This window comes from Poeciliopsis prolifica, unplaced genomic scaffold (assembly GCF_027474105.1).
Source record: "Poeciliopsis prolifica strain line A6 unplaced genomic scaffold, Auburn_PproV2 SCAFFOLD010, whole genome shotgun sequence".
NCBI classification, from domain to species: domain Eukaryota; kingdom Metazoa; phylum Chordata; class Actinopteri; order Cyprinodontiformes; family Poeciliidae; genus Poeciliopsis; species Poeciliopsis prolifica.
This window is the reverse complement of record NW_026562385.1, coordinates 5,102,151-5,330,486: the sequence shown is the minus strand read 5'-3', so window position 1 is coordinate 5,330,486 and position 228,336 is coordinate 5,102,151. Positions and strand designations below refer to the sequence as shown.

At 38.2% G+C, this 228,336-nt stretch overlaps 13 protein-coding genes, 1 long non-coding RNA gene and 1 pseudogene across 20 annotated transcripts; 4 read left to right on the top strand and 11 right to left on the bottom strand.

The window, feature by feature from the left end:
• Positions 1–15,197: 15,197 nt before the first annotated feature.
• LOC129363749 (septin-9-like) lies at positions 15,198–101,160 on the bottom strand. 5 transcript variants are annotated; one of them, XM_055036023.1, is made up of 12 exons: positions 100,812–101,160; positions 91,158–91,211; positions 67,123–67,851; positions 24,801–25,010; positions 22,781–22,909; positions 22,557–22,638; positions 22,330–22,467; positions 20,543–20,660; positions 20,167–20,262; positions 18,993–19,089; positions 18,245–18,296; positions 15,198–16,573 (listed from the first exon to the last, which is right to left on the bottom strand). In XM_055036023.1, exons 1-12 carry the CDS (start codon positions 100,903–100,905, stop codon positions 16,432–16,434), a joined length of 1,941 nt encoding a protein of 646 aa, XP_054891998.1. In that variant the 5' UTR covers positions 100,906–101,160; the 3' UTR covers positions 15,198–16,431. The 5 variants fall into 5 exon arrangements, with proteins under 5 accessions (XP_054891998.1, XP_054892001.1, XP_054891999.1 ...); XM_055036026.1 differs by lacking the exons at positions 91,158–91,211; positions 100,812–101,160 and adding an exon at positions 86,138–86,477; XM_055036024.1 differs by lacking the exons at positions 91,158–91,211; positions 100,812–101,160 and adding an exon at positions 76,638–77,016.
• On the top strand, positions 42,221–45,543 carry LOC129363750 (uncharacterized). Its single transcript, XM_055036028.1, has 2 exons — positions 42,221–42,335; positions 43,772–45,543. The coding sequence occupies exon 2, from the start codon at positions 43,773–43,775 to the stop codon at positions 45,276–45,278; it is 1,506 nt and encodes a 501-aa protein (XP_054892003.1). The 5' UTR covers positions 42,221–42,335; position 43,772; the 3' UTR covers positions 45,279–45,543.
• A 4,993-nt stretch (positions 101,161–106,153) lies between the features above and the next one.
• LOC129363753 (uncharacterized) lies at positions 106,154–108,904 on the bottom strand. The gene is made up of 4 exons (XM_055036030.1): positions 108,796–108,904; positions 108,351–108,686; positions 107,912–108,063; positions 106,154–106,309 (listed from the first exon to the last, which is right to left on the bottom strand). Exons 1-4 carry the CDS (start codon positions 108,848–108,850, stop codon positions 106,220–106,222), a joined length of 633 nt encoding a protein of 210 aa, XP_054892005.1. The 5' UTR covers positions 108,851–108,904; the 3' UTR covers positions 106,154–106,219.
• A 1,623-nt stretch (positions 108,905–110,527) lies between these two features.
• LOC129363751 (uncharacterized) lies at positions 110,528–112,947 on the bottom strand. Its single transcript, XM_055036029.1, has 4 exons — positions 112,814–112,947; positions 112,322–112,693; positions 111,868–112,004; positions 110,528–111,302 (listed from the first exon to the last, which is right to left on the bottom strand). The coding sequence occupies exons 1-4, from the start codon at positions 112,866–112,868 to the stop codon at positions 111,135–111,137; spliced, it is 732 nt and encodes a 243-aa protein (XP_054892004.1). The 5' UTR covers positions 112,869–112,947; the 3' UTR covers positions 110,528–111,134.
• A 3,000-nt stretch (positions 112,948–115,947) lies between these two features.
• On the bottom strand, positions 115,948–118,372 carry LOC129363755 (uncharacterized). The gene is made up of 3 exons (XR_008606345.1): positions 118,062–118,372; positions 117,604–117,749; positions 115,948–117,251 (listed from the first exon to the last, which is right to left on the bottom strand). It is a non-coding gene; the product is annotated as an uncharacterized LOC129363755 (long non-coding RNA).
• Positions 118,373–124,855: 6,483 nt separating this feature from the next.
• jpt1b (Jupiter microtubule associated homolog 1b) lies at positions 124,856–134,735 on the bottom strand. Its single transcript, XM_055036031.1, has 5 exons — positions 134,678–134,735; positions 132,447–132,589; positions 128,851–128,999; positions 127,684–127,714; positions 124,856–125,453 (listed from the first exon to the last, which is right to left on the bottom strand). The coding sequence occupies exons 1-5, from the start codon at positions 134,731–134,733 to the stop codon at positions 125,308–125,310; spliced, it is 525 nt and encodes a 174-aa protein (XP_054892006.1). The 5' UTR covers positions 134,734–134,735; the 3' UTR covers positions 124,856–125,307.
• Positions 134,736–135,202: 467 nt separating this feature from the next.
• Positions 135,203–142,418, bottom strand: sumo2b (small ubiquitin like modifier 2b). The gene is made up of 4 exons (XM_055036022.1): positions 142,324–142,418; positions 140,580–140,711; positions 138,412–138,483; positions 135,203–136,620 (listed from the first exon to the last, which is right to left on the bottom strand). The coding sequence occupies exons 1-4, from the start codon at positions 142,342–142,344 to the stop codon at positions 136,558–136,560; spliced, it is 288 nt and encodes a 95-aa protein (XP_054891997.1). The 5' UTR covers positions 142,345–142,418; the 3' UTR covers positions 135,203–136,557.
• Positions 142,419–143,057: 639 nt separating this feature from the next.
• On the top strand, positions 143,058–149,359 carry nup85 (nucleoporin 85). Its single transcript, XM_055036021.1, has 19 exons — positions 143,058–143,209; positions 143,655–143,745; positions 144,122–144,284; positions 144,404–144,474; positions 144,568–144,611; positions 145,110–145,179; positions 145,306–145,427; positions 145,580–145,714; positions 146,031–146,153; positions 146,360–146,491; positions 146,580–146,686; positions 146,772–146,855; positions 146,950–147,015; positions 147,189–147,340; positions 147,440–147,557; positions 147,664–147,764; positions 148,176–148,327; positions 148,844–148,945; positions 149,142–149,359. Exons 1-19 carry the CDS (start codon positions 143,177–143,179, stop codon positions 149,238–149,240), a joined length of 1,965 nt encoding a protein of 654 aa, XP_054891996.1. The 5' UTR covers positions 143,058–143,176; the 3' UTR covers positions 149,241–149,359.
• Positions 149,360–149,600: 241 nt separating this feature from the next.
• mrps7 (mitochondrial ribosomal protein S7) lies at positions 149,601–152,274 on the top strand. The gene is made up of 5 exons (XM_055036019.1): positions 149,601–149,674; positions 150,733–150,924; positions 151,005–151,068; positions 151,155–151,322; positions 151,707–152,274. The coding sequence occupies exons 1-5, from the start codon at positions 149,631–149,633 to the stop codon at positions 151,926–151,928; spliced, it is 690 nt and encodes a 229-aa protein (XP_054891994.1). The 5' UTR covers positions 149,601–149,630; the 3' UTR covers positions 151,929–152,274.
• An 859-nt stretch (positions 152,275–153,133) lies between these two features.
• On the bottom strand, positions 153,134–155,718 carry mif4gdb (MIF4G domain containing b). The gene is made up of 6 exons (XM_055036018.1): positions 155,667–155,718; positions 154,983–155,104; positions 154,731–154,840; positions 154,405–154,560; positions 154,162–154,254; positions 153,134–153,972 (listed from the first exon to the last, which is right to left on the bottom strand). Exons 2-6 carry the CDS (start codon positions 155,059–155,061, stop codon positions 153,745–153,747), a joined length of 666 nt encoding a protein of 221 aa, XP_054891993.1. The 5' UTR covers positions 155,062–155,104; positions 155,667–155,718; the 3' UTR covers positions 153,134–153,744.
• A 739-nt stretch (positions 155,719–156,457) lies between these two features.
• slc25a19 (solute carrier family 25 member 19) lies at positions 156,458–159,725 on the top strand. Of its 2 annotated transcripts, XM_055034991.1 has the most exons (7): positions 156,458–156,579; positions 156,797–156,952; positions 157,224–157,379; positions 157,481–157,651; positions 158,051–158,231; positions 158,801–158,931; positions 159,018–159,725. In XM_055034991.1, exons 2-7 carry the CDS (start codon positions 156,821–156,823, stop codon positions 159,213–159,215), a joined length of 969 nt encoding a protein of 322 aa, XP_054890966.1. In that variant the 5' UTR covers positions 156,458–156,579; positions 156,797–156,820; the 3' UTR covers positions 159,216–159,725. The 2 variants fall into 2 exon arrangements, with proteins under 2 accessions (XP_054890966.1, XP_054890967.1); XM_055034992.1 differs by lacking the exon at positions 156,458–156,579 and having other exon boundaries at positions 156,875–156,952; positions 157,111–157,379.
• A 1,421-nt stretch (positions 159,726–161,146) lies between these two features.
• pitpnc1a (phosphatidylinositol transfer protein cytoplasmic 1a) lies at positions 161,147–204,794 on the bottom strand. The gene is made up of 9 exons (XM_055035327.1): positions 204,145–204,794; positions 174,226–174,374; positions 170,234–170,322; positions 169,070–169,077; positions 168,396–168,467; positions 166,286–166,381; positions 164,721–164,876; positions 164,090–164,153; positions 161,147–162,324 (listed from the first exon to the last, which is right to left on the bottom strand). The coding sequence occupies exons 1-9, from the start codon at positions 204,190–204,192 to the stop codon at positions 162,014–162,016; spliced, it is 993 nt and encodes a 330-aa protein (XP_054891302.1). The 5' UTR covers positions 204,193–204,794; the 3' UTR covers positions 161,147–162,013.
• LOC129363307 (rano class II histocompatibility antigen, A beta chain-like) lies at positions 184,936–186,656 on the bottom strand. 2 transcript variants are annotated; one of them, XM_055035324.1, is made up of 4 exons: positions 186,568–186,656; positions 186,201–186,467; positions 185,541–185,834; positions 184,936–185,446 (listed from the first exon to the last, which is right to left on the bottom strand). In XM_055035324.1, the coding sequence occupies exons 1-4, from the start codon at positions 186,617–186,619 to the stop codon at positions 185,298–185,300; spliced, it is 762 nt and encodes a 253-aa protein (XP_054891299.1). In that variant the 5' UTR covers positions 186,620–186,656; the 3' UTR covers positions 184,936–185,297. The 2 variants fall into 2 exon arrangements, with proteins under 2 accessions (XP_054891299.1, XP_054891298.1); XM_055035323.1 differs by having other exon boundaries at positions 186,201–186,470; positions 186,568–186,652.
• Positions 189,161–190,424, bottom strand: LOC129363310 (H-2 class II histocompatibility antigen, A-U alpha chain-like; the record flags this gene model as incomplete). Its single annotated transcript, XM_055035325.1, has 3 exons — positions 189,161–189,600; positions 189,704–189,985; positions 190,154–190,424. Coding segments are annotated over 3 exons (696 nt in total), but the record flags the coding sequence as incomplete, so codon positions are not given.
• Positions 192,440–193,613, bottom strand: LOC129363309 (rano class II histocompatibility antigen, A beta chain-like; annotated as a pseudogene).
• Positions 204,795–228,336: the final 23,542 nt, after the last annotated feature.

The window sequence follows — 228,336 nt, the reverse complement described above, 5'->3', positions numbered from 1 at the left end:
CTGCACCGCCGAAGGCCACTGCATGCCAAGCTTTGGCACTTATCAGAAAAGAAACAAGTGCTGTTGAGTCCATTCCATTATCCTTCAGCTTTCATGACCTACAAAAGAATACTTTTCTGTTTCAAGGAGCCAAAAGTGTTTTCCTGTCAATGTGTCTGACCTAAGCTCCTCCTCTTTCCCCCTCCCCTCTCTTTCTTATTAAAAATGCCTTTGATGTCTTCAATGAGAGTCGGGGGTGTGAGAGCAATTACGAGATAGCAGAGGCACTCCTGGTTCTGATAGCTGCACTGGAAGCGGAGCTGTGAGAGAAACCCCTCTGAACCTTTAGCACTATTCCTCTTTGAGGTGGGACAGGGGGAAAGAGAGGACAGATGAGTACGGTGATGAAAAGGGTGAGGAAATAGAACGGAGAGACAGATCTCCAACTCCAGGCTTACAGAGTCACTGCAGAATTTAAATGCACTCCTGCTCCCAAACCAACGGCATCAGGAGGGGAACTATATGTTGTTGGAGCGTCTAACAGAAAGTCAGAACAGTCGGGGGCAGTCACGAGGCAAACATGGTGTTAATTGTTTGATGACGTGGGGTGGCTTTGCTTAATGAGAAAATGGACGACCAAGTGTAACTGATGGAGCCAAAAGTTCTGACTAGAGCTTTTATGTCCTTTAAGCAGGATTATGCTGATATATAAGCTTCAGACTGAGGTGGTTTTTCCTCCATCATATCGCCCTCACACACACGCACACACACTGACTATAGTTAAGAGTCACCCCTTCTTTGGCTTCAAAGTGCCTGACCCAACCTGATATTCATTTTCTCAGCATGCAGGGACATAATACTCAACACAAGAGAGCACAAAATTCATATTTAAAAATAAAAGCATGATTATGGTCCATCTGACTGATAAATATATTTGTTTTATTATAGTGCCTGTGCTCTCCACCCTTGTTTTAATGCCACCCTGGGTAACCGTCCACAAGGCAAATGGTGAAACTACAGAATGAGAAACGCTGTGAGGGTTGATGAGAAGTTAGTAATAGTGCATCTCAATTCTTTCTTTTTTTTAAAAATCCTTTTCACACAGATTTAGAAAGGTGTTAGGGACCTTGGGGGGGTTTCAGGAGACGCATGGAGGAGTTAGTACATTCAGTTAATCCACATATTGATCCCTTAACACAGCACCAGCAATGATCAATACAGGCAATAAAACCAAACCCAGCTCTCTCCCAGGGGAGCGGTGACATGCGTCCTTAAGCCGAGATGTGTAGTGCGCGCATCTTCTCTCTTTGCATGGTGTCTGCAGTGTGGCTATTTGTTCCCATCACAAATCAGTCAACTGGACAGCCTTCAGTGGCTGTCAAGCGGGCGTCCCTGGAGAGACAATCACAACATTCAATATGACAAAACAATCAGGGTGCAGCATAAGTGATCGGACAGCTGCTGGGATGGCAGCCAAGGAGAAGTCGAAGTGCAGCATATGATATCATCGCTCAGACATTCACACCTTTTGCGCAAATATATATTTACATGACTCCAAGAAGATCACATGCCCACGTCCATAAAATACAAAATGAGTTGCATTGCCCCCTACAGGAGAGTCAAATTATGAATAAGCTTCAACTTTTCTTATTTTATCAGCATTTAAGTATATTTACATATATCAGTAAAAATACAAAATACATTTTGTCCTAATAATTAACAACTAGACGTCTTTTGTAACTGTTTTCATCTTCTTTACAATATTTACTATACAGAGAAGGCTTTGTTATTGCTCCGTGGCCCATCGCCATGATAATGGTCACTACTTTACTGTGGTAGTAAGAATAGCATAATTAGCATACCGTAATATAGTAGGTGAGATGGAAAATCTGCTCATAATTTTGGGGAATGACACAATTGTTTCTTTTGACATTTCATAAAAAAATCACATTTGAAAGTCCCGATCGAATGTATGAGGTGCAGAAATTGTGTTTCTGTGAATCACCTTGTGAAAAAAAAATAAAATATAATCTTCAGATGAATTGTGGATTCTTCTTTATATGTTTTTTTTTCTTGCAAAAGAAGAAACACAATATTATAAAAGCTATTTTTGATTTCTGAAGCTTGAGTACACAGGATAAAAAAAAACACTAAAAATGTGGTCTAAAATCTTGACAAAGGGGAGCATGGCTGATACATTAAAGCGCAGCAGAGGCTTGAGACAGGTAGTTGAACTAAGCCTGGGATAACGTGACAAATCCCAGAGCTTGTGCTCTTCAGTGGATTGTGCTTCATTAACAGATAAAGACTGGAGGAGATAAAAAAGGAAGGCAGGTTTTCTCTTTGTTCCTCAGCTCTTCACACATCTACTGGTCTCTGCTCCAGGGAGCTTCAGTTGATGACCTTTAGGCTGCAGCACGGTGAATAAAATATCATTAACTCTCTGTCTAGCAGTACTTGTGCTCCAATTTAACTATGAGAGTCTTTGTGTTGCTATCTGTTGTCAGGGACAAATGTAAATTTATGATATATTGTTTGGAATAACAGTTTGGAAAATATGAAGAAGGCATCAAGATCACCATCAGCATACAGTAGGAGCCAAGTGCTGACACACCTAATGTAAGAAATACACATGTATTTCTTAAAGTATGTCATATTGAAGGTGGAGAAAAGTTTGTTTGAAAATGATTTCATCATTTAAAACTCTCAGTGTCTTGGCATCCCAACAGGGGTGTGTTCACTTCGGAGAGCAACTATGTTCAAGTTCTCTAAGCCTCTAAGTTACAGTATTTCCAGGGAATGTCCAGAGAGGTCGGAGTTCAGACACGACCCTCAAAATGATAATCTAGCCAATATTTTTTCAGTGATCAATATGGCTGCTTTATGTGCTGACCTCTTCCAAACACAACACATGCATCAACTAATCTTTAAATCACAATATACTGTAAAAAGTTCATCTTTTCCTTTGTGAATCTCGAACTATGGGCTGAATTGTAAAATTTGACTCAACTGAAGGTTTCTATAAGTAGAGACATCTAACCGAAGCGGATTAGACGTCCAGCTCTCCAGAGCGCTGCTGCCTCAGGTCTGATCTGAAGACGCTTGAGGGCGGGGAGGTGAACCTGCTATGAGAATGAAGAATGGATTATTAATACCACAGATCAGTGGCCATCAGTATTTTGAAATTATATAGACGTATCTGAGAACCAATTTAAAATGGGACCTTTTTGGACTCTATTGCTTGAAGTCTGTCGTTTGAGAAATATTTTGTTTCTCTTTCTTTACTTGAATTAATCAAAATACCAAAATAGCAGCTTGACAGAAATAAGGAAGCTTGCTTCAACAAGGTGACTTCTTTAAAAAGAGGGCTTAGTTGAAAACCTGATAATAAAGAAACAGTTTGATCGACTGAAAATTGATGCATTGCTGTTTTTCTTCCATGTACATAATGTTGGATTTCAAAAGGGTGCATAACACCGTCCACTGCACAGAACATAATAGATAAAAACAAACAAAACAAAAACAATAAATGTAAATAAAAAAAGCCTCTTGACCAAACAAAAAAACAACTATATGTTCAATATTTCACATTATCTGGTATATGCAGTTATCTACTGCTGGGCATAACAAGTCTATAAAGCTGCATAAAGCAGCTGAATACATATTTACTGAGTCTTCTCTGTCTCAGTCACTGCAGCATCCATCCATTTAGAAACCCCAAGACGGTGAGATGGCTGCGAGTTAATTGCCATTTTATGTTGCAGTACAACGAAGCCTGCATGCCAAACAGAGCTGACGCCTTGATCTGCTGCCACATTTTTTGATGGTGACAGTTAAGCAAAATGTCACATGTGGGACGCGAGTTTCCCCAGCGAGCTGCGAAGTGTCTGGAAAACACCGAGCTGCCCTGAAACCTGATATCGGCCGAGGAAGTTGTGGTTTGGGTGCAGCTCTGCCTGCAGACAGAAAGCGTACCTGGTGAGGGAGTTTTCTGCTTCTTCCCTGCCTCGCTGTGCCACCGATCAAACACCGACTTCACAGGGGGGGCTGATGGACACACGCTGAGCCCACCTGCTCTCCTCGACACACACACACATTACAAGACGTGTCTGACTGACTGGGGGTGAATGAAGATGCCGGGCTTCAGTTTGCCTTTGCAATCAAGGAAGAGGAGAGAAATAACCCAACTCTGGAAAAAAAAGAAAGAAAGAAAAGGAAGAGTGTCAATTTTTCTGTTTGTCCAGGGACAAGAGAAAAAAGTCTCAATTCGCTGTGGCACAGAGTAGGAAAGGAGACAAGGATTACAGCCTTGAAAGTCTTATTCTTCTCTTCAGGTTGGATGGGTTCTTTTCACCATTCCTATCTCGTAGCTGCAGCCCTGCAGGCTCATTCATCTCCATTTCCGACTCCCTGTCATTGTGTCTCCAAAAGAAGCAGCTCTGTCTCAAATCGATCCAATTACCAACTGCAGAACAAAACCTGCAGCCGCCTACCTGTCCACGGTTCAACCCTCCAGACTTAAACACTGTTCTTTCAGCATCTTCATGATTTATTCTAATAATTTGTACAAGTAACATATAGCAAATTAAATTTCTGGAAAACATATCTTCCACTTTTGGAGTTTAAAACCATAATGAAAGACGTTGGATCCATAAGTTACCACGACTATACTATAACATGATCATTTTCCACAGACAGAATTTGGGTTCATGATAAAAACAACCAATAGGCCCTTGGTGACTCTGGAGGAGCAGCAGAGATCCACTCCTCCGGTGAAGAGAACTTGTTTAGAGGGCAGCAAATGTTAAAGAAACCCTGTGTGTGGGAATTCAGCGAGGGGATTCAGCAAGCCCCCGCTGCTGGAAGGAGGAGCTCTGGTCAGAGGAAATCATGGCAGTATAATGCTGTGGGATTGTTTTTTTTTTTTCTCCCTTTATTTTGCATTTGTTTACATTTTCAAAGCCCTTGTAATCAACGTGGAAGTTTGTTTTCTCTTTCCTTTTACTGAGATTTTTTTCTAGTTTGGTCTGTAGAAAGATAAATAAGAACTCATGTGACTTAAATTGAAAAAAGTAAATCATTTTGTTCCTAACTCCAGAATCAGAATGACAGCTTGTGGGAACAGACTCTCTCCCGACTCACCAGCGATTCCAAAGGAATGAAACCCTGTTTCTACCTGCTTCGTAAAATACAAAAGTATTGGCCAAGCAAGCGGAGAAAATGAGTCTGTTTCCCTCTCTGACAACGGTGGGCTAATTAAAAATCTGCCTTGTCATATTCAGGACTAATTAGCTAAACGAGATGGCAGCTCAGTCGCGGCCCTTTCTTAATTAAGCTGGAGAAATCGACGTACACCTTGGTGCCCACCCGAGCCGGTGTCTATGGCAACATCTGGGTAACGTGCGAGCTGCCCCGGCGTTTTTTCAGTCACTGACCCCTGTTTCAGTGACGGCAGAAGGCGGAGGTCATCTGCTGTTCCCTGTGTGCCAAACACACTAAAACACACCCAGTTCACATTGAATGACGTCTTATTTAATGCCTGGCTAATTAACAAAGAGTTATTGGACACTAATTTGGTTAAAACAACAGCTGTTGTGTTAAAGTGCTGGACGTCTTTTGAATCATAGTCATTAGACTAGACTTAAAATATCATAATAAAAAATGTATTAATCTTTATTAGAGGACAGAAGTGAGAGTTTAGTTTCCTGTGTGTGTGGGTTCTGAAGACTTCTGGCAGTTCTGTTTTGAAAAAGAAGTAAGCTTAAATAAAGACCTGAATCATTTTTTCTTTCTATTAACTTAAAATAGGAATGAGGGTTAGAAAGCACTAACGCAGCTCTCATCTTTGTTGAAACCTATCAGCAGTAAAGCCAAAATAATCAAACTGAAAGTGCTGACATGTCAAAAATGTTATTTAAATGACGAACTCAAAAGTAATGTAGAAAATGGTTCTCAAACATTTTTCTTATTAAATGTTAGGTGTACAACTTTATTATATCTTATTGTATTGTTTTGATTGACTGTTTTCTAATGACTTGGTCTAGAAAAGTAAAGTTTTTTTAAACAGAAAGTGTGTTTGGCGCAGTTATTCGACTTTGATGAATAGAAGCATCCAATTCTGCTCCAGAGCTTAAGTTGTCATTAAATAATTGATCATTGATTTGTTTTCACCTGCATCAACCACCTCTGCTGGTTGGTTTTTCACAGCATTCGTGAGGCGTCACAAAAATTGATGCAAATGGCCCCCGGGCAGCTTTCTCGCTTGGTTGGACCATGAATAAAAAAACGTGTTGAATTGAATTTTTTATAACTTGACGTTTACTTATGCTGCACATATACAGCAGGATTAGCAACAAAATACTAAAGAAAGACGATAAAGTCATTAGGGATAAGAAGACAAAAGATGGTTTGTAAAACTTTTCTCTGCTTACTGCTGACTCCAATAATCCCTGTCGGAAAATCCTCTTTCATTCCTTACAAGGTTCCCGAGTCTCGGATGAATCCACGAAGGATATTAGAGAACTGAAGATTCTTCTCTGCCTTCATGGAGATTTGTGGCCTTCAAATCTTCCAGAGTCTGATTTACTTTCTGTTGGACATGAGCAGAAAAGCAATGTTGGGAAGATGATCAACCGTTTAAAAAAATAATAAAAAATTAGAGAATAAAAGCAGTACTGCTTAAAGCTATAGTGTGGAACTTTTATATTAAAAAATATGTTGGTTTTTTTTTGTTTGTTTTGAGACAGAACTAGTGAAAAAGTGAAGCTCCTCCACCTCCATCTGCAGAAATGCGCTTCCCCAGGTGAGAAACAACCAATCAGAGGTAGGAGGAGGGTTTTAGCGCTGCCAATCAACGTCTTGCACTCGCTACTCAAAATTGCTGGTTTGTTGCAGCTGTGCTAATAGTGGAGAAACAACTGACAGGAAACCTGTTTATCTGTCATCACTACTCTGAGCTTTCACTGCAGGCGCAGTTGTGATGAACTCGCCATGGCCTAGCAGAGAGAGAGAGCAAGGGAGAGGGTGTGTGCAGCTTGTACACAAGAGTGATTGAGAGCACAAAGATTTTCCTCGGGCTGTTTCTGCCCAGGCGTTGTATGTCTCATATCTACCGCGGATAGTGACAGGTTTAACAATTTGCCTTGCACATCTTGCATCTTATTTTTATTTTTTTTTTACTTTTTAGAAAGGGATTGAAGAAAGAGATTGGTGGGAATCATTCTTGGACAAACTCTGAACATCAGACGCAAAAAGAACATATCAGTGATGTCAGTTTGTCTCTTCGATAGATACGTCAGAGCATCAGTGATTCAAAAACGACTTACCTACATTTCGAATCTTTTTGTGCCCTGATAGAACGCTCGCTGTGCGATTTCAGCGTCTCCCCATTCTGTCGCGTTGCTTTTGAATCAAATGTTTTGGTAAATGCAAATAGCAGTGTGTAATTCCAAGACAGCAGTCACATCTTCTGCTCACAGCACAAAGATTTTATCCTTCTCCTTATTGTTCCTTGTGACAAGCGCATTAGAAAAGTTCTGATTTTACAAACAGAGTGTTCTTTGGGAAAGAGAAAGATCTAAAATAAATGCATTGTATGAGTTTTTGAATACATTAACACTCCCTGAACACCAAAAGCTCTTAAACTCCATAACATTACAAAGAAATGGAGGATTTTATGTGTGGATGTTGGGGAAAAAAAAGCTGCACCAAGAAACATGCTTTTAGCTGTTAGAGCCGGATGTAGGTTTCCATCAGATGCATAAAGGACATAAAACCATTTTGATTCATTGTTAATATCGCTACATCGGGTGTGCTGGTCTTGAAAGCATAATGCGGCTTCACCTTTTGTCCCTTTTGAATCCTAAAAAATCCCACCTGATGAATAAAACCTTCCGGCGGTGCTCTGTAGTGAAAAGAACCGGCACCAGAGAGCCACTTAAATTCAAACTTCTGAATCCACACATTTCCTTAATGAGGCAGGCTTATTCGGGTCTAATAAGGACATATTATTTGTTGCCTTTTCTCTGTTCTCTTTTCCTTTTGCAGGTTTGAGAATGCTTCATTTTTTTTTTTGAATAATAAAGAAAACAAGGGTGTTTAGCTGTCCTATGAGAGATGGAAAGGAGGGTTATAACAGAGACTCTCCCCAAAATCTAGATTATTATTATTATTTGTAGAAACTTTAACAAAATCTGTAATATGTCCACCAAACGACTTGTATAAAACTCAGTGAAAATGCATGAGATTTAGCAAGATTTAGCAAGATTCATGTCATTGTCTCAATGACGTGACATTAACACAGCATCATAAATTAAAAAAAAGTTCCTACTATAACGATAAGGAGAACATGATCCCAGACTTTATCATCCATTAAACGAAGGAAGATATTTCAAGCAGCTGGCAACACTGAAACGAGGGGAGAAAACAAAGAAAACACATCTACTCATAATGAATTTCTCCGATTAACACACATCCACACACTCCCATGCACTCCCTCTCACACGCAGCCTGCAGCCTGCACAGATAAATCTAATCCAATGCGGGCGTGTGCTCCATTACATCATTAGTGTGTGAATCTAGACTGTCTGGTGTTGCTGTGCAGACAGTGTGCTGGTTCTGGATGTGTTTGTGTTGAAGCATAATAGCAGCTGAGCTTCACTGGTTCCATCAGTGTGGAGATTAGCACAGAAGTTCACAGAGTCACTTCTTTTTGACAAAGAAAATGGTTTCAAAACTTTTGTTGTTGTTGTTTTAAAAGCTCTTTCTTTAAAAAATGTTTATACAGCCAGAAGAAGTGAAACCTAATTGTAGTTTTGGTTAAACTACAATTAGGTAATACAACTCATTCAAATTAATTCAAAAGTACTTTATTTATGCCAAAAGTAAATTAAATGTCATAGCTCATATCTTCCATCCGTTTTGTTCATCGCGCATTTCCTTTTATGAATTTACACAATCAACTCGAGAGTCAAGTTTTATTAACACCTTTTCAGCTTTTTAAGTCCCTGGTTTTGATTTTGCTACTTGATCAAGAGGCATCAGAGGAGATTAAACTCTAGATCTGCAGATTTTTCACAGCAAACATTGAAGGATCTGCCGTCTGCCTGATCCTATTATTACATATAACCTCACTGATGTGTCTCCGGTCCAGTCTGTTGCCCAGGTGAACAATGAAATATTTATCACTGCAGGTGGAAGTAGGAGAAGATTGTTCTATGAGTGATTGAGGCAAAATTGTGCAACAATTTTGAAAACCTTACTTTTCTCCTTCTGATCACAGGATTTCTGCAAGATATTTGCAAAATTTTCATTTGAATCTTTTTTCTGCCTCATTATCTGAATGGATGCACATTATTACCTTCACCGCCTGCAGAGCGCCAAGCGATTTAATTATGACTCTTCTGGTGTCTGGGCTGTATTTAAAAAAAAAAAAAAAATCTTCACTTCATTCAGTTCAGACAGAACAAAGACAAAAAAGAATCAACAGGAAAAAAAAGAAAAACGTGAAAATCAAATAGATGTCATCCTGTAGATAGGTCCTGAACATGTCAGTGCTGAGACAGATGATGAAGATTAGTTTAGCTGCACTGGGTGAATACACACGCAGAGACATTTCTCCTCTAATAATGAGCCGATTCCTCCTCGGCTTCACACAACGGGCTTAAAGGAGTCAGTTTTATTGGCTCATTTCTGACTGACTGACAGCTTCAGGAGAGTTTGTGCACAAAGAGAAGACAGTTTTCACACTATATTAAACCGCGCACAATATCAAACCCTTCAGGAGAGACAAGTTAATAAAGACGGGGGAAAACCCCGGAGGACAGACACGCACTTGACAGCAGAGACGAGTGCTTTTGCAGTTCATATCGAGTCACCTCTAATGTGATTCAGGTCAGAGAGGTGAAAGTGGCATAGTTCAAGGACAAAGCCAGCTTACAGATCCAGAGCCAGGTACGCTGGTATCTGAAGGTTGTAGTATCCGCCTATTGACTTGGTGGTTATGAGCGACAGTCAACTAGGGAGAAAAAAAATGATAATCTGGCTCTGAGGTCAGATCTATAACTTGAGTGACATAGTGCCAAGCTGAAACTCAATATTAGATCTCCGCAGCAGCTCAGACTGCAGGTTATCATGAGGACAGAAGTCACGTATAGTGATACCAGGTGGAAGTTACCTTTTACTGTTTTACACAGATTGTTTTCTCTCTCTATCCATTTTCCTCCTGCAGACATTGTTTTCAGACAATTTTCCTGGCAAGGGCTTTATCACTTGTAGTGATCTTGTGTTATTTTCACAACTTTTTCCTCACTGTTAGCACTTTGAGGGATGGTTTCGGGGTAATTAAAGCATTTTCCTCACCGTATCTTTGCATCTGCACATCCATCGTTTCCATCGCCACAGAAACCAATGTGCATGCATCCCAAAAATAAGAGATGATTTCCTAAAGGCATTTATCTTTTTTTTTTGCTTACTGCTCTAAATGGCATCGTGTTTAGACTCATTCTTAATCACGTCGCTACCTTAAGATTGTCTTTTTCACTTCTGTTCGTCGTATCTCCAATTTGGATTTGGATTATGAGAGCCTGAAATCAAACCCCAATCTGCGCTTTAAGCACATTTTCTCCATTTTATTTTTTCTCTGTGTTTGGCTTTAGTCATGCATTCAGATGATGTGCTTTTCTCAAACATTCATGGCAGACGAACTGGTTAGAAACAAACTAGGTTCACATTTTCAGCAGTGATTTTGGGGAATATTAACCTTAATCACTGACTGGTCAATTAGAAAACATATGAGTTTTGATGGCAACACTCTGGTTTTACTGAGGTGAAAAGCCTCGGATGGTTGGCGTCAGGGAGGTGTTTGAAAATGAAAGATCCCCACGATGGATGCCACTTGCTGCTGTTTTTGTGTTTCTAGCTAAGCTAACTGCTAATATAAGAAGCTGAAACCAGTTCAAAAGGTCCAACCTTGTGACCATTTGCATGTAAAAACCCAGACATTTACAAATAAAAGATACAACAATTTTTTTTTTATCACTGACATTAAAACAGACTAAATTACTATTTTTTGCTTAGAGTAAGTTATTGCTAGTTGGTAAAAGTTGGAGTAATGAGAAAACATTGTTGATGCTTCCATATCATTGCATTTACAGAGATTTTGACCCATTCCTCCAGACAGAATCGGTGAAACAGTTTTAGACTCTCACACACCTTTTTAGCTCTACCTACAATCCATCTCTCTGTGATGATAACCTGCCTCATATCTTGAGCTTTGCTTATGATGCCGTCTCCATAGTGAAGAGCATCAGGCCCTCCTGTTGAGTCATGACAGAAAGATACGGGTGCTTCCAGTTTGGCTCCATCTCCGCTTAATAAATAACACTTAAGATCTGATTGAAATCGTTTTAGAAACAGATAAGGACGTGGAAATACTTTTATTTTCACTTGTACTGTATGTGAGGATTCATGGTTGTATCTATACCGGCTTGCATGACAGTTCTGAAGATAAATTAAAGTGTTACGATGAGATTTCCAATATAAAATTGGTGGATAACAAGAGCCGTATCCTTGACTGTAATAATGAAAGCGCTTCTAATGCCTTTAATCTAACACTTGAAATAAAATATATATTCTCCCGCTTAAGATACTCATCTGTACTGTCTCATATTCAACATGACATTCTTCATTTGCAGCTTGCTAGTCTGCACAAGGAAGCTTTTGCAAATATCATCCTGCTTTGTCATTCAGCCTGGATGTTGTAATTTAATTGGCCATTTTTATACGGCTCTTTTGCTAGCAGGGACATGCTTGTGTGTAACACTGCAGATAGCAACAGAGCCAATCTAATTGAATGTAGATAAGACAAAAAACAGAAGTTTGGCTAAAGAGCAAACTTAGTAATTGAGCAGAATCTTTACGCGAAGCAAGGTTTAAGTGTGAATTTAATCGTTTCTGAAAGTTTCACACCTCTCTGTACGCAAGAAGAAATCCCACCAGTCCCCACTTAACCACAGCCGCTATTCCCTCAGATCTCTTCCCCCGCCCGGCTCCTTTCATGCTCCTCACGTCTCAAACCCACCGCCGTTCATCACCTCTGCTCGTCGTCTTCTGACAGGAAGAGATGACTTTTTTTTTTTTTTTCACCACCGATCCTCCATCAGCATCCCTCTATTAGGAGACGCTTCCGGCTCAACACGTCTCCCAGAGAGTGATTTGCGGTGCTGTTGTTCAATATCTGCGCATTACTGAATATTTGTCATTATGAGAGAATCAGCTTTGCAATTCTGAAACCAAAAAGTTAAAAGAGATTTGATGGAAACCAAGAATGTGTATTTTTCACTTTAAATGATCCCCTAATGGCAATATTTTCCCCACAATGGATGACATATTTTGCTTTCCAGCTGTGAGCAGCAGAATCCCTGTCATGAATATGACAGTACTGCGTGACAATTAGTGATTTCCCAGATTACAGATGTTTGAAAGTGTCCAGTCCTTCGAACCCTTCATTCGACAGGGAGAGCTTTGCCTTTCCCAACCTCGCAGGCGCTCTTTTATGGGAATTTTTCAATCCAATCTACTCGACATCTATCCAAAGAATCCCATTTCAACCCTCCCTTTTCAGACAGCTAATTGAATCTGCAGCTGACTTTTAATTAACAGCGGGGCTGATCTCCATAAAGTCGAAAGATTTGCATACGGGTCTTCAGCCCCTTCCCCAACGCATGTCTGAGAGGCTGGCGAAGAGCCAAGAGCAAGACAGGAAACCGACTTTGGAGAGAAAGGGGGGAATAGAGGGAGTTAGGGGAGGAGGAGGGGGTGGCAGGTGAGGGGGATGAGGGGAAGATGAGGAGGGGATAAGGGGGGGAGAAGGAGAGAGTGTGCCAACAAAGGAGAGGAGAAGCAGCAGACTAGGGAGGGATGAGACAAATGAGGGCAACACCACCTTATGTCCGTGCAGCAGAGGAGAGCAGCAGATATGCAAAAACATGCAAAACACCGACAGTGAAACAGATAACTCCAGTGATTTTCCAATCAGGCTGGCTAATTATATATATATAAAAAAGGAAAAACATGACGCGATGCTATATCGTCCTCATCGTACAAACAGATGTTAATTGGAAGCACCTCGTCTCTATGCAGATAAGATGGGCAGACGCATTAACAAGATGTGCCAATGGGGTGCAATGCATTATGATGCACTCAAGCTAATACTGATGAAAAGAAAGGCAATTAAACCTTTAATTTTCCTTTTTAACATGGACAAAAATTATTCTGTTTCCTGTGTAAATACAATACTTTGTTTAGAACCTGTGATAAAGGCTGCAGGTCTTTTGGGTTTTGCTTCTTGCGTATCTAAGAGCTGAAGGTTTTGCTCAGGCTGGATGAGGAGCATCAGATGTTGCGCTTTACCACACATTCTCAACGGGTTAAAGGCTGAGACTTTGACTGGGCCACCTCAACACACCTCCAGGCTGCATGCTAAAGGTTCCGTGTCCTGGTCTCATGTTTCCTGCAGGTTTTTTCTACAGGATTGCCTTGGACCTCCAGTCCTTACAGGTGTAAAGTAGAGTGGAAGTCAACCTCCTAGTTTGTGTGCGCAAACTTGGCGAACAGAGCCGATCCTGAGGAACATCCTCCCCACAGGATGATGCTGCCACCTGTCACTGCAAAGATGTTCTATTGAAGGCGAGGCGCTGTGTGCCAAAAGCTTCTCATCTGAGCTGAGCAGCTTCTTCCACATGTTTACTCTGACCCCTACAGGGCAAAAGATGAACTACAAGCAGATCATCTTCCATAAGGGACAGATTTAATGAGTGCATGGCTAACAGTTGTTGTCAGAGATTCATCCAAATGAAACCTTAGCTTGGAGATTTTGGCTGCTTGTCAGATTTCCGTTCTCCGTCAGTTTAGGCCACGTCTCAATAGACTGGCACCATGTGTTAGCTTGCATCCCCTGCCCGTTTTCTCCCTGGCCTGTCTGCAGTGATTCTTGGTCTTCGTGAAGATGTCTTCTAGTGGAAAACAGCACAGCAGTTGTCTTCTGAAAACCTCTGAGGTTTTCACAGAACTGCTTGATTCCATTCAGTAATTAAGGTGACTTCCATGTTTGGACTGGATTTCATTTAACAGCAACAGATTGAAGGCGATGCATGCCAATATTTCCAGATTTTATTCAGAAATAAAATGAACATGTATCCATTTTTTTCCTATGTTTTATTTTGATATAAAACCAAAATAAAACACATATAAGTTTGTGTTTTTGTGGCAAAATTTCAAGGAGTTGAATATCCAGCCATTAACAACTCCACACATGCTCAGCCTGTATTAAAACAAACTGTGTCTGTCTTGGAGATGCCAACTTCATTAGTACCCATAAAGCATGCACCTCATTAATGAATGTCATTAAAGCAGGCGGCGAAGCGCTGGGTGGCTGCCAACGAGACGACTGCTGGGTGGCACGCAGGAGAGGCGGCGAGCCCCGGTTGGTGCAGAGCTGAGCTGCAGCTGCTGCTCTTGCAGTTTTTTTTTCCCCCAGGACAGAAGCAGAGAGGAAAAGAAACATGAGGAATGAGGAGATTTCAAATTATGAGATGGAGGAGGGTTAAAGCTTGCAAAAGAGTTACGGTTAAGGGCGTCATGGGTATAAACCATGGAGGATGGGCGGGAGCGGGTGCCATTTCGAGGAGCAATGATCCAAGTCGCCATTTTGAAAATCGCACCAACATTTACAGCAATTACTTTGGGTTGAATAGTAAAATATCGTAAGGTTTGTTTTGAAGCTAAAGTATTTAATTTTCCAAGGGAGAAATGGTAAAAACTTACTTTCTTTGCTGACTATTTCGATTCTTTGGACTGAACATCCTAAGGTGTGGCCGTAGCTCAGAACTCCTTTACTACACACCTCACCAACAGAGGAACTGATGCCCCCAAGTAATTAGTGCTAATCATCTATGCACTGACCATGTAGAGAGCCATATTGATCCCACAAGGTAATCGAGGAATGGCTTAATGACAACTTTAGAGCTCGAGTGAGTAAATTACACCTGCGATTAAATACTGTGGGGATCCAGTGTAGCAGAAAATGATCTAAAGCCCGGTCTTTTAATCTGAATAAAGTCCCCTGCAGCCCCCCTTGCTGCGAGGTGAATTAATGAGAGAAAAAATAAAAAACAGGTTAAACAGGACTCTTAATGTGAAATAGTGGAAGTGATAGGATATATATTTAAAACTTCAATCTTTATTTCTTTAAAATAAGATAAAGGAAACTTTGTTATCAATAATACAAGTACAAAAATGTATCGGAACACAGAGGAATATACAAGACAGAGCAAAACAGCGACAGAAGGACATTAGATATGCATGGAAGAGAAATATTCTTGGTACATTGTGGTCAACAGAGCAAGAAGTGGTCTGGTCGATGGACGATAAATGACACGCGAGGCCTAAAAGATGTCTAAATGTAGTTTCAGGTGGAACCAAAACCCTGCTTCTCTTTCCAGTTTCAGCCGACGAGCTCACAAATCATCCTCCAATAAATAAGGCACTGAGGAGGATCCCCCCCAAAAAAGCAGGAAAAGCTTGAACGTCTGGGCACGTTTGTGTTGATGATCTGATTTTTGAATAAGTGGAAGACGAGTCTTGAAAAATGTTCACATTTTATAACGTGCATAAATACTTTTTCCATCTTAAATCATTCTTTACGGTTTATTTCTACCAAAAAAAAAATGATGTTTCAAAAATTTTTGACATTTATATTTAACAGGATATGAACAAAGAATCAAAGCTAAACACAGGTTGTGATGCGCAAAAAAGAAAAACCTTCAGGCACATCGGGTGTTATTTGGTGACTTTTAGCGGCGTTTAAGGTTTTGGCATGTCAAACTTTTTGGGAAAGAACCAGCTCATCTTCTTCCAACATGCTCTGATCATGTCACTGATAATGTTAAAACATGATCTTCATCAGTTTATATGCATATTATTGTAGTGTGTTCATCGAGACAAAACACTGTGCTTCTAAAGTGGCACAAATTTCTACCATGGAAACAAAAACGCCAAACTTGTTTAACTGATTAAAGCAAATCAGACAAATCTGATCAGTTTGGTAGACCAACAACAACAACGAAAAAAAAAAAAAAAACATTTTGGCACCCAAAATATATACTGTAAAATTTGTAAGACATGAGGGATATAAAACCAAAGCTGCAGCACAACTTAAGGCACAACTCTTTCTTCTCTGTTTTGTCATCAGTAAAGATAAGTTTGAAAAAATAAAAATAAGGCAATAAACTGGTAAAGAGTCCTTTAAGCTGCAGACGATAAGGTCCCTCTGTCGGGATTTAGAGTTTTTACCCCACATGTGAGATCATGGTTGGGTGGAGGGAGGCTTGGACTGGAGGGAAGGTCAGAGTCTCGCATCTCCTGCGTTACACTGCAATGGGGGGCAGGTGGCGCCTACATCTCGTGGGCAGTCAGGTGATGTTCAGGGACGCCGTTGGCATGAGCCACTGCAGTGTTGTTCTCATTGAGGCGCCTCACGCGGTACATTTCATAGTGGATGCTGCTGGTGATGTCCTTAATATTCTGCATGTGGGTCCTGAAGGAAAAGACACATGAGAGCACAATAAGAGAAGAAACCAGCCATCTAATCAGGCGTATTTTTGATGTTTCTACAGATATATGGTTGTCAGACTGTATGCTTTTATAAAATGACTAAATATATCTTCAAACATGACTATTTTCCTTCAATTTGATGTGTAGGTTATGCAGGCATTGAGTTAGATTAGCAAAAAAAGAAAAAAAAAAGAGACCTGGCAAAAACTTCAACCTGGTTGCTGGAAAACATTTAGACAAAGTCATGTTTTATGTGATTACTATACATTTTTTAATTGTTTTTTCATCTTATTATGAAAAATGTGTTCCGTTTTGGGAGTCCAGTCAAGAAGTATGGGGGGACTTGTTGCCTTAAAAAGTTGGTGGCAGATTTGCTCCACAAAGTGCAACTTATCAAACTCCAGGCAGCAAAACGTTTATGAGAACTCTAAACCTCCATCTGATGAAAGCCACACAAGCTCTGAATAACATGAAAACAACAAGCAATAATTAAAAAAAATCAAACAAAAAGAACACCATAAACTTGATTAATGTAGGAAGTGGCATATGACAGCATTATATTTGAACAAATTGGGATATGTTGACAATCTGCTGGATCTCTAAGCAGAGCCCCAGGATTTCTGAAATGCAAAAAAAAAAAAAAATTAAAATGCTACCATCCTGAAATAAAGTTTCAGGAGTCACTCAGCCCTGCGGCCTTGTAATGAGTTGCTCATTTGACTCAGGTAAATTGGGGAATTCTGTCCACTGCTGTTTTACGCTCTCACACAGCTTTACGTCCAGTAGTTTCACAAAATTTATGATGGAAGAGTGTAGCTTATTTAGGTAGAGTTGTTGTCAGTGTTTACCTGTTTCACTGCTGATTTTTAACTGGTGTTAGAAGCGAGAGGGTGTATTTCAGGTCATGTGCTACAACATGTGTTGTCTTTTTGCCTATATTTGCTACATTTTCTCCTTTGAGGAAATTATTATCGTAAAAACAAGTTAATCATGAAATATTTGCTTCATTTTGCATCTGAGTAGATGGCTAGGATGGAAGAATTGCTTTAGAGCTACTCAGTTTGTCACTGAAGACGCTTAAATTTTTAAAATGTTGTTGACTTTAAAAGATTGCGAGGTTTTCTGAGGCTGGTTTCTAAAAGATGGCCACAAGAAATGAGCAGATTTAAGAGCTGATCCAACTGCACCACATTAGTATCCACAGAGGCTTGCCTCAAACGGCGCTAAAACATCCCAGTCTGGTTAATGTGGTTATTGTCAAATTAACACCCTTACCAAAATTCACTGAAAAGATATCATAATTTCTAACTTTTCATATTTATTACCAACTTAAACTATTTTAATGATACCGTAGTGACAAGCCTCTCCCAAATGATAAAAATTGGATTAACTTTAAACAGAAAATCTGTCATTTATTTAAAACGGCAGGCATCAACAGAAATAAAAACAGATCCAACATATTTACTAAAAACCCTGCTAATCAGAATGAGAGCCATCTTTGATTAGAAAAACATTAGGCTTGAACTACTGTTACAGTTTTTGTCAAAGTATCACTCCCCTAAAATTCCACCTCAAAGCCAAGTGCTCCCTAGTTTTACGTGCATGTTAATATTAATGCGACATAAAACGGCTGAGGATGCCAAAATCCACTCACCTGATGAGAAGGTCTCGTAAGTAGGCGAACTCGCAGTGGGCGATGTTCTCAACTGCATGGGAGAGAGAGAGGAAACATGTCTTCAGTATTTCAAATAAATGAAGAAATCTCACAAAAACAATGTCACAACGCAGAAGGAGTTTAAGTCGGGTTTAAGAATAGCCCACTAGGGGGAGGTGCAGATCTTAGTGCTTTTTTCTAAAGACACAAATAGTTAGCTCATGAGCATAGCGACAGTCTGCTCTGATCTGCTTCACAGATCTCTGCAGCTATGTAAATCAGATGAGATAAGTATCGCTGCTAAGAAACTACAGCAGACATGTGGCTGTGTGTCTGCAGAGCATGCTGCAGGAAATTAAGCTTCTTTAATGAGAGCTTTGATAAAGAATCAGAGTGTGATCTGTAGTGGCTAACATAATTGAAAATTTTATCTCAATGCTGCAATAAAAATCAAAACAGAGGGAATTGATTTGAGACAAAACATTAACATGCTATATGCACGACTAAGGTTGTTTTTTGAGATCTTATTAAAAAAAGTAACATCCTTTAAAGAAATGTGGCTTTTTAAAGTCAAAGTCTAATAAACAACTTGAAGTAGCACAACAATAAACTGGAATTCTTTCACAGCATCAATTGTAATAACTGCATCCCCATTTTTTCCTACTAATTAATCCAATTATTTCCATGTAAGCTGTAAAAGTACTGCTTTGATGATGTATTATAGATTATACAAATAGGAGAAATTTACCTTCAATAGTGCCCCACTTGGTCTTCCTCCCCAGCAACCTTCTGCCGTTCACTTGGTACTCCTGATCGCTGCCCACGACCGCAAACGGGATCATCTCCTGCCCCAACAATCAGAGAGCCACAGTCAATGACAAAGTCCCTCCAACAGCCTTGCAAAAATATTCACACCTCTTGAACTTTATCAGATTGTGCTACATTGCAACCACAGATAGGTTTTCAATAATAACAGGTAAACACAAATCAGTGGAAGACTAAAATGCAGCTTTTATATCAGGAGTATTTAAGATGCTTTCTTTTGTTTCTGCTGTTTCAGAATAATTCTTAATAATTATATAGTTATTCCTAATAATTTTGTGATTGATACCATTTTACCGATTTTCTGAGCAGAGTGTTCAAAGTTCATGGTAGAAAATGTTTTGAATTTAGCAAAAACTCACTTATCGATACTTCCAATGAAGTGTGTCCTAAACCTACTTTTACTAATGATGAATGCCGGCATTAGACACTGGAAGGCTTTACTCTAGAGAGACACTGAAATAAAAATTACAGTACAGTACAGTAGCCGTACAATTTCTTACAGTCGGTCTCAAAATCCTGTTAATCAAAACTCTTACAATCTTCATCACCATAATCCTTACTGTCAAGCATATCCCTGCCCTCTTCAGAAACTGTAATCTGAACAGCACCAGCTGTAATTAATTGTAGCAATAAAATTCTTATCTACCATGATTAAAGAACAGTGTAAAATATGCAACTGTCAGAGGTCACTACAGTACTCACTTTTAAATAGATACAACTCTGCAGCGTGCGAGTGTGTTGTCCAACATGCTTCAAAAATCGTCCCGCCTCAGACTCTCCCACGTCTCGCAGTTTGGCAGGCGTAGTTAAAAGTTTTAGCAAAAACTGAACGTGACCATGTTTGTGACCGATACACAGTTTGCAGCTAAATTAAAAGTGAACTTGTTAAAGCTTTATTTCCATAATGGTTTTCTTCTTGCCACTCTTCCATAAACACCCAATTTGTGCACGAGCATCAGTGTTACTTTGTACTGGTCTGAAACATAAAATCCTGGTGAAGTATATTTTTGTTTTAATGCTGCTGAACTGAGAGAGTTCAAGGGCTGTAAATGCTTTATTATAGTATTAGCTTTCGGTGAAAAGCCATTTGCTCTTACCCTGATCTTTTCATTAATCATTCTGTCCTCTGCGTCCTCGTCAAATTCCTTCTGAGGGTACACATCAATCCCATTGGCTCGCAGCTCTTCCCTGATCTGATGAGAGCAAAACATAAACACGAAATAAACCTGCTAGTTTTAATTTATTCCTACATAGCTATGCAAAGCATGCACTTAAATCGGATCAGCTTAGTAGGACATTATATCGCATTTATCAATGATCATTTGTAATTGGCAAATTACAAATAATGATTTGACAATCTGTTCTACATATAAACAGATGTTTATATGTAAAAATCATGCCTGATCCTTCCAAAAACAACAACAAAACTCAGACTAAACTTTTAATTTTTTCCTGAAGCTGAAAAAAGGTTACCTTCTTTTTGAAGAAGTCTCTCTCTTCCAGCGTGAGAGTATCTGCCTTAGCAATGACCGGGACGATGTTGACCACCTTGCTGAGACGCCTCATGAACTCCACGTCGAGAGGTCGCAGACTGAGGGGGGAGAAAATGACAGCGAAAAATCAGGAGAGAGAACAATGAATCGTCTGGAAATTGCAATACCAGATTTGAGCAGCAGAGGGCAGATTTTCCCAACTATTCTCCCAGATCAAGTCATTTCACGTCCATCAGATCTACAGGAGGCTTCAGGTCATTAAATAGCCAGAATCTCAGTTTGTGGAAGCCCTTTACATATTTTTAAATTAGGTCCAGCTCGTGTGCACTGAAGCAAAAACACACAAAAAAATGGCACAGAAATGTAAAAACTGATTGCTTGCAGCCAGAAACCCTCTGCTCTGCCTGTGTTAAGTCTTTTTGAGACGAGCACTGAGCAACTGCTGTTCACACTAAGTGACATCTGAATTGGATCAACATGAAACACTGCCGGCTCGACTCGGGGGAACCATTTCACACCCGTCCCCTCACCGAGTACAGACAGGCCAAGACACAAAAATAACAGAGATGAGGTGCGGCGCTTGAACAGAACTCTGTTATCAACTGAGTCTCCATGGAGGACTCAGCAGTTACAAAATGTTTCCCCAAAATACTTGGCTTCAGTTTCAGAGAATGAAAGAAAATGTGTGCTGAATGGCTAGATAGGCACATGAGAATATGTGAAACCTCCTGCTAATTCCTTCTGTGAGTAAAACCCAGTCCCCTGAGCTCCAGGAACTACAGACTGAGCCAAGAGAGTAGATTAGCCTGTTCAATAAGAGCCAGATGTTTTCATTTGTAAGAAATCCAGGGAGAAACTTGGTAAATTGGCAAGAGCAGCCTGTGTTTGCAGTGCAGTGGAATGGTGTTCTGGGATATGTTGGTTCTGAAATGATATGACAGGACTACGCGTGTGTGTGTGTTGAAGTTGCAGAGTAACAAAGCACAGCCTCACATTTTCCACCTGAGAATAAACAGAAGGTTTGGATGAACTGCAGAACCAGCAACAGTTTGTTGCAAAGGCAGTCGAGATTAAAAATGATTCATACTTTCTGTGAGAATGCTTGCAGGAAAACATGCTTTTTCAAAAAGATTTTTATTCGTCTCTACTGTAAATTTGCGTTTATTCAGACATTTCTATAGTAAAGCTGTTTTTTATGATTATTCTAGTTTAACAGTGAATGTGTTTGTATAGGAGCAATGCTTTGTCATCCGAAAAACAATTTTACTTGCATTTATTCTTCAGAATAATAGCGTTTTTTTTTGTATGCCTCAAAAAACACGTGTACGTGTTTGTAATATGCTGCCTTCAGACAAACAAAAACATGAAAATACCTCTATGTTTATATATTTACAGTTTTAAAAAACCCTGGGAATTCACAACATCAAATATGACGAAATTAAGATGGAAGTAAACAAGAGTGGACCACACAGTTCAGCTGCAAGTTTATAAAAACTTGGTTTGTGTAAATTGAGACTTTTTTGGTGCTCTTTCCACTCTAAATCTGATTCATTTAGATTACGACATAATTCATTGTTACTGTGTGATAAATGATAATATTCCCAAACCCCAAGCCAAACATTGACAAAATGGTTGTAATAATGTTAAATAACATTACATTCGAACTGTAAAAGACAAAACATTAGTGATTATAATCAATGTCATTGATTTCTTTGACAAATGGCAGTAGTATTTAGTACATGTACTCATTTTATTTGAAGACATTACCAGTGACCAGTCGGGGGGATGAAGTATATGCAGCAGTGGATTCTGGAGTCTGGAATCCTTTTCTTCCTATTGATGTTGATTTCCTCCTGCAGGTACGCTTCATACTGGTCGTTAATAAACTTCATGATGGGCTGCCAGCTACGTTGATGGGGAAAATCCATTAAGGGAAAAAATATCAAATAGAATATAACAGTATTTTGTAAGGCAAAATTGAAATTATGCTGTACCAATTCTCATTGTTAATCTGGTCTCCAAATCCCGGTGTGTCAATGACTGTGAGCTTCATTCTCACTCCTTTCTCCTCGATGTCTGCACAAAGAGAAGCAATGCCAATAAGTGCCAGCAGCAAAGACGAATCTGATCACTAGAGGCTTGCTTCCAGCTGTGGGGGATTATATGTCATAAAACAGCAGGAAAAGATGTAGAAACTGAAAACAAAGAAAGGCCATACCGTGACTGATGGACTTAATTTCAATAGTTTTTGGGATCTTCTCTTGGCCGGTGCCCAGTACAGACTTCCTGCTGACTTTAGATTTGAACAAGGTGTTCATCAGAGTTGACTTCCCAAGGCCACTCTGCCCTGTAAAATCAGAACAATGCTGTTATAAATCTGCACATAATTAAAATATAACTAATTTGAAACTCTTATTACATGTAAGTTTCAGATCTAACAGCTCAAATTGGAAAGAAACGTCTACCTGCATCTATGTTATCAAAACTAACACTGCAATTTACTTTCCCCATGTTGCTACATGAATCAAAAAGGTATGACATTTGAGCAGAAAAAAAAAAACACCAACAGAATTACTTTGCTCAACCTGGCAGCTGAATAATCAGGAAGAGGGGGAAGTGACCATTTGAGAAGTAATCCTTCACAGTTTGAATTTAGGTTAAGTCAACAAGAACCGCCCTGATTTATGGAGATTACTTCTAAAACACACTCACCTAGGCAGGCAGACAGCAGGGCATAATTCAAGCAATAGTTTAAAAATCCCAACAGCTGGAACCTATAGAGGAAGGCGCATTCATGCCAACAATATTCACTCTGAAACTATGAAGTGGAATTACATCGAACACAGGGAAAGACTGTTTCCACCTGCTGATGTTTTATCTGTTTTGAGAACTGAAAACTGACAAAAATATTCATACCCCTTTCACTTCTTCATAACCACTAACATCAAGTTATTTTTGAAAGTTTGAGTGCATAACTGAAGTGGGAAAAAAAATTATGCAATAGCATCACCTTGAATTCAAAAGATGTGAGTCAGTGTTTTCAAAAAGAACCACATTTCATTTTCATTTCAGCAGAAGTCTTTCGGGGAACTTCGCTGCACTCCAGTTCATAAATCTAGATTCAGATTTTATCTCATTCCTTTTTGCAGAGCAGCTCAAACTCAGTCACAGAAAACATCTTTGACCTGAGGCTGTCAAATCTCCACACATATTCTTATTTGTATTTAGGTCTTGACTTTGACTGGGCCATTCTGGCACATAAATCTCCACTGTGTCTCTTAATGCATATTCAGTGTCGCTGCCTTACTTCATAACAGGATTTCTTTCAGGAGTCACCTGTATTTACAATCTACCCATCGACTCTGACCAGCTTCTCCATCTGTACTGAAGTATCCCCACAGCATCGTTTTGCCACCACTGTGTTTTCAGAGTGATGTATTAGTTTTCTACCTTACTGTTCTGTATGAAGGCAACCATGTTCAATGTGAGTCTTCTCTGACCAGACCACATTCTTTAAGAGGATTAAGCTTTTAAAAGCCTTTACAAGAACTTGGTTGTATTTATTCTGATTATGTTATTTTCTTCAATGGATAAAGAAACGAGTAAGTAGACATAGTAAATAAAACTGACATGCATCTGTTCTTTTTGGGTTACTTTTATTATGTCCTGTTTTTGTAATTTTGTAAGCACAACCTGAAATGCTCTAATGAGTAACAAAAGGTATTTAACTCCAAATTATAGTCGCAAAATAAAGCATGGAAACAAGAGTTCTTTCATTTTACTTAAGACTGCTTCTATTTCTCTTATTTATATGCCAGACAGAAAAGGTGTCACGGCAGCATCCTCAGGAGACGCCCTTTGGAAGTGGAGAGAGCTTTATGATGGCCTGGTTACAGCTGAGGTGTGTGTAATTAAAGGTGTGTGATCACAGGACTCAAAGGCAGTGTGTTGGGCCTCCAACAGAGAGGGATGCTTGTTAAAATCAGTTTGACGCCTCTGCTTTCAGTCAAGGCTGATTAAAGAAACAAAAGTCAAGGTAGTGCAGGAGGAAACAAAAACACAAAGATTTTTATGAGAAATGTGTATTTGGATGTGAAGACAAGAGGCTGAAACAGAAATATAACCAGAAAAACATTTTGATATTACACACGTTTTGGCTTTAACATTATTTAAGAGGTTGCAAGATGTGAGGCGAGTACAGACTAGATGTTTTTTAGTGTGGAAAAATCACAACCTACCTACAACCATGATGTTGAGCTCGAAGCCCTGCTTCATAGCTTTTCTCCTCATCTGCTCCAGAATGGCGTCAATTCCCACATAGCTGAAATCCACCATGGCTCCACCGGCCTTCTCTCCATATAGACTACCCACTGCTGGAGGTACCATAGCGTCAGGCACCACTGCCTCAGACATGGCACTGCTGCTGTTGCTGGGGAACACCTCTGGTCCTGCGTCAACACAGAGAGAGAGAGAGACAAGGTTATACGGTTACTGTTGATGTAAAAGCACAGAGGAACTAAGCATTTGATGGGAAGGAAAGGGGGTCAAATAAATGTCATCAGCAATGTAGGGAATGTGCAAAAGCGGCATTGGAAGAAAGATAAGGAAGTGCAGAGGAGATGTGCACAGCTGAGTTTCTTTAACAAAACACAGCAAGAATTTGAGGAGATAATAAACACCTTTACATTAAAATAAAATCAGAGCCAAACAGGCTTTGAAGGTTTAAAGCTTTATTCTGACATGAAGCACATATAATGTTTAGAGCACATTAGTCATTTGAGTTGTGTCTACAATCTAGAAAAGCACCAGCTGCTTGGCAGATGATCAGAAGTGGCTAATTAAGGTCAGAATTGCATCATAGAGAAACAGCCAGTAAGTGTTTTGAAAAAATACAAAAATACAACCAGACACAGAAACTGTCATCAGTGCAGGTAGTGAAGGGTCATGTTTTTAACAAAAGAGAAGGCACACAAACTTGTTTGAGTGTTGAAGCAACACTAGATATTTTATTAAATATTCTCCTGCTTTTGTAAAAATATAAATAAATAAATAAACAACAGGGTTCTATTACATGCATTGGTGATACTTCTGTGCTCCACCAGCATGGTGACAATGTTATCACTGCCTACATCAAAATGTAGCTAATTGGTAAAGATTCTCCCAAAAACAACTTGACCTCTTATTTTCTGTGACTCGGTTATAAACAGTTTCAGCTCACATTTGAAGTTCAATGGAAATGAAGCCAGAGCAACGTGAAACAGATGTGGAAAGCCAATAAAATACTGAAATGTTGTTGTGGTCGCTAACACAAAAAGTTAAAAAGGTCAATAAGTAATCGTTTTTAACAATCTCCAGATATTTACTCCGCATTTACGCCACAAACAGTTTAGAAAAGTCGGCTGTGCTTGCTTCCCCTGTCTAAAACATACATGTCAGCTCCACTGGTGTGTGAGCTCTTCAAATTGCCTCTAGAGGTGAGGGTGAGGGTGAGGGCAAGGTTGTTTGTCTAATGTGTTTCAGTCTTGCTCTGATGGATTGGTTCAGGGTGTGCCTTGTCTCGCTCATAGGTGCTGGAGAAAGGCACCAATCTTTCCTTTCTTAGCCTCTAAGGGTGTGGATAGGTAGAGCAGGGACAATAGTTGACTACCCGATGAACTTTCAATAGAAGCAAAAGTGATGATCTGATTGATTTTGCCATTACCCAACAACCCTGTTAAAACATAGTGAATTTTAAACAGATGCAGCCTTGATCCCAGCAGATTGACTTTACTCAAGGAGAACCTATTAGAAAATATTTTAGCAAGTTTTAAGGTACTTCAGATTTAGCAGGAAGTCACTGCAACAGCCCGTTTTAATCATTAGATTTCCTCATGTGGATTAATAAGTTATATATTCATCGATAAGCCCGTTTTCCAAAGCCTGAGCATGCAGAACATGAATGTGCCTTTAACAATGTAACCTGTCAGTATGGATTTAAACTGCTGGGTTTATATCTACGCTTTTTAGGAGCTGCAACCCTTTATAAGGCCTCCAGTATCCTCAGTATCTGTCCTGTTAATTGAGACTGAAAAAGAAGCTGAAATATGATCTACTCCCAGCTGGCCTGCCTCTCACAGGCACATCTACAGAGTGCATGCTTGGCTTTGTGCATTGAAACCCTGTTCTCGCCTCAAACCTTTCTGCAATCTTTGATCATATGGGTGACAAGTAGGCATGTACGTGGACTTTCACAAAACAGATTCCAGTAAACAATTCTGCTGCTTTGACATAAAAAAAAAAAAATTCAGACATTTCACTCAAATCGCCCTGGACCACTCCTGGTGGAAACGCATCAAATTGGCCTTGAAGTGATTAATGAAAGAAAAAAAAAAAAAGAAAACGGCAAAGAATAAGCAGTGGAAACTCTAAACTTCAGTCCCACTTTTATTGCAACTCATTGTGTGAATCCATGTGTCAAAGACCCACCTATGGAAGCAGCTCTCCTGACCTCCTTCACCACTTCCCCTTCCTGTTCCAGACAGCCAGTCAGCAACTTGCTGCATCTCAATGTCCTCCACCTTCCCTGTGCACCGCCCTTCTACACAGACCTCTGTTTTGCTTCTGTTCCTTTCCTCCCTTCAGTCAATTTCTTTATTTCTTCAGCCATGCATACATCAGTATGGAATGTGCATGAAAAAAATTTGAATATTTACTGTCTGCCTTTTCAGCTGGAAATATGTAATTTATCAGTTGTTCAGCCAGCTGTCTTGAAGTGCACAGCAACATATGAGGGAGGGATTGCTTTATTCTATATAGTAGGTCCTTACAGTCTGGCATTTTCCTAGAGATGTTATTAAATGTTTAAACTGTACTTTTCAAAAACAGTCTACCTTCACACTGAAAAGAAATGCATTACTAACATTCATACTTTGTTAGTTTTCTGTTTGACTTTTGTTTTATTGTGTTTTATGGATAAAACACACAAAGCCTTTTACAATCTAAAATGTTCACAGAAGTCTTAGTTAAATTGTTGATTTAGCCTCAAAGTGAATGTTTTATAGAAGTTTGAAAAGCAAGGAATGGACATCTATTTTTAGCTAAAATAATACAGAATTGATGAACATCTTGCCAAAGAGGAGAGTAAATCTGGGACCTCAAGAGACATTTTTCCATCATATTGAGCTGATTAGGTGGAAAAAATGTAATCTTTGCTAAACAATTTTATCTCTTCATGATGCTTTCATGACAATTTCTGTTCCCTCAGTTTATACATATGCTGACTTAGTTTATACATATGCTGACAGTTTATACATATGCTGACTTACTGACAGGCTTACCAAAACTAAGCCTTTGTTCATTGTTTTATTTGATACCATACATCTGTGATTCAACTTTTTGCAGCCAGTCACCCACACTTTAGTTGGGTGATGGAACATTGGATGTAATGAACCACTGATCTACAGCCCTATGAATAATACTTCTACAGTGTCAAAATAAGCAAACTAATCTTCTTGGGTGAGTAGAAAACCCTCTTACACCAAGACGAGGGACAACAGATAAAGGCGACAGGAGTAGAGGGAGTCGACTAAACAAGATTTGCAGATTGAAGCAATAAAGCTACCCAAAGCTTTGTTCCTTGTCCTCAATGACTCTGAACTCCTTACTTTTCCAGGCATTGTAAACAACTCTGCAAGCATGCAACACAGAAAAGGACCACCAAACCCAGGATCGTGGGAAAATGAACAGAAATAAATCACTTTCCTTACAGGTAGTAAACTGCTGTCCGTTTAAGTAAACATTCAACCCCAGAAGGGACAGATGTTGATACAAGAATGTCTAGCTGTCGGTTAAACAACTCTTGCAGAGCTGTTCGTTTAAACGTTATTTGAACTATCACAGCAAAGGACCTTGTAGTTACAACTGGACAAAGTGTCTACACTATTCATCAAATGGAGGTATTCAGGATCTTTAGATGTACTGCAGATCATAAATGGTTCTTAGCCAATATAAAGAGCAGTCTGGAGACAAGAAGGCGGACTGGGGATCTATAAATGAGAAACATTTGACCTGCAGTTTTAAAATGTCTCAGAGTGGTGGGTCTGCAGCTGTTGGGCATAAACAAAATCCAAAAGTTGAGACACTGATTGAGCAGCAAAAAAATTGCTAATTTTAAGTCAAACAATTTCAAGATAAAAAAAAAGAAAGGAGAAAAAAAGAGCAGGATTATGTTTTAACATGAAATGGGTTTGGAGTTGGCCAAAAGTAGAGCAGCAGAAAAATATCTGGGGACACATTTTTAACAAATGCGTGTCGGAAACTCAAAAAGCTATGAACACACCACATTAAACTCTTCAAGGAGCAAACAAGTTGCTTCTGAGGCTAGAAGACTCAAAACCAATTTCAGTGACAAAGCACTGAAATCTAACTACTTAAATAGAAACCTTTTTTAATTGGCTAGACATTTATTCAAGCTGCAAAAGAGCATGCCATTTGGCAGATAACAGGAAGGCTGGAAGGAGTATAGCAAAGCTATTATGTTTCCCCCATTTCAGTTGAATTGAACATGATGCATTTGGAAATATTAGCATTTCAGACAGAGTTCAGGTAAGAATCTGAAGTTTCTATAAAAAAAAGCTTTACAAAATAATTTGTTGAGTAATATATTTTTCACAAACAATAAAAACACTGACAATTAACAAGTAACATCTGAAAGATTTTCTGAACAAGATAGGAAAAGTTGGATGTCCTTTATATCTGTGTATCAATTACAGAAAACTGAAGAAGTGATCAAACTTGTGGACCAGGTTTGTGTATTTCAAGACTAATAGACAAAAATTGACTTGAACACAACCTGGACACCATGATGAAGTGGCTTCTCTCTTTTTCCAAGAACTAATCAGCAGCAGGGTCTAATAATAAAAATCATGATTAGTCGGAGATTTTTAATGTTTAAGATTATATAAATCACAACAGTAGGTCTAAATCATTCATGTTTGACTTCAAGATGATCATCAGATCCACTTCAACAAGTTTTCTCTTATTTCAGGTTCAATAATGTCATCTCAGATAAATTGTTTATTTGAAATGTGCAGGAGAGGAAAATTAATCTCAACAACTGGAAAGCCCATTGGACTTTCAGCATTGCTGTTTTCTATTAGTCACAAAAGATCTTTTTTTTTTTTTTTTCCTTTTTTCAGCAGTATCAGATTTCTTTGCTTTTTGCAAATACAGCCAGCGGTCTACAAAACCACAAAGCATTTTTTTAAGAGAAGAGGGAAACAAAAGCAGGGAGGGGAAACATGAAGAAAGTATGGGGAAAAGGGTGAGATAAAGTTAAGAAGCAAAAAAGGAAGTAGACGTTAAGGTCTTGGGAAGGGGGGTGAGTTAGAATAAAGATAAAGGTCAGAGAAAGGAGGACGACACAGGAAAGCATTTAGAATAGAGGAGGGGGAAGGAAAAAGGAAAGACTGTGTGGACGGTTATGTTGTTGATTTATTCCACTTTTGGGCCTGAGGCATTCCTCACTAACTAACTACAGACCTCCAAACCAGGATGCAACTATATTTTAAACAGACCGTACAAACATTTCTGTTCGCTGCACAATCCTCTTAAAAGTTACAGAAACCCCGAACAAGCACGCAGAAAATCGACTCTTCATTATAAGTATAGAGGCGCTGCGGCCAAGACCACTGAGCCGTGCTACAGCTGTTCAGAGTGTTGATCTTGACAGCATAGCAAACAGGTCAGAGGTCATGTCCCAGTTTAAGTTGGAAAAGAGCTCCTCTGAGGTTATCCCTCTACACGACTACCAATGGTTCTGACCCACGGTACAAACTGGCTTGAGTCACAAGAGAGGAATCCATTGTAACAATCGGACTGGAAACTTGGAACGCGGAGCGTTTTTGTAAATCACTGGGTCATTGGATCCCTAAAACGCTCATCCCATAAAGTGTCTGCTTTGTTTGGAAACTTTTACAACAGCAGGATACAATTTGTGGGCCTCTCAGATTTTATTTAGTAAGACATAATGGATTTCAACGTTTTATTTAAAGAACAAAGCAGACATTTCTTAGAGAGGATGGGTCAGAAAAATGCCTGCTTTGAAAAGTGTCCTCCATTCTTTGAATGTTTCCAAGTTTGACCCAGTACAACCACAAACTCCAATGTGTTTTATTGGGATTTTATGAGACCAACACAAAGTGTATAATTTTGAAGTGGAAGTGAGATGATAGTTTTAAAAGGTTTTACAACAAAATATGTAGGATTCGTGGGATATAGTGGACAACAAATAGTCATCCTGTCACAGATTTTCTAAGATTTTGAGATCTTCAACTCCTGCAGGGTTACTGTTGTCTGGTTAGGAACTTCCTTTTTACTTGCTGAACTGGCCGAAGTTCACTAAGACATTCCAAACTGTGAATTGGCCTTTTAGTCTTGGCCTGCTTCAAGGTTCACAGCAACTTCATTCTTGATCTGTCTGATGTGTCTATAAGATGCACATTTTTCACTATTGTTCTCTAATAAAGCCCCTGAGACTTTCAGATTATCAGTGTTTATGTTGAGATGAAATTATAAATAGGTGGACTTTTAATTAGGTCACTTCTGAATTAAATTTTTAATTTCTGATATAAATATATTTATATATTTACAATCCATCCATACATATATATATTTAAGCAATTGGAATAAGCGCAAATAGATAAACATTTCAGATTTTTATTTGTAAAATTTCTTTGCATTTCACAATTTTTTGTCAAAACATAGATATGCAAAGATATGTGACAAAATAAGAGGAATCTTTTCCAGAGCACTATTAAGTTTTCAGCTATAAATTATTGCCAATATTGTTCTTATGCATACCAAAGCAAACACGCCATCTTTAAATAAATGACATACAGAAGTATCATATTCTACTTATTTTGTCCAAGCGCCACCGTTATTTCAAATCTAGGAGAATAAATAAATTCAAGGGTTTATATGGAGCTCGAACTCGACGCATAAGAAATCCACTAAAAGCTTTTTTATGTGACTCATTTAGAACCATCTGCTTATTGAGCTATTTCTTACATTCCCTGACAAGACAAAGGAGGTCTGTGTCTGAATCTCATCTCAACATTGCTGGATTTGGTTTCATAAAGATCCAAATGATAAGTTTTTGAGACGGTTGTGGGCTGCTGTAAATTATCCTCGGAGAGATAAAATCTGCAATGTTCTCCAGTTCCAGACTTTTCCAGGACTTCTCTTAAGAAGAGAAGATGCTGCAATCCCAGCGGATGAACTCCAGCAGTGATTAGTTTTATACCCCAAACCACATGGGGTTATGGCTGACAAACATGCATGGTTAAACAAACACTTTCCGCCCTGGACAGTTTATACTCTAATAAAAGGAGGAAATTAGTGAAGTGGCAGTGCAAACAGGGTTTGTTGTGTTATTAAAGTCAGAGCAAAGCTGAGTTCCCAGAGTCATCATTCAGCTCCATGAAGAAATGAACACTTTGCCCCCAGGGGTCTAAACTGGACATCATGTCATCATATGCAATATGATGGCATATCAGACGAAATAATTCAATATTTCATAGGAGCAGATGAATATAAGCATCTGCTCAGTTCTTGTGTGATAAATTTCATTTGTACGCTGTAAAAACGTACAAACAATTATTCCTGGGCTTTTAAAGAAATGCAAATTGCTGCAGTGACAGTGGGATCCCACAGGTTTGTCTGGACTGCCAGTGGAATGTGTTCACTCTCCCAACTGTGGTGGTACACAAGAGAGTCGTTGTGTTTCTAGTCTCATCAGCTGCTTCTGACACCGAGATGCTCACAAGGAAAGGATTTCTCAGCATTCTTTGAGGTTTTATGTGCATATTATGAAACTCTAGCATGCATCAATGTAAAAAGTGCATGTGTGCATGCAGGAATGTTATGTTCTGACAAGCCAATCCAAAACTCGTTTGTTTAATTTCTATCTCGACATCTATAATTATGGAAAGCAATTCCACTGCTGAACGACATTCCTCACATAAATGCAGTTGAGTGAATTTCTATGGTTTACAAAACTATACAGGCCAGCATAAACTCCTAAGCAGTATGTCAGTTTTCAGAAGTTTTTGTAGTAAATATGAGCTGTAATAAATATTTTTGTAAAACACAATTGGAATCAAAAATCTAATCAATATATCTTTTAAATTATATTAATTGCATCTAACTCACTAATTTTATCTTTATATTTTTACAACTGTGCTACAAAAAACAGGCTGTTTCTAATTTATTTAAGAATAATAATATTTACTGACAGTAAAGCAGATTAACAACGGGTTTTCAGAAGGGAAACATTTCAAATCTAAAAGGTGGTTATTTAAACACTTTCTGCAAAATAAGCTAAATTAAAGCTTATTTTAATTTAAGCTTAAATTTGCTCACAGCCAGGGGATTTTAATGTCATTAGTCTGGCTGGGGAAATGTTTATCTTAGTAACTGGGTCAAATTGTATTTGTGAAATGGTTGCCTGTCTAAGAATGGATCCATGTGGCCAGGGAGATCAAAAATCTGACATCACACCTGGCTGACCTCAACAAATGTCCTGACAAATGCCTCACCTTATGGCCACAAGAGAGATTTTAACCTTCAAATGTAACTGAATGAATATAAAAATGTAAAACTATATGGTGGGATGCGATAGGGTTGATAAACGTGCTTACAATTGTGACTGCTTTTTTAAAACATAATGTGAACAGATAATAATCAGGAATGTGTTTATCAGCCCAGAATAGATAGCTCAGTAACACATGCCTACTTCTGAATGAACTATGTAATCAGTAGAGTCTCCAGGCTCTGCAGCACACTGCAGTCTGCCTGTATGACGTGATGGTGTTATTCAGGTTCTGTAAGGCCATCAAGATGAGTATTTATGGGCTGTGACTGATCCACATACAAAACTCAAGATTGCACTCTGGAACAATATATCCAGATCTAAAGTACTGAGTATTTATTTTCTTCAACTCATCATTGATTTTATATGTGATATTACTGCCTCATTGAACAAATTAAGTACAGTCTCTCCTGCATCATTTTCTGTTTTTTATATTATGATCCTTTTTAAGAACAGATGTGTGCAAATTGGTAAAGGTTACAATCTGCACTGCTTATCTCATAACATGAGCAGCAGCAACATAATTTCAGTTTGTTTTAAATACGCTATTTTGATTGGTATGTGACTCTTAAACTATGTATCAAATTTCTTTCATACAAAAAAGAAAAAAGCATTAACGATTCCTATTTATTCTAAATTATATCATGTTATGACATTACTAATTTGAGACAAGTTGTTTACAAGAACTTAACGTATAGAATACTAAACGTTTTGGACATTCTGCTCTTTATTTAGAAGCATATAACCTGCTGATAATAGTTGAGTGTCAGAAAAGTCACCCTGTGCTTGTGACTGGAGCTTCAAAAGGAAAGTTTAATCAATGAGAGCAATGTGTGGCGCTCCCTTTAGTTTCCGTCTACACCATGACTGTTTTTTAATAGAAATATTTTTAAGTTATCCAAATTATATTTCTTTAAGCAAACTTAAGTTTTGAAGCTTTCTCACAACAAGCTAAACAGCTGTGTACAGCAATAGGTGGGGGAGGGGCTCTCCTATTCTATTCTTGACATGGGAAATGAAAACACGACTCAGTCACTTTGGCATCTTCTTGAAAAATGTTTTTGCTTTATTAAAAACTGTTTCGAAACCACAATATTTGTATTCCTCTCTACTTGACACTGTTTTAATTGTTAATTTAATATTAAAAGTGTAGGACAGATAACTTAAACCACAATATCTGCCACTATTATTCATGCCCCTCTTTCTTATGTTTTGCTATGTAAACACAAAACTAGCATTTATATTATACATCTTATTCCCTCTAGCCAGATCATGTAAACTAACAGGCTACAGAATCGAAACCTTATCAGTTTAACCTCACGCAGTGCAGGTTGCATTCATGAGATGTTTTGCATAACAAATTTATTACGCTGGATTCCAGTAAGACTGCATTATCCAACGTCACTCACCAACTGTCAAGACACAGAAGGTAAAAATGACCTTTTCTGCATCCCATTAAATGCTGGTGAAAGGCAACGGTCTGTTCTTGCCTGGCAATGCTCAGAGGCCATAACAGAGCTCCTTTCAACAGCCGTGTGTGTGTAAAAGTGTGTGTTCTGCATGCCTTTGAGGGAAAACAGAGGCTGACGACTATCTGGAAAGGTGAGGGGCGGTTGGACTTTTTCAACGGTTTGATTTTATGACATAGCAATGCTTGAGCAGTGAACAACAAAGACTGGATGACAGAGATATGAGGCCCAGAAACCACAACCACAACAATGGCAGAAAGATGAGACAACAGAGCAGAGAAGAAACAATGAAGGTGAAGAGAAATTTAATCTAAAGGGGGTCAACAAAAAAAAAATCCAAGAACAATAAAGAAAGAAACCCTTTGATTTTCCTTAATAGCAAGTTTTTCTTAATAGAAACTCAAAACATGATGGCTAACCTTTCACTATTGACTATAAGTAATCATTTACTATTCTTATTAAAACTAAACTGATTACCTGTACTTGTATAGTTTGACAAACTGCTTTCTATAATTTAAAAAAGGTCACAATGACATGAAATATAAACATTTAAAAAGACTAAATCTGTACAAACATGCAGATTTGTTATGTTTGAGTTTAGAACCAAGTATTTTCATAAAGTAGACTTTATGGACTACATCCATGAATTATGTCTTAAACTTAAAAGTCATGTCTCCACACATGCAAAAATATGAACAGACACTGCACAAACAGAGACTGAAATGCCTGAAGCAACATTATTCAATCACTTATCACCTGGACTCCAAAACAGATATCCACTTTAAGGTAGGAAGGAAAACATTCCAAGGAGAAAATAAAGCTCAATTTCAACAGATTTCTTAGGACCCCCCCCCCTCACACACACAATCACATGCATGTACACAAACACTCCCCTGGTGGTATGCAAAGCACTTACCGTGTGTACAATGTGTGTGCGCAAGTGCGAGAATGACTTGTCCCCTGCTGAAGTGAAGCGCACCAGTGAGAGGCCAGATTCTGCTGTGGCAGATCCCTGCTCGGCCCTCCCACTCAAGTCTGACATGTGACTCAGCATGCAAAGCATCAAGATCCGCCCATTTCCTCCAAACATCCCCCCCTCTCCAGAGAAAGAAAAAAAAATAGATCACAGTGAACAGAGACAAAGAGTTATTATCTGTTTGTCGGGAGCAGAAACTCTGCAGGAGCACAGACTAGGTGTGTCTACTCAGCCCCTTTAAATAACTATTATGCTTCTTAACTCTCAGGATAACTTAATACCCTGCTGAGTCTGGGTGTTTTATAAGATCTGCTTCAGCACATCCCATTCATTCATCAGACGCAACAATGTCAAAACAATTTCCTGAGATGCTTTCCTAAATTTCTGCAAGCAATGATTAAAAATGATCATACGAAGCTTGAAAAGTTGGTTGAAGACTCAAATTAAATCTATTTCTGATCAGTAAAAGCCTCCAAACAAAATAATCGTAGATGGGACTATGAACAACACTCTTCTGTGGAGATGTTACTGTGTGGAAATAAGAAGTCAGCTATTATGGATTAGTGACAAAATAAAGTCAGAGGAAACACAAAAAATGTAAAAAAAGATCTTTCAAGAGAACTCTTTCTATTACAAGTCGTCATGTGTGCATTTTATTCAGGCTGCAAGACAGTGAGACTTTAGCCTATAGTAAGAAGCCCTAATGTAAGAAAAGTTGATCTGTTAAGTCATTTTTAAAATATCTGTCTGGTATGGAAGATGCTACATTTCAAATGCAACCGCTAGGAGATCTCAAAGTTAGGGTAAGGGCCTAGATCAGAGGTGCCAAAGTGTGCAGAGGTAATTGGACATCCTTGGAATAAATTTCTCCAGGCACACGACCAAAAGATCTGTAAAAGTTTGGTCCAAGTGGAGATGGAGGTATTCTTAAAATGGAAAAAGATTGGGTACACAGTGCTCAGCTTTAATAACCCCCCTTTAACTTTATTTTATTTTCACATTAAATAGTTACACAAACACCCTTCCACTCCTAATCTAAAGCAGACTTGGTTGAACTAATTTTTTAAACTCGATTGAGTACAACTGAATACAAATATTTATTGATTTTATTTTATTTTATTTTTTTACAAAAACTGGACAAAATTCTATTCTAGCTGCTGGAAATAGCAATTGTTTTGGTTGTTGCAGATATTAGAGGCACAGCAGATTACATGCCTTTTATTTTAATCATTAAATGTAAAAACAAAATGTTTTATATTCTGAATTTAATGCAAGAATATAAAAACTATAAAAATATTACTTTACTGCACATTTTGAATAGAAAAATTTTTTTTTTGCAAATACCTTGGCATCCATGGAAGGTAGCAGTAGTATAAACTTTTTTGAAACAACATGCTCAAGTTAGAGAAATTTGCAAATAGTTAATGACCACTCACAGCAGGAAGACTATAAATAAGTGTTTGGACTACTATAAATTAGGAAAATAGTTAAAAATAAGATTCAGCCAATTAAAATTTTACAAACACTGTCATTTGTAATAAGCAATCTTTGCAGAGAAGAAATACAGCAACTATTTAACTTAATGTGATAAAGAATGAAGAAAATACAATTAGAGACATATATGACATATCGCAATGACTTGGCTTTAAACATACCAGGCTCTTTATTACTTTTCTTCAGTGAATGTTTGTGTAATTAAAAGGTAAGGGAGACAGCTGTTTTTCTTCAAAGTATAATTATGTTTCCACTATGCATTAGTTTGAATTTAACCCCAGTGCTACAGATGTAGAAACACCAGGCATATGAAAAACTAGGGAACACCAAATGAAAGGAATTACTTTGTGTACTCTTGATCTATCTTCTCATCCACAGTAGTAGCTTGATGTACCCAGTGTTGGCTGGGTTTTCCAACAAAAAAAAAAAAACAAAACAGGTAATGAGACATGTCTGCTAAAAACACAGACCAAATATGGAAAGAAAACCAGCTTTTGCCGTTTCACAGATTAGAAAAAAAACAAAAAAACAACTCTCCATTTTCCCAAAAGTGAAGTCTCCTGCTCTCTTTCATTTAGGCTGTCTTTGTTTAGATACTAAAGTTTGTCTTATGATTTAATTAACCTCAATCATGTTATGTCTACTTCTTAAAGTTTACGGACAATTGTAGAACAAACATATCGGAGTCGCCACACTGCAGATTGTGTCCCAGAGATGTTGTCTTGCACCTGCAAGGAAAGTCAGACCATCTCCATTTGTAAATCTTCTGTCCTTGAATATGAAACCGTATTTTTTGTTTGTCTGGCAAAGCGATTCACTCCGACATGTACAAAAGTGTTTGAGACTTTATGCAAGCTATTACAACCTGAATTGGTGCTTTTCACCTTGACAGTGTTTGGATGTTATTTTTTTATATAGTTTTGTGCTGGACATCAGAGGATCTCATCAAACGGGCCTTAATAGACATAAGGCTTCAATCTCCTACTTCATATTAAGAGACATTAAGAGAAGGGAGGGCTGATCATTGGCTCAACAGTCTTCAGCACTGGGATTAATGACCTTAAAGTGAATCCACTGTTATCAGGGGAAACACTGAGTGTAATAAATTATTCTGTCATAATCTAGAAAAGATTGGTTATGTTTGGATCAAGGCAGGATACAGGAAAATCCCAAAAGTAGAGTCCTTATGAGTTTTATACAGCAGAGTTCTAGAGAACAATGGAAGACCTTTAAAGGCCCTTCTTTAAGGTATTTTTAAAGGTAGAGTCATTGCAAAGCTGATTTATCTGAGTCTGTGAAGGCGTTTGCAGAATAAAAGAGCATATTCCTTCATTTTCAGAGTAAAAAATGTGATCAAGTGGTTCCAAAGTCCCATTTCCTCCCGAGAGAGAAACGGCTGACCTTATGAAAAGAAAATATGGCCTAAATATGTTTTATGTCTGTTTGGATCAAGCAAAAGATTTGCAATTTTTTGAAAGGTTAGAAGAAAAAGTTGAGTGAAATTACAAAAAAACAACAATCTATATTCTTTCTGAGCCTCATTGCAGTGCGTCTGAACTTTGACCTCTCCTGTTCTTCCATGTCGACAATGATATCCCACCACCAGCTGATAACAATCCAGGAGATCATGATCGGTTCCAGACACTGAGGCTTCTCAATGCAGGGGACATTTGGACGGATCTACATGCTTGTGTATGGGTCCTACTGAGCCTTACTGACCTCTGTGGGAATGCTCTCCAAACTCAGGGTGGAGGAGGAACAAATAAACAAGAAGATGTGACAGCAGAGAAGACTGAACAGAACCTGTCAGACACTTATTTCATTAACCTGGACATTGAATGAGGGACTGTCTGAACAACCCAGAGAACCAACACCATAAATCCAGAACCAGTTGGACTGATAGGGAGTGGGAGGACGGCAGGAGGGGGGACTGCTGCAGTGACGCCAATAACAAGAGGCTGAGCGATGAGACATTACAGATAAGTTATCCACACACTGGACAATTCAACAAAAATCTTCCTTGCTCACTTTGTTCACAAATAGACATTTCTGGGCTAATATCAGAGCACTTTTCTTAGTTTTTTTCTAGTTAACTCTGCATTTTAAAGAAAAGGAACGTTTATTTATGTTTTAAAGTGAAGCACAAAAAGAGAGGTACACCAAAAGGCAAACACACACAAAATACAACATTTAACTGGATATAAAACTGTTGATAAAACTTCTTTTACAAGCAACTCTCCACTTTCATGTTTGAAGGACAAAAAAAATAAAATTTTGTTTGGGGTTGAAGCTTTGTTTTTACAGATGTTGTTCTGCAGATCATGAAGACATAATTTAATGCTTATGTTCATTAAGCAGTATGGTTAATAAACCATACTGCTTCATTAACCATACTTCGGTATGCTTCATACCATAGTATGTTTTCTTCCTTTGTAGAAAACAAAGGAAGACAAGTATTTAAAAAGTACATAGGGGAAAATATAAACCCATTCAATTCTTTCATTTTATCATTTAAGAAGGTTTCCTGCTAACGATTACCATTGCAGCTTGTTTTATTTAAGAGTCAATTATTGACTATAAAACCTGTTTATACCCATAGACACCACAACTCATCCAGTCACTACATTATTTACTGAACAACTACCAGCATTGGCACATGATACCATGTTACAAGCAAGTTAAATTAATCCTCTTGTAAGATAGCCCTCCCCCCTCTCTTTTTAAGCTTCTCCTTAGAGATGAAGACTTCTGTGTGACCCTGCATGCATGCAGAGTGAGTCATTCATCACTTATCCAATGGTGCACTCCTTTATTAAAGACCCTGCTGAGCAGGATATCATGTTTAAAGATTAAAAATCCCCATTTCGAGGAGAAGAGGACATTGTAACAGAAAGCCAGTGACATGGGGTTGATGTTTGTGGACATTTCTGAGCCAAGATGTTGTCATGTGTTGGCAAGTGAGAGCGTAGGACTGCCTGGCAGACGACTAGCAGAGTTTATTGCAGCTGTTCAAGGCCTTTCACACATGTAGTTTTGTTTTTCTGTGCAGAAAAAATCCAAGCACGTCCTGGGTTTGAATGTTTTTGTTTATACTTTCTACAGTCCCTAGCAAAAGATCTCACTTTTTCTCATTTTATCCCATTATTACCACAACATAGTTTACATTTTATTTGGAGTTTATGTGATAGGCCAACATAAAAAAAACAACACATAAAACGGAATAAAATGTTATGTTTCCTTTTTCCTAATACATTTTCAAAAAAAAAAAAAAAAAAAAAAAAAAAAACGTTATTTAGCCCAACTGAGTTAATATGGAATCACCTTTCTTTGCAATTACAGCAGAAAGTATTTTAGTGTTTATCTGTACCGACTTTTGCAACAAGAGACTGCAACTTTAGCTCATTCTTTATTGCAAAGCAGCATATACTCACACCTACTGTACCAAAACCTTTTAAACATAAATGTTGTAGTCACATACTTTCATTTGGATTAAGGTCCAAGGTTTAACTGAACCTTCTTCAGTAAAATAACCTTTGACCTAAGCCATGCGTTGCAGCTCTGACTCTATGTCGTCCTGGTGAAATGTGAACTTCTACCCCAGCCTTTGCATTGCCCTGTATTTACTGCCATTCATTTTTCCATTAACTCTGACCATCAGCCCTATCTTTGTAGAAGAAAATCAACCCCGCTGCATGATGCTGCCAACACAATAAAGATTGTATTTTCAGGGTGATATGTAATGTTAGTTTTTCTATTCACACCTAATTTGTCTGACCACATCACCTTCTCCAGTGTTTTCTGTGTCCTCATCAAGCTTCACTTCTCATGTCTTTACAGCCATTTTCTTCTTCCATGTGTGGTTTTGCTGGGGATCTTTGTAATTCTTCCACAGTGAATGATGATGTGCTTTAGTCAAAAAACATCTATCATTTCTCTTGCACTTCATAATTTAACAGTGTTTTGTCTTGGGCTTTCCCATAAAAATATAATGTACAAAATGTGGAAAAAAGTTTGAGGCGTAAGAACACCTTTGAAGCAGATGTATACATTGTATTTTAAGAAGTGCTGTGGTTTGCATTGTACTTTAAGATGTGAGAGAAGTTTCTCCAAAAGCTTTAGTCACACCATGGTTATCACAAGGATGTTTTTCAGGGACTCCCAATGTGAAACTTGTAGGTGGTGATGACAGAGGAACAAAATATTTTCGTTGTGTGTGTTATTTTACACTCTTTTGCCCTGCCCAGAGGGAATAGCCAAGCCTTCATTCATGAAAATTAGCTGAAATTTAAGTGTGTCTGTATTTTAGTGCAGTTGTGTGTTTATGGACACAACCGAAATCAACTGTGAAGTCAAATGTTTTTTGTTAAGGGACAAAAGCATTTTCCAGAATCAACCAAATAACTGTCATGTAGGAGACAAATCCAAACCCTAAACTGGATACGTCTTGAGAAAACAAACTAGAATAATTTCCCCAAAAAGCAGTGGAAACATTGAGTGACTGTCTATGTGTTGTCGCATGCATATAGCTCTCTGGGAAAAGCAGAAGTTATTTCTTGGATGTGAGGATTTTTAGTAACAGTCAAAATGAGCCACCATCAGTGTTTTGAAAACAGATTGTGGAGCCTCAAAACCAAACCAGGCTTTCTGGATAAATTAAGAGCCAGGAAGGCGATCCTCCGCATGTTTCTAAGTGTTAATGATTGCCACTGAGATTTTACAGGCTCAACGCCCTACAATTATTAGAAAGACTGGCTGTGTAAGAGCAGCTCCTGCTGGCGGCTAAAGGTATTGCAGCAGCTAAGTAAACAACAGAAAGCTGTGCAAAACTAAAGAAGGAAAAATAAATAAATTCAACTGATTGTGTTGATACCAAACACAATCAGTTAATGTAGGGGAATGGGTGAACTTCAGCATGCTAATAATTTGTTGCTATCACAAGAGCAATATTTGAATTACTGTTGAAAGACAGGCAATTCATATTTAGTTAATTATTTAAAAGGTATGCCTGAAGACCTTTGGAAACCACTGGGCGTGGCTTTTAAGCATACCCTGCCGATCAAAACAAGTACTATGGCCACATTTCCCGTTAAAGCTTTCAACAAAAAGATCTGGTTTCATTAACCAGGAAACAGAAACTCCGAGGAAGTCAAATAAGCTGAGCACAAAACACATAGCTCAGACAAACGTCGATCTACAGCCCTGTCAGGTGGGTAACCTTTCTTATTCACTCAAGAAAATGTTTTAGAAAGGCAATAATTTAGTAAGTTTAAGCATATCTTTAATATTCAAAGAAGAAATGCATTGTATAATTCTACATCTACAATTGAAAGATGTAATCTTTTGACCAGGAAATGTATTATTTTTGCATAAACAGTGACATGTCAGTAGTTATTGCTGATTTTAAGGAATAGTGAAATAGTATAAAGAGCATTTTAAATCCCTAATATAAATTCACATTTTATCGTAGTATCATTATCTCACATTATCTCATTATCTCACAATGTTTAATGAAGTCTCTTCAATGTTTAATGAAGTCACCAATATTGTAATCATTAGCACCCGTCCAAGGACCATTTTCTATGAGTGTATTTTGCAATTTTGTCTTTATTAGTAATTTACTAACAGTGGAGCCGTTGGTAGCAAGAAGGTCCCACAGTCCAAAATCATGACTGTCAGGTTAACTGGTCTCTCTAAATTCTCCTTAGATGTGAATGAATGAATGAATGAATGAATGAATGAATGAATGAATGAATGAATGAATGAATGAATGAATGAATGAATGGTAATTCACTTATTTAGGTTCATCAGAGTTTCTAGAAACTTTCAATTAGAAATCTATAACTTTATGTTTCTATGGTCTGAGCATGATAAATAATTAATTTTAACCTCTCCTACTGTCCTGGAAAACAGTCCATATTTATCTCTCCATCAGTCACAACGAGACAGCTTGTGAGGTTTGAAATAATCACACTGTCAGAGAACTGAATAGGTTAAGTTTTTATAGACAAACTATGTATACTATCTGTGTGTCACCGAGCCAGAAAAGTATTTTTGAATCTGATCAAAAATGTTAACACATGGAGCTTGCTAAAGTCTACTGGGAGTTTAACTGGAACCATGTGCTTTAGTCAGATGAGTTTCAGCTTTTCAGCAACAAAAACTCCAGGTGGGCTTGGTAATAAAACACAGCAGAATTATGTGAGAAAAACTTGATGTATACTGTTGAGTATAGTGAAGGATGTTCACTTTGGGAATGGCTAAAGAGCCTTTCATGTGTCCTCAAATCTCCTGAAACTTACAGGTTTCAGGGATCACCCCAGTGTCAGGGGTGATTTTGTGAAAAAACAAAAACAAACGACAACTAAAATTTTATTTTTCAAAAGGTTTTCCTTGCATAGTTGGGCTGGACTTTATGCATCAATTCAGAACCTTGAACATTAATTTTCTAATACCTTTCTCAGTGAAATTGATTCTTATTGCTCAAAATGAGTGAAATAAAATTATGGTAAAAACAAATAACTCTAAATCATTAGCGAGTTTTTCAAGACAGGGAAAAAATGTGTCTTTTCAGTTAATGAGACAAAATTTTCAAAACAGTGTTTGCAATGATATAGGTTTAGTAATTTCTAAATATTCCTACAGGATGGGGAAGTTCTCAGGAACAAGTCCAGGTCTGTGTGTCGCTCTGCTACTTCTCTTGACCTCAGCGTCAGCAGTGCAAGTCCTCAACACCATCAATGACCTGAAGAAACTCAACTTTGGCTTGTCTGTACCGAAACACAGTCTTTTGCTCCTGCACTGGTTTGCCAATGAAGTTGACATTGACAATAACAACATTATAAGGCTAACCTTTGACCCTGATGAAGGCGATTATGGCTCACATCACTATGGAAACTATGAAAGGCTTTTGGATCCATTGCCTCATGGAAACGTCAGACACCGATACTTTACTGTTGGTAATCTTAATCAAGATTCGTCGTCTGATCTCCCATCTTACGTTGTCCATCCGCGAATTGAATATGAGGGAAGAAACAGAGATCGTATCATATTCAGAGTAAGGGAGCAGAATGTCGGACGGCAGGCTGGGCATGTAATAGACAGAATCTACATCACACAGCATTTTGAGACATCAGATAATCAAGGGACAAGGTATGATCCAGACCATACATACCAGATCACCACCAGCCTTCTGAGACAGATCAGTCAATTTTCTGTGGAAGTTAATGACTTCAACACTCTGACAAGGCTCAGAGATAACTTCAGAAGCAATGCTGGTCATTTCCAACTGATGGAGATTAGAAACTTGTGGGGTGACCTTGCTTGTCTGGGCTTATTCTTGTTTATTGTAATCCAGGAAAAGTACTGCTCTAACCAGCAACCCAACAACAGACATCAGTCTTCAGCGAGAAGAAACACACAACCTGATTATGTTGTCAGCATCCCAGAGAGCAGACCAAGCAGACCAAATAGAAGCTCTGAGGTGTCCATAAGAATCCCTCCTCATCACAGTAGTGATATGACGCTTCAGGTGGTGACAGATTCAAAAGGAAGAGCCAGAATAATTTGGAGAAATGTTCCAGTGAATACCTACAAAAGCGGTTTGATGGTTGTACTTTATAGGAGAGATGCGGACGACGAACCACTGACTTATAAGTCTGTTAGAAATGCAAAATCAGGCACCTATGACACATCGGTACCATTGAATGAAGGCCTACAGGTCCGGCTTCATGAAGTGACAACAGTATGCTGCTTTTGGTCCCGGCCAGGAGAGGAGATACACAGAGGTCCAGAGTTTAAGAATCCCACAGCAGCCGTCGATATAAAAGGCTGCAATGCAAGCCTGCAACTTTTCGCAAAGGATGGCAAAGCTTGTGCACGCTTATATGTGAAAACCTCCTTCACTGATTGGGCATCTCAATTCAAAGACTCATGGGTAGGCTTTTACACATCTGCAGATAAATCTACAAACAACTATGAATGGTGGCAGTGGCAATGGGCAAAGAAATTTGAACAGAACACTGATTTGCATGGCTATAGGAACACTGTTGTTTATGAGTATTGCTCTAATATGAATATTGCTCCAGGAGTCCAAGCAAGATTCATACTGAAAGATAATGCAGAAAAAGCATGCACCCCCTGCTGGAAATGAGAAAGACTGCATCAAATGCACTGAAGACAGTTTTGTTGCACTGAATGTTTTATATAAAGCTGTATGTTATTTTCCCTGCTTTTAAAATCACTTTGATCCTGGACAATCAAATGATACCAAAGATGATCCACAGGATCATTCCAATAGTACAGAATATCAGGTGTTAATTAACATAGAGAATATCAGGTGTAAATCAACATACAGAATGCAAGACTGTATTCCAGATAATTTGTACTGTGTTTTTAATAAAATTGATGTAAAAATAAATCCACCAAATAAGCATTAATTCATTTCTGACAAGTGTCCTAGAAACATTGTGCCTGAGCTTTCAGGCCTCTCTAACTAGATGCAAAAACAACTTATTTCCATCACAGCATTTGCTTGTGTGCCCACAAGTACAGAAGTGAAGTGTGCAGAATATCCAGCCAGCAGATAAGTTTCATTTGTGCTCTGAGTGAGGCTTTCTATAACAGTGAACTGCTGGTGTGAGCAATCTGAGGACTTTTTATTATAGAGAAAGAGTCCAAGTGATGTCAATAATGGTGAGGATATGGTTAAAATATTCAATATTGTGAAATACAAACATACTAACAATTTAATCTCTTAAAGTAGCAATGGAACAAAAGTAAAATATCAATTGTGCTTTATTAGTGGATATTTGCATAAAGATTTCAAATAAATCCAATGTGAATCTAATATTTCTTACGCTAATCTTGTTGTGCAACAACAATACCAGAGACTCGAGAGATCTGAACTATTTACTTTCAGCCAAGAAACAATTCCTGATTATAAGCAAGTGCAGTTTGTATTTCATTTATTGAAAACTCATTCATACATTTCATTCATTTATGTTATAAATAAAACCAAAAACCTACAATTCCAATTTCTGACTCAACCACGCCGACTTAGAAAAAAAATTCCAGCAATATGTCGCATTCAATAAATTACAATATGCGACCCAATGTGGCTTGTTTGTCAGATTAAAAGTATCTTTTAAAAATAACTTCTAGTAATAAACCCACAATAAACCCACATTTCTGTACAAGAGAAATGCTTTTCAGTAGCCCAATATATTTTTAATTTGTAATCAAGTTCGAGCAGAACAGCATTCCTTTCTCAATGATTTAGTTTTCCATTGTGACGCATCAGTCTGTCCAACCTGCTGTAAATTCGTCCGATTGGCCACTTCAGTTTTCTTTCCTATGAAACGACAACTAAGGCACACACACCCGCTCCCTTCAAACACACACAGATCAGAGACCTGACAACAGCTGATTGGACAGGTAAGCTCTTCAAGTTATTGATTAAAAAATGCTGACTGAAACCTTATGTTAAATGTAGTTAGTAAATATGACCATTACAAGTAAAGAAATAGTTCACAGAAAATGCCTCTTCTCTGGTAAATGTTATCTTCCCTGAACTACACATCTTTCTTTTCAAATTATGATAGACATTGAAAACTCAATATTTGATTTTAAATCAACAACTTCCACATTAAAATCATCTTCATGTCACTTTAGTTGAATAATGTGTACGAAAACACAAGTTGTTAAGAAACCAATTCTTAGAGATTTTCTACAAGGGCTGCTCAATGTTAGGAAAATATGTAATTGCAATGCTATAACTAATAATGTGGAGGACTATATTGACATTATTCTAAATCTCTTACTTTTATCAAAATTTCCCCAGAAAAACTGATCTGTTCATTTGAACTGATTTATTATAGATATACTTGTATCTATAATAAAAAATATACATCAGATCTGTGTCCCTGAGCACAATTGGAGTCAATCAAAATGGCCTGATGCATTGTTGATGTGTAAAATTAATGCCTGAAAGATGGAGTATAGCTCAAAATTTTTATGCAGTTCTAGCCTAGGTAAAATAAGCCAAACCTGTTTCTTTGCTTAAGCACTGCAGTCAGTCTCAGTCCGTCATTCAGTTGGCCCCGGTGACATTTGCCGTATGTCTTACCCTCGCTCCTTGTATTTTTTCCTGTCAGCCTACTTTCAAAAAATATGGGCCACTAGAGCCACAAAAAACCTTGGAGGAACAAAAACATGAAGTAATACAAAGAGTTTGATCATTTTGTATGTTTGCCATTGTCCATCTTTGTCACAGGTTTTTACAGGTATGAAATGTAGCTATCGAGCATAGAGATTATGTCAATTCATAGCTGCCAAGGTGATAATTTGTGAAACATCTCATGTTTAATTTACTTAAATAAGAAAAATAGTTTTTTCTCAACTGTGTAAACTTTTTTGTTGTGTACAATTTGAAGTCTTGACTCAGCGCAAATTTTAAATCAAAGTAAATGCTACTTTGATTGTAATTTGGCAATTGTTGTGTATGGGAAACAAACAAAATAATTTTATTGATGTATATTTGATTGATATATATTTAAATATAAAGATATGCAAACAAGATGTTAAGCCAGATCAATGAATCTGCATATCGAGATGACTGATATGTTACTGCAACACCTGAATTCAATCTTTTGGATGGGTGAGTGAATATCGTTGGCTACATAGTGTACCTCATATTTAGTGAGCAGTCTGTGTGGAAACTGTTGCTTAAGCCAAGTTGAAACCGTTCAGTGGCCATGCCATCTTAAATTATGGAACATAAATTTAGTCAAGTAGACCAAGTACATAATGTGTGTTTCTATGTATGAATAAAAATGTGTTATGTTTTCTGCAGTTCGCTTAAGAACTTGCATACAGTAACAGAAGCTAATTTTTATGACAGGAAATTTGTATTCTCTGCTTTAGAATGTGTTACTGATTAGAAGTTTTAAATAAAACATTTGATTTGTGTTATGAAAAATTCTAAAAAAAACAATCAGTTGATCATAAGCAAAGCACTATATTTACTGAAATTATTAAAAATCTTTTGAAAAATCACTGTCTTCCCATTTCTTAAAAGTCCCTTAAATACAGATATGCAAGTGGCCTATTTGGAAAGAGAATGTCTTGAAAATACAACGTGGTAACATTTTGAAAAGAAAACTTTAAACTAATTCTTATTGAAGCCACTCCACTGGACGGATGTTTGGTTTGTCAACACCTACAATAGGAATATAAGAGAAAACAAAAGTCACCAACACTTTCATGTATTTTTACTGTTCTCTAAAGCAAAAAGAAAAGTAAATGCCTATTTTCCATAAACAAAAAGTAAACAGAGATCGTCCAATGAAAAGTTTTTCTGTTGCATTTTCATGCTGATCCAAGATCACTGTACAACTCAGGAGAAAACAAGTAAAACTGGTTTGTTGGCACATCAACAGATCCCATTTAAAAAAGGACCATCAAGGTTTTCTGAACACAGGAAGCATTTTTTGTAAGTAAAGCTGCTACTACGTAGTTGCTATGGTAACTCAATGTCGCTTGTTACCCAAGTTTCATGTTTCATGAAACGGAAATCTGAAAAAAGGAAAAGACATCAACCACTCCTCTCTCAGAGTCAAATCAACACAGGTAAGCTTGCCTAATTTTTGATTTCAGGAAGACGGTGAGTTTCTCTCAACTGCAATAGAAATATATAAATAGAAACATTCTAGAGATAAGAAGAAAAAAAAAAGATTTGGACATAAGCTGTTGTCTCAAGTTTTACATCGCAACTAATGATGCATATTCTTCCTTTTCAAAACTTTCTCTTTCTATGTAGCCACATTTGTGTACAAGATACTTTCAAATAACAAAATCGGTTAATTTGGTGATTCTTAACTTATGTTTAGAAATAAATGTCTTTGCACTTATGCGGTTTAACTTAAAATTAAAATTTTGCTAGTGTTAAAAGAGCAAGTTTGTAAATTATTCCAATCAGATGTGCATTTCAATAAATAAATTGGGGATATTTGGAGACTTTTCTTTGACATTTTTAGTGTTGTTTTTTTTTTGTTAACACCACTTTATATAGCTTTCCCTTTTGAACAAAGTTGTAAAATATTATCCACCCAAAAAGTAATCATTGATTAAATCTCTGCCATTGTCAGTACGGTGACGCAGAAATGCTTTACCACTGTGGCTTTTATTACTTATGAATCATTAAACTGAAAGTTAAATCTGTTAACCATTTATGCAATCATAGTCAAAAGGCGGTGCTGCCCTCTTTCAGTTCTTGGATTTTAGTGATTAAATCTTCACATAAGTGTTCAAAACCATACATCCAAAATAAACATTGTTCAGGTTAGAATAAAAAAAAAGTTTGTGAAATTTAAGCAAAACTTCATAACAAAACGTTATAAAATGTGTAAGAGACATTTTACACACATGTGGTTTGACATTAACATGCATAAAGGGGTTACGTTTTTTTTTTTTTTTTTAAGTGAACTTGCAGGTAGCAAGTCTTGATATAAATATAAGATCTAATGTCATGCATGAGTCTATTAAGTATCGAGCATTCACAGACTGAACACTGAAAGCTCTAAAATGTCTTCACAGGGATTGAACATGTCAAGAAAAATCAGCTTCTGTGTAGCTGCATGCCTTATTCTGACCTCGGTGTATGCAGCACGAAGAAGTCTAAACTCCATCACTGATCTGATCGACTGCCACCTCTCTGAGCACACAAACATTTTAGAACTGCTACACTGGTTTGCCAATGAAGTCGACATTGATCACTACATCAGACTTACCTTTGACCCTTCCTCTGATTATGGCTCACATCATTACGGGAATTTTGAGGACATGCTAGATCAACTGCCTTGGGGTTACCAATACTATACAATTGGTAATCTTTATGAAGACGATTCAGACGCGCTTCCATCCTACGTAAGAAATCCCCACAGGAGGAATATTTATGACAACAACAAAGCTCGGATCATAATCAGAGTGAAAGAAGGACACTCGGGACCTTATCCTGGACAGATAATAGACCAGGTGTACATCACTCAGCACTTTGATACATCTGACAAAAGAACAAATTATGATCCAAGTCAAACATACAGAATCACACCCAGCCTTTTACACGCATTAAGACGGAGAAACATTACTGAAATCCAACAACTTGCCAGCAGGTCCCATGGAGAGAATGCTTCTAACCGTCTACAAGGATATTCAACTCGATATGACCAAGACGCTCAACATAATCCAAGAAGAAATGACTTCCTGACGTATTGCTGCTATGCCATTCTTGTCATCATTATTTTTGCTTTGTCCATCATATATCTTCGGAATAACTTCAAATAAGACAATATTTCCAGACACTGAGCAGAACTGTAAATATGATGTTTACAATCCAAATAAAGTGCGTGTGATTCCGATTGTGAGTGATTTTTCCTCCTCCAACCAGCACACAAAATACTCACACATGCAGTACATGTCGTTGGATAGCCTGTGCTAAAGTTTTCATTGTCATCATTGCCATTGTTTTAGTGATTCACTTTGGTGATGGGAGAAAATAAAAAAATAAAAATTAGAAAAGAAAGAGAGCTCACTGCCAGACACCTTTGAAGTTTAGTTGTAAAAATTACACATTAGCTCAGAAAAAGCCTTTGACAGGTATCGTACACTATAAAAGGAGAATATAAAAATTGGTTTAGTTAAATGGGTGTTTTCTTCTGTTTTTGGTTGGGGAAACTGGACGTAATTAAATAAAACAGATCACTATAATATCGGGAACTTGTTGCATGTTAAAGAATGGATGCTTTGTGTCTTCAAAAGAAAAATGGAAACACTTTTAAAACCAGACAAAGTCTGTAAATGTTTTTATGGTTGTGGAATAAAATACTTTGTTTCTAGGGCTGTTATTTCAACACAGTTATCAGTGGCTATAATTATGTAAGAGATGATGTGTTTATGCTTACATTGCATTTTGTCATTCTCATTGCTTAGATGGCTAACAAAAGGTATATGGATTGTTTTGTCAATGTCAAATTTATTTATATAGCACTTTAAAACAGGTATAAAACTGCACCAAAGTGCTGCACAGGAACTGTGCAGCATTTCCAAACAGTTCCTTTTGCGTTTGTGAAAAGGACCTGCAGCGACATACTGCAAAATAAAAACTTGTCTTTCAAAACAAAATGTCTACACAGTTTAAACTGCAAAAAAGGAAAACAAAACGGCAGGTATTCTATTTTAAGAACAAGTTTATTGCACTTATCAAGTTTTGTTTAGCAACAAACTAAACACAACATACCTGAACACCAAACACACAACATGCTTCTGAAACATATAGTTATTGTCCTTATATAGTTATTAAATATTCTCTGACACGCTAACTGAGAAACGTATGAAGATTAAATTTGCTCAGCTTTTGAATTTCAACAACCTTGAGCAACAGGTTAACAAATAAAAGCTGCAGAAACGTATTTTGAAGGAAGTAGCAACTTCCTCTGTAGATGACTTTTTTTTTTTTTTTTGAGAATTGGTCCCACCCACTGCAACAAACTGTGTGGTTCATCGCTTCAGTCATATTTCCTAGGACACTGTTGCCTTTGAGAGCATTGAGCCAACCACAGCTCCCTCTCACACACCCAGACACACCTGGCAGCACCTGCAGGTAAGCTACTTTAAATACTCAATAAAACAAATTGAGTTCTTACTGAAACAAACCCATACATACAAAGATTCTGCACATGAAAACTTATATCATGTAATTCTATTATTTTTGTGGTAATGCATTATTAAATCTAGTAAATTTCATAACTGAACACATTAGACTTCATCTCAAAACTCTCTATTATGATGATAATGAAATACTTGTAAACTTAGTGAGAAAACATTTACATTGACCATTTCAGTTTCATTTACCAGTAAAATGAAACAACCCTAAAGAAGGAGGGCGTGAACAGCCTTTTCAAAGTAGATGAGGAAGATTTTTTTTGTTTTTTGAGTAGTGGTCCCACCCACTGAAACAAACTTTGGCTCGTCCCTTCAGGATTGCTTCCCAGGAAACCATTGCCTTTGAAAGCATTAACCCAACACAGCTCCGTCTCAAACACACAGATCAGCGACCTGGCAGCACTTCACTTATGCAGGTGAGCTATTTTAATTAACATCTCAATGACGCATATTTAGTTGTTACTGCAACAAAGTCATAAATATAAATATTCCAAACAAGAAAAGAGTAATGCCACATTTTTCCCAGTGATTCATTTCTAAATCCAGCAAATTTTATTACACTTCTTCTTAAAAACCTCTATTAGCATGATGATAATGGAAAAAAACTCAAAGAAAAAGGAGCTTATTTCTAATGAACTGTTACTCTGAGTTAGCAGAGATTGGTGATTTTCACAATCCACAAACACAGTAAGTATACTTCATCTTCTGTGTACATAGAAGTTGGTATGTTTTTTTTATACAATAAAATTAAACATGATTATAATTTATTAAAGATTAAAAGTAATAAAGTAGACATTTACTTAGCAGGGCTTAGCAGAATACGTTGCATACTATTCAAAGTACGTTATCAGTGCCCAACTTGAATGCAAAAAAACAAAAGGAGAAAAATGCACTTAAATTATGGAGCATCATTGAATCAAATTTATTGATTCTTCCAATTATGGAGCGTCAATGAATCAATTTTATTGATTCCTCTAATTATGGAGCATCAATGAATCAATTTTATTGATTCTTCTAATTATGGAGCATCAATGAATCAATTTTATTGATTCTTCTTTTTTCTACTCAAAGACTTTTTTCTGAAATAATTTTAGGTAAATTCTATTTTCTACCAAAGACAATTCAGTGAAAATCATTTTATACTCCCCATTTAGAAAGAAAGAAAGATCAAAATGTTAAATTAGTTTAGTGGGTGTTTTTTTTCTGTCTGTTGCCTATAGTTTACAGATCACTCATGATATAAAAATATACAGAACAGTCAGGTAGCAATGCTCTACAATCACCAACAAAATGATTTAGTTTATCAAACTAGATGACCAGGTTTGCTCTCACTGTTTGACCACCGCTACATGCTACTGGAGCGTCATATTTCACAGATGTAGCGCCTTGTGGCCAGTCGCATATATACCTAAATTGAAAAATTATCAGCGATTATGTGAACAATATTAACCATCAGCACTCATGGGTGATCTGTATTAGTATTGGCAGCACAAAACCTAATCAGAGCAACCCTAAACAAATATTACCCTGCTTTGAGTTATTTACTTAGTGTGTCTTAAAAACAATGAGTGGAGGAATAATTCACATCATGGATGAGTAATAACAAATCTGAAATCTCTTCACAGAAACCGAAGATGCCGAAAAAAATACCAAGTCTTTGTGTAGCTCTGCTTCTAACCCTCACCTTGGCAAAAGCAGCACGACAAACTCTCAACTCCATCAGTGACATAAGAAGCTGTGTTCCTCAGCCCACCAACATTCTAGAACTCCTTCATTGGTTTGCCAATGAAGTCAAAATTGACCGTTATGGTACCATGAGCGTGATGTTCAATCCAAACTCTGACTTTGGTTCACATTATTACGGCAATTACGAAGGCATGTTGGATCAACCTCGTCGGGGATACAAATACTTTACAGTTGGTAACATTCATCCAGAATCATCAGGACAGCTCCCTTCTTATGTACGAAATGTTGAAACAGGACCGAATGGATGGAACAGAGCTCGGATCATATTTAGCGCCACACAATCTGGCAGGGAATGGAATATACAAGAAATCTACATCACACAGCATAGTGGCACTTCTGTATATAATGACACCAGTTATGACCCAAACCACACATACCAGATCACTGCCAACCTTTTACAACAATTCAGAGGTCGGCCCTATTCGGAAATCCAACAGGGTGGCATTCATTCCCAGAGAAGCAGTTTTAACACATCTACTCATCAGCAACAATTCTACTCTAACAGGCACTACTATGTTCCTCAGTCTAACCCAAGAACTAATGAAGATTCAGTGTGTTTTGCCGTGGTAGTAGGTATTTGTATCTTTATTATCATTTTTTTCCTAAGCACTGCAGGTAAATAATACTTATTTACCCAGACATTGTTCAAACCAAACAGTAAATGTGATGCTTTTAAATATCAATAATAAAAATTGTCAAAATGTCTGAAAAATCAAATATTATTAGTGACATGTCTGAGTATTGCTGAAACCCAACAACTTGCCAGAAGGTCCAGAGATCGAATGCTTCTACCCGTCCGCAAGGATCTCCCATTCGATACATCGAAGAAACTCAAATACAAAACACAATGATGACGTCCTGATGAGATTCTGCTTTGCCATTCTTTTGATCTGTTATTTCAGTTTTGTCGTTCTTATGAATAAATGTAAATAAGACAATACTTCGAGTCACTGAAAACTGTAAATGTGATGTTTTCCCAATGTAAAAAATATAGAAATTCCTAAATCGAAATAAAGAAGTGTGTAAATGTGAATTTGTCTGACAAACTATATTTGTGATAAAGAAATCAGCATTAATTTTATATAAATGTAATTACAAGTTTTTAAAGAATGTGCGAAATGTCACAATATGTTTCTAAAATGTACACCATCAAATTGTGCAATTCTTTCAGAAGCTCCTCTTAAGAATGTGTGTGAGGATTTGCAAAATTGTATTATATTTATATTTTAAATCTGGATAAATTACTACAACTTTCTGGATTTAACTACTTCTTTCAAGACAATTAAGGTACTGAGATACAACCTGTAAGGCAAGACTAATCAAGCCACTGAACATGTTTACCTTCTGCAGAAAATTCCCAGAAGTAATGTTTTAGGGTTGTGGAATAAAATACTTTCCAGGGACTTTTGTTTCAAGACATTAATCAGTTGCTATAATCTTGTGAGACATTTAATGTGTTTATGCTTAAATTTTAGTCACTCTTGCTTCATATATGGCTTGTTTTAGCTAACAAGGGTATGTTGATTGATTTGTGTCAGTGAAAAGGACCTGCAGCAACATTCTGCAATATGAAAATGTATATTTCAAAATAAAATGTGTACAATTATTTTACTAAAAGGCTGCTAGATAAACATGAACATACAGTTTAAACTGTAAAAAAGGAAAACAAAAAAAGCAGCAGCTCTATTTTAGCAAAACATTTCTTGAACTTTTAATCATCAGGTTTTGTTTGATTTCGGCACAATAGATGTTGGCTTAGTGAATAAACAACTATTCAATTTGTATGCATTTATGATATATGGGTAAAGCGACCTGGGAGGTCATAATGAACTCCCAAGTCGCTTTACCGGGAGTTCACTAGCTAAAATTAATTAAATAAATTAAATTAAATCCAAAGACTGATGGGAATACTCTTTAATTAGATTTAACTAGACACCTCATGTTTTCAAAAAACACAAGGAGTTACAACAGTGATAGTGAAAATATAAAAGCATACATGTTATGTTTGACAGACAAGTTTATTTTAATGGTTGCTTAATCAATGGCATAAAAAGTTAATAAAAGGCTAATAATGCAAGGTTAGCCATAAATCAACACTTGCCTGTATTAGCAATGATGTTTACAAATATTTTGAATGCAATTCCAAAAATGAACTGTTTGTAAACAGCAATAAAAGAGACAACTTTCTGGACTACTTTATTGTTACAAACCATCTTTTGCAGCCATTGAATTTAGTACAAGCATGAAACAGGAAAACGGACATGAAATAACTTAAAACAGTAACGCAACATTTCTCTCATATTTCTGACTGGAAAGATCACCGTTGATACCGTTGATGTGATGTCATAGAAAAACCATCCCATAGTGGTTGTTGGATCACTGATCAGATAGAAAAATATGAAGTTTAACCAGTTTTTATGCTTCTAATCACTGATAAGTAGATACTGACGGTCTTTTTTTTTTTTTAATTTTTAGTACTCTAACAGCAAATTTTCATGTGCTGTTATCAGATGATAGTAAGTGTTTAAGATTCTTTAGCAACAAACTAAACAACATACCTGAACACCAAACACAACATGCTTCTGAAACATGTTATATAGTTATTAAATATTCTCTGACACGCTGAGAAACATATGAAGATTAAATTTGCTCAGCTTTTGAATTTCAACAACCCTGAGCAACAGGTTAACAAATAAAAGCTGCAGAAACGTATTTTGAAGGAAGTAGCAACTTCCTCTGTAGATGACTTTTTTTTTTTTTGAGCATTGGTCCCACCCACTGCAACAAACTGTGTGGTTCATCGCTTCAGTCATATTTCCTAGGACACTGTTGCCTTTGAGAGCATTGAGCCAACCACAGCTCCCTCTCACACACCCAGACACACACCTGGCAGCACCTGCAGGTAAGCTACTTTAATTACTCAATAAAACAAATTGAGTTCTTACTGAAACAAACCCACACATACAAAGATTCTGCACATAAAAACTTATATCATGTAATTCTATTATTTTTGTGGTAATGCATTATTAAATCTAGTAAATTTCATAACTGCACACATTAGACTTCATCTCAAAACTCTCTATTATGATGATAATGAAATACTTGTAAACTTGGTGAGAAAACATTTACATTGTCCATAATAAAAGAAGATTTTCATTCTTACTATTTCTTAGAAATATACAATAAGTATACTTCTGTGTACAAAATGTGATTTTGCATAAAATAAAATTTAGCAGATATTTATCATTTGTTTATTTAAGGTAGAGGTTTCATTCAGTGGGCTTAGCATAAGTTTACATATTATTCAAAGTATCTTATCAGTACCAAGCATGTAAATGCAAAAACAAAAGGGAAAATATACTTTAATTAAATCCATTAATATTCACTTTTTTTTTTCCCTGAAATACATTTTGGTAAATTCTAAGGGAAATGGCTAATGATTTTATGTCATATATTTACACTACTTACTGGAGAAATGTTTAAAAAATTATAACATTTTCTAACAAAGACAATTAAGTGACTCAAATACTCATTCCAGACTCTCCATTTAGTAAATAAGAACAACAGACTAAACCAGTTTTAGGCAGTTTTTTTCTGTCTGGTGCCTATTGCTTCAAAGGTGTGGTGCTTTGAGTTATTTATTGGGTGTATCCTGATCTACAGGAATGAAAAAATAATTCACACCATGGCTAAACAATAACAAATCTGAAATTTCTTCACAGAAACCGAAGATGTCTAGAAAAATGCCGAGTCTCTGCCTGGCTCTGCTCCTAACCCTCACCTCAGCACAAGCAGCAGAGAAAACCCTCAACTCCATCAACGAAATAAAACTTAATGTTCCTCAGCCTACTAACATTTTAGAGCTGCTTCGCTGGTTTGCAAACACAGTCAGCATTGACAATCATGGTAACGTGAGGATGACCTTTGAACCAGAATCTGAATATGGTTCACATCATTACGGGAATTTCGAAGGGATGTTGAGTCGACCTCCTTTGGGGTACAGATACTACACAGTTGGAAACATTCATAAAGACTCATTAACACAGCTCCCTCCTCATGTACGAAATGCCAGAACTGGAACCATTGGATGGAACAGAGGTCGGATCATATTTAGCGCCAGAGAAGCCAACGGAGGATGGAATATACAACAAATCTACATCACACAGCATTGTGGTACTTCTGTATATAATGGCACCAGTTATGACCCAAACCACACATACCAGATCACTACCAACCTTTTACGAGAACTGAGAGGACGGTCCATTGGCCAAATCCTACTGGGTCACAGTGGTTCTCAGAGAAGCAACTTTGAAAACAAATTTACTTGTCCACGAGAATCTTTCTATTCTAATCATAACCATGTACCCCAAGCTAACCCAACAACAACTGATGCAGATGATGTCCTTGGAAAATTTTGTATTTTCTTAGGACTACTTTTTATTATGCTATTGATGTTCCTAGGTAATGCAAATAAATAAAGTAGGCTTGAAACAATGTATTCGATTGTGATCAATCGCTTATTCCAATAACAGTCTATTTTAGTAACTGAATAATTGTTAACTGGAGTATGCAAACTCAAACATGGCGTCTCCTTAAAAAACAGCCACATTGCGGTAACTAAATCTAAATATTTAAAAAAAATAGGTACATTTTTGCATTTAAGGTGAAAAATCAGTTTATGTTGACCAATCTGCAGTACCTGGAACTGAAGTGGCAATTTTATTTTCACCAGCTTCAAATTCTGTTAAAATTCAGTACATTTTGCTGTCCAATTATTAATCGATTCAAATAAAGTTGATATTATGTCAAGCAAAAAGGGCTAACTTTCAACTTATTGATGTTGAAAATTTTTTTAGCTGTAAATGATCAAGCAAGCAAACAAATGTTTATTACATTTTAGCCAAGAACATGTTTGTTATTTAAAAAAGAAACTGAATTATTTGCTAATTTGCACATATTAATTTGCAAGTTAACAAAGAAGCCAGTAAGAATAAAAATCTGCAGAATGTGCCAATTTTTTTTTTCATCCAATTAATTGATTCATTGGATTGATAGAACACCATTTTTAAAATAATCATAAAATGTTTTTGTTTTTTTTCTTATTTTTGTGGTGCTATGGTGATGCAGGGTTTAAGCTCAACCTACATATGGAGGCCTTAATCCTCGACGCGGCTGTCGCAGGTTCGATTTTCAGTCTGGTGACCTTTGCCATATGTCTTCCTTCTTCTCTCATTAAAAATTTTCCTCTCAATTCACTATCAAATAAAAGCCACTAGAGCCAATAAAACCTATAAAAAAAAAAAAAAAGGCCTCAGTCAGAGTCCCGGTCCATTGATCTTTTCTGTATGTCCTCCGCCTCTCTCATAACCCACTTGCCTGTTAACTTACTGTCAAATAAAGGTCGCTAGGGCAAAAAAAATAAATAAATCCTTTACAAAAGGGAGAAAGATTGAAAAGTGCAAATAAAAAGCTTCTAATGTTTGTTACTGTGTACTGTATTTTTTTCAAGTATGAAGGATTTGTGCAAAATGCAAACAACTTGTGTCCAACCCAAAACATGTAAAACAAATATATATGTGGTTATTTGTTTAACTAACAGTGTTTAGCAAAAGCATTGCTTCCAGATAAATGTTTTCAATGTTTGTCATTTTACAGTGGATTTCAAATATTCTGTCGGTATTTATGTGATAGGGTATTGTAGTAAAGTGTTTAATTTTAAAATTAAAGAAGCAAGAATAAACTGTTAAACAGTATCCTTCACTTTGAAGATTTCTGGGACCAAATATTATTTTATTTTGTAAAAACATATGTTTGGAAACTATCGTTTCTCATTACTCTGATCAAAATACCCCTGTGAACATAGTGATAACAATACTGATTTGTTTTCAGCAAGGCCGAGGAAACTGGCCATATTTTAGGAAAAACAATTAGAGCACAATTCTGGAATACCAGTCAAAGTCCTGCCCCAAATAGAGAAAATGTATGTTTTACAGATTCTGTGCAACCTATGCCATTTTGCAGAAAATGATTTCTATATGTGCAAAAGACTCAGAGTTGGAATAGCAGTGAAAGGGTATGACTTCTAAGGACTGAATTCATGTCTTGTTTTTTTTTCTTAGTTTTAATAAAAGACTTTTTTTTCTTCCTTTCTTCGATTTCACAGTTATTGACAACTTTCTGTTGGTCTGTCACATAAAATCCCATTAAGATACATTCAGGTTTGTGGTTATAAAATCCAAACCCAAGTCAATAATAAAGCACATTGAAAAAATATATATATAAATCTTGCCCCATGTGCTGTATAAAGAATATGGTGAGATATAACTAAAACATAAAAAACAGATATTAAAACATTCATATTATGTAATAGAGAAAATTAGAAGAGCATCAGCATGCTATCTCAACACTGGGCTAAAATTGTTGGAAAAAAGTAGATCCAGCGGTCTGCGAAGAAAGGTAAGTGCTGGAGTAGATCCATGAGGTAAGAGGAAGCAAGACCAGTTTGGCTTTTATAAGCAGACATTGAAGTTTTCATACTGATTCTGTGATGCACTGGAACTGACGAAATGAGAAGTTCGGTGGAAGGTGCTCATGTTTGTGTGTGCCAGTTAAAACAACAATATGTGACATTCAGCTAGAACAAATACTTTTGCGAATACCTGTATGTCAACAACTGTCATAATTTTTATTTTAATTAATAGATGGGTCATAAACTTGATGAGTTTATGAGTCATAAACTCATCAGGAAAACGAAACAGAGAGAGCTCTCCCTCCTCTCCTGTCTCCCTCCCATACAAACACACACAGACGCAGCGTTAAAGACCAAGAAGCCGCCTGTGCTGCCGGTAAGCTCTGTTTTACTTTGTTTAAAAGATTTAAATTCACTCTTAAACGTAATTTGGTTTATTTAGAGGAACATTTAAACATTTATGTAATACAATTCTTTAAAAGGACAAAACACTTTGGTTACAAATCTGATTTATTTCCTGTTAGATTTTACATGGATGAGGTTATGCTACTTTTTTCTCTTTAAACATTATTTCAATAGTAAATGACTGGCAAAAATTCTGTTTTCTCATTAAATTCAAGTGAATTTAATTGTTCCTTAGTCCAGTGGTCCCTAACTTGGGTCCTTGTGGCCCACTGTTTTCCATGTTTTAGATGTTCCCCACCCCAACACAGTTGACCTAGTGATTGCTTTACCTTTGTTGAATGCTTGCAATTGCTCCAGAACCCTGTTATCACCCATTTATGTGAGCCAGGGAAACACCTGCTGCACACCTGCTGATCTTCAATGGCCCTTGGGGCTGTATAATCAGCCCTGAAAGCCAGGTTTGGGGATCTCTGCTGTGGTGTGCTTTAAAATATAAAGACGAATCTAAAAAAGAAATAGTTTTCTTTTAACCAAATCCTTAAAGCAACAAGTGTGTGGCAAAGATGAATGATGAAAGCTCTAAAAAATAATTTTTCCTTAATCTTACAGGAATTGAAGATGTCGAGAAAAATTGTGAGTTATTGTGCTGCTCTGCTCCTTACTGTGACGTCGGTGTACGCTGCACGAAGTCTGAACAGCATCAACGATCTGACCATCTGTCACCACTATGATGACACAAACATCTTAGAACTTCTTCACTGGTTTGCTTGCAAAGTTCAAATCGACTATAACAATATCATCTGGCTGACCTTTAATCCAAAGTCACGTGCCTACAGCTGCCATCATTACATGAATCAGGAGGGTCTCCTGGACTCTCCGCCTCGGGGCTACCAATATTACACAATTGGCAATATTCATCAAGCCACGCCACAATCACTTCCACCTTATGTAGTAAATTCCCGGAGGAATACCGTTGGCAACAGCGCCCGAATCCTAATTAGCGTAAATGAAGAGGGACAGATCGACCAAGTCTTCATCACTCAGCATTATGATGCATCTGAAAGCCAGGACTCAAGCTATGATCCAGAACAGACATTCAGAATCACCACAAACTTTTTGAGGCAACTCAGGAAGTTTAACGTTAATGAAATCCAACAACTTGCTGATGGTTCCCAATCCAGACCGTTTAGAAACACCTCAAATGCTTCCTCCCAGGAAGTTCACCACCCTAAACAAGACACCCAAATAGATATGCCTGATACCCCAGGGCAAGATGACTGCCTACAAAACTGTATGCATAACGTTAGGTGTTTCATTTGTGTTCTTCTTGTTATTTTTATCATTTTAGGGTCTTACTTTGGTAATTGGCGCAAATAACAATGTGCAATAAGTGGGAAGGGAACATGTCATATTATCTTAAAGAACATGCAACCGTGGTGCTTATTGATAGTAATAATGACAACGCCTTTTTTCTAAAGAATTTTTGGACACGTTTTGATCAACAGTGTGTATTTTGTAAAAATATGATTCAATTGTACAAAGATTGTTTTTACTGTATATATGAAAGCACACCTCTGCCTTATATAGAAGCAATAATGTGCATTCAGACAGCATTAACCTGGGAATGTCCTTTTAAAACAGCAGCTAAATAAAAATGCATCTCCTCTTTAATGGCTACTATATTTTATCTTCACAATTATTTATAACATAAACCATCTTGGGGTGCTACAATTGCATAAATATTTTACTTAATTAGTTGTGTATGCTATTTTTCCAAATATTGAGCAAGTAAGCCACTCCATGGAAAGAACCTATTCACCATATTAACCAATTCAAAGTTTACCAAAGTGCGACAAGAATCTTAACGTTATTGTTGTGATACAATATGCAGTCACTGTGCAGTTGATTCATGTCTTCTAATAAGGCACAGGAGTTCACCTTGTCTTTTAAGTAATGTAAGAAAGTTAATGGTATCAATGTCAAGGTTTAAAAAAAGTTATGGTTTAAAAACTCAACACGTTTTTGTCCCAAAAGTGTGGGAATGCATGCATCCAAGTTCTTATTTGTAGCCAGCGCTCGAAAAGGCCTGACAAAAAGGTCTCTGTGTTTAAGTGAAAAACAAAAATAGAGTTTTTCTAACCCAGAGAAACAAGAGTGGCACTCAGCAGACCAGCATAAGACTGATCATAAGATATTGAGTCATAAAAAGTGGTCAGCCTGCAGAAAACAGAGATGAAAATGATTATTTTATTGGGGAGGAGCACCAATCTAAGTGCTGATGCCAAATTAATATTGATGTTTGTTTGGAAGAAATGTGAAAAAAGAAAAACTCAATTAAAACTGAGCTCACTTACAAAGGGAACATATATTGAGTTATGTTTATAGAAACTATAACAATCATCCTAAGATAATTGTCTGCATCGATTATTATTGAAGTTAGTTTTAACACAATAAAATGCAGATAAACACTCCAGCATGTACATCATTTGGAGAGAAAATCCCCTAAATGAGAGTTCAATCCACAAGCCCAGAGTGGACTGGCCTTTTTTCACTAATCTAATTCGTAATATCTGAGGAAAACAGACAAAATCAACGTTGTAACATTGACAAGATTCAAAGTTCTGGCCTGATTAAAAAGTGGGTAGAGATTTCATCTAAAAGATTGTGTGTCTACACAGTGCATCCTTTGAATTATTCTTAATATTGGCAACATCATTCTTATTTGTTTTTAACTCCAGGAAAAAACATAAAGGGCTTAGTCACAAGTAGTGAAGTAACAGCATGTACTAGAGATGGGCACACAAAAAAATACTCTGTACAAACAAATCAGTCTAGTTTTGGAAGTTCCAGGGGAAGCACACAGTTATGAAAAATTTATGTCAACCTAAAAGTGAAGCAGCAGATGAAAAGGCAAAAACAAAAAGCCTTTTTTCATGCATCCAAATAAACATGCAAATGTATTAGTATCATTTCAAAACCTTGTAATCCACAAAAAAGTTGTGGACTAGAAAGCCAATTGCATCTTTCCATGGTGTTTAGCTGTGTGTAACGGAGCAGTAATGATATGGCAGTAACTAGCTTATCTAGTTCACCTTTGTCAACAACTCAAACCAATTAATAGACTTTTAAAGCATGCTATTTGAATTGATTGCTTTGTATTCAACACCCTGCAGTGTTGTGCCATCATGAGCTTTGCCCAAGAGAAATTATTTTATGGAAGCCGATACGTATGCACAAGTACAGCCAACAAAAGATAAGAGTGCAACCCTAATGCTGCAGTATGTCTGTGCCAGTTAGATATTAACACTAATCTCTGAATACAGAGGAAAGGAGGAATAGCATGTCTAAGAATGGATGTCCATGTTTTGTCAGACATAATACTTTTTACCTGGAAAAGTTTTCATGGCTATTCAGCCTTTAAATATTGTTATTTAACCAGTAAAGATTTGTTTGAATTTTGTTTGCTCTCATTTATGTTTCATATTAATTTCTACTTGTACAGGACAATGAATCAGTACGTAGTTGCTAAATATCAGTTATCAGCACTGGATCAATTCAGTCCTTTGTCAATTCAGACCCTCACTTTGTACTTTCTTTTTCCATTGGGTAATGTAAAACTACTTTATGCTCAAACACTGTTGTAGTTAATTGCCCTGAATGTAGGACAGCAGTAGGCCCACAGGGAGGAGGCAGAACAGCAACTTATTTCCCACAGATTATCTGTCTCATATTATAATGTCTGAATATAGTAACAGTTTTAACAGAAAGGATAAAAAAGCATAGTTATAAAACTTACCCACTGCAGCTTTAAGTGAAGCCATATATAAATAAATGTGTACTTATCAGTTCTTCAACACATCAAAATGACTGAGTTCATCAAAGAACCTGAGTTGTAAACTTGTGTAAAGTACAAAATGACAAATATCCCCACCAATCATACTTTTGTCTTAACAGTATTTGCACATAAGATCACTTTTATAAGGTTACAAAGGTTGTTTCCATCAGGGATGCTACTCTGCTATGTTCTGCTTTTGAGACTTTTATTATGACAGAACTATATTTTTAAATACAAAGATGAAACTACAAAGTTCACCACAGTGAGAAGATGCTCAAAGGAAATCAGCTATACAGCTTATTTTTGGTAAAGCAAATTGATAGGGACAGTCTGTGTGAAATGAAAGCAAATATAGACATACAAAAACAAGATCTCTCAGTAAACAGTATGCTTGGTCGAAAATATATAACAGCAGCCACAATTGAATAAATCAGAGTTTAAGTGAAAGGACAGGAAACTAAGAAAAGCTAAATCCACAATGAATGCGTGTGTTTTTCTGTGTGTAAATATGAGATCATATCCTGCAGAGGCACTCCGAGGCTCAATCCAGCTGCTTATGGTTATAGTCAACCAATCAACCGAAGCAAAGCGTGTCATTACAGCACCTTGTGCTGTTCCACATTCACCACACAAAGAAAAGAGAGGCACATCACTTAGCCTTTTCATTAGTCACTACTCCCTTAGGCAAGGCATTCTTAGACCTCGACTCAGAGCTCATGTATATGTACAAGACCAAAGATGCACAGGAGATCTAAAAGCTGTTATAACCTGGCTGTAGATCACACACGCCCTTACATAAACATTTCCTGGACCACACAGAAACAAGCCACCAACTTCCAGCCGGATGTTGAGGTGAAGAAGAAATAAAAACATTTCCAATTTAAAGACCTAAATGTCCCAAGTAATATAAGCAAAACAAATACTTGGGAGATTATTGTGCATGCTGATGTAACAGTATGTTCTGTTCCCAAATGAGTTAAAGTTAATTGGTTTGTTTTGCTGTCTCACAAAAAAACAAGCAACAGAAATCTCACTTTCTCGTTTCTTCTCAGAGGCTTTACAGTACTCTAAATCTCTTTTCCTCTCATCCCTTCTGCCCAATAAACCTTGTGTTTTTAATGTCTCTTCCTTCTTCCCTGGGCTCTTCCTCACAGGGCCTCTCTCCACAGGCTCAGCTGTGCAGGAAGATGGTAATCCGAGCCAAATGTGGCAGTAATGGGAGCTGTAATCCTCTCCGTTTTCCTTGTCGACTTCCGTTTTACTTACCCAAAGCCATGCTTTATACATTCAGAATGCAAAAGTGCTTGCTAATTCATCTGAAAAACTTACAAAAGTCAAGAAAAGTAGGGGAAGCGAACTGAACATTTTATGTCTGTGAAGCACAAAAAGAAAGAGAAAGAACCAGCCAACACAGACCTTTAGAAAGTGCAAGTTGGAGTCTATTTTAGAGAACAATTTTTTTATGACCGCCAGATTTGGAAAGTTACACCTCCCTGCCGCCCACATGTGGATACTACTTAAGGAAAGGAGGCAATGTATGAGCACAGCTGTCTCCAGAGAGGAGAAGAAGAGCAAAACAAACAGCAGAGAAAACATTAGCTGTTTTAAATCACAAAAAACACCACAATGATAAAGAAAAAAATCTGTTCCTCAAATATTACTTATAATTGCACAAGTAAACATGTAAAAGACATGTATACTTCAGTTAAGCAATTGCAGATTAGCACAAACATTTAAAATAGAAAACAAAAACAAAGTCTGCAGCATGAAGAGAACTGACTTGAGGATGAAATATCTTAACTTTCCACAAAAAACTGCATATACTCCTAAATACTCCTTAATCTTTTCCAGAATTTGTAACATCGTCAACAACTTTTTTTTTATATCTTTCTGGGACTTTATTGGTTAGACTTAGAAATTACATTCAATTAATCTATGTAGGATATTAATATTGATGGAAAGTGTTGAGTTAAAACAGATCAAATATTGATAAACCAGAAAAAGATGCCAATAGGTGCTGAGACTACCTGCTAGTTGTAGGTGTCAGCAACTAGTAGGTGTCCTCAAGTGCCACTGTCCTGCATCTCTCTTGTGCATTCCTACTCCTACACACCTGACTCAGTAAAGGAAATCTTATCATGCACGTTAAAGAGGTAATTCAGTCTTTTGATTCAAGTGTGTTGGAGCAATGATGCGTCAACAAGTCTAAAAGTGGCAGGATAGTGGCGTTCGAGGAATAGAGTTGCTGACCACTGAATGACACTTAGGAGAAAAAAAACATCACACAAAATAACTCATTTTGACATGATGTTCTACTTAAAGTATGTGCCTCTACTTGCTTTTCAGAAGAAGAAAAACATTTCGCTTTTTATTTTATTATTTTTCTAAAAAGTGGTGCAAGTAGTGAGCAGATAAATTTCCTAAAGCAACAGTACTTTCACGAATGAAACTAATCTTAGCAAAAAATATACATATAAATAAAAGAACAACTTCTTGAAATAAAGAGAGAGGATGATAAGCCAATAAAAGGTGGTTTTAATTAAATATGACTATTAGATGAAAATTGGCTTTGTACATTTTTTGGCTTTCAGAGTTGCAGTTCTTTCTTTCCAGCCCTGTTTTTCTCATCACCAACCCCACTGACCTACATTTACAGACGGCATAAGCGGTCAACCACATGGATTCAGAGTTAGTCTGATTTATTTATTTATTTTACCCTGTCATTACTTCAGATTCATCTTCCTTTTTCATATGCTAAGATAAAACTACACAAAATAACAGCAGTAATCTTTTAAGCAAATAGAGTGGATAGAGTTTACTCACTGTCTGTTGGTCGTGTTGTGGGTTGCTCCACGACAGGTGAAAGGGTTGGCAGTGGGGTGACAGGTGCAGGTGGTGGGTGGCTGTTGTTCTCTACAGGGCTGCCTGTCGCAGAGATCTCCGGTTGTCTGAAGACGGGAATCTCTGGTCTTCTGGAGATGCCGTCAACTAAGCTCAGGCTGGGTGAAGGGGGCTCTGCTCTTCGCTGGGTTAGCTCAGGAATCCTAGAGACCGGTGTGGGCGACAGCTGGCTATCCGCCCTCCGGGGAGGTGCAGGAGGCTCCTGAGGCCGAGTCATGCTGAGCTCCGCTCGTCGGTTTGTAATGCTGGAGATGGAGTTTGAGGTGTTGTCTAGGGCATTGCTCCGACTGCTCAGGCTCACCTCTGGCCGCTTGAGGCCGAAGCGAGCGATGCCGGCACTGGGCGAGCTGTCGATCTGTTTGGAGGAGACCTCGATGGAAATCTCTGCCCGGCGGGAAGAAGCTGCATCAGGGTTTCGCCCTGACAGCTCAATGCGCCTCATCCCGGTCTTTGGGGATCGTAGGTTTGAGGACTCAGATGCAGTGGATCTGGAGGAGGAGGAATAGTCAGAGTTGCGTGAACTCAAGTCGTAGCTCCGTTGGCTGGTTGTGGAGGACGTTGAAGAACGGAGGGGATTGGTGGTTCGGCGAGACAGAGGTGAAGGGTGTGTGGTTGTATCTGTGTCCTCCACCTCAAACGACCGTTTCAGAGCTGCAAGACACAAATACTACGGGTTAGACATTAATAAAAGAGAGCTTAACCACAGTAAACCTTGTGTTTACCCTAAGCTTTTATAAGCTTAGGGTAAATTAATGATTTCCCCTGAATAAGATTAAAGCACAATCTTATTCAGATAAAAATAAGATTCCCCACATTGTCATAATGTGGTACCTATTCTGTCAGGTAATAAAGTCTGCAAATAAATGTATTTTTCCACACACTCTCTTTCAATACTCCATTGGATATGGGACCTTGAAGTAGCCCATTTCAAGCCAAATTCTACAATTTCTACAACTATTAATCATTAGGCATTTAAATAGTAATATTTTAAGCAAAATAAACATTCACAAAGAAGTGATTTTTTTATTTATTTATTCATTTTATCCCACTGAGTGACTTTGTAATGATATAAAGCGGCGGCAGATTTTCAGAAGCGATACCAACGGAGTACAAGCGGCAAAAAAAAAAATGTAATAAATCTTAGAAAATATAAGAAATTCACTTGGCGACTATAAACAAACTACCTACAATAGGTTACAGACAGCAATTGTTAAACGTATGCTAGGCTATATGGCAAAAAGTAATTAAACTCTCACCTGACTTTACACGCTTCACGTAGCTGTTCAGCATGATGTCGCTAATACCTTAAATCCAAACTCACACGAGTAAAAAGATGTGTTTACTACCGAGCTGCACCTGAATATATTGTGGGCTAAAAGCTAACTTAAAAACGACAACAAACGTCCACCGTTCCTTCCCGTTGCCACGCTCTGGACTCACACACCTGTGGACATCTGGACTAACCACTTCTCGCGAGACTCTCAGTGAATCACGTCAACTTCAAAAACTTTGTTTAATTTTTTTTTTTTTCGCCTCAGACTGAAAATACAAAGTTAGTTATGTAACTATTTTTATAGGTCTCTGATTATTTTCTTGATTATCTACTATTTATAAATTTCTTCGCTTGATTATTTATTTACTCATTTGTTTCGTGGTATATCAATTGTAATTGCTAGTTGCACTGCACAGTTTGTGGGAACACATTCTTCTCCCGTGAAACTTTTTTCTTTCATTTTTAGTAAATGTTATCCATCTCCAATAAATTAAAGAAGAAAAAAAACTATTTCTATTTCATTCACCCCTTCTTTATAGTTGAAATATATTTTATGGTGTTTTAAAATTGTTTTCAAAGTACAACGACTGTTTAAGATCATATCAAATGCCCTCTAGCTTTTTCCCCCCTCAGTTTCCACCCTACAAAAAGCAGCGTGTTGTCAGGGTCATTTTACAAGTGTCTGTAAGTTGTCAACAACTCCACCAAAGACAGACTTTTCTTTCCAAACTCCTCACATGGTTTCATTTTCAATAATTGTGTAAATAATCCAGTGATCTCAGAAAAAATATGGAAGATTACAGACTAAATCAAAAAAGTGAAAACAGATTTGTGTGTCAGAAGTTTTTGTCTTTCCTCTTCCATCTTTCAACATAACCACACCAGAAGCTTTTATGACATTTATTTTGCTAAGTTGACTGAAACGGAGCAAAAATGTTGTGTCTGCATTTGCATCAATTTCTTTCACTCATAAGGGGAACACCAGCATTACACAATGCAGTGATTCTGCATTGTGTAATGCAGAATTACAGAGTGCTCTGTGATTCTAAAGGTATTTTTATGGCGATACATTCTTTTTAAGAGGAAATGCTTTTGTCACACCTTCAAATATTTATCTAACAGACCTGTATTTAGTTCTCTTTTTTAAAAAATATAAATACAGAGAATAGTTTCTGTCTTGGGCAAAACTTGATGTTATTATTTGCTCTCTAGCAACAGTTCAGCTTCATGTCAGATGTGAGGGTGACTCCTGGCTCACCTTCCCTATAAGCTCAGGGACCAAAGCAGCAACAAAATCTAGAGCAGCAACATGGCTCCGTTCCCAGAGTTCCGCACACAGATCTGGCGTGCTTTAAAGATGACGAGCCGAGCACCAGCATGCGAGAAGACCTGGTTTTTCCAAACCAGTATATTGCATTATGTTATATGCTTCCTATGCTTCAGCAGATCTTTGTGTTCAACCTTACAGAAGGGTGTATTGCAGAAATCAGAACTGAGTTTTGCTCCAGTGCATCTTTCAAACCCTTTCCACCTTTTCCACAGACATATATAGAATGATCATTCTTTTTCAAGAATAACAATAATTTGTCAAACCTAGCTTCAATACTCCATGTACAAACATTTAAGGCTATGGGAGTAGTATTAAGAATATTTATCTGAAGCATGGCCAGCATTCACAGTCTGTCTTCAAGTATATTGCACAAATCACATGGAAAAGGTAGGTCACAGAGGTCATCTAAAAGCCATTGAACACACTGATAAGAGAAGAAAGTACTTCTATTTAGATAGGAGGGTAAATGAAGCATTAGTGCAAACAGTTAATGTACTGTAGCGAGCCTTAAATCTCTTTCATATGGAGGACTGACTCAAATAAAAGTTGCTGTTAAGACAAATAGACACTCTCAAATGGTACATTTAAATGGGTATATATTCAGCCTCTCTTACTCTGCTATACCTAAACACAGTCAGTCACCAGTGGAACCAGCTGCTTCCAGAAGGTTGTAAAAGAATATTTCAAGCTTTGAACATGTTACTGCAGAAAGATTAGTGCTTAATCCATCATCTGGTAATTGAAATTGTAAATCTACCAAGGCATCACCATTGGACTGTGATGTTTCAAGCCTGTTTTGTGACCTAATAATTTTTTGAAACTTCTCAACAACTCTACCTTGGCCTTTCTACTGTGCAACTTGGTCTTCATGATGCTGTTTATTCACTAATTTGCTCTAGTAAACCTGAGAGGGCTTTCCTGAAAATGACGAATTAGGTGATTTCTAAAAATGTAATTTTATTTAGGGGTATTAATTTAGATTGACGGGGACTGAATACCAAGCCCTGCAACACCTTTCTGGTTTTCATTAATAAAACAAAACAATATTAGTCTAATTTCCAAAATTATGATAAAATCAACCACAAACTCCAAACTATAGTGGAGCTTGTGGTTGAGATATGATCAAATAAATGTATTTAAGGGTTGTAAAACACTCATGACGTTGGTACACTACAAGAATAATTAAAGCAATAAATCAATTTGTGTTGCAAAAGATGAAAGAAATGACCTGAAATAAAAATAACATGTTTTATAATAGAAATCTCTCAACAGCCTTTTCTCCACTGAACAAATGTTTGATCGTCTGAGCTGATACTTGATGGACGTTACTTGTCATGTCCTCAGATGTGTGGGCTGTGAGGCTGAACCATGACAGACATGGGAGCCCAAGTGCTGCATGATATTTAAAACTGTGTTTGACTTTTAGGTAATATATAATGACCTGTTTGCAATAAAACCGCGCTCTGTGACTGGTGACAGAAGGCCTCTGTTGTGACGTCTTCACAGACACAGTGGAGACAGAGGTCTTGTCAGAAGTGTTACTGTCTCTCTCCCTTTCTCTGTATGCATGTGTGTGTGTGTGTGTGTGTGTGTGGGTGCGCACACGGGTGTGTGTGCTTAAACACAGCTGGAGAGAAGAGCAAACAGAGTATGTTTTCCTTTCCCTGCTAGGGCCAAACCCTTTGCCTCTGCTAACGTCACTGCATCATGGGACATGCTTGTCTAAGGAATTAATATTGACGGCAAATTAATTTAGTAAATAATTAATGAATCAATTTACCATTGCCAGTTCTCGGTCATTTATTTCAGGCAATTTCGTTTTTTTTGGTGCACAGAATTAAATAGAATTTTGTGGAAGTTCTCGTGTTACTAAGGTAGGACACAACACGTCTCAGTGCAGATATTACTAATAAAAAAAATTAAATTCCATTTCACCTGGAACTAAAGTCAGTTTCTCAACCCAATTAATCTTGGACTCTAAACAGAGAGCTGCAAGTGGACTGGACACCAAATAAGGGAGGCGTACAGCGAAGCGTAAAGTTTTTGGACTAACACTTGCAGCGGCATCAGTTGAATCTGTGTTTTCAATTGAAACAGAGTCAAACTGCCAAAGAGAATCACATGATGTGGCCTCTGCAAGTGTAGCATGCACTGGCTGAGCAGCACATTCTCTCCGCCTCTCTGAGCATGACAGTAGATGAGGCCTAGTTCGTCGTCTGTGGTTTTTCTGAACAAGAGTGTGTAAAGCCATTTATCTCGATAAGTTAAGATCTACACTTTCAGAATCCTTTCAATAGTAATCTCTTTGTAGTTTGTCTTCATATTCGAGTCAAATTCCCTTTACATGCTTGAGGAACTTCAAGCAACTGCTGATTTTCTTTCATAATATCAGGCCAGACGGTTACTGCTAAGAAGAAAAGTAATATTTTGCACAGCAGCTGCTTCCTATTAAAATTATTTAGCTGATAAAATACAGGGCAGCCTTTATTGTGACGTTATCTGAAATCAATCATAGAGTGTGTGTCACTTTAATCCCTGGCTGTTTCTTTGCTCACGAGTCAATTTCAAGATGTTTTGGGAATATTGCTTAAAGGAACATGTTTGATTCTGATAATTGTTTCCAAATAATGTAAAAATGTGTACATGTGGAATAAGCTCCTAAAGAAACGGCTGAAGTTTCTAACCATAACCACAGTGCAACAAACAGAATAATTACCTTTCCATGCACAAGAGAAAAGCATAAAAGTCTGCTATTTTACTAACTGGGCACACTTCTGTTGAACGTTTTTTTATGTCAGCATGTTTCTTCTTCAAAGTGCAGTCCATTGTCTCATTCTCTGTCACATTTGTTTTCCAGAACAAAACAAATGAGAAACAAAAGCAAAAATATCATCTAACTAATAACTATATTTGCGTTAAAGTGTTTCTGAATTCTTTCTCTGAAAACACACATGTTTAACATCCAAAACTAAGTAAAACATGCCACAAAACTCCAACTAACTTAGTGCATCAAGTATGTGTGAAAGATCATTTTAATTGTTATAAAATCTTATCTGCTCTCTTAAAACTGCAGAAGAGCCATGCATTAGAGACAAATTTAACAAGCACTTAGTTTTAATGCATTTGGCATGTGAACATATTGCATCAGCAACCTATACTCAATACTTAAGCCACATGGAGAAAAACATCCATCAATCTATTGACTGAAAAAAAAAACAAGAAATAGACTCAATTAAGATGCAAACAGCACAATAATAGGTATTCAAATCCAGGATCATCTTGCAACCACATTAATGTCTATTATTCAATCAGGTATATATCATGTCTTCAATGATTAGTTTGTACCATCTCTACTATATGCTGGTAAATTAGATATTAAAGCCAGGATAGTTTAATGAATATCTCATGTAAATTCATCTTTATATATTTGTCCACCTGCAAATACAAATAATGACATAGACAATGTGCAGTGCATACAACTTTATTTCTAAAAAGATCATCGATAAAGGGTAAGATAGTCAAATATTGCTGTAACTGTCCACTTCTCACTCAATATTGGTTTGTATTCATGAACAACTGGTTTATTTACTAATTTGTTTTTCAAATGAATAAATACATAATTGTAAAATAAAAATGGATAAAAACTGTGAAACATTAAAAAGAATTGTAGATGTCTTGTGCCGTCCCTTAACTTTGTGTCTGAGTGGATAAGATTTTTGTTGTACATTTTAAAAAGTAGTGATGGATACTATTTACTTTCACGAGATGAACACTCAAACGTTTAAACCAACCAAATCTCTGATACTCTTGTCAAACACATTTTCCATTCCTTGTAGAATAAAAGGCAAAAAGCTGCTTTTCTCTCAGGGTGTGACATGAAATCTTTCTTAACATATTAGTTGTTTTTAATCATGACTGAACCCTGAAGACTTTCTTCAGACAACCTTCTGCATATATTCTTACTCAGTTGAAGCTCAACAAAGCCTTGCTGTGTTCACAGTGACCCCCGGTCCTTCCCTGCAGCACAGTCATAGTTGCGTCATTTGCAGGAAGCCTGTCCTTGCTGGTGGGTCGACAGAGACCTGATCGGGCTGATAAGGAAGGAGACTCCTGAGAAAAATCTTCGGTGAGGAGGCACTTCCTCCCTCATGTATGCAGGGCCATCGCTGAGCCTGAACACCGCTGCCTAGATCTGAAGCTTGTCAACCATATATAGGCCTGTTGCTTCTTAATGACACTCTTTCACCTCGTTACTTAAAAAAAAGTGAAATAAACATTGCTACAGTTAAGTGGCAGTCAGCTTATAGTAGCAATTTTCTTTTTAAGGCATTTGACTTTCTGAGGTCCCACAACAATCCCTTCAAGTTTCATTCCACATAATATTGTATTGAATCTATCAACGTCTCATACGTTCCCAATATAAATTTAATGGAAATGAATTTATGTTAGTTCACTTCAAATGACCGAGGGGTTTCTGCACGATCAGACATTCACTCCTGAGGAGTAGAGAGAGGCTGGCCATTCACAGAACTGCTAACTGTTTTAAACAATCTTGTTTGCACATATTTAAAAACTCTGATGACTTTCCATAAAGTCAGTAATGTGAGAGCATCCTTGTGTTTCTGCTGAGCAGGAAGTTCTGTCATTCGGTCAATAATCCCTGTAGTTTTGAAACTGAGGCCACATCTTAGGTCAATAACTTCTTGGGCAAGAAGGTTTTGTTTTTAGTTCATTTCAGCTTTAACACAGCAGAGGAAGTGATGACACTCTGAATGCTTTACAACGGTGACATACTAAACAGGAATGCTGGTCTGTAGTTTTTCTGTAGTGGCTTTGTTTTCCAAATATTTCTGCAGTGACCTGTAAAGAAGTAATGAACCACCAGGAACGTATTTAATATGTAATAATATGTAGGTTTCCATTTCAAACCATTTCAAACCTGATGATCAGGCTTTGATCGCCATTGACAGCTTCTTTGTTTTACACAACCACACCCACTAACTGGTCTAATATGAAATCACTGCTGTAGGGTGACATGTGATTACTCTGACCTCCTTTGATAAAGCTCATTCGATGTTTTCTTCTCTCTTGCATAATTGGCACAGATTCAAGAGGAAATGTGATACTCTGCATCACTGCTGGATGCCTGAAAGGAACAACAAAGTTTCAAAAGTGAAATTAATACTCTCTAATTACTTAATAACCTTGTTCAGGAACCAATTGCAATTTCGTTGCTATTTTCAGTTGTAATTATAAGGGCAAGTAATTTATGGTTGCTTTTTCTTTGGAAACACCACCCATTTGTTTCTGTAGGTATGCTAATTGTAGAAGGAAGCAGCTAAACAATAACAAAACAAAACAAAACAAAACAAAAAAACATGTTACCTTGTGGTTTCACGACAAATAGGTTTTCTGTTTTTTGTTTTGTTTTTGTTTGACCTGTTTACCTGTATAAGCACAAAACATATGGCCAGGCTATCACTGGAGTTTCTGTCTGAGTTTCTCTCAGCACTTACTTAAAGAGCTTCTTCTGTTTGGGGGGTTGGCCGGTGCCTATCACCAGTGGTCACCGGACGGGCGCGGTTACATGCTGGACAGGGCGGCAGACCGTCACAGGACAACAAAGAAAGACACAGGACAAACAACCATGCACACACACTCGTACCTTAACAAATGAACCTAAAAGTAATGCTTTCGGATTTTGGGCAGAAGTACCTGGAGAGAGAGAATATGCAAACTCAGTGCAGAAACAAAAGTGATCAAGACTCCGACCCAGGACCTCCTTGCTGCAAAGCAACAGTGTAACCAACCCCAACATATTACCTGTAAAAACCTTTATTTTTCCTCATAACATTGTCAGCTCTGCTCTCCATTCTTGATTGTTCATGTTGGTGACTTATTTCCTAACAATCCAGCCCAACCTGCTTCAACACACATTGTTTAAAACCCCAAAAGTGACCCATTAGGCCGTTGTTCCACATGAGTGAGGAGCATCTGAAAACACGACTCAGAGCCACAAGCAAACTTTTTCACCCTTCCGAAAACTGTGTTCTCTGAACGCCACTTATCTGTCTGCACGGCTGCACTATGTAATCCGCAGGTTTAAAGACGCAAAAGGCAGGAAGAGAGGCAGATAGGTTCTGCGTACATACCGCCGGCATACTGGTGTTGACAGACCAGCAGCCCTGGACGTGTGCAGATGTGTTCCTAATGGCTACATGTTTGTTGGAGACAGACGGAAAGACAGGTTAGGGGGGAAAGGTGTCAGCCTGTCAAGCTTCCCACCCCACCCCTCTGTGACTTCTCATCTCCTCACATCCACTCCACCAATGACATGCCAAAGGGGGGTGTGTGGATGGACGAGCTGCTGAAGGAGAAAAAGTGGAAGCGCAGCAAGAGGACGAGGAGGCGGAGGAGGAGGAAAAAGGGTGGGAGGGGAGAGATGACAGGGGGAATCCGAGAGATGAAAAGGAAGATGTGATCCAGGTGTTCGCAGCTGTATGTTTCACGCCGAACAGAAAATACAGCATCATTTTGTCTTTCAGATGCACATTTTTCTCTGGTTGCACGGTCTCTGACCCACGAGAGACCTGAAAAGCAAACCCACTTTCAACGAGTCTCAAAGAGGGAGAATGAAAACGCAACACTTTAAGCACCATTTCCCTTTCAAAACACCACACCTCAATGCAGACGTCAACAAGCTCTCTTCAGTTTTCCAGATCTGCCTGGTTCAAGTACATGTGGAAGCTATCTATAGAGTCCTCATGGCAGGGTTAAAGAGAAAGCTTTTCTGCAGGAGAAGGGAAAAAAAAAGACAACAAGAAGTACACTGACCTTCGAAGTCTGATATGATCCCTTCCAAGTGAGCGTTGACAGTGGAATCAGACATTTTTGGGGAGAAAGTGTGTGTGTGTGGGAGAGAGACAAAAAGAGAGGGAGCAGGGTTCCCTTTTACCCCAGCAATGAAACGTCTTCCTGAGCCGCAGTCCCGCTTTTAAACAAATCCCAAATTAGGAGCCCGTGCAGCTGAGAGGAGGGGAGGTTAAACGGAAAAAGAAAAAAAACAACAAGAGTTGAGCTGCTTGATCTCCCTGTATCTCCCCTTTCTCTTAAAGCAGCAACTTATTTTTCCTCTTCTCCTCCTTCTTCTCAACTTCCAGAGCTTGGAATGACACCCACCAGCCACCCTCCTCCCTCTCGCTCTTTCCCTATTCTAGCTCACAACCTTCCCTCCCCCATTTCTGTATCTATCTCCCTCCCTCTCTTTCTGTAAAACTACTCTTTTTTTTTTCTCAAACAGACAGTTCAAATCATCCACGTCCTATCAAGATCACATGGCTAAACACTGTGTCCCACAAGTTTTTTGCAGCCTACAGACACATATTAGATTGAATATCTGCTTATTTTACTGTCTCAGGAATGGGAAAAAAATAGCCATGGAGGGTCCAGAAGCCCACTTTGAACTAATACAACCATGGCACGCTCACACAAGCGGTGAGTGGACACTCTGGCGGCAGACATCAATAAATGAGTTCCCTAATGACTTAATGGCTGCATGAATGAGAGTCTATGTGTGGGGGAGGAGGTGGGAAGAAGCGGATAGAAGGTGAGTGCTGGGGGATGTTTGCATGCGTGTATGTCAATGAATGTATGTCTAGAATGCAGCAAGATTATCTGCAGCTCTCAAACAAATTCAACCAAAACTTATGATGCACAAGCATCTCTGGTTCTGATTCCTCATGCATTGGTTTAAGTTTGACCCCACACCTCGTGCAGCTACACCAGACTCAGACATATGGTGCAAAAAACAACCATCAAAGGGACCCTTTATTACTTATAATTGAGCTTTTTAACACAAAACAATCCGGAATTAATATATAGAAAGCATGGTAGAGGATCTGTGATGCTGTGGGACTGTTTCTATCCTGGGTGCATTATGAAACCTTTTGGAGTGCAGGGACTTGCTGTATGAAACAGTGTTTTAAATGAAAGATAATTCTGTTCTATTCTATTTTATTAATAATGGCTTCTACAACACAATTTTTGTGCATTTGAAAAAATATATATATATTTTAAAGGTTGTCATCGAAGCCAATAAATGTGCGGGTGCTGTAAGTTTGAAGTAAAAGCATTCCCGACATTTCATGTAAGAATAAAAAAGCACTTTGAGTATTAAAAGAAATTGAGTCAACTATTTTTTTTCTATGTATAATTTGGGTTTAAGTTGCAGTTAATTTATTGGATTTTAATGGAGCAGTTTGGCATAATAGTTCCTGCAATAGCTGCGCTCATGCCTAAGATTTATCTGTGTTTACTTAAGATTTTCAGTGTCTTGAACTCACTGCGAGCGTCCAGCTTACATTGGTACGTTTTGTTGATTTCGGACCGCAAGCACACAAACCAGAACGCTGACTCTGAGTAAGTATTTGCTGTACTACAACATTTAGTCTGAGATTCAAGTTACACTACATTGATTTAACTAGAACTGAACTGAGCAAAGAATAAAATCTATTTAAAGAAAAAGAAAAAAAGCTGTTATCATCAGTGGCCACATCTGGCTAACACAGATAGCACAGGAAAGTTGAGTCTTTCATCCTTTAAGATTACAGGCATTAACATAATGCTGCCACATCTTCTGATTCAGATGGAAAACTATCTTTAGCATCTGTAGTTAATGTTCCCCTTCCCTCACAAAACCTAACTTCCTCCACCAGAGGTCAGTGTTGTATTAATATGTCAACCCCTAGTTGTGAGCACACGGTGTGAATGGTGTCACTACTGTACTGTTAGTCAATCTGCAAATAGCTGAAGATGGAAACATGAGGAGAATGTTGGTCCAGACACACCCTCGACCCAAACAGCACATCCTGTCAAACATGTGTATGAGATTCCATCACCATGCCACAAACACACACCCACACACACACACACACACACACACACACACACACACACACACACACACACACACACACACACACACACACACACACACACACACACACACACATCCAAGGGTTACCAAACTTCTTCAACTTTGTTCTACCTACAAACTTTGATTCATACTACTAGGACTTTTATGTAATGGCCTAATGTGAAGTTCTGCATATTTTTAGAGTAGAAGCAAAAGGTGCCAAAAAGTCTGTATGCCATTTTTACACAACTAAAGGATCCAGCAACACTTGAAGCTCTGAAAACGTTCTTAACATACCAACACATTTCAGCATATGTGCTAGTAAAGTTTCCTCAGTATTTCAGTTGTTACTGGAGATTTCACCACACTGGATCTTTATCCCTCTCCATACACATTGGAAGTAGGTGAAGATGTGCAAGGTACGTTTGGATCATACTGAGACCTAAACTGAAATGTTGGGCCTTTTTTCAACTGTATTCTCAGAATCAGTGAAAATTTCTGTGAACTTATACAGTAAAGTCAAGCTACAGTTAACTGTGGTTTATGTTTTTCTGGATGGTGAATCTCAGTCACAGTCTAAAATATGTGGCACTCAAACAAGTTTTCTTCAAGAATTGTCCCGTCGTCGATTTTCAATCAATTTTTCCATCAGTTTTGCCCAGTTTCCCAATTTTCCATTCTATTTGATTCATTCATTCATTCATTCATTCACTCCTTGCAAGCTGATTTGGACTGCTAGTTTACTGCATAGCATTTTGCATGTTGGACAGATTATGTTCTTGTTTCGCTTCATGAAAACTGCAAATTTCCCTCACTTTCAACTATAACCTTTTTTCTTGCTTCCTAAAAGTCAAATTTGTAGAGTGCATGACTAATAGTTATATCAGCTGTTTATTCTACCTGAGTTGTGGATCTCTGCTGCTCCTCCAGAGTTACCCTCAGGCTGTTGACAGCTTCTTTGATCAATGGTACCCCTGTGCGATCCATCATAAAACCAAATCGAAACACTTCCCTACATTCGACCTCCGGGTTTGACACCACAAATAAATCAGATGTACACACTCATTCAGAACAATTTGGATCGAGCTCTGCTACACATCCTCACAAGCCCAAACAAGCCCACAGAGCGCTAATCCAATCTTCTGTAACAACCATCACAGCAGGAGAGAATCGGGATGTTTTTCACCCAGAAAGGAGTTTCATTCATATTGCTGTGTGCATGCATTGCCTTAATGACAAGATGTGATCCACGGAATTCGCATTATAATTCAGTTTGGAATCAAAATCTTGAATTAATTCTTACATTAATTTAAAAATGAGGAGGTATACTGTTTTACAATGTCCTCAAATTGGCAGCTGCTGGTGTCAGGTTGCACAGCAGCATACAGATGATGAGAGACAGAGACAGCCGCCTGCTGCTTAATGTAACTCAGAGAGCCACCACCGCCCCAAAGAGGCCCTTGGCTTTCCAGGAGGTGAAAAATGAGAGGAGTCAGAGAGGGCGGAGAAGAGAGGATAACTTCTATAAACAGATGCCAGGCTAGTGTGGCAGTTGTTAGGGCAATGCCAGGGCAACAAATTACAAATGTCAACAGTCGATCTCCAGAGACATAAACATAAGCAGTGGCACACAAAAGAGAAGCAGGAGCGTGTCCAAATGACTGGAGGCAAGGTGGTTACCTCCCTAGTAGTCTTGCCTGTGCCATTAAAAAGACATCTTACAAACTATGGCTGCAAAAATCTGTTTCTTTTCAAAATATAGATGCAAATGTGGCAAAAAAGTATAAACTGTTGGTCACAGGAGTCATTTTCATTTTGCCACGTGGCAATTTAATTCGTGTCGCATTGGGATGCAGTGAAAAGGAGCATGCAACTACGAAGAGCAAGAAGAAAGATGCATGTTATACAAGTGTATTTGCAAATAAAACGCTGACTAATGTTATGTCCACGTCCAGTCCAGTGCATAATTGTGACATTGTTGAAAGAAATCCACATGTCACTAAGCATTTTACCAGACAGAGTTCAGAAACATATAGGAAAAGGAAAAGCAGCAGAGGCCCAGCAGATTTTCACAGATTCCTGTCAACTTCTACTTCTAATGAGAAATATATAAAAATATATACACACACACACACATATAAGTATAGTAGTATCTCTGCCTTCCTGATGAAATTACCACTACCACCAAACAGGTCAGAGGTTTTCACATTCGCTAATGAACTTTCCTGGAGGGCTTCTTTATTTTTATCTCACAACTTTTCAGAGCCACTTTTATGTTTTATAGTTTACTTTTGCTGCTCCACATTCACTGCTAACGTTTGCTTATTTAATGCTGCTAATTATCAATTATCAGTTTGCTCATCTACTCACTAAGACACATGCAAGTTTAATTAACATGGGACTAGTACCAACCGTCTTTCTGTTTCATGATGGTTGAGTTTTTATTAAGCTCCAGAAAGGATATTTGTTTTAGGAGGCCGGGCTTTATGTGACAATGTACTCTATAAAAATATGATTTTGTTGATGTAAAAATTGCACCACTGACTTGCTAAGCTCTCACTTCACCTCAGCACGAAGAGGAATGCCAATGTTTAAAGCTTCAAATTATAAACCCACATGTTTACAATGTTAATTGGACTTTTGCCTTGTTATAGTAATTAATAACTATATTCTGAGTTTTTTTTTTCTTTTCAAGTCATTATTCACAGTTTCATAATCATGTGAGTTTGATTTCATTTTTGGGCAGTGGTTGTTATTTTTAACGTAAGCAGCGCCAGCAACAGAGGAAACTCCGGCTTCCTGCTGTGTTCATCCAAAAACAACAAAAGCTTTGCTGGCCTCGAAGCGGAAAACTCACCCATGAGTCATTCTTTACCAAGCGGCCCCATCTGGAGTCGGTAAAAACCATGAATGGTGGTGAGCGCATTACCTGTGTTTGCTTATATGCAGACACATGCATAAATTGGATTTGGCCCCGCTGTTATCTCAGGTCACAGCGGGAGACCCAACAGGGGGGTGGGGATGAGTAAGGCAGGAAGGATCTCTGGAAAAAGGTGTGCAGATGTCTCCCCAGGTGCAAAAAGGGAAGTAGGAGGTATTAAAAGAGAGCGGAAGATGTGAGGTGACACTGAACCCCTGCAGAGAGAGCATGTGCATGCTGTGAGAATCACACACAGAGAGCGAGCATGACTAATGAGAGAAGCAGCACGGCCAGTTTAAACCCCAGAAGAGAAATATCTGACTTTTAATTCAGAGCAGCTGAATGTGGGAAATAAACTCCAGAGACAACCAGAGAGAATCTGCAACGTCTGATTCGGGAAACAGTTATGTTAACACATGCAATGCACAGGGATTTATTTACCGGTACTGAAAATGGAATGGCAGAAGAAGCTTGAATGGGCTCTAATGCAGCACAGCAGAAATCTCCACATGCACGCTGACTCCCTCCCCGCCCCCCGCCTCTGGAGGCCTTATCCACATGGTCAAGCAGCTTTATCTAAAGTACAGCCACAGCTGTGAGGACAGCAGCTGCCCAAAACCAAATGTTAAGCATCAGCACCCGGCAAGGTTTTATCGAACGGGAACACCTGTCGGAAAACTGTGTGACTGCAATGCATGCACACTCACACACACACACACACACACAGATACAATGGCATATCATTCAACGGCGTTTTGCTCCGTTGTTTTATTTGCATATTTGTGACACGGGCACACATATGCCGCAGCCCTGCAGGTGTGCATCTCAACTGTGGGCTGGGATGGAAAGCTGAGCGCAGCTGTCCATGACGAGAGATAAATCCCAGTCGGCCTTACTTTCTCCCACCATCGTCTTTCCCTTTTTCTCTCACGGGTAACAGCAGTGTCAATAACAATGAAGCCAACATTTTGTATTGGCAAGACCTTGCCTGGTCTTGCCAGTACAGATGCACACTGGTCTATTCATCATGAATTGAAAAACGACCAAAAAAAAAAAGAAAGAAAGGAAGGGAAGAAAAGAAAAAAAAAAGACTAAAACAATTTATGCCCTGTACAGCAAAGTAAATCTTTTTTTTTTTTTTTATTTCAGAAGATTTCTGGTAGTAAAAGGTGTTTCTTTGCAAAGAGCAAAGCAGGTAAAGTTGCCTTGATCAACTCTGCACCTCCACCTGCTGGGTGAAAAATATATTGCAAACAATTGTTTGTCCATTTACTCTCCGTGAATTTGTGAAGCTTTGCAGCTTCTTCAACCGTTATAACTCTGACATTTGGAGGCGACTCTGACTGTGTCTGTGTCATATGAGGTGATCATCAGCTGACCACATTAGACAGGAAATTAACGAGACATGTCAGCCCCTTCATCTTCGCTTCGCACTCACTGGGGTTTCTGCTGAGTGTTTTCCACTGAAAAGCACAACCACTGTTGAATCATGTTGGGGGGAAAAAAGTGTGCACAGGAAACCAACGAAGTCTTGCAAGCATGTTTGGACACAAGGAGGAAGGAGCATAACCGATTACTATGAGAAGAATTGATTTTGCTGAGACTGACGGTGGGGAGAGCCACCAATAACACATCCAAATAGTGTGGAAAAGAAAAAATTAAACATGTAAAAGTCAACACACGGCTACAAACAATTTTCTTGAAGCAACTGACATAAAGTGTCAAATACAGTCAGTTGTTTTTGGCTTCATCGAAATTTGTAATTTTGTATTTTCCAAAGATTAGAGTGGGAAAGCTATTGTAAAAACAGCCCCTTACAATACAATCAATATATTCAACATTTGTTATATCTACTTTGATGCCCTGTTTCTAGATAAACAAATGTTTCTAAAACATTCATAAAACTGTTCTTTTAATTTTCACAGATTTACTGTAATTTGTGGGGAATCTCTGCAATGGCAGTGCAGAACTGTGATGTATGATGAAAATAACACCTAACTGCATTGATCCTCTTTTCTGCTACCCCTGAATAAAATCCAGTGCATTCAAATTTCCCTGATAAGTCAAGTAAGTCATAAACATAATCCTCCATTGTGTAATTTAATATAAGTTCAGCAACTAAAAGGCCTCAGAGGTTTTTTGAACACACCATCTTCAAGACAAAACTTTTCGAAGGCAGCATCATGCTGTGAAATTTTCTTTTTATAATAAAAATGAAAACTGGTCAGAGAATTTCTTGGGGAGACAAAGGAAGTTAAATACAGGATCATCCAGGAAGAGCACTACTAGAGGCTGCAAAGCATTTGAGGCAGGGAGGAGATTCACTCAGATCATACTTTGATCTGAGTGGTTTAGACCAAAGCACAGATGTGTGCTAAAGTGGTCCCCCTCAAGTCTAGACTTAAATCCTTTTGAAAATCTGTGACAAGACTTGAAATTCCTTTTCTCAGACACCCTAACTATACGATCACACTATATGACATTCGGGAAAGACAAAAGACATAAGTGCAAATACCCCAGGCGGGGACAAATTGGTGTCTGAGAATCGGCGCATCCTACATTTCTTGAGAGTTTTATATGAAACAAAAAAAAAAAATCTATATTTTTTTCTTTTTTACAAGACCCTTAATAGTTGTGTCCTACTTTGTTTTGGGCTATTTAAGAAATCCAAATGAAACACAAAGTAGTTGGTGGTTGTAACTTTGCAATATGTAAAAATGTTTTGCAAGACACTAAATCTAACCAGAAGAACTCTGTGCACAGCAGAGTACACAGATTGAATGGCAACTGCATACAACTGGCTGAATAAGAGAAAAAAAATAATATTAATGAACGTTACTAGAAAAAGAAAATCAAGCAAATTGTAGAAAATTGATACATTTGGCTATGTGGGACAGCAGATCTTGTGGTATAGAATCAAAGCAACCACTGTTTCACCTTTCTTGAAGTAGAACATATATTTGAGCAGAATGGTTTCTCCGAAAGAGAAAAAGGTCACCGTGAAGTTGGTGTGTTAGCTTCCTGTAAAGCCACAGATTTGTTGCATAACAGACACATCCTTTGAACTCTTCAAATGAATAACAGACACAATTTTCAGTGCTGAGCATTACATAGCAGAGGTGCAAAAGTACTTCCCCACAGCAGCGCGTCCAGGATTACAGCACCTGTTGTTAACGCACTCTGCTTTCCCTCCTCCTTCACTCTCACCGCTCTGTCTGCCGTCCCTTGTCTTCTCTCAGACCCTAAAGTCATGACAGATGTTCCCACAGATGTGTTTCACTGCTATCCATCACTCGCACTGTAGATTCCTCATGTTCTCACTGCATCCTTGCCGTCTCTACCATTTTGGTTGCAATATTGTACCTCAGTATAAACAGCAAAGGGACTCAAGGAACAGGAAGCAGGATGTTCTGACCTCTAGCCCTCAAAATTACAGTAAAAACCTTACTTCTCTAAGAAAACAAAAGAAATTATAGGGTACGGAAGAAATATGGTGGTAGAACATGGCAGACTTGTGTCAAAAGGCCTTGTGCTGCCTGCACATCAAAGAGGCTCAATATAAATGAACCAGAGCACTGTTTTATTTCTAGATCATTGAAAATCCCGGACATAAATTGACCTAAGCTGAATTGTACATACACATATTTACAAAGACATCACCTTGCCAGAAAATCTTGAACGCTACATGTTGGAAAATACAAACACAGTAATGCAGTAGTTAACAGTTAAAGCCTGCGGGAAACAGACATAAAACTGTAATGACTTGCTGCAAACCCTTGGAGAAAGTCCATGGAAACGAGGGGCCACATTTCACACAACCTGAAGGTGTTGCAAGCTGTTAGGTCTCCCTGATGGCAGAGGGATCACGCATAACAACACACGCACACACACACCCACATATAAACACTGAGGAATATTTCTAAAAGGTTTCAGTTCAAAGTCGGAGCTTTTATTTGCTGCTTTGGGACTCTCTGTCCCGTTAACTAAAGGAGAGTGTGACTAAGGGCCAAAGTAGGTTAAAAAGCCACATGGGACAAGAGTAGTACTGTTCAAACAAAGCTCTTTCCTGTTTTCACACCAAGGAAGAATGAGGGAGAAGCAGACATGTCTGGATAGAAAGTGACATTTTGTGTCACTTCGGTAGAGTTACATTTTCTAAAAATTTGATGGCAAAGTGACAAGATGTGTTGATAAAGAGGAAAAAATAATAGGTTATCCGCAAAGGATGTTACAAAGGAGACGGAAAAGACAGAAAAGGTTGCAAATCTGGCAGCTGTAGCCAAAGCTGCTACAAAAGCTCTGCAGAGCTTCCAGCTCTAAATCCCCCAAAAAGCATGCAGTCAGCAAACAGGCCAGAATGAGCAAGTGGAAAATACCACAGAGGGGGGAAAACAGACGGCGGCAGAAAAGTGTCTCGGTCGCAGAAAAGGAGCAGATCTAACTGCACTGAGGGGAGAAGTTGAGCTCCTCTCAGCTGAAAGCTTCTGGAGTTTGTCCTACCTGAGAATTTGTCCCCCTCCATGATGGGATTCCTCCCTCCACAGGCACATGTAGTGTCTGCTCTTTCACTCCTCTCTCTCTCTCTCTCCCCCCTTCCGTCCTAACTTTTTTTTAGACTTTCCTCCTCTCCTCTCCCGTCAATCGCTCCCTCTCTCCTTCCCTCGCCGGGTTCCTCTTCCTCCTCCTCTCACTCTCTCTTTCCTTTCAGGCTCTTGGTTCTCCCTCCCTCTCCTGGCTTTGTTTCCTTCCCTGCTAATGAATTCAGAATTACGACATCCCCATGTGCTGATCATATGTTGCATTTGCAGACTCTTCTTTCTCTTTCCTCTCCTTATGTAAAAAAAAAAAAAAAATCTCTCCACAAGACTGAAGCTTCATTGTACATTCAAAATAGAAACCATTAGCTCTGCCATGTGACATGGATGGGCTCTAGTTGGGTGAAAATAAGCAGCAGGAAAAGAAAACGCTTCAGCTCCTCGTGTTGGAAACCTGTGATTCATTTGATACCAACTGTAATCCTGCCAAAGTCCAAAAACACGTCTGAGTTTCCTCATAGTGGCATAGATACAGCTCTGTCGTGGAAGATGATAGCCTGCTGAAATAATATTGGAGTCAGACAGAAAAGGGCAAAAAGTAATGACTTAAAAAAAATAAAAACTTCCCTGAAATGTTTGAAGCGTAAACACAGAAGAGAAAGCTTTTCCATATTCCCAGCAACAATGAAAGAAACAATGAGAGCGAGCGTGAGAGATTTAAAGTGTGATGAAGCATCAACCCTCGCTCCGAAAGGGTTGATGCTTCTCGCTCAGAAAACTGAGATGACCTCAGAAAACTGAGATGACCTCTGACTGTTGGCGCGTCCCTCAAGCTGTGCATGGGGTCAGAGGTCACATGGTAAGCGTCTGAGCTCTGATAGAGAGCTCAAACACACTTAGACATGTCAGTCTGCTGGCTTGCGCAACCCTCACCAACCCACTGACCTGCCTATGGCTGCATGTTTGAGGGAGAACTCTGTTTCTGCTTTCATTCTGGGGGATTTTTCTGGATAGCGTTTCTCCAGATTAAGACAATTTGCTGAGATTTAACAAGAAAATGTGTATGTCGGTGCCCCCAAATAGCCCAGGAGCTGTCGCTATAATGTTAATAAATTAAACACAGATGGATTCTCCTTGTCAATTTGACGACTTCTGACAAAGATTCAGAGGGAATTTAGGAGAAATGAAGGAAAATCATATTGCATGTTGAAAGACTAAGAGAGGAAATAAAATAAAAACAAGTATCCATTTCACTTTATTTTTATGCATTTTTTAAATTGGTCTAACACAACAAAATCTATTAAAACACTTCCAAGGCAATAACAGGACAAAATGTTATTTTGTCCAGTGGTACAAATAGTTTTGCAAGACACTGCTTATAAAAACTTTGTAGATGTCAAATTTCCCCATAAGTCCTTTTTGTACAGCACTTTTCAGACAAGCAAATAACAGAGAGAAATTTCATCTGTATAGGTTAGAAAATATATAACATGTCAACAATCACCATATGATATCGGTGGTTTTTCTCATGGGGCATTTAGATTCATCACAAGAATCCATCACTTACTGCTAATGCATCCAACTTCCCATTTGTCACGTAAAAAGAACAAATACATGCAAAACTCGGGGGAAAGGGCTTCTTTTTCTGTTCCTCCTTTTACTTCAAGCAAACGACTGCAGGACCTGATCTCTGAATGACTGTTCCTGCTCTTAATGTTTTCTTGCTAATATTTTTGTTTTCATTTTACAGTGTCTCAGTGTGACTCCCATGCACAAGTAGCTACAGTAAAATAAAAACATTTGGTGGCTTTGGTGTGTTTCTAAGGTTATTTTTTGTTGTCCATTTGCCTTTCATGATATGTTCAGAATCAGAAAGCTAACTGCTTTATGAAAGCTGGAAATAAGGTACATTAGCACCCTCAACTGGCCAAAGTATGGAATTGTAATAATGGAAAAGGACATGGTCTTAATATTTCATCTGCCGCACCAGACTTGTAATCACTACAGTAATCTTGATTAATAATTCTCCAAGCTCCATGAAGGAATTTCAGTTTTCATTTGGACTTGGACTGACTCACTTCCTGATTTACTTTTTGATCTGCCCATAGCAGATACAAAAAGAAAATCCGTTTGCTCAGATAAACAAAGCAAAAAACAGGAATCAAGATTTAACACATAGGGGGAAAACTTATAGAAAGAGGATCTGAGAGATGAATTCACTACCATGTGTCATGTTTTTCTTGGAAATACTCCAGTAGGTGCTAAATTCAAATTTGAGGTTGCATGATATTTGCAAATTTCTTTTTATAGAAGCAACACTAATAGTCTGTGTGACAGGTTGCTAGTTACACTGTCTCCTTATACAAACATGTTGAAACATACAGCCACCGTAATAAAACAAAGAAAATTCTTTAAAACATAAAGTGTTCTTATATGTTGCTTCTGACTTGGTATAGCATGTGTGTGCACTGCAATGAAGGATTTAACACTGGGCTCCGTGTCGGTGCCAGAAGTGGGAAAATTACTTTTAGCATTCTTTCACAGTCCTATATATTTTTCATGTCCAATAATCAACTGACCATCTTGGGCTGAATGTTTAGTTCTCAATATTCAGCTTATAGGAGCTCCCACTAGACAACAGGTCATTCTGTGAGATGGTGAAGCCATCTATATCATCTTTATCAGTGCAGACAGAGCTTCTGCATAGCATAACATGAGTTTAGGAAGTATTGTCATATGTGATATTTGGGTATCACTTATAAATGTCTGCAGCGGTTTGTGCTGTATTTTTATGTTGCGATGCTCATGCCACAATTATTTCAAATTTAACAACTGAAACTGCCTGAGGTGGCTGAAAATCCCATCATGTGCATTGAGAGATGCACTAAAAGGTGATGGTAGTGCGTTGTTTACATTAAGCGGTGTACATTTGTGTGCCAACGAAACCCAAGTCAGCGACCCAACAGTGCGTTAAGTTGTCTGCTGTGTGTAGACATGCAGTTCAGGAGCCTTTCTTTGTTTGAATGATTTATAGGTCAGGGTTAAGTGCCCTAACAACCAACTAAACATTCCTCTGAAATCGGTCAAGTACTGGAATGAAAAGTAGAAAAAAAAAAGGGAAGAAAAAAATGGAGGAAACATTGCTCAAGAACACTAAAAGAGCACTAGGAGGTCTGGCTCCTCGGAAGCAAATTATGAGGAAATGAGGGATGACTCAAGACACAGTACTGTAAATTATGGACTATACGGCAGCACAGTGTTGGTATGTAATCTAAATGTAGAGATCACAACACTAGGCTTATTGTTTCAACTGAAAAATCTCCTTCCTTCCTGTTTTTCAATTCAAATTATCACTATTTGAAAGTAAGCTCCGTCTCCATCAGCATGCAAGTTTACACATTGTTTAGCAGCCTTTTTTCTGCTGTAAATGTAACTTTTTAATTCAATCAGAACCTTCTGTTTTCAAATAAAACATTTCATTCAATTTCCTGATAACGTCTTGAGTTTATGTTCAACTTATCGTGATCTACTTACTCTCAGATGAGAGATATCATCACAGCTGTTGGGCGGGGCTACATGTGAATATATTATATTTGTGACTGCAGTTATGAATATTAACAAAAACATGCTTGTGGGCTCCTAACTCTGCTGCGCTAGCACATGGTTTGCATACGGGCATCTCCCTAAACCATGTCAGCCTTCCCACAGAAACACACTCACACACGGATCGTGGTAAATGACCGTACGTCAGGGAAGTCTGCAGATAGTGAGGGCTTAATCCACACCTCTAAGCACTTTCTGGCAGCTTGAGTGTATGCGTGTGCACACACGTGTGCTAAAGCAAATTTACTTCACCTCTAAAGTCTTGGGGTGGTTTTCAGTCATATCGGGGTAAAGCATGCCCATTTGTGTACTTTCAAACACATAAAACCTTGAAATAACCTCAGCCAGTAATGGTTCTTGAGCAACTGGGAAAACCCCATTTGTTTGCTCCCAAGCCCTTATCACTCTCTGACCCACAGACAGCCAAAAAACAAAGACAGCTGAAGTAGGCCTCTTTGCAAAATAACTTAACTTTTTCTAGGAAACATGTCAGAACAATTAGGAAACTGAAGAGATATTTATGCACCTGGTGTTTGCTCAAAGGTTTTAAATCAGATACAAGCTTCACAGTCATTAGCCGCCTTTTACACATTGAGCTCCATGGTAAAAAACAAAAGACGCACCAAAGAGCAAAACAAAACTTACTCTTGTTGTAAATGACATATATTTTTGTCTGTGAGTGCTTGTGCCACAGTCAAATTGTGCAAATAATTGATATCGCTCAATATTTTTCAATGATAACACGCTGAAAAAATACATGTCAGACATAAGACAACATACGAACCCACCAGAATGTGTTAAACAACCTCTGTTTTTACCCTTATCCTTTGTCTTTTTCCCTTTGTGTTACATCCTGAGGGTCACTTTACAACTCAGCTTCTGTGACGGCTGCAAACAATTTACAGAGCTCTCAGCTGCAAGATTCAGCTTGCATGCTTCTAATATTGTGAAAGTCCACTGACAAAAGCACACCTGAAAATCACATAAGGAGATTTTTTTTTTTTTTTTTTTTTTTTTTTTTTTTTGCTCACTACATCTTAGATTACCCGCTGCAGAGTTAAACTGCTTCTGGCAAATTTAAGTAATACCTGTTTTTAATCAACTATTTATTCACTTTAACTTATAGATTTAGTTTTATCAGTGTAATATTTGTTTATTTATTTCTTGTGCATCTGATTTAACGTCACACTTAACTGACAAAAACAAAATAAATAACATTTCTATTTTATTTTCAGCATGTTAAACTTCCACAAAGTCTAAGCACCTATATGATCGATGAGCATGTACATCAAAGAAATGTAAAAATGGAGTTGTGTATGATGAACATAAAAAACAAAACAAAACAAAACAAAAAAAAAGAAATAGAGGCACAGCCTACTTACTGGGGCTGGTGATTTCTCTTTCTGTTCTTCTTGTTCGAGCGCTAGCTGATCGCACTGAAAACAAAAAAACAAGCGGGACAAGTTAATAAAACACTACCTTGGGAATCCAAGGAAAACAAATCACTAAATTAGCATTTGTTTGAACTTTACAGCACTTTCTCAGATCCAATTACTCCAAAGTGTTTTACACTACAGTCATTCACGCATTTCCTACAGAGCAGTTTCCTGAGGCAGATTGACAGCAGGTGACACATCCTGCCCAAAGACATCATGGCAACAGGGACTGAGATGGACAGAGAGGGGGATCGAACTGACAGGCCACTGGTTACAAGATAACCCCCAACTGAGGGGGCGACTGTAACAACAAGCCAGATAACTGCAGTAATATAAGATGGAAAACTTGAAGTGTACAGCTCAGGCTACCTTGTCAGATTCCTTTTCTGTTCAAAGAAATGCTGGGCTTGATAGTCTGTTATCCCTACAAAAAAGTTGAATGTGTTTAATTTAATGGCAAGAATGTTAGAGTTTAATCTGTCAGCTCATAATAGCTGCTTTCTCTCAGCCCCTCCTATCAGATAAAAATACACTCATTTTTATCTGATAGATTTTGTTGTCTGCCTTGACACTGCGAATTAATAACACTCATCTGATTAGTTCTTTAAAGACTTGAACATGGCACATTTTAAAAAGAGTGAGTTTCAGAGGAACACTTCAGTTTCAGAGGATGTTTGTGAATCAGATTTGAACAAAAAGCTCATATTTATCATCTGCAGAGATCACTGCACTGCATGATGTCTGGCTAAAACTTTGAATTGTAAAACGTCTTTGACGCACATCTTTCCTGTCGAAAATGTGCTTGTTTTAAAAGTGAACTCTGACTGAGTTTGCATGATGATACTGAAGTGGCTTTGAAACCATTGTAAGTGTTTCAGTCTTTAATGCAAAACACAAGACATAAATCTGTGACGTGCTTCGCTCTGTTGTTCCGAGAACAGGACGTGACATGCTAAAAAGATACTTCAGGTTGCCTGTCACTCTTCTCTGCTTCCTGTCCCTTCGGTACCGACTGCAGCTTAGGTAAACTAAGTTCATCTTCTGGGTGATGAGTCAGCCATCCCGTCCTGTTTTGAGTTTCGCAGAACTCTTTCTTGTACCACAGCTCAGCAGATGGTGATATTCAGTCTCTGCTCATTAGACCAGCAAGCTCTATTTTCCACCAGGTTTTCTAACAAACGAAAATGGCTTCACTGAAGTGGAGGAGTTGAGTGTGTCACCGCTTACTCTGACTGGAAGATGTGAATAAAGCGACTTGTTAAGGAGTTAAGGATGATCATTTTTACTTTGCTCAGCTTCAACATGCATTACCTTCCATACGTAATAGTTTTCAATTCAAAAATTAATTTGAAAAATTGTTCCATCTGCCTGAATCTAATCATGTTATTTATTTTTAGATGTTGTGATCAGTTGCTCAGTAATTAAGTAACACTTTTACCAAATTCCTTTTTCTTTCATGGCTTTTTTTTAGTTTTAACAGAGTACAATGTAAGTGCTGTGCAATATATTAAGTTGTGCTGCTATGACTTGGGCTAACTGCTTTGTTACAATAACATAAGTTCAATATAAATGTTCTGAAAACATGCTTCCTCTGTGGCTAACTTTAAGAAATGTTGCTATTGAATCTACAAATTAACAATCAGACGCAGAGAAAGTCTGTATTCATTTCATTTAAGCTAATATTACCAACTGTAAATGTTGTCTCATATGGGTGAACAAATTTGTGAAAGAAAATATGTTTTAGGTTGGAAAAGGCTTGAGAATGAAAGTCAAGATCTAAATCTAAATCTGCAGAATTTGTTGCTGGACTTAAAAAAAAAAACAACCCTCTTCATTCAATCTGACCTACTTTCAGCTCATGTGGACATGAGACGAGGCAACATTTTGTACGTCTAGGTGTGCAACGCTGGTAGACATCCCCAAATTAAACTGGCAGCTGCAGTTTTCACCTAAGGCTTTTCTACAATAAAATGGACTTAAGTGCACACTCCATTTGTTAGATAAGCAGCGATCCCATGTGTTATAATTGTGCAAGTTGTACTTGTATACATCTCATAGTGTGAAAGGAATATAGAGGTGGTCTATCCCATCTGTCAAGCCTTGCAGCTAAAAACATGTCTGTACCTATAAAGTCTTCTACGAGAGAAGAAAGCCTGAAAAAAAAATTAAAATAAACAGGTTTATAAGTGTACGCCCTTCTTGAACGTACACCGACTCTGACTGCTCAAGTTAAGCACTGAAGCAAATAAACATGCAGAAGAATGAAGAGTGACAACATCTTTATAAGTGGAAGTACTGTAACTTCACAACATTGCCGGTGGTTTTCACAAGACAGTAAAGTAAACATGCACTGCATGATTCAGTGAGTCTAAATTAAAGCCACAGGAGTAACATCTGCAAAGTGTTGGTAGAAAAGTGTGGCTGTCTATAGTATTAACTTATTTCTCCTGCTCAGTCTTGTCCAAGGCCTCAGACACACACAGAAACAACAACCTCACTTCCTCTGGGAGGCTTTGTAGTCTTCTTTTGTCATACTTTTCTCATGAGAGAGTTATGAGCAACAGAGGTCAACACACTTACTTGTGTTAACACAGAGATAATTTGCACTTCTCAGGGATGATACAAGTCATAAAATATCTCTGTGTTTGCACCAAGACTCAGCTGATTAATGTAATCTGTGATGCTTAAGGAGTCCTAGAGGATGACGTTTGTGGCTATGCACTTGTTTAGCTTCTATTCAGGACAATTCTTGGCATATTTTCTAATCTTCTGAAAACCAATGGACCCTTAAGGATCTAAAGCCTGGTCCTTATGCGGTGGACCCCACTGAACAGGCTTAGAGGTTTAGAGGTAGGTGGGAATTACATTTGGTTAGGTGTCAGGAATAGACCAGTAACGGTTGAGGTTACTGAAAATGTCTGGATTCAGTATAAATGCAATCACTGAAACTAATGGAAGCCAATGCAAAGTCCTAATATGGGCAGAAATACCAACTTATGATTGTGTGTGTGTGTGTGTTGCCATGACTACTTCAGTGCAGGACCATGCATGCCCAAATGCATCGACTGATTGGTTATTAAGAGTCAAATGACAAGAGAAAGAAATAGCTGGTTTGACCAAGTTGGAAATATAAAGACTGCTTTATATTATAAACATTTCCCTGTGAATATAAAACCTTACACTCCCTGAAGGGGGTCTGTTCTTCTGCTTGTGTGAAAAAAGGACAGAATAGCTTACAAAACCTTAAAGTATGCAGTGCCTTTTCCTAACCTGCTGAGATTTTTGTGTTTGCTCAAGGAGGCCACACGGCTTGTATTTGAGCAGGAAGACAGGAGGTGAAGTATCTTCCCTCTTTTATTCCCTCCCCTTTTTCTCCCATGACCTCCTCGTTAAGGGAACACCCTTCCCTTCAGAGTGAGGCAGCGTTTCGATTAACACATAAATCAGCGGAGCTTGTTGTTGAAGTAAAGCTACAATGATTCTTTTAAAACTTAGAGGGTAATATTTCATGTATAATGACAGGTATTCGTTTCAGTCAATTATTTCATTCTGCCTACAGCCTTCAACCGACTCTTTACTGTCCAACACTGAGAAGTTTACAGACACATATCATGGAGATCATTGTCTTACTAATTTTGGGCTTTTACAGACAGTAGGACTTTAGTGATGATGTAAGAGACAAAAATCTGGTCCATAGGATTAAATTTATATAAAATGTTCCTCAATCCAACCAGGAATGATTGGATTAAATGTAACTGAGGCCAGATAATCCACCGATCTTAGGCCATGGCTTTGAGAAGGCCATTACAGAAACAAACGGTAGAAGTTAAAACCAGTTCTGGAGTGTGTTTAAGATCATCATCCTGCCAGAAGAAAAAATAGTATCCAAGTTTCAACTTGCACTTGAATGAAGAAAGATTCATTATGACGTCCATGAGTCCAGGGACCACCAAGACTCAAGCTGATCACAAATTGGAGCCCACTGAAGAACCAGTTTTACGGTTCAGAGTGGCTTTAACTTGCTAAAGAATATTTCAATGATTGCTGCAAAGGGGTTGTTTGCATTGATTTCAACTCTATACATTTTTCATTTTCCTTTTGATCGCTTATGGATTACACAAAAAATTAAACTTGGATTAGTGCATTTGTGTGTCGGCGTTGGATAATTTAAACAAAGTTTTGCAACTTTGTTGGTCTTTTTTGAAAGTATAGAGACAACAGATGGCAAATTTTATCCTAATTCATCATTGTGTAGGACCTGCTTTGTGCAGTGCATTTGCAATTTATTTAAGGTACATTTCAGCAAACATTCTTTTTTGCCTTTTTAATCTTAGTTTTTATGTTTTGTTTTCATTGCTTTTTAGTTTAGGAATAGGGACAAATTATGTTTATACTGGGAACAAGTGGCTAAATTTCCTATTATGTCAAATTACTGACAATCCTGGCTAATCCGTGGTTGTTAGCTGGGATTTTTATGCTTACAAAGATATACAAAAGGATTTCAGAGCTCCAAAATAAATAAATAAGTTCAAAACTCTCAGTCAATGAAAGTAAAATCCTAAGAAATGGGGAGTTATTCAAGGTTGTCAAGAGTAGATTAAAAAAAAACAATTCTCTCAATCCAACCCACTAGGTTGGTTTGCTTGCAGAGCAGCTCAGGATTTCTGGAATGATCTATACAAGGGGAGGTGTGGACAATTTTCTTGCAATCATAATTTGTCAAGTCAAACGTGTGCATGCAAAAAGGTTAAATGTCACTAAGCTTTTTTCCTTCTTTCCAGTCATCCTCCATTGTGTTTTTATGGCCCTCATTACAATCGTTCAGGGTACGCTGCAAACAACATTTCACAACTCTGTGGCGTGAAGGAGGGGGAGCATTTGTGAAAAAAAAAAGGTGAGTGAAAGAATGAAAAGAAAGACAGGAGATGAAAAGGCACAGAGGTAATTTTTCAAGATAGTTTTTTTCCGGCCCAGATAAGACGTTGAGTTCTGTCACAGCAGGGCCAACGTCAAGGTAGAGCAAGAAGAACACACCTTCACACCCACACAGAACCCGACTCATGCAGAGACATGGATGTATGAGCAGTTTAGGCAAGACATCGACTTTGACCCTTGAACCGCACTCCTCCCGAGTCCTGGCGCCACAGCGACAGATGGACAACACCTCTTCCCACTTCCACCTCGCTGGAAACCAGCACCACTCCACCAAACACACAAAATCTGTCTGTTCTCTGCACAAGGCACATTCAAGTCTACCAAAAGAAGTGTCTGTAAGAGTCATCAACCAGGATGCTGCTGCAGTCTATAAAACAATGTGACTGTTTTAGATAAGGATCAGGTAAAGCTGTTAAAACCCAGGAGAGGCAGTTAAATAGCTCATGGAGCTTTATGAGATTTGACCTCCCCTGAGAAGTACACACTTACAGTAAGTCGTGGGTGAGCCACCGAACAAGGGAGTTCAGTTTAAACTGTTCAGGCCAACCCCACGGTTTGAGAAAGGCCTTAGAATTTGCACGTTTGCACAGATTTCCATGTTTGGATGGAGGATTTAAGAAGCAGCAGCTAAACAAACATTGTCATTCCATCTTAACACTGAAGCGTGCAACATCATGAGCCTGATCCAGCGTCTGATGCAGAGTCTGTTTGCACACTGTGAGGGTGTGCACCGAGAAGGGTATTACCAATCTGAGTTTTCTCTAAACCTAACGAGTCATCAAAGTATTCTTACGTATCACTTACAGATTTTTTTTCCTCTCTCTGTTTTTGTGATTCAGATCATGACATAAACAGCAATAGCTTGAGTACATAAAGCCATTTTCAATTGATGATTTACACAACCAGCCAGGACCCATGTGAACATATAATTACCAGAATTAACTGTGGTAAACCGCATTTCTGGTTCTGATTGCAACCAGAACTGTGGAATCCAGAACTCACCTCACCAGAACTTGCCCGACAACATGAAGTAGACTTAAAGATCTCAAAAAGCAATGCAGTAAACTTAGAAAAAAATACAAAATAAATTTGAAACAAAGTCCTAAAGCACTTTTGTAATCAGACATAAAGTATCTAAGTGTGAAAAAAAGGCAGAATCAACAATGACCAAAGGTTAGCACTTCAGCTAAATTGTTCGCACTTGTTCGTGTGAATTTTGAAGCTTGTTCAGGAAATGCTTCTCACTCCAACATGCTTAGAGAGCAAAAGTGGCTAACACTTTTTTTATGCTTCTATGAACATAAAAATGTTTACTCCTGTCATGACAGGAGAAGGCTGTTCCTGCCAAACAATTGGGTTACTTTTTGCTGCCTGAGCCGTGGCTCCTGGCCCTGCTTAACATGACGTGAAGAAATGTTTCAACAAGTACTAATCAGGCAACAGCGCTCGGCTGCAACATCTGAAATACTTAAATGCACTCGTATCTACTCTGAAAGCATTTGAATGCTGCTCCACATGCATCAGAGCCTCTCTGGGTCTGCCATTATCTTTTTAGAGGGTCTCTCCGGGCCTCGGGCGAGTAGTACAACACTAGCCGCCTGTTGTATCAGCTGACACCCCCAGAAGCAGCAGCCAGCATCACACAGCTCCATTCTTGACAGCAGATAGCAAAGACAGAGCAGAATGGACACTTGAGAGCAGACTCCGCACGAGGGGAACAGTATAGATGTAGATCGTTGGTCTCCTGCAGCCGGAGGAACTTCACGCTGCAGGTGACACTTGGCTGTATGAACATGTCAAACAAACACTGAAGATTTTTGCTTTTGTTGTCACTGCTAATTCTGATATTTATCAGTTTTGTCATTTAAAAGAAAAATGTGAAGTAGAAAGTTATTTTATATTACCATTTAATATCCACGTCCTTCTGTGTGCCTGTACTACCTGAATGTCTTCTCCACCACCTTCTCAGTGCTTGTGGTCGAGATCTTGGGTTTTGTGATAAATAGTTGAGGTGAAGATAAGGCACACGGTGCAGGATAAGGTGTCTTTTGGTTATTCTTTCGCTACGTAAACGTTGTCTTTTGCACCACATGAAATGAAATGCATACGAGAGTTTCAGGTATGTAGTAATTAGATCTTCCCTGATTGTCTTTGTGTGGGTTTTCTCTCACTACTTTGGTTTCATTTTAAGGCCAGACCATTAACTTTTTTAAATGTGATGCATGTGGTTACCCACATGGAGCTTTTTTTTTGTTTTTAAATAGTAGCATTCAATTTCAAAAACAAAATTACACTAAATGCACCTATGGAAACTTTGTGCTTTTTTATTTACATATTTGTTAATCATCAGATCTACAATTGTAAATGGTTGGGTTAATCTATTACCCAAAAACCCCAACATTTTTCTGTTTCATCACCACCACTCATGTGATTTGGTGGTACTCCCACAGGTTCACTCCTATTTTCACAAGTTTTTCTAACCGAAATCCTGTGTAGAGTAAAAAGACCCACATTTCACATGAAACCACAGCACTGAACACGCATGTCCACATGTTCCAGTAGCTTATTAGTCTATTATTCGCAGTCTTATAGCTTTCAAAATGATGGTTAGACCATCCTCAGCATGTGCTGCTAGATGACAGGGCAAATATGTCTCAACACAGTTTATAGCTCGACTTTCAAGTTACCATTTAACAATTGCTTCAGGCTTTGAATCAAAGCCTTGCTCGCCCTCCAGCACAAACAGGTTAAAAGCCAAAATGCAACATGGAGTGAATGTTACACAGGTAGGAGTAGATAAGGAGTGTGTGTGTGCTTCTTTTTCTGTGCAGGACATGAAAGAGCATACCAGGAGGTGTGTACTAGGAAAAATAATGACTCCGTGTGTTGTTACGTTCATACAGGTTACTGATTGATCCAGGCAACTTCAGGGAGTGGTGTACAATGCACGGATCAGCACACTTAGCCTACAAGAGGTTGCATGATTGAACATTGATATGCATACAACACACTTCAACCCCTAAGCATCATGTTTCAACGCTGTTTTAGTAAGTGAATATTACAGTGCTGATAGAGGCTAGCTTTAAAATTAGCTGAAGTGTGAAAGCTTTTTTTATTTGCTTACAAAACAGACACACACACACACTCACATGGCCACACACAAGTCAGACTCCTTCTGCGAATGCCACACCTCTGCATCCCAGATGCCTGTCACACTGAAGAGAAAAGGCCCTTCACAGCACATCCACACAACAGATTAAATGCACACGTTGTTGTTAGACTATTCTCCAAGCAGGAAGCTCTAACAAAGACTGAGACGACTTTAGTCAGAGAGATTTCACTCTCTTTCTCACAAACGCACGCACGCACACACACGCAGCAGCAGCAGGAGGCGAAGCAGCATGACCCAACATGTGCTCAGCTCCAATGGAAAACTGTCAGACGCTCCATCGCACCTAGAGACTTGGGAAAGAGGAGCCGGGAAAGCTGGCATTCTGCAGGCTATGGCCCACGTTGCTGCTTGGAGAAAGGAGAACAGAAGGGGAGGAAGAGGAGGAAGAGGAGGGCTTTTAGCTCTGAATGGAGATATGAGCGATATAGCTAACAGGCTGCAACAGCAGAAAGTGAAAGGAGGATTAGTATTGATGGAAAAAGACAAAAGCAGGAGGTGATGAAGATTTTTTTCAAAAAGCCTTCCTTGCATGTGAAGATATGCTTGACAGTTCTTCAGATTTAATCTAAAACATGCAGAAAAGTAGTAGTAAAAAATCCTCTGTGTTAAGCTCATCTTTTTAAAAATATTTCAAAGTATTGTTAATGGTATCACAGCTTCATAGATGAAACCTATTTCTCTAGCTCTACTTTAATTTTTCCTTTCTGGAGTTTTTCTTTACAGACAAAACAGCCATTCTGGGTTAAATGCAACAAAACTGGCCCAATATGACACGATCACCGCAACGAATCAGAGATGGTTTTTCCTCTTGAAGAGAAAACAATATCTTAACAGCTGACCTCTCCCTTTAATTCAGTCAGTCTAACACAATAACTCTCCTCTTATTGTTTGTTGCTTAAAACCCATTTACAAGCAGATTGCAAATGCAAAACATGTCCAAACTATGAAACTACCACCACCAGATATTAGGTTGAAATTCTTTTTTTTTTTACTTCATCTATGAAACATTTTTATAGTTTGATAAACGCAAGTTTGTAGAAAATGGATACATTATTGATTCATTTTATTTTATTTTTTTATTCATAACTGTCCATTTGAACCTTTAAAAAAAAACTGTCTCGGGAGTCAAACTTAAATGCCGCCAGTCATAAAACAAACATTTTGGATTTGACCCAGAAGCACAAAGTGTCATTCTTCAGGACGGAAAAAAGGAGCCAGGCTTTCTCTGTGCGCCACCTTTCTGTCATGATGTCACAACCTGTTTATGCGACTTTCAAGAAGTGGATTAAAAAACACACACACACACACACACAGATCCCACGCAGCGTGGGGCCTGTTGCAAAACGGGGATTTTATAAAATGCGTAGGTCTGAATAAAAGCAATGATTAACAACAAAAACCTCACTTTGCAGGCTCTTCAATAACCCCAGCTCCAGATAGTTTCCCTTCATAAATGTTATAAAGGTGCTGGGATGATGCTTCAAATCGCTCACCTGGATATGAAGTTTTCTTCATGGCTGCAGATATCTCGTCTGTTCGCAGTGTTTTGATAAAAAAAGAGGAAAATCTCAAAAGTGTCGTTTGCATCCGTAACTTTCCCAGACTGCGTCTTCCAGCGCCGCCTTTCTGTGTCGCCTCTGGACCGACCTGCCTCAAAGCTCCAGCGCTCCTATGCCTTTCAGAGCTTCCCTAAACTTTGCCCCGGTGCTTTATTCCCACCTCTATGCTTTATTCCCACCTCTGTGTGCTTCCGGAGAGACGGTGTGTGAGCAGGATATCCTAATAATCTCACCTGCGCTTCTGACGCACGCCCTGTCCCAGGAGCGGGAGTGGTTCACAGTCACTCCGCGGGAGGCTCTCGCCTATCACAGAAATAAGTCAGACTTACCTGTGCGCTCAGGGAATCATCTGGTGTGGATTATTGGATTAGGAATCCTGAAATTGAGCAATTTTCGCCGGTCTGATCTGTTGCGCAAAGATCAACCTACAGTGCGTTTGTGTGGAACATTTTATCACTTGCATACACATAACACCGTGTGTGTACAGTATTGACAGGCTGCTGTGCGGGCAGGTAAAACTGTTTGGACTTTCAACTCTTTGAGTCCTGGAGAAACCACGTGGCCCCTGGATGAAGCGTTCGGTGTCGCGGTCGACCTTTAACCTTTCCGAATTTCAAATGTCAAACCGTGTCACTCCGCTGCACCTTCACGGCACGCAGACGCTCGTCTCTGAGCTGCAGGGACCTCTTGTGGTCGCTGCGTGGGCTCATCATCGGCTTCCGTCTCCACCGAGCATTCCAGCGCATTCACGAGGAACGTCGTGAGTGACTGAGGAGAAAATTCAAAGTCTGTGTTGATGCAATGTTTCAGTTTGGTCTTTAAGAGCAACTGGAGCAGATCCTAGCCGCTCACGGAAGGGAAACCAACAGTTTTCTTGCAGCCAGCCTGGAGTTCTGCAGAAATATGTCCTTGTCTTCTGAAGTGTCTTGTGAAAGTATTAATTACGCGGTCCCAAATTGTGTCACGCTCCATCTACAATCCTTCATGTATTTTGTTAAAATAGTGCTAAACTGTGAAGTGGGAGACAAAAAAAAAAAAGTGTGGAGAGAAGAAAACTGTTGTCATAAAGAGCCAACAGCAACAACTCCTTTTTACTGTTACAGAGATAAAAATATCAATGTGTTTTCCACAGAGATAAGAGTACAGATGTGTATTGGCACCAAACTAAATGCTCCGACCTACATTTGTTTTTGTCAGAAAACTAACTTCACATCACTCCGAATACTTGCTCACCATTTCGGTGACGCAAATCTGCTCCATTTTTTAGAAATTCAATTAAAGACATGAAACCATGCCTTGTTTCGCCCTCATTGCACATAAAATTATGATTAAATACATTAGAACTTGTTGATGCGGCAAAATGAAATATAATCTGATTGAGTGTGCCATTTGTGGCTGGACATGTCAGGTGCATGGCCCAGAAAAACACGCAGCTGCTTGAATCAGCTGCACTTTCAGTAAGTTTCAACAGTGTGTACTCTGAACAACTGGCCAGTGAGAAATTAGTCCTCACCGATCCTCTTGTAGTTTAACATAATGTCCTCTAACTTCTTTGAAACCTGGGTAATTATTGACGGAAAGTTTATACATTTAGAGACACGAGGTGTTGAAAGCTAAACTGTAGTGTCTGAGCATAAAAGGCAAATGCGGGAACTTCCACTTGCAAATACCCTACAGGTGGGCAAAAACAGATATTACTGTCAATGCCATATGTGAAAATGTCAATAAAGGTGGAGCTGCAGATCCCTGAATGTGAAGGAGGAGAGTGCTTTGTGACATCTCATTAAAACCTAAGACGGCTTGTTTGAAGTTGGGGTTGTCGTGAACGTCTACATGAGTCACACACATTTATAGTCAACGTACAAAAAAAGCTGAAATTTGAATTGAATTTAGCCTGATATGCAAACTTTGTCGGGGCAAGATTGAAAGCCGACCTCACACACGCTAAATGAGATTATTAGTCTGAGAACGAGAATGTGATGACCAAGAAAAAACCTTCAATTTGTTTAAATTTGTAACTTCCACATAATCTATTTTGTACCATCCTTCTCCAGATGGAGTACACACAAGACAGGCCCCCATGTTTATCAGATTTTATGCCTTCCTATTCGAGGAGACAATAGTTGAGCTGTTTAGCTACAAAGTCAAGACTTTTTTTTATTTTTTTCATTCTGACGAGGCAACCATGCCAAAGAATACAAAGCAGCAAAGTGTGGCAGCATAGTGGTCATGTTTTTTGGACCACAATTACTTGCTAATTTAACCATACAACTGTGACATATGCCTTGATATATTAATAAATATAAATGTACATCCTGTTGCTGATTTTAACCAGAAAGCGGGGGAAGCTGTGGATTAAAGTATTTTGAACCTGTGCAAGATAAGGCAATCTGAAACCAGACATGCTACATCCAAAACAAACTACCCACTCCTCCGAAAGCACCCAGTTTCCACTGTTTTCTCACAAATCGTGCAGATTATAATACTTGATACTGAGGTGTTTTTCTTCAAAGCTGGCAGTCGGTGCTTAGAGTTTCATCTGTTTCCGTCAACATTCGTCAGTTCATACTCTGTTTATCTGTTTCTCTTACGCTATATTTTGTGCATGCGCTTTCTGACACAGTTCTTTTATTGTTTCCTGTGATAAAGTTGTGACACATTTACACCGCCTGCTGCAGGTGCGTGTCGAGAAGTTTCCTGCTCTTGCTTAAACTTTTTTTAATTGAGTAAATAAAAATGCAAAAGTGCATAAAGTTCACTGGAGAAAAGGAGAAAATACAAAAGCTGTGGCTCTCGCTGGATGCTCTCGCTGTTGATGTGCTTAGGTTGCGTTTCTCGGAACAGTGGTCTTCGTTTCCGCCACTTGCTTTAACTTGTGGCACCGTTTGGTTTACATCTCGCTCACGACCATTCTTGAGTGGTCCCTCTGAACCGTACGCTGATACAAAACATTCACCGTGTCCCTGCGCTTCTCATCTCTGACATTTCGCCTACAAACACACAGGATGACACGTTTCACACCTCAGTGTCCTGTGGAGCATCTTCGTGAAGAAAATATGACCTTTAACCACAAACTTGCCGCTTAAGTAAACATCCAGCTTATCTAAACTTTGCAAGCACTGTTTTTTTTTCTTTCTTTCACCCAAGCAATGTGTTTTACATTTCAGCTTCAACGGGACGTGTCTTGTTTGAACAGCTTTAAGATTTATAATAAATGAACAACCACTTAAGAGAGCAAATGGGCTAGCTTGAGTTGCCAGTGTTAATAAATTACCAACATTTCTTTTTCTTCTTCTATGACTTATTAGTAATCTTTAACTTCATCAACAGGAGCATCTCAGCAGATGTTCTATTAGTCATTTTGGTTCAAAATGGCTTGTGAAAACAATATGACTTCCAGCTTTTCAAATAGTAACAATTTTGAGACAGTCCATTGAATGAGAGTCTGGCAAGTTGACAGACATTTGTACAACTGATTAGGTTTTGTCCCTCTAAAGGTGACACATGGGGACTGTGCACCTGCTGTTTCTCCTAACTCTGCCCACATTTACTGTAAGACTTTATGCTTTCACCTTCACAGTGACTGACTCTCTTGTTGTGGGTTAGACTGGTGGTGGTTATAGTGTAAAAGAAGACCATAATGTGGCAAGAGCTGGCAGGAGAGAGAAGTCAGGACCACAAAACTATTGGTCAAAATACAGTATAGACTCCTATTGATCTATCTGTCTGTCTGTCTATGAGAACAATTATGGTTACAGTTGCTTTTCACCTGATCTGTGAGAAATACGAGGCCAAGCAAATTGAAGAAAAACTTACTGTCATTTTCAATTCATACATTGCAGATGCATCCCTGTGCTTCACAGTTTTATTTTATTTTATTTATTTATTTATTTACAAAAGATAGAACTGAACTCATAAATCATATTTATCCACATTTCTTTTTCAAATCACAAAGGAAGAACATCCTAATGCTTGTCTGGGATCAAGACACCCTAAAACTAAGACAAGCACAAATTTAGGTGAACTGAATGATTTGAGACTGAGTAAGGATTCTTCAAAACCTAGTTTAAATTTCCTTGCCTTCTAGCCACATGTTATTCAGTCATTTATGCACAAAAAGGAGGAGTTTGCCCCGTGCAACGTTCATGAATTATGGCACAGCACACTTTACAGAGGTACATTTTTAAAACAGGAAAATGAAAATTATGAATTGTTTTCCTTGCACTTCACAGTCGTGTGCTACTTTTCTCTGCTTTAAAAATCTGACTTAATGCACTGAAGTTTGTTCTTAAATTGTGGCAAAATGTGGGAAACCTCCACAGGTCTTAACACTTTTTCAAGACAATGTAAAAGCTGGGGAAGGTTTTAAAGTAAGCAAAGGAATTGCTTTATTACTAAAAAAAATACAGACAATTGTATTACACTTAACAAAATACAGACAATTGTATTACACTTAACAGAAAAATAAACCTTGATTTAACCAGTACCAAGATTTTATACTTAGTTTTAGTCTTTATTTTAAATAACAATCCAACTTGGAAAAGTTGATTGTACCTGACATATGTTTCTGTAAATATCAACTGTTTACTATAAATACTTCTTAATCATGAAGATTTTCTGTAGCCAAGAGCTTCAAAATGACACCTGAGCATTGGCATTAAACAGAATTAAAATCTGTCTATATATTAAAATATATATATATATATATATATATATTTTAAGTGAAAGGTAGAGGTGAAAGTTGGCTTTACTCATATAAATCATATCTTCGCTGAAATGCATGACATTGGTCACTGAGAAACAGTGAACTGAAGCCTTCTTTTATAAAATATGCAAGACATCGATGTGTTTCATTCATGCTAGATGCTTCATGATTGTTACTAAAAACACCTCAGAAAATCTGGGAACAGAAAAAAAAGATTTTTTTAAAGAATTGTTTAAAACTTCTCAAACTTTCAATTTGCCAGATTAATTTTATTTGCTCTCTAAGTATCAGACTGGGTGTTTTATTCTGTTCCAGCTCTACATTTAAAAAAGAAAAGATAAAATATTAGTAAAACTCTGCACTAAATTACAAAAAAAAAGATACATTTTTAAACATCTATGCTACACATAATACTTGTTTTTCAGCTTAAAATAAAGTAATAGAAACATTTACAACTGTACATTGTTTGATCGAGTCTGTCCACTCTCTTCCTTTTCTTTGTGGACATTGTCTTGTAAACATAGGCTTGCCTTTTGAAAGAGTGCATCTGTTGAGGAAGTGCATCGCATGATTCTCTTGTCTCTGTGGTCCACGGTTTCGTGAGTTTTGTGCATGTCAGCGTCCTGCAAGCACATCCTCAGCGCCTCAGTGTTCCTCGCATGTCCTCATAAACATCATTGCCAGTAGCAACACGCCTCGGTTTCATTGCATTGTCTGAGCTCTTGGTCTGGTCACAAAAAGATCGTCAACAAGTTAGACTGGTTTAAAATGGAGGAAATGAATTTGAAACCAAATATAACAACTTTTAAAAAATCTATAAAATAGATGTTTTGCAATAGTTTGAGTGACAACATTTTTTAAGCAAGTTGTTCTGTTGGTCCTGGATGAGAAGCACCATCTTTGTGCTTTGCAACGCATCGGCAACACAAATAACACAAGTCAAAATGATCAGGACAAATCTAGAAGCATTTCTGAATGAAATGTTTAAAATGTGTTATCTGGAATAATAATCTGTGACATGTAAACAGCTGGAAAATAACTAATTAGATTTGATATAGTTTCATAAAATGCATATTTAGCACAATTCTTGTTAGATTGTTTTCTACTGCTGCCTCAAACTACAGGTTAAACACTGTTCCAAAATAGCAAACATCAAAGGTATGTGTTGAGGCCCCCGTTGTTTCCGTGTCATACGCTACCTCTTTGTTCATTCTGACATTTCTTATCAGTGCAATGCAATGCAGTGGCTGTGCAATTATACACTTCCTCCAAGTTTCACAAGGTTTCAAGTTTGCAGATGTTGCATCAGTGTTTAGACAAAATAAAAAGTTTGGTGGCTAAAACCTTCTTCCCGTGAATTAATGAGATGCTAAAAGGATTTTCTTTGCTTTTGAGAAAATATGCCCTCAGTCTACTCTGACGAACTTTGAGATACATTTTGAACGAGGTTTTATGTTACAATTCATGACAAATCCCTGCTTTTGTTTATGTTTCATAAAACATTGCACAGTTGAGTTCCGTCGTGTAAGCTGGGTTTTCTTTTACACACTTTTATTTCCTCCAGGCTTTATTATTGTAATTTTCTACATAAACCAAAAAAGCATGAACCATCTGCAAATGGTTACAAACACATTCATTAGTTTACTGACTAGGTCAAATTTTTGTACATGACACAACTTCTTGTTTGGCTTCAATGGTTTCCTGTCTACAGCGATATTGAATAAGACCATTTGAATTTGCAGAGGTCCTCACAGACCAGTATCTCCTCACCATTTGTCCCTCGTCGGTGTCTGAGGTTCTGGTGGCTGTGCTACATTCAGGGCTTAAAACAAAACGTGACGGAGCATTTTTAACTCTTGTTGTAAAACTCTGAAACTGCTTTCCGATAAGTTTGAATACTATGAATTGAATTTTTAGCTGTCTTCTGGAAGTACTATTTTAACTATTTACTACTAAATGTACTATTTAAATGAAATGTGTTTTATATTTTTTTGTTTTTCACTTGATTTATTCATGTCTTTAAAAGTGCTACACACGTCTTTTTTTTATTTTTACTTTTGCTTTTGATGTTTCGATTTTGTTAATTGTCTTTGAAAGACCTGTGAAGATGTTCGGTGTTATAAGCGCCAGGCTTCCTGTTCACGGAGTTCGGAACCTCGTTGTGCTGTTAAGTTTGAGGTTCAGGTTCTTGTTGACTTTTCATAAGTTTCACAAAAGAATATGAGTCACACTTTCAGTCCGGAAGGCTTTCTGATTCTGAGACACCCGCAGAGACACAAACAGTGAACTTACGAAACTCAACAAAGACAAAAACAGCACAAATTCATACCTTGTGTGTGATAAACAGGACAAAGCCCAGCATCATGATGAGCAGGACACCAACAGCGATGACAATCGCCACCAGCACCATGTTCGTATCTAGTCTTTCACATTTTTGCTGAGGAACATTTGATGGTGATGTTGTCGGTTCTTTTCTATTTTCTTCAAATCAAAACCATATATCATTATTTATGCTCCACAGAAGAGTTTCTAGGAAAGCATTTTTGCATGAAATAATATTATCTCATTGTTTTTGTCTCAAAACTTTAATAGAAAACACCCAAAACTAAGCAGTAATGTGATTTCTGTCACAATCTTTACTTGCTAATTTTGTGTTAATCTAATTTATCTGAGTAGGAAAGCCTTTCTAATTAAAAAGCCTTTAACGGCAGGTAGTTTCATTTGTTTTATTAGCAAGAAGCAACATCTAGGACAAAATAAATACTCACCAGTCACCACCAGCAGCACAGATCCTTTGCCTTTTGTGGTGCTGATACAGAACGATTGTTCAATGTCTCCTGTTTTTGAATAAGTACAAGAATATGGTCCTGTGTCACTTTCACGCAAGTTTTTAATGAGAATATCATACTTGGGGAACGTTCCATGTGTCTGAACTCGGTCTTTCATTTCTTCAAGAATGATTTCTTTTTTTGAGCCTCCATCTATTACAACAATCTCGGTCTCATTGAGACCCATTTTTAAGCTCAGTTGTTCTTGATCAGAATCAATTCTGCACTGGATTGTAATGGATTGCCCAACTTCTCTCCACTGCACTCCTGTCATCTCTACACAAAAGAAGAAAAAAAAAATCAGGAAAAGCCTGTTTTAATACCCCCATCACATTGTCTTAAACATGCATGCTAATGTTTATAATTTAATTTGACTGAGTCTTACCTGCTGTGTAGCAGAGGCAAAGGATGGTGGAGAGTTTCACCCAGACAGCAGACATGCTGAAAGTTGACACTCACAAAGTTCAGCCCAGTTCTGATGCCGCAGTCAGAAACATTTTCAGTCATAGTCAAACTTGACAGCTCACAAGATCACATGACCTTGTGATCTTGTGAGATCACAAGATCTTTGATGTGGGCGAGAAGCTGTCAGCATATTCAGTTTAGACTTTAGACTTTAGACTCCTTTATTGTCCATTAAACTTACATAAAATGGAAATTTATCTTTGGTAATAGCACAAAAACACACAACACAACACACGTCATAGTCACCACAAACTGTATGTATAATGAATAAACAAAATCTGTAAAATAAAATTAAGTCATATTACTCTACTCATGTCATTCAGTTAAATATTAAAAAAACATTTAAAATTTACCATATTACTGCTAAGAAGAGCACACAGAGCTTCTACATTGAGTCACAATGCACTATGTTACTGTGTGAAATTAAAAATACCAAGCAGATTACTAGCAGACTTAGAGAACCCCTGAGTCTCCTCAGGAGAGCCAGGCGCTGTCTACCTTTGCAACCCAATCTTATTTGTCTTTGATAGCACATATAAATAGAAACTACATTTGGCAAGCAGCTGGTACAGGAAGTGAAGAGTTTTTTTCAACTTCTTTCAAAAGTGGGTTTAAGACACTTAGTGGTGGAGCTGCAGTGTGAAGAGAAATAACAGAGCAAAGCTGGTATATGTTTAGTTTCTTGATGCTTCTGGTCCTAAAATCACGGAAAAACTTTTGGCATTAATGGGGTTACTTTTCATATTTTGATCCTTTTTCTTTTCATTGCACTGAGGAAACATATTTTCAATCTCAGGCATCTTTATTTTCTCTAATTTTGCAAAATTAGAGAAGACGACAGTGTGATTTAAAACATTTTGTCTGGCTTTTTTTTAAAAGATGGTTTATTTTCCAATGAAATCATTCTGAAAAGTGTCATATTTGTCACATTTGTCCTTTCATAAGTAAATTGGCATAAAATAGATAGACCTGTTTTTCAACTTCACAATTGTGCAATTTGTCGTGTTTTTCTATCACACAAAACAGAAAACAGTGACATTAAAGTTTGTGCTTAAAGAAATGACAAAATGAAAAAGAATTCAAGTGAATACATTTTTTGCAAGGAATTATAAATATACTGCTTTGATTATTTCTTGTTAATATATTTGAAAATTACCTGAGCTATGTTCAGAAAAAAAGAGTAGAAAAGAGAAGTGTTGCAACAAAATTAGTTGCAGCAAAATCAGTGCAACTGAATCAGCAACAAAATCATTAAGCTGTTGCTCTCATGGTTTGGCAAGACGTCTTGCAGGTTTGTTTCAAAAGCAGGCTTCCTCAATCCATTCTAACAAAAAGCCCAAATTTGCAACAAGAGGTTTCCCTATTCTCTCTGGACAGTTGCAGCTCATCAACCTGTTGGAGGCTGTTTTTCTTTTTGCCTGGCCAGTTAGTTTAGGGTTAGTAGGGTTGTTGCTGGACCCTATGCTGAACATTTTGAGATAACTTGAAAAAGGCTCTGAAAGATGCTCACAATTTGTGAATGTACCATTTTTGTTCCAAACTGTAAACAGAAGTTCTTTGATCTTTCTTTTTTATATTATCTTTTTTTTTTCTTGCCAGTCTTCCAGAAAGACCACATGGACATTTTCTTTTTTTATTTTTTTTTTATTTTTTTTTACTATTTAGGTGAATTCTGAAGCAGCAAGACATTTTCGGTTTATTTTTCATTTCTATAATGAAAAATTCTTACTGGTTTTTTTATCGCATAAAAATGAAATCAGCGGCATTAAAGTAGGTTTGAGCTTGAAATGGATGCAGGATGTTTCGCTGTGGCGCTCCCTAAAGGAAAAACCCGGAACAGTTTAAAAAGAAAAAGAAGAGAACACTGCCCTCTTTTGACCAAGGGATACATCATGCAAGAAAAATACAAAAACATTTGCTTTGTTTTCCTCCTAAGTCCTTACTTATTGTTTCCACCTTCATTTTTTCCTTCCTGATTGACAGTCTTGATACTAATTTCGTCAGATGTTTTTTTTCTGCATTAGTAGTTTGTAATATGTTGTCTAAAATGATCATTTTACATATCTATTCAAGGAAAACCTTCTTAAAACTGAAAATGAAGTGGTAAGGAACACACAAAGACAAAACAATACAGGTGTAAATGCTAGTCATGATAATGATTTTTTTCCCCTCATCTTTAACTGTACAACAACAGTTCACACTTTGCACACATGCAAAAGTGCGGTTTAGAAAACTGAGTGGTCTGACAAGCGATGTAGCTTAACACGCATCACTTTTGACACCGTGGTCCAGGATGTTGAGTGATTCAGTCGGGTTTGCAATCTGCAGCCTCTCAGTCTCGTCCTCAACATGCTCTTCATCCACACAAGGACGGACGGTCTCAGCATCGACACAAGTCTGCTCAGCTGTGATGTGTAAGGTCTTGCTCTGTTAGAAAGATTACCGTGTCAGAAGGGAGTTCATCAATAAATGTTTAACACAGAATGAAAATGTTCTTAAATCCTTCAGAAATAGAAATGTGTAGGTTAAATTGGTGGAAATGTAAAGTTTGCACCAGGGGATGTTATTTCTGGTTAACCACTCTGAGTTGCGGTTTTGCTCATCAGGCAGGATGAACTACAGAAACACCAATTTTGTGCATTGCAACAGTTTAACGCCACAAAAGCAACAAAAGCAAAACAGCAGGAGACAGTTGTAAACAATTCTAAATTCAAAGTACAAAATCGAAATAATTAAGAGTAACTGGAGCATCCAAATTTATGAAACTCATTGAACTGGTCATTTCTCATTCCTGCTCGTGGATTCTTACTTATATGCAAATATCTTTTAAAGAAATAGACGTGTAGAATTCTGATAAATCTTTTTTAAAAGCAATTTAATATTGCACCTGCACAATATGAGAATTGCACTGTAATAAGAACAGATGTTGAAGGCGATGTTCACACACACAGACAGACACATAAAGTTACAATAAAAAAAAAAACTTAAGTACCCTGCGCTTGATCCAAATGATGAAGATCAATATGATGCCAAGGAAGAGGACTGCAGCAGGGACAGCATACACCAAGGGCATGTTCTTGGGTGGTTCACCAGACCCCTGCACTGCTTCTGCTCTAGCAGAACTGCTTTCTTAACATTTAGACAGAGAGGTTACAAATCTGCTCTTAGCATGAAGTTAAAAATAAATGCATATATCTTGGTTTGGATTCAGAAAAGACAGATAACTCTGAAGTATTACTTTCTGCTTTCAGTTTAAAGTAGAAAACTGCATGAGATGTAAACATTTTTTTCCATATTGTAATAGCATATTTACATCACTGCCTCATCAGATTCAACGTTGGAGTTCCTCCTTGCTACAGTGCATGCATGTTCACTTAATCTCATGTTTCATGCAAAAATATTTTTGTGCTAAATGCAGCAGTGGTTTATAAGGAAAATATTCTCACCTTTTACCACGACGATCACAGATCCATCACCTTTTCTCATTTCTTTGCTGCCTGATGTTCCTTTCAAATACAAACACCAATAAGCTCCTGTGTCATCGACACTCAGGTTTTTAAGAAGAAAATCTATGTCTGGGTATGTTCCATTAAACTGAACTCTGTCAGACATATTTTTAACAAAATCTAATTTTTTTCCTGATATTTTCATTACTTTTTTCTGTTCTTTGGTCAATTTTTGTTCGTTAGTTATTTGAGCAATATCCATATCCTCCCAGAGGCCCCTTTTAAAATGCAGAGAATGATCCTTGGTTGTTCTGGATCTACATTGGATTGTGACGGATTCTCCGACTTCTCTCCAAACCACTTCTTTCATCTCTGAATATGAAAACAAAACATTTTATAAGACAGGCCCAAAGCTTCAGCAACATCAGTTAAATTGTTTTTAAGCCAAATAAACATGATGATGGTTTGCCATTACATCCTTCTCAGGCTTACCTGCTGAATAGCACAGACAAAGAATGGCACAGATCTTCATCCAGACTGCAGACATGTCAACATCTGCCTTTGAAAATGCTCTCTCCAGTGATGGCACTGAACATTTGCTATAGTTTTCACCACATTTTGATGATTCACATCTCGCAGGAAGTCGTGACATTATTGCTGGCGTTTGTCACTTCAAGCAAGCAGCAGACTTAAAAGTCACACGTTTCCAAGAACTCATGCTGTGCAAACTAAAATGCAACAAAATAAATGCATGACCACGATGCACTAAGAACACAGAAGAGAAATAAAAACCAGTAAATGTTGGCAATAGCTAAACAGCATATGCAAGATCGGTAAAAATGAAGTTTACGTCAACATGTTTAAAAAGCTAGTCTTCATCAGAGATTTAAACTGTTGCAGCATTTTAAATCTGCAATATTTCAGAGGCAGACTATTCCAGAGTCTGGGACTTGTGACAGAGAAAACTCAGTCATCTTGAGATTTAAGTTTATCCTTTATGAATAACATCAACTTTACCATTTAATGATTTAATAGAAAAAAATTGACATTTTAAACTTGATCCTGCAGGTCAGTGTAGTCCAACACTGGGGTTACATGGTCCTTCTGTTTTGTACCAGTCAGCAGAGAAGCAGCTGCATTTTAGAGCAACAAAGACCTGCTTCAGACAAAAATACAGAGAGGTGCAGTTAGCCATTGCTTGCAAGTTATGAACAAATGAAAAACACCTTGAAAGACATGCGTGGCCTCAGCTAGCTGTCTCAGAACAAGCTGCGCTACTTTACTGCACTCACCTGCTTTTGGAGTAAACAATAAGGCTGCTCTTGCCCGTTTGTCTTGCACCAAACTTTTTGTTTGTTTTTAAAACCCACCAAAAGAAAAACAACCAGCTGACAAGATAAGGAGGACCGACACCAGAGAAGAACAGACTCTGAAGGCCAAAACATGATTCCAGTTGTGATATCATGGTTGATTACGTCAAAGTCTGTCTGCAGGTCCAGCAAGAACGCAACAGAGCTCCTATAATTCAGAGCAAAAGCATATCATAAAAAAAGCTTTGAAACTGAAGTCTAAACCATGATGGGTCCCAGCCTGTAATGATGGAAATATTAATTAATATCTTGATAAAGGGCTCAGAGGTCTCAAAATAACAACAAAAAAACAATCTTGGAAGACAATCTCATGCAGTGAGATCATTTTAAGTGATGAACAATGTCACAAACAAGCTCAAACTTCTCAAATTCTTCTAAAAAATATCCAAAAAAATATAAAACTGCTTTAAAGTTTTTCAAGTTATTATTGAAAATCATGCAGTTTAATGTCTCACTGCACTCTGAAATGGAAGCACTGTAGAAATAAGTAATTGGAGCTAAAAAGGAAATTATGGAATCAATTTGTAGACCAAAATGTATTCACTTTAACGTTTGATTATTCCAAGTAAGCACCTTCAGCAGATGTGGCAGCTGAACACACTTGTGGCATTCTTTCTGCAATAGATATCAAATACTCTTCAGAAAGTTCTTCCCGTATCCTTTGCCAAGGTTCTTATAAACGTGTCGCATTTATAGGTTGCTTTGTTTTCACTCTTCTGACCAGTTCATCCCCAATGGGATTTTAGTCCATGTCTTCAAACTTAACATCTCGAAGTTTTCATCTTGATGATGGATGGACCACTGATCAACTAGACCCATGTCGGAGGATATTTTATGGTGCTGAAGAATGTTGTGGTGGCAGTTTTGGTTCAAGATGCCTCCAACTACGTACAATTCACCAACCTTGGATCCAGCAAAAATTAAAAAAAAATTAAAAAATCCCAGACCATCAGGCTTCCTTCTCCATTCTACACTCTGTGGAACCAAACTACTCGACACAGATCATGCGGGATAAATCAAAGATTTAAAATTTGGATTCATCAGCCCATACTGCCTACTTCTCTTCAATTGTCCAATGACTGTGTTTCATGGCACGGAAAAGCCTTCATCTCTTATTTTGACATCTTAGAAATGACTTTCTCTAAGCAACTCGTGCTGTTAAACCTGCAGCCTGAAATTTGTTGTACTGTGAGCTGCTTGTCACGTAAGCTGCTAACTCTCAGAAATGTGTTTGATTTGTGAATGGATTTTAGTCTGCCAGACCTCTTCCTGTCAGACTTTGTCACAGTTTCTGAGTGCCTTCTGATGGAGGAAAAAAACTACTTGCCAACACCTTTGCTTCAAGTCCAATTTCCCAATTAAAGACTTATACTTTTGATGGTATTTGTGATGGCCTGTCTCTTTTCCATTAAGATTTTATTAAATTTTTTTTACCATCTTTTTAGCGGTACACTGCTTTGTGCAAAGCAGTTATTTGATGTTCATGTGGGCACAGCACAACAGTGCATTCCAGCACTGATTTTATGAAGACAGATTTGGTTGGAAGCATTCCAGAACAATGGGAAGGCCTGTAGGAATGAGTTGCACCAGCTTTCAGTCCTTGATCAACCTCCATTGCTGCAGAACAGAAGTTGTTTACTTCTGAGAGCTCAACATTTTCCTATGCACCATTTCAAACCAACCCGTGAACTCGAACATCTTGAATTGGAATAAAAAAGTTGAAACTCTTAACCGTTGGTGCATGTTGAAGTTCCTACTTGTAACGTTGCAGAATTTTCTGCCTTATTTTTCTTTTAAAGATGGTTTAAGAAGCAATGAAACTTTAAGTCTGCACAAAATAATCCAATCATGACCAGAGAGGATCTGCTATGTGTGTGTGCATCATTTTTGAATGGATATCATACAAAAGATACATTATTAACGTTTTTTCATTCTTCCTATGAGATCATGATTCGTTTTTCTCATTTAATTTTGTTTTTATTCTTTTTGAAGAACGTTAAATGTGTGGAGTCACCAGAAATCAGAAGCTCTGCGCTTTGCTGCATTGATACTGCCCTCTTGTGGCAGCTCAGCAAATCTGCGTCGATATTTAAGGTTTTGACATCCTTCTCAGAAAAAGAAACAAACAAAATACCAAGTCTAAATAGGTCTGCATCATCAAAAGTCATGTTGAAACTGTGAAGTAAGTCATTACAGAAACACAATTCAAACACACTAAATTACATGAAAAACAATCAAAACTTAACATGTGCAAAACATTTATGAATGAAAAGTAAAACAACAGCACAGTTACAAGTGGATCACAGAATAAGTACAGAAAAAAATGATCTACAAATATATACAATTGCTGAACTGTTGTTAAGTGGTGTGATGAGAGAGTCTATATGTAGCTGTGCAGGTGGCAGGATGAGTAAAAAGGTTCAATGTAAAAAATGCAACAGTAAACACAACCCAAATGCAGGAGGCGTACAGGAATTACATATGAGAGTGAAATGACATTTAAGAAAGACAGCAGGATCATGCTGCTGCTGTTGTCTAACTATTTTATTATTGCTTGGATTATTAGATTGAAATGATCATCACTGGAAAAAGAAACAAGTGTATTAATGAGTTCAGCAAAGACAAACCAGAAGAAAGAAAATACGGTGGGGAATTCAGAAGAGCTGAGGAGAGAAAATAAACACCGGAACCAAAGATTACAGCTAAACGCCCAACAAAAGAATGACTGAAAGTACAAGGAAGTGACAAAACTCAGAAGCCAGTTATGCAATAGAAACAGAACATGAAGCAAACAAAAAAACAAACTTTTGATAGGAACTAAGACCCACAAAGAAAAGGAAAGAGGCTAAGTATTGCAACGCTCAACAGCACTTAAACAAGTGGAAGACTTAGAGGTTTTGATAGGGGCAGAATGGGTAACCACCCAGGGTGGCATCTTGCAGGGATCAGCATGATACAGACATAAGTGTATGATTCAGTTCTTTCATAGTCTTTTTGTTCCCTGTCCAAATGTCAGGGGGAAATAATGTGGATAATCTCTTTATTGCAACCAAAACAGATCAAAAGAATATTATGTTGTGCTTGAGTTAAATTTTTTTGTTTGTGTAAATATTATGTTCTCTTGTGGGTTATTTGTATTCGAAAGTCTGGCAATTCTGTTCATTTTTCTGTTTATTATTATTTTTAAGGTGCTTGGTTTCTTCTTTTTGTTTTGTGTTCCTTGCATATTTGTAATTCATCCCTTTAGATAATTATCAGATGTTGCTCTTTGGTTTTCAGATCCTTTTACTCTCAATCTCTGTGTTTCCCCTGATTGGTCTCTCTTGTTATTGTGTCACTTTACACGCCCTTATTTATATTTTGCATTTTAGTTCTGTTTCTATGTCTAATTTCCATTTGGCTCCATCAGCTGTTTCTCAATTCTTTTGTTCATTGTTCGTTTTTGTCCATACTTGATGTCCTGTGTTTTATGTCTCCATACACACTTGCATGTTTTTCCTCATTCTTTTTTTCATTAAAATCATCACAACACATCATTGAAGCGGTTGTTTGTTGTGACTCTGCAAAACCAAAAAACAAAAAAAGAGACAAAAATAAAATGCAGGAATGTGAGGTAGAGCAGGGATCCTGCTGCCACCTGCTGACTGTAGGATGTAATTGTGGATAAAGAATGAGAAACTATTTTTAAAGAACCATAATGATGACTAAGGAATGACATGTCAAAATAATCACAGTTTTCACTGATGTATTAGGATGATGTGAATTAGAGCTCTCTAATTAAAAGCATTTGCAGAATTTAAGGAATGACCCATCTGACTCTGACTGTGTTTAATTACATTTGGGACATCCCCGCAGAGAGACGCAACCAAAGGCACATTCTCTCAAAAAAGAAAAGATGAAACATGAACGTACCTTGTGCATGATCAAAATGCTAAAACCAAGCATGAGGCCAATCAGAACAATGACGATGATGTGAACATAAACCACAACCAAAGTCAGACTTGATGCATCACATTTCCCCTCTCCCGTAATGGTTGTTGTTGATTCACGAGTATTTCCTTAAAATTACAAACATAATGTTATTATTTTTAATGCAGGAAGTTGATTGTTTATTTTTAAAAAATCTTCTCATTTAAAATGTTTTACATGTCAAGTTGATTGCTTAAGTGTAGGAATCTATTATTTAAGTTAAACTGACTATGCAATATTTTAATTCAGTCAGATCATTATTTGAAACTTTAATATATACATCCTGTGTTTATTGGTGTATCCTGCTGTACATTACAGAAATCTGTGCACAAAGCAACATATTAACAACATATCAACATATTAGTTGAGTTAAAATTCAGTTGGTAGAACAACGTACTTACCAGTCACCATTAGAAGAACAGATCCATTACCTTTTGTGTCCAGTTGATCGTAATTGTCATCTAGTTTTGAATACACACACCAGTATGGCCCTGAGTCACTTACGTTCAAGTTTTCAATTACAATATCTACACTTGGGAATGTTCCATTTGTTTGAACTCTTCCTGCGATTGCTTTATGAAAATATGTTTTTCTGTTGATAACGGCAACCTCAGTCTCCTCGAAAAGACCCGTTTTCAATACCAGAAAATCTTGATCAGTATTAATTCTGCACCGGATCCTAACTGCTTGTCCGGACTCTCTCCAAATCACTTCTTTTGTTTCTAGGCAAAAGAACATAAAAGACAGAGAACATCACACATGATCATCAAATAGCAACAACTGCAAAAACAAATTGCTAAACAATTAGAATTGCTTTGAAACATAATGGTGCATCATTTTGTTTCAGCCGTACCTGTTGTGCACTAGAGACACAGGAAGTCCTCCAGCCAGAGAGAATACATGCTGACCATTACTGTTGACGTGGTTTAACCCAATTCTCATACCACGGTCTGAATGTGGTTTTTGTTTTTAACCACTAAACATGACAGCTAACTGGTGCACAATCTCCTGTCTTTGGCCACATATAATGGTGAACTGGGCTTTTCACAGTGAAGCTTTCTGCACCCAGTGTGAGAAAGTTTACCTCATGCAAATGCTGCCTTTGTGAGCTCTAACCCTTAAATTCTCATAATATATGTCTGTAGCAAAATTACAATTTTGTCATAATATGTCATGGCAAGCATGTCTTTTCATCTCTACAGAAGGAGGAGTAAGTTGACTACCTCTTTTAGTTATCTATCCAACATATGAGTGTAGTTCTTGGTGTTTTTATAAAATTGCACCCAATACAATGGTTTTATTTTTCAAAATTAAATCATCTGATCAGTTTTTGCATATATTTTATGTTAAAAACAAATCTGCTCCGAAGGGTTGACCACAGAGTTAGCAGCCAGATCAGACACAAACCGAGCACAACTGCACAGTCAGTCAATCTGGTGTTTCTATTCCAAAATTTCACCCAAACCACTTTGAGATTCTTTTATTTAAAACGAAATCATCAAGGAATCAAAGTTTTGCTCAGCATCTACCTTGTCGCCCTTTTTAAATGCCCACTTTTGCAGTGGCAGGTAACTGCGGTGTCTTTCTAAGGCTGTCGAACAAAGCAAGTTACGTCCAGCAGAGCATAATAACTGAGCTAAGATGCTGATGGTTTAATTCAAAAAAAGACTCACCTGTCACAAAGAGCAGCACAGATCCGTCACCTTTTGTTATTTGTTGATTAAATGTTTCGCTCATTCTTGAATATTCACACCGGTATGATCCTGCGTCATTTCCATTCAAGTTTTTAATGATGATGTCCATATTGGGAAATGCTCCATAAATCTGAACTCTTTCTGTCAGTTCTTGAAGAACAACTCTTCTTTCTGTGGCTTTGTCTATACCAACAATGTCATTTTCCTCATTGGCAGTCTCCTTTTTTAAATTCAGAGAATCTTGATCAGACTCAATTCTGCATTGGATGGTAAGGGATTGTCCAACGTTTTTCCAAACCACTCCTTTCATCTCTACAAAGCAAAACCAAAGATATTGATTCACATCCTATTTATTCCGTCACATACCTATATCAAACACTTTACAAATATTGTCAAAATATCCCAGTAAGTTTTAAACTGTCATTGTTCGTTTTCATGTCTCTCTTAGCTTTACCTGCTGCGCAACAGAGACAGAGGATGGTGACAGTCCTCATCCAGGCATCAGACATCGTGACAACTGCTGCTCACAAAGTCGTCTCAAATTCTTGTGCTCAAATCAGGAAACGTTTCGAATTTAACCACAGCTTCAAACAGGAACTCAAGGTTGCTCGTATTTTTGGCAACACAAATACAAAACTCTGTGAAAGTACTTTCTCTCTTACAGATCTCTTTTTCCTTCAGACACCTAAATGAAACTTTGTTTTCAGATCAAAGTCATTGTATTATAAGTCTAAATTCGGCTAAGAAGGTTTTTCAAAGTATGGTTTCATTTACTTAGGGGGGAAAAAAGCAAAATAATAAAAAGTGAACAGCCCCTTTATTAAATTATAAGTTAATTGTGAGTGCCCACATTCTTTTGGAAGCTGACAAAAGTTTACAAACCACATTTACAACGTGTTCCACATTATTATACAAATTGAATATAAAGGGTCATAAAAAATTTGAGAAAATATCACTTGCATAATAACAGTGTAAGCCTGATTTCTTCCTGACTTGCAGAACCAAAACAAAATCATAGGACATTTAAAAAAGAATTAAGTAGGGTTCATCACATCTGAAAAAGCAACACATTAAGAAAATCAATAACAAATAAAAATCAGACATTGACTTCAATTACTCTGTAAAGGGTCACAAAGCCATTTCTAAGGCTTTGGGGCTCTAGTGAGTCCCAGAGAAAGTCATTATCCACAAATGGATAAAGCATTGCTGAAGCTTCAAGGGAGTGGCGAGCCACTTACAATGACTTCAAAAGAGCATTGCTGACTCATTTAAGAGGTCACAAAAGAACCCACAATAGCAGCTAAATTTCTCCAGACCTCACTTGCTTTAAATAAGGTCAGTGTTCAAGATTCAACAATGAGAAAAACACTGGATGAAGAGGGTATTCATGTGGTGTTTGACAGTGTAAAAGTGTAAACCAACAATGACTGAAAAGAACACAAAGAAATGTCCAATTTTCCAAAGAAAGAAACAAAACATTGATGATCTCAAAGACTTTTAGACTTAATTACTTCGAAAGTTTTGAAGTGGCTAAATCAAAGTCCGGACACAAAACCCAGCTGAGTTGCTGCAACATGAAGTTTAAACCAGCAGATCTGTTCAACTCCATGTCTGAAAGGTGTAAAGCTAAAATTCCTCCATGATAATGTACAAGACTTATTTTCAATTCTCAGAAAACGCTTGAGTTGTCTCTTGGATGTTTGCTTTTTACTTTTAGTTGACTAAAAATTTGTTGAAGAAGTGCTACTTTTGCTCGATTTCAGTGTTTGGATACTCGACCATCCAACCAAAGGTGTGATGCAGAGAAGCTTTGATGCTGCTTTGCCGCGTTTGAACCGCTCTCCTGCTGGAGCAGAAAAGAAAATGGTTTCACACCCAAAGGTCACCCCTTCTACACTGACCTCTCATTGACTCATTCATTTTGTAGATTCACAAAGTCAAAGCAAATTGAAAATTTTTTTTTTTTTGTACTGTCACTGAAAGTAGTGATATCATTTTTAAAATCATCTTCTTGTCTGACATTACAATTTGAAGCATGTACTCACACACATGCATTTCACATAACTACGTAAAATGCAGACCAACATAAAGCTAAAATTCTGCTAAAGAATATATTGTATAAATTTACCATAACAAATAAAATAAATAAAATAGCTGCAGAAAAAATTTCTAATGCTAAGCTCTTTAGAATAAACCAAATTTCTGGCCTGGGACAATACCAAAAATAACATGAAGCATTACCCACAACAAATATACAGGAAAAATAAAAGATAATGTAATGTTAATATTGTTTTATGAAGTTCAGTATGGTGATGATGATCAGATCATTTTTTTCACTTCCTCACAGATAATCTGAGCGTACACAGGTGAGAAACAAATACAGAATCACATTTATGTGCTTAATGCTGTGAAACCTAATTCATACAGAGTAATACGCAACATGAACAAAGTATTTTAATGGTACACAATTTCATGAAGACAAAAGTTTCTGGGGTTCCCGTGGTCCTAAGGCAACTACAAAATAAATCAGTCAATAACTGTAGCATGTGTCTTGTTTGGTCTCATTTCCTCAAGAGGAAAAGCAGAAACAAAAGGTCCCAGTTTATCTCATCATTCTTTTCACCACTAGTGTCCTTCCTCCAATCTCTTCTACTTTAGGAGGTGGAATATAAGCCACAGGGGACGTAAAACAACGTCCCTCTGCTGCTGCAGAAACAGTCCCGTCCATTTACCAGCCGGTGTTTTCTGTTTTATGTCCCGATGTGGGAGGCAGTACAGTTCTGAGTCTGCCAGGCCAGGATGACTCCTGGCTTGCTCACAGAGAGGCCAGGAAATCAACAAAGAACAGGACAAGAATGATCAATCTCACTGCTTGTGTTTTTATAACCAACAGTTATTCTGCAGGCGTCTGAATAAACCTCCTCTTCTGAATAGTTGCAGAGTCAGTGCACATGACTAAATGGTGGTATCGATTAACAGACTGTTTGCACATCACTCAGAGATGACTCACCTCATTTCCCCACTCGACTTCCAGAGCTCACGCCTCCTCTTCCTCCTCGGAGACCTCCGGTTGGCCTCATCTGGACTACACATGGACTAATGGAACCGTCGATCAATTAAATAGCAAACGAGCGAGGCTGCATAAACACATGTCACACACACACACACTCGGGTTGTGCCGGGCCGGGGCGGGGGGGGGGGGGGGGGGGGGGAATGGTAATCTCCCATCTTTGCGGAAAGATTAGTCGGATAATCAAAGCGGATAGACAACAGAGTCTGGTCCAAACTGATTAGCTGCTGGCCAGAACAAAAGAGCAAAGCTTAACGTTACAGTGCATTCGGAAAGTATTTACACCCATTTTGGAAGGCACAAGCGTAACTATAAATTAGATTTAATTTAGGGATCACAAAGTAGAAGGGGTCTGAATTAAAATTCACAACAAACATTTGTTTTTTTTTCTGTCTCACTTTACAAGTATGTACTATTTTGCTTTCGTCATTAAGATAAAATCCCAATAAAATGCAGTTTGACATTATTAGCTGATGTAATGTGAACATGTTAAGACTGTTTTTGCAAATAAACGTTTCTTAAACTAAAATAAGCACAAAAAAATTACTTTAAGAGCTTTCAACGTAAAATACATGCAAAATGTTCATAGTATGTATAACTTTGCATATTACTGAATTTTAATTTGCCATCTAAATAGTAAAAATGAACAAAACAACAACAACAAAAAAACCTCAGTAAATCTCAAGTCTCTTTAGTTTATTATTTGTTTTGGTCATATGTGCATCAGAAGGCTGAAGCAGCAGCAGATATTTAGACCAACTCTTCAGGTTGCAGGACTTTCCCTGTTGACACAACGCTCGCTGCAAACAAGCTTTCATTGAGTGCAATAAAACATCCTGGCCTTTCTCCAGGGCAGGAAGTTCTTTTCCTGATCTGAGTGACCCCTGCGTGCCTTTTCTGGCAAAAAAAAAAAAAAAAAAAAAAATGGCTGAAACACACTGCTGTTGCACAGCACTGAGCAGCTCAAGGTTTGGGCCTGAAGGAGTTGCTGTAGCTGACGAGTAGGTAAGACGCAAAGCAAATGTTGTGGTAGAAACCATGTAATTTAGTCGCTGCCTCGTAAGTATATTTAAAAGCCTGGAATATTTTTCTTGCTTTGTCATTAGCCACAAACCCCAATGTCTTTTAGTGGGATTGTCCTCATGCTGCCCAATCCAGGAAAAGGAGCTTATTTTCAAGTCAGGTTGAGCAGAATGCGTTTGTGAACATTCATTTTTAAGCTATTCCAGATTGTGAATTGAATTTTAGTCTGAACTTTGACAGGACCATTCTAAAACTCTTAGTCTCAACTCTCTTTTGAGCCTCTAATTGGCTCAAAAGAGAGTTCAGCTTGCTGTGCTGAGAATGCCCATGACTGGGGATTATGTGTCCAGGCTTTCCCACCTCACGGACCAAAATGAACAACAAAAAGTTCTTATTGAAACAGTATCTGTTTTTACTCATTGAATGTGTCCCCCACATGGCTTATCTGAAAGTTTAAACAAAACTCTCCCATAATGACCATCTGTTTGGACTGCACAAGTACATTTTCTTGCCAACATATTCTTTCTCCTGAACTGTAGATCACTGCATCTTCTTTAAATGCCTCAGCTTTTACTTCCACCATGTCTCCACTCAAGTTTGATGTTTTAAGGACGTGAACATAAGGGCAAATGGGTCCTTAAGAAGCGAGATGCTGCGTCCATTTTTCTAAAGAGGGTTTTAAGATCTTCAGGTCTGCAGTTAAGCTCCATCATGAGTAATCTGAAGAGGATTTCCCTCAGTCTATACGCTTTACAGTAAGGAGCTCAGACTTATAGATACAATACACTTCCATCTAGGTAATAAATGTAATCTCACAATAACTTAAAAGTAGTGGTGCAATCACTTAAGTTTGTTTTGTATAATGAAAAATTAGCAGAAAATGGGAAAAGTTTTTTTTTTTTTTGACAAAATATGATTTCAACCTTTGTGTTCCTACTAATATGTACACGGGTAAAACCTTGAGTCTAAAACCAAATAAGGAATCATTTTTCACGTTTTGTTTAAAAAGCCTTCAACCTTCAGGCTTAGCAAAATGCAAGACTCATCTTGACACAGAAACGCTCTGAAAGCCAAATATCCAGCTTGTGAGGTCATAGAAATGTTTTTTTCTCATTTTGACACAGGTCACTGGAGCGGTCATCCTCGTTACTTCAGCTGGGCAGATTTCCAGTCTGGAACCTGTCTTCTCTCTCCACAGCCGCCGCCACAATGTTTCATTTCAGCACACATAAATATTAAGAGGCTCTTTGCTTCTGGACATTTACGCAGATGGAAACTGAAGAGGAGAGAATTAACAGTCGTCTTGCATACAACAGGTCTAGACTGGATGGTCAGCGACGACATTTTGTCTGGTAACAGTTCCTGAAGTTTTCCTCATACAAAGTTAGAAAAAAGGAAATCCAGCAAATGCAATTTCATATGAATCTTTATTGTATTTAGAAATCCACACATCAAATCTTTTTTAGTTTTTTTTTGTTTGTTTGTTTTACCATTTACAACGAAGGAAGGAATGAGGGACAAGCTAAAATCATGTCATGCCTTTCCCAGCAGGCGCGATGCACTACAGGATGGGCTGAAATGGGAGGGTGTGGGAGATACATAAAGTGCTTTTGTCAACAGTTTTCTTCTTTCAATAGAAAAAAAAGGATCAAACAAAAGGTTTGAGGGTGGAGTGAGAGGACATGAGAGTCCACGGACGCGACGGCATGGGAAGGAGGACAAGAAGAGACAGTGGCATGTTGATGAGGAGGAAGACAGTGGCGGGGGGTGTTTTTATCTTCAAAAAAATAAAAAAAAAGAGTGACTGAATGAAGAAAAAAATATATATATAAAAAAGAAAGTAAAGAAAAAGGAGTTGTCTCAACCCAGGATGAGGCTGGATTTGCCTCCAGGAGGGTTTCTCCGGCCGCCCGCGGCAGCGTTGGCACCTCCCGACGGGGCGGGGGCCTGTGACGACTCCTTCTGCTCGGGCTCCTCCAGCTCCCCATCCACCTCTTCAGGGCTCTCTGCAGACACGATAACAATGAGAAACCACAGGGGGGTTAAGTTTAACTGAATCTGACCACATACTACTAATCGGATTACAGCAGATATAATTTAGAACAGCGGCTGAAGATGTGCTCCAGACATTCATATGAAACCACAGCTGGTCTACCACTGCTGCTGTGTTGTGGCAGACGGATGTACTGGTTTTGTAATGGGCGGCTAATGTGAGCAGATCAGTACTGACTAACCAGAAGCTGACCTTCAGGGTCAATACATGGTCTTCAATGCTCATCAAATGTTCAAGAATCAAAAAGGTGTCAACATGAAGCAACAGACAGAAAATGTCTAAAAACCAAAAGGTTGATTTATCTAAAATTGAACAGTTCAATCAAAAACACAAAACAATAGGTTTAGGTATTTGTGAGGAATCAAACTTATTTTTTGTTTAGAGTGTGACTCTGGAGGCCAGGTGGTTGGTCAACAACGGAGCTGACCCAGAAATAAGCATGAATAAGAGTGTTTGTGGGTGAGCTGCTTTGCCTAAGCGTACATGCAAACCATGTTGAGGCCTTGAGTTACTTTTTTTATCTGAAGTGCTACTGCTTTTCAACAGTAGGCACCAAACAGGGTGTAAAAGTACAGGCACACCTTCTGAAATTAAAACATTATCAAAAAGTTGATGGATGGCAACAATTAAATTCTAAAATGAATCTTATTCTTTAGATTTCTTGCACACAGTGACATATGTGAAGCATTTTTTAATCCATTTGAATGGCTTTTAGGTCGATACAGAAATCCTGATTTATGGTCGATGCAATTAGTGTCTTGAGTTATTGACAGTCTACACGAAAATTGTAAGCCAGGATGTGGTCACTTCAAAAGTAGTTGAATAATTAGAGACTGTATTCAAGTATATTGATGGAAAGTTGAGTGGAAGAATAAAATATCAAGGGGATGAAGAAAGACACCAGAGTCAGCAATGCAGATTAGCTGAGAGGTTGGAGAGCACTTTACCCAGTTGCAGCACTCTGCTGGTAAGCTAGCTGAAAGAAGTCTCACATTAATGTTCTCTTGTTTACAAAACAACTAAATAGTAGAAAATATTTTCAGTTTTGAAAGAGAAAGACTATCAGTGTGGAAACTAAAAAGCTCTGTGATCTGAAGCTACATTAGTTGCCTGTCTCAAGCAACAGACTGCTTAGCTTATCAATATAAATTAAATCTGTATAATTCAGTGCAAAATAAAAATGCTTCATTCATTTACTACTAAATTTAGCAGGTATTTACTCACAATTATTTCCTTAAATCTATCAAATAAATCAAAATTTCTGGTATAGATGACATTATTGTGCTGAATCCATCTTTAATTTATGAGTTATGGTTGCTTTTCTGATTAAACTAAAAGCAATTAGCTTCTGTTCTGCATTTCTGAGCAAGTACGTGTGAAATTTCTATTTATTCAGAATCCTGTAACAGCCCATGCCTAGAAAATATTGTGTGTCATCACTTTTATAATTCTGAAAAGGAAACAGACAGGAGAAGGGCAATAGAAGCAGCTGTGACAACTGTATTCGTTCTAAGTTAACGGGCCCTTTGCCACTGCACTGCGCGGTGAGTGCGGACGCAGATGTTCTGATATTTGACCTTTCTAAAAGTGTCCGTCTTGTCTGCTCTGAGTCATCGCTTCCTGCTGGCATACAGCTAAACCATCAAGACAGGAGTTGGATTGTGTTCATAAACTGAAACTTGCTGCCAACATAAACACAGAGGAAATACTTGACATAAAGGCAACAAAGGCAGCTTTAGTTTCAATATTTTCCCTCCAACCAGGCTGCAGACCCCTGTTATTATCGGAGGAGCCAGCCACTCAGTTCAAATCTTGCACCTGGTGATTCATAAAAAGCTTTTCATACTAAATGAAGCCTGCCATCAAAGAACAGCTGCTTGACTCCAGATCGTTGTGCCATCATGACAGGAACAAACCACATCAAAGAGATCATGTGTTGTTGACTCAGAAAGGGAGAAGTTGAATCCTGTTTTTTTTCCCCCCTCCTAGTAAAGACGAGACCACTCGCCACAAGCTGATATTGACGGGGCAGGAAGAGTAGAATTACCTGGTCTGTTTTCAAACACCATAGAGCCTTTCACTGAGTAATCCAAGTCATGCCCTGCTGTTTAGTCACAGCCATCCTGTGACAGACACTTAAAGGAATTTTTTGCAAAAACAGCTGAGGAAGTCAGGGTACTTACCATCGTTTGCTTGTTCCTGGCCGTTCTCACCCTAAAATGTTAGAAAAAGAAAGGACATTAATATCAGCCCAGCCATCAGTACATGACAATATGCTCTGCTTTGTTTAAAACCAACATCAACTGGAAGGTGATGGTTTGTGAATTGATTGTGTCATGGTGTCTGCTCCTTATTTGATGATTTAATTATAATATAATGATAATGTAGCTAAATAGTGGAGCAGTTTTTAGCAATGTTGCCTTGCAGTCAGATGGTCCCGAGTTTGAATCCCGGCCTGGACTCTTTTTGCGTGTTCTCCTTTTGCTTGGTGCTCCTGGTACTTCCCTCAGTCTCTCTAAATTGTCCCAACGTGGGAGTGTGTGATTGCATGGTTGTATTTCTCTATTGCTATGTTTCTGTCCAACTTTTATGAGAATTTTAAGCAAAGAAGAAAAAAAGGAAATGTAAATTAGGCATGTTTTCCATCTGGTTTGAAGCAAATCGACCAGTAATTTTGTCAGATGTTGACTCTAAGAAAAACTGTAATAAGATGTAGAGCCTCCAAACGAGCATGCAGCACAAATCTCAGAGTTCATTGCTGCTGTAGTAAAAGTAACAACTCAGGAAGCCAGAACACAACAAACAATGAAAATTATGTATCCTTTTTCTTGCACTTCACAATCAAGCTCTACTTTCTCCTGGTTTATCATGCAAAATCTCCATAAACATTCAAGCTGCTTATAACATGACACAGAACCTTTGAACACAATGGGTTAAGTTTGGCATATTTACATGACCGACCGATTAATGTGCATTTCCCTTTTTAAATGAAATAAGTGTGAAAAATTTCTAGGAATATGAATACTTTTGCAAGATGTTGTAAATTTTGTTACCCTTTTATTTTCTTGGAGGGATTTTGTTTCAGTATGTCTTCACTCAGACTGCTCTATTAAGAAATTCTTTCCATGTCTGACAGCGAGGACTCTGTGTGAAAAACTAAACCTCTGCTGGGATTACAAATGTCAGCGCATATTTATCTGAAAACGTGGATTAGTTTCAAAAAGACAAATTAAGCCACCCGTTCAGACGACATTTTCCAATGAAATACATTTTTATCTGTGATCCTCTGGTCCAAATAGGCTCCTGCTCTGTTGTGCAAACAGAGAATAATCGCTGGAAACGGCGGGTACCTCTCGTCTCTGGTTCCAGATCATGGCGGCTCCAGAGTTGTGGATGGTGGTCAGTTCTGGCTCGGGGTTCTTGGGGAAGAGGAGAGGCTGCTGGACCCTCCTGAGGGGGGCAGAAGGCTCACCGCACAGGGTTCCTGTAGGAACCCCAGCTGGATGTTGAAAGAAGAAGAAGAAGAAAAAAAAAATGACTTAAAACTTTGAGGGAAACATCCAGATTAGCACTTCTGCTGAAACTAGACAGGAAAAACAAATACGGCTTTAAAGCAGCAGATTCATACCATATGCGACTAATCCAATTAGCAACAAAGCCAAACCAGGACGAGACATGTCCAGCTCACGATGCTACACGTCCCTCAGCAAGTCTCATCAACTCAGTTTTGATGGAAAAACATCAGCTTTACAAGAGCTTCCGACTGAAATACCTCACGCTGGAAATCGCTGGGAACCGACAAGGAAGCATCACCGAATCTGAAATGCAGTGGAAGGCGTCCAGACAGACAACCCGAGCGCCAAGACCCACGTAACCTCGTGCAGTGCTTGCAGAGAGGGCGTTTAAAGCCCCGTGTTGGCCGGGTGTGGAGCGACAGGCGGTGCTACCCGAGGCCACATAAGGCCACCACTATCATCCAGAGGTCTGCGGAGGGGACAAGCTGTCTTTGTGATGACGAAAAACGTTGGCTGCCGGAGAGCCAGACAAGAGGCCGCTGCTGTTGTTGTTAATGGAGTAAAGTGCATCATCACAAAGAGTATATACCCCGACAAGGGGCTCGTTCATAACTCAATATTTCTGAGCCTGATCAGTTTACTGCCCGTTGGGCAACAAATGTGAAGCATGAGAGGATTTAACTGAAGAGATTGATGGATCATACGAAATAGAGCGTTCTGCTTAACTTAATGGATCTCATGGGTCCGAGGCATAAACGCATGAAAGCAGGGAGACAGAAAAAGCAATTGTGTGGTTGCTGCTTGTCTTTGTTTTCTCTCTTATTAGTGTGTGCTCATCATGTGGGCAGAAGCTGAGGGCTCTTAAACATACCAACTGGCTCTGGAGTTATAAATCGCTAAAATACTACCCATTACCAAACACGAAGAGTCGCTTAAGTAGAAGTGAACCATCAAACCTGTGCAACTCTCATTAAATCACTTCCTCTTCCTTCTTTCTCTTTATCATTCAATTTAAAAGACACAGGAAGTTATGGGAAATTAATCAGCCATTATAAATGCTGGGATAAGCTACACTCCGGCTCCAAAACTTGCATTTAATCAATAACCGATAGAAAGTTTGCTTTTGGAGTATTTTGAAAACAAACAGGATGGCTTTTTTTTCCCCCTGGTTGTTGGAAAAGATTGGAGCACTTCTGCAGCTTCTTCCTGACTGGCTGTAACATGGCTCCAGATGGCGGAGACATATCCAGGCATTATAAAACGCACATTTGATTATTTACCATGGAATCCACACAGCGCTGCACGCCAGATAAACGAGCGTTCACACAGAAGCCCTGCTGACTGAGAACGGTGCTTGTAAACTGAGCAATAAGTTACCATAACCCCCGAATAAAATCAACATCCTCCTCCTCCTTCTCCTCTCCTTCTTCCAATTGTGTGTGCTAAAGTGGGGCAAGTCTGAGGAGCTCTTCTAAACTTGACATGGCCCCAAGTGAAACAATGCAGGCAGGAAAAGGCTTTACCGTAATCAGCTGCAAGCTGTCTAAGACGAAAAGGAGCGATTTTAGGTCGGATTCTTGTTTGTGCCCAGAAAATTCTAGAAATGCTACTTTTGTCAAGACTGAAATTTTCTTTCTCTCCCTCTCTCAACCATTATCTGGCAAAAAGCAGGGAAACCATCACATGCTGAACAGTGAATGATGACAGAAACTTTCCAGGCTTTCAAACCACTCTCGAAGGCATAAACGTCAGATCACATTTAAGCCTCCGTGGCTGAACGTTTGCAGTGACCTTGAGCGTTCTCAGCGCCCTTTGCTGCCTTATTATCCTCTGCTGCATTCACTTCCCTTCTCCATGTGCAAGGCCATGCTTTTCACCAAGTGATACAGTTTTCCTGACTTTCCACTGCAGGCTCTGATCTACAGCCTTTATTTAACAAAGCCTAGCTTCAAATTACCCTGGTGCCAGCACTCCATGGCCCTTTGGCTGCAATGAATGTGGGAAACTCCCTCTGATGAGCAAAATGAGCCTTCAGTCTGCGTCTTACAGTACCTAGCAAGACTACATATTCTCCTTTACTTTTATTTATTTATTTTTTTTTTTACAGACAAAAAACTTGATGCATTTTACTTGAATTTTATGGGGTAGACCAACACAAAGAAGTGCACAACAATAAATAGGAAGGAAAATGATACCAAATTTAATTAATCTATTTTTTTAAAACAAAATAAAGAAATAGTACATTAATGTTCAGATCATTTTACTCTAGTGCCCCAAAATAAAGTCTGGCAACTTTTAGAAGTCACCATTCAATCTCTGTATGTTTTGTTTAACAGCCTTAGAGATTTGCTAGAAAACAGTCAGCAAACAGCTCATAAAAACTGAAGAGTAGAGCTTACAGGTCAGACAGAATGCTGTAGACATTTAGATCGTAATGTCTCAGCTTTGAACGTCTCAAAGCACTGTTCAATCAATCGTCACACACACTCAAAGAAAACATGGAACAAACAAATTTACACAGGGTCATCTACTTAAGCCAACATCCCAGGCTACGACTCAGAGCAAATATTTAGAGGAGCAGCCAAGAGAAGCATGGTAACTCTGGCGGAGCTGCAGAGGGCCATAGCGCAAGTGAAAGAACCAATAGACATGAGAGCCATTAGTCCTGTATCGCACAAAGTTTGCCTTTATTAAATAGTGGCAAGAGAAAAGAGACATATGAAGATCAGTTTCACACTTGCCACAAGCCGTGTAAGAGACATTGTAAATGTGGGAGACCAAAACTGAATGTTTTCAGTTTTGAAGTGTTAAAATTAACACAATAGATCACCCTGAACACATCAGTGAAACACGGTGGTGGAGAAAACATGCTGTGGGGAAGCGTTTCTTCAGCAGGTACAAGGAAGCAAGTCAAAGTTAGAGGGGAAGACAGCTGGAAATATCCGTTTCCTCAAGTTTACCTTCCAGCAGGAAAACAATTCATAATGAAATGAGTCAAAATGTTGAAGTCGAGACTTAATTGATGTTCACAAACTCTGTTCGTCCAATCTCCCCGAGTTTGTTTTGCTAAGAAAAATTTGTAAATATTTGAGTCTCTTCATGAAAAGGCATGCCAAATATTTATCTGCAGCTGTAATTGTATCTATTGGTGGTTCTACTAAAAAGAAAAAAAAAAAGACTCAAAGGGTCTGAAAACATACACAACGCACTTTCCAGATTTTATTTGTGCACATACATTGGTGTCAGTTGCTTCCGCTTCACAGTAATGCAGTACTTAGTTGATCTATCATGTCAAATACATTGTATTTTGTGGTTATAATGACAAAAAAATTTTTTTCAAAGGCTATGAACACTTTTGTAATATACTGCATTTGCTCCCACATCTTTGTTTAAGATTTATGCAAAACTAGAGCAATGGTCGATCAACTTACTTGGTGGATTGTTTCTTCGATGAGCATGGGGATCTTCGGGTTCTGCAAAGATGCTAGAGGCCATCTTGTTCTTCCGTTGGGGGGTTGAGTTTTCATCTGAGCCAAGAGAGAAGTTGGACTCCCCACCAGGCGGCCGTAGTACCCTTGGGAATTAAAAGCAGACTGTAAAAATAGTCATGGAAGGCCGTAACTATTCCAAACAAAAACCAGCTGCACAAAAATCAATGACTCAATAAACAAATAAAACATGAGGATAGTCAGACCCCCCCGTTCCCTTTCGTAAGAATACCAAACACAAAGAGCAACCAATGAGTTTAAGCCGCGGCTATCAGCCGCTCAGTCAGTCAGTCACAATCTCTGCCCTGCAGCTGACTCCGCTTGCCTTTAATCGCAGACTTAGCAAGCTAGCTGCAGCTTCATCTTAGTACAGATTTCCTCAACTGACACAAAATGTGTAGGAGTTCATCGTTATTCATAAGAGATTTACCCAAAATTTGTGTTTCTGTTGGATCAAAACCCAAGAGCAAAAAGCAATAGCAGAAGGTTGATAAATTATAGGAAATCTATGAGTTCAACACATGAGAAAAAGCAAAGGTCACTTTTCAGAGACGCCTTCAAAGTTTACTGTGACAGTTGGGGTGGATGAGCGATACCAATCTGCTTGCACAGCCCATGTCGGACCCCTCCCACATTTTTTTTTTTTCTTTTAGCAAACTCTCCTCTCCTTAAAGACCCTGAAGCCACCAGCTGACACACAGAGCAGCTGTCCAAAAGGCCAAGCAGGCAGATGGGAGCCCAACAAACACCTCACCTCCTCAAACCATACAAAGGAAATCAACTAGTCATGCCTGCACACCACTCCTCACTGAATTTCCCCCTTTTTTTCTTCGTCCCTCACACACACGGCTGCGACAATAATGCCTAAACCAGACTTTACCTCCAGGCCAAAAGAGGATGAGCTCATGGTTTCCACATGGATTGTGATGAGAGAGGGGAAAGCTGTTAGCAACATGGCAGATGACCCCACCCAAGACCCAAACTGCAAATAATATCAATAAAATTATCAACTGCTTGGGAGCAAGAGGGCAATTTCGTGAGCAAATGCAGGAACTCCACAGCTAAAGATGGTATCTCTGATAAGGTAGAGGACGTAGGAGGGTCTTCGATGGCCTACAAAGATTAGAGCTCTCCTCTTCGTTAAACTCACTGCCCCTTCTGTCTTTTTTTTGGACACACAGCCACAGAAATGACCAGCGGATTGAAAGAAAAAAAGGGGGACTTTAGAGACCAAAAGCAAAGAGCTAAGATAAGATTTGCAGGCTTAGTTAGCCCCCACCCAAGTCCCTGCATCACCCAAAAGCAGCTTGCAATCTCAGAGCCCACCCCAGACAAGTATACTCCCAAAATTATTGACAAAATTTAGATAGATATATGCACCCTGAAGCCATAGAAAAGTAAAGAAAGGTAGCAAATCTTTTCACTGCAAAGGGGGAGGAATGCATCCAGACATGCATCACTTACAGGAAAGGGATGACTGCATGCTTTAAGGATGAGGTGTTTCTTTTCTAAAAGAAAAACTTTTTTCACAAAAATAGCACGCATTCATAAACAAAGATTTATATAGAAAAAAAGCTATCAAGAATAAATGACGTATTTTTCTTCCACTTAGATCACATCAAATACAAAGACATGCAGACAAAAAGTCTAGTCAGTCACATGCTCCGACTTTAGCAGTCAAAATACACCAGTAAGAATTTGAAAAAAAAAAATAAAATACAGAAGGGAAAAACACTGTAGCTTCAAACAGACACACATTTAGGAATTAAGAAAAATTTTAACTGAAACTTCAAAACACAAACAGATTTCAGAAAGGTTTGTCCACTTCTTCAAACGAAAAAGAGAAAAATCTCGCTTTTCTTTCTCTTTTTTTTGTCCAACTATCATTCCCAAAGCCTACACAGCAGGCTAACCAAACTAACTTATGGTGGCTAAAGGGTATGGTGCTTCTGCGACCCAATAAGATTAACTCAATTAGCAAGTCTATGTGACAGTTTAGCTCAATCCAGTTATATCCTTCACCAGCACCGTTAGCGAGCTGCCTTTTAAACGAAGCCAGAAAAGAAGCGTCTGTTAGCCGAACGGCTTCTCCCCGCATCCCACTCCTTTTGTTCCTCCATGGAAGACATTCAACTGCCCCTTTTTTGTTTTAGGTCATTTTTCTTTCTTTTTACCTGGAACTGCTTTTAGAACCGGGGTCTAACCCTTGAAACGTGGTGGTCGTCGTCATCTTCGAGGAGCTGCTTTCAATGTCTTGGCGGGTTGTAAGCGGTAGTCAAACTAATACAAAAAAAAAAAAAAAGAAATCCTCCCTCGTTGCCCGCAAAGAAGCGACGGGATGTAGACTCCACCCGAGACTGAAAAAAACATACGAAAAGCAGATCCGCTGATTCTGCGGTGCCAGGCGTTTAGAACCAGCCCACCAGTCAAATCACGCGCTCTGATTGGATGTGAAAGCCCAGTACTTCACTCTCATTGGACAAGAGGTGCAACGGTCAAACCTCTTGATGGTGGCAAGCGTCAGTGACAAGGCAGCCCACATCCCTGAGGCCATATTCTATATCCAGGTTTCTCAAACTCTGGTACAAGTGCCAGTTGGTGGTACTTGGGCTGTCTTTAGAGTGTATGAGTGTGTATTTATGCTATTGGTAATTAGTTGCAAGGCAAATGCTGTTAAAAACAGAATTTTTCAAGCTGAGTTGACCATTTGAAAAACTTTATTTTGGAAAGTTTAAATATATGCAACTCAATGGATTGTCAAAATATTCTAGGTTGGACTCGAAATTGTGCCCCTAAAGAGAACAGGGTTCTTGAAATTAACTGCAGATGAGATGAAAGAATACACAATGCATATAGGGGGTGTATGGCTGCATTGCACATAAAATGTAGATTGCTTCAGTAAAAAATGATTTGTGGCTCATGGAATTTAACTAACCCATTAATATTCAAGCTTTTTTTAAACCAAGAATGGCCCTACTGTGTATAAAAATACAAAGCATAAATTTCCACTTCAAATGTCAAAAACAGACAAGAAGTCACTTGTTCTGGCTTCTGCTTCACTTTGGTCCACTTGAGGCAACAATATCTCTTGAAACTGCACTTCTGATTAAACAAAGGTCGTTTTCTTCTTGGAACTAGAGATGTAGTGAATTTGTTTGTCTTTACCTCACAGATAACTTATGCAAAAGTACCAAAAGAAGGATCCAGTGGTACTTGTAACACTGTTCACAAACCGTGGAACCACTCAAATAAATATTTTAACCTGAAATGCAAATAATACAATTCACTGCAATAAGAGTACATGCAAACGTGAATTAAATTCCTGATAGAAATTTCATTCTTAGATTTTAAAATGTGTTCAAAAGAGTAAACCTTCAAGGGGGAGAAAAAAAAAGACAATAACTTTATTTTAACAAGCATTTTAATAAACAATACAGATGTATATTTAACTGAAATATCCCTTCAACCTTCCCAAAGTCTGAAGTGGTGAAGTAAAGTGAGTATTCTTAACATCCAGTTCAATATAAAAAGTATATAATATTTTTTTTAATATCTGATTACAGAGTTAAACAGCAACCAAGTCATGTTCCCAAAGTGGGTGCACTGCTCACCAAGTGACAGCCGGTCCCAAAATTGAAAAGCTTAAGAACAGATTTGCTAGACAATTACCAAGCCTAGCACAACGGTATTTAATCAGCTCAGATGACTTTCATTTTTACCTGCCCTGAATATCTTTCTGAGTGTATGCAGAATGAACCCTTCAAACTGGGATGGGAACTCTGACAAATTTACCACAACACAGCATGAAGTAAACTTAAAAAAAAAAAAGAAGACAATGTTTTCAGGGTGTAATTTATGTACAAAGACAAAAACAGTAACAGGGGGTCATGGATAGAAATTCTTTACAGCAGTTTTGTGAAGCAGAGAAATTAAAACCTCTTCTGCAAGAATTAAGTTGAGACTGTTAGACGAGTTGCAAAGAGCCAGCCGCTGGGTGTGAACGGGCCGGGGAAGTCGGTCATGTTGGAAGCGAAAAGGTGGCAGCTGTGGTTGGTTAGATCAGACCTCCCGTCTGTTGTTGGAACACGTCGATTGTATCCTCATCTTCCATTTCCAACTGTGAAGATTTAAATGTGTGTCACATGAATTTCATTTTACTGCAATGTAAAACCTCTATTTTTTTTAGGTTTTTATGCAGCAGGTAAACACAAAGCAGAGGTTTTAGCACTGATTTTTAGTTGGATTTGGGTCTGGACTCTGACTAGGTCATAAAACTAATATTTTAGTTTTGATTTAAAATAATCTATTGCAGCTCTGGGTTGTATTAGTCATTTTCTAGCTGTAAAGTCAACTTCCTCTGGAGTCTAAAGTCTTTTGGAGCCTTTAACAAGTTTTCTTCTATGATTGTCTTATTTTTAGCTCCATCACATCAGCTCTCATCAGCTTCTATGGTTTTCTTTCCACAATGAAAGTCTTCCATTAAGGTCAGTGGAGTGTGTGACGAGTAGTTGTCCTATCAACATTTTCTTATACATGAGCTGTAATCTGGTTCCCATATTCTTGAAAACGTTCCCATATTCTTGAAAACGTTTTGCACAAATACATGAGAAGGAGAAGTAGTGGATTATTCTCTTTAACTGCTCCAGGGTTATTGTAGGTATGTTTTATGCTTTTTTAAATTAGTTCTCCTCTAGCCCAGCCTATCAATTTCAGTGGCTAGCCAGATTTGCACTTGTGCCATATTGTTTTCAATTACAGATGTTGAATTAAATAGTGCTCTGGGATATTGTTTTATCACCTAACCTGGCTTTCTCTCTAAGTTCTGTCCCTGACTTGTCTGATGTGTTCCTTGGTCTTCGTAATGCTGGTTATTCTCCAGTCTTCTTTAACAAACCTTTGAGACATCACACAATAGCTGGGTCTATGTTGAAAATAAAATTAATAAATAGAACATATTATGTTTGGTAATATTATGGTGACAAGATGTGAAAAGCTTCAAGTGATTTCAAAGGAACTGTGTATAAACTGCGCTAAGGCACAGTACATGAGAGCAAAAGCCAAATGTCAAAGGGTTGCATTTATGTAGCGTGTGGCCTCAGGGTGACCCTTTGCCCTACACAACATCAATTCTTTGGTCTGCAGACATCAAACAGCAATGCTGACCACTGAACCAGCAAGCTGCATTGGCCATTCGTGACAACACCACGCAATGACAGACTTGCCTCACTTTGCAAACATTTACAATAATGATTTATGACGACCTCAACCACAAACTGTCTTGAATGTAACTGGCATATGTCTGCAGACATATTCAACATAACAGACCAACTGAGAGTGAGTTTGGTGCATTCCCACTGCCTGAGGCGTTAAAGCTCATCATGTCAACCCCATGACCCGAACAAAGAAAGAATGGAGGACAGGCTGCAACCCAAAGAAATGTCTAGCAATTAGATTTATGAAGATTTATTTATTGTTTAGTTTTTTTGTGTGTATTTGGATACTTTAATCCTCGGATGAAAATCAAGACTACAATAATATACTCTTAACAGGAAATGTAATAAAAGCAATGTAATAATTATTCATGACTTGTCAATAATAATATCTATATTACTAAACATAATATAAACAAAACTACATTATAAACTTGAACATGGTGGAAAACAAAAAAAAATAAAAAATAACAGTTCATTTATTTTAAAAAGCTTGTGTTTTGGTTAGCAATAAATATTTGGTCTTTATTCCACACAGTGTGCCAGAGCAGAGATGTGTTGATTTTTTGTTATTCATCAAAGTGTAATGACTTGTATATCACTGCAAAAAGACCCCCTTCAAGCTCACTATGCAGTTCTTTCTTTATTCAATAAATGCTCCAGATGGTTGAGTTATTCTGGTAGTCTTTCAGACTTACCTGTGCTGGTGTGTCTGTCTCATTTATTGGCTGTCCGTCAAATCTGAACCTGATTTGCCTCATCGACAGTCCCTGGGAAGGCATAAAAAAACTTGCTCACATTGCAATTCCTCATTAGCAGGTCTTGCTTAAGTTGCATCCTATATACATACAATAGCTTAAGACATTAATCAAAGAGCTTTAAAAGGCAGATCGATATTTTACTATGATAAACACAAAACAATGTAATAAATGTGCTGCTAGTGGGTGGGGTTTGCATCAAACAACACATTTGCCTAATTTTGCTTCAGTAGTATTAGTTCCATATTCCCAAAGATTTCACAATTACACAGTAACAACCATGGAAAAACTGCCTCCATCGTCACTGTAGAGGCAAATGACTCGAAGCTCTGCAAAGCAGAATAATTCATGTCAGCTCACCCAGCACAATACAATTCTGTGAAACATAATAGTAATGGGAGGTAGCATTTAAGATAGTTAACCTGGTTCAATGACAAAGAACTCTTTATGGTCTTTTATTCAAAAATTTTTATACTTTTTCACTACAAAGACAACTCCCTTCTCCTTATGTTAACCATCTCTGCTGATGCTTTGAATTGTTTGTGTCAAGTTTTCTGCATGACAACTGCAGCTGAAACAAGTTATTTTATTCATGAGGCTCAAATACTCCTAACTTCTAATTAGTGATATGAAAAAAAAAAACTGGGCAGGTTTAGATTAGGACACCACCGTTACTTTCTAGACTGTGACAACTCACTAGATAGCCGGTCAGAGAAAAATGCAACTGTTGTAGGGTTACATGTTTACTTGGCATCTGACTTGCAATAAAGAAAACTCTTAACTCTTCACCACACAAATATATTTTGAATAATTTCATGCACCGTACTATGTGAATATAGTCTGGGGATGGCCCCTTCCTTTTCCAACATGGCTGAAATGCAGTGGATAAAGAAAGGTCCTTAAAGATACGGAGGAGGAAGTTTGGTGTGGAGGAAACTGGCTTCACCTCAACAGAACACCTTTGGATTGAATTTATGTGGAGAATGTGAGCCAAGATTTTCCTGTCCAACATCAGTGGCTGACCTTAAAATTGCATTTCTATAAGAATTATCAAAAGTTCCATAAATACATTTCTGAATCTTTGTAAAGAGTTGAAGCTGTGACAGCTGCAAAGGTCGACCAACATCATTTTTGATAAAGGGATGAATAAAAACAAATCTACTCAGACTTGATATTTAAAACTGAGGTCAATAACAAAAATGTCTTTCAGAAATATCAAGAGACAGTTCAAATGTTAGATTGAACCTTTTCAGATATACACAAGGAGAGACATAAAGCATGAGACTAATGGTTTACTATTTAAATAAAAATATGGATCAACCATTTCATGGCTTTAATTTTCTGTATTTGTAAACACAGAAAAGTGCATCAGATATGACCATATTTTACTATATGATGGCTTTCAAATCTTAATGGTTCCTCATTCTTACTTAAGTAAGTTAAAGTGAATGGAAACCTTCATTCTAAGTTTTTATTAATATATTTTGACATGATTATTGAACATTTCAAACTAGAACCTTTACCTCATAGTGAATAAGTGCCTTGTGTGTCGTGCAAAGGTTAAATATTATAACAAAACTGTTTTAGTTTCTGAAACAAGTTTGGCAAACACATATTCTTGTTGTGGTGTTCTAAAACAAAAGAAGTTCCTATGTTTATCCTTGAACTGAGAGATGTGGTTTCTGTAAAACCCTGCACAACGCTTACAACCTGATGATCCTGGCTGTCAGTCAGACGATAATCACTTTACTGTCTCAACATTTCTCCATTGTGATTTCATTCATGACAAATGCTTTAATATACTGGCAAAAGTCCAGGTGCAGATAAATAAATCAATAGCACCTCACAGGCTTCAACATCGACACAAAAACCAGAATACTTCTGTGAATCTTTGTTAATGTTAACATTAAATGACATCCAGTAGTTTGAAATAATCCAGTAAATGATAATCCCCAGTATTAAATATACATGCATGTAATACGAAAAATCTGTGAATAGTCTCTGGGTAAAAATGTAAACGATCGTATGATTGCATGTTTTTGGTTGAGAATTGCTGGTAATAAAAATCAACTGCACAATTTATTGGATCCGAGAGGCTATTTGCTCACCTGTCTCTCACAGTAAGCCTTCATGAGTTTGATGAGCGGTGTGTGTCTTTTGATCTTGAATTGGACGACAGATCCATCCTGTCCGGCTACCTTCAGATTTATGTGTTCGTTGTTTTCTGTCTTGACGCCCTCCTGTGTCAAAGGGCAGAAAAAAAGAGGTGAGACATAGGAATTGAGAGACATTGTTAGTAAAAGTTGTGTATTGGGTTTTAATAAGACAGAGCAGGTGCATGATTAGCCTTCCAACTCAGGTTTGCAGTGGGAAGGCTAATGATACAAGGTTTTAAATGTTAGCTTTTAAATAGAAGTCTAAAAGTGTGGAGTAGATTGTTCAGCTATTTCTGAGTTGAAATGTTTAAAACCATCTTATGATGCAGTTACAAGTCTTTTGGGGTATGAACCTCCCAGCTTTACACTTCCAGAGACTAAATATTTACCTGCGTTTCTTCCAGGTTTATAATTATGGATGGAGAACATCTGTTTACATCAACTTTCAACTGTTGCTAAAGATTCTCTTTAGGTGTAGAATCTGACTGGGTCAGTCTAATATATCAAAAATGCTTTGCTAAACCATTCTGTTTTAGTTGTCGCTCTTTGGTCTGGTTGGACTTGGGATTATACTTTAAAACCTAATCTTGTTTTACACTTCTCCACAATCCTAATTCAAAAATGACTTGTGCGTCTTCTGGTCTTTTCTAAAGCTACACGTTATATCAAATCGCAATTATTAACATATTCGTATTTGCAGTATGGGAACGACACAAGACTGCTTAGATCATGCAACATTTGGTAATCTGGGCTGAATAAGCCATTCTTTATGCCAGCAAATGATGTAGATCAAATCAGAAAACTTGGGGAAAATGGAAGGGCACTTGTGATGAGCGAAGAAAATATGGGTTTTAATATCATATATCCTAACATTTTTCTAAAGTTGTTAAGCCCTAGTCTTCATACATATTCACTATTGTTCTCTATTGCTGTAAAACCTAAGGCTTTACAGAGAAGCAATATTTACTCTGACAATAAATTACACTAAGGTAGACTGTAGAAATTAGTTGACTTCTGAAGAGAACCGTTTGCTGACAACTCTATAAAACAGAACAAAAGGGCATAAATAGTTTTTCAAGGGACTGTAAATAATTATAAAAACAGAGGTAAAATCATTAGGCATTTGGACCAAAAGCCCACAGAGAGGCAGACATCTATTTTTGCTGTTGTTATGAATCAAGTTGCATATTTTACTATATGGTAAAATAAAGTTTGTGTAATAACAGAATGCAAAACAAAATTACCATGTGCTGATAATCTCAATTTGTATCAAAACTGTAGCGTTTATAAACACCCGTATATGTCTACTATGTCACTCACAAATGCAGCAGTTGTACTTTCATTTCATATCATATAATTTATTGTCATTATTCCTTCCTTTCTGTTCAGAGTAGAAACAAACTGCTTTGCATTTACGAGCAACCTGACGATAAAGAGGATGATACCATCTGGTCCACACTGAGTTACCAAGCAGGAAAAAAAAAAAGAAAAAAACGACATGCGCGCGTGAATGATGCGCGCTCCCATACCTTCCGGTCTATCAAAGTAGGTATAGCTGATAGTTCAAATTCAAGGGTGCAACTTTCCAAACAGCCAGAATGGAAAGTGCCGGACTGTAGCGTTTTTCTTTAAGGTTTTAAATCACGCCGCTGGTAAAACACGCTGTAATTTTCGGCAAAACAGCAGAAAGACTCACCTTTGGTTTTTCATCAGCCATGGTCACTCTTTTGGCGCTTCTCTACGCTGCCACACAAAGAATACGGGTACGCGCACGTACTCGTGCCCGTTTAAATAAGTTTGACCGACGTGCGCGACCCTGTGTCGGTGCGCGTTCACCTCACCCTGCGTTTAGTGGCTACGGGTGGTCACGAGGGTTGAAGCGCAGTCATTTACATGGGCGGGAGAGTCCCACATGCGCGTCACAGAGGTTCTGCTTCGCGTGCACGCGCACAATGATGTTTTCCCACCGCTTAATTTCGCTTTCTCGGTTTACATGCACATATTTGCCACAAAATACGTCTCATCACGCTGCTAGTCACACATATGTGTTGCAGTAGCCAGTCCAGATCATTAGTCAGTGTCATAAATGTGCAGGGAAAAGGAACATGTTATGCTTGTTTTCACACTGTGTTCTAATGGCCATTTTGTTCCACCTTCTAAACAAGATTTGAATGATCAACTTAAAGCGACACTCCTATATGTCCACATCTGTTGCAAATTTGTTCGATTACTAATAACTTAACATACATTAAGCTTTTTATGTCCTATCTTGAAGTTGAGCCAGACTCTTTGGAACTAAGGTATCACGATTATCTGCGTTGACGCTTTGCGGGATTAAAAAAAAAAAAAAAAACATCCCTGAGGACACGATCGATAGGGAAAATCAGGCATGAGAAAGGCAGCCTTGGCTTTGGCGCATGCGCACCAGCGGCTTATTAGTGAACGAGAGGCGCGGAAAAGGGATAACATTCCACATGTGTTTAATAGTATGTATATAGCTGAATTATTCGCTATTTAGACACGTAACAGATCAGAGGTACTGTTCCCTGATGGAGGAAGTAGACGTCGAGCCGACGGTCACTGTAAGTTATCTTTGTAGGTTAGTTTGTTCCTGCTCATATCAGTCGGATAGCATTTTAGTGCTAACAAGCTAGCTAGATATCGATACTCCGTTTTGGATTTAGACAGTAAACATGAATGCCAATGCTTGTTAACATAACTAATCTGTGCTTGCTGACACATTTAAAGTGCAATGTGTATTCAAGGTAAATACTTGTTTGCTTTGTTATTTGAAAACATAGTTGGAAAGCTAAATACCAATAACGAGTGCAATAAGCAGTTCAAAGTTTTGAAAACTCTTAAAGCTTAATTGTTCTAAGAAATATGTTTAACAAAGAAGTAGTGCAAAATCCGTTTTTGAATGCTGTTTTTTATGTTCTACTGGGAAAACATTTGGCAAGCATTGCATCTAAAGGCTTACTTCTTGATTCTGCACAGTTCTAATATTTATATGTTGCTTAAATACAGAATATACCAGGAATCAAACATGGGAAGCATATGGGATTTGCCTGGGGTCCTGGAGATATCCTTGTTTATGAGACACATTTTAAGCCTTCAGGTAAGTTTGATGTTTTTCAATACTTTGTATATCCCCCTTTAACCACATCTGCATATGAAAACTTATGGGGGTTATGTCTCTAAAAGCACTTCATTCCAGTTTATGGTAGGGTATCAGATTTCAGGGCCTGAATGCAAATCTGTGCTACACTTTTCATATCTTTATTTGCAAGAAATGCTGAAAACCATGTGTGCTTTTCATTTACAACCATGCACTAATTTGTGTTACCATGTCATATAACATAAACAGACATTTGTGAAAATGTGTAAAACTTAAAGGGGTGTCACTAATTTTACAAGGCGCTGTAAAGCCATACTTCTCGGTAGGTTTTCACACTCTTGCTTGTCTTTTTACCTCTTTGGATCATGTCCTACAGGTTCTACACTGTCAGGCCCAGGTGGCTCCTTCATTCACAAAGTCAGGAAAGATGAGGACATAAGTTCTCCTATTTTACGCAAACTGTTTAATGAGTCGCATCACATTTTCGTTGGACTGCAGACAATCAAAGATGACCTCCCCAACAAGAGCAAAAGACCTCAGTAAGTACTATATAGATTTTTTATTTTTATTTAGTCCTCTCTCAATGTAGAGTCAAAAAATATAAGTAATTATATGAATTGCAATATAAAGTATGAAACACATGTGTCACGTTCTACAGATTCGTCAGCATCAGTAGAAACTACAGATCTGTGATTCGGGCGTGTATGGAGGAACTTCAGCAAGTTGCAGGTAAGACATTGTGAACACATTTTTAAAGCAGTTTTGTCTACATATTATCCTGAAACCCACTAACTGGATTTTTTATTTCTATCTTTTTTGCAGTTTCTACAAGAGATACAGAAATGGGCACACAATATGGAAATCAGGCATGTATCAGCTGAATTTGTAGCCTTAATATATACTGGGTTGTTTCATTATGCGTTGTTAAAATGTTCATTTTCTCTTTTAAGAAAAAAAAAAGAGTTTTAGTTTCGCAAATGAAAAATTTTTACTTCAAAAACTGTGAAGTAGGGTGGTGGTGGCAGCATCATGTTGAGTGGGTGTTTTGCTGCCGATATAAAAAGGTTTGTGTGATGAAGGCGGCTTATAAATCTGCCCCAATTACATCAGCTCTGGAGGAATGGACCAGAATTTAAGCAAACTATTGTGTGAAGATTGTAGAAGGATTTTCAAAATGTTTGAGACACAAATTGATGTGTTATGTTCTGGCACTTTGCAAATAGAAATGACAGGTAATCCCAACTGACCAAAAGCAGGAAATAGACAGATGTCAACACCTGGTTTCCACATATTACCTCCTTTAAGGTGTTAATGTTTGTGATTTTATTTGTCTAACATCTGCTTTTTTCCCATTCTTATCACAGGTTTCTATTCTTTTGGCCATTGAACTGATCTGGAATCTGTGTGAAGTGCTTTTTATTGACGCTGCTCCTGGTAGGGCTAATTTTTATTTATTTATTTATTTATTGATTGATTGATTGATTGATTGTTGTGAAACAGCTTGTTCCAATTTAGAGATTTTGAAATTATAGCAACACTGCACTATTTGCTCATTCCCAGCTGGCTCTCTCTTGCTTCATCTTCTGGACTGGGTAAGGTTGCACAAGGCTGATGTTGACGAGAAGGCCAAGGATGTGCTGCAGAGCGACAGTCCTGCAGAGCACCATAACTACTGGGATGTGGTACGTACAGAACAAACTCTGCCAGGTCTGATTTTGCTAATTGCTTCAAGGTGTGGTGATTTTCTTTTTTTGGTAGCTAGCAAACTTGTTTTTTTCTTTTCTATGGAAAAAAAGCACAGTCAAATTGCAATTCTCACATGTTGTGTGTGCAGGTGGTGAGTTATGTTCTGCAGGGCAGGTTGGAAGAAGCCAGACAGATGCTGGTGAAGCAGGCCACACTACAGCCAGCCTCCCGGAATATGTACAAGCTGATGGATAGCTTACTCAGCAAAATGCCTTTTTACAACGTAAGAACAATATGACATATTGTATGTTGAGTATAACACTACGAATTGTCCCACTTTCCCAGTGAGGAGTTAACGTGTGTGTTGTCTGTTATTGAAATTGAAATTATAGCAGCGCTATGTTATTGGTTAATAACATCTCAGTCTTTCAGTTCTTTATGAACCCGAACAGTGCGGTGTAAAAAATAAACTTAATTGTATTCTTCAGCAAAATTCCTGTTTGTGCAGAAATTCGAGAAGCTTATTATTCATTTTCACTTCTTTCTATCAGTAAAACAGAAGTCATTTTCTGTACTATTTTCTGTACTATTGCCTTCAGCCTGGCGGCACGCAGACAATAACAGAGTTTGATGTGAAGTGGAGGAACTGGCATGAGGAGGTGGATCACTACCTCAAGGACAACACGTTTGCCAGCAACCGCCACCTAGAGCTCATTTGTAAGGTCAGAGTGCACACATTGGGCCTTTTCACTCAGATCCCTCAGTAATAGTTGTTAAAATATTCTGAGAAATTAGATTACTGGCTGTTCTTGAGCTGATGTATGCAGATAGTTTAACAATATGCACATCAATGCTCCTAAGTTTCCTCCATTTATCAAACTGAAATACATTTTTCATCCTTTTTCTTAATGATTTGTCACCTTCTTAGATCCTGGTGGGTGATGAAGACACTCTGTTGGAGCAGAAGGAGTTGCTCAGCACCTGGTATCACTTCCTTGTGACTCGGCTGCTCTACAGCCACCCCACAGTGAAACCGACTGAGTTGCATTACTATGCACAGGTACAGCCAGTTGTATGCAGCTTGGCACAGTTTTTTCCTGCCGCTGTGTGGTTGTTTCATGGTACTTGTGTGTTTGCGGTCGCTGCAGTCGTGCCTGACGATGTTCCTGGATTCGAGGAGCGTCCAGGAGCCTCTAGACAGCATCCTACTGGCCGCCTTTGAGTTTGACATTTATCTGGTTATCAAGGACTGCAGGTGAGAGATTGACATTATATTGATTTACAGAACTTAACCAAACCATTCAGAAGTTTGACTTTTTATGAACTTCTTGTTTCCTCAGCATTGTTCTCAACAACTGGTGGTTTGTGGCTCATTTCACAGACCTGCTGGATCACTGCAAACTCCTCCAATCTCATAATCTAAAGTATGGATGCTTTGTGGTGTGAGATTGTTTCGGAGATGACAAGTTTACACACATTATTGGTCTAATATTAGGATGTACTTCTCTTTGTGTTCAGCTTTGGGTCCAATATGAGGGAGTTCCTCCTGTTAGAGTATGCTTCAGGTTTATTCACTCATCACAGGTATGTTTAGTCTCAACCTTAAAGTTCGTACGCTTCTTCCTTTTGCTCTCTCTCCCATTGTTTATTTCCTTCAGTCTTTGCTCTCATATTCTTCTTACTATCTCCGTTCTTCACATAACACATAAATAAAATGCTTTTTGATATATTTCAAATGTCTATCGCTACCCTGAAAGTCTTTGGCAGTGCGCTGTGGATTACTTCGACCACTGTCCGGAGTTGGGGAGAGCTTGCCTCGAGCTGCAGATTGAGCGCGTGCCTTTGGACACGGAACGGAAAGCACTCAAAGTGCTCCGAATTTGTGAGGAGAGGCAGATGTCAGAGCAAGGTAACGTTTTGCCTTTTCTTCTAACTTAAACAAAAACGGAAAGTTATATTTTCTTTTCAAGTGTAGTTCAGTCTTGATGCTTCCTTTTGTTTCTTTCAGTGCGGAGTATCTGTAAGATCATGGCTATGAGAGCTCTGAGGAACAACAGACTGGGCTCTGCTCTGTCCTGGAGCATCAGGGCCAAAGATGCCGCCTTTGCCACCCTCATTTCTGAGAGGTTCCTGCTTTAAGCATTGCACTTTTGATTATAATACATTTTTGCATTTATGGACAATAATGACTTTCAAAAATCTTCATGGCCGACAATGTTGTTGTTTCTTTAGGTTCCTGCAGGATTACTGTGCCAAAGGGACTTTTTCTGATTTGGATCTGATTGATAATTTGGGTCCAGCAATGCTACTCAGCGACAGGCTCACATTCCTCGGTATGAACATTCAAGCCAACACCTTCATTCATCAAACATCCCTTTTTGAGACACTTGCGTCACTCACAAGTTCAGTCTTCACACTACACTGTGACAGGACATTTCCCGCGGTCACATGAGACGCACAAAGAAACTCCTATTTATGATCAAATCGGAGCTGTGTTGTGCCTAATGTTCTGTGGCATTCACTATTACTGAGCCTGTCAGGCACCATTTATAAATAAACCCTTCTGTGGAAACATGGATTTTCTAAAATCTCAACTTTGTATAGAAGGTACTTCATGTAAAACATCTCCCTGGATTCTCATTCGAACACAACATGCACCAATGTGAGAGAGAATTGCAACAGCACAGAAAAAGAAAAAAAATATCACATAATAGATGTTAAACACCTGATTTTTCTTTCACCAGGGAAGTACAGGGAGTTCCACAAACTGTACGGGGAGAAACGCTTCAAGGAAGCCGCAAAGCTGCTGCTCTCGCTCATGACGGCAAAAATTGCTCCCCGAAGCTTCTGGATGACTCTGTTGACCGACGCTCTGCCGCTGCTGGAGCAGAAGGAGGTCAGTCAGCGTCCTGCATGTCTGCACACTCTGGATCTATGGTTCAGAATGCAAGGAGCTGCGCCAGTAGAGATGTAGTATCAGATATTAAGTTTGATTCTGAGCTGGATTTTTTTTTCTCTGTCTCCCAATCATAACAAGGGTAACAAATGTACTTCGTTTGGTATAATAAGAAATTGTAAATAAAAAAATTCACTTCTGAGAACTGGAAACACAAATTTGGTTAAGTTTTGTTCAGCTAATAAATTTAATATTACTATTTATTATTTTCTTAAAGCCACACAATATTTGTTAAATGAGTCATACATGCATCTTGCTACTTTACAACTTTACCTTCGTTTGCTACTTACAACATTAAGTCTTAGTAAGTGGATTAATACTTGTTGCATGAATAAGACTTTATATTTCCTATCATTTAGTAGATTAAATTGTTGACTTCAAGATTGATGTGGAGAAGTTAAAATAAGAGTTTTATTTAATTTACAGTATTAGATAACCTTGATATCTTCTTTTCAGGTGATCTTCTCTGCTGACCAAACCTACGAGTTGATGTACTGTTTAGAGGAACTGACCTCCTCACTAGACACTGCGGCTTCTGGTGGAGATAGACCAATGCAGGTATACTTTTACTCTGCTTGTACAACAAACAGTAGAGATGGCTTTTCATCATCACGTTTACACAAATGATAGTTTCTCTGACATTAAAGATGCACACACTAGTCCTCTGAGAGCCTAAAGCTTTCATCTCCAGATGTTTTACAGTCTAAGAAGTATTGTCTTCTGGATGTTTAAATAAGCACATCTGTGTTTTCAGGAGGAAGATGTGGAGCAGACCAAAGTGGAGCTCCTGAGACTCTCCCTGGCCAGAAATCTGGCCATGGCTATCGTCAAAGAAGGAACCGTGGAGACATGAGGGAGGATACATATTTAAAACAAAGCTCTTCTTTTGCTTTTCTTTTTGTATTGTATATAAAAATCAAGGAATCAAAATGTGATTTTTGATAATAAAATACTTTTCATGCTGAACATCAACATGGTTTTTTTGTTTGTTTTATTCATATTTTGTCACTGAACAAATCAAATTTATTAGAAATGAGAAGCTCAGTTAAAAAGAATAAATAAAAGTTCAGTTGTATTGAGATACTCGAAATACATCATTAAATTAAAATATTTACCGTTTAAGTTTTCAGTGGCGCGTTAGTATCAGTCTCCTCACTCGAGACCACTTGATGGCGGTAATGAGCTAAAATATTTCCACCTCACTGGCATTAAAAAAGAAGAAGAAGACAGTCACGTTTTCAAGATGGCTGCCTCCATCTCAGGATTACTAAAACCTTGGACACCGAGGTAAATCTAACTTTTTGGACGTCGAACGGTCATATAAGCAAATATTAACCAAATCCATGCGGACTCTTCTGTTGTTTTTTATATATATATTAAATTTGGGATTTGCTGTGAAAGCAGCTAACGCTTTGTTAAACCAAGAGCATTTTTTCCGGTATTAAAGCAATTTCTGTGCGTAGTTAAACATTCTCTATGTATAATTTATGGGAAACCATGGGAGGTTAAGCCGATACTTCAAAAATGTTTCAACATGTTTTGCTTGCTAATGTAATTTAATAAAAAATAACGGCGACCAGATAAACACCGGTGTATTTGTTACAGGGCATGTGTTCTGTCAGGTTACACACCGTCTGTATATTATTTTTCAACATTGATGCAATGTTTACTCATTTAACAATTTTAAACAATATAAGTATTTTGATCCATTAAAACGTCTCCCGGCCATGTACCTAGCCCTTCTGAATAAAATAGAAATATAATTTATTGTCCCACTGTGGGGAAGTTGAGTTGTTACTTGAGCAGGTGGAAGGTGAGTGGGAGCATACATATTACCACAAATAATAAATAAATATGAATAAAAGACTACACAGTAGGGGCAAGATGTAATGTACAGCCAAGTAGGAAATGATAAAGGCACAAAATAAAAAGAAACTACCGACAAGAACGAAAAATACAGTAAACAGCAGGAATGTTATTGAATTGAAAAAAGCTGCAAATGGCAGATTAATAGAGACTTATTGAATTTGTTGGGAGCATTGGTAGTTAGGATGAAAGATCTACAAGAAATTTCATGACTTATTTGTTTGAAATTGACTTTTACTGCTCTGTATAGAGGGGTTTAGTTTATTCAACAAGCTTTGTTGAAATATAAGTTTTACTATACACAGGGTCTTCTCTTATAGCGATGGAAAGAATAAATTTCAACCCGTCATTACCCAGTTATTAAAACTAATTGTAATGTGTAAAAATACTTCAATCGACAGTACATATTTTTCAGTTTTTGGCCGTCTTACGATCATTTAAACACAATAACAGTGCTTCCTCGTTTTCTTTGTGGGCAGAGTGCTCTTGGTGAGATGGAGTAGATACAACCCTTACTATCTGGAGCCAGAGGTCAGGAAAGAGGCCTACAGCCGTCCAGAGAGCGAGCTGAGTGCCGAGGAGAAGGAGGAGCGCGAGATGAAAATACTTCGACCCATCAAAGCTGCTACCAATTCAATGACGAGCTCCGTTTTCAACGACCCTGTCGTCAGGTGATTTACAGCCTCAGGAACAAAACCGCAGCTGTATTTAAAGTTCAAGTCAACCAATCGTTTCTCTGTTTGCTTCTCAGTAAATTCATCAACATGATGATGAAACACGGACAGAAGACTTTGGCCAGAGAGATTATGATGCAGGTAAATTAAAAACACTTTTCAAAATAACCTCTTGTTGGTTTCCAGGCAAAGCAATAATTAACACCTCTTATTTTTGCTTTTCTCAGACGCTGGAAAATATAAAGAGGAAGCAGGTGGAGAAATACCACAAAGCTACAGATGGGCAAAAGGATGGGATTGAATGTAATCCCTACATCATTTTTCACCAGGCCTTGGAGAACTGCAAGCCTATCGTTGCTCTGACCAGCATTCAGAGAGGTGGAAAATACTATCAAGTAAGTGAGAAGGCACAATAAAGCTCTTTTGTTGATAATAAGAGTTCCTGTGGAAAAGCTTAGATTGTGAGTTCACTACTTTTCTGGCTTGGAAAAGACAATTAGAACAATGAAGAAAAAAAACATTTCTAAGGTTTGTCTAAATATTGTTTCCTCCCCTCTCGCTTCCTTATGTCCATCTATTCATACTTTTGTGTCCTCCTTTGTTTCCTTCCCTGTTTTATTCTTCTTAGCTTATTTTATTTAACCTTGATAATAAAATTCTAATATGAGCATAAAAGCATAATATGAGCAGAACCTTCCCAGCCCCATAAAACATGTGAAACTGCATCTCTTGTTTTTGAGGTTTAATCCTCATAAATCTCACATCTCAATCCCGTGTAGGTGCCAGTCCCGCTTACGGGCCACCGCCAGCGCTACCTGGCCATGAAGTGGATGATCACCGAGTGCAGGGAAAACAAACACAGGCGCACGCACATGTATGAAAAGCTCTCCCAGGAGCTGCTCGCCGCTTTCGAAAAGGAGGGCAACGTCATCAAGAAGAAGCTCGAGCTGCACAAGATGGCCGAGGCCAACAGAGCCTACGCCCACTACCGCTGGTGGTAGACGGAAAGCAGTGCTGGACTCAACATGCCTTGAAGATTGACAAGGTCCTGTTGTAAATAGGGAATATTTCTCGAGATGGGACAGTGGGCAGGAGACCAGAGTGCGACTCACCGATGGGATTTTGTAGAAAAGGAACTGAATCGTGAGTCAAACCTCTGCTGAATTGTTTGACAACAAATGTGACCGAAGTGAGAAAACAGTTTAAGGATTTATTTAAAACAAATATGTTTAATATGCAACACAACAAGTAGAAAAACAGAACAGAGAAATGTAAAAGTATTGCCACTTTGTAGGAAAATACCAAAATAAACTGCTGTCAGGCCTGTGGCCTGTCCTGTTTAAATGATTTTCCATGAGTTCTGAACATTCAGGCAGGCTTTTACCAAATACACCAGGAATTTCTAAAGATCAATACAAAAACAAATCAGGTTATTATTACCCTGAAACCAGCTAAGCTAGAGTCGTTTGACCTCTGTTAGAAAATGTAGGTTCAGAGCTACGGATCGAACTCTGTTTTCAACTTTAAAATAAATCAACATTGGTCAAAACCCACTGAACTTGGTCAAATATTACAAAAATGTATTTATTATTTTTTTTAGCTTATTCAGCTTTGAAGCCATGTTCTGCTGGTAAAACAACCTGCTGATAAGTGGATCAAAAGAGGCACTCATCAGTTGATTTCCAAAGATCTGGAGGTGAACCTTAAGCGTTTTTTTTTGTTCTTCAAACACACCCCGAAACTATCCCCTTTGTTTTGAGCTCAAGAGATTGAGATAAAAATAGCAGGTGTCAAATTTAATATACTGAATTGAAACATTCACTTTCTGTTTCATATCTGCAGCACCTTTTTTACTCTACAAAGCTAATATTCAATAAACTCCAGTATTAAAGCTAAATTGATTAAGTTTTTAAGTGAAATAGTTCTAAGCAACAAGAAAGAGATCAGATCAAATGTGGAAATCAGTAATGGCCTGTGTGGCCTGATTGGTTCATCTCTGATTTAAAGGGATGCCGCTTTGAGAGCCCAACTTCCTACGATTTAAGGAGAAACCCTCAGACGTTAGGAAAATGTTGATGCTCAGAGAATGTTGGCACGACTTCAACACAAAGCTAATCTTTTGATCCAAAACATTAAAAGGTGTTTATATATATATATATATATATATATATATATATATATATATATATATATATATATACACACACACATATAACAAAAAGTTTTGAAAGTGAGGGATTCGACCTTTTGGTCTTCCAACTGAAGCTGTGACAAGAAATAAAACTCCCTGAATAAAGACGGCGCTTCAAGTGATGAACCGGCCTCGCGTCAAACGGTAACAAGAATCCTGCTGCTCAACAGCAACTCGTCTTTTAGAAACTCCTGAACTTCACACAGGAAGTGTCTTAACGCCCCCTGCAAATATTCCAACACAATACCAACAATAGCATAAAATTAAATCAGTTAGAATCTGACTGGAATGTCTTGTTTTTAACTTCAAAAATGTGATAAACTGTTCCTACAAAACAGGAATGCAAACAAAGATTTTTTTTTTAAATGTCAGAACTTGTCAGTTTTGAATCAAAGGTTGTCTGAATGTGGCATAAACCTTAAGAACTAAAAGCTTCGAACTATTGCACATTTCACATCCGTTACATTCCAAGCCTTGATCTCACGCAGGAAACGACGCACCAAAAATCCTCATTCCTCACTCCAGTCTCTGATTACACGGAAGATGTCGCATTCTATCGAGAAGCTGCTGGTGTGGTAATCAGTGGTGACCAAAGGAAAGCGTCCGAGGTGCGCGAGTCGCCCGTCTCAGTCGGCGATTTCACTGTAATAATATTTGTGGGCGGTGCTGCTGAGCATCCAGCCGCCGGCCCTGAACTCCAGGACCTCCAGCAGCAGGAGGCGAGCCATGGAGGTCAGGCCCTCCTGCAGGAGAAAGCCGTCCCTCAGCAGGAAGAACAGCTCGTCCATCCGCTGGCTGTTCACCTTCTCCAGCTGCTCCCCGATGCGATGCAGCTGCAGCACCAGGCAGTCCACCTGCAGCGGAGAGGAAGAAGAAGTTCCCCCCACTTGCATAAAACAAGGAAGGATCGACTCAAGTTGCTTGATCTCACAACCTAAAGAATCAGGAGATGCTGGGGATGGTGAGGAACTGCTTCTTCTAGAACATAAAGAGAATATTTCCACGCAACCCAGATACGTTTAAACACATGGTGGTGACCTCACCTCTTCCTCGTTCAGCAGAGCGTCTGGTTGGGCCAGCCTCATGAGACAGTCGTACACAGGCAAGACCAGGGCCACCATTGGCATGTTGTTCACCTGAAACGGTCAAGCAATGTATTTAAGGCAACTCCTTGTGAGACTTTATATAATATAAAATATAATTCCTGTAATGCAGTGGACCGTTTAACACAAGCATCTTTAATCTAGTATATGAAATTTGGAACACAGAGTGTCCGCTGCTCATACCTTGAGGTAGTCAAAGATGTTGCAGATGAACGTGACGTAGCATACCCAGCCCTGCAGCGAGCGTTTCCTCGTCTCCTCACGCTCCTTGAACTCCTGCTGCAGGCGGTTCAGCAGGTGCCTCCGGAACACGGTTCCGTTGTTTTGCTTGGCCTCGGCCTAGGAATTAAGTGAAAATTTAATTCCTCAATTATATTACAGGCGCTCAAATGTGTCCGTAATTTTAAAAGTGGAAGGCAAATCGCGGAGTGTTTTTACACTTGTCACAAATATTCTGGAAAAAAAAAAGAACAAAATGTGAAATTAACCAAAGAGCCGTCAGTTGTGACCTGCACAATCGTGTAGCAAATCCGGCCAGCCTCTTTGCTGAACAAGGGGTCCTTCAGCGACTGGTCCACAAGGACGTTGGAGACCTTCTCCAGGTTCACAGAACTTGGATCTGAAAGAAATCAGAGAGCTTTTAGTAGATGCATGCAGAAGTCTAAGAGTAACTTATGACAACTGATTTTTTTTGTTATTTGTCCACATAGACATGGGCATTTTAAAATGTTTTATAATGACTCATTGAGATAATTACTGACCTTTCAAGGCTGTTTTTAGCAGTTTCTGTGTGTCCACGTCAAATGACTGGATCTTATAGTCCTCGCTGCAGTTTTCCATAATAAACGGTAAAAGCACACGGTTACACCAGGGACCTCTCACTCTGCAAAGATCAGAACAACAGGTCACTGCAACAGGTCTTTCCCAGAGCACAATGCGAAGCCCGGGACAACAAAACACTAAATCCTGTGGAGTCATCAAACTGGCTGCTCCACTCAGCTCATTCACTGAGGAACAGGAAGGGTTCAGGCTCGATCTGGTCAGCAAAAACATGTCTGAATAGAAACTCAGCAAGGAAACATGTCAAAAATCTTTATTTTTGAAAAGCTAGCCAAAAAAAATCCCTGGTATAAAACGACGTCATCTGAGCTGCGACGTCTGAATGTACAAAGTTAGCGCAAGGTACTGTTTTGTACTATGAATAGACTTTTCTAAAATGAATAAAAATGGCTGTTTTCTAGTGGATGGACACTTTGATAACCTCAGTATGCGCTTCCGATGAGCTGAGCCTTGCTAACGGCAAGTAAGGAAATCAGATTCAAATCTTAACAAACTGTTCAAACGCAAAAATCTGAACTCTAGCGAGGTGCTACATGAATTCACTGAATAGCTTTACATCACAGAGTTTGAGGTAAAATGCACAGATTTAACGCATTTAGACTGACCTCACCACCTGAATCAAGGGGCGAAGACTTCCATCTACTCGGCTCGTCGAAGATCCACTAGTGCCTTCAAGATGAATCCCGCCCTTCCGTAGACACAAAGGAGTTCGCCTGCATCGACTTCCGGAAGAGAAGCTTAAAGACACTTAAAGACAGGACAGCAGGGAGGAAGAGAAAGTAGACAATTTAATTTGCCATAAAGTCAGCTAACAGAATCATAATTGGTATTATTTGAGCAAAACACGTGATGTGTTTTCAACTTTATGCATTTTCATTCGTTAATAATATTATTATTATTATTATTATTATTATTATTATTATTATTATTATTATTATTATTATTATTATTATTATTATTATTATTATCAAATCTAAAAAAAGACAAACATCGCTAAAAAAGGAATTTGACAAATAACTAAAGAAATAAGTAAAACTAAAGTAATTAAAATATTAAAATCTAAATTAAAAACTGTATATGCGGGAAAAATGTATTCAAACTGAAATAAATTTCTGTTTTTAATAAATGAATTGTTTTTTTTTTTTGTTTTTTTCCCCAAGACTGGTACCTGTGAAGTCAACATGAATATTTATTTAATAATAATAATAATAATAATAATAATAATAATAATCATGGTTACTGTTTCTTCCATCAAAATAAACCATGAAACCGAGCCTGAAATAGGTTGTTTTGTTTTATCTGAAATTCTGAAATGCAGAGACGGCAGTTTGTTCCAGTATGAGCGACGATCATCTTGTCGTCATAGTTCAGCTTTGAAATACGGCGCATGCGCTGTGGTACTAAACGGAAGCATCCTGAATAGTTTGTAGTTACCCGAATGCAACTGTTGTCTCTTTCGTTTTGAATTTGTGCCGCTGTGTGTCTGCTGTTCCATTAATGAAGGATTTTCAGTGCAAGGTAAAATCTGTATTTCTCTCTTTTTGAAACCTGAACAGCTGCTGTGTTGTTAGCCTAACTTAGCTCGACGCAAGTTTCCTCTCTTTGTCCTCCACATATGATGAATTTTATGTTGTAAAATTGTAAATGAGATTGCTAGAACTAATCTCTTGCGCAACAAAATCACTTCAGATTTTGACCAAATGAAAAATGTGTATATTTTTTTGCCTCTCCCCAGTGTTAATAAGAGGGCTGTATAGACATGGTAGGATATGATCCCAGTGCTCAGAGTGGATCTCCTTCCCCAGAGGAGGCAGCCCTGGCTGGTTCAGCTGGTGGGATGGTCACCAGAGCACTTATCAGCCCATTTGATGTTATTAAAATCCGTTTCCAGGTAATAATTTCAATCTACTTCTTGTTTGTGCAATATGACTGCTGCACCAGGTGGTGGAATGTTAAAGATGCAGCCAGTTGAAATTAAGATTAAATTACAATAAAGTTGTTTTCATACGGGATTGTGATCTTGCTGAGTGTGTTGTTTTTCTTCCACAGTGGAATTATGTCAAGGATCTAAAATATGTGCATCACCATCATCTAATTTCGCTGGAGAAAGTCTAATCATGTGGTGTACATTACATGCTGATCAGGAGCTTCTGTCCCCTCAGCTGCAGATCGAGCGTGTGTCTTCGCAAAGACCCGAAGGAAAATATTGGGGAATATTTCAGGCATTCCGAAGTATTTACTCAGAGGAGGGTCTCACTGCTTTCTGGAAAGGTCACATTCCAGCGCAGCTCCTCTCCATCTGCTTTGGGGCTGTCCAGGTAAATATTAAAAATGTGAACCTGTGTGTCAACACTACTGAAATAAACATTTTCCAGGAGAAAAAAAAAAATTTAATTGGTCATGCGTTTATAACTTGCAGTTTGTCAGTTTTGAGTTTCTGACCAAGATGGTTCACAAGTCGACGCCGTACGACAGTCGGACTCCAGGAGTTCATTTTGTCTGTGGCGGCTTGGCAGCCTGCTCTGCTACGATGGCCTGCCAGCCTCTGGACACACTGAGGACACGCTTCGCAGCTCAGGGAGAACCCAAGGTAGAACATTACTCTACTTTTTACTGCAGTGGTCAGCTAAAAACATTTTTGATTTAATCAGCGTATCTTTTAGAGGAGTAGTTATGTTAAAAAAAAAATAAAAAATTGGCTTCTTTTTACTAATGTAGAAGAACAGAAGAAGATACTTTAAGGTCTTTTTTACTAGATTATCCCTTTTCTATTGTACTTATCATTTCCAGATCACTATCTGGACGAAAAACTAATCTGGTAAAAAAGGAAACAGGTAAAAGTTTAATAATATTGATTATTCTTCAGTTAGCTTTTCCTTTGTAATTTAGTCTGTGCTCATTATAGCTCATTTTGGTCAGGTGTTTAGGAAATTCGAACTAAACGCTGCATTCGAAGTCTACAATTCAAATCCCTTTCCCGTCTCCTCAGGTTTACAGTAACTTGCGGTATGCCGTGTCCACGATGTGGCGCTCTGAGGGACCAGTGGCGTTTTACCGCGGCCTGTCTCCTGCCCTGATTGCAGTGTTTCCTTATGCTGGGCTGCAGTTCTTCTTCTACAATGTCTTTAAGCAGCTGTTGGCTCCTCCACCTAAATCCAGAGACTCAGGAGGTCAGTAAAGACACGGTTTTTTGGTATGATAATAAAACACTAAGATTTTAGATCAATAAAAGTATTTAAGTGCTGAGGAAATTTTTGAGAAGGAAAAAAAGTCTTTTCTTATTGAAGAAACATTCTTATCATACAGTTAGCTCATTGTGACATTTAGTATTTCAGATCTTTTCAGTGATAAAACCCTTTCAATGAATTTATTGAGTAACAAATTATATGTGATTTTCGACTTTACTGAGATGAACAGGTACTGATAGACAAAATAGGTAACTGTAAGTGAATGTAGTAACTTTATACCTTTGCTGTATTTTGATGATCTCCTCAAATTTAATCAATTTGAATATATAGTTTGGTTTTTTTTCAGGTTAATTATGAATCTTATTTTTCTGTATATTTTCTGAGGTTTGTCATGAAAATCACAACCTGTGTGTCATTTCATACAATCACTACAGAGCAATCCCTTTAATCCTTTCAGAAACCAATGTCAGACTCTGCTAAGCCATGTTATTTATAGCTTTTTAGCTCTGCACACACATGCAGACCATTTTTGTGTGTCCCTTCTTTTACAGGAAATGTGAGAAGCCTGATCTGTGGCAGTGGGGCGGGAATGATCAGTAAAACCCTCACATACCCCTTTGATTTGTTCAAAAAGAGGCTGCAGGTGGGCGGCTTTGAGAAAGCCCGCGCTCACTTTGGACAGGTAGGCTCCTCATGGTGAACCAAAAGCGTAGAGGCGAACGACCTTCATCTCATGTGTCGGTATTATTCCCTGTTTCTGCCGTACAGGTGCGGTCCTACACAGGCCTGATAGACTGTGCGGTGCAAATAGTCAAAGAGGAAGGCATCCAAGGCTGCTTTAAAGGCCTCGCTCCCAGCCTTCTGAAGGCCGCTCTGTCCACAGGCTTCACCTTCTTCTGGTATGAGTTCTTCCTCAACGTCATGTCCAACATTAGAGCAAAACGGGAAGGACAAAAGGAGAGATAATGCATAAAGGAAAACTACATAGGAAATGAGGCAATCACGCACATTATAAACACACTAACGCCTTGTTGCACTGAACATGTCACTCAGCTGAGAAACTGAGCGGGTTTATCGGGTTTCTATGGTGTTTAAAAATGTTAAGTGGATGTTGCTGTATCATTTACTTTTATTTTGTAAGCATTATATTTTTGTTGAGGTGATGGTATCTTGCTTGAATCTTGAGCACAGCAATGTCAATTTTGTTTCAGTGTCAAATGATCAAATTCTGTTGATAATCGATTGTCATCTGGTGGTGACAAAACAGTTTTCAAGCCATATCAGCGACAAAGCAGCTGAAACCTTTTTAGGTCAACTAATCAAACCAGGTAAAGTTAGTCATGAACGTCATGGCTTCACGACCATCACTTTTCATGAAAATTCAATTACTGACCAAAGACTAAGTAGAAAGTTAGTAGAAAGTTGTTTTTTCACACATACTGACTAGCAATTGGTAATCCTGCTGGGACCTAGCTTGTCCAGAATGGACAGCAGAAGGAAATTTGAGTCAAAACAAATTGTTGCTTGGCCAAACGGTGAGCACCGTTCACCAGACCCAATGACTGGCTGCTACACACATCAGTGTGCATCTTCAGCCATTGATTAGGTTTGATGGTATATATGAGGCTAGTTAATCTTCAACAAATATCTGGCATGATGTCTCTCATATGTCTCAGATGTCTCAGATGTCTCTCATACCAGGCAAAATGTTGTCTTATGTAAGCCTAAAATATCACTCAGTCCCTATCAAATGGGGGGTAAAGTGTGTGTGCAAGGCACTTTCTGTCTGGTATCCCTCACATGCCTCTTTCAGCGAGTCTCTTCTGATGCCAACACTTATCCACTTTGATGGCCATGTTGGCTTTCTCATCCCAACATATGTTTGAATTTTGCCACCATCTCTAAGCTGGCTGTCCAAATGCATTCAGCAAACCATCAAGCCTTTCTTGATGGTTTGAGGCCTCTGAGAGAGGGCACAAAATTTAGACTGAAAAAAATTCAGGAGCTTGTAACAGGCAAAGAGGATCACTGATCCTTTACCATCTTCAGTCTCGTCATATTTATGCTCCATGAAATTTAGAAAGTTATTGTGAACTAACGAGAAATTCTCATTAATTGAGAGAACAATTTCTTTACATAGGATTTCCTCTCCTCTAAATGAATGCTGCTGCTCTGCTTGCTTCTCAGACTCTGGTCCGAGTTCTTCTTCTGTCTTTTGTTTTGTATCGTGTCGCTATGTCACACTTGTTCTGGGTTCTGTTTTACCCTTTCGTCTTGTGGGTGTTTTTGTTCTCTGCTCAAAATGGAAAGATGTCTGAACTTGAAGACGACGGATTGAAAACACACAAGAACAAAGTTAAAGGGATTTATCAAATGTGGTGGATTTGTCTTGGCAGATAAATATCTTGGTGAAAGTTTAAACTGAACTTTGCACATTCTCTGCTCAGTTGTACGACTGTTACCTTGTACATATGATATTTATTTTTGATATTCACTTTATTTAGTGGGTCAAACCAAATGGAACCTTAAACTTACTGACCATTTGCTTCCATGTGTTTATATGGTCTTCATTTCTTTGTCAATAAAATGTACAAGCACACTGTTATTTTTTGTTGAGTTATTTTTGGTCTGTTGAAGAGAAACAGTGTTTTTACAAGTGTTTCTATTCAAACAAACTGTAAACCTATATCACTTGTACATGGCGAGGATTAAAATTTATGCTATGATCTGTTAATAAAGAAATGTCAAAATTTTCTTCTCCTGCACAATTACTTTCCAATGATCTTGTATAATCTTGATAAAGATCATCACTGTAATGATCAAAATATGAAAGATTTTAAGGATATAAACATTTTCTCTAAGGTATTTAACCATAAATAAAACCTCCACAGTTATGACTCTTCAGATATAATTTAATTTGACTTACTGCATACAAAACTTTACTTGAAAATGAACAAAATGAATATAGCAGCTGAACACCACATGATCACTCGATTAAAACCTTGGGTAAAACACATCAAGTATGACAGCAAAAAGACATAACGATCAATTGACAAATATTTTAAAAGCAGCTTAATGTCAAGTTATACCACCAGGAGACAATAATATGGCAGAGATAATATAAACACGTACAGACAAAACAGTCTGTAATGTACACAACAGAAATTGTAGCAGCTTCATCTCTGGAGTTTAAATCTTTTTAAGTGCTGACATTATGTTGATTAAATCATGTTCATGTCGTCTATACACGCTTACTCAATCACTGTACACTTGAGTGTAAAACTCTTTATATTTAACAGTCACATTATGCAAAGCAATCCGTCAAAATCTCTTTAACTACATAAATACAAAGAATGAACAACAACCTCTGGCTAACAAAGATCCAGATGTTTGAAGGTGAAAAAGCAAAAGAAAATCTAATTTTGTGCTGAATGAAATTGTAAATCAAGACACCCTGAGCTTGGATGTCTGGGATGGATGATCTGCTAAAACCAAGAAATGACTGAGATTCTTTGTAGTGTTCTTCGCTGAACAAACTTTGCTTTTGCACCTCAGAGGCTTTGTGAGACTGTCTACCTTTTAAAGGCAGCCTGGGAGCTGCTGACTTTGCTGGAACACCAGGAACACTACTGAGGGGTCAAGGATGACCAGATCTGTGAAAAGCCTCCATCACTTAAACTGGCCAGGAGTAGGGAGGGAGCAATGTTGGATGTGCAAAGCAAGCATCCTCTACTGATCCGCAGGTCGAGAGCAAGGCTCAGTACTCATTCAGGTTGGGGACTGGAGTTCCAGGAGAAAAAACTTGGCAGCTTGAAGAGTGAATCCCTGCGGCCTGGATCGGGCAGGGTCAAGGTCTCTGGAGCGGACTTTTTTCTGGGTCGCTCCTTGGGCACAGACAGGAAGTCCGGAGCTTCGGTGGAAAGGGGAGTGGACGGGGCGCTGTTGGGGCCGCTGCGGGTGCTGGACGCCAGAGGGGTCTCTGAGATGGAGATGGCTGGAGGAAAGGTCCCAATTTTCAGATTAGTAGCTTCCTGCGTGGCACGCTCATACTCCCTCACCTCCTCCATGGTCATGTCTGATGGAACAGAGAAATGAACACAAACAGGGTGACAATGTCCATCCAAATTCAGGCCCAGAGAAAACTTAAGCAATATGACAGCTGTAAATACAGAAAAAGCCTGGGATTTTGACATTTGAACGTCTGTATTCTGGTTGGCAAAATTGACATAGTGCGTATCTGGGTACTTTGTTTTAATTGAAATTGGAAACTATTTTCCAATAAAGATTGTAATGATAGACCAGTATAACCTATTTAGAAAAATTACCAGTTTTGCTGTTTTGAAATGAATGTTGTAGGATAATAACAGGCTGGTTTCCTATACAGTTTGTGGTTGACTAAATTTAGTTTAGTTTCTCGCATTCTAGTTACTTTTTCTAGATCTAATTTGTCTAATCTTTAATAATACATTTATGGACCCAAAAACAATGTCGACTGTCCCATCCAGACATTTTTATCAAGCTGTGGTTACATGTCGTCAAAAATAAAAAGTTGCTTGTCATCAGCAGAAGTGTAGTAATAGATACTATAGTCTACAATCTTAGCTAAGGAAAAGGTGTAAAACTTGTAAAAAAAAAGAAATTGAACTCTGTTAAAACTGACATTACAGAATGTCGTCTTGATCTTATCTGAAATTAGTAAATAAATAGAAAAACTAACACTTTGGAGGATTTTAAAACTTTTTTTTTCAAGGATAGGCCATCTCAGCCTTTTCAAACTGCCAACGCTCTGGCACTGAGATATTAATTTATTTAAAAGCACAGTTAAGGTCAAGTTGACACAGACAAATGAAAACCTTTCAGCTCTATGACTCATTAGATGGCTGAAAAGAAAAAGCTGCTGGAATGCAAAGGACCTTAAGAAAAAGGTTTTAACTGAGGGCGAACTGCAAAACCAGCACAAAAATCGCCTTTGTGAAACATGAAGACTAAACTGAGGTACATTTATCCTGTTAGAATCAGTTTTTCTGAGGTTAATTGGCAACAATGAGAAAATGGTGAGTTTAAGTAGGAGTAAAAATTTATCTCAAGAAGGCTGTCTTTTTCTCAAACTTCTGTATTATTTAAGGAAGGTTTCTATTGTAAAAGGCAGAACACATTATTTCAATCATTGCATTTGGTTGCAGCAGAACAGAAAGAAAACAAAATGAAACAAGATGTGCAAGTGTTAGGTTGTACTATGACCTCTTTGCTGTACAAAATTGAACTTTATTAAAAAATAAAAAAACAATCTTGAACAGAGGGCCAAATACCTCATATAGCTATGGTTATAAAAACCCTACAAACTCTAGCATCTGTTAAACTTTAACACTTTTCAAGGAAACCATTTTAATTTGAAATTTTTTTCAGATCCGGTGCAGTTGCTTTGTCGGATAAATACTTTGAAATAGCCAGGACTACAATCAAAGCTTTCTCCCGTGTTATAGCTCAGCTTGAGCAAAGGATGAACCTGTTGAGTCTCTGATAAATCCTGAAAACAGATGTTTACTATGTAATCTGACTGAGTTTAGGCCATTTTGCTAAGAAGAATTAGCAAATGTTCAACAATTTCATTACCAATTATAAACAGTATGAATACTTAGGCAAAACATATTTTACTCTGTCAGTCCAAAGTTTGATCAAAGTTGTGTTGTCATCCTCATTGTTCTTATCCAATGAAGCCTGTTAGTTTTATAAAAAAAAAAAAAACTTGGCTTTTTTATAAATTCCAAAAAGCTCGACTCAAAGACAAAAACTAATCAGAGTGTTCTTAGTTTTATTGCCGCCATCTGTAAGATTCTTACCAATCCACTCATCCACCCATGCAAAGGCCTGCCTGTGTCCTAGAAGCAGGACATCTCGTATCACCTGAAGGAAGTCAGAAAACAAAAAGGTGAAATCGCAGCCGAAGCTGAGGGGGAGGCAGTTCAAGGTGAGCGGATGTGAATCATATTAACTTAACCCTGAAGGTGAGAGTCTGAAAACATGCTGAAGTTGCTATTGCTTCTTTTCCTCCACAGGAGTAAATGATTAATATGAGTCACTCTGAGCGCTGCCCTGTGTGTAATAGCCCTGATCGTGTGTGCCTATGTGTGTCAAAGAGAGCCTTAGGCAAGGGCCAAATAGGAAGCAGTCTGACCCAAGGACAAATGCTGCTAAGAGCTGGGAGAAATGCCTCTGGGAAATAGCAGATATTAGGATTAAATGTTGCTGGGAGGTCCAGCAGTGTGGGGTGACCAGGGCAGACACTGAAATAGAGTGATAAGAAAACAGCAGATTTTGTTAACTACCATGTGTTATATGTTTCCACAACAGAAAATTGAAGGCCTCGGGCACTGATGGTGATCTGCGAGGGTCAAAAAGTCCGAAAAAAAAAATGAGTGAGGTTGAAAAAAAAAAAAACAGAATCCAATACAGGTCGTTTTCCACACTGACCTTGTGCACAAACTGCTCCACGCGTGTTTGCAGTCCCCACACTTCAAACCTCACTGTAACCAGTTTGTACGAGCACATGATGGGGTCCTGGGTGTCGATCCATCCTTCCTGCAGATTGCCTCTGTCTGTCTTCTTTGACTTAAACTGTCGAAGGTCCTGCAAAAGAACGAGGCAGCTGACGTAGAGAAAAACGAACCTTTCTCAAGTTATTGTCATTTCTCAAAAGAAGTAGCACAAATTGGTGGTTGACAGTGTTTATCTATTTCAGGCGCTCCCTTCCCCCCTACAGGACAGGAACACCTGCATTCATTACAGGAATCATACAGAGAACAGCCAAGATTCACAGACGGAATCCTTCATCACAAGCTTTATGCACATTAATCACTCCCCCCTGTGGACTAATTATGTTGTGGCGCTCATTTGTCTTGAGGGTTACGTGTTTGACTGAGACAGAATGTGTGCGGGTGGGAGACAAAACTTTTTGTCCCTGCAGGGAGTTCCATAGTAGAGGAGGTGGATGAAGCCTGTTGCATTTCTCTTTGCATAAAATGTGTCATCAGATTCACTGAAGAAAAACTGAAGAATGTTAAGTAAGAATAGAAAATGCCAGTAAATACTTGGTCTGTATGGAAGAAAAAAACTAACAGTTCTTTTTTGCAATAATGATGCTTGGTTCCTTAAAGGGGGAGAATTAGGTACACGATCCATTTTATAGCACAATCATGTTAGCAATGACAACTTAAAATAATTTTGACTTCATAATTTAGCACTTTAAAATTGGGTTTGTGTCTCTTTAAGAAACTACTGCTCTTTCCAAGAGTCTGCCTTTGTGAACTGATTACATCACTCTTCTATTAATCCTCTAACAACGTTTTTATCAGTGCACCACTGAGAAGTATTTGTATAAAGAGCTCTGCATAAGTGCTGTTCCACCAGGTGTTTGCTAATTGCTGCTGGCTAGTCTGAAGGAGCTGAGTCAGGGGAGACCCTGAAGTGCTTTTTTTTTTTTTTTTTTTTTCTTTAATTAGCAATAAAGATTCTGTGTTTGTCATGAGAAAGAATCAAACACATTATTTATTTTTAAATCTGTGTTTGAATCAAATATTTACATGCAACTTCAGATGTCTACATTTACCTGCGGACATAACCTCTGAGCTAGTCTTAGCTTCCAAATGTAAAAGCAGAATTGCACATATCCCAGTGGGAGGTGTGTGGTGAAGGTGTCAATACTAAAACACCACTGCTGCAGGGTCATGACTCCATATGGTTATTAATAACTCCTATTATAATTGTCACACCGCAGTAGGTTGGCCAGCACTTGTGCAAGCAAATGTCAAATTACTGCAGTTAATACACCTCCCCCCATCTGTATACTTTTATTTGTGTTTCTTCCATCATTCAGATGAGGCAGAGGACCATCTGGTGATCAAAATAAGTGAATAATAAAAGTCTCTTATCCCTCCACTACATTTCTAGTCTACTCTGAATCCCTTGTTCTTTCTTCACCCCCTTTTTAAAAAAAACATAGATTCACGTCTTTAATTCTGGAACCTCTCTTTCCTCACCTCTGATTCTTTGTAGTGGCGCTCAGGGATCTCATCATGGGCAATGTCCACAAAACACACTTCTGTTTCCTCCTCTCTGGGCTCACTTCCAAAGATCTGAGGGACAGCAAAACACACACCTTTGTTGTTAGCAGTTGAAGCAAAGCATGAGGCTGTGTTGATTGTGTCATGTGACCGGTTTTTCTTAGACAAGATTCTAAATAAGATGCGCATTGAACCGTCTGTTCAGTGACTTCCTCTTAGTAATTAACACAAGAATGATTATGTTGTCTTATCTGAACATCTTCATACTTTAGTGTTACTAAGCCATGAATAAACTCCCTCTTGTCTCATATATCTGTGCAACAAAAAGGGGAAAAATATGGAAAAGATGAATGGATAGATTACTGAAAACGATGATGGTGACTGAAAAAGAAAGAAGAGAAGCAAGAGGACAAACGGTGGAAGCAGTGAGGCGTTAAGTCTGGAGCGTAAGGAGAAAGCCCCTCCACTGAACAAGTCTACTGCCCCATTTGCTCTAGTCAGCTTCAAATGTGAAATAATGACCATCTGTGAAACCAGCAGAATTTGGGTGCACCTCTCATCACGTGCCACCGAGGGGAGCTGCAGACATTTGCTTTTTCCTTAAGCATAGATCGAGGCAATATTGTATAACTCGGACTTGTTCTTTTTACCAATCAAAGCATCAAGTGGCTTTGAAGGACAGGCACAAACAAAGAAGGATGCATTCAGATGTGATAAAAAGCTTTACAAACTGACATGCGAGGACACAGTTTCATGTTGTAGAAGACATGAAACATGTCTTCCTTAAAGAAGTTCTTCAAAATTCTTGTCTATGTGCTTTTTCTTTGGCATTAAAAGTTTAAAATCTATGTTTTTAACAGACTTTAAAAAAATATCAGCTGTTGTATTTGGAGATATAATTAGATATTTATTATTGATTAACACAATATAGAAAAAAATGTAAGTAATATAACCATGTAACCATGAAGATAAAAAAGTTCAGGAATAAATTCAGACACTCTTCATTTATTTATACCTAAAATGCCTAAAATCCCACACAGATGTGCCATGTCACTTGAGTATTGTCATTGCTGCTCAACATTTTGCGTTTAAACATCTGCTTAAACCTAAAACATTTATCTTTGTGCACTCCTGACAGTTGATGTGAAAATGACCACAAGGATATCTATTGAGCCTCTTCATTTTGAAGCCTTCAGAGGGAAGACGACGGCATTTGACGTCTCAACAGAATTTAAAATCAGATTCAGGTGCTCAACTGTACGGGAAATAACCAACAAGTGGAAGATATCACTCACAACTGACAGCAGTGTAGATCTGGGGGTTCAAGAAAATTCACTCTAGAAGCAGACTCTAAGATGCAAAATGAAATCTCCAAAAACATTACAATGTCATCATGGGACCTATCAAACTTCCGCCACCATTGATATTAAAGTTGATGTCTCTATAGTCATAAACAGATAAGATATTTTCACTTTAGTGAAAATAGGGGACCAAGGAGGAATTTTTTTAGGTTCTAATAAAACCAGAAAGGTTCAGGGTGAAGTTTTGAAGCGATAATGCAGACAAATAATTGGAATTTTGGATTAATGTTTTACAGATAAATTAGTGTAGAATTTAAATATTTACTAGCTGTTAGGGGGCAGGATATCCTAATGGTTTCCTTATCAATGAAATGCATACTTATTGATTGTTTTGTTGAATGAATTGAACAAAGTTAAGGCTTGTTGTTCACATGCAACAAATGAAGGTTGTGTAAAACATTGATGTGTGGCAAATCATTACAAAAGTACTGAACATATTGTACTGTCTGAAACTCTTGCTGGAATATAAATGGAGCAGACATTGTCTCCTTTCTCTTTACATCTCACAGTCACAATGATTCAGTAATCCTCAGACAAAAGCAATTCATTTAATTTGATGGCGAGGTCTTGAAGCATGAAGGTGGGGAAGAAGGAGTCTGATAAAATGATGAAGCAATAAAACAGACAACAGAGGAATAGAAACTGCGCCAATCTAAACCCAATTGAAAAATCGAGATGCGCGCACGGTTCTTTGCGAAGTGCCTGAGATATTGAGCTGTACTTACATTATCATTGTTTCCTTTGTTGTCCTCATATTTGCTCTCTATGTGGATGGAAAACTTGGGCAGGAAGGAGCACTGGAGGGAGCAGAAAACAAAAAGTCTCAGATGGTAAGACATTGTTTTGCGCCATGATGTATTTTATCAGAAAATAAGTAATTAATCTTTTTTGGACATAATCACATAAAACACAATGATCTGGGACTTTAGATATCTATGTCTGAGACACAGATATCCTCTACAAAATATTGCCAAACTTTAATTGGACAGCATTTAAATTTGAATTGGTTGTTTGGGAAGGCCAGAAAAATTATCCTCTGCCACAACAAATCTAAAAATGTTTGTCGAACTCCACGGCAGTCATTTACATTGAATATACCTAGTTGTGTGTTTAATATGATACAGCAATTGTGTAATTTAAGAACTTATTTAATTAAATATCATTTAAAAACTTTCTGATCTGCCATTCTGTATTAAGCATCAATGTGAGAAGAAGAAGAAGAAATTGTAAATATAGATAATGGAACAAAAAAGTGAATTAAAAAAAAGTATCACATATAGCATGTTCTAAAACATGTTTTGGTTCGCTCTCTTTCAACTTACATGTCAGATGTAAGATCAAAGTGCCTTGGATCATAATGTGTGTTTGTGTACACTGTGCAGAAAGTGAAAATACTCACAGTGTACTCTGACCAGAGGCCATCAGTGTAATGGACAGGAATAAGAGGTGAGAAGAAAGAAAGAGATGGGTGAAAGAGAACAAAGAAGTGAAACCGCATGTACCATTAGGCCTCAGAAATAACATTTTAGTCTCAGTAAAAGCATGCATGGTATGGAGAGCTCTTATGTATCTAACACCTCTATTGTTACAGTTTCTAGCATGGTTTTCCTTATTTTGTAAGTGTAACACAACTGTCATGTACAGTTTCTGCAAGAAATTACATATTATACTGAAAAGTTAATTTCAGCTTCTCCCTTTCTTGCCAATCAAAACTCAACTCCAGTAACAAAGTTCATTACGTGGGCCAGTATAACTCTTCTCAACCATCAATTTGGCATAATCTGATAATGTGCATATTACGCCCCTATCAGGCTCAACAGTACAAAAACCTATTGAACATCTTCACAAAAAAATATTTGTCTTCTCAAGAATTGCCGTGTCATTATCAGGCAAAATATACATTTCAACATCATAAAAATGTTAACATTTTCTGCTTGATGTCAAAATCTTGCACGGTCTCACTCCACCATCAATAATCCAATGTACTAGATTAAGAAGAAAAGGTGATTCTGTAACTGACCACCAGCAGAGACAGAAAGTTTGTCTGTATTCAAGAAAATCTTCAAAGCATTGTTAAACATTGTCGTTTACTTATCATCAGTAGTTATATAACTATGACAATGTGTTTTGCACATCTTCGCTTCCAGTGCTTGTAACATTGACAGGGACAATGAACTTAACATTGGGCAATTTATAGTAGTAGTATCATTAATGCACATATGAGTTACTAAATGTTTATAATGATTTCATGTGAACTTTCATGAATAACATTAAACTAGCGAGAAGTAGTTATGAATGCAAATTAGCTAAAGACTACAATTTGATCCGTTATTATGTAAATATTCATGCATGTGTGCTGCCTATGTCATATTAAAATATAGAAAAGAGCCATGAATAACTCAAGTTTTGATGTTTTATGCATTTAAAAGAGGGGATTTAAATGCCAAACAGTTTCTGTGTCATTTCAAACTGGCTGTCATTTCTGATTATGTAACTTTGACACAATAAGGGTTGGAAAAATGTCCAAAGATGAAAGAGGAGGGATTTTCAGTGACATGATTACCTGTGATGGTGTATGGGTAGTAGTTCCAGGCCTTTTCTGTGACATAGAAAATTTTAGGAACCACTGCCCTGGCCCAGCTGGGCAGCTTGCTAAAACACATGGAAAGAAAAGAGTTTAGGCTGGCAAGCTGAGAAAAAAAAATTGGTGAGAAAAGTAACTTAGAATGAAATTAGTCTTCACTTCAAGTTTCTCAACTCTTTTCTTTTGGTCAATCAACCATAACTAGCAATAAGAAACATCCTGCTGCATGGAGCCACAGTGGGGACCATACAATGAGGGCATAATGGCCCCGGGGAAAGCTGATCACAGAGATTACACCCAGCATCCCTGCTGGAGACTTTCACTGCACTCGCACTGAGATAGATATAGAGAGAGGCATGGAGGGTTAATAAGAAGAAAAATACAGAGGAGCAGCCATTTCTCTTCGAAAACGGATTCTATAAATGACAAAGAGGAGAAAGGACAGGCCACAGATTTGGGAAACGGGATAAATTATTGTTGAATAAAAAAGAAATGACTGAAATTTAAAACTTTGATACGTTTAGCATCACAACAGTCATCACAGTTTAACAAAGACATGAAGGAAAGTAAAAGAGCAGAAAGTTAAGCTCAGATTACATTTGTCCTGAACATCAATATTCATTGTCGGACGCATCCATTTGATTAACAAGACCAGGTTTCACTTATTGTAATATTAAGGTTGATTACTATAGCACTTACTACCGGTACATACATCACTCATGTAACACAGTCTCTTATGAAAGTATTCATATCCCTTAAATATTTTCAGACTTCCTTATTGCATTTTATACAAACCAAAAGTAGTGCTTAATTGTGAAGCGCAAGAAAATAAATACATTATCATTTTTGCACTTAGAAAACTGAAAAGTAAAACACACTAGGTTTCTCTGTATATTGTCTATTCTTCTTTGTAAAATAAGCCGAGCTCCGTCACACTGGATGGACAGCATCTGTGTACATGAGTTTTTACATCTCATAAAACATCCCTTGGCTTTAGTTTTGGATTTTAAGGTTGTCTAGAACATGAACATGTTCTGGTGGAGTAAACGTTTTGCATGTAGGTCAAAAAGTAGCCAAAGGTTTGATCTCATTTGACCAGAGGATTTTCTATTCACACCCAAGCTTCTTGTGGTAAACTTTGAATGGGGACTTGTGAATAAGAGCAGATTTTTGAAATATATAACCAGCAGTTACAAAACACTACTAATAATATAATTTCAAAATAAACACATTACAGTGTTTGGTTTTCTAAATGTGACCGAATTTGGGAACTCTCGAGGGGAAAAAAAGGCTTTTACAAGAAACCGTGTGTGCTAAGATAACCAGGATTTTATGAGACCATTGAGGCCACAGAGACGTAAGACTGGTGGTTTCCTCTGGCTCCTCTTCTCTGTCATACAGCCAGGGTGTACTATACAAACATAGCAGGCCGGTCTCATGTCCCGTGTCTTCACACTGCTTTATTTACAAGTGCCGCACACGTACATTCACTTGCACAGACTGCATCTACAACACAGTAACAGGTGGTTTGTGGGTGGAGAGAGGCCTTCTTGGTGTCCGACGGCGAGTGCTCAAATTATCCATCACTTACGTTGACCTCATCTCCCCACACAGAGACGAGAAGACTTACTGCATACTCACACCAACATGTAGTCTTCTTCTCTTCTAGGACTGTGAATGACAGTTCATTTGTCCCTGAGGCACACTCACTTGTCGTTTATAACCACTTCACTTGTCTCATGGCATTGCTCCTCTCTTTCCGCCATTGTCCTCTGGGAGTGACTGGAATCAGGTGTTTGTTTAACAGACTGTCCTCACCTTGAATTTTTATTTTTATTTTATTTTTTATCAGCACTAAAACAAATGGAGAAAATTTTGCAAAAGTGCAAAACCATAAGTCCAGAATGAAGCTAAAAGTAAATTTCTTATATTAAGGCAAGTGTAAGCTATCAAAAGCCTTAGGTTATATCATTTGTCATTATTTATAACTCAATAAGAAGAAATTACAGTTAACCTTTAAACCCCTTTTTTACTGGCGTCATAAAACAATTTCTCTCTCATAAATTCCCAAGGAAATTAAAATTATGTATAATATTTTATATTCATTTTTCAAAGAAGCAAAAGCAAACAGAGCGAAGGAAACATGAATTATTCAAATTCCTGTTGTTGCACCAGTAGCGCAAGAAAGAGGAATAAAAAATGCCCAGAACTACAAATAAATGTCACCATAGACTGTCAGCCACTTGCACCATTTGGCTCTAAAATACACCATAATTTGGTGTGAAGATGACACTTACAGATAACACCATCGCTGTCTGTGGATACACTAAAATATTGGTTGTGAAAAGGAATTGAGGTCTGGAGGGCTGAAAGCTGAGGAATGATTCAGGATTATAATGCCCCAAAGCAAACTTTCAAAATCGCATTAAAGTTTTTTTTAGAGAAAATAAAACACAACATGTACTGATATAGATTTTATGAAAGGTCTTAAAACCTTGTGTTGTTTGAAAGCAACACAATATATGAATCTGAAAAAAATTTAAATGTCCTGTTAATTAAAAAACAGAGGCTCTGATCTAACCTGGATGTGGGCTTCAGGTCAATTTAATATTCTTGATGCAGCAGCTTTGTCTTTAGAATATTTATTGTGAATACATTCGATGCCCATTTAGCGGTTAAAAATGCGCTCTGAGAGAGAGCGGAAACAACTCAGTGGCTAAAATTACTTTGACCTCATTGTGCAATTTACAGTATGTTGATTGTCAGCGTTCTCAGCAGGATTAAACTGCCACCCAGGTCCTACCTCGGTTCAGTGCTCAACATCTAAATCATCCCCACTACAAAGCAGCACAGCTGGGCTTGACTTGCTACTTTATGATGGGAATCAGTCGTTTCAAATTACATTACCATGACTGATAGATTTAAGGTTTAGTGTTGGGATTTAGTGTCTTCTCTGAATGGGCAGCAGTAAGGTTGCACTATGTAACGGGTCAAAAGTTGAACAAAATAGTGCCTGACTTATTAAAACACAGAACCAACTGCATTTGAAAAACGTCTTTGATAAACCCAAGCCCCTTTCATCTGTTTGAGTTCTCTGCCAGCTCATCCATTTACTTCTATATCTTTAACTTCATGGCTGGGAAAATGAAATCAGAGAGTTTACTTTCAGCGAGATTCTTCCCATCAGTCTTCTCGATAAAAGTCTAAGTGTTCATATTTCTTATGTAGAACAAATCCTACACTTTCTAGCTCTGTTTATGAGAGAAAAGAAAAGAAAAAACGAATAAAAAAGTCTTTGAAGCCAGCGATAAAGTCTGATTTTCAAAGTCAATTCATAAATTAGAATGAAATTACACACAGCAGCCAATTCAGTTAGAGACAATCAGATTCTCAATTTCATGCTTATCAAATTTGTCAGAGGGTCAAACACTTCAGCGGAAAAATATGCAGAAGAATGATGAATAAAAGATATCGGATTACATTTTTGCTTTGTTCATTACTGAAACATGACTAGAATGCTTAGTCCAACACGTAAAGCCGATATGTAGCACCAAATTTATACTATTTGGTGCTTGTATAAATTAGTTCTATAATAAAATAAAATAATTTAAACTCTGCAATATTCCTCAAATATATATTCCCAGCTAGCTGTTAGGAATTTCTTATTTCTGTTGAGGATAATGTTTTCTTTTTTGTTGCTGCCATATAAAGTCCTGCATGTAATTTGTTCTACAAAATAGTTTACTGTAAGTAATTTATTCCAACAAGCTCAAACATGATTCCAGTGTGGAAAAAAAAGAAAAACTAAAATATCTGTACAGTGTGTGCATCTGAAAGTTAATAATTGATTCATTTACAACAACACAAGTATGTCCCTAAATGCACTATAAACAAAAAACAGCAACTGAAAAGAAAAAAACACAAATTATTTTATAGTTGCATTTTGACATGACTGCAGGAATAATACTCACTTATTGAGGTAGATCCGTTTTTCTGTAAACTGGCCTGATCCGTGCTCTGGATCCTCATAGGGCTCGTTCTGCACCACTTCCACCCCTTCTCCACGTTCACTCTGTTCATGGCTGTGTTTGCTGATCATGTACAGCTGGCCGATACGGTACTGAACGACGAGAGAGAGAGCAGACGAGCTTGCTGTTAAATTGTTGAATTTAATAAAAATAATCAGACATTTATGTTGGTCAATCTGAACAGTCAGTGCTTGTACTGGAGCAAACGCAGGCCATGCATCTGGCTAACGAAGTGAGAATAAAGCTAAAATGATTCAAGAGAAAACAACATTTTTACTGCTTGTATTCTTTACTGCAGCAGAAGGATTATCATAATTAAGAAAAGGTTGAGGCTGCCTGCACCATAGTGACAATCCCGATCAAAGAGGACAACAACAAAAACAGAAGCAACAGTTTCAATGACCCTCTCCTACGGCCTCCCCGTGATAAATCAGTCAACGCCCACAATCCTTCACTCAGTTCTGACTGACACACTTGGCTCCGTCACAATGTCACTTTGAGCTGCTTTGACAGGCGGGACTTGGGTGTCAAATGGCAAGTATTTTCCATACATACAAAGAACGACAGACAGCGGAGAAGGGATGCTCCATGACAGAGATTTCCAACTGCTTGTGGGCCTATTTCCGTGCCTAGGAAACAGATACAGCCCAGTGATTTATGTTGCTGTGCTGAAATGCTAAGGGGTCATGTAGGACTCAGCTGACACACACACTCAACCATGTGTGACCCAACTAAGCATAGCTGTGTTAAGCTAGTGGAAAAAGAAAAAAAAAAAAAGACAAGGACTCTGTCCATCCACCTACAAAGTCCCAGGAATGGACAGCACAGAAATATGATAGTGTAGTGGAATAGAGCAGAGCTCCTTTAAACTGGGCAACACGCTTAAAGTGTAACTTGTTGTGCAATGCCAGTGTTTTTCCGTCTGGTGACCATGAGAGGAAACTAATGAGGTGTGATAAAGAAGTCCCAGCAGGGATGTTGATGGCGGTGTTTCCGACTGGACAGCTGTTGGAGTCTGGCAGAAATGTGACTGTCACGACAACACTGTCACCAGTCAGGTTTAATGGAGGAGGGAACTCATTACTGGTTGATCAATCAGGAATTTATTTAACCAAAAAGAACGAATGTTTATGTGGTGCTCCACAAAAATAAACACATAAATATCTTTTATACACATGTGAAGGAAAATAGTGGAGGGATTTGTTATCTTCCTAATAAATACCATAAAGCGCCATAAAATAACCAAGCACTACTCCAAGTAAAGAGAAAGACTCTCACTAAAACTGGATTGATTTCTATGATTTTTTGGTCCGTAAAACACCTAACATAGCTCTCGGTTCTTGAGATATATGTTTACTAATAATTCGTCATGACAGACTAAATGACAACATTGTTTTGCAAATATTTCTTGCAGGAATGGCGCCCTACTATTTCAATGATGTGCTAGCATAAAATATTAAGAAATGTACTATTACTCCCATGAGTTTGATTACTTTTATTTATTTACTATATTAATAAAAAAGAAAAGACATCTACATGTGTAGATTATATGTACAGAATGATTATTGATATTGATAAAACCCAGGTGTATTGATAATCAGGTCTGTTTTACACTGGCCAGGTTCCCTGTTCCAGATCGTGGATTCTGTTCTGATTCCGTCCATTGCCAAGTGGACCAGACTGTGGAGCTGATCATACATCGAAACAAGAGAAACGTCACATCCCTTCCAGTCTGGTAGGAGGTATTCAAGCCCAAAGCCACACTTTCATTCTCACTCTGGACTGGACTGAATTGGATACTTTTCCAACATCCCTCTCACCTCCATCAAGGAGCTGAACTGTCAAATGTTGCCTTAGAGAAAGGAAAAAAAAAAACATTTTTGGGATTTTATGGGCCATTTGAAGTACTTGTCTATATATATTGTTGTAAATATAATTTAATACACGTCACTAATTTTGCACTACTTGGTTATCTGTGAGTTTTTACAAATGACAACTTCCTCCAGGAGTTGAACCAAGAATTTTGTGATCTGATCTCGTTATTAACTCACTTAATATCCATATAAGTTTCACAAGGGAAACTATTTTTCACTACACATGTAAACAAGTGGTAGCAAACCTGTTCAGGGCACAGCTGACGAAGAAAATACGTTTTATCTTCTAGTTCTGTTTTACTGCTATCCTGGCCAAGCGTCCATAAAGCCCATATCAGAAACCACCCCTGAATAGATTAAATACTAAAGGCACAAAAAAAAAAGGAAAAAATACTTTATCAAGACTGAGTAAAGCGATTGTTATGCATCAAAGATTTTGTGGCGCTCAGCACATACGGTCTTGCCATTTGCCTTTTGCTGCTGCTTGATTTTAAAAAGTTCTGGGTCAGGAGGGTAACAAAAACATCAGTCTCAAGCATGCAGGACCTATCCCCTGCTGTTTTATGACTCTGCACAGGTATCCCTGTGTGAGGCCAGATGACCAACCTTATTATCAAACTACTCAAAGAATGGTGAGGAGCACATTATAAAATCTGCCACTATGTGGAAAAACATGATTTAGATGCTTCACAGCAAGAAGATTTCCTCTTTAAATCTGTGCTTTACAAGCAAATATGTGGATTCAAAGCAAACTACAGCAAAGCCAGTGCATTCTTTTGTCCACACTTTTTAATCCACTTTGGTAGCGAGCAACAGACAAGTGAAAAAACTGGGAGATACACTTCTTAAGTGACATCAGCTTGCATAGAGAGTGCACATAAATCTCCACACTGGATGGAAATCACAGAGGCAAAGTGGCCACTCGGGAGGACCACTAAGCAGTGCCCTGATCAATCTGATGGCAAACCGGAGAGAATTAACATGAAGCACCATCCTCTTTCTGTCGCCCTTCATTAATTCAGGTTTTTGGACATTTTGTATAAACAGGCCAGCTACTGTGCCAATCTCCCTACCTGCCATTGTACTTTGGCTCTGTCTGTTGTTTACCTAAAAGCTGCAGCTGATGAATGAGAAACACTTTTCATTGTTGTCTGTGGAAATCTCCATCAAATGACAAAATAGGAGAAGCGGCCTTGACTCAAGACAAAGTGGCCATGAATAATCGGTTATTATTTTTCTTTCTCTCTGTCGGACAACAGAGCTGTTGGGTAGGTTCACGGGCTGACGAGATGAAAATATATATTGTTTTTCTATGTTGTTACATCATTTTTTCTCTTTTTCTCCTCTTTCATGTTCAATTTGTGCTCTGAGCTCACCATGTTTGGTCTGTTACAGCAATTCAGTCACTCGATTTTCTTCACAGCATGAATTAATTAAAACTGTGGTAGGGAATTGTGCCAATTCTCACATACCTTCCTGGTGCAAGTACATCAACTGAAGGACCATGTAAATGAATGAAACCAAAAGGAGGAATCAAATACAGTCAAAATCATGATTGACTTTTGTCTTTCGTTTCCATGTTGCCTTATGTCTTCGAACTGAAAGACAAACGTGTTATCTTAACCTGTTTGATTTTGCATGATGACTCTTTTTATTTTTCACACCACATTGAAAGAACATCATCAGTTCAACTAAAATTTATTTCAAAAGCAAGCTACGGAAAAAAGATGCAGTGAAATTAAGTAAAGCATTCAACAAATGGGAATCTCTGGAAGCAAAGTAAAGCAAAAAGACAGCAGATTACATTCAGGAATCCTGCTTCTAAAATAAAATTCATGCAAGTTGGTGAATGTGTTTTTCATGATGCGACACCAAGTGCATGCTTCAGAGAAAAATATCACAGATCATGTAAAAACCCAAACTCTGCGTGTCTCTCTGCCTTTCTGTCTCCTTTTCGAACACAGCAGCTGGTGCTGGGAAACTGGTAAATGTGCTTCAGCCAAGAGATTTGTTACTGTGAGAAGATAACCAGAATCCTGGGGACACACACACTTACAGCAACGAACGCGAGACAATAGTGGGCCCAGTGATAAGATGTAATTAAAATTTATGCATGGACAGAATAATTACAGTCCTCAGATCTAAGCATTGTGTGGATAAATGAGCGTGCTCATGTTGAGATGCGTTTAGACGTTGAGCTTCGTTACAATTCATCTTACATTCGCTAGAGAGTAAAATCTACAGAGGGAATTAAACATGTTGTAGGCAACTTACAGGACTCACAAAAATAAATTTGAATTTTTTGGGGGGACTATTTTATTGTAAAAATGAACTCCCACCCCCAAAAACATTTTAATACAGTAACACGGCATTGCTAAAGAAATTAATGCAATATGTTGGGAAATTATTTTCATCACAATCCCATGTGACACAATCATTGGTACCCATAGTACCAACAGTATTATCAGGGCCGTAGAAATTACATGTCTTTATTTTGCATTGTCTGAAAAGTCAGCAGAAAAATGCTGGTGACATGACCTTACATAATACTGCATTCCCAGGCCGACTGGATATTTGTTAGCGATTAAAGTTCATCCAAATTGTTTGCTGAAGATCTTGCTGTGAACTTTGACCTGAACTTCCTTCTTCTCCCCTCCCATATTTACTCCTGCTCTGCATCCGTGCTGCCTCCTTCTAGACTCATCTGGGATGTAGGCTTTAGATGAGATATTATTTGAGATTTTGAAATGTTACGGTTATTATTGTGGTTTGGCATAACAAATGTCCAAATCGGCAACAATCCTTCCAAATTCAGAAATTACTGAATTTGAAATTACTCAGCCAGAGTTAAAAACAGGAAGCTTTTTAAAAAAGAAATCTGAATGAAAGTAACAAACATACTCCAAGAAATTATTTTAAGTGATGCAGTTATAGAATTTCTATGAAAACTTTTTCATTTGCACAGATACACAAATATATTTTGAAAAAGAAAACTGAACAAAAGGAATTGATATTACTTTATTACCTTGCGGCCAACAGCAAAGCAGAGAAGTTCCTATAGTTTTAAAATAGTATTTATGTTTTAATTGATTCAGAATAGAATACATCCTGACCTCAAGATTCACCTCAATTTAGAACCAGACACCAGAGATATAATGTGTGATGGGAAGCCTGCAGAGCTCATTAAGACAGATTTAGCTCTCTGGCAGATGCTGGTACTTCTCAAGCATCTGTCACACAAACAGTGTGCAAAGACTCAGCTATCATCCTACAATAAACCAGAGTTGAACAGAATGTCAACATGGAAAAAAATAAAAAAAAAAATCATTAGGAAGTAGAAACATCAGCCGGTGACACTTTAGCAACTTCCTTTCAAATAGTGACAGGAACATACACACTCAGAAACATTTAATTAACTCATAAACTGAGGCAAGGCTCCCTCACTCTGGAGCTTCTAAACCCTTGAACCTCTAATATTGGGTTTTCGCCCCACAACGAATAAAGTACAAGAATACACACACATTTTACTCTTTTGCTGCTTCAGCAGAAACGTGGGAATGGTGCTGAGGGCAAACGGCCCACACAAACTGTATTTCACTCCATGCTTGCTGAAGCAGCATAAAGTCAAGGTGAGCGTTAATTCCCTGAGAAGCTTTGATAAATTCACTCGCTGCGGAAGGTGACCAAGGGATTGTGACAGGATGCAGAGGATGACAGCTGGTGCAAGGCAGCAATATGGTGCAGTAGCTCAACACAAATGGATTATGTGTAATACAGGTCGACGGGCTGACTTGCAATGTTCACAGCGTCGCTTAAGAACACTTGTTAACGTTGTCTTAAGAAAACTATTTAGGTTTATGTGATTTGGAGGTTTATGCTGGCTTCAAGTTTCCTCATACCCCCAGAAACGTTGTATTTTATTTTATAGACCAACACAAAGTAAGAAGTAAGTATCATCCAGTGGAAAATGCTTTGCTTCTGAAAGCAGATGATTGTGAGTTAATGATGGAGAAATAGATGAGAAGCTTAATGTATAGGGAAATAACTGTGTACCACCTCTACAAAGGTTCCCCTTTCAACAAGACAAAGTGTGTAAAAAAGCATGAAAAGCTGCAATGAAATGGTTTTGATCAAAGCATTCAGATGTGGTTAAAGTACAGACATGAACCTGTGCCAAGATGAGAACATTTAATTTCCCAGTAACTCTTCATCCAATCTAACTGAGCTTGAGCTATTTTGTAAAGAACATACCTGTGTAATTTCCTCCAACTTCAATGTTGTGCTCTATTTTGGGCTAGAATTTCACACCACATCCAAATGATATGATGAAATGATGCTTCATTTACATTTCAAGACTGAGTCATGTGTGCCCTACACTCTTTTACTGTGAAAATGTTGCTGCTACAAAGATTTTTTTTCCGTATTTTATTTGGTAGTAATCTTACAGGGTAGAACATCATTGGAATTATAAATGATCAACGTTCAGAAATGAAAGCAAAAGCAAAGTAGACAACCTTTTTCCAACATCCTGCTGTGGCGTATCTTGTGTTGCAGGTGTGAGAAGGCCTCCTCCAGTCATGCCTTCCGCTCTACTCACATTTTATTCCCATGCCCTCCAATTCTGGATCTCTGCAGCATCTGGGGTCACTGAATTAGAGCTTATATAAAGCCACGATCACTCACTACACATCACCTCTGTGTGCATCATCTTTACTTCCTGCCTGCCGGCATGCTGAGGGGCCAAAGGGAGTGCCGTGTTTATGCATTCGTAAAAAGAAGATGAGAAAATCAAGGGGCGACATAGACATAGAGATTTAGTTTTAGTTTAGTTCCTCAAAAATGAGGGAAGTGTTTTTAAAAAGAAGATGTTCAGGAAACTGGCAGAGTGGTGGGACATTACATAACAGGACTTGATTGAAGACAGCTGCCCCTTACTAATGCTTCTCTTCTCATTTATTTTCAGCTTTTTCTCCAATGGCATTCACTTGTGGAGTCTTTCCCTTTTCAATTTTTCAATTTACATCCATCTGTGTTGATCTCAGATTAAGCAAAAAGTTTAAAGAATTATAATATAGACAATAGGGCTGCAACACTTACTGTTTCTGGTGTACTGATACTTTGTGCTCTGAATGCCAAAACGTAGCACAGTACAAAAATGTATTCAAACATTATTATTATTAGCTTAGTGAGTTTTTGCATTATTGATCAAAATCTTTATTTCTGCACATTTTTGTATTCTTCTCCTGACTGATACTGTTGTATAATCAGATTATTTTGATTCTGTGAAAGTTCTCTTAAAGTACAGTCATCAAGCATTATTGGGGTGAAGGTAAAGCTATGTTTTGAAAATAGATCCGATGGATTTCCCCTTACTTGACTTTTATCATAATGATATCTCTTCACATTCTTCTTCCAGGAACAGAACTGATTATCAATAGCAACATTGCATGACACTTCCGTGATGGAGAGAGATCAAATCTCAACATGTGACACTGTTTTCACTCGCTCCTAGCAGTTGAAAAACATGCCTACAACCAATATTTCTTGTCTATTTTTGTGCAAAACCACAATAATAAATTTTGCAAAGCTTGTACATTGATTGCATATTTGTGCTCACTGTCTTTTCAGGGAGCACCAACAAGCAGCACAAGAAGATTGGTGAATTTGCTAATAACTTTCTATTTTGAGAAGACAAAGAATACATCTGGTATATGAGAATGTACCAACGCCAAGTTGAGCTTAGCTCTGCGGGGAGGGAAACAATCAAAATCCTATAAGCCTTAGGGTTAACACATTCTTAACAAAACGAACAAGAGAAATTGGGTAAACCTGAATGAATGAAGAGTGCTAAGCAAGGCTAAAATAAATAGTGTTTTTTTTTCTTTTCTGGAAATGTTAGTGCACACACAAACAGAAATCACACTTTTAATAAGTGATAATGTTCATCAGCTGCAGCATTTCAGTTATTCAGCTGCATACAGGGATGTATCTAATTGCAGTGTTGTACAGGAAGAATCCTGATATGCCTGCAACATTTTTCACAGTGTCTGCATTGACATTTGATACACAACGGCAGCATTTCAAAAAAGATGAAGAAAAATGATTTACTTCTCATTTCAAACTCCGTCAAATATTGAGCCAAACACACAAAAACAATGTAGTGATAAATTATATACGGCTCTGTCTCAAATATATATTCAGCCATTGCTTTGGGTGGGAACCAGGTGAAATTTCTACCACAAACATTCAGCTGCTTCTCAAACCTCCCACTCTGTTACATAACCTGTTCACCCCCACTGCTGTTTCAGTCTGGAATATTTTGGAGTTCAATGTGCATCGTCTCATATTTTATGCATAAACAAAGCAAAGCAGACTTCTCTACACCCTCCCTCAGTCTGAGCAAAACAAAACAAAAAATTTTATTTTTTTTTTACTGTTTTTATGTTGTTTGAGGAGGTGCTGATGGATTTCAGCATTACGTAGCTTAACTTCTCAACCAAAATTGCTGAACCTTTACAAAATCACCTGTTTGGTTCAATGGGAAAACAGTAGGTACTTTAATCCTTGATGGATGGAAGGCTCTTTTGAAAGAGACAATGGTCTGTGAAATATTTACATGCAGTCATTCTGTCTAGAAAGTTACTGATCATGATAAAATTCTCTCATCTGGAAAACCCCGCTATCTTTTTTTTCTGTCTTTCCCAGAAACATTTTTTAGTGCTTAAACAAGAAGAGCATAAAAACAACAATACCAAGGGAAAATGCAGGCAGAATGGCAAACAATGCAGTTAGGAACACTTGTGAGTCAGCTTTACACATTATTTGCAGATTGAAACCTAATACCAGCTGTCAATTGCAAAACTAGTTTAACGTCTGTCTTGGATCGTTGTCCATTTAGGATCTGAACTATGTCATCGGACTGTTCTTTCAAAGTAAGGATGAGATTGTTGAGGCAATTCTTTTATATTCAGCGTACCTTGCAATGAACAAGTTCTGGAGGTAGTGAGTTATACCCTCAGCATGATGCTGCCATCACCAAGCATCATAGTTAGTACTGGGTTCTTAGGTGGGAAAGCCTAAACTGGACTCCCTCTCAATCCTTGTTAATGTTAAGAATTGAGGCTGTCATGTACCAGTGCCATTGGGACGTCTGATCTTCAACCAGCAAGCAAGGTGGGCACAATATCTTGCATAAGGACACAACAACAGAGCTAGGTGGGCACAATATCTTGCATAAGGACACAACAACAGAGCTAGGGGCTCGTACCGGCAACCGACTGACAAAGTCCTGCCACCATTGCTCCAACTTTAACAAGTAGAAGTTGGGGGATTCCTAAATGCTTTAACTTGGGGAGGAAAATAATATTGTGAATACAGGGTGGGTAGAAGAAACATGCAAAATATGGTTGCTGGTTATATTTAGTTAAAAGACTTTTATACGTTATCTGGATTAATGAAGAAACTTGGTGATACTGCTGTATTATGTGGAGACTTTTTTTTAACTTGTGTTATCATATGATCTTCAGCTTATTTTAGCTATGGGAACTCAGTAAACTGCAGCTTGCATGACTCAAGAAACTGGAACTTGGCTTGAAAACTCAGTTGTTATTATCTTTTGCTGGCCAGCAGGAAGTATCAGTTTACCTGTGTTGGCAATGAGGTTGTTGACAATCTAGCGCATGCCATGCCTTGCAAAAGTATTTCTATCCCTTGAACTTTTGCTGTACGAAAGCCAAACCTCAATGTATTTCATTGTATGGTGGAAACCTATACAAAGTACTATGCAATTCCAAAGTCTAAGGAAAATGATACATTGCCTTTTGCCTTCTAGTGCAGTTGGTTGCCTTTATAAGTCAAAATAAGGTTTCGGAGAAGTTTCTAAAAGGGTTGGGCAATAAAATCATACTCAAAGTGTTGTTCAATCTATTATCTAGAAATAGACATGTATAGCTAAATGACATACTGTATATGTCTTTCTAAAATGGCAGATCTCCCCATAAAAACATTAAAGGGCCATCATTTGACTCAAGCTAAGCAGAGAGACTCAACAGGATAAGTGTTAGTTGTGCTCTCCAAAGAGCTAAGTGAAATGCTCCCCAGAAAAGAAGAATAAAGAAGATGTATAAATTATTCACTTTTCTCTTATTCGGCAGCCCTGTCACTGCTCCTATGTTCACTGTTGTCAGCCTTCAGCAGGAGTGAAACTTCACAAGGCTTACTGATTTGGATAAAACCTCCCCTGTTTCTTTGTGTTTCTCAAAATAGTTGCCAAAGACAGAAGCAGACAAGATAAAAAAAACAGTTTACACTTTTAAGAATATTGTGCTCATGTATTGGCAGCCTTTCACAGTTAACATACCTCACAATGTTTCTTTTTAGAAAGAAAAAAGTTTTGACTTCACCTGTTATAGTTTTTCTTTGCTCATTGTATCCCTCTAGTTTGATATGAAAGCCTGTCAGGCCAACCTGCCTGTGTTTAGCATTTTAGTGATAGAGTTTATTGAATGAAAGCATCTCTCAGCTTTTACCCAGCATTGATGCAAGGTTCTGTCCTTAAAAATATGAACATATCAAACCCTCATTGTTCATCCAAGTTTAATCACTACACAAGAGTTTAGTTAGCCTCGGTTCTAGGAACTAAATAAAGTGATGAATTGCACAACTGATGTACAAACGCTGAAACTTGAACCTGAAAAGTCTCATGGATGTAACCAGGGATCTGGTGAAAATGTTTCTGAGGAATGTCACCATACACAATAAAGACATACAATACCTTTTATTGAATACAAAATGAAGACATTTCTATGATTTATTGCATGTTTAGAGTTGTACTGATTACAGAGTTTCCTTCATAATTCCTTTATAATTACAGTAAAGGCACATGTGAAGAATCTTACTTTTTTAGAAAATTGTAAATAAACAATCCCCACTTTTCCCTGCAGGGTCCCATAGCTATTGAGAGGTACCTGTGATGGACAGATCATCAGTCAGTAACACCAAAGCACACTGGTTGAGCAACCATGAACACAAACTTATACCTAGAGACGATTTAGAGAGAGCAATTAACTGCCCATAATCATATTTTTGGGCTGAGGAAGGAAGCAGAGGAGGTTTTTATGCAGTTTAAATTTTCCTAGATTGTTACAACTCCTCACCTTGGTGGACAGAGTTATATATAGCAGACTTTTTCTTGTAGTAAATAAATCCAGAGATAAAGATAACCAAACCAAGGATCAGTCCACACAGACCAACAACAATCTTAGTTTTTTCTCCTTCAGGAAGGGAGTCATCTGAAACAGGGAAAAAAAAAAAAAACAAATAGGGCAAACATTCATATTGTGAATTATTTCCATGTCAAGTATCTCATGACAATAAAAAACTTACTCCAAACAATGATTCTTGGCTCTGACAGGGTAAAGTGTTCAACCATGCAGCTGATTCTTTCTCCTGAAGTTGGTGTGTACTCAAGGTAAGAATGAAACTGGTAGAATAATTCTCCATCTGGGATGACATCTGTGTTAGTTACCCCTTCAGTCACTTCTTGGTCATTTCGCTGCCAGGTTATTTGGATTTGCTGTGGGTAAAAGTTATAGGCACTGCACACAAGCATGGCTGGATGTCGACCGTCGGGCTGTTTCACTGATTTTATCTTCATGGTGGGCGTTGTTGACAGGAATCCTAGAAAAAATGGGTTATTATTTATAATTTTTTTCACATTAGTTATATACTTGTTTCAAGAATAACCCCTTGAGATGTTTTGTCTCATTTTCGAGGGGGTTTTAACTTTTATTTTTGTATATTGTCCATTGCATGATATCATGAACAAGTAAATGTGAACAAAAACATGAACATCTTCTAATGCACCTACACAGAAATTAACACAAAAGTTGATGACTCCATAATTGAAAAAGTAAAATGTAAAAATATAACAGGACTTTTAAAAGTTATGCTATGTATGTTATGTACAACATCATAGTCTCAGTCCTAGTTGTCATATCGAATAATATGAAAACTGTGCATATTGTTAAAAAGAAATGCTCTTACCGATGTCTTGCATATAATGGATGTTCTCGTAACACATCAGTTGCATTTCCAGTAATCTTAGAATCCTATCATAAGGGTCTCTGCTCCAACCATGTGCAGCCGCAATTGAATAATTTGTGAATCCAATCCAGTTTCCTCTTGTACTGTTGTACTCCATCATCTTTTGCTTGTTAAAACGGGCTGTAAGTATGTATTCAACCTTGTCAAAGTTTGGACCACTGAATGAACAACATGCTCTGACTTGGTAAAAATCTTCCTCTGAAAAAACTGCTGAGAAATGAGAGAAATCAGTAAATTTTAAATTAATTGTTTCCCACCCCAACAGCTAACGAAAACCTAAATAAAAATGAAAATGTATTCAACTTACCTGGACTCTTAAGAGATAAGAACAAAGTAAAAAGAAAAGTGTAAGCGTTCATGTTTCCTCAAACTTTGTGAAGCACTGCTGTGTTTCACAGCTATGAGGAAGTACATGAAGTTATGCCACATACCAGCAAAAAAAACAAAACAAACAAAAAAAGAAAACACACATACCTTCTGTTGTTATATGTTCAAATTAATAAAAGCTCCAGCAATAGTCATATTATATTATTTAAACAAAAATCATTTGAATAAAAAAGCAATGTTACTTTAATTAAAAAGCCTTTCTAATATTTAGAATTTCACCTATTAAAATCACTTTGTGCAGCAAAGCTTGCTAATGTTGTAACTAGTGAATTTGCTGATGTTTTGTGTTTCTCTTTTGTGCTTCAAATGGTCTTGTCTTCATTTTCATTTGCTTCCATTCCTTTTCTGTTTTAAGTCCTGCTTAGTCAGCTGTTGTCAATGTTGAATCCTCTTTATCTTTTTGCTCACAGCAGTTGATGTCATGGTGTAATTTAACAGTCAGCAGTGTCCATAAAAACGCCTATGTGCAGCTAATGTTTAAGCTATGCAAAGTCTTACAGTGTGCTCCATTTATACTGAAAAGTTTCGAATTTTGAGTTGTAAAACAGAAAATCTTCTGGACATTGAAATTAAATTAACTTAAATTAAAGTCATTCCTCACCAAACAAAGTCTGTATTGTTGCTACATTTGTAAAAGTCACAGCAATCTACCCTTTATTCCCTTTATTTTTATAAATGGTGTTTCAGTAAGTCAGTCATTGTAGCTACATGTTTTGAATTCATAAAATGCAAAGAAATATGTTTATATTAACTGGCATTGTGGTCGATCTACGCTCCCACCTTCATGTGTGGTCATGAGCTTTGGGTCATGACTGAAAGAATGAGATCACGGATACAAGCGGCCTAAATGGGTTTTCTGGGCTCTCCCTTAGAGATAAGGTAAGAAGCTCTGTCATCCGGGAGGGACTTGGAGCAGAGCCTCTGCTCCTCCACATCGAGAGGAACCAGTTGAGGTAGCTCGAGCATCTGGTCAGGAATCCTCTGAGAAGCTTTGCACTGAGAAGCGGCTTGTATAATGAGCTCAGCGGATGTGCAAGTTCTACAAGGTGTCTGCTAATTTGTGCTGACTAGTCTGAAGGAGCTGAGTGGGGGAGTGTTGAGGAAGGGCTGTTCTGTGAGGCAGAAGCTCAGAGGAGAAGTTGTGTCTCCAGGGCACACCCAAATGTTTTACACTGTTGAATTGTTACCAGTGGAGATTAAAGGTTTTCTCAAACATGCATGAAAGAATCAAGGCAACACTCCAGGTATGTTTTTGATGAGGGAATAACATTATGACATGACATAAAGATAAAAAATGTTGATTATACATAATACTGCCTCTTTAGCTGCCACAATGAGGAAGCATCTAGTAGTTTACTTGGTGTGACCTCATTCCAACATCTGAGGTCCAGTGTTTTAATGTTCCTATATACTCAAAGTATGTGAACAATTGAAACATACCCCAGGTTCCTCTATTTGTAGTTTTGAGTTCCTGATTCATCATATGTTGCATGTTTTACTTGATTTTATCAGACCATTTATGTGACCACAGCATTATGCCACCTTAAAGCAGTCTGTGACCAATTACCTTCCCATTTTAGCTCCTGCCCCTGATGATTATCTCACCTGCTTCCATTTCCTACACATCTCTATTAGTGCAAAGAATCCCAGGCTGTAAGGATAATTTGTTAGATATCAGAAAGTGTAGTGTTTTCAAGTTTCAGTTTGCAGTACCTTTTCCATCCCTCTGGTTTGATATGATAACCTGTCAGGTATTCAGTCTGACCTGCCTGTATTAGGCATCAAAATGATGTATTTTATTGAAAAAAAGCTTACTCTTCACCCAGCACTGATGAAAGGTTATGCCCTTTAAATATGAACATGTTCTAAAACTCATCAAAACTCTCATTGTCTTTTTATCACTACATAACAGTTGAAGGCACAACATAAGTCTTGTTGTGCCAGCCAACAGGAAGGGTTTTGCATTTGTCACTCACCAGGTTTTTGGTGAAAATATTTTTGGGGAATTCCAGCAGACACATCAAAACACATTTTCCTTTTTTATGAATACAAAAACATTCTGCCAAACCGGTAATGTGACCTTTCTTGTTTTTTCTTATCTAAACACCATTGTCTATTATTTTCTAGCTGTTACTAGATTGAGGATGTAACCTAGGCAAGTTACTCAACAGGTTGTTGTTAGGTAACCAAACAGTAAGTGAGTTAGTGAATGCCACCAACCTTAGTTGGTTTAACCCTGCTTAGAGGTTGAGCTGCTCAATCTTTCCTCTGCCTACATCCCCCAGAATGCTGTGCAGTTCTGGATTGGAGTTCAGTGAAACTATTGAGAATTGTTTCACTGATAGATAATACTCAATGTATTATCTATTATTATTGATCATTGTCTATAGCAATATATGTAGTTATTGATTTATTTCTCCTATATATATTGATTCTTTCTCTCTGTCGGCACAGCTGAATGAAATGAACTTTGTAATGAAAACATTTAAGGAATACAGCAATCAAACCACACGTAGAAAACAGTTTTTTTATTTTAAACGATATCCTTGTTGAATAGCAGTTACTAACAGGATGCTGCATCTGATCAGACAAAAAGACACAACACAACTGCACTGTAGTGTTGAGGAAAGACATTTATATTGAAGTGTAATTTTTCTAGTAGTAATTTAAGCTAACCTGAACATTTACAAGCCTACTATTGAAACACCAACATAGCATAGGAAAAATGCCTGTAAATAAAGCCTGAAACGACCTAAAGTTTATTCCATAGAAATGAAGCCAAAAATGAAGTTACTGTTTTATGCTATGCATTAACCAACTGTGTCTGCATTGTAACAATACTGGTTTCCTTTCACAAACAAGAAAGTTCCTGCACCAATTCCAAGAAGCCCAAGAATCAGGCCAAGTGCACAGAAGACGGTTGGACCCATACTCCTCTCCTCTGTTTCAACATCTAAAGAACAAGAGAACAGGAGAGAAAATATTTGAAAGTCAAGATAAAATGCAAGTAGAGACAATTGAAGTTTTGAAGCTGCAGAAAAAAAAGACTTTCTCACCCCAAAACCTGGTCTTAGGCTCCTGCAGAGCTTCATGCTCCACAGTGCAGCTGTAAATGTCTCCTTGCTTTGGAACAAAGTTCAGGTAGGAGAAGACATGAAACGTCCCGTCTGAGTTGGAAATAGTTTTGATGAAGGGATCTTCCTCTGCCACCAGTTTGTCATTCTTGGTCCACCTGATGTTGATTACGGGTGGGTAAAAGTTGTTGGCAAAACACACAAGACTGTTCTCTACATCTTCAACCACTTCATCTTTGGTGTAAATAATCACTTCTGGAGGATCTAAAAAGATGAATTGGGAAGTTATTTTCTTTATAATTCTGGAAAAACTTTACCCTCCACAATAAAAGAGAAAACATCTCTAATTTATAGTAAAATACTTGCAGCTGTGTTTGCCAGAATTTAACAGTGTATATTTACAAAAATGGCAGAAAGCTGAACTTTACCTACCTTTAGTCCTTCTAACGTCTGGGTCTGGTTTCCATCGATGTATATCTTTGTTACACATGGCTTTGTATTTTTTTGAGTACGGGTATATGTAGTCAGTATGTACAGGTGTTGGTATTTTGCTGTCCCAGACGCTGGCATTGTTTTTATAATCTGCATAATACAATTCATCATCGTCTAATGTCAGATAGAGCTGGGTGTCACTTGAGTCAAAGCATCCATAGATAAAACAAAGTTGGTGACCTCCTATAACAAATGAGATTAGCAATGAAAATGAACATTAAACTGGTAAATACTTCAAGCAGCTCTATGCTGGTTACTTACCTGTAGCACCGACGAAACGTGTCCCAAAGAAAAGCAAAAGTGCAAATAACAGATTGCTTAGTCTCCAATGGTGTCCCATCATGACTCTCAATTTCTTTGTTCTGAAGATGCAATGAAAACGAACTCAAATGCCTGCATGTCTGAGCTTCCTCATTCCAAAGTGCAAACTAAAAACCTTTGGCTGAGGAGGAAGCTGGGTCCAACAAAAGTCCTATTATAGCCGCTTCTCATTTTCTCTTACGTTCTCACGTTCAAAATATACAAAATATATCTTAATTATGAAATCTAAAGAAGCGGTTACATGTTTTACAGTCATCTGAAGTAATCTCGGTGGTTTCCAGAGAGTCTATAATTAACTCTAATAAAATGAAGTACCTCTTAAGGAAGTTAGTCCACATGGGAGGGCGAGCTCACAAGATGTCAGCTGCTAATATTTTAGTTTGTGTGTTAAACTGCAACACACAGGAAGTATGAAACAAGGTGACAGTGTTCCATGGTTTGTTTTAGTTTACTTTTACATAGAAACCCAAAAACATTTTTTTCATAACTTTGAAAAAAAAAATCAATATGTAAAATGAAGTGGCACTTCTTGCTCATGTTCAGCGTTCACATTTTAAAATCTGAAATATAAACCTCTTCAAAATCAGTCACATGATGGCCTAAGCTGTCCTGAGGAGGCAGATTTGTGTCTTTATTTGTAAAGAAAGAATCATTGCTAAATATTTTTTTTTTGTTTGTTTTCCAAATAAGAATTGTTTTGCTATGGCAAATTTGTATTTGTATTTGGCAAAATAAATAAGTTTTTACTAAGTTATTAAGAACAAAAAAGTCTATATTAAAATGTTTTTTTCCAACTACATATTTTTTATTTCTAGAGAGATCTTTGAAATCACGTCATGCTCCTGTAAACCCCAAATAGAAGAAAAAACAATCCCTTTCTCCCACAGTGGGAGTGAATTTGAAATGTGTATTTGTTTAAAATACATTTGTCTGGAATTTTGTTTTCTGAGTCAATCTTGTCTCAGTGACTCAGATCATCAAAGCATCACAGTGTTGTTTAGATCATTGACCATATTGTCTTTCTGCACAATAATTTATTGAGAAATTGAACAAGTGAACAATTTCTTCACATTTATTTACATTGTTGGCTTGAATGCAGTTTTAAGAAGCACAGCTTTTATAACAGTGGTGATGTACTGATTACTATACCAGATGTTTCTATCCATTCGTTTATCCAAACTAGCGGATGACTATGACCATTGGCTACTTGGTGAATCGTCATACCTATGGACAAGTTAGAGAGCAAATAACTTCCACAGGTTTTGGTGTGAGAGAGAAAGCTGGAGGATGAAAGCGAGAACCAGTAAACTTCATGCAGGAATTCCAACAAGCACCTTTTTTCCTGCAAGGCAATAGTGGTCCAAATTGTACTACAGTGCCGTTCAATAAGTCACACCGAAAAAAAAGCAAAAACACAGAAAAAAAGCAAAAACAAAATCACATACATGATTAAGATATATACACAGAAATTGACACAAAAGTTAATTACTTTTTTTAACTATACAAAAGTCAAAAAAGCACCACACAATGACAAATGTCTTCCAGTTACTATAAAATGAAAAATTTGCACACTCTTTCCTACAATTAAAATTGAACCACTGAGAAACATTCACAGGTTTCATAAGTGGAGCAAATTGGAGGACTTGAGGGATTTTTTAATTTGTTTTTGTTTGTTATACTGAAAGGCAATCCAGGAATGACCTCCACAGGAATTATAACACATTCTGTTAAAGGAAAGACAAATTTCATTAATGATAGAAGTACAATAACATTTTGGGTTTTTATCCGAGGTGGACAGATCTCACCTTGGTGGACAGAGTTATATACAGCAGACTTTTCTTGTGTAAATAAATCCAGAGATAAAGATAACCAAACCAAGGATCAGTCCACACAGTCCAACAACAATCTTAGTTTTTTCTCCTTCAGAAAGGGAGTCATCTGAAACAGGGGAAAAAAAAACAAATAGGGCAAACATTCATATTGTGAATTATTTCCATGTAAAGTATCTCATGACAATAAAAAACTTACTCCAAACAATGATTCTTGGCTCTGACAGGGTAAAGTGTTCAACCATGCAGCTGATTCTTTCTCCTGAAGTTGGTGTGTACTCAAGGTAAGAATGAAACTGGTAGAATAATTCTCCATCTGGGATGACATCTGTGTTAGTGACCCCTTCAGTCACTTCTTGGTCATTTCGCTGCCAGGTTATTTGGATTTGCTGTGGGTAAAAGTTATAGGCACTGCATACAAGCATGGCTGGATGTCGACCGTCGGGCTGTTTCACTGATTTTATCTTCATGGTGGGCGTTGTTGACAGGTTTCCTAGGAAAAAGTTATTATTTACAATTTCTTTCACTTTTGACCTTAACTTTTATTTTTCTATAGTGTTCATTGTAGTGCATAATATCATAGACAAGTCATTGTGAACAGAAAACATTTTCTTAAAAATCTACACAGAAATTTACACAAAAGTTAATGAATCCATTGTAAAAATGTAAATACTCATATGTTTTTACTAGATGTCATGTAGAAATATAAAAGTATTTGTTAAAGTACAGAAAATTATTTTGTATATTGTCACTGAATGAGGATGTATAAGTTCTATAGTGGCATATAAAGTAAAACTAAAAACAAGCTTCATATAGTTAAAAAGAATTGCCCTTACTGATGGATTGTATGTATTCTTGGTTGTCATAACACATTAGTCTAATTTCAATTGCTCTTTCAAAGCGGTCCAAAGGGTCTTTGTTCCACCACTGTGAAGCCACACTGTGAATCCAATCCAGTTTCCTCTTGTACTGTTGTACTCCATCATCTTTTGCTTGTTAAAACTGGTTGTATGTATTACTGAATGAACAACATGCTCTGACTTGGTAAAAATCTTCATCTGAAAAGACTGCAGAGAAATGAGAGAAATTATTTTTTATACTTTTTATATTAATTATTACACCAAACCTCTAAATAAAAATTGAAAGGTTAAATTATTCAAACTCACCTGGATTTCCAAGCGATACAAACAAAGTAAAAAGAAAATTGTAAGTGTTCATGTTTCCTCAGCGGTAAAACGGGACAGGACAGACCTACACTGGTGTGCAAAAGTTATTTGCTCCAAAGCTTAGAGGGAGTAAGTTTAGTTACGTCACATACACAAGAAACATGTCACACTTAGGCCACATGCACACATAAGCGAAACACACATACACACTTCCTTTTTCACATCCTACTTCCTTTATATCTGTTCCTTTTCTTGGCTACCATTTATTGTGTTTGATACTTTCATACAGCTACATGTCACCCTCCAGCAATATGAAATAAGGCTTATCTGTTAGAAAAAAGATAATTAAGACTCACCAAACCTAACACAACGTTGGCAAGAAACTAGAAAGAATTGCGCAAACGCTTTTACAATCTAAGATAGTAATTGTATGTGATACAATGAGTAAATGTGGCATTCTTGAACAAAATGTTTCTTTTTGATTAGTGTGAGAAGGTTTATTACCTAACAAAAGCTTTATCCATTTACCAAATTGAGTCCATTCAATCAGAAACAAACCCATAAAAACATGGGGATTTTACTAGCTGTGTGAAACACAGGAACAGATCTGAATGGCAAAAAAGGTATCACTCTTTGCACTGAGAAGTCATCACTGAATTCAGAAAACATAAAAGCTAATTGATTATTAAGTGAATTTCTGAAAGTCAGAATAACTCAACATAAATGTAGAAGTACGAAGCACAGATTGTTTAATCTCCAGTGGCGTCCCATCATGACTCTCGGTTGCTTTGTTCTAAACATGCAGTGAAAACGGGATCTCACCAGACAGACTCAGGTTCCTGCAGGAAAGAGCTTCTTCATTACTGAGTGCAAACTAAACACTTTTGCCTGAGGAGGAAGCTCGATCACTAAAAATCCAGCTGCGTTTTTGTTGACTCACTACTTCAAATGTTAACAGACCTTTTGATTTATGTCTTGTTTTGACTCTTTCATATTTTGTTTTTTTGTTACATTTAATATTCTTACTTCTTGCATCTTGTACTTAATGTATTTTTATGTATTTAGATTTTTATTCACCTTACACTCTGTTTCACTCTCTAGACCTTTAGTTCCTTTTCTATGTTTAAAAGATTCTGCTTTCACCTAAAGGGGGGAGTTATTACATAAAATCCACTTTTTTCAGGTTTACATCATGTTATATCATCATGTTGCTTTGATTCTTTTATGTTAAATTACAAAATCACATTTTTTTCAAGTATATATACTTATAAATAAACAGCTAAACAACACGATTACTTGATTGTGCTATGAAATGGCACTATGTGCCTGGAAAAGCCACATACTTCATAACACTGCCCTGTTGTTTATTACATATTTGCTGATAACTGTCTGACAGATAATCTGTGAATAAATGGAGCAGCTCTGTTTTCTCCCAGTGTTTCCAGTACTAAGTGCAGAAATATAATTTTACAGGCTACATAGAGGAGACACGTGCTCAGGAACAGTTTGTAGTGTACAGTGAGCTAATGTCACAACAGCTGCAGAATGGCTTTACAGCCCCCCTCTCACTCCCTCTTTCTCGCTCACGTTCACTCACTGGCAGTAAGCTGCTGATATTTTATGAGGACAGCACATTATGTTAGTGTGTGAAACTGCAGCACACAGGGAGTGAGAAGCAAGGTGACTCTGTTTCATGGATCGTTTTAGTTTACAATAACACGGAAACACAAACTCTTTTCTCGTGACATAAAAAAAGGAACACAAGATTTACATGTTGGTAAATCAACATGTGCATATGTTAACGGCAGGAGATGAGAAAAAGAGATAATTAATTCCTCTATACACCTGCAGTTATGTTACCAGAAATACTAAGGAAGAAATGTTGATTTAATATTATTTTCAAGAAAAAAGATGCATGTGAGGCTTAAATATTAATCCTTTGAAATCTGTAACATAAACGTCTTCAGAATCAGTCACATATGAAGGTCTTAGCTCTCGTAAGAAGGCACATTTATTGCTATTTATTTATTTATACTGAAAGAGCATAAGCTTTTCTAAGTAAAGCATCTTTATCACAACTAACATTTCAAAACAAAAATGTTACTAACCTATGAAGAGAAGCAAAAATGTTTCTTTTACTGTGTAGTGGAACAAAAACACTTTTTTTCTGATGAGTCAGTAACATTCATAGTTGCAGAGAAAGAGTCTTATTTAGAGACATAACACTATGAGCAATACAAAAGTCCGCCTTTTTTTTTTTTTTTTTTTTTGCAGCTGTAGTGTATGTTTCTAGTAATGTTTTTGGTTTCACTTCAGGTTCTAGTAAAACCCCAAAAAGAAAAACAATAAAAACTATCTTTCTCTATAAAGTGCCATAGCCAACACAGAGGGAATAAATGCTATATATACTGCTTTGTGTGGTGCATTATGCGGTGAAATAATCATCACGAATCTAAACACATTTTTGTCCAGAAAACCACACAACAAATCTATAAATCTGGTTCTTGATTTGGAAACATATCTGATTATTTATTATAATTAAAAAGAAAAAAAAAACACAGGATATAATGGTCCTTATTCTGCATTAATACCAATCATAGTTTACTGAGAAGTAGAAACAGGGAAAGTATATTTTATTATTGGCTCAGTATGATTTTCAGACACACAGCTCCACTCAAACACATTGCAGGACTTACAAAGTCGCCATCAGCACGCGAACGTGGAGCATCTGGTGTTTTCCATGAGGTTTCTCTGCCAAATGTGAACTTTGCAGCGACAGAGGCGCTGCCCCAGATCCAACAGCTGCTCAGCAGATTTTCAGGACTAACTAAACATATCATAAATTATCAAAAATAAAACTGCTTTAATTTGAATTGAATAACTGTACCATCAATTCTGGGCTTCACACAAACCTTGACCAATGCGAGCTGGTTGATTTTCACCATCAAAGAGATTTATTTCTCTTTACCTGTGTGCTGGAAATGTTCCCATGGCTACATGATGTGCCATACAACTATTTGAATGACTTCAAACTTCAATTGGTGTCATAGTTCATGTCTATGTTGTAGTCAATAAACTGAGTGCTCACTGAGACCAAGGCTGTTTGGTTTCATACATGAGAGCTGAAAGTTAGGGAATTTAATTACATTGAGCTAATTATTATTTTGGAGAAGCCGGCTGGTTTTGTGTCAGTGGTGTCACCTAGATGCTCTTTGAAAGCCTTTCAAAGGATCAAACGATAATTATGTTGCTCATTGACTGAATCGGTCCCATCGCTTGCTTTGATTTGAGGAAGGAAATTAATTAGCGCCACACAAATGCGCTGCCCACCCCCTCAGAGTAAGAGCATCAGAGAGATTAGAGTCTGCATTAGTTTGAATTCAGACAATGATTACTGTCCCTTTCAGAAGAAGTGTCAGCTATTTCCTTCATTTTGAAAGGTTCCCTACTCTTCTAAGAGTTGAGGCAAATCCCATTTCAGATTATACAAGAACCATTTACCTTTATCACAGGGTTTTTATTTTTAAACCGAAGGTTTCATTTGCCCTAAATGTTTTTATGTATTTAGAGACTAATGTAGTAAAACTATTATTGCCAATGAAGGAGAGTTTATACAATCTTTACATAAAAAAAAAAATGTATTCTGTGAAGAAAACAAGGAAAAAAGATGCTCTGTGTGAAGTTTCCTCTCCTTGCTAATGGAGTCGGCCATATGACCCTTTCTTTCTCATTGTGTCATTGTAAAGAGCAAAAAAAACTGCTTAGGGATTTGATCAATAGAATATTGACGACTATATGCAAACGTGTTTTGTATAACAGTATGCAGCTTCTTTATAGCATGCAAAGAAGAATAAAATGTACTGATATTTTACTTTTTATAAACAAACAATTTCACTTTAATAACGTGAATGAACAAGACAAACACAAAACATATGGCTATTCCGAGTGAGAAATACTTTTCAAAATTATAGAAAGATTGAAGAAAGATTTGGTACAGTGGCATTTATGGTTTATAAATGTCACTATAGTTTATTTTTATTATCTTCCTCCAGAGAGAGCATTTAATTTAGAAAATAGCAAATGACTAATGCATGTGACCACATTATCATATGGATGCTCTGATCACAGATTTAATCCATCAGCAGTGCACACAAATCATCCTGATACTCTGTGATCATGCTGCATGCCCAGCTGCTCTCTTCTTCTTACTCCTGTCCCATAACTGTGACGGCAGACCGAGTGTATCGGCACAGCTTCTATTCTAAGCAGCCATTGTTTCCTCCTGGTTGGACAGAATGTTAACAGTAAATGAAGTTTAAGAAGATAGGAAAGATACTCACTTTGACAGCTCACCGATGGAGATTTCAGAGAGGCCTATGTAGATTTCTACTTTTACAGATTTAAGCACAGGTGATGTCAGATGTGTTGGTATTTTTTCAGGTAAAAAAATAATAATAATAGAAAAAAAAGTGTCCACATAGATTGAGTTTTTGAAGTCTCAAGAAGTAAAATAATAAATAATAATAATAATATCAGTAGGACTTGAATTTAATTTCTGAACCAGCTGGAGTTTGCTGCGTTTGTTTTCTCCTTGTCTCTGTTATTTTGTCCTCATAATAAATGTTTTGTTATTTTTCCAACCTTACCTCGCACTTGGCGTCTGCCTTCTATTGACTGCATGCCCATAAATTAATAAGCATGCGCTCAGAGCGCAGAGTTCCTGTCAACATGAGTTTCCTTCAGGCCCAGCCACATACACTATGCAAACACAATCATGGACTCTCACTAAGTCCTGATTATTCATCTTACTTGTCAGTGCTCCACCTGACAAACTACATAGGCCTGACAGCTCTTAAATTAGTGCTGACTATAAATAGAAACATTTTGACCCTCTGTGTCTGCCAGATAATAAATGTTGCTGCAAAGGAAAGTCATTTCTGACTTGCTTGTCCTGTATGCCTTTTTACATTGTCACTGTTTCTTAGGATGTTGCTACATTGGCCGACAAGGTCAGATAAACCTGCAGATGCCAACAAATATGGAAGGAAGTCAGGGTTTCCGCTGTTTTACAGTTTTCTGGAAGTTTGTTCCAAATAGATGCTGAAAGCTGCTTCTCCTCTCTTGGTTCTGGTTCTGGGGATGCAGAGCAGACCAGAACCAGAAGACCTGAGAGGTCTGGAAGGTTGATACAACAACAGCCTATCTGCAGCACCCATTGGACCAGAGACAAAGTGCAACCTTAGTGTCATTTCGCTCTACATGACAGCACTAATAAAGATTAGTGAGGCCAGCAGTGACCAAACACAGTTTTGGCAATTTTATACAAGGAAGGACCAAAATAATGTTTTATATGAGAGATAACTGTGAAAGAAATCTTCTCAGCAAGAGGAAATGTGCACAAAATTACCTTCAATAGAGTCACCATAAACTGAGGCAAAGTGTTGAAGCACAATTTGAGGACAACACCAGCGTTTCAATTATCCTCACAACAGGGACTCCCTCAGTCTGTCTCACGAGGCCAGAAACTGGCTGATGCTTCGCCGGAAAAATCAGAGCAAGCGAGAGCAAGAAACATCAAACAATCCACCTTTTTTAAGACGATTAAGAGCACATTATATAAGCATTTAATAAGCCTCAACGCTTACAGAGAAATGTGTGTAAAGCACTTTATGAAAATTGGACTGTTTTATCATAACTACATTTAATCTGCTTTGGTTTAACTAGAAATTTTGAAGCAATGCCAAATCTGTAAGTCCGTAAGACCAAACAATTATTTACAATGTTTCTCTGTACTGTGAGCATGCATTGACCTCAAGCAAGACAATTTAAGAGAGTCTCTAGAAGGTAACAATTTGAGCTCTGCATGGGACTGCTCTGCATGGGACCCCCCTCGTATTCTTGCTGAATATCTTACACCAATACTGCTTCCTCCCAGAGAGTGTGTCTTCTTGTCTTGTCTTTAGTTGCTAAACTTCATTATCTTATAATATTGCTTTTTTTTGTCCAATATGTCAATCTCATGTTTTACTGTTGATTTAAAAAATATATACATTTACTCAAGTGTGATGTCTTGCTTCACCTTTAAATAAACACCTTGTAAAGTCCAACATTAGGCTTTTTAACTTTGTCAGAGGTTTGCATGCTCTGTCCATTCATGTATCAGTTTTCTCCTTGTTGCTGTTATTATAAGACCCATTGCTGTTTCATAAAGCTGATGCACCATGATGAAAAACCTGTTATAAGTTACATTTTGGTGCAATGCTGCATTCAGCAATGATGTAGTGACATTATCCAATGCAACACCCTCAACATTTACTGTATTTGTCCCCACAGCTTTATCTTCCACTGCAATGAAAAGAAAAAAAATCCAACCCTTAATTTGTCACTAATTTCTCACATTCAATCAGTAGAGTAAAATACAAATTTTTAACAAATAGTTTTTTTTATTTTTACAAAAGGATTTTAAAAACAAACATAAATCAAAACATTTTTTATTTTCTTAGGTGTGTCAGTATTGATAGAGTTTAATCTGTAACATTTCTGTTTCTCAGGGTTATGAATGCTAAAGGACAGAGATATCTACTTTTCTTCTCTTGTCTTTAAAAGACATAAGGTGAGGCCACAACAAACACATGGAGGTATGATACAAAGAAGGAAGACCATAAGAAAGGAAGCATATCACCAGAAATCAAGAAGAGAAGAGGGGACGTAAAGACTGGAGCAGGGAAATAAGAAAGGGGACACAAATGAAACAAAAGAAAATTAAGAAGAAAATTAGAAAAAAGGGTGAAAGGACGATACAGGGATGTAGGAGGCCAAGGAAGAAAGAAAGGAGGGACAGACATTTAGTGCTGAATAGTCTAAAAACACAAACTTTTTTTCCATACTCTTATTATCTTTCTCCATGACCATTCACATCAGGAAATGACTCAAATTAATGAAAGTATGTTCAGGAAGTCTGCATCTGAAGAGATTATGTAATTTTATTTCGAAAACTGGCCAGAATCTTTTTTGTGGAGTAACAAGGATCATCTTTAGTGGAGCTATTGTCACATACTGGCACTCTGGCGATTGGAACTCAGATTGAAAGAATTACAAACTCTGTTTAAATTAAAAACAATTGAAAAAGTCAAACCAAATCATATGAGGACGACATGGGAAGAATTCAAAATCAGAAGAGTGACTCGGTGTCAACTAGTCATCACGATCAGTATCAGCAGTTTCAATGAGGTAACATCTGCTATCACCAGTGTCAAACGGAGAGCCAGCCAAGGAAGAGCTTATGGTGTACTTTGTGACCGTTCAACATAAAATACTCATGACTATTTTTCTACTGACAGAGTCAGGTAATGTATAACCCCGTGAAGTAGCCTCATAAATCTCCACACCATTGGCACAATCAAAAGGAAACATCTGGGCTACAGAATACAGCTCTGGGTGTCACGACAGGAGCTTTCTGCCGTGGTTTTTTCTCTTTCTTTTTTTCTCTAAAGCTCTTCACTTTCACCGTCTCTGGCAGTTTAATGATGAAGACTATTGATGTCTGCAGCAGGTAAAGCTCTTTTACTGTCTTGTCATGTTTTTGTCAGAGGCTTTTGAAAAAGGAGCCTCTGGAGAGAATCTGGTTGGTGAATCTTACGAATGCATCGTGCAAGCAAGGAAATAAGAAAAACGCTGAAACCTTAAATGAACTTATCAGAAATTAAAAAAAAAAAAAAAAAAAAAAAGACAGCTCTGCAATTGTGGAGATGTGTTTTGTTATCTATTCGATTTCTGCATCAGCACCAAACTGTGCTTTATATAATTTGAACCAATCAAGGTGACTCTACAATGATAAACCATTTCTTTTGATTAAATTGCGAAGGACCTATATAGTTACCTATTTGCCCTCAAGGTTTACATTTAAAGCGACTTAGAAAAACACAGAAAAGTCTCATTATAGCTTAGCAGTTTCCTTGTGTGTTAAGAGTTGATACAAATCCCCACAGGTGCACGCTCCGCGAGTGTGAGTGTGTTTGTGTGACGGGACAACGACTGTTCACTCGTCTGTTCCTGCAAGCAGCGGCGTATCGGCTGTTAATAGATCATAAATGTTCACTTGCCAAGTCACTGACAGATTAATAGATTCATTTGACCAGCATTATGGTCATTACAACAACAGATGCAACTGTTTTCGTCAGGCTGTAGAGTGTTGCTGTGTGTTTCATCACTAGTGGAGCGAGGACGGGACACAATCTGCCTCAAGACAAGAGGTGATGAAGGAGCATGCTGGTAATTAGAAACATGAAGCTCCTAGAAAACACAAAAAAAGGGACCAAGGATCAATAGAGTTTTAGAGGAAGCTGGTAAACTGTCTAGTTAAAAGCATCTAGTTTTATCTTCCCTCGTTCTACCTGGTGATGTATGACATGCTAAACTTTGCAAACCTTTGCATCAAATTTTCATTAACGCTCCCTAATTTTGCCATCTGTTAAGTTGGACTTAACCATTTGCAGTCAATCTAATCAAAAAACTCCCAAAATATTCCAAAGTACATTATTATCACAAATCATTAGAAAGCACAATAGAAAATGTGGAAGGCAATACTCGCTGTAGATTATGCTGATGTGACGAGGTGTGTGCTTTACTGGTACTTTCTAAATCATTGATTTTATACACAAAGCCTGCTTGCATCCCAACTGAAGAAACACAGTGGTCATAAATTTAAACTCTAAAAGCACTTTAGCTCTTACAATCGTGAACCTCGATGCATTTTCATCAAGTTTTTTTGTCTGAAACAAGATAAATCTTAGAAAGGGTTTTTTTTTCTTTTTTGCTTAAAAAACATGATAAGTATAACACACATTTGCATTATTCTTTTTGACTCTGCAACCCCTAAATAAAACCCAGTCTTACCAATTTCCTGCAGTTGCTAATATAGACCACATCTCTGTGTACTTATTCTCAGTATAGTCACAGCTAGGAAAATAGCAGACAGATGAAGACAAACAAATAAATAAATAAATTGTAACCAAAAAAGAGTTGGGCTACAAAACAATATCTCAATATATTAGAACGTCTCACAGTTCAGTTCATTATCTGAAAATAGAAACAGCGAGTCAAAACTTCAAGCATGCTTAGCTATATACATGAGAGGAGCGCATAATTAGAGAAACAATCAGTGGAAATACTCTGGAGGAGCGAGAGCCACAGCTGTCGAACACATGTCTGCAGGACAACTATTAGTCCTGCAGACATGAAACAAAAATATACATTTCTGACAGGAAAAACTCCACCCTATTCATAATCTTTTTTGTGAAAAATAAGATGGTGGCACCGTCATGATGTGGGGATGCTTTTGTTCTAGATGTACAGGGAAGATGGTCAAAGCTGATGGGGGGGATAGATGGGCTAAATGCAGGGAAATCTTCAAAGCACTAAAAATGTGGTTGGACAATAAACATACGTCCAGCTCTACAAGAGAATGGTCCAGCCTCGCTGTCTTCACAATTTTAACTTTTGCAAAAAACGTTGTTTTTTTTCTCTCCTACTTTTTGTTGGTTTGTCCTATAAAATCACATTAAATTACATCGAAACATTAACGGCTGTAACAAGGCCGGGTCAGGTGCCGACTGTTAAAGGAGGCCATTGGCGACGTGAGACTAGAAATGGTCACACAGCCATTTCTAACCCGAAACCACTCAGCATCACACTCGCTGCTCGTGTCACATGAATCAAGGTGCAAATGGAGGTCAAACAACCTGGAGAGGCATGTTGAGGGCTGCGTTATTTCAGAGTGAGGGAGCTGATGACACAGGGCAACAACTCAGGTTAGTAATAGTAGAGTAATACAGATGACTTCCTGAGACCTGAGCAAGGTATTGTTTTGTTGCTTCACACAGGATCCAATTAGATAGATAGATAGATAGATAGATAGATAGATAGATAGATAGATAGATAGATAGATAGATAGATAGATAGATAGATAGATAGATAGATAGATAGATAGATAGATAGATAGATAGATAGATAGATAGATAGATAGATAGATAGATAGATAGATAGATAGATAGATAGATAGATAGATAGATAGATAGATAGATAGATAGATAGATAGATAGATAGATAGATAGATAGATAGATAGATAGATAGATAGATAGATAGATAGATAGATAGATAGATAGATAGATAGATAGATAGATAGATAGATAGATAGATAGATAGATAGATAGATAGATAGATAGATAGATAGATAGATAGATAGATATAGAGATAGATAGATAGATAGATAGATAGATAGATAGATAGATAGATAGATAGATAGATAGATAGATAGATAGATAGATAACAGCTTATTCAAGTGCTGTATTATAAACTGAACAGCAGCAATAGCGCCACCGCGCGGCTACAACCTGACTGCGACTCTGTTGTAAAACTGCTCTGCTGCAAAATACGTTGAAAAAAAAAACGCATTGCTGGCAACTTTACAACAATACAGTACAACAGATAGAACTGCCCACCAGGGATCAGATCTGCAGCGGCGTGGATTTGAAGCGCAGATATGCAGAGAAACAGTGAAACCCAGCAGAAAGATCAGGATGCACAACAGCGAGAATGAATGGAAACTTCACCTACCTCCTCCACTGTCAGAGGCATGCAGATGCGGTACTCCTTCATCAACATCGTCCCCGCGTTAAAGGTACTGGGAGACAACAGGAAGCTGCGTCGGATGAGTTGGACAATCTCCACAACAAAACCCAGTAAGATCCAAGGAAAAAAACGGTCAGAAAATCCCGCTCCACTTCTCCAGAAGCCGCCGTTCCGCAGTGCCGAAGCTCCTTTGCACTCAGCAGCCCGTGAACTGCAAGTTTCTTTCAAAACATGCAACCCCTCACCCCCCAGCCCTTTTCACCAGTTCCCTAAACTAATCCATCGGCACCCGTTAAACAGCTGATAACGCAAAAGCGCAACAAACTCCGAAATAAGTCCCCTATACGACGGCGTTTCGCTGGCGCTTTCGTCCGGGAGCAAAACCCAACGCTTCCAGAGAATTAAAAGTCTCCACACGGCGCTGGGGTGAAATCTATCTGAATGCCTCCTTTTCTACAGTTTTCCTTCGGCGGCTTGGTGCGGAGATGCGCGGCACAGAGCAGCAGCAGCAGCAGCAGCAGCAGCAGCAGCAGCGCCTCTGTGAAGCGGGGGGAGCGCGCAGCAGCAGAGTGGACCGACATGAAAGAAATGCATATGAATGAGCCCTGCTGGAGAAACACACGTCAACAGCACGAGGGAGCCTTAAAAAAACGCTCAAATGACACGACTGCTTTGGAACGAAGACATATCAACATGTCTGCCACACTATATGGTTAGACAATCAGAAATAGCCTTTACTGTTAGACAAGCACAATCAGCAGTCAAGTTCAGTATTTAACCTGTGTGTGTGTTTTTTTTTTCTTTTCTGTTTGTGGGACATTCACGGTAACCCATTGAACAGCAGCAGTTCTAATAACTTTCTGTACCGTCGCTCCTCTGCCAGCGTTGTGGTTCTGACAGCCGCACTCTTTCCGAAACATGCTTCTGATCACGAACTAATCGTGGTCCCGGTACTGGCCTTGGTTCTGAACTGAAGCTGACCGTGGTCCTGAAATTTCAGCACGTCAGACATATTTTCGACGCAGCTGGAAAGCCTGAAAAAGTTCCAGCACAACTTTAAGGAGCACTTTTAGAGCCTTTAGGAGTATTTTGATAGCGGCTGATCGATGATTAATCGGTTCCCGTCTGATTAATTTGAGCTGAAGGGATTAGTTGATCTCCTTTATTGTTTGTTGCGTTTAGATGAAGATGAAAGCAGTTCAAGACAGCACTAAAATACAACACGTTGTAGCCATCATGAAACGTTGGAGGTTCCTGGAAGAAAAATGAAACCAAGTCCACTCACATGTCAAGCATTGCAGTTAAATAAACAGTCAGTTCAGAGTATCTGATTACTTAAAACGTTCATTATTGCTTAAACACTTTCAGTAAAGCATGTTATTCGGAGTTGTCGCTCCGTGAGTCATTTTCTGTAGCTGTGGTTTGACTGGTGTGTTTTGTTTTGTGTTCTCTCAGCCTACAGTTTATTTAAAGTTCTCAGCCTCTTGGTCAACCTCAGAGATCCTCTGCTTGGTCTGCATGTTACTTTACTCCTTTTCTCTTGATTCGTGAAATGATTTGCTCCAGTTTTCTTTGTGGGGTTTTGAAATTTGTTTGATAAACTGAAATAAATATGTGCAGTACAAAATGCGCAAAACTAATAGTCTTCTCTGTTTTGTGTACTGTTCTGTTTTTTTTTTTAATAAACAGAACCTGATCTGGACTGATATGTATCCAAAGGTATCAAATCAAGTCATCACCTCCGAGTGCTTCGTGCTTAAGGCTAAAATATTCAGTTCCTTTTGTTCTTTTTCGGTCCAATATAACGTAAAAAAAATAAATAAATACATTGCTTAAATTGCAGACCGATCAGTTTTACAAAACTTAACGAGGTGCATAAGAAGGTCCTAAAGTTTTTTTTTTTAAACCATTGGACACAAAGATCTGCAGTACCCGGCTCCTCCGGTAGATGTCCCTAGAGACATTTGAATCTAAATTGTAAACGACCCGTGTCTCATCAGCCTTTAAGGAGGAAAAATATGTTGTTGTTTGTTTGTTTGTTTGTTTGTTTGTTTGTTTGTTTTTACTAAAGGGAACTTACAGCAACATGTGTTTCTTAACGATGTAGTTTTATTACATTATCAGAAGGACAGCAGACACTCTGGAGAACAAAAAAACATATCCCACATTTAATACCACAATGTATTTATTGAGTATTCATTCAGTTTGTAAATATGGATTTTACATAAAATAATGTGCACCCCAGACAGACTGACACTGGAGGAAGGAGGAAGCTGGAGTACCTGGAGAGTTGATGCAAACTCAACTCAACTTTGAGCATGAAAACTCAAACTCAAAACCCAGCAGCCCAAACGCTGCTGGGTTTGGGCTCAAATGTCAGAAATAAATTTGACAAATGTGAACTAAATCAAACATTTAGTTTTGAAAGCTACGAAAGTTAAACTAGAATTTAACTAGAATTTTTTAGATTTTGGAAAGTTAATAAAAAAAAAAACACTTTATTTTGTAGAATGATACCAGCTGAGTGAGTCCTCTCCAGACAGTGGTAAAAGGAAGCATAGATCATTTAAAATTATGAAGCATAGTTTGAAACCCAAACAATGACCTTTAAAAGCCTTGTCATCGCTCCGTTGTAGACATTCTCTGCAGATATTTCATAAAAGTGAAACATGTCGGGCAAACATGTTTTCCAAACACGACAGTTCCAACTTGTGAACTCAAGAGGGCGCTTTGTGCTCAAACTAATGGTGCATTTGTAATTATTATACACAACTGATATAAGGACCATGAAGGCAATTAGGCAGCTTTCCAGACTAATATGCCCTAGAAACATATGAGTGTGTCCTCCCCCATTGTTTGATAACGTCAGAGTTCTTCGGTATTATTTGTAGAGAATAAAAGTTCACAGAACTGGTTCCATGAATCGCTGATCATTATGATAAAGAAAGGTGTGAGAAGAGGTCACACGGATATTAAGCCAGTGTAGGACTGTTTTAACATAGATCATTTCAGCATTTAACTAAACACTTTCATGAGTTCTTATTGAAAGCAGGGTCAGAGAGATCACAGAATAATAAATAAGGAACAGATTGTTATCTTTTATTAATCTTTTAAATGCAATATGTTTAATAGTGAGCATAAGCTTGTGCTTCCCACTATTGTTTATCTTTACCTCATTAGTATGCTTGGATGGTTTCGGTTGTACACACGCTGAGTGTGAGGGGGGAGAAAAAGTGAGGATTTTCTCTTGGAAGCTCGTGGGATTAATGCTACCAACACCAGAATATTTGTACAAGCGGTTCTTACATGTGCACAGCCGCACATTTAGCTTCACACACACATAACAGCTTGGTGGCAGACAATGGGAAAGAAAGACCATAAGTTGTAGTGAGAAAGCTCTTCACCTTTTTGTTGCTCTACTCTACAAATTAAACACACACAGGAAAGACGAGCAGACATGTACTTTCTTTGACAAATTAGAATCGCAAGCAATTTTGGGAGAACAACAACAGACCCTCCTACTGCTCCTCTGTAACTGGATTTAAAAAGGAAAATCATGTGACATCATGCTTCTGTACATGTAATGATGAGACCTGCCACAATTAGGCGGAAAGACAAACTCATTCTGCCATATGCACAAACACCGGTAGACGTGCACACACACACCAACACACACCAATCCCTGCTTATTTCAGCCAATATCAGAGAGCTGGCAGCGAGGAGAAACTGTTGCTAAGAGACCCGGCTTCCTCGCCTCTTGCCGTTCAACATCATTAGTTGGCCTTTACAGTCACTTTTCTAACCACTCAGCCCAGTCCGTACCATGTTCCTGTGAAGGAAGCGAAAAAAGGAGCGCCCCTCTCTGCTTTGACAATCCTGTGGGTGTTTCCTGTGACCAAAACGAAAATGCTTTATTGAAGCCACAAGTTTTGGAAAGGAAATTGGTGTGTGTGTGTGTTTTTCAGCAGCAGCAGCTTAATGGCCAGATTAGCAATAGGTGAACGACCGGATGGAGGTTCTGATGGCGGCGGATGGAGTCTTCATTACTCCTAATATTGTTTTTATTGCCTGACTAATAGGACACAGTTTATCCACGCTCAAAATTTGCAGTGAAGTGCAAATATTTTGGTTTTGTTTAATTCTGTGAAAGTTTTTATCGTCTTAAATCTTGATGGCAATTACTAAGCTTTGATCAGAAGATGCCAATTGGGACTGTTTGGATTTGTTTTATGCTTGCCTTAAGCTTTTAAGCTTAATATATTCACTTACTGCCAAAATTACACAGTTCACTCAATCTGATAATCACTGACAAATTGTGAGTTTCTGTGTTTTGCTTCAGAGTTGCTCCTTTCATATTTTTTCATTTCCGCTAATTACAGGAAAGCCATGCTGACTACATGGGTTACATAAAGAGAAGAAGTACAGCTGCACAGCTTTTTGATTCTAGCATTTAACAGAATTATAAACTACCCTTAAACCTCAGGCGAGGTGCGAGTGGCCGGAATATATTTGAACGGAAGTATCCATCTGCGTCAGTCTCAGCCTCCACAGAGTGAATGATTGCAGCTGTTCAGCCAATGCAAATGGACCCGTGTGTGCAGTCCTCTAAAAGGCAACAGCACACAGGCTTTGGTGATGAAGGCAAATGTAGGTCAAAGGCTAATTTTTTAAAAGCAAATGTTAGCTGAAAGGGACACAAAAAGGACTGACTGATCTAGAGAATCACGATTTGTGGAAAACACTGAAAAAGAAACTCTAAGGGGATCATTTTAGAATTTCTAAAATGATCCCAAATGAATTGCTTTGGAAATTATTTTTGTCTAGAATGACAGCTGCAAACAACAACAGGTGGTTGAAGTACAAGTAGGTATTCACACATGTTCCTGAGCATGTCCTATAAGAAGTAAATGCTTCACAAGTTAAAGGATGACTTTTTGTAACAGCAATCTTGACGGCTTAGACAAAAGAAAGCAAAATTGTTATTCATTTTTATTTTTTAAAATGAGAAAAGTCTACATGTAATTTATTTTCCTGGAAAGTTGCATTGGGTTTATTATACATATATTGTTTTTTATGCCAAATATGTCCTCTGTCCTGATACTGCTACCCCTAATAAAAATTATGCATTAATATTTTTGGTGGGGGCTTGAAACTGAGAGAGAAGTAAAACCCAAACCATCAATTAGTCTAACTGCTTCTGAAATATAGATACTGACTCCAATAACTCTCAAGCAAAAGGAAAAAGAAACATAATTTTCAAAACTTTTAACTAAGAAAAAAATGTAATCTTACACCCTTAGGTAATCCACAAAGCAAACATTGACAAAGCCTTATCATCAACATCATCATTAGCTTGCTGTTTGAATGCTTGTCCTGCTGGTTTATTCATATTTAAAACATTTGAAACATTGTCCAAAACCGACTTAAAACAGATTGCAACCATTTTTTACACACACTTAAGGGACTAAAGCTCCCTCAAGACAGAAGAATCTCCTCATGTGGACAGCTTCACTCTAGGATGTATGCACATTATGGATTCCAGATGAGCAAGACAAGAACAAACAGGGTAATTTATATAGAACAGCATTGTCCTTTAATTTCCTTCTGATGCATCCTAAAATCTACATTAATGTGACTCAAAACAAAACAAGAATCTGATCATCTTGAGATTCAAAACTCTCACCAGCTGCTGTTAAAAGAAAAGTGATGCAATAGTGAATGTAACCCAGCCCCAATGTTTGAGAAACATCCTGCAACCTTTTGCACGTTTGGGTGTTTTTTGTTGTTGTTGTTTCTGTTTCTGTTTGCAGGATTACATCATTCTTTTTTGTGTGTGTATTTTTTACTGTACTTTGTTTGATAAATTAAATTAAAGTTAAACCCTTGAAAGGATTTTTAAAATAGTTTCTGTTGAGGATTTTCGATGTTTTTACATATCGTATGCTAAAACTTATTTGCTTAAAATTTTTGAAATCTTTATAAATACAGAAGGTATTAGTTTACTTTGTGTGAGACACTGAAACAAAAGCGTATTGATTGTAACGGCTGAATGAGACACCCTGACACACAACGATATCAAAATCTGAACATGTGAATGTTTTCCTCCTCAGCTGTGTATTTTCCACCTCTGGGAGTCAAAAGTTTAGATAACTACAGATGATCAGTTAGATACAAACATGGCTACATACTCAACACACACACAACATACAGGAAAGTTCAAAGTGCTCTCCAGACACTTGCTTGGCACTCTGTCAGATGCACAACAGCGAGTTGGCAGTTTATACCTGAGAAATGACATAAAGGGGCAACAATGACAGCTACTGAAAAACAATCACCTTTGAGGGATAGATAGAGTTCAGTCTAGACATAGTCTGGTGTCTGCATGCCTTTTTGTTGCGTAAAGCCTCAGAAAACCTTATTGTCACCGTGAGAAGTTTCACCAGGGATTAATATTTACTGAGCAAATCAAAACGGGCAGTTTAATTGTGCAACCCAAAAGAAGGAAAAGCAATGTGTGGTGAAACTTTGACTTGGCTGGACACTGAAATCAAGAAGAAACAAAGGCAACAAACAATTGAAGAACAACTCTGGCAGTAGCAAACTGAAACCCTGCTTGGATGAAGTACTAAATGAAACTGATTTGTGTAACGATTAATGTGTAAAATTGAAATGAAATGGCAAATTCTGATAAAAAAGCATAAATGTATGATTTAATTTTTATGATTATTTGTACTCTATAGAAAGAGTATCAAGGCTGTTGTAAACTATTTACGACAGATTGTCTGTCATAAATAGTGTATATTTTTCTGTTTTTAAATAAAATTTCACTTGTCTGATTTGATCCGTTATGCATCCAATTTGTCCGGTTGTCCCTCAGAGGTCACAGGGGGCTGCTGCTTGTCTTGAATGATCTTTGGGTGTCAGGTTGTCAATCACCACAGTGCAACACAGAGACATAGAGGACAAACACCATACACAAATGCACACTCATTACTGAGGGGAAGTGGTCAATTAACCTAATACTCTTATTTTTGCACTGTGGAAAGATGGAGGAGTTTCTAGAGTAAAAGTGCTCAATTCTAAACCTTGAGGACAAAAATCTGGCAAGTTTTAGGTGCATTTCTGCTCCAACATACCTGAATCAGATGGAATGGTTGGTATCAGATGTCTGACCTGCTGATGAGTGAATTGAGCATGTCTCTTGGGGAAGGGATTCATCTAAAAGTTTCAGGATAGTTGATATAGTTTAGTCACCTCAGATCTAGAGAGAATCCACACATACACAGGGGGAAAAAAAATCAAGCAGATAGTACTTGAACCCAAGACCTACATCTGCATTACTATGGAGCCACATGTGTGCATAAAGCTGTACACACAGGTTTATTTCAAATACAGTAGATATAAACCAGGAAATATGAAAAAACCAGCAGGACAAGTATTCAAACTGCGGGCTAATGATGATGTTGATGATAAGGCCTTAGTTTTAAACATAGTAAAATAATACAGGACAATAAAAAACTATAGAGCCCATCTCTAAATTATAACAAGGAAACTAATTTGTGTAATTTCACTTCCTAGTAATGATGATATTCAGAAATTAATTCTAATTAATACAGAGTTTGATGAAGTGCAATCAGAGGCGCAAGAGTCTTCTTCTGATAAATACCGGAAGTTGTTTTGGCCCAGCAGAGTAAATGTCAGGGCCATAAAATCTACGAAAAATCAACACAATTAGCGATGTTTGCTCAAGGGTGGTCGTCTTGATTCGCAATGAATGCCAGATCAGAGGAACGATGAGCATCAGTGCACTTATCCCCAATCAGAAGCAAGTATGCAGATAACAAAAGCTACTAAAGACCACAAAAGTGCCACATCAAGTACCTTTCATTGCTTTTGAATGTGAATAATTTCCCAACATATCTGGAACAAATGCGCCTCAGCCACTGCGCCTGCACCCGCGCTTATCTATCATGCCAGCGCGACCTTTTGGAGCGCTGGTTGATGCTTCAGTGTCGACACAGTTTCCATGGATACGCCAGCAACCAATCCACATCTCCGATTCCGCAACGCTGGTCAGAAACCAAAACATGTATCTCGTGCTGGTTGTGATGGACCAGCATTGCAAAGTAGAAAAAGCTACCAACCCTGTGAAAGAGGTGGCCAATATGTGCTTTTTCACCCAGGTAATTTCAGTCTTCCCATTTCCCAATCTGGTGGGTCAGAGAGCCACTGAGGTGTCATGCCTATTTCATTTGGAGAAGAAGATTGTCTCTTGCATAATGTATAATAAAATCTGGCCTTATTGCGAGTGGGGAGATATTGCTGTGAGAGCTGTGGCATTCTTTTCCATCCTGGGACTCAGCTTGTATTTTTCCTGGAAAATTAAACGACGAACGCTCAGTATCACAGCTATCAGGGTGTGATGTTTGGAGGAGGGGTGAGGTGCATTCTGATATGTGCGTGTGTGTGTGTGTGTGTGTTTACTGTTGTTTATATGTGTCCGTTTCATGTTGATGGATGCACGTCTTTGCCGGCTTTCACAGAATAAAAATCTATATATTTTTGCTTCCTGATGGTGGAAGCGAGGTCCTTTAGTCTGGTGATTGATCCCTCCTCACCGCCAAACTGCTGCTTCCATGTCACTATGGAGACACTGGTTGCTATACATCAACCAATCGGTGGAGAGTAAGGCATGTTAAAGATTTCAAAGATTTCAAAGATCTGATCAAAGATTCTTCTCGTTCTTTGTTTTTTGCTTATTTAAGTTCGCTTCTGCCCGTCTCTGTATAAATCTATCTCTAAAGTAAACAAAAATTATATTTAAAAAAATCTTAATGAGGGAGATTAAACATCCTCAGGGAGTAAAAACAAAAAAAAAAACCTTGCAGTAAAAGTCTAAAACAGTAAGATTAGCACATCAGTCCAGCTACAGACATAGATTTTGCTCTGTCTGCTTTTAACTTGGACTTCAATAAGTTGTTTCCCTCAGTGGAGAAAGTGATTTCCTTTTCGAAAAAATCACTACAGGTTTCAGGAGATGAACTGCACCGAATATCCATACATATTCTCTTTAATAAACAGACGATAAAATATAGAAATACATGATAGAAATTTAGAGAAACAATGACACAAAAAACATACAAATCTAAAAGCTTTCTTTTTGTAGCTGTCACGTGAACTCTACCTGTGAACGATGATAACGCTGTCTTATTTACCTAATACTCTCTTCTTCATCACCTGCCAAAATCTTATGTTGTCCCATCTGTCTGCTGCACATCGCTGCTCTCCAGCTCTGCTCATGTAAAGAATGCAAACACAGAGGGGAACAAAAATTCAACTGTAAATCTATCAGTTTTTGCCCGAATGATCTGATGAGATCCTGGAAAAACATGTTTATTAATATTCTTCTGATATTATTCTTATTCTTATTTATTACTGTGTTACATAGTGTTAACAGCGTTAACACAGTTACATTGTAACTTGTACTTGTAGAAAATTGCAAGATGGTCATCAAGTCTAATTCGTAGGACTGAATCAGATGCGACTCTCAATCTCACTCTGTCTGAGTCTTACTGCATCCTACTTTTTCAGAGTTGAAAATGTCTTATAGACCAAATGAAAGTGCTTCAAAATCCATGTTGGAAACTGTTAAAAGTAATTTATTTGGTGGTGTGTTTTCAAAAGCTTGCTGATTGCCTCTGAAGCCACTGCTTACTGCCAATTCCCACTGTTTACTGATAGCCTTGCTGTTTAGTGCCAGTTCTTGCTTGTATATGAAGTTTTTTCTTTACAATCCACATAAAAGTTTTTTACAATAAAAGCTAATAACTAAAAATTGTTGCTGTCTTCTTTAGTCTTTTTTTTAAACTGTAAGTATAGCAATAAGGTGGATGCTAAATTTACATTAGAGTCAGTAAGGCATGTTATGAGATATGAGACTGAAATTTCCAATTTCAGTCTCATATCATCAGGATCTTTTGTCAGTTTCATCGTCAGTGTTTTTTTTTCTAATTCAGATCACAATATCTGATTCCAAGAAGAGAACAAACCAACAGGAAGTATGTGACAAACGGACCAGAATCAAAAACAAGGTGACGTCATTTTGTTTACATCGCTGTTCAATTTCACTCCATAAAAGAAGCACCGGATTACTGCCCTTGATATTCCTCATGAAATAGATTTAAGTCTAAATCAGAGCGATCCACACTTTAAAAGGATGTTTTTAGCCGTTAACGCTCATGTGGCCAGTTGTTCACATTCTCCTCCCAGGAGGCTCAACAGGCCATTATCACCTGTGAATACCGAAACAACAAATTCTGCACTGGGAGACTGAGGCGATGATGCCATCTTTAGTAATATATAAGCTTGCTCTCCTATAGGAATACTAGTTGTCAGAATATAAACATGTCTGGGGTTTCTTAGCTTTTGTGACTAACTGGCTCCTCAGATTCTTCCTAGACTGATAGTCCAGAGTAAATGGACAGACAAAAACCATCGTTGGCAAAATTCCCATTTAAGGTTTACCACAAACCATGTAAAGGGCACAGTGAACACATGAAAGAAGATTATCTGATCAGATTGATTTAATAGCAAGTGACGAATTGTCTAAACATTGTTTTTTTAAGTTCATTAATATTGAATTGTGAGTTTTAACTTAATTCTGCAATTTAAACCGATCAATTATTTCACCATATGCAAGAAAAAACACTGGCCTCACCCACCAAAAGAGCTAATCGCATTTGTCTAATCTCAGGTTAAAGTAACCACTCATTTTACTTTAGAATAATTAAAATTCTTGTTTCAAATCGCATGAACAAAATTTAAAATAATGGATTTTATTAAACATCACAATGAATTCTGCTGAAAAACATTTGGCGTGAACAGGACATTATCCTCCCGTTTTACAATCTGTCAGCTGCTTTGACATAATTTGCCTTACTAACACACAAGAGTCAGATAAATGTAACACTTCCATCTCAAGATGCAAAAACATGCCGCTAAGCACACTGTTTTCTTTTTAAATATGTTTTTGAAAATGCCCACATAAAAACTCTACTTTATTCAACTCTTGGAGGTGTGACCAAATTAACCAAAAGTTAACTGAACTTATCACCGTAAGTTTATTTTTCACAAACTCACATTTAGGTTCAAAATCTAAAACTCGCTAAATTTATTTGAGTTAAAGAGCAGAAGATAGTGGGCAAAACTAAGTGCAGCTCAAATGTTTTACAGTGTTGCATTGCAAAGCCAAATAGGCAAAACATCAGCTGTATGTACAACTGATAAAAACCGAGTTCTCATGATTAAGTTGAAGAGGAATTCATTTTTACAAGGCAGTGGTGGAAATGTAGTACTATTTTATTCTGCTATGCTTTTTCCCCCAAGGTAGAATAATAATAATGTAAACATATGTCAAAGTTTAACTTGATGACACCCACACAACAGACATTTTTGTAATCCATTATGATTCTATTGGCATTTTAAGCAGAAGTCAGGTAGGACAGCTGTAAACAAGTTAATGGAAAATAAAAAGAGGGCAGAGGAAGAAGATGAAAAGGATCAGTGGGAAGATGTGAAGCTAACATGACAGAGATGAAGAAGTTAATGATCTTTCAGGTGGAGGATAATGAATTCATTTACAGGGCTCCAAGGTGTTGGCAGGACTGTGACAAAACTTTTTTCCACATATATATCTCCCCCCCAATCTCACTTTCACCTGAAAAACAAAGACACACTGTGAATTTGTGTTTCACTATTGATGATAAATGCCTCCCTCTGGCTTTTCCACTCATTCTGTTTTCTTGATGATATTCTTCTGGTGTGCTTTAAGTCTAAAACCTAAAGGAATAAGACTGTTGACTAGATTGGTTTGTGGCAGTAAGCAAGGGCCAGTTTTATGAAAATAACATGGATCCTGACAAACAATGCTATTTTTATTTTTGTACTCCAGCTCAGACTAATCTCTATTACCTTATCGGTAGTTATTTTCACAGTCTAATTGATTTACAATGAACCCCTGAGAGAATAATTTGTTCTTAAATCTTGCAAGGAACAGGTGAGGAAATGCGATACGCTTCAATAATCCTCCCTCTGTTTTGCAATTTGCCTCTGAGATTACATTAACCTGTACAGATTTGAGGTGAACATCAAGCCGGTCCCTTTCGTGTTGTAACTTGTTGTCTTTGATAGCCAGGCTCAGTCACCCACATCAGACTGAAATGCGACGGATTATTAACACTTTACTCCCTTGAGGAGCAGCAGCGACTGAATGGAAATCAGTTTGTCACTCATTGTGCCTTTTGCACACACATCCCGTAAATGCTGGCAAATATCTGCTTTTTTTTTTTTTTTTTTTTGATGTCTCCTCCATCATATTTATTATAAAAGTAGATTCATCTTTATTTTGTTCTTCCCTGTAAATAATGCAAGCCGCATTGGAGGTTTATGTGCTGCACAGCTTGGGACTGAAATATTAAGCTCAGCATGAAACAGGAAAGAACGAGATGGGCCTGTGACTCTGACCAAGAGTCGGTCTTGTTGCTTTACCTCTTCAGGTAACAACTTGAGGCAAGTTGTTACAGTTCTTTCTTGGTTAAAATCACCCAATCTTCACAATAACTGGTGAAATCATTAAGACTGAGATTCAACTTTTTTTTTTTTTTATGACAGTACCAAAAAAGCTGAAATGAATTGAAATGGGACTAGAAACAAAACGGTCACCTTGAAAAGATCTTGAATGGACAAAAATAAGAATGGCACTGAAAGCCCTGTTAGATAAGGAGCTTAATAACAGTGACGCACAAACCTGATGCTAATGAACACAAAGCAGAAATAAACAAGTGTCTAAACAGGATTGATCATAGGTGGGAGGACAGCCCGGAACAAATTAGATAATGAGACGGCATTAATCTCATCCACGTTTCTTTTACTGGAGGTCACACAACTGTCAGCTTTTGTCAGCTGTGAAAACAGCCATTCATGTAATGGAGGAAACTCTATTTTGCTACGGGTGTCATGCACAGGATGCTTAGGTAAATTACGTGAGAGAATAATGTCAATCTGAATCAGTAACAGTCTTCTAATGAGCTAAAAGCAGAGCTACATGGATGAGCCGATCTGGAAAACTTCAGGTTTATAAAAAAGATGAAATTTGGAATCTCTCTTTTTCAACTCTATTTCAGCCTAATTTAACTTTCAAATCTTCTCACTGCAGTTTTGCAGTTTGAACATTTGTTGCATTTTAATCCTCAACTCAACAAACTGGATGATTTCAGGAAATCAGAATTCACCAGGCTATCATTGCGAACCACTGTCCCTGACACAGCACATTTTTCCCATCTCTCTTTCTATGTGATGGTCACTATGGTGATCATCAAGCTTTGACCAAAGTGCGTTTTGTATAATGAGGAAAAACCAAATGTGAGCTGGAGAAAACTTTGGCTGTGCTTATGTGCTTTTCCTCCCACAATGTTTCTGAATGAGTCACAGGGCTGCTTGATAGAGATGAGAGCTTTTACCAAGCAGGCGAGAAAATGGTTATTCTGCGTCATTCAAAGGTACAATTAGCTGTGTGGCAGCTTACAGAGCACCTGAATGTGTGTACAGAGCCTGGATGGTCGCTATTGTTGTTTTTGGTAGAAGAAAAACAAATAGTGGGCCCTAGTCTGGCTATTTTCTTCATTATAACACAAATGAAACAAAAAGGCATTCATGAATCCTCTTTAATTTCTTTCTTTCTTATTTTTTTACTTTTTGTTACATTGTTTTGTGGTTGGCCATGGAAGAAATTACATTATAAAAGACTGTTTATTTGTGGACAGCAACTTCCCTCAGCCATAAATTTCATAAGCAGAAGTGCTAACAGAAGCATTGTTTGTTGTAACACTTTTGTAGAGGAAGATGAAAAATTTACAACAGAATCTGACTCCTCACTTTTTTCCTACATATATATACTAAGTATATAGCACACACAAAACTAGAAAACCTTCAGCTTACAACTCCTGACTCAGTGCAGCGAAGGTTGTAATTAATTTGCTGATACATTTCCAGAAAAAATAAACAAGTAGATAGGCCATTGGTGAAGCTGGCACTGGACTGTTTTTTTGTTTTCGAAGCGTTGCCTGACTTTCAGCTCTGGCACAAAAGATTAGTAACATCGTGATTCTGACAAAAGTGTCAGAAAAACATTTTGTTCAGATTAGTGAGACTTTGCTCTCCAGCGGTCATTGGGCAAGAAGTGGGGAAGAGGATTTACAGAGACAAGTTAACCTAACATGCATATTTATTGGACACAAACAGCCCACACATACAATGGATTTAAAATTCAAACTTGAACCCAGGACCTTATAGCTGCAAAGCAACATTGCATCAACCAGTGAAGTCCTGGGTAATTTTAAAAGCGTTAAATTTGTACACCTGTTTAGGAATGACCCTATTTGCTCCATGCCTTTTATTAAATAAAGCACTAAATTTAACTAACTTCAACATATTGACTGATTGGTCAGGTGCCAAAATAATCATTAGATGGATTGTATTTCAAATGCATTTTATTGCAGACTTTATGTGGGTTATATTGACTAGCAGGGGCTTTTAAAGAAGCAACATTTGAAAGAGAACAATAACAATATATTTTCATATTCAAATCTCAGGTCAGATAGACCCAAATAGACAAAAAAAGATCTAAAAGGTTTTCAAGGTATGAATAATTTGTGATGAAATACGTTTTGTAAAGTTTTTTTAATGACTTAATATTATATTTTCACAAAAATCTCATTGTGGTCTCGTCCCTAACGAGAAATGAAAACTCACATTTGTGAAATTATGTAAGGTTAGTAACATCATGATTTGGGATAAAATTAAGTTATTAGAACATTTTTGCTGTTTGCTAAAGTCGTCCAGTAAAAACTGTTTGTCATTGTCATAATTATCCTGTGTTGGATTTGTCATTGTGAGAGCTACTCATTTCTCCTCTTCTTGTCACTGTTCTTCTTTTACATAACATGAAAAAGACATAATAGCAGAGCTCAAATCTATTTTTCCACAAAGGCTGGACTGAAAAACGCCTCCATGCTCATTATTCTTAACAACTGCTTCCTGTGCTTTGGGTCTGCGTTTCCTCAAAATAATTTTAGTAAAGACAGAAAAAAAAAAGTTAAACTGGAGATGTGTAAGGTCTGAAGAGCAGCCCAAACGTTTTCTGTAGGAGGAAGTTCTGCAAAATAGAAGATTATTTCACTAGGAAGATGTTTTTTCATGTTATAATTGAAATAATCCACCAGTGGAACTCATACATTGTTTTCTTTTACTTTTACTTTTCTAGTTTTTGCAGAGGATTGTCTGGGTCAAGCAGCCTGAGAGGTGAACCCAGTTTGCCTTTCAGTAATAAAACATAGAAAAAAGAACATCTCTGTTATGGGAATAAACCTTTCCACTTAAATCCAATTTCTGAAGAGACATAACGAATTAGATGGAAGTATGGGGAATGTTCTGTGTCACTTATATAGAAGAGGTAAACGTAAAAATGAGGGACTAATTTAACTTTCCAAGGGGTCATCTAGTCTTTGTGTCAAGCTGCTTTTATTGTCTGTACTCTTCCTCAGCCGGCTGAATTCAAATTAAATTTATTCATGGACAGGAACGGGCGTCCTGCGTTTCCACTTTAAATTAAAGTTAGTCACATTCAACTGGACGGAGGATCAGCGGGGTCAACTCTCTTTAGTTCTCCAACAATTAACAAAGGAATAGAACAGAAAAGACAATCTGAGTAGATACTTTTGAAGCTGATGATGCGAACCAATAGAAGAATTATAAAAGTTTGGTTCATTTTTATGGAGAAAAATCACACAAGACGAAACTGATATAAACAGAAGATGGTAAAGGATTGCACAAAGAACTCATTTAAAAATGAATTAAAAGACCCACAAAAAAAAGAGAAAAATTAATGCCTGGCTTTCAGATGCACTGGGTGACTGGTGTTTTGAACAGCAATAGATCACTTTCATTCTAATGAAACTAAATTGTGTTTTTGTTTTCCTGAGGATGTTGATAAATGGTTGGATTTCAAACTTACCCTAGTAACATCACATGTCCCAAATCACAAACTTTGCTCAAACTAATGTCAGAGACTGGAACATAGGTGCAATTAATGTTTTACAGAAAAATATTATGGAGTTTGATGTTCTCTATAGAAAAAACATTTTTGTTCAATTAGTTAAACAAGATACATTTTCCTTGTGTTTTCTTATGATAAAACCACTTTCTTTTAGAGAACTAAAAAAAAGATACGACCACGGAAAGTCTCAAATTAACAAAGTAAAATTTAAATCTTGAGTTAAATAAATATCTGTGAATGATCAAAAACTGATTTCAAATATTGAGTAAAGCTCAAATCAACTTATGTAAACATGAGATGATAGAATAAAAAGGAAGACAAGAAAAAACAATTTGCAGAATAATTTTTACTACACTGAGTAAATTTTGAAATATGTAAAGATTTAAATGTTGGATTTGTTTGTATCATTTTCTTTTCAACTTTATGAACATGAAACATGTGAATAATTAAGGAAACATAAACTCCCAGGCCATTTCATCTCTACATACAATGCTCGATCAATTCCTCCTCCTCCTCCTCCTGCTCCTTGCTGCTTCCTGGCCTGATTACAGTGTATCGTAAGTACAGGCGAAACGCGGGTAGTGCCTTGCACTCTCGCGCCGAGCTGAACTGCCTTATTACAGTTCTATCTCCTCTCAACAGTCACTACCGATCCAAGTCATTAGACAGCAGAGTGCCTGCTTGAGAGCTCACTGGAGCAGAAAGATAGAGACAGGAAAGGTGGTAGAGGGCAGGGGCGGGGGGCAGAAAGAGAGGAATAGCAGATAAAAAAAAAAAGAGGAGGAGGTGAACCAATGCCTCACTGTCACTGTCTGGTGAGGACAGCATCAAAGTGGGACAAGAGAAGACAAACGAGAGGGAAAGACTGATGTGGACTAAATGCGGTGACACCTTAGAGAAATTCAGGAGTGAAATGTGAGAACACAGACCAGTGATGACGAACTCAGTCTACAAAGAAAAGTAAATTGCGTTGAAGAAAAGAAAGAATGAAAGTCGAAGCACAGAGTGTGGGCAGCAGAAAAAGACGTAAAATGACATAACGAGGCAGGATGGAAAACGGCAGTGAGTCAGAAATAGAGAAAGGCTGGATCGAAGGAAAATAAACCTAGTCACACTTAAGCAGAGTGGAGAAAGAGAGAGAATTGAAGGAAAAGTAGCACTTGAGGCAGACTTGAGAGTTGCTGTCACTGTCTGTCTGAGGTGAAGAGTCTGTAGTTGGGAAGAGCAAAGGAGTTATCCTGACAAACACTGATGTCTCTTATCTTTGGACTGAAGGGTGCATTCGTACGCTGTCAAACAGGAAGAGAGTCCCACATCTGAAACATGCCAACAGACTTTACACTACTGTCAAATGTTCAGGTTACTGTACAAACCTATAGGCAACAGAGAGACAATATTCACATTGTTTATCTCTAGACACATTTTTTAGTAATTATTGTGATATACACACTCATTCAATAAGACAATGCTGCAACATATAATTACCATTATGCAGAATTAATCATAGCAGACTTAAATACAGAGGATCCTCTCTTTGGAATCATCTTCAATCCAATGATGGAAACCACTCAAAATACTTTTAAAAACTGTTCGCATGTGATTTTGACTGTTTCTTTTAAATGTGTATTGTGTTTGACTTTTTTATTCCTGCTGTTATGAGGTCTGGGTTGAATGTGAGGTGGTCTTATGAAACTTTCCTGACATTTCCTGCACAGACAATTCAAGAGAAAAATCACAAACAGATGGGGAGCTTATTTTAGAGAGGCAGTCAACCTTTTGACTGTTGTCTAAATTGTTTAAAAATAAGTAAAATCCAAAGTTGTGTAGACTAAGAGTTTGTTTTATTATTGCAAAATGCTTCTTGAAGCTGTGGAAACTAATCAATAATCGATTCAAGTTTGTAGGGAAATAGATTTTACTAGATTTTGTTTCATTTGCCATGATTTCTTCTCCCTGCTTTATCTCTAGCATTGTAGGAACTGCTGTCTGTTTATTAGACGAGGGGCAATGTGACACATCCTCTGAGCCCAGACCCTGTTTTTCAGTAGGTATGAGAAGTCCAGTCGTGAGTAGACACCTAAACATTTGTCATGATTTTGTATTTAACAGATGTGACTCACAGCTCAATGTGGGAGCGCACAGCGTTGGACACTGACACATTTATTAATTATGTGTGCTCTGAAAAAAAATGTTTTCAGTGTGTAGGCAAAATGTAGCCTGACTAGTTTCAGTTTTTCATGTTGTGACTTGAAAATTCAAATTTTATTTTTCTTATTTGATAATATGAGCACTCCTACAGGAAATGTTTAACTCAATTTAACTATTTAAGCAGTAATAAATTGTTCTCATTTTGATTTTCTATTAGCCTTATTATTTTTTTAAGTTGAGCGACTGATGTGAAATTATCTCTCACATTATCCCAGATCTGCTTCTGATTGGTTGATGAAGCCCTTGTGACGGCCAGTTTTAGTGAAGAGTCCACCAATAAACATTGCCCAACTAAGTTACACAGTGCTTTTCACTCTTTTGGACTTGACTGTGACAGATATCACAGTCAAGTCAATATTGTTTGTATCTTATGCTTAACTCATGGAGTATTGCATCTACAGATGGTCAGGCGATCATTTATTATAAAAGAAAAAATCAAACACGGACTGTGACTTTAATGAAAACACTGTGGACTCCACCCCATTGATCTCCAGCAGAGATGCACTTTTCACAGTGGGAGATAATTAAAAACATCCACCATACTTCTTCATTTTGTCTCATTTATATAAATTTAATGTTTTTTTTTGTTGTTTTATTTTCAGTACAGGCAAAGACAGCAAGCTGAGAAAGACGGTCAGCAGAGCTTACGCCATTCAGCTCTGGTGCTGTTTCGGTTCTGAAAGCTGACAGGTTGAGATGCTTCAGAAATGCTGAATTCACTGCCCTTCTTCATTTCCTCTCTTGAATTGACGTCGAAAAGAAAACAAAATGATGAAACCTCTTCTGAAAGACACTAGATGCTCTCTGACCAATACAGAAAATAAGATTTTATACTTGTAGCATCATCATAAAATGTCCGCCTTGATGTAGAATTACTAAAGTAGATTTGTTTGTTCTGAGTATTGCTTAATAAATCATTTGTATGTATGTTTGACTGATAATAGATTTTTTTTAAAATTCTAGTTGAATGTCCTTCTTAATCTTAAACTAACGTGTATTTATCTTTCATTGATAATGAAAAACTTTTGTAGAAACTTTTGAGGAATATGAAGAAATTTCATTTCTTGTTTAGTTTATGTACATTAATAAGAAGAGATAATCACTCTCCACAAGCTTAAATGGGTCGTAGATCAAACCTTATCTTGTAACATTTTTTTTCTTAATACTTAGGTCACTGTTTCCATTTTTTTCTAAGTGTTATTTGACAGCTTGTAGCTCATGTTCATCTGTACCTTTTCTCTCAATCCCTTGTTCGCTGTCCATCCCTCTGCTCAGTCTTTTCAGTTTCCGATTTCTTTTCTTTTCTTTCTTTTTCCCTTTCCTGTCTCGCCCTGTGATTTTAAACCTTTCTGCCAGCTCATCCAACCTCCCGAGGACAAAGCAGAATGTAAAATGCTTGTACTGTATTGTGCTGCATGGGGAATAGTGGCAGCTTTGACAGAGCTCAGTCAGAGGTCGGGAAAGGGACCGACAGCGTTTTCTTCCTCGCAGTGACTCAAGAAACCAGGATGACTCCAGCAGACATCCTTCATCAGCAAAATGGTAGAAAGGTAAACAAACCAAAAGGAATTATTTTATCCTTGCGCATATTATTAAATTTGAATCCATTTTTAAAAATTGTTCTGTTCTTGTGATATTTGCACCGTAGCTTTATTGCATGTATATTTTGTTGCTGTCATTCTTTAATGTAGAGATTCCCCAATATTAACATAAATAGATGTTGATCACAACATTTATGTGATCGACACCCTCCTTTATCTTTTTACAGTAACTTTAATAAGTCACTTAAGTTATTTTAGCTCTATGCCTAACATCTCAAACCTTTATGAACATGTGGAAAGCATTAATAACCCTTGAAATTGTCTACATTTTAGCAATATTTTCTTGGGATTTTTGCGAAACCAACAGCGTTCTCAACAAGAACAAGTAGATTAATATTTTTTAGACAAGTACATACTTTTTTTTCTTTTCTGAATTGCAATGGGATTCAATATCCAGTTTCTGGAGTGAAAATGTGCACCACAAAATCTTTACCAAGAGTTAAGAGGAAGACAAGTGTGTGTTCTTGTCTTCCTTACTGACCTTAAAAACTCCTAAAAACCTAAAACCTAAAACTATACTTTGGTGTCCTGTCAAATTCCAGTCCTATATCCAGCGCAGAGCAGCACCGGGAGCTGATGTCATGGTTTGCAACAAACAGATGTTTTGCCATGAGCTTTTCTGACATTCTACCCATGCATACATGGATACTGTAACTTCCTCCTATGCACCAGAAACATGGATGTTATGATAACTGGGCTCCCTGAATTATCCTTAGGTCACAATGAATGTAAGTCTCTGTGAATGACTGGCACCCTGACTAAGGTGCACCCTGCCTATGGGCGATTGACTTCTTAACTTTAATAAGTCATTATAATGGGGAAGGGAACTCGCACATGTATTATGACAGTAAGATATGTCTAGGGTGCTGTTGCAACACAGGGAAAAAGGATAAAAGGCAAAAAGTTAGCTGTACACAGTGTTGAAGGTCTGTTTACAACATACTGATAACATGAGCAACATTTAGTGATGTCTCTCCAGTAATTATTGTTTTGCTTGCATATTAATGATTAATTTTTTTTTTTTAATTATTCCAAAAGCAGGAAAAGAAAAAAATAAATCTGTCTCACAGGTCAAGGGATGTAAAGCATATTCACAGGAAGACAGATAATAGTTCTGACAAACTGGTGAGTACACATAAAAACACATGGACATATTTTCCATTTTCATTTATCAATTGTTTGGCTGTTTAGCTTTTCAAATTGTCGGACAATTCCTGCTGAAGTCAGAAAACAAACAAACAAATAACACCCAATAATTTTGAATTGTTTTTAGTCCTGTGGGAGACGGCTGCCTCTCCAGTAGCTCTTCAGTTTTTAGCTCTTTTTTAACTTTTTATGTTGCCTCTTCAACACAGAAGAGGCTGTGTGTGTTTTTATTTATCCTATGGATAATTCCAAACTTCTCACTTATTCGAGAGAGGAACTGCTGGACTTTAGAACAATGGGACAAGCCGGCATAAGACACAACATTCCGGTGGAGTTGAGGAGGAGACCGAGGGCTGCAAGGCTGGGGCTAAGCTAAAGGCTAAGCTAGCGGACAACAGGGCGCTACATCGATTCCCACTGTAATCATGGGGAATGTGAACTCGCTGCCGAACAAGATGGATGAGCTGTCTGCACTGAACAACCAGCGGATCTACAGAGAGAGCAGCTTGTTCATCTTTACAGACATGGCTGAACCACCTCGTGCCGGACGCTAACGTGGACCTGCCAGGATTCACCGCTGTGAGGGCTGATAGGGACACGAAAGCGAGTGGTAAAAGAAAAGGTGGGGGACTCATCATGTATGTAACAATAAATGGTGTAACCCAGGACATATCACTGTAAAGACTGTTTGGTGTTGTCGGGACCTCGAGCTACTAGTCGTTAGCTTGCGGCCATACTACCTGCCGAGGGAGTTCAGTCACGTGATCTCCATCTGCGTTTACATCCCACCGAGAGCGGACGCTACCACTGCCTGTGAAAAAATCCACTCTGTCACAGCAAGGCTACAGACAAAACATCCTGACGCTTTTATTATAATCTCTGGGGACTTCAACCATGTGACCTTGGACTCTACTTTGGCCACTTTCCACCAAGCTGTTGACTGCCCCACCAGGAATAACAGGACAATCGACCTCCTGTATGCCAATGTGAGGGATGCATACAGAGCAACACCCCTACCCCCACTAAGGAAGTCAGATCACAACATCGTTCACCTACAGCCACTGTACACCCCCCTGGTCCAAAAGCAGCCTACAACAGCTCGCTCCATCAGGAGGTGGTCCCCTGAGATGGAGAGTGCTCTGAGAGACTGTTATAACACCACGGACTGGGATGCACTGTTCAGCCCGCATGGCCAGGACATAGAGGGGCTGACACACTGCCTGACGGACTATCTGAACTTCTGCGCAGATGTGGTATCCCCTGCTAAGACTGTCCGCTGTTACCCTAATAACAAGCCTTGGGTAACGCGGGGAAGTCAAAACTGTCCTCAACAAGAAGAAGGTTGCCTTCAGGAAGGAAAACAGGGAGGCCATGAAGGCAGCACAGCAGGAGGTGAAGCAGTGTGTGAGGGAAGCAAAACAGCTACAGGAGAAAGGTGGAGCAGAAGCTGAGAGAGAACAACATGAGGGAGGTCTGGGAAGGTGTGAGGACCATCACTGGCCTCAACACAAAGACCAGAGTCGTTGAGGGAACAATGGAGAGGGCAAACCAACTGAACAACTTCTTCAACAGGTTCAACCAGTCTGTGCCCCCCCCCCCCCCCTCTCTCACTGCAGCCACCTCTGCTCCTTACCACACACCTCCCCACAGACAACAAAACACTGACAACCCCCCCACACACCTCAGCACAATCTCCACCCCACATCACCACAGACCAGGTCAGAGAACAGCTGAGGAAGCTCAAGCCCAGGAAAGCAGCAGGGCCGGACCAGGTGTGTCCAAGGCTGCTGAAGACCTGCGCTGCTGAACTGGGAGAGCCACTACAGCGGATCTTCAACCTCAGCCTGCAGCTAAGGGAAGTGCCCACCCTCTGGAAGACATCCTGCATCGTCCCAGTGCCCAAGAAGAACAGGCCCAGCGAGCTGAATGACTTTCGGCCCGTGGCACTCACTTCACACCTGATGAAGACGTTGGAGCGGCTCTTCCTCGGCCTCCTCAGACCTCAGGTGGAACATGCTCAGGACCTCCTGCAATTCGCCTACCAGGCAGATGTTGGTGTGGAGGATGCCATCCTCTACTGCTGCACCGGGCCCACTCCCACCTGGATAAGGGCAGTGGCACAGTGAGGATCCTTTTCTTGGACTTCTCCAGTGCCTTTAATACAATCCAACCCCTTCTGCTCCAGGACAAACTAAATAGCATGGGAGTGGACCAGCACCTGGTCACCTGGATCCATAGTTACCTCACCAACAGGCCGCAGTATGTCAGGCTGAAGGACACCGTGTCTGACACTGTGGTCAGCAGCACAGGAGCCCTCAGGGCACAGTGCTGGCCCCTCTTCTCTTCACCCTGTACTCCTCTGACTTCCACTACAACTCGGAGCTGTGTCACATACAGAAGTATGCTGATGACACAGCCATAGTCGGATGTATCAGGGACGACGGAGAGAGGAGGAATATCGCTGTCTGGTGAGGGACTTTGCTCTCTGGTGCCACACAAACCACCTGGAACTCAACACCTCTAAGACGAAGGAGCTGGTTATAGACTTTGGGAGGTCCAGACCAAAGCCGAGACCAGTCGTACTAGAGGGAACGGAGGTTGAGGTCGTGGGCTCCTACAAGTACCTCGGGCTGTGGCTGGACAGTAAACTGGATTGGTCAAAACACACCAGCCACCTGTACGGGAAGGTGCAGAGCAGGATGTACTTCCTGAGGAGACTGCGGTCCTTCAACATCTGCAGCAAACTGCTGTGGATGTTCTACCAGTCAGTGATCGCCAGTGTCCTCTTCTACACCGTGGTGTGCTGGGGAGGCAGCACATCCAAGAAGGACACGTCCAGACTGGACAAACTGATCAGGCGTGCCGGCTCTGTGGTCGGCATGAAGCTGGACTCTCTGGTGACGGTGGCAGAGGCGAGGACACTGAACAAACTGCTGGACATCATGGACGATAGCAGCCACCCTCTACATGCCGTCATCAGCAGCCAGAGGAGCCGATTCAGTGACAGACTGCTGCTTCCCAAGTGCCGGACCAATAGATTCAAGAACTCCTTTGTCCCCCACGCCTTCAGACTGTACAACTCCTCACTGGGGGTCGGAGGTGACACAGGAC

Coding starts and splice junctions, on each gene's coding strand:
- LOC129363750 (XM_055036028.1), top strand. CDS start 43,773: ATGGGGAAGTTCTCAGGAACAAGTCCAGGTCTGTGTGTCGCTCTGCTA.
- LOC129363749 (XM_055036023.1), bottom strand. CDS start 100,905: ATGCAAACGACACTTTTGAGATTTTCCTCTTTTTTTATCAAAACACTG. Junction 22,639..22,780: donor AATTAAGTCCATCAGTCACG/GTATGGCCTTTC, acceptor CTCTTTGTGCAG/ACATCGAGGAGAAAGGAGTG. Junction 19,090..20,166: donor TGATTAATGAAAAGATCAGG/GTAAGAGCAAAT, acceptor TTGTTGGGGCAG/GAGATGATCCCGTTTGCGGT.
- LOC129363753 (XM_055036030.1), bottom strand. CDS start 108,850: ATGTCTGCTGTCTGGGTGAAACTCTCCACCATCCTTTGCCTCTGCTAC. Junction 108,687..108,795: donor TTGCCTCTGCTACACAGCAG/GTAAGACTCAGT, acceptor TCTTTTGTGTAG/AGATGACAGGAGTGCAGTGG. Junction 108,064..108,350: donor TGTGCTGCTGGTGGTGACTG/GTGAGTATTTAT, acceptor TTTGATTTGAAG/AAAATAGAAAAGAACCGACA.
- LOC129363751 (XM_055036029.1), bottom strand. CDS start 112,868: ATGTCTGCAGTCTGGATGAAGATCTGTGCCATTCTTTGTCTGTGCTAT. Junction 112,694..112,813: donor TTGTCTGTGCTATTCAGCAG/GTAAGCCTGAGA, acceptor TTTCATATTCAG/AGATGAAAGAAGTGGTTTGG. Junction 111,303..111,867: donor TCATTTGGATCAAGCGCAGG/GTACTTAAGTTT, acceptor TCTTTCTAACAG/AGCAAGACCTTACACATCAC.
- jpt1b (XM_055036031.1), bottom strand. CDS start 134,733: ATGACGACGACCACCACGTTTCAAGGGTTAGACCCCGGTTCTAAAAGC. Junction 132,590..134,677: donor GGTTCTAAAAGCAGTTCCAG/GTAAAAAGAAAG, acceptor TTAATTCCCAAG/GGTACTACGGCCGCCTGGTG. Junction 125,454..127,683: donor CCAGGAACAAGCAAACGATG/GTAAGTACCCTG, acceptor TCGTGTCTGCAG/AGAGCCCTGAAGAGGTGGAT.
- sumo2b (XM_055036022.1), bottom strand. CDS start 142,344: ATGGCTGATGAAAAACCAAAG. Junction 138,484..140,579: donor AGGCTTACTGTGAGAGACAG/GTGAGCAAATAG, acceptor ATGCCTTCCCAG/GGACTGTCGATGAGGCAAAT. Junction 136,621..138,411: donor AGACAGACACACCAGCACAG/GTAAGTCTGAAA, acceptor AAATCTTCACAG/TTGGAAATGGAAGATGAGGA.
- nup85 (XM_055036021.1), top strand. CDS start 143,177: ATGGAGGAAGTAGACGTCGAGCCGACGGTCACT. Junction 145,180..145,305: donor TTTTATTGACGCTGCTCCTG/GTAGGGCTAATT, acceptor GCTCATTCCCAG/CTGGCTCTCTCTTGCTTCAT. Junction 147,341..147,439: donor GAGGCAGATGTCAGAGCAAG/GTAACGTTTTGC, acceptor TGTTTCTTTCAG/TGCGGAGTATCTGTAAGATC.
- mrps7 (XM_055036019.1), top strand. CDS start 149,631: ATGGCTGCCTCCATCTCAGGATTACTAAAACCTTGGACACCGAG. Junction 151,069..151,154: donor CCAGAGAGATTATGATGCAG/GTAAATTAAAAA, acceptor TGCTTTTCTCAG/ACGCTGGAAAATATAAAGAG. Junction 151,323..151,706: donor GAGGTGGAAAATACTATCAA/GTAAGTGAGAAG, acceptor AATCCCGTGTAG/GTGCCAGTCCCGCTTACGGG.
- mif4gdb (XM_055036018.1), bottom strand. CDS start 155,061: ATGGAAAACTGCAGCGAGGACTATAAGATCCAGTCATTTGACGTGGAC. Junction 154,841..154,982: donor GCTAAAAACAGCCTTGAAAG/GTCAGTAATTAT, acceptor GATTTCTTTCAG/ATCCAAGTTCTGTGAACCTG. Junction 154,561..154,730: donor TTTGCTACACGATTGTGCAG/GTCACAACTGAC, acceptor CTTAATTCCTAG/GCCGAGGCCAAGCAAAACAA.
- slc25a19 (XM_055034991.1), top strand. CDS start 156,821: ATGGTAGGATATGATCCCAGTGCTCAGAGTGGATCTCCTTCCCCAGAG. Junction 156,953..157,223: donor TTATTAAAATCCGTTTCCAG/GTAATAATTTCA, acceptor CTGTCCCCTCAG/CTGCAGATCGAGCGTGTGTC. Junction 158,932..159,017: donor CCCGCGCTCACTTTGGACAG/GTAGGCTCCTCA, acceptor TCTGCCGTACAG/GTGCGGTCCTACACAGGCCT.
- LOC129363307 (XM_055035323.1), bottom strand. CDS start 186,619: ATGAACGCTTACACTTTTCTTTTTACTTTGTTCTTATCTCTTAAGAGT. Junction 186,471..186,567: donor CTTATCTCTTAAGAGTCCAG/GTAAGTTGAATA, acceptor CTCATTTCTCAG/CAGTTTTTTCAGAGGAAGAT. Junction 185,447..185,540: donor GCCAAGAATCATTGTTTGGA/GTAAGTTTTTTA, acceptor TCCCTGTTTCAG/ATGACTCCCTTCCTGAAGGA.
- pitpnc1a (XM_055035327.1), bottom strand. CDS start 204,192: ATGTTGATGAAGGAGTACCGCATCTGCATGCCTCTGACAGTGGAGGAG. Junction 174,375..204,144: donor TGCCTCTGACAGTGGAGGAG/GTAGGTGAAGTT, acceptor CTCGTCGTTCAG/TACCGTATCGGCCAGCTGTA. Junction 166,382..168,395: donor ACAAAGGAAACAATGATAAT/GTAAGTACAGCT, acceptor GCTGTCCCTCAG/ATCTTTGGAAGTGAGCCCAG.